This window comes from Aphelocoma coerulescens, chromosome 5 (assembly GCF_041296385.1).
Source record: "Aphelocoma coerulescens isolate FSJ_1873_10779 chromosome 5, UR_Acoe_1.0, whole genome shotgun sequence".
NCBI lineage: Eukaryota > Metazoa > Chordata > Aves > Passeriformes > Corvidae > Aphelocoma > Aphelocoma coerulescens.
This window is the reverse complement of record NC_091019.1, coordinates 26,426,609-26,714,966: the sequence shown is the minus strand read 5'-3', so window position 1 is coordinate 26,714,966 and position 288,358 is coordinate 26,426,609. Positions and strand designations below refer to the sequence as shown.

The following is a 288,358-nucleotide window of genomic DNA, read 5'->3' as shown; positions in this document are numbered from 1 at the left end:
CCACTACTCATATTCATATCATGTTCTATTTCCAGTGATTATAAACAATTTCCTCTATAACACAGGACTGTCTGACTATTTATAGACCTACTAAAAGAGTTAAAATTATCAAAGGCCCAATGCTTGAGAGGCAGGACATGATCAATTGCCAGCACCAGTGCCAGGGCAAAGAAAAATCAGTGAGAAGATAGCTTGAAGAGATGATATTGGACGGAGGGAGTTTCCCACCAGCCATTTCCAAACAAGGGTTTTACTATCCAGACGTGAGCCCCTGGTACAGTCTTCCTTGGTGCCATGGGACTGCCTTTCTCACTCTTCAGAGAGGTGGCTCTGTGGCTTGCTCTGCAGTACAAGTGCTGCTGCCCTTGTTCATTGTGCAGGACTTCACTTTCAGGATAACTGTATTCATCCCTTTCATATCAAATCCATCTCCTTTTAGTTATCTCCAAAATGGAGATATTCTTAGGCATTTCCTAGCCCCCTGGTGTCATAAACTCAGAAAGCTGAATGGACTTAGAGCAGCCTAAGCTAATTTACAAGATCCATTTACTGGCAGGAGGTAGATTCTTTTTGGATTTGTAAAACACCAAAAAATTTCAAAGGCTTTTTTCCCCCTGTTTTTAAATGCTTGCCAAGTGGTCCTGCAAACACATTGACATGGAGGCTCTCAACACGGACAGTCTCTAACTGTGCAGTTAATGACTTTCAAATATTTGCACTGTGAGAATGTGGGAGTGCTATTGTTTTTCTTCCCAGGCAAGCATGATGTCCACATCACTCAACACCCCCTTCCAAGGTTTTTGGAATAGCTGTGAGAATGTGCCCGGCACAAATAGCTGCATGACATTTTTATCTAGGCCAGATTTACTTCATGTGCTTTCTTCAAATATTTGTGTGAATAGATAGACAAATGCATCAGGAATGTATGGTAGGGAATGAACTCTTTTCAGAGGAAAGCAGTGTCACAGTGATACTGCAGCTCTTTCTGCTCCAACCTGCCCCACTTACCTCTGCAGCTCATCTCTGGGTTTTTAATGGTCTTGGACAAGGCCCCATAGCTCAGGTGGTTTTTTCAATGAAAAATGAGGTGGACACCACTCACACATCTCACAGAAAAGCTGTTTTCCTGCAATCTTGGATTTTTCTGTGACTATGTGTGCCCTGCCAAGCATTTTCCTTTTGCTTCGTCACCAGACTAAATGCAGGCCAGTCTGACAGTCATTGCCAGGGCTAACAATGCTGGGACCTTTCGCCTTTCCATGTTCTTTCCTCTGAAGGGAGAGGGAAAGGTGGAAGTCTCTATAAGATCACCATGAGGAAATGCACATAGCATTGTCCCACTCCCATTTCCACTGATAGGGAAGGACATGCAGGTTGCTTGAGCAGAGGTCCTTTGTGCATGGTGAGAAGTTCAAGGAAAAAATTGATTAATTTGTTCAACATATAAAGGTATGAAGTTGAAAAGCCTAAAAATCAGAATTCATTTTGCCTGGTAAGCATGAATGCACCCAAGAAGTAGCAATACCTGCATCTCCACCATGCTTTTGCCCATGTTGGTATGACTTCCACCTTTCTGGAAAAAGAGGTGAGGAATAGACTTGCTTAAAGGCCTTTTAATCTCTGATCTTTGTTTTGAATGACCTTCTGGGCTAGTTTTGACTCAAGGGATGTTATAAACTGTGAAGTCCTCCTCTTGATGGAGGTAATGGAAAACCAGTTTGTGCCAAGCAGTACCAAACAGACTGCACTGAACAACCCAGAGACTTCTCTGTGAAACCAGCAACCCATGGGGGAAAACTATTGACACCTGACTTTTTATTTTCTGTCGTAGTTAGCTCTCCAAATGTCAGTGCCATCCAGTTTGCCAGCAGTAGCACCACTGCGCTAAAAACTAAACTGGGATACTGATTTATTCAGTAAAAGCTCAGGGTGGAAAACAAAAACCCTTCAAACTGCATCATGGTTTTATCCAACCTTGGGAACAGCCAGGGAAGTTTCACAGTCATAGTTAATCTGACACATCTTTTTGATGCATCCAAAGTCCAACTTGAATTTGAGTTTTGCTTTCCCAAAAAGGGTTGTGTTCAACAATGTGCCTGTTTGAGTAACCTCTGTAGACAGGATGTGAGAAGCTCACAGGTAAATGTTACAGAAAGCCCAAAGCCCTCTTTGCACAGCTATTCTTAGCAGAGACTTTATTGACCCAACATCATCTGTATTGCTTAAGATGCCAGTTCTGGTAAAAATGCTAGACTGACAACTGTGGGGACTAGAGGTTTGTTTACTCACTGAACCAAGAGAAAAAAACCAGCAGCAGAACATACTTCCTTCTCAGAACTCCCTGCCAACTTTATTCTTACTACCTAACTTTTGTATTGAAGCAGGTTTTAGGAGCTCCAGCCAGGAGCTCCTGCTGCTCAGCACTGTAAAAACAGACCACCTCTTCCATTCTAGCAAGCAGGACCAGGACAGTAAAGCATTTTTCACTCCCATGAGACTTCCAATGAAAAGGCAGCTACATTCTGCGGATTATCACTGTTCCAACCAAGACCTGCAAACTCATTTTATGCAGGGAACAGTGTGAACACCTGACATCACCTAAGCACTCACCATCTCCTTAGGCTGCCGTCACAATCCTGTTTTAGGAGGACCCTGACCTAAAGATATGATATGTTTCTGAGTAGTACATGTGCTTTAGCCAAAAGAAGAGGAGCAGCAGAAGGAAAACTAAGAGAAGGGGATAGTTAGTAGAAACAGCGCATTAGTGAGACATCTGCTTGCCACAGGGGCATCAGAACAAGACAAACTTGTGGAAATTGCCTTCAATGGTCAGGGTTAAAGCTGAAGAACCTGACAATATCTTGATTTGGGGGGAACTCCAGTAAAAGGAGATGGCATCCCCATTTGAAGTCCATTCAGTTCAGCACCCGGTGACAAGTACAGCCCTCCAGCAGAGCTCACTCTAATTGCATCCTATTTACAGATTAATTGCCCTATAAACAGACACACACATACAGCATAAGATAATTTGGATCTGTAATTATATGCAATTAGCAACATTCATTGCTCCCTGCTCTACTCATCCCTAATGAATGGCCTGTGCAAACAGCAGGCTTGGTACTGGGACAAATTTAAGTGTGACATGGGCAAGGGTAGTGCCAGAGATCTGCACCATTTGTCACAGAGCGAGGAAATGGAGGAGTACCAATGTCTAGCATGAGCAATGAGCAGATCCCCAAAGCCTGGGTAGGGGATGGAGGAACAGTGCATGACCAAAGGATTCAGAGGACTCAGACTCTGCTTTTGACCTGGCAGTGTGGTTTCAGGAAAATAATTTGGGTATTGTTACGCATCAATTTCAGCCCCTACAAGACAGGGCTGGCCTCCTCACTTCTTTGAAATCCAGTTGGGACACAAAGAAGAAAATTTTTATGAAAGAGCTGAGATATTCTGTTATTTTAACAACCCACAAGGGATCCTCATATATTAGAGTCCAGTAAATGCTTTGAAATCTTTGTGGATTAAAAAATATCACAGATATATCACTTAAAGGTTTTACCACTGCACCTGATGAGAAAAGCACTGGCTGAAGAGGCTGAGGAACTTCTCCATGTCAGAAATGTTAGGACCAGATGAAACCAGATGTGTCTGAGACGTTGGCAGCAGACCATAGGGAAACAGGGACATCATCACCTCACGCTTGTGAAGCAAAGCATTTAATGTTGGGAAACTATGTTCTTTGTAGCAAAGAAAGCCTTTCTGGGCCCAACAGATGGAGAAAATTGAGTTTTTTGTCCCTAGAAGCTACAGTTCTAGGAAACAGAGCTGGGCCCTGAGTGAATCAAAACTGTGAGGCTCTCCAGCAGATCTGTCATTTGCTAAACAGTGATGATAATGGTGAAAAAATATCCATGTTCTAAAAAAATCTACTGCAAAGAGAAACCACCCAGCTGGGCTTCCACTCTCTGTGTGAATTCAGGCTGTGGTATTATCTGGGAGGATGCCTTCTTGCTGGCAAATGTTAGCCAGTACCTGCTGGAAGAGAATAAAAGCAAAACATTTTTTCTGGCCCAGCTCTCCTGGCGAGGTGTATCCTCCCAGGAGTGACTCAGCAGCTTAGCTTGGAATTGCTCTTTTGCTGCCCTCCGTTTTTTCTTGCATTCCAAGGAATGCAGGTCATTTACTTTGGCCTCCCTAGGCTGATCCTTGCAGTGTTTGTTCTCTTTCCCTCCCAGAGGACCACGTACCCCTCTGGATTTCCCCATGCCATCAGGGGCAGAGCTGGTGCAGCGGGCTGGCCATGCTGCTGCTTCGTCAGAGGGACAGCACTCAGCCCTGGTGCTCCTGCACCAAGAGTGCCTTGTGTGCCAAGGGTGCCTTGTGGAGGAGGCAGAAAAACCCCATACGTGCCATTAGTTTTGAGGAATTAAATCTCTAGGAATTAAACATGAATTTCTGGTCTCTCTTGTTTGATTAAGGTTAGAAAACATCTCGGTGGGGCTGGCATGCTTTCCCACACACAGCCTCTGGCAGCTAAGAGTTCTCTTTTGTACTGAGTAGATTAGTGCCCTTCCTGCTGGCTGTCCTGATCTGAGAACTTGTTTAATGCAATCTCCCCTCTGATGCCAAAGCTCCCTGACATTGGGACTTACTAGGTCCCAGGAAATTTAAGAAAAAGCAGAGGAATTTTTCCACCCATGCAGAGCAGAGTGTGAGCCATGGGTGGGTGGGCAGCAGACTTGTCTTTGGTGGCTTTGGAAGACAGTAATGCATCTCCCTGGAGAAAGGCAACTCCGACCTACCCTGGGGCACCCATCCTCCCACTCCCTTTGAGGAAACACTAACGGAGGCTGCCTCTGGTTCATGTCCTTTCTGGCATGTGCTTGTCTTTTTGGACTCCTATTCCCATGAGATTCCCTGCATTTTTTCTGCATTGTACAGAGAAGGTTTCATTTAGATATCAGCCTCACCCTCCCATCACACCACTCTTTGCATTTCTTCTCCTTTAAACCAGAGAGCCCCATGTCCTCTGCTGGTGCCCTGGATCACCCCAACAGGCTGCCCAGCCCCAAGAAACACAGCATCACAGCAGGCCAGGCTCTCTGGTGCAGTTCTGGCAACCCAGCAGCCTGCTGCCAGCTCTTTCTGTGCCAGGAGTCCTGCACAGGGAGGTGTCAGCCAGGAACAAGCCTAGTGACCTGGAGCAATGCAATGCTGGCCCTGCTTCAGCTGGAGAGCTCAGCAGGGCCTGGTTCTGGATAATCACAGCAACCTAGGCACAGCCTCTGGGCTCAGCAAATGCTGTATTTAATGTGAAGAAAATAATTACAGGACTGGCACTCAGTGCAGTTAGAAAGAAAAAAGACCGCATTCACCTTCAGTGTGTGTTACTACTGAGGAGCACTGTTTTCATTAGATTCCTAATTTAAATTTTCTTTAAATTCTTCTTCCAGCCCTGGAGCATTTGAGAGCTTTTGAGAACTAGCAGTGGTAGGAGAGAAGGGGGAAGAACTTGAAACAAATTCTGTGCTGGGCTCCAGCAGCACTCTGGAGCCACATCCTTCTCCTCACCCCACCAGCAGCCAAACCTCTGCTTGGGTCTAGAGGGAACAAGAAGGGGTGTATTGTATGGCTGCCTAAAGGGCAAGATCCTTTTGGCAGCATGAGGAAGAGAAGCATCCCATTCCTATCTTTGGCACTAGAGCAATAGAAGGGCCATACCATTAGAGTCAGAGAAAGAGAGACCTAAGATGGCATTTTTAAGTCCCCTGTCAAAGACAGCAGTTGCAGTAAGCAAGACTCTTCTTTAAATTGCCAGTAGATACTGAACTGCCACATGATGAACAGTTTTTTGCAGCCTGTGAGCATGGAGGATGGCTCATCAGAGCACATCTGTGGGCTGCAGATGAGACAAGTACTTTGCTGAACTTAGGAGATCTTAGGACCTTGGCTGCATGCACAGAAGGAGCAACAATTTCAGGGGCTTTTGCAAAATAGCACCTACAATAACAAGCATTTTTCCTTGTTCTTTGCAGAGATGCACAACTCTTCCAGTGTATGAAGAACAAGGCTACCCTGTAAGTCCTAACAACATCCATCAGGAAGGATGATACAGTAGAGCATGGAATAAGAGTATGTGGGAGGAAGGGAGGGGCACAAAGAGATCCTCTACACAATTTTTAAATCCAGGCAGATCAGATGTGCTGAAGCAGCTCCTTACATCCAGGGAGATGCAACAGCTGAGCAGGTGATTAATGAGGCCTCAGCTTGGCTGTGCTGAACATTCTGCCAAGGCGTGGGAAGGCACGCTTATCGGCGAGCTGGGGTGGAGCTGCAAGGAGGCAGCTTTAAAAATCAGTACCATTTGTCAGCTTGCTGCTTGCTCAGCCTTGGCAACTCCTCCCTGTTTGGGTTGCTCCAAGCGTGGACAAGGGGATTGCAACCATTAATTTTGGAAGGTGTTTTGGTAAAAAAATTGATCATTAAAATTATTTTTTGATTTAAAAAAGATAATAAATTTCACAGTAGCTCATAACAGCACCATCAGCAAACACATTAATCCTCATGTTCCTTGGAGAGGAGCAATGACAAAGATCAGTGAGCCAGGTAAGTTGAAAGAAAGATGAAAGAAATTAACATAATATAACATTGACCTCGAGGAAAGTAGAGGGAGAAATGTGCCATGGCAAGTTATAGTGCATAAGGAAGGAGGAGAGAGAGAGTACTGACTGAAGCAGCACAACAGGCCTTGGGAGAACCATAGCAACAGAAATAGATTGAGGTGATAAAGCAAGAAATGCTTCACGGGGAGCAGTTTCTCAAGGCAGAGAGATGACTGAACAGGACTGAACCAAGACCAGCCAAAGAAAATCAGTTTGGAATCTGCTGGCACTTGCTTCAGAAAATAGACCAGTGGAGGTCAAAGCAGACCTCTCACCTCGGTTCAAATGAACCTTGACATGTCTGGTTTTCTTGGAGCTGGAACAGTTCAAAAGTTAAGGCAGCATTGATAATCACAGTGCTTGGCTCTAGCCCTAATGCCCACTGGAGTGCATATTGGGCAATAAGATGTGGGGTCCTGCCTGCCTGTGCCATTTTATTGTCCAGTTTCTTAGGCAAGTAATCTTATTAGACTATGGCAGAAAACATTTGAAAAGGATAGTTAATTTTATCACATGATTTTGAAATAATTCATACACTGTTTTCTCTTCTATATTTATAGACTCTGAGCCTTTAAACCCGGAAGGGACAGGGCAATTCAGCCTAACCACCTATTTATGCAAGCTGGCCAGACTGTCTTACCAGCAATTTCAGTTTCAGATGGGCAACATCTGTTTAAGATCCACCGTCTCTGTTTGCTTTCTTTTTCTCAGTCCCCAGTCCATTGCAAGAACTGTTCTAACATTCAGGTGCAGATTAGAGCCAGTTCAAGCTGTCAGCTGACAGGTAACCTTTTCTAAATATGCTCAGGATTGCAGTAACAAAGTGCTCAGCAAACAATATTGTCACTGCAAGGTGTTTTTCCATTAAGATTGCTTCAACACATTGTTAATGATGCCATCCTTGTGATCTTGTTCGGGCACCGTGTTGAGGGGAGGCTGGATGCTATGCTGGTAATGGCACAGGTGCCTTCCACTTTCTGCTGTGAAGCTTTCTCCAGACTTTCCATTCCCACCTCCATGTCCAAAGAGGATAATTTTGGTCTTGCAGGAGGCCTGAAAGAACTACACCACTGAAGTTTCTGATCCACGGTGGGGATAAGTCCATCTATCCATTCATCCACCAGGTATTTAGAGAGGCAGGGTGAAACCTTGTTCCCCTCTGAACAGGGAGACAAAACTGCTCCCTGATTTTAGTGGGACTAGCAAGATGCACAACTCTTAGATTGAGTCAGTGGTAAATCTGCCTTTCCCACAAGGACTAATGGGATGATCCATATAACCCAGGTAGTTATTGAGGACCAGAATATGTGCTGTTAGTAGGTTGTAAAGGATAGGGTGAGAGTGGGCTTTAATTGTATTTGCTGGCAGTCATCACCACATGTTGTGTGAAATAAGATATTAGTAATGCTGTTAATCTGCAGTGACAGCAATCTTTTTTTACACTGTGCGCTGACTGCTCACAATCACTAATCACTGGCACTTGCTTTTCTCCAGTTCTTTCCTTTAATGACCAATTAGCCTGTACAATGGTGGACCCATGGTGGATATAATTTTCAGGTGGATACCTATGCCATACTGCTCAATTATTGTAAAAGCTGCACTAACGGAGTTAAATTATTAAGAAATATTTCCTAGTGTACAAAGTGGCAGCTGTTCTGGGATGTGGGGAATTCTCCAGGCTCATGAAAAGCATGTGAAAATGCAGCATAGGTCCTCATTGGAGAAATATCTTTGGCTGTCTCTACTCAGCCTCTTAGATAGCTCTCAGGCTTGAAAAGTAATCTTAAGCTTACATGTGCCAGAATGGGGAAAAAAAAAGCCTCAAAACTTGAATTCAGGGCTTGGACCCTGAGCTTTGGAAAGTGGTGGCACAGATGCTGGCTGCCCATGTGATGGCATATCAATATAAAAGGAGTCAGGTTGGTGTCCAGATCTTGCTTTGTCTAAGTTAAAGACATCTAAACAAATAACCACAGCCATTTTGTCTTTCACAGAGCCAAACTAGATAGGATGTCCCTCTGCTTCCTCTTGCTGCCCCACAGTTTTGCACATGCAACCGATAAATCTAGTGAACAAAACTGCTTGCAAGTAGGGCAGTTCCACTCAGATCTAGTTCAGATTCTGCAGAAATGTTGTAGAATAATTTTGTGGAACTTTTTTCTTCTGTGTGCTTTTAGCTTCATGCTTATATACATGTATTTGATCTCTTCTACTCTTAAAATATATCAGAAAGACTAGGAGACATTACTGATGAGATAGATGGCAGGTCTAAATTGCATTATCAACACTGCCTTGTCATCCACCATCTGGGTAAACTAACGTGTAATAGAAATGGAAGTTTAAGTAAAAAAATCTGTTCTAAGGATTCAAGATTTGCCTCTCCAACTTTACAGACAAAGCTGTATGTTAAAAACTACTGAGAGCAGTTTATTTTCTCTCTTCAGAAACAGAGTTCAGTGGGATGCTCTGCAGGCACTATGCCTGAGTTTAGAATTCTGTTGAAACTCAGAGCAGGGAAAATGACCCTCGAGGGTCCCTTTCTGTTCCCAAATCAATTGCTCAGCTCAAATGCTGAGACAGGCTGCTGGATGCAATATGAATACATTGAATATATTGTGCCCAGCTTCAGATTTTGAAGGTCTCAGAAGTTTCAGTTAGTGAGGAAGGAAGACGTTGCCCTGTGCTAGAGGTGAAAAGCCTTGTAGACACAGTTCAAGAACTCTCATAATCCTGAGATCCTGGCTTGTTCCTTGGCTGCCTTTGCCTGTGACAGCACTGGCATGAGGCATGAGGGCTGCCACTGCCAAACCCATTGCAGCGAGTGCTGATGTCTGGGGAATTTTCTCCCTCAGACTTTATATTTAGCTATAAATAGAGAACAATGAAAACAAAATTTGCAGGGCATTTTCTTGATTTTTAACTGGATGTCTTCTGTCTGAACAAATGAAGAACACCCAGAGCACAGTATTTTAAGCAAAGTTTGTTTACTTCTTCATTGTGCTGGAGGCCTGAATTGTGCTAGATATACTGAAGTGGTGGGCACTGACTGTATCCTGCAGCTAAATTCTTTCATAATTTCCTGGGAGATGTGCTGGGCTGGGCTGGCTATAGGTGTAATTGAGGCAGGTTTTCCCTGAACCCTTGGCAGCACCCCACTTGTCTTCTGCTTAATCTGTAATAGTGTCCATCAGCTGCTTTCCACTCTCTGCTGAGAGAGGAGGCTGGTCTAAATGCAGGAAGGGTCACAGGAAATTTTAAACAACCATAAATCCGCTGGTGGAACTGGCTGTAGGCAAAGGTCTCTCTGTGGCTGCCGAACTCAGAGCCCCTCTGCCAGGGGGACACACACAGTCCCTGCTTCTGAATCAGCTCCATCAGCTCCTGAGGTGGGCAGGGAGGGAGGAAACCAGACACAGTGGATCCACCCTGTACACACCTTGAGGTGTCACCAATGGTCTGGGACATTCTCTTCTGTACCCATCTGAGATATTTCCTTGGTGGTGGTATTTAAATGTCAGTCTCCTGGAGTTTCATCCTCCTGAGGCCTACAAGAGAGAGCAGGGGGCTGGATCCTCAACACAGGGCTTCCACACAGAGCGCAAGAACAGAATTTTTGAGATGAGTGCACAACTTCTGTTATGGCTATTTCAGGAGAGTGGTAAGTAGTGCAGTGCTGGAGCAGGTTGGCTTGTTGAAATAGTTGTGAAACCTCCATCCTTGGAAATAGTCACAACTTGGCAGAACAAAAGGCAAATAACTCAACCTGAGCTGGCTCTGCTTTGGATGAGATGATCCTCAGAAGCACATATCCTCCCAAATTATCTGCTGGCACTCTGCTGTCATGTCAGGATGACATGGCTTTTGAAACAGCTGTGAATGTTCCAAACAAAGGCTGGGCAAAGTGTTTGAACATAGGCATCTAAATTTACATTTCTAACCTTTAGGTTAATAAAAGTGACCAAAAGTGCTAAATCCACTGATGTAAATAGGCTCTTTAAACAAAAAACATTGCTACTTCTCACAGCTCGCCTTAACCTTTCCTTTGTTTCATTATTTTGTGTTTTTCTTGTAACTTAATAGTGAAGAAATCCAATTTATTCACTTAGAGCTGACTAGAAAGAAAGGCTTTTTACAAAGGATCAAATGCAGAGCTGTTTAAAGATTAAAAAAAAAAAAACAAAAAAAAAACCAAAAACCCAAAATCGTAACACCATCCCTTCTCCCAAACACACCACCAACAGCCAGGAATTGTTAATTTTACAGAAGCATCCAAATAGCCCAGTTCTTAAAGCATTTATCTCAGGTATGGGCAAGCCAGAGTTAAAATTTTTACTCTTTCTGGCTCATTATGTGGTCCATGTTTTTAATTATATTTGTTTTGGCTTGGAATAGGGTGAGTGCATCCCGCGATCTGCTAGGGGCTTAGGGTTTGAAGGACAGTTAGAGGAAAAAGCCAGCTTTGTTCTCTAGCTTTCATCCAAAAGCATGCTTGCTTGAATTCTTTACCAGGCGGAGCTGGAATGAAATGACAGATCTGAGCCCATAAACCCAAGAGCTGAAGAAAGCTCAGTTACACTGGTAATTCATTAGCCCCCCTGAGACAGTAACACAGGCTGACCAACAGAACTCCATGTAGTGGTTTGGTCCAAAATACTCATTACTGTTTACCATCTGTGAGATAAGAATTAGGATAAATGCAAAGCAGGCACAAAACTTGAGAGAATATAAAGAAGTTTATTAACAGACCTAAAAGAAAAAAAAATTATACCACCTTCAGAACACTTCTCCCCCCACCTTCCTCCCTTCTCCAAGTGACAATGTAAAAAGACAACCCTTGAGATGTTCAGTCTGTTTATCAGTTCCATAATGACCTTGTTCAGTCCATTTAGGAAGAGGAATCACTCTTGCCCATGCTATGAAAACATTATCGCAATGAGACAGCTGCCCACTTCCAAATATTGTTCAGTCCATTTAGGAAGAGGAGTCTCTCTGCTCGCATGTGAGTCCCTTCCCCTGACTTGCAGCTTTTCCCACAACTGCTTTCGAGGGTCCACTCTTGAAGTTTTTTGGGGTACAATTTTAAGGTTGAGCTGTTCAGAAACAAAAGTTCTCTTCACCCATCTCTGGGAGCATTTCATCTCTAAGAACAGAGGCCCTTCTCCTTCCCTGGGAGCAAAGGGTCTTCCTCATCTTCATCTCTAGGACTATCTCTGGGAGCATCTCTAGGAACTTAGGTTTTCTCCTTTCCCATTTGGAGCAAAAGTCCTCATCGCTTCCATCTCTCCCTGTTCAAACTTCTCATGAAATTACAGCTGCGTCAGCATCTGCCTATCTCAGCGCAGGTGCTTTTGCTCACAAGTACAAGCTGAACGCTTCACCCCCCATATCTTCATGAAATTACAACGGGATACTCTGATATATCATAGCTTCACAACAGACTTTCAGCTTTAAGCATCTCCTCTTTCTCTTCCCTCAGGTTTTCAGCTCTTCACAGCACTAAAAGGGTTAATCTCACCTCGGCCTTGCAGCTGGAATGTGGTTTATCGCTGTTGGTCACCTGACCTCTGCCGGACAGCAGTGCAGCTTCAGCTGAATCTTGGCAGCACTGGAGGGGGGGGGGAGCTGAGCCGCTCCGGCTGCCCACAGCCCTGCTGTGGGGGGGTTCCGTGGGTGGAACAGGGCCCATCAGCTCCAGGATGGCCGTGGCCCAGCCCAGCCTGGCCCAAGCAGGGCCTGGGCTGGGCCCACTGGCCCCCGCACGGAGCCCGCAGCCACCTGTCCCAGCGCCAGAAACAAGACAGAGCTGTGGGGGGGGGGATTTCTCTTCTTAAGTGTGGATCTTTAAGTGGCTTAAAGAATTGTCCATATTCAAACTGGCCAGCTGATAGGTTCTGTCAGGTCACAGAGGAAGCTGTAAGCACCCCTTAGCAAGAACATCACTTCCGGGCCTACACTTGCTAACCCATGACACTCCATTACCTGTGTAAGAAGGCGGAGTCAAAACAACACAGAAGTGAAAGCCTTGAGTGGAGATGAACTATTGTAAAGCATTTTTCAGTATTTTCAAGAAAGCGCCCTACATTTTCCTTTGGGTCAGATTTTTGCCTGCTCTTTTTCTGCTCTGCTGCAGGCTGCACAGATGCACAGTCCTGTTTTCTGCTTCCATCTGTGCTGGGGAAGTGAAGCAGAGACTGGGGCTGCCACTCTAATGACAGGTGACGCACAGAGAGCAGGTCCTGTTGCAATCCATCTGCGGATTAAAGCATAGATTGGGTGACCAGCCTTACCAGGAGTAACACTTGGGAACCTGTTAGAGCTGCTGTAAATGGAGCAGAAAAAACACTGTCCCTTCTTTTCAGGTGAAAGAACTCATTTTCATACAGCCTGGAACAAAACTCTGAGAGCATCACTTGAGAGCTTGCACAAGTACCTTTCCTGTCACAGTGCTGAATTCCTCAGAAATAATGCAGTCATGAACAGAAACATACTAACCATTAAATGTTTAGTGAAACCAAAAGAGAAAATTGGCAGGGAAAGAAATGTTCTTTTTAAACTTCTGAAAGAACACTACAGGCAAGAGGGAACAAACAGCAATATTACAGCCTAATAACAATGCTGCTTGAGGACTCCTTTAAAGTAATAAATATGTTTTTAATAAGCATATTTCCCCATTTTGGCATCTCTGGATTCACATATAGATGTAATTTCATATGCAGAGTGTGGTTGTGAGGATGCATCTGAAATGCCCGGGGACTCTCCAGATGGAGAGAGGTGGGTATGTAGAGGAAAAGTCTCTGTTAGAAGGGATTTAATCTGAATTGTCTCTCAAAGATGAGATAAAACAGAAAAGCTGGCCGTCTCCCAGCCCCCTCCCTGTTCTCTGCCTCCCCCAAAGACAACTGCACAGCAAGTTCTACCCAAGAGTGTGCAAGATGCAGTGGCTGAGCAGGGCAGAGCTTCAGAGTCCTGGCTGTGCCTCCCAGATCACACCACAGGATAGGGGCTTTTCCTGCCCAGAGCCCCTGAGCAAGGGCCACCAGCCTCTGGGACAGCCACAGGGAATCTGCTGGCAATGCCACAGCACCACAGCATGACACTCCATCTGCCAAGGGCCTCTGACACCTCTGTCATGGATCTGTAATAAAATTATTTGTGCCTCTGCACTGTCGGGTGAGGGAGACAGTGGGGAGGGGTAGGCAGACTTCGGGTATGATTATCTTGTCTTCCCATGCTTTTTGCCTTTTAGTAAATAAACCTAATAAGATGCTGGGCAGCAATTCAATCTGTCATGCTTCACACATCAGAATAATTCAGCCAGAAATAGAAAGCGTTCAACCCCCATTAGAGGCAGTGCCCTAAAGAACAGGCTGATTTCTCTGTTTTTTGGCTTGTAATTTATTTCACATCAATTATGCACTGCCAACAAAAGTAGCTTTGTGCCAAGCTGTGATCTGCTCTTCTTTTAAAGACATCCTAACCACTTTACTTCTTTCCAGACTGCTTGTTGGTAGCAGTCTATTGTGAGCAAAATCTTAACTATGTGAAGAAGTCACATGTGGCACTTCCTTCCCAGTGCTACAGGTAAATCCCCCAGAGCATGAGGTCCTGAGTCAACTCCTCCCAGAGTCTTTTCCTCTCATTAAGAGGAATGCAAATTTTGCCTGGCCTTGTTCTGATTGTCTCTGAGCAGGAACAATATGCTTGGACAAAGATGTGACCATCCTGATGACCACGAGAGTGACCACACATACTCTGACACTCACTCGTTGGCAGATCAGGGATCCAATCCTTGCAGCTTAGGCTCATCAAAAAGAGGTTGCAGAGAGACGAGCAGGGGTGCTGACACCATGGTCCAAGCCACCACGCTGGGAGCCAGGTTTCATGTTCCCTACACATCTGCATGCTCCAACACTGGCTGGGGAGCTTGTCCGGGAGAGAGATCCTCTTTTCATTGCCGGGCTGTTCTACCCCTCTGCCCCTCTCATTACATTGTCATGGTAATGGGTCTGCTTCAAACAAGACATGATACTTTTTTTTTTATTACTGAATTAACTATTTGGACCAAATTTCATATTGCTTTGCTTCTCATATTGCCAGTAGCATGAAAGTGGAAACATTTTATACCTAAATTGCACCTTGTGGAAAAGGCACAGACCACATCTGCAATAGAAAAGCAGGGCAGCCACCAGTCACATTTAGGCAGCATTTCTGAGCTGAGGTTTTCGTAAAGCAGAGGTGAAGCACCCGAATGACCCAGCCCTGCTGTTCAGCTCACCGCCCAGTGTGATGCTGTTTTTCCTTCCCTAGCTCTCATTACACAGTGTTATCCAAGTTTTCATGAATCAGACCTGGAATTCACAGCTTGCGCCAGGAATTGCTCATTCCATGCCATTCAAAGTTTTGCTGAATTGGGCATTCTTTTGATTCTGTTTTTTCAATCATTTGCAAACACACAAGGGGGACTAAAAAGGTTTTGTTTCTTTGGTTCCATGTCCCCATCATCTGTGCTGTTTTGAAAGCTTGGTGCAGGCACATGTTCCTGGGAGCCATTGGTAGCTGCTATCTTAGGAATCAAGAGAGAGGCAGGCAATAGCCCTCTGCCAGGGAGAAGCTTGAGGTTTGTTATATTCTTCTTGCATGATGCTGGAGCCTGAAGGGAAAGGCATATCACCAAGAGATGCAGGTAAAAGCCATGCCTGCCCAGTACATCCAGGACTCTCATCCTAAAGGGCATCAAAGTGGGAATGCTAATTAATTCAGTCATTGAGCTGGCTATCATTTCCATCATTAGCAAGGACAGGCAAGAGATCAGTCATTCTCAGTGGCTGGCTCTGCCCCAGGGATGGAGATTGCAAAGTCAGTCCCTGGTGGCACCACAGTGCCAGAAGTGTGAATACATTTTCCAAAGTGGATCCAGAGGGCCTTGCTTGCTGCATTCCAATGTCTCTGCCCTCTGAAACAGGGGAGTCAGGCTGGGGAGAGGGACCTTGTCCTCTGAAGGGAACAGGAAAGCTCCCAGGTGCCTGGCATTTCCAAAGGGAAAGCAGAGCCTGCAGGTCTCCTGCTGCTCTGGAGGAGATGGTAGCTGGGAGCAGGAGTCTGCACGCCAGGAGGCACAGAGACTGCTCTGCTTTTGAAGGGTGTTATTCAATTACTTTGCTGCATAATGACATTAGCTGTGTGTTTCCTTTGCTAATACATTTTTGCTGGCTGTAGGAGACAAAGTGATTCTTAATCACACTGCTGTGATAGTTCAGGTATCAATAGCTCACTGTGTTGGTTATGAACTATGGCAGTAGTGCCTTTACATGTATTTTTATGCCACTTCACCTGCAGGAGGTTGTAAGTATTTCTCCTTTCTAATTTCCGAGCTAATATTGCTTCTGCAGAGCCTTTCTGGGAGTTTTGCAAACAAGACTGGCTTGTTAAAACCATTATGAGCTCTTCTAATAGCCAGGGTGAGCTATGACTGAGCTCTCTCCCTGGTGAAACCAGACTGTGAGGTGCAGGACTGGGATGCAGAGCCAGCCAAGGTGGCTGCAAGTCACCCAGGTCTTCTCATTACCCATGTACAAGTGCCACTGTGGAGGGGTGGTGCACCTGCATGCACACTGGTTCTCCAATGTCCCCTAGATACGTACATAAAAATACATGTATAAATACTCCTTTACTTCCAAGGAATTGTTTTCAGAAAAATCTCCACATCTTCTGGGTTTGCAGGACACCAACTAGATCAAAAAATTTCCTCTGCTCTCTTAAAGCTGTTATGCTTAGGCTGAGACACTATGAGGTTTGCTTGTTTTCTTTAGAGCCCTGTCCCAAAAGCCCTGCCAGGAGCTCAGTGTGCAAACAGGGTAACAATGCTGAAGTGCTCTTCACAGCAGGTTGCATAATGTTTCCATGTCCACTGCTCGCAGAGAAGCTCTTTGCCACCTCTAAATATACTCACAGCCAGGGTTATGCTCTTCTTACCCTTTCCTTTCTGTTCTGCTTGCTGGAAAAAATGAGGGAACTTGGGTGCTCCATAATAGAAGAAATTTTATGTTGTACAACCCCTCCTAAGAGTTTTTCATGATGGGATAGAGAAAAAGCCAGTTTCCATCGGGCTGGGTTTTACAGACACAGCCAAGGGGTCTGTGGCTCACTCCTGTGTCCGGAACAGACTTTCTGTGTGTCTGGGAGGACTACACAGGCTCTCTGTCTCCCTGTCCCCAAGCAAAGACACTGCTGATACACAAGCCCATCGCAGAAGTACTTGGACAGAAGCAAATAATGAAAGATGAGGCTGGTGAGAACCCCTGAGCTGCCCAGAGCACTCAAGCACAGCTGAAGTGCTCCTGGGGGGAGGAAAGCTGCAGGCAAGGCACTGCTTCTCCAGGTTGCAGCAACCCAATCCCAGCTGATCCTGGCTGCAGGCACGGGAACCTGGAGATCGTGCAACGCTGCCTAATACTGTACTAACCTCCAACTAGAGGAAAGCACTCATCCCTCACAAATATGTCTTCTATTTAAGGACAGGCCAAGGGTCTTACTGGATCAGGACATCCCTCCCTGACTCAATGACCAGGGACAAAAGCATCACCTTAACTATCATAGTATGTTTCCAAGAGTGGGAAGGCAGTGATTTCTGATGCAGATGGAAATCAGCCTTGCGTTGAAGCACAATGATAGCCTTATCTTATAATTACTTCCTAGTGAGTATCATTTCACATGCAAATCCCATCCATGCAAAATTTAATCCTTTTAAAAATTCTGAATAAGTGACAGAATCCATAATTTCCTGCTGTGGTGACACTGCACAGTGTCATCAGGCAGTGTGGTGGTTTCAGCACCCGCTGGTCTCATCTGCCTGCACACTAAAGGAAGCATTGCCAGGAGCTTTGGGCTCTGCTGCAGGTACAGCCAAAGCTGCCAGGCTACCGGGCAAGCTGCTCTCTGCAGGTATTTGCAATCTATGGGGCATTTATAAAACAAGATTTTCTCCAAACAAGCTCATTCAGGAGGCAAAATGCAGCTGCATAAATATAACCCAGGTGCGTGGGGAACTGAAGGGAGTCCCTGATACATATCAGAGAAGGGCTAATGTGGGTCAGGCTGACAGGCACCAGCCGCCAGCCCATGCTAACCTTGGCTTAGCACAGGGCCAACACAGAACCCTCTGCAGACATTCTGTATGCCATCCTTGTCCAGGCTGGGCCTTCCCAGAGGAAAACTATCTGTATCCTTCACTAACTGTTGTCCCCATCCCTATCTGGGATGTTCTTGAAGAATTATTTGGGGTGTTTTGGAGAGACCACTTTTTCTCATTCGCTGCTTATATCATCACCCTCTTCCTTGTGTCACTGTGAAACAGAGAAGGAAAAAAAGAAACCCAAAGATGTGAATTTGGGTAGGAATATTACTGGTCTTCAGAAGCCTCTAGCTGAAAGGCCCAAGCTGACAACAGTCTGTGGGCCAAAGCCCATGTTCCTCCTGGGGATATCCTGGTGGTCTACTGAGGATTTTGTGGAGTGAGAAGCAAAGAAGAGCACTCTTCAAGGAGCTGTTTGCAGCTTTCTGTCCACTATCAAGGAGATGAATCAAAAAGTTTTAAGAATCTTTAAGTAGGTTTTGTATTTAGACAAACACCCACACCAACCCCCCCCCTAAAACCTGTCTTCCACAAATCAGAATTTTAATGTGATGAGTACCACCTGTCTCTAGATATTCATGTTCTTTTGGTTTGGTTCTTCTGTCGGTTCACTGTCAAATACATATATATATGTGTGTATGTGTGTATGACTCAGTCATATATATGTATTTAATATATACAGTTCACAACTGCACCCTGAGCTCACTGAGAAAGGTGAGAGAGGGCTCACACCTGTGCAGAACTGCTTTCTCTGCCTGGAAAGGGAGCCTGCCCAGACCTGGCAGCCTTCAACTGCAATCTATCAGTATCAAATTCTTCACCAGCTTGCTTTCACATAATTAAAGCACAAGTGGTGCTAGTTTCGATATTGAAAGCAAAAAAAAAATCTCATCTCTGTCTCCCAGGAGACTCCTCTAAATGAAGCAACCCGTCCTGCAAAGGCTTCCCCAGTGACAAACAGAGCGTGCCTGATGCTGAATTGAAACAAAAATATACAGATCGACAAGAAAGAGTGTCTCGGACTGGGAACAGGAATACATAAACACAGAAGGCAAAGCACAGGGACCAGGCATGGAAGGAGCAGAGCCAGGAGGCAAGTTAATTTAAGAGACATGAGCTGCTCCAGGCTGGATGTCTTCTTGCACAGCACTGTGACTGCTAGAGTTAAGGCTGGATTATGAAACAAGCTCTTGTGCTCGCTGCTGCTGAGGAAACCTTCACTTACAATAGGAGCTGGGAGAAGGGAACAGTTTGCTGGAGCCAGAACCCAAACCTGTGAGATATCTGTAACCAGGGAAAAAGCTAAAAAGTTTTTCAAATGGCAGGAGATGGCACAGCAGACCTACATACTGGGACATCTTGGGTGTGCTGCCAGCCCTGGCCCTTGTTGATTTGTTGATTTATGCAAAGTTAAAGCATGACTGAGCTCTACTCACTTCAGTGTTGTTGCCTGGCTTTATGCTAAAGAGCAGCAGTTGAGAGGACAAAGCACAAAGGTTTTTTTTTAGTATAAAGAGGGTTCGTTCACATTTAGCTCAGAATGAATAACAGCAATAAATGACTGTCTAAGAGCCCCATCAGTTAACCCAGGTAGAGACTGTTTGGTGGCCCAGAATCCAACCCTTAATGGCCCTACTTGCAATGCAGTGACACATTCTGCCTTGTCAAACCACAACAGGCATTCCTGTCTGGTTTTACGGGATAAGGCAGGACATAACTCTCTGCTTTGAGGTGTTTCTTTCAAGGCAGGAGGCGAGTAGCTTTAAGAACTGTAGAGAAAGTTATCTTCCCCACTGGTGCTACACTAATGCTGCAAATAAATCTACTCTTTCTGAAGGCCGTTGCTGGGCTGTCTTTTCTCTCACTGCCCTTTTCTCTGCCTGTCTCTGTTGCCTGTATCTGAACAGCATCCACACCCCATGAACCTCAACGTGTGGTCTAAAGGACAGCCCTTCCTGGTTGTGTAGAGAGTAGAGAAAAGCTGAGAACTAGAGACAAAATTGATTATTCTCCCGTTTCCTGGGCACATTAGTATAAATTCTGTATTCTCCTCCATTCATCCCAAAAGAACTAACATGACTCAGAGGACGCACATTAATGAGATTCACAACTGCACATCAGGCACTGGTGGAAGTTATTTTATGCTGGGGTTAAAAAATGTGAAAGAAACTTAAATTTGCCATTTTCTTCCTTGTTGCAGTTCTTCAGGAAGATAGATAATTTTGCATAGACAAAAGAGAGGAAGAAAGCCTGGGAAAAGCAGCTGTTATCTTTGTGCATATGTATGAAGCATGCATTCAAACCCCAGAGATATTCTACAGGAGCAGCCAGCCCAGAGAGTACCCTGAAGTCCTATGAGGCTGACCATGAATGCAAAATTGGTCATCCTCAATATTGGAAACTGGCTACTTTACAATCTAGAGATGCTTTATGATGACCTTGCCGTGGGATTTATGCCTCAGAAAATGGTCTGGCTGATTAGTGGGAGAGCAGCCTGCAGGCCCCTGGGGATCTCTGGTCTTGCCTCAGAGCACTGAGCAGTGGGAGAGGAGCATTAGCCCCCTTTCAGCCTATTGCTCCCAGCAGAAAGGAAATATGATAGCTTGCCAATCCCCCGAGTCACCCTCAGCAATAGGCAGACATTAAGAAAAAAAAAATTACATTGGGGTTACTGCAATGCAAGGCCTAAAGAAACAGCTACTATATTTAGAGATAGACTCCTATGACTGTGGTCTCACTGCAAGGCACTTCTGCTCCTCGGTTTTGTAGCTAGTTACTCCAACTCAAAAAGCTTCAGAGTAAAACATTTTATTCCAATAGCTTCCCAAAGCTGAGTCCTGTTCCTGTGCCAAGCTTTTTCTACTTGCCCCCTCCTAAAGTGCTGGTTGTGCAGCACGAAATATCCCCTAAACATTTTCTTTCAAGCTTTCTGCTGAGTATATTTCTAGCCTTGGGATTTCCTGCAACCCCTGGTCCTGATAAATGAACCACTTAATCCTCTGCTCTGCTCATGGTACTCTGCCTGTCACAGTTCTGCAATATTCAGGTAAAAATAATGCCTGTCCCAGGTGGGTAGGTCTCACCAAATCCTGTCTCCTCATGGGCTGCAAATAACCCATGAAACCTGCTTCTTCTGAGCAAACAGATGGGTAGCATCAAATTTAGTATCACTAAATGGATGGGAGCTTCTGTTCCTTACTTCTTATAATTTATCGGTTTACTTTGGAAACAAACATATATGAGGAGACAATGGATATCCCAATGCCTGATAGAGACAGGGTGACACAGGTGGGGCTGTTAGGTACAGAAAGTTCCTGAAAAGAATATGTCAGAGTTATCTGGCAGAACTCTAAAATACACAGTCAAGGTGTGGAGATGGTACACATTGATACACCTACACCAGTTTGAAATTATAATTTAACTGAAGTTACATAATTGGGCCCAAATAACAACACTGATGTGTTCACTCTAAGTTCACAGCAGCCAGTAAAATCCAACTAATAAGGAGCATAAATCTCTGCATGATTATCTCATGCTGGTCTTTATGCTGGACAGACCCTGTAAATGTCGATTTAGGGGGTCAGTGTAACCTGATATTTGGTGCAAGCTGTGTGAGGCAGGAATCCAAAACCTCAAACAACTCTGGAAAAGACATGGTCAGTAGATGATGAGGTATATGCACCTGTACATAACTCTTTGTCATTTAGCCCTGATTGTTTTATTTAATGATATGGTGGGATTTGATTGTTTCCAGTTTATATAATTATAGCCCTTATTGTATCTGCATTGTTCAAAGTGCCTCCTTATGGGAGAGATTATTCATGTGAACGACACAATTTGTTCTTCTGTCACAGATCTTAATAATAAAAAGAAAGCTAAATATAGTGTGGCTGGTGGATCTTAAACAACTTTTCAGTGTTGCTTGCTGTAGTGGAAGAAGTTGTAAGTGGGACACTCAGATTCACCATTTCAGTACATTCAATACTGCAGTATAAGATGCAGTATAAGAGCAGAAGCAGGCTGCACTAATGTAGAGGGAAAGTAGCTTATTTATAATGAATGATTGTATCAGCAACCTGTTTGTGAGACAGGTGAGAAAGGGCAAAAATACATGCAGCTAGCTCTAGGTAGCACAATTTAGATGCAAATCCCTGACATGTAGCATCTCTGCCTAGTTGTATAATATTGTCTTGAAACAGTGGCAAATTGTGTCTCGAAATGGTCTCAGAAGGCAGCATCTGCCCACAAGAGCAAGGTATTTGTTTATATGGTTACATTTCCTAGCTATTGCCAGACTGGATAAGGACACCAGTTCATCAAAACCTCTCTAGCCTGCTCTAATGCACCAATTTTATGTCCTGCTACATTAAATTGTCAGCTATGTTGCCCACATCTAATATCTTTGGAGACAATTAGTTTCACTCATCATAAAATGCCATGTTAATTACAAACAGAATTAGATGTAATATGCATTTACTTCATCCATTTTGCACATCAGACAGTGGGCTGCACTGGGCATAGTTCAGAAGCGTGGCTTAGAAAAGCATCTCTGACACTGCAGAACTGTGAAAATTAGAGAAGCTTGTTGGAACATGGTTGGACTTTGATCCTCAACAGTGCAGACAGCAGATCTTATCATCTTTATTTCACTTTTTCTGAGTCTAAAACTGACTCTGGGAAGTGCTATGTGAGAAGTTCTTGCCAGCTTTCTGGCAGTCTGTGCTTCAAACTAAGCTGGGAGTACCAAAACAGCAGACTCCAGAATGTCAGTCAGTACACTTTGTCCTTCGTGCCAGCAAGGTCACCTTCAACTTGTCCCAGGGCTTCAGGGACTGACTCATTCATATTCATAGTCTCACCTAGGAAATTTAGCCCACAGGAGCCCTGCAGCCACAATTCATGACCTGTAAGCCTGGAGCATCACACATCCTGCTCTGACATACATCCATTCTCTCCCAGATCACTTCCCAAGATCAGAGTTTGGACATGCCAAACTTGCCATGCTAGAAACAGTTTCATTTGCCAACATTTCCCTTTCTGGGGAAATTTTCATTAAGGAGAAACTCTCACATTTTAATTCATGACTTCATACATGTGATGGGAGGCAATCTGCTGTTGTTCCACTTATCTCCACCCCCCAGGCCGACACACAGGCAGTGTTGTCAGCTGCTTAAAGATGAGGAAACTGATCATTTACTTGCTTGACACCTTAAGTCCACAGAGGAGACTTGCCACTTGTCTAGGTGAAATCTGAGGATCCAGAAGCAAAAGAGGTAAGGAGAAGGATGGATCAAGCTGTCTGATTCAGATTGTCTTTGAGAATCACAGAGTAGCCCTAGTTCCCAATTATCAAAATGATGCCAAGCCATAATGCAGAAGAACACCCTGTTTTAGTAACAGGTGACATCTTGAAACTAAACTACTAACCAGGCTGGTGAAGACATATTGTGTCGTGGTGTAGTCATTGCACATGACCTCATCATGCACAGAATGTGCACAAGGTCCTTGAATTTTCATGGTAAATCTTATCTATTTTTGGTTCCTCCCCTGAGGCTCCTGAGCAATTCCTCAGTGAACAGCATGCCAACACTACAATTTGTTTGAGACTGTCCTATCATGAATAGTTGCCTTTTTGCTCCTGTGATTATCAGGCCTCTTCCAGTAACCAAAAGAAGATGTGGATCAAACAATCCCCAGCAGGTGTTTAACAGTACAGAAGGAAAAGTACTTTCCAGGAATGCTGTACCAATGTGTCAGAGACACAGGCCGAGAGAGCAAGAGGAGAGAGACATCATTAAATGCACTGTGCTTTTACTTTTTTTACATTCAAGGGTCCATGTCCCTAGTGATTCACCTGTTTATTTTCTTCCTTCGGCTTCTTTTGGACTCTCACCTGCTCCAAGACACTGTCAGGAGACAGAGCTGCCCAGGAAGTCTCTGTTACATCAACAGAGCCTGCCACACTTCCTCTCCTCCACCCTTTCCTTCCCAGGCTGCCTTTTATGTGCTGCTTGGCAGCCTGTAGTACATTAGCTCCTTAATGAAAAGAAGCACAGAGTATTTTGAACTTAAACTGAGTTGACAGCATCAGTGCTTAGACCAGAAAGATTCAGGTGGAGGGACAAGGAGGCCAAATGGTGCTTCCCAGAGACTTCTGTGCTGACAGGATGAATCACAGCCCCGTCCCTTTCCACTGCTCTGGGCACAAACATCTATTCACTGTGCTGACTGCTGAACCGTGAGCATCAAAGGGATTTAATATTTCAGGTCTGAATCCATGTCCAGGATTGCTGCTGCTATTGCCATGACATCATTTGAGTCTGATTAGACAAACAATTTTTAAAAACACTGCTGCCTACCTGCACAGTGTTTTCTACCAGCAATAGGGTCTATTAATCAGTTAGCAATGTTCTAAGGCCAAAATGATGAGTCAGCTCTGTTTATTGGTAGATGTATCCATGTCCTGTGCATGAATGTCCCATGATAAGTCATGGCCAAATCACTGACCACTTGTCACAAAGTTCTGGGAGAAAGAATTAGGTCAAAGAAATACATTTATCCCTCCAGCCCTTCAGGGCTTTGCTTAAATCAGAGGCAAAAGATGCTGCTTGTGCAGTAGGAAGCAGCCATTTCTCCCCAGCTGCAAGCCTACTTTCCATTTATCTAAATAAATAAAAGCATAATCAGCTTCCCTCAGAGCTCCCAGCACTGCTGACTCCTTGGTAAGGCTGTCAGGGACCACTGGAGTAGTACAAGATCCACAGCACCTCTTTGGAGAGGCGATGGCCAAACCTGGCAAAGTGGCACATGGGGCCCAGGCAGGGCCTCCTCGGCATGGAAAGAGGGAAGGTGTCCAGCCCAGCCTGCAAGGGGAATGCTCCCCTCTTTCTTTCCTTTCAAACCAGCCCCAGTGATCCCCTGGTGATCCCTGTTCACTGGTGAGTGAAGCTGAGTATATCCATGATGGACTGAACTCAGGCTCTCTGGAGAAGCTGCTCTGCGGCGGCCTCTCCAAGGGGCTGCAACTGAGAAAACACAGCCATGCAAGCTCAGTATTTGGGGAAAACCCCATCTCACAGGCTTTTTCTGCTTGCTCTCAGAGGCAGGCATCACTGCACAGGAGCAGGGGATGGAGCCTGAGTTTTGGAGGGCTTGGCAGGCAAATGCTAAGGGCCAGGGCTTGGGCCTGCACAGCTGCAAAGTGCGGCAGGGCTTGGGGCTCTGTGGGCCTTGTGCAGCTGTGGGGCAGCAGCTGAGCTCGCCCCAAATCATGGAGAAATACAGAAGGGGTAAGGGCACAGCTGTCTAGCACCCTTGGGGTCTGCTGCTACTCCCATAAGGAGCCCTGTGAGCTGCCCTTCCCAGGGAAGGTAAGTGGATCTGGATGGGACAGAGGGGTGTGAACGTGGCCAGAGATGGACTGCTTTTGGGTCTCAGATAGGGAAGATGTAGCAGGAAATTCCCTGGGAAAACTGCATCTCTAGCCCCAGATTCTGCATCCACGTTCTCCTTCAGATATTTACATTTCTTCATGTTCATTTCTGCAACCTATAGGCACAGGACTGGTAAAGGACGTTATGACAGGATGAGGCTTTTGCTTACACATTATAAAATCACTTTCTGTTTCTAAATGCAGTTGGAAGACAATCTCCTCTACCACGTAATGGATTATTTCATAATGCTGAAGTTTAAACAAAATATTTTTCCCTAAAACAGGAAAGAAACTGGGGTCTACCAAGTACATGAGAAATACAAACTTACTGAAAAAAAAGTATGTCATTTTTCTTCACAGGGCTGAGATGTGGTATCAGCAATTGGAATTGGCATTATTCAGCATAAAGGAATAGGCAGGAAAATGTGACAAGTCACATACAAGGATTTGTTAGCTGATGTAGCCACTTTAAGCTGAAAATATATGTCGAGCACAACCTTCTTAAATTTGTACAGTTTCAGTTTAAAAAAAAAACCAAAAAACAAAACAACCCACTCTGTTGGGCATGTTGTTTCCTTTCAGTCTGGCTTGTGGTTTGGGGTTTTCTTTCTCTTTTTTAAATATTTTCCATGTAGGTTGGCAGTGGAAAAACCCACTTTGCTCACCACCCTTTCTCACCAGCCAGCTCCCGCACAAGCCAGCACAGCCCCCAGACCTGCCAGCTTGTACCAGGCTGGTTTTGCAGCAGTCACAGGCAGCAAGCGAAGCAGGAAGCCTTTGGATGCAGGACCAGTATCCTTACAGGTGCAGACCATGTCATGCAGGTGCAGGTTTGCAGATGTCCAGTAGTGCCTTTGATGATCTGCACGAGGTGGTTGGAAAAGCTCAGCTCTTGTTCTGTGGTGGCAAGTAAACTGCTCTCAGTCAGACAACATTGGCTTCCAGTCTGTCCCTTAGTTTGTCCATTGCAAAGCAGGCTTGTGAGACAGATGTGTGTGGGTGATGAAGACCTGGAGGATGTCTGTAGCTGCCTCAAAGGGGCCCACACTGCAAACTTAGGAGAATGGCAGTGCATAAGCTCTCACTGCCATAAATTAATTAACAGGACAGAGCAGACTCATCCCTTGTGTGATACTTTAGAAGCTGAACAGAGACCACCATCTTGCTTCTACGGGATCAGCAAAGCACTGCTAGATGCCAGCCCCCAGATGACATGTGTTTGTGAACAAGGAAGGAAGTAGCTAAACACCTTCCTTTACCCCTTCAGTGAGGGGCAAAGTACACTGGAGCAGAGACAGTGACGCAGGGGGCAGCCAAGGCTGGGTTTTTCCCCTGCAGAAGCTGCTGGGGAGAGATTGCTTGGCCACAAGTAACTCCATGCTCTGGAGCTGGGTGACATGCCTGGAGGTGTCCTGCCTGAGTCATGCTGCCTGTACCCCTGAGAAATGCCTTCCCAAGGAAGCCCCAAGAGACCAGATTCCTGGTGTTTAGCAGCTTCTTGGGGCACACCTCAGAAGCACCACAGGATCCCTCCTCTTGGCAGGGATCAACAAAGCAAAAATATACAAGCTGGAAGAGACACAGGCAGTCCTGGTGACTGGGGCAAGTGCCCAGGTTTGTTCCGAGCACCCACAGCAACAGGAGGCAAGACTGGCACAGGATCAGTATCAGGAATGGCAGTGGAGAACAAATAAAGTCTCTGTTGGGGATGAGGAGGTCCTTGTGCTCAGGGTGGCTCTGCCCACTCTCTGGGGAGATGCCATGGGAGCAGAGCATGGTGAAGCTCTTCCCAGGCAGGCTGCTTCTGCTGCCCACTGTTTAATGCCTAATAATACAGACAAATTTACTAGGTTTATTATCAAAAACACCTTCTCAGTGTCAACACAAACTGGGGCACAGAGAGAAGGGATGAGATAGGCAGGGGACATGGAAAAGGTTCAGTGGCCTTGTTATCTGATAATCTCAGTGATGACCACAATCCTCATTTTTCCTCAGCATGCTTCCTCATTCACACAGCTAGGGCTCTCCCAGTGACATAAGACTGTGAAACTACTTGGGAGTGAGCAGAGAAGCCCTCCCTGCCTCTTTGATCCCAAAAATGGGGAAAGTTGGGCTCTGTGTTCTTTAATCTCCTGTTAGGAGGCTTACTTAGGTGTGTGTTGTAGACTCTTTGCAGGATATATGCATCTGGTATGCTTAGAAAGGCAATGCTATCTTTGCAGGAAATATACCTTTCCTCTCCCTCCACCCCTTTTTTTAATGATCTCATTCCCAGAACAAGAAATGGCAGGTGGTTTCACACCACATATGGTCAACTCATAATGTGCATATCCACTGAACTAATATCCTGCCATCAGCAATGTGCTTTCTTTGGATCAGATCTGGAAGGTGATATTGTTGATGAATTGTTGGAGGGAGACACACAACAGTTTATCTGCCACTCTCCTCCTCTGGTGTCACAGTAGCTATGCTCAGCACTGGGTTCCTGTTTGTGTGGGGTCTGTGCTCAGCATCACTGGGTGCTGAGATTTCTCACACTTACTGTCACCTGGCCAACACCTGGTTTCTGTGTGAGAGCTCAGGGCAGGTGAGGAGAGCTGTGCAGTGCTCTTCAAGGGGCAAAATACTGTAAAAAACCTGTATTAGAACTCACCCCTCCACAAGCTGGTGGTAGCAGCAATGGTTAACATTTCTTCAAGTTCCAGCAAAACAGGAGAGCAGTGTAAGCACGTGTTTGCTAATACAAGAATTGTTAAAATAAACATATATGTGGGAGATGTTTTAAATAAAGAATATTTGTGGGAGAGAAGGAAAGGGGTAGACAGCTGTGTCATCCTCACAGCCCTCTCAGCACAGCAGTAGGGGAAGGTGACTCTCAGAAAAGCACATGTATGTTGCAATTGGCCCCAGAGATCATACCCACCCTGTGCCTGTTTGGAAGACACTGGGATGTACTGGAAGGGGGTTTTGTGGCATCAGGCCACTTCCTAACGCACAGGGAGACAACCAAGTGCAACTTGTGCCACCAGAAGTGACTCAAAGCATGGACAGAGCTCTGCTTCTTTCCCCTGTGTGGCACCAGGGCTTGGCGCTGCTCTCCCGAAGCACAGTGCTCTGGTTTTGATGGTTTGTTGGTACATCACACAGTGCAAATCTGCAGGTTGTCCAGTTTGCATGGTAATTTTTTCTTTACTTGAATAGTCTTGCTGGGAGACAAATTTCTTGCTAGCAGGGCTGTCTGGATCTCTGAAACATATGAGCTTTCTCAGCACCTCCCAGGGCAGTTCCCAGGGAAGAAGCAGAGAAACAGAGCTAACTTAATTATCAACTAACAGTGAACAAACACATCTCACAATGAGCAAACAGCATCTCCAGGCCCTTCTGCCTCCTTTGCCTGAAAACTGTAGAGGAAAGAGAGAAGTCAAATAGGCCATCACTCACTTTCCTGGTCTGGGAAATATCAAATCTATTCTCATTTGATGTTGTCATAACATTTCTATGTAGGTGATGCAATATTTGTGGAGGCATTTTTGGATTTGCTGAAAATGTTTGGAAGTTGCAGGGGTTTGTTACAATGAAAAATTTTAAAACATTTGAGGAAATGACAATGGATCAGAGGCCTCTTTTTGTTTGTTTGTTTAGTTATGGAGAACAAGGAGGTAGGGTGTGTGTATGGGCTAAGTGGAGAGCTGCTGTAACTCAGCATGGGAAAGGGAATCTGCCATGTGTCCACAAAGCCAAACAGATGGAAATACAGTTTATATAAAACCTGTGTGCAGAAGGCAGGGAACAATCTGGGGAAGGGAGGGGAAGATCCAGAAGCAGCATAACTGATAATGTGTGTTTAGTGCCATGTAGCTTTACAGTACTTTATGAGCCCTAATGAAGGCTCACAATGGCCCTCCCAAATGACAGCTACAAATGCTGTTCTGCAGAGAACATGTCTTGTTCTGCCTGAAATAACCCTATGCCATAAAACTGCACATTTATATAGAACAAACAAAACAGGGAAGTGCAACCCCAGCCAGCAGGAAATCCTCAGATGCATGAAGGGAAGTAGGCTGTGCTAGTGAGATGATTCCTTCATTATGTCACCTAAGTCAAGGCAAAATATAACCCCAAGGTTATATTACAGGGAAAGGCAAGTAACCTCCTTTTGGTAAGCACTGCTGTTGAAGGTGAAGAGACATGGGATGGCGTAAACAGAAATATGTGCTTGGTTTTCATTTTGACTGTTTCATAAACCATAGAGAAACTTTCATTCCTTTCTCCTTTTGAAGGCCAGAGCAGATGGGGCTCAAGGCCACGCTGCATGGGGTTCTGAGCAGCCTGGTCTGTTGAAGGTCTCCCAGCCCACGGCAGGGAGGTTGGAACTGGATGATCTCCAAGGTCCCCCTCCCCACCCAAACCATTTTATGGTTCTATGATGATGATTCTATGATTATTTTCCCTATTACAGTTTTGGGCAGAGTACACCTTACCTAGCATGGCTATCAAGTGCAGTGGGTCACCAGGGGACTGGAAAAGCCCTTGGGGAATTTCCCTCTCCTCCTTTGACTTGTTTTTGGCAGCAGGGGCTCTGCCTGCCCTCTGGGAGCATTGCTGTCAGCCAGGGCAGGCAGAGCCCTCCCTCCCTACCCTTCCACCTGCCTCACTCCTGCCCCTAACTACCACTGCACTGGCTGTGGAGGGTGGCTGAAGCCCCAACACACAGAGTCTGGACTTTCTAAAACCTCTTGATTATGACAGAGAAGACAGAGGCCCCTTGCTCACTCTGGCTGTGCAGGTGCATGCTTTCTCTCTAAGCCATACTGCTCTAGTGCTTCTCCTTTAGCTCTCAGTTTACAGACAGGTTAGCCTTTCCTCCTTTGTCTTCTCCAGCTAGTTTCCATTTCAGTGAGTCATCACACTCTTCTGTTTATTCCCTTTTGCATGTGGAAAACCATTTTTTCAGTGGATCTCACCATCTGTCAGGTATTGCTGCCATTGCCCGATGGCTACACTGACAGCACGTGATGGAAGCATTTTCTGGACAGTAATCCAAGCACTGAACAATAACTCTTCAAGCAAAACTGTCCAGGAGCTCAAAGAACAGAGAAAAGTATTACAAGTTTATTCTCACATATTTTCCAGGCAGATTTTACTCATATCCAACTGTCATCCACCTTCTAGCACTGTCAAAAATAATGTCATCCCTGAAACACAGTTGTTATTGTCCTGACACCACATTTCCAGGGGGAGGGAATACCTGGTTTTCCTGTAAATAACTGAGGATAAGCACAGATCCATGAACAAATCTCAGGTGCTCCAGGCAACAATTCTCAAACAGTGGCACAGATATTCATGGCAACAGGTACTCTCTTGCAATTGCAAATTAGGAAAACAGACCCAGAGAGACATTTGCATCCTTCTCCAGCTGAACTTCCAGATCATGGGGTGTGTGAACAGCTCTTCCCAAATCAGGGAAGACACCGTGTGTTTGAGCTGAAGCAGAGCTGTCTGAGGGACACTGGCAGGCTGCCATGCATGATGTACAAGGAAAGATTGAGGAAGTTGGGCTGCTGTAGCCTCAGGATGTATCTCACTGCTGACTGTAGCTAACTGCTGGGGCAGGACAGAGCCAGCCTCCTCTCAGGGTAGGAAGAAGATAAGAATCAAGGAAGACAAATTGCAAAAAGGGAAATTTGGTTGCATATAAGGAAAACATTCCTCCCTGTATCCTAGTATCGTGGATCATAGAACAGTTTGGATAGGAAGGGCCTTTAAAGGTCATCTAGTCCAACCTCCCTGCCATGAGCAGGGACATCTTCAACTAGATCAGGTTGCTCAAAGCCCCATCCAACCTGGCCTTGAATGTTTCCAGGGATGTGGCACCTCTCTGGGCAACTTGTGACAGTGTTTCACCACCCTCATTGTTAAAAAAAGTTTTCCTTATATCTAATCTAAACTTAGGCTCTTTTAGTTTAAAACCATTACCTTTTGTCCTATCAGTACACACCCTGCAAAAAGTCTGTCCCCATCTTCTTTAAGAGTCCCCTTTAGGGCTGAAAGGCTGCAATAAAGTCTCCCTGGAACCTTCTCTTCTCCAGGATGAACAACTCCAGCTCTCAGCCTGTCTTTACAGGAGAGGTGCTCCAGTCCTTGAATCATCTGCATGGCCCTCCTCTGGCCACCCTCCAACAGTCCCATGTCTTTCCTGTGTCTGGATGCAGCACTCCAGGTGGGGTCTCATGAGGTTTCACAAGCTCTTTGGCAGCAACACCAGCCACAGAGACATGTATTAATAGACTGGGTCCATCTGCTTTTTCCAGTGTCACTGCCCACAACTGGAAGGAGAGAGGAAAAAACAACCTGTGCTCCAGATTCTCTTACCAACTGTCCCAAAGCCCCGAAGTGTCTTTTGATTGCCCTGTAAAAGTGTTCATGCACTGGAAAGGGTGCCCAGGGAGCCTTCAGTGTGTCCACCCTTGGAGAGACCCAAAGCTGTGCTGGACACGGCCCTGATGGCCTGATCTTACTGTGAACACAGCTATGCCTCCGGGGGAGGTCAGCTCAGATGACCTTCCAAGGTGCCCACCAACAAAAAGCATCCTGTGACATCCCTTAGGTCAAAGAAAGACAATGTAGAGCCCAGACTGGAGTGAAGTGAGTGATTATGATGGCAAGAACTTAATCTTCTAATTCTATTCTAACTACTCATTCAGGAATGCGTTATCAGTATTGTGGTCTAAGTTCACCAGCAAAACAATCTCAAAAGCAAATAAGTTTAAAAAAAAACCCTGGGGACACACTAACACTGGACATCAAGACATCCTTTCTTGATCTTCACATGGAAACAGTTCCAGTGACAATGAAGAAACATGAAAATGTCCTAAAAGACAACTCTAAGTACCTCCCTTTACTAGGCAGCAGTGTACTATTTCTAGAAAAATCTTAAAATGAAGTTTATATGAAAGTATAAAGAGTGGAGGAGGGGAGAACTTGTCAAATGTGGTGCTGACCCATGGTGCTAGACATATGTGTTGTGTAAAATGATCCTTTCTCAAATTCCTGTTTTGAATCAATCACAAGTGAAGAGAAAAGCAAAGTGGTTCCCTTTTGGATAAATCATTTTCAGTGCCTTACCCTCAGGTCACCTCTAAGGGGACAGACAGGCAAAGAGAAAAAGATCTTGTCCGGGACCTTTCTGCAGGAAAGCTCAGTATTGCTTATGAAACAGATTTTTGACTTTCTGAGGAAACATTTCCCAGCCAAATGCTTTTCATTCCTTGAGCACAATTAAAGGAAAAGGAAGAGGCAGGCTTGGTTTGATCAAAATAGACAGCAGATGCTGGAGAAGAAGAATGGGAAAGGTTGTCAACTGGAGCAAAGAGGACAGAACAGCCTGCTGTGCATGGGCACAGATGGAAAGAGCCATGGCTCCACAGCCTTTCTGTCTGAGGCTGGAGACACTTCACCTTTTCATGTGGAGGAGGACAGGTTACAATAACCCTTGCAAGAAGAGAAAAATAATTCCTAAGCCCCAGAAATGAAAGAGATCAACACTAAAGTGAAGGCAGTTATTCCCTATAACAGAATTAACTGTTTCCAGGATCTCTTTTTACAACTACACCATCCCTTTTACAACTGTTTTACAACTACCCATTCTGTGTGACTGGGAAGGTATTTGCTCTCTGATTTAGTATACAAGCTTCTTGATTGCAATTTTTTCTGCAGGCATTCAAGACACTCTGTGCAAGCATAGGAAACAGGAGGCCTTGAGCTAAATAACTTTCTATCTAACTGCAGAAAGTAGAAAACAGGAGATCAAGTAATTTGGTGAACGCGATCTAGCTAGACAGTACTGCATCTAGGCATGGAAGTCAGGTGTATGGAGTCATAGTAGGAATCCATACACCCAGAAATAGGTGACCCTTCTTCAGACTTCCTGAAGTACAGCTCCTGTGACAGAGAATGTGCTCTTGTGCACAGAAACATACCAGGTTACACAAGGTTGTTAAAAACCCCCACAGCCGCCACAACAAACCACAGCAAACTCCCCACTTCATTGGAAAAAGCACCTTTGATCAGAAAGCATCTGCCCTGGGGTGGTGGGAGAAACCCAGCAGAAATTTATAAATGTTGTCAAAATTTTTCTGTGTTGTTCTTTCTTAGCAGTGACAGAAGTGGCATAACACAGTGTAGGTCTACTTGTCTTATGCAACTAAGGTAACTACAAAAGATCCTTCAAACTTGCAGTTACAGGCAGCAAGTTCCTATTTCTGAGTTCTCAGTCATTGTTTCCTTACCCAGTGGGTCTCACTGGGGCTGGCAGCCTCCAGGCTTGCAGAAACAAGCATGTGGCAACCTGGGTTCAGTGTGACAAGGGACACGTAGAAGAAATCCTCACATTCTTAGTATTGCCTTGTCAATGAGTGACCCAACATGGCCCTGTTTTGTGCCCTGCTGTTCTCTTAGATCCCCACTATATAGAACTGTATAACATGTACACACACATGTGCAGCTGCTACGGCTTCTTCTATTAAGGACCCCATCAGCTAAAATGTGCTAGAGCTGCTACTGCCTGTGGTGGTCCCCCAGACACTTCCTTACCACAAAAAATATTATAATCTTTTGCTCTGAGAGGAAATAGACCCCAGCTATTCCAAGAAAGTACAAACCACAGCATCCCAGCACAAAGAAGCCATTCTGGCAAAGGGCAGAGGTGAGGAGTTCTCTTTATTCAGTGCTATTATATGAAATTATTTCTAAATGAAAGCCTTTCACTCTAAGCGGAAGAATAAACACAAATATTAGCTGAGCTGGTCTTGATGAGTTTCCTAGTACCTCAGGGTTTGTCATTACTGTGGCTGAAAAGAGGGAGAGGGAGAGAGATGGAAAATTCACCATTCTTCCTCCTGTTGTTCAGAGAAAAAAACCCGAAATAAATCAATGAATAGCTCCCCTGCAAGTGGTATGTATCAAAAGCAACAAAGCCTGGCTATTAAAGAATGTCCTTTGTTACAACTTGAGCAGAAATGTCACATCACAGAAAATACTTAAATAATTTCAAACAGGAGTGAGGACAGATTTTCTATTTGAGCAAAGGTAAAAAAAGGCAAGGACTTCAACATCTTCTTTTCTGACTTACCAGACTAACTTCATTTCTGTGGAGATTAGTATAAACTACAGATATACACGGCATCTCCTCCCTCCTGCTCTGACATCTCATAAATTCCGCATTTTCACACCAGCACCTGCTGAAGGCAGGTTTTATTTCCAGTTCCGCGCTTCCAACAAAGCCAGTGAAAAATGGTTTTTATAATGGTTTGGGTAGCAGAAGATGAAAAAGCCTCCGGAAGTCTTCAACAACAGACCGGAACGTCGGTGGCCGTGCCAGCGCACCATCCCCCGCTCTCTGTGACGGCGATGGCAGATGGATGCAGCTCCCCAAAACCGATGCTGCCTCTGGCTTTCCTAACACCTGATATCAGGTCTGCGCTGGTGTGAATCACTTCATGCCACAAGTGAACATCACACTGCAGTCCCATGCCACGCTGAGGTGAGCACTGGCATGCAGAACTCCTGCCAAGGCAGGGCTGAGCTGTGTGTTTTTTAAAATCAAGTTCCTGCAGTCTTGCTTCACTGAGTTACATGGTTGCTGCTCAACACAGCCGTGTCCAAAACCCCTCGAGCTAGGAAGCCTGAGGCTGGGAGCACATTTCATTCTGCTCCAGGCCTCGTCCCAACACACCCAGAGGAGAAGAGGGAGGGCTGTTGTGGGCAGCTCCGCAGGCAGCTGCTGGGTGCTGAGTGCCCTGGGTGGGCGCTGAGGCACATTCCTGCTGTCTGCTGCTCTCTGCTCTGCCCCAGAAGAAACCTGCCTGTGCCACCTCAATGCCTGGTCTTCCCTGGGAAGCACAAGAGGATGGAGAAGGCAGCATCAGGAAAACACTGTTCTTCCTCCTGCACGTGACCCTGCATCCCAGTGGTGCCTTTTGCCTTCCATGCAGCAGCAACCAGCTCTTTGTCAGCCTTGAATACATCAGGTGCAGCCTTCCAGGAATGCCTCCAGGGGAAGATGACCTACAGTATATGTTGAATTCCTGACACTTTTGGAGGAAAAGGGATAAGGGTCTTATCTCTTTTTTTAGGAAATCAGAACCCTTTTTTTTCAGAGAGGGGTTAGATCTCATGACCCCTGTGTCTCTAGTCTCTAGTGAATGTACGTTTGGACTTCCAGCACTGTCCTGGTCTCTGTGACTCATGACAAATCTATGGGGCTGCATTCATAAACATGTATTTCTGAGCCCTTGAAAAATTCAGCTACAAATCAGAAGAGCACTTTCAGCCTTAATTAGGACAAAGCTGTTTTCTGCTGTGATGTAGAGTAATAGAAGAGCAGGATGAAAAAGTGGTTAGAGGCATGGGGAAACTTTCATAGGAAGACATATTGAAGACAGAGAACCTGTCTAGTTTGCAAAGAAAATGAGTAAGAAGGACATGCTACATAAAATATGAACAGGCAGAAACAGTAAATCCTTAATGCTTTCTTCTGGTAGAAAAATAAGATGTTCAGTGAAGCTGATACTCAGTAAATGCAAAACCTAGGAGAAAAATGTAATTTTCACACAGCACACAGTCAGCTTGTGAGACTCAGTATTTAATCCAGGAGCTCAGCAGAACCCAAGGAGGGAGTGCATGTTGTACAGATGAGTATACTCCCAAGTACTATGGCAAAGGTTGAATCTGCAGCTGGAAAACTACAAGAATTTGGGAGGGACATAAACTGTCTTGTTCCAGGACACAAGATACACACTAATGGAGAGTAAAGGCTGAAGATTCACCTGGATTCATTTATTTTACAATAGCTTGCTGCAGGTTGTCTGTGCTGTCCTCTGAAGCATTGCTGAGGGCCAGAGGCAGCTAGAGGTACAGTGTCACACCACCAGGAGCTGCGTTCTCTCAGGGCCACAGTCCCCTATGGACTCCATACATTCATTTCTGGGAATGGCAGCACACCTGTGGAGCATCATGCCACACACACAGCATGGATTTCAGCAGTTCCCAACACAAACCCATCCCACAAGGCAGGTGAGAGACAAATGGAACATGCAAAACCAGGAGAGACTTCAATAACACAGGCATGACCTCTGATCCGGCAGTATTAACATGAAGCATGTTTTAGAATCTTTAAATTTATGCCATTGCCTAGTATGACTTTCATAAGTAGGTCACAGATTTTTATTCATTTACAACCATAGTGAGTGTAATAACTCCTGCTTAAGTAAAAGATAAGTTTTAGAAAAGCAACCAGACTTCTTCTGAATAAAAACCCCTTTTCTCCTGTCTGGTCATGGTTAATTTTCCATGTTGTTTTTGTTTCATCCATATATATTTCTGTAAGCCAGAATATTCTTTGATGTAAGTGAACAAAACTCTCATTAATATATCTTGATGGCAGCAATAAATCTTGCCCAGCATCTACATTGCACCTCAGTGAAAACATACTTACACTGCAGTACAATATCAGTCACAAGATGATGCTATTTCTTGGTACTAATATAGGATTTTATATATTAGAAGCACTGTGGCTAATATTAGCTAATGATAAGGTAATTAACCCAAATTTAGATGCCAATATAATTTCATTTTTGTGTCTGAAAGCTTTTAAGCTTCATACAGGCTGTGCTGCTCAATTAGCTGAACTCTCATTAAATATTGCAGTCTGCTACTCATCGTCTCAGACAGAAAAAAACAACATTATTAACCACTGATGGTATTTGATACAAATAATAGCTTTAGTGGTTGTCTGTCTTTGTCAGCGATGACAACCAGCAATTCCTTCTCCACATTAATTTTAATGATGACTTCTAATACGAAACCCAGACATAGTGATGAAAGTTCTCACTTGCACAGAACCAGGGGAGCCAGGCTGGCCTCATGGGCTTTTTTCTTGTCTCTTAGGGGCTAGATAGGAGTATTTTGTAATGCAATCTGATCATCATATCTTGTCTTTTATCAGTTGTGCAATAAGTCCCTGTGAGATAGTGAAAATATGGCATTTTGGGGGGTTGAAATTTCTCAGACTGTTCCCTACAAGAGCTGTCATTACTTAATAGTGATAATATAACATCAGACTTTCACAGATCAGATGGCCCCACTCTGCTCACCCATTGCTCTGCCTTGCACCATAGTTGTCTGCACAGGGATTGGTCACCCACCCCATAAAAATCAATGGGAACTACCTCCCTTTTAGTCTTGTCAACTTTATACCACACTGGGATGTCTGTTGATTTTATACTTAGCCATGCAGTTGTGGTCATGGGGGTTAACAGCACCAAGAGTAGGGAGATGTCCCACTGAACCTCTTGGGTGCACAGGTTCTTTCCAACACAGGTATTTGTTAGATGCAATCACAAGCATAAGGTGGAGCAGGTACAGCTGTGACCTTCTGAGTTACCGTGCGTTTCACTGCAAGTTCAGCACCTTTTTTCTCCCCCAGCTCCACCCAAAGCTTTTAGGGACCACTGATGGCTTTGTAGAGCCCCCTGTGCACTCTGCCAGCTGTGAATGCACCACAGGCTCAGTGAGAGCAGCAGCACTGGGATGCACTGAGGGTAACTCCGCACTGAGGGGGCACTCATCAGGTACCTCCTGAATGAGTCCTCAGGGGTACTTATGCTCTACCTTGCTGTGAAGTTTGATTTTCCCCATTTATATGAGGTTCATGTCACCTCTGGGAAAGATGAAACAGGCTCTTTTATGGCAGCTTTTCTATATCCTTTCTCATACTGAAATTCTCAGTCACCAGGAGGGCCATCAGATTTCTCTGCACTTCAGCTCAGGAGAAAACAGGTCTGGGCCCTGAGCCATATTGGCACAGTTTTGCAGCTACAGCTTTCAGAGCATCCACATCTGCCTCTGTGTTACCAGCCTGTCACTTCTGGCCAGCAATGCCAAGTGCTGGTGATGCAGCGGGGGGGAAGGAACAGCAGGCGTTGCACGAGTAGGAGGGAGCGAGCTGGAGATGGCCATCAGCTGTGACAGGTTGCCTTGCCTGTTCTTACCCAGAGCAATGATCTCACCCTTCCATCTAGCTCAGCCACTCTACCTTTGGAGGCAGGGAAATTAATATTTCTGTCAGTGTTCTCTGCCCTACCAAAGTGCCCTGAAAATGTGAGATAGGTTTCTGTCCAGCGTTTACGGACAATTGTCCAAGACATGTCCCCAGAAAGTCCTTTTAATAAATAAAGCCATTCAGGGATGACTATCTTTTGAAGGTACTGCATCCACTTAGCAGGAGCACTTTGGTGATGCCATTCCAGTACAGCACATTTAATTTCTTCTGGTGTTCAGATCAGTTACAGGACAACCCATAGGGGTCTTTCTGTACCCCCCCCGCAGTGTCACTGCTCAGGAGAAAATTATCCAAACTCTGAAACATAAAAACCTGCTATGTCACCCAGCACTGGTGAATAGCATGGAGCAGATCCAACACCCTGGTCATGTAACATCCAACAAGATGACAGAAACCAGGTTTCAAGCCCTACACTAATTATTTTTGCACAGTTGGACATGTCATCCCTAGGATAAGCTATTCCTTGTATCTAATTAGTCTTTTATGTACACACAAGCTCAGTAAAGTTGTTACAAAAAAATTCGGAATGCCTTATTAATAACAAAAACCTTTATGATCTATGGAACAGAGTGCATGCTTGCATTCCTGCCCAAAATCTAGGAAGAGTGTTATTAGTCTTATTTAAATAGAGCTCTTCTTTTTTTTCCTCTGTACTCTTTCTGACATGCAATCTGCCTCACAAAAAAGGCAGCAATTATCCCCAATTTTTGATTCTTTTTGATTCAGTTCTCTGGTGCTCATGTGCATTCCTATAACACATCTGATGTTGATGGAGGTCTTCTGGTGCAATCCCATGGAATTCACTGCTCAGAAACCTGGCAGTGCCTCTGCTAATTCGTTATGCTATAGATGTACACATTGCTCTACCCAGTGTAACCTAATGATAATGAGTTTGCCACAAAGGTGTGCTTTAATACTGTGATAAACACCTTGATTATGGTGTGACAGAGGTCTAGATCTGCTTTTCAAAACACTTTATTTCACAAATTATCTATTTACTTTCTTGTCACTGTGTGAAAAAATGCTGTTTATTTTCCTGCCGTATTACTGAAGAATTATTGCTTTGATGACAGAAGAACTGAGCACTGGAATCAGGGCACCATTTCCAAAAACAGAACTGAAGGGGTGATCTGAGAACCACAAACCAGCATTTCTGTTGTCCATCCCATTCAATATAAATGGTACAAAAAGGAGGAACAAACAGAGTTTTGCAGAGGAAAGACTTACTTTGGGAACTGCTAAAAATCAACTCTCATCCCAGCAGCTATTCAAAGCTTGTCTGGATCCAGGCAGCCCAAGTACCCTGGTCCAAGCTGGCCCTGCTTCCAGTGGACAATTGGATAGACGATCTTCACACATCCCTTCTGACCTAAATAATACTCTGATTCTATATTCTCTCAATGATGAGAAAAATGCATGAATGCCAAACAATAACTAAGCTTCAAAATTCATTGCCACAGGACATCATTCTGATCAAAAGCAGAAATTATTTTAAAGATAAAAGCCATCTTAATTGTGGGAATACCAAAGCAATTAAATACCAATGGCAAGTAAATGTAATAATTTGTGTTCAACCTCTAGCACTGGAAGTCCCTGCAGTTTAAATAACGTGAAGCTAAAAGCTTCTACCTCAGACAGCTCAGTCTTGTGAGCCTGAGCTTCTCCTGCATATAACACACTTCCTCTGAATTCCCACTAAAGATGCTGGAAGGGTGGCAGCATTAAGTGGGCTTTTATCCCGACTAGTGTAGCTGCTTTTATGTACAAAAGTGATGAAAGTGAATGGTGCACGAAGTGGTGCAGGGGTGGTAAGCAAGGCAGCAGCAATACCAGTGTGAGGCAAGGCTTTTTGAAGCTAATCGTCTTCAATTAGCCTTTCACCTTCGAATAAAGACGGACTGTTACTGCCAAAAAAATGCCTGTTGAATATTCATTTAAATTAACTTCCCTTGGCCTGGTTTTGTCTTGATGGGATTTGCTTTCTCTGAGCACTCACACAGGACGGTTGCCCTGGCATGGAGGGCTGTGAATGGGACTGTCAGAGCCGTGTGCCCAGTTGTTTGTGAACAAGAAACTTTTGATTTATTCACAAAACTTTGATGTCAGAAGCAGCACACTGGAGCAGTGTGGGCTTTTTTGAGCCACCTCAGTAAAACAACTTGATTTCCAGGGAGTTTTTACCAGCCCAAGAGGATTTTAAAAGAGAAAGCTGGGAATACTGTTTGACTACAAAAACAAACAAAACTAAAAAATACATGAAACTATAAAATCAAAGGAAAGAAGACTAAACAACCCAAGTAATTCATTACAAATCATTTGCACATAATTTCCCCACTGGGTTGAACTGTACCTTTCTCATAATCCATCACACATTTTTCAAAGCAAGACGTTGTGTGGTGGCCAAAACCTGCTGTCTCACACTTCCCTAGTCTTCTTGAACATCCCTGCAAAAAGTCCATGAGTTGGCCCACGCAGTCGGAAGTGCTGACTGGCATGGAGAGATATGTCCCTGGATATGAGACATGCAAAGCAACCAGAATAGCATTGTAAACCCTGTGCTTTAAATGCAGCCTTGACATTTTTGCTTCCCTACACCATTCTGCCTCTGGTGTCAGGCTGCTTCGTTCCAAATAAACCAGGATCATAAGGCCCCATATATCTTTTCTTAAAACACAAAGCTCAAAGAGCCTTGTGTGGTGGGCTGACCCCAGCTGGATGCCAGGTGCTCACCACAACTGCTCTATCATTCCCCTGCTCAGCTGGAGGGGGAAGAGAAAATACAACAAAAGGCTTGTGGGTCGAGATAAGGACAGGGAGAGATCACTCACCAGTTACCATCACAGGAAAAACTGACTCAACTTGGGAAAATTAATTTAATTTATTTCCAATCAAATCAGAGGGCTGTAATGAGAAAATTAAAAATAAATCTTAAAACACCTTTTCCCCACCCCTCCCTTCTTCCTGAGATTAACTTTATTCCTGATTCTCTCTCTGTCCCTTCCCCCCAATCCCCTCCTTTCCTGCACCCCTCATCAGCAGCACAGATAGACAGGCAATGGGGGCTGTGGTCAGTTCATCACACCTTCCTCCTCAGGGCTAGGATTCCTCACACTCTTCCCCTGCTCCAGTGTGGGGTATCTCCCACAGGAGACTGTCCAGTTCTTCACTAACTGCTCCAGCATAGGTCTCTGTCCACAAGGTGCAGTCCTTCAGGAACAGTCCCGTCACCAAACCTGCTTCAGCATGGACACCTCTCTTCACGGGTTCACAGGTCCTGCCAGGAGTTTTTCCCATCACAGGCTTCCCAGCCTGCTTTGGTCACATCCACTGCTCTGGTGTGGGGCTCCTCCATGGGCTGCAGGTGGATGTCTGCTCCACCATGGACATCCACGGACTGCAGGGGCACAGCTGCTTTACCATGGTTTGCACAACTGGCTGCAGGGGAATCTCTGCTCCAGTGCCTGGAGCACCTCCTGCCCCTCCCTCTGTACTGACCTTGGTGTTTGCAGGGCTGTTCCTCTCACATAGTCCCACTCCTCTCTCCTGCTGCAGTTTCAATTGCTCTGATATCCAGAGGCACTACCACCATTGCTGATGGGTTCAGCCTTGGCCAGCAGCAGGTCCATCTTGGAGCCAGCTGGTGTTGACTCTGTTGGACATTGGGGAGGCTTCTGGCAGCAGAAGACAACCCTGTAGCCATGCCACTACCCAAACCTTGCCACACAAACCCAGCACACCTTGGCAGTGTACCACGCCCTCCTAGCCCCTACCTGAGTGGCAATAGTCACACCTGACTGCCCTACACAACTTCACGTGCAGCATGTCATAGTCATCTTGACAGCTCCCCAGCCCCTGGAAACCCACACAACTATTCAAGGCACATTTTGTTCCTCCACAAATCATCCACACATTTCCTTTCCTCCATAAATGCTGTGATAACAGCTGAAAAGTGAAAGCAAAATAAAGCTGTGTGATACATGTGAAATGCAAAATGGCTGCTCTGTGCCGGTACCATTTGTACACTCCTTTTCCCCTATCACCCACAAAAAGGGGTCATCAATAGAACAAGGCAAGAACTGTAAGGGAGGGTGATGCCTTGTATTAGATGCACTGGTGCAGGCCATCTAATACATCTGGTACAGTTTACCCTGACAGCAGATTATTTTAGCCATATTTGCTTTGAAGTGCCAGATCAGAAGTTCAGAGATAATAAAAAAAGGGAGATACACAGAACTACTGAGCTACCACTAGGGTCTCCTGCACAGGAAACAACTCCTCTGTTTCCTGAACAAGACGTGAACAGAAACCAACATCAGCTCAAGGACAAGCAGGGTTCAGGGCAAGTAGAAAGCCTCAGTTGGAGAGAGCTCTTAGTTCAGAGCGTGGTCCTATCAGTTGCCATATACAGTGAGGGAAGGGCTAGCAGCCTCATGAGTCCTTAAGAGAAAACAAAACAAACCAGTGAAATCACTGTTACTAATGAGGACCAGCACTCTGTGTCTTTGGAAGGATCAGGAATGCAGTTTCTGCTCAGAATAGCCATCAAAAAGTGCTGCACAAGATGGAAAGGCGTACCAGCACTCCCTTAGGGTGAAACTGCCCCTGGAGATGAGGGGCAGCCCAAAACCTTTCCTGTTCTGGAAAGCCCTGCAAGCTTGCTGCCTTCCTGCTGCAGATGGTCATGAAAGCTGGTAGGAGAGGGTCTCTTTTTGCACATTAGTGCACTTGCCTCTGATGTGTTGACACCTGGAACCTTGTGGAGCAGCAAGGGAACAGTAATTGCCAGATGATTCTTTGGAAGATAAATGCTTTGGTCTTAGAGCCCTTGTGTGACTCTCCATCATTTATTACAGGCCTTTCAAGGCTCTGGAAGCACAGAGAGAGGATGTGGTTTAGGCATGAAGGGGCTGATCTGGAGGTGAACAGAGCTGAAACTCTCCTCTGTCTCTGTGCACACACAAACGTACACACAGATGAATGCGCACACAGGCATGCAAGTTTATTTTCCCATGAATTTCCTTTTATACCGAACATCTGTGGAGAAGGATCAGGCTGAATCTCTGTTTGAAACAACAACATGAGACTGTAAGCTCACTTTTCTTATCTGCCTTAAATTTATATAAAAGTCCTTGTCCCATTACCTATCTGTAGGAGTGAATTATCTTCCTCTATCCCTCTGAAGATTCATCTTAGCTGTAATGGCACCAGTCCCAAGAAGGCTCCCTTTTTATTTTTGAGCCAATTCTATATCCCTCAGGGGTTAAAATTCATTCATATCAGGATGGGAAAGAAATCTGTTCTTTGTGCAAGTGTTTCAGACTAGATAACATCAGATCTGGCTGTCAGATCTCTAACACATGACTGAGAATAATAATAATCATGAGAGAACATATTGCACATCATCTTTGATCCAACCAAAACAATCCCCAGGCTCTTCCTCTATGCCCTGTGGCCTCAGCCAGAGCTGAGATGGTTAGACCAGGGTGAGGATGATCATGGCCCCTGTGGTGGAGCACAGCAGGGCTGGGCTCATCAGCATGCCATGAGAGGCCTATCCCAAAATGGAAAGCACCACAGAAGGCTCATTTTAATGCTCTGTAGATGAGTAAGACTGCAAACCAAAAAATATATCATTATCTGGGCACATCTTGTAATTCTTGTTCAAACATTTTGGGTAATTTGCTGCTACTTTCAACTTGTCTGTCCCCCATGTGGCAATTTTTGACAAAGGGGAAACAGTAAGTGATCTATTCTTGGAACATTTTCCATTGCTTATTCAGACCAGACTCTAATTCAAAGGATAAAATCTCCATACAATCAGGGGTATGAATAGCACTGTCTGGTGGAAATCAGTCCACTGTTTAGTAGCAGGCTGGTTACGGTTCGTTACCTCTCGCCCCACCCCAGAGCTTTGGGGATGGGGAAGGAACCTCCCAGGGAAGCAAGATGAGTCAAAGATCAGTATCATCAAATGCAGCTTGGGCACACATTTGTCACTGACCACTTAGAAATGATGAAGAAAAAGCAAGGTAATGCAGAAAAACCGTATTTTTCCTACCTGCCTGCTTGTCTGGTAATAGGACGTATCTGATGCAACGATGTCTCAAACTGTCACTTAAGATCACTTGGGACTTTTTACAGGATATAAACCTTGCTTTGAAGTTTCAGACTTTTTTGTTACTACCAAGAGCAGCTCTGCATTGCCATTAATGGATATGCTGAAAAAGGAGGGGCCACAGTCTTTCCTGCAGACCTGTCTTTGGTCTCCTGTGAGCAGCTGTGGGGCTGAGCTGCTCCCCTGCCAGCTGAATGGAAAGGCTTCTGCATTTTCCAGGACAAAATTCCCCCTTCAGTGGATGCAGATGTGGGCAATGTTTGACATACAGTATTTGATATACATTTTTTTAATGTCAAAGGTGTAGATAGAGGGGATCCACTTTCAGAGGAAATTAGTGATTTTGGTGTTCATGGGAATCATAGAGTCGTGAATGTTTGGGTTGGTAGGGACCTTTAAAGGTCATCTGGTCGAACTTGTGTGCAATGAGCAGGAACATCAACTAAAATCAGGTTGCTCAAAGCCCCATCCAACCTGGCCTTGAATGTTTCCAGGGAGGGATCACCCCCCCAACTCTATGGGCAACTCGTTCTAGTGTTTCACAACCCTCATTGTAAGAAACTTCATCCTTATATCTAATCTAAATTGATTCTCTTTCAATTTAAAACCACTGCCCCTTGTCCTACCACAATAGACCCTGCAAAAATGTTTGTCCTCATCTTTCTTGTAGTCCCTGTTACGTACTGGAAAGCTTCAATAAGGTCTAACTGGAGCCCTCTCCTCTCCAAGCTGAACAATCCCAACTCTCTTAGCCTGTACTCACAGGAAAGTTGTTCCATCCCTCTGATCACCTTCATAGCCCTCCTGAGGTCAATCCAACAGGTCTGAGTCATTCCTCTACTGAGGACCCCGGAGATGGATGCAGCACTCCAGGTGGGGATTTCACCAGAATGGAAAACAAAGAGTGACTTTTTTCTCTCCTCAAAACAAAATCAAACCCAAAGCCCTAATATTTATGTATAAAAAAACCACTTGTTACCTACAAGTAACTATCTGACTAATTCCAATCATAAACACATCCCATCAACATCATCCTTTTTTCTCTGATGAATTCAATTGCATTTCTCTATGTATGCAATAAATGTTAATAAAACCATGCCAGGGAGATCAAGAGTGCCTTGTGTCATGTATTGACACTTCCTTATTCGCAGAAGATGCTCAGAGTTTATTGAAGCACTTTATCATCATTTTGGGCTGGCACGGGGTGGTTTCAGCCACGCTGTGACTTACAGGTACCCCCTTGCTCCACAGCTCAGCTGGGAGCCTTCCAGTGGAGCAGTGAGCATGGCTCAGAGGGCTTCACCCCTCAACTGCCCTCTGCTCCCCATGGCAAGTGTCAGCTGCTACTCTGGGCTCTGCTTTCATTGTGCCCGAGCTCCATGCACGCCAAGGGGCCAACTCAGCGCAGCAGCAGGGTACAGACAGTGGTGGGCTAGCGATGCTCCCACGATTCTCTAGGAAACATCTCTGACTGCAAGCAAGGGTTTAATAGAATTGTCAAGCTGATTTACAATAAAGGCTGCTCTCTGGTGCAGATGACGGTGCTGATACAATCTTTGTGGCTTGGAGTTTATTTGCAGCATGGATGTTGGAGCATATTTATTTGACAAAGGGAAGGAAAGGAATTACTTGGGCTGCTGCTGGATTTGTTTGAGGCTGATGCACCAAGCCAAGTCAAGGCATAATCCCCAAGTAGCGTTGCAGATAAATGACGGACGGATTGGTCTTCTCTGGGCAGAGTGCCAGGGCATGTCCTAGGGAGCCCCACTACTCTGTTTAAATGGTGTAGCAGTAAATAAAATGTGGATAAACAGACCTGTTGAGTACATACGAGCAGCCCATTTACTCTGTATTCCCTAAATTGGAGGCAGATAATCTCCTTTATTTTTGCTTACACTCAGCTGCACACAGGTCTATTGGGAAGAAAGCAGCTTTCCCTGCGACACAGAATGCAATTACTGAGAGATTGTCCCTGTGCCTCCAATGGCTCCCAGTCAGCAACCGAGCCACAGGCACTGCCAGCAAGGAGAGTTGCCAGGAGCTTCTCAGGGCTGTGCTGGCCCTTTGCACTTCACACTGTGACAGGCTGGTGAGATGTGTCCTGCTGTCTTGCTCCTGAGGAGTCTGTGTCTAGTGGTGGAGAGATGCAAAATCAATCTTTTTAGCATCAGTTCTTTCATTTTGTTTTACTGTCTTCTGTAGGTGTGACTAATTCCCTCTTTCACTGCTGCTGTTGTGAAGTGTTTATACTCTCCCATCTCTCCCATCAAGCCCCTCTCCTCACTCTGTGCAATCTTTCTACAGTGCAAAACTCAGGTTTTGCATGTCTAACTTTCTCTTCTCCTCATGTTTCTTTTAATTCCTTGCTGCCTAGGTGATTTTCTCTTTGCCCCTCTCAGCGCTTCTTAACTAATTTTTCACACAATTTTGTAAAGAGAGAGAAAGAGAAGAGCAGGATCATGGAGCACCCTTGTCTGTAAGAGTCCCACTCTGTTTGTCACCTTCATCCTTGGATAGCTCTGATAGTCTCCATATCCCTGTGCAACACAACGGCACAGGCTCTACAGCATATACAGAGGACTGCCCAGTGTCTCTGCCTAGAGCCCCTTGCACTGGACTCAAGAACGTGTGCTTTTAACCACGTGTGCTTTTGCATTGTAGGGCTACACTAGACAAAGTCAATCCAACTTTTGACAGACACATCTGTGTTAGTTATTCTAATTGCTTAGCTTTCAAATTCTAACTAACAGAAGGATTGTGTGAGCTCTGGGGTTTGGTGTGGGGGTTTTTAATTCTAATTTTTTTTTGTTTTCCTACGGAGTCAGACAAACATGATGGAAGCGATTTCAAGTAAGTATTCCAAGTTCCATTACAGATTTAAAGTCTGCTTTAAGATAAGTCATGATGACTGTGGAAAAGGACTGAAGACAAGCAGACTTACCAAAACCAGAGATAAATACACTGTCAGGAAACCATGACAGGTCAATAAATTGTGGAGTAATACAAATAATCAAAATAAGGGAGGATGGTAATCACAACTGTCAGTGCTGACAGCAATTTCATACCAAAGAAGCACTGTTCAGTGGAGAGATAGGATCAGCCACAAACTAATAAAAGAACAGTATGAAGGAATTGTACACTGAGCCAAGGGAAGCAGCTGTTAGGCTCAATGTCTGCTTAGACTCTTCTGCAATAACGCTCAACAGTGTCTCCAGGGTGGCAGTGATGGGCAAGAGATCCCAATGTGCTTCTTTAAATGGGCTTTCTGACACTGAGGCCACAAAGCATGAAATGATAGATAACATTCAGCTTTGCTTTCTCTGCTCCTGGCACTGAATGAGATGCGCTGTCCTGAACCCAGGAAAACCAGAGGGCATCTCTTGGCTTTGGGATGGGATGAAGACTCATTCAAAAGCTTTTTTTACACTCCTCCAGGCAATGAGGGGAAAAATGTTTCTGTATTGAAGGGTTCATGTTTGCTATCCATGTTGGGAATTGGACATTCTAGTTACTTGTCTACAACTCATTAAATATGCTGTTTCCCTGCATGATCAACAAATTTACACTTCTGACCCACCCAGCTTTGTGGTTTATATCTGATAGCAGATTTTGGCTTTATATCATTAAGAACCAGCAAATTAATAGAAAATTATCCCATTTCTTCAACAAATTAGAGGACTGTCACCAGTGTCTGAACAAGACAAAAATGCCTGGAATAATCTTTATCTAATCTAATTTGAATTTGTGTGCAGTTGTTAAAGAAAAACCTGTGCACCTCTAGCTGTAATCATTCAAAAGGGCGAAGGCATGACAAGCATTTTATATGCAGACCTCCACAAATAACACCAATTAACGTGCCCTGATCAGTTCTCTAGAGAAAAAAATTGTTATTGATGAGTTCCCACAATAGTAATGACTGCCGAGAGAATTTTTCCCTGAAAAAATAACCAACCCGTAACCAAAGATTGCTGTAAGAAGAAAAGGACAATGAAGTGTCAGGGAGAAGAACCAGCCAAGTAGTAACAATATTTAAAAGTTTTGATTGCAATCTTCAGTAGGAAGCCAAGAAAATGAGATTAATTTACCAAGGATGCTCTCACTACTCTGAACTCAGGGCCTCTGGTCTGACACTGGAACTTCCTTCCTGCAGGCATGAACAAAAGGGGGTGGCTGGTCATTAGCTGGTCTGAAGATGAGAGTGTGATCCAGCTTTAGTTCTTGCTGGATTATTATCTCCTCTTAATTAAAATGCCCTATAACATTATTTCTCCTTTAGAAGAAAGGGCCTTTGAAAGCTGCTAAACCTCAAGACTAGGTAGGAGAACTTACATCCTCAACAACTTGAGAAAAGGGAAGGGTCGTTTTTCCAAATTAGAGAAGCAAATCTAGGAGTATATTTGCTGACTGGTTCCAGAAAGGAAATCTTTATCCTCGAGACGAAGCCAATTAGTGAGGCTCATGACTACATGTTCCACAAAGAGCATTTTGTGGGAGGAAAAAAAAAAAAAGCCAGTGTTAGATTTTGAAAAGGTGATGAATTTCTTGTCCTTCTTTCCATACAGTAGGCACAAACAGCTGCAGGGCAAAGCCTTCAAGTCATGGCACTGGCCTGAGCCCACTGCTCTTTGGACCAACATGCAGGTTCCCAGGTGTTCTTCTCTACCAGCCATATCCCCAGCACAGGGCTCACCAAAGCTTGCTCAACCCTAAGTCACAGTCCTGAGAGTGTCTTGTTTTCAGTGACTTGAACACTGGAACTGACTCATATTCCCTATTTTGTTTATATACTCATCATATTTGCTTCCCACTTATGCATCACTCTAGCTTATGTCACAAAATTAGAAAATGAGACAGACTTGTTAGAGACCAAATACGATCTCTGGTTTGACTCAGCAGTGTTTATGTGGAGCTACCCAGACATAATGTGGTTTGGCACATTGATGATGACAGAAAGGACAGGTTATAATAATTTTCCAGTCTTTACTTCCCCCCCTGAAAAAAGCCCAACCCACCAAAATCAATTGTCATCCACTGACACCTTCATTAATAATAGAAATAGATATGCATGAACATGCCTTTCAGATCTGTGTTCAAAATTTAAGACTCCTTGCAAAGGATTGCTGTTTTCTCCCATCTGTAGGAGTGATGCTCGTGACAGGTACTACCTCTCCCTCCACAAAAGCTCTTGCTCATTGCTTCACATATGGGAAAAGATCATCCCAATTTCACACTTCAGATGTCTGCAAAAGGCTGAATCATCTTTATCTCTGGCTCTGACTATGGCTGGTTTGTTTTAAGCTCTTGTGCAGGTGTTGATGGATGAAGCCACCAGCAGTGGGGTTTCCCACTGTGTGGTGGGTGCCATGCCAGGGCAGAGGCTGGCCAGCTGCACTCACTGCCATGTGTGGCTGTGTCTCCAGGGCGTGGCAGGTGAGTCCAAACAGGGGGACAGCAGCTACACAGAGTTCTCTCCTAGCATTTGTGTGGGGACCAAAACGGGATCTGGCAGCCAACAGAGCAGATTTGTGTAGCCAACAGAAACTGGCAATGAAGGCAGTGGCTCCAGGAAAACAAACACAAATATAGAGGCACAGCAACAACATGATACTATGGCAAGGATGGGAGATGAGCTAGTGAACTGACTCAAGCAATCAAGCACAAGCCAGCTGCACAGGGTATCCCTCAGCTCGGCAGGGAAGACGGGCAAAGTACCCCTTCCTTGGCCCTGCTGTGAGGGCAGCAAATTGCCAGCAGAGAAAGCGATGATCAGCTCAGGGCATGGTTCTGGTGAGGGCCTTTTGCCAAGATGGGAAATAGCAAGGACACTCTTTGAACCTCCTGCCTACAATTGCCAACGTGTTGCATCGCAAATTTTTAGCTAAGGTGATACCAGAACCCAAATCTACTGGGTCTGTATCCTCTGCCTTATTCAAGTATTTGACCACATTCTCTCTATTCCTTTCCCTAACAGAAGCATTGGTTTCCAACTGGCACTGCCTGGTTAACAGAGTGGAAGCAGCCATGAGAAGGGTCCTGATGTTCACTCTCCTCAGATACAGCGGGGCTGCAGCCCCAGGACTGAACACCCTGCAGGGATTGCAGCAGCAGTGTTGGGGCTGGGCGGTGGAGCCACATTTTTGGCCTGAGACAGCCTCTGCGAGTTCAGTACAGGGTGCAAAAGAGCCTAGGAATGGCTGAGCCAGGTGGCCTGGATCGTATCTCTGTGGAAACAAAAATACATCATCTCCTTCCCTCTAAACACTCTGCCAAGGCAGAGACCATGCCGGACAACTAGCCAGCAGTCTTGGACATGTAGCCAAATTCGAGACAAACATTGACCTCAGCTTTTGAATCCTAACCAGACCGTGCAAAGATACCCTTAGTTACACTTTACTTTCTTTCCAAGCCCATATTCTCCAGAGGCCTGGGAACAAGCTGCTTTCTCACACTGCCTGAGAGTGGAGCTAGGATGATCTAGAGTCTGGGAAGAAGGGAACAACACATCTTAATGGGGTCACACAGTCATGTCTAAGCTTTTATTTTCTGTGGGCCTTCTGTTTTGCTGTCTCTAGCAGGGTTTCTGGATGACCCCAAAAGCCTAAGTCAGAGCAGTACAGCAATTTGTGGAAAACACGTCACCCCAGTGCAGCTCACAATGTGTTGCTTCTATGTAGGGCAGCATGTGTCTCAAAACAAACTGGACCGACCCACGCTTCTACAGCATTCAGCTCCTCTTTCACTTTCTCTCCACCTCAGTATTGCACTTCTCTGTCTTGCAACAAAACAGCCATCCCTATGGCTTCCAGCTGGCATGCTACAAACACAGGATGAGGACCATGGCTACTTTGCTGTGTGAATTCCCCTATGGTTAAAAAAGAGCAATAGATGACATGCAATAACAATAATGACTTTGTGCCATCAAAAGTTTCTTGGGAAACATGGCTCCCCATGCCATCAGATTTGCAGGATTTTAAGCTTTTTAACAGATAGCTTGGAAGCACTTGGCCTTGAGAGGCTGTACCTATCAAGGTGTTCTGTACCACGGTGGGGCTTATTACCATTAGCAAGAACAGGCAGCTCAGGGCATGGCTCAGTAATCACCTTGGTGGATACAGCAAGGACAGTCGTCACCTGGCCTGGCACCGTGGCCTGGACTCAGGTGAAAGTATTCCATAGCCTGTGACTAAATGAGTTAAAAATGGGGATTCTTCTGTCACTTTAAGAAAACTCACATAATATTCCTGGCAGGTGATCAATCTCATCTTCTTGTGCTGGAGAGCTACTGCATCCCTCCATGATGATTCTCATGACATGGAGCATATGCTGTGCTCCTCCAAGACCACTTGTCATGGTCTGAATAATCCAGACCTCTTAAAACAAAAATGTGTCCTTCAGTGCAGGTTGGGGGGAAATTAAGAAGAGCCTTGCCTGAACACCTCTTTCCCCTCACTCTAGTTTTGTGGGGAAAGCATCAGTATAAAGGGTTGGATGGGTAGAAACAAGAGGTACTGATGCTCTAGACGTACTTCTTTTGGTGTTTCTAGAACACTCATGCACCTGCCTGTGCTGCTGGTGTAATTTTGGGGGCATGGACCCCGTTTGGCAGCAGTGTGGGCAATTGCTCTAAGGTGCTGCATACCACGGCTTTGTTAGGGAGCTGGTGCAGCCAAGTTTCCCCAATCCTTGTTGGATCTGTAACCACAACAGCCAGGAACAAACTCTGATTTTCATCTGAGCCTTTGCTTCCATGTCCTTAGAAGGTTTAGGCAACAGACAGACATTAAGTCTTTGTTTGATTCACCGTTTCACAAAGTGCTTAAACTTGTGGTAACCAGGAGCAAGCAATCTCCTCTGGTGTGTTATAATGGTCTACTGGTGATAAGGGTCTCCTCTTTTGGGGTCCTCTATATGCTTCCTATCAATAAAATAATCTGTCTGTAACACACAGGGAAGTTGGTCCTATGCAATGAAGGTCCTAATCTGTCATGGGGTGTTTTGAAGCTTGTGATGCACTGAGAGGTTTCTTCTGGACCCAGCTGGATGAGTGGCCTGGAGTAATCATAGAGGTCCCTCCTTCAGGGATCATAACCTTGCCTTGCACTGACCCTCCCTGAAGCCAGTCCTTGAGCCAGAGATTATGATACTAAAGAAACTAATGACAAAACCTTTCTGCCCTTGGGATCAATAATAACAATAGAGGTGGATGTGCCACAGCCTTTTCAAGGCAGGTATTATTCATACACCCCCTCAGACATGATTGGTGTATATAAATCATAGCAGAGACTATCTCAATGTGTCCCACTCTGCTCCTGTAAAAGAAGGTGCAGCTGGATTTTATTTCTCTTTCAATTCTATTTAAAGAAGGAGAATAATCTTCAATAACATGGAAAGGCTTTGTGATCCCTCACAGACAGTACAGAATAGAAGGCTCAGGATCCCTGAAGTGAATGGCAGATGAGAAATGCTATTCTTCCTTTCATAAATCACAAATCAGAGCAATTTTCTTGAATTCAGTCCTGTTATTGTGGTTTTCCCTGTTTCAAATATGAGCATTAATCCTCCTCATTTTATGCAGCTATGTAATTGCATTCCCAAATCCAAGAGGACAAGTTTGCCTGTTTCAGTAATTCTTACGATTTGCTGTTCCACTTGCATCTTGGAGACTGTACAGACAAATAGGAAGAGCTCTGAACTACTCATAGTCCAGGAGAACCTCTTGGGACACAACCAGATTAGAGGCAGGCTGGGGGGAAGGAGGGAGCTGCACAGCATTTCAGCCACTGGAGGACTGTGGATGCCTCCATCGGACTTGTAAGCCATTACCCTTACACTGATTTGTGTAACTACTCTCCAAGGACAATAAAATGGAGAACAAAGGTGCTAGGGTCTGACGCAAAAGTTGGGTGTATCTTTTTAATTCGAGTAACATTTAAGTTCAAGTCCAAATGCGTTTGACTCTTCATCTCATTTGGCCGCTTTCATTTCCTCTTTCTTGCACGTTTTCAAGCCATTGACTGTCTCTTTCTGCAGCTAAAGCTGCTTAGCTGGGAGGCGGGGGGGCGGCGGGAGGTTGCTCTTCCTGAAATGCTCTTATTTGCTGTTTGGGTCTGAATTCCTTCCTGCTCTTACAGTCAGTAAATGTTAAACATTGCTTGCTCTCAATATTTACCTATTTTTAACCCTGACTCATTTTGTTTATCTCCATAATATGTGTCTCTCTGCGCTTTACTTCTCAATATCCTCATTCATTTTTTTAAACTGCAGAATATCCTCACTTGTTTTCATTTGTAAGCACTTCTGTTGCTTCTATTTTTAGTTCACTTTTTAACTCTTTGTCTTTTCTCCTTGTCCAGTTCTTGGGGTTACTTTTCTGAGATGTGGGAGGTTGTCTAGCCCAGGAGCCTACATCTCTCTGTGTCCTCAGCTTGGAGCTGCAATTGACCTGTCAGAAGCATTCACCTCGCTTACACTTTCCCCTGCAGAAATACCAGGATCCACTGATTCATCCAATGAAACCTTAAGCATCTCATACCCCATTGTATGGCAAAGGCAGAGCTGAAGGTGTCAGGAGACAAATTATCTGCATAGCTCAGTTTACTGCTCAGAAAAAGAAAATCAAAAAGAAGATTTTAAAGGCAGATCCTATGGGAAGCCAGCACGGTTAGCAACGGAAAGAAACCCCTTCCCTCCCCACTGCTAGTAATGAATCTTCTTTCCCTCTCATCTGGTCCCAGTCCTCCCCTTGAAAAGCTAATTACCAATGTAGGGCACGCGGAAGCTGGCCATACAGCATTAACTCTCAGACCCTAATGAGGCAGAGTGGCAGATGCTGGGGTTATTCAGAGGTTATGGGTGACCCTCCAGCCCATGAGGGGAAACCGTGCTGGGAGTGGGGTCACTACAAGCTCATGCAGGGAGCCTGCTTGGGGATATCTCCAAGCCAACCAACAAAGCAGCAGGCAGAAGGGTTAATGCTGCTCAATAAATGAACCAGCATCAAACAAGAGAGGCTTGTATCTTTCTTCCCCTGTAACACAATTTGTTGGCTGCTGGGAGCCTCCCCTCTTTTAACTGGGGCTTTTCTCTCAGGCAAATCAGGGTGGGTGCTGCTTGCACAGCTGCAACATTGATTTCCAGTTTGGAGTAGAAAAGGAGTTATTTTCTCCTCCTTTGTGTCATCCCAGAATGAAAAGGAGACAAATAAATAAAAATCCCCTCTGTGCAGAATATGACACTGAGAGACCGTTGTGCATGGCACAGCCCCCTCCTCCATCCATCCCTCACCCTCTGGATACAATGCTCCCTCATTAACTGGACTTTTCATTCAGAGGCTGTTGCCCAACTTAATTTGGAATAATTTATTGGATCGGATTCATATCAACTTAGTAAGGCTTTAGTTGAGTGCAGAAAATCCATTTTTCACCAGCAGTAATTGCAAGTGATGTTAGAAGGTGACCCCCTCCAGCAGACACTGATGGGCTTGCAATGCCACAGGGTAAGGCTTTCATGGGCATCACTGGAAGCTAGATGGAATAACTCGAAGGTATCTCAAAGGCTTAATTCCAAACAGCACAATGTTTGTCCTCCCATTGTCCTGGGTTACAATGTAAGATGTGCCCACAAGCATGTATTCTATCACCATCTTCATGAGCTGTTAAAACCAGGTGGGGCAGTGCTCCCTGCCTCTTCCCTCAAGACCATGTCCTGTTAATGGCCCAACAGTGCCTTGTCTCATGACTCATCATTCCATTGTGAGATGCTCCACCCAGAGGGAGAAACCAAGCATCCCATCCTGGATATAAATGCAATTTTTGAAGACCACAGGCAGCCTTTCCCACTGGATTTCCAGAGGACAAGAGCTACAAACCTACCACTGGACCTTCTGAGGAAGACCAGATCTTTCAACACAGAACCACATCCATTTACTTCAGGGGGACTGCAGCCACCACCTTATCGGACTGCTACTGCTACCCTGACTAACAGGGTCAGGTCATATCTGACTCTGTCCATTTAAATCAGTTTTTTTCCCTGCCTTGTATAAAGAACTGTTATTCCTGTTTCCCATATCTTTGCCTGAAAGCCCCTTGATTTCAAAATTATAATAATTTGGAGGGAGGGGGGGTTGCATCTTCCATTCCAAGGGAGGTTCCTGCCTTCCTTAGGCAGACACCTGTCTTTCAAACCAAGACACCTATATATCCCCCCCTCCCCACAGCCTGCTGGGCTCTGTTGCCCACTTCTTAGTGGGTTTCTCCTCCAGCTCCTGCTTCTCAGCTCTATATTGACCCCCCAGCTTTGACCAGACTTGCACCTTGTCAGACCTTCCCCTGCACCCATCCTACCTCTCCAAACTCAGTCATCCTTTCTCACTTCACTGCCTGCACAGCCCTTTCCCATTCTCTGTCCAGCCCTCCCAAATGACCAGTTTCACATATGTCAGTGTTGAGGGGAGACACCACTGCCGGCCGGTGAAGAGTGGCTATCGAGCTCTGCCATGAAAAAGAAATGCCCACCATTCACTACAATCCCATGCCTGCTGCTCTCCTTGCTGCCCCCAGGAATTTGGAGAAGGGGTAGAACTCTGCTACAAAGTATTTTTAAATACTGTAATTCCCTCTCTTATCCACTTGCAAATAATTTAAGCCAAGCCAAAGCACATCGGGAGAAGAGGGGGAGAAGGGCCTGTCCCTGTGGGCACAGCAGCAGGAATGCTCGGCAGTGAGCTGGTGGTACCTTCATCTCACCCTAACACCTGAAGTGTCACCAGCACCAAGGAGCAAGGAGCAGAGTCTCCTGAGGGATTATCCCTTCCCATGGCTGCCCACAGTCACCGCCTGCTCGGACAATTCAGTCTGCAGCAGCAACTCCCTTTCATGTCCCAATCTGTCAGGCTGGGGAGGGGTTAAAGGAAGAGGCTGGCCTCCCCATATGCCAGGGGCTTTTCAGTGTGCAACCCCAGAGCTGCTCAGCTGCTGTGCCTTAGCAGTGCTGCCTGATAACGCTTTCATTGCAGCCGGGCATCTGGACAATTGTTTGCATATGCCACTGACTGCGCCGGCCGAAGCTCCTCACGTAAACTCGTTTTCCTCAAGGTCCATCTGTCATGAAAGGGTTTTGGATGGACACATGCACATAGCAGGCTCACCTCTCCACTGTGCACACCTGCCTTCCCTGCTGCTCCTTTCTTCCCACAATATATTTATTTGAGAGGCCTGAGATGTGTAATGCCTGATGCGTAGATTTGCTGTGGTGGGGTTACTCTCTGCCCCACTGCCATGCCAGCTCGCTCATGTCAGGTCAGGCTGTGTCTGAAGGCTGCCTGTTATCAGTAGCTACCACTGAAGGTTAAATCAGCACTGCAGGGTTAATTGCACCAGGCTGAAGTTGGCTCCAGTAGGTTCTGGTCACTGTGGGCTGCCGCGGGGGAGCAGGGCCAGGCTCAGTGCTCTGCTCTTATGAGGCAGCTTCTGGACACCCCGACAGAGCACAGGCATCATCGTTGATGATGATGTTCTGACCGTTTCTGGCACAGCCCAAATGAATAGGTGTGAACATGGGTTGGTGGCCACAATGCACAAGTCGTGCCCAGAACAGGCAGGGAAGGCAGAGAGAGGCTGTGAAGAGACTGTGGCTTCTTCCCAGTGCTCCCAGCACCAACATGTATTCTGCTTCCACTGACAATTAAAATGCAGTGGGGAGTGGGAGGTCGAGGGAGAACAGAGAGACTTCTTTTCATAACTGCCTGAAGCCCTCTGACCCTTTATTTGAAAAATTAGCATCATAATACCTGGCAGTATCGCTGTGCTGTTAATTCTTCTCTCATTGTCCTCCTGAAAGATGCAAATGGCATCACCCATTACTAATTCTCAGCATCCGAGTTCTCTTTAGAAGAAGCTAGGCGATAAGAAAGTAATTCTAAAATCAGCCTAATGGGCTTCTGCGGAAACTGAGCGCAGCTGGTCAGCCTGCCAATGTGCTCACACGTTCCTGACACAGCGATGGGCAACGGAGTGGGCTGGCTACGCTTGGAGCAGAGCATCTCTGCTCCTGCTAGAGCAATAGGCTTTACCTGGTTCTCAGAGAGAAGGAGAAAAGTCCTCCTGTATCCCAAAAATGAGTAGCATTAAAGAAAGGCAGTGCAGGAACAACATCTCCACTGGTTTTCATAGTCTTTTGTGCAGATGGAGAAGAGATTTTTCAAAAACCCAAAGCAAACACTGACCTAAGGCTACTCTCTGAATATAATGGCCACCGTGGAGAGCTTTTGCAAATCCTGTTCCCAGGCAGAGAAAAACTGCTTCATTTGAATAAAGGGGGGGAGTGACTGAAGTCAGAAAATTATAAAGCCATGAGCTGAACTATTCCTGGAAAAAATCCTAAAACAAATAATTGAAGAAAATTTTTGAAGCACCTAGATAATAAGGCTGAGACATTTTTAAGTTAATAGGAATATGTCAGGAGTAAGTTGTGTCAACATGATCCAATTTCTTTCCTGACAGTAATAGGGTTTGTGGATGAGGCAGGAGCAGTCAATATCATGTGTCCTCACTTCAGTAAGGTTTATGACATTGGGCTTATATGACACACTCATAAACAATTTAGGGTAGCATGGCCTGAAGGCAGCTTCTATAGGCTGAGTATAAGGGTAGCTTAAATTTGCTCACATTTAATTGTCAAGTTGGAATGATTCATCAGCTGAGATTTTGCAGTGATCATTCCTGTAGCAGATGTTATTCAATGTTTTCATTAATGGCTCAGATGATGGAATGAGAACAAGTTTATTAAATTTGCAGGTGGCATTAATCTGGGAGGGACTGCAGGCACATTTGATGAGAATTAAAAATGCTCTTGATAAGTTTAAGAAATAGTCTGAAAATAACAGGAGATAAATAAATAACAGGAGTCTTTAATAAAGACAAGTCCAAAGCAGTATCCTTAGGAAGGAATAATCAGATCCTTAAATGGGAGATGGAGAAGGTGGGATAGGTAGTGGGCTTGCTGGAGGAAAAAGGCTCAATAAGCATCACATATGCAGACTTTAGACCATAGTTACATTTTGGTGGAAAAAATCAAAATCATAGTGGGATGTATGAATACACTTTTAAAGACAAAGAAAGTGAGTCTTTGCTGGAGGCAAGGCAATGATGCTCAGAAGTGGCTCATGACACACATGAGTGTCCCCGTCACCAGAGAGCTGGTCTGCAGAAGAGGGAGAAATGGCTAGGGAAGTAATTTTCCCAGTCAGAGCACTTTAACCAAAGGCTAAATGACTGAAAAAATTCCAAAAGTAATCCTCCCCAGCAGCCTAAGCTGTATAAAATTAGGGCTGCCTTCCTCCATCCTTCTCACTTCCACCCAGTGGTGCACCCCCCATGTTACAGCCTTGGCTGATGGTGTAGCCCAAGTGGCTGAAGCACCAGCCCTGCAAAAATAAGTGTTTCCTTTGCAGTCTTGTCTCAGCAGCTGAAGTGCCTGGAAATGAAGCCATAGGTTTTTCTAACTTTTCGGGGTGTAGGATTCTGCCCAGCTCAGTTCCCTGAACCCTCTGTACCCAACAACCCACCCGGCTGTGGCAGCAGTCCCACTGGCCACAAGGTAACCAATTCTCAACAAATACTTGCAAACCACGTAGATGTTGGCATTACTAAGAAAAATGGCATGTTTTTTCAACCAAGCCAAATTTCACAATTCTCCTACACTTGAGCAGGGATCTGGGCCAGCTGCTTGTTGCAGCATAAGTCCAATTAGAGGCTTGACTGCTTTCCTTGGGGAGCCTGTGACCAGTGATATAATGACAAAGTCTCCCTAAAACAAGCTTGTTTGTTTTCCTTCTCTGCTCAGTTCCATTTGCTAATAAACTGCCCACACATGTATTTAGTCTCATCTAATCTTATGCCTCACTACAAGTGGAATGAAATCGGTTTTCTCTCTTGTATTATGTGAAAAAAACAGATACAACCTATGTTGTTTCTAAAAGTCAAGGACACATTGGAATTCAAGCTGTTTTATATTGTTCTTCCTGTCTCCCACTCTCTGTTTCCTCAGAAAAAAACCCATCTTCTTTTCCCCCAAAGCAAACAGCCTGGAGCGTACCCAAGCCCAGCTACAACACCTGGGTTTTGCCACATGCCCTGGTTTCTCCAGGAGACAGTTTCAGGTGCAACAGAGGAAATCCAGCTGTTCCCCACCCTGAGAAGAAAGTCCCTACTCGTTCCCCTGCCATGTCCCTGTTCCCCTCCTTTCTGCTCTAGCTCCAGAGATGTGCTCTGGCCACCTCCTTGCTTGGTTTGATTCCAAGGTGAGCCCAGCTGCTAGGGTGCTAGAGCCATCCAGTCCATACAATGTCCTCAGGTTAGTTTGAGCAAAAGGCTCTTTTTGGTGGTTTGTTCCAGGGGACAGCCCCACCCTGTTCTACCAGGGTGGCAGCACTGGGGGTCTGTCATGCTGGGATACCAAACCACCAAAAGCACCACGGAAAACAACACGTGTGAGCTCCGGTCTCATTAAACTCCTCCCAAATTCCTTTTATAGGATTAAAGTAGGTAGGCTTTAGCTAATTCATTGTCACTCTCCTGGCTGTCTCGGGAACCTGGCAGTCACTTGCACTAGGAGGCTTAGATCAGCCCTAATGAGCTCACGTGTGCAAAATGTGAACCCACCGTTTATGCTGGGCACATTGTGCAGAAGAATGTGAGACTTTGCAAATGCTCGAAAATGCTCACAAATGCTCACAAAGCCAGTTCAAACACTCATTTTTTACCTTAAGATACACATTTCCTTAGATAGCTTAAAATACCATGGTGACTGCTGTTTGTTATAACACAGACAAAGGCTCTCTTGAGTGCCTGGAGGCTTTTTGGCCAATTAAGCAGAGATCTTTTGTAACCAGAGGGGTCATTTCACTGTTACAAGTCCACCTAAAGGCATATGTACAGGTATTACTAAAACTAAAAGACTAGGGGAAAACAAAACCGAAAAATTGAATGTAGAGCTTTGGGAGGGGCACATGTCCTTCTGTGCCCTCTCTATGCACTTGTACACTCCTTCTTAAATCATCCTTCAGTGAGAGCAGGAATGTCTCTCAGGAGTTGCCCTGAGCAGCAGCCTCAATGTTAGTGCTGTTGCTGGGCTCCTGTCTCCAAAACTCTGCTCACTCAAGTGGATGAAGAGTTGGTACAATTATCCCAAAGCCTGTCCTGTTTAGATCTGTTTAGATCTCAGGTTGAGATCTCCAGATAGGGGCTTTTGCTGTGGGTATTTTTTTAACACTCTCTTGCTGCCCTGCAACATCCTTTCTGTGGGGAGGGGGATGCTCTGCAGCCGGCGATGGAGGCGTGTGTGTGGCTGTGGGTCAGACCACACAGCACCAATAATGCTGGAAGAGGGCACGTGTCCACAGCCCTGGGCACTGCTCATGGCAGAGCTGCTGCCACCACAGCACAGACCTGGCTGAATGTCTGTTGACATGCTGTTACCCAAAAAGGGCAAAGGAAATCTCTGTTGATAAGTGAGAGCTACGCAGATGTGGAGTTTTGCCAAGTGAAGGTGTTTGGGCTGTTTGCGAGAGCTGTTTCTGCTGAATAAGGAAGTGCAAGTCTGCTTCGCTGTAATAAAGCATGCTGAGGAAATGATTTGTATAATCAAAAAGAACTCTGCATGAGTGCACAGAGTAGGTAAAGAAGCTCTCAGAAAATTACCTTAGACAGTACAAGGGTTAGAAAGATAAGGGGGAACCTTGCATGTGGTTTAGGCTCCTGGACACCAAGCTAATGTGCTTCCACTAGTCTGTGCTGAAGTTACCAGAGCAAATAACTTTGGGCTTCAGGAACAGAGTGTGAATACTGTGGACTTTTTATTTCCCCAGAAAGACTTTTCTTAATAAAATGAGTGAGATTTTTCAGATGTGACCCTAGAAAATCTACTAAGCAATAACGGGCTTCTACTTACTTTAAATGTTGTCTGGGAGTACACAGCCTTGGTAGATCCATGCTAGAATTCACACTTATGTTAAGCAAATTTGAATTGAAATGATGAACATCTCCTTTTTTCCCCATATGTCCTTCCCACAAAGGTAAAGCTCTAAACTGCTAATTGCACTCAAAGTAGTTCCCAGTATTTCCTGTAAAGTAGGCTCTCGCTGCTCTGATAGTGGTGGTGTTTTTTTAAATTTCATGACATTTGTCTCCTTGGATTCCTGGCCCTACTCACCTCCCAGTGCCCCAGGGAAATATTTTACACTTCTTTGGAAAACTATCATTGTAATTTTATTAGAAGGTGTGGGCTGAGGCCAGTTTGCAACTCAGCAAGGTGGACATTAGATAAAAGTTGAAGGCACCTCCAATAACAAAGATACACTGGAGAAGTGTATGCAACCTGGGCCTTGCCCTGCCTGAATCCCTGAAGATCTGACCACCCCATGACTATGTCCAAGCTCTGGCCGGCCTAGGGGCTGACCAAAATCTGAAAAGAAAAGCTGTTTGTTGCAGGCCTGCTGCCAGCTGATACAGGATTTAACTTCCCTAGCTCTTTGTGCAGGGAATAAAAGTATAGTGTTTAAAATTCAGGCCAAGTCTGCCCTGGGTCAAGGCTATGAGTGAGAGCTGGAGTTCATCCTGAACAACAGACATCATCACAGACTTGGCCTCTTGTCAGTTTTAACACCTCCAGTGATAAAACTGACCTTTTCTGGCTATGGATAGACATTTCAGGAAGAGTGTGATGGAAACATGATCACATCTAAGCCTTATTTCAAGTCTGCCTATTGGTGTCACTATTAATTTGCATTTAAAGCTTAATTTTGATTATTAGAAAGCAAGGTGATTTTTTTGTGCTGCTTGTTTACTTCTTATATCACTTCAGGTTAAAACTTACTAGGCAGAAGCACTCACTACAGAGAGCATCCTACTGTGTTCCTAGTTAGCATGGAAGTGGTCCATAGGCTTTGGACTGGCTCTTGGCACAGTGGAGAACTGCAGTTTTGGTCCAGAGCTCTGACAGACAGCTTCACTTACTGTTAACACCTGCTGCTTCGGAGGTGTCTGCACATCCCTGACTCAGGGACAAGCAGGGACAGGACAAAGTCTGTGTCAGAGATGAAGAACCTGCATTAATTCTTGTTCCTTTCTTCTCCCCAAAACAACCCATGACTTTGAATCCCACTTTTAAGGGGTGCATTTCCCTTCAGCCATGCTTCTGAGAAGTGCTGCCGTTTATCCTTGCTCCCTGATAGGAGATCAGGCTCCAAGAACAGCTGCACTGAGAGCTGGCCTAACTTTTGGCATGAGGGGAGCTGTCAGAGCGCCCAGAGACACGAAGAGGCCAGATGCAGGAAGCTTTCTATTTACCCTAGTGGGACTGAAAACATGTTCAGTAAATTGGCAAAATATACTGAGAACAGAACTCAGCACACTGGAAAATGTGGGAGTTGGCAAAGGCATTCATGGCATTAAAAGTACATATGCAAAGATGCCAAGCATTATATTTATATAACTAGCAGGCAGTGGAACGTTTCCATCCCGCTAGATGGTCACCAAGGCCCTGCTCTCCCAGGGAAAGGGGTCCTCAGGGTCCCACCATGAGCTACCAAGTACTCTCAGCTACACACATCAGTGTTCAACAGGTCAGGCAGGATGCCCCATGGCCAGGGCAGAGGGCAGGCCAGCAGCCTGGTGACAAAAAAACCCAAGTGGCCCTCCAGGCTGGCAGTGAAAGAGGCAGAAGTGACTGAAGAAGAACCAAGTGCTCTGTCCCTTTGGTGTGAAGATCAGATCCTGCCTCTCATCCAGTGCCAACCCCATCAACCAAGGGTTGAGGAATTTAACTTTGTCCCTGCTCTGTCAGCAGGGCAAACCTATGTAAACGTTTTGTCTCTTTTGCACTTTCCCTTGTTTACTCTGAGCTCATACCATTTACCCACCCTTATTTTGGTGACCACCATGTGCTAAGCTACAACGTTTGCTGCCGTAGTGTTGAACGCTCCCAGTCAGCAGGGAAAGAGGGAGCTGGCAAGCCTCAGCCAGCACTGCCTGACCTCAGCCTGATGCAAGGCAGGGGCGTGGGACCCTGCAAATCCTGACACCTGGCTGTGGGCAGCAGGTCACAGCTCTCCCTCACAAGGGACTGGTTGAATGCCATCGTGCTGTATCCCCATCACGTACCCCACACACAGCAGACTGTCAGGGTGGTGCTGCACAAGACTGGCCCTGGGTCCTGCTGACCCTGAGCATCTCCTGCTAACTCCCACCTTCCTTATAACGGTGCTTTTCCCTTCTTTTGGTTTCTCCTACATCAGACTCCTCATGGGCAGCGTTCTGCAGGTGCCCGTGGCTCCTCACTGCCCAGCTCACATTGACTCAGTAGGGTACAGCAGGGTGTAGGGGCAGCTTATTTCCCAGGAACTCATCGTGTTCTCCCTAAAAGAATCTTTCCTGCCGATACTACAGTCAGGTGCAGGACAGTAGCAGCCTACCCCTAACAAGCACCATTTTGCTTGCAGGAAGGTGTTCCAGTGCACTGCAGACACCAAGGGACACTGAAGAGTGATTTATGTTTTTATGTTAATCTTGGCTTCCAGTGAGCAAAGGTGCTCCCTTTCCCACAGTGCAATTGCTAAAGAAACCTTGGGTTTAGTTCACTGTTTATGCATTTTTTTCTATGTTTCTGCCAAATAAACCACTACCTTCAGGAGGAAATCTGTCACCGGTGTATGAACACATCCTGGTTTCTTCTGGGAGAGCAACTGGGTGCTTGTGACTTTGGTGTCAGCAGGTATGTGGGAGAGGGGAGCTACACAGCCTAGAGCAAATGGCCACAGGCCACGGAGATGCACACCAGCAGTGATGGCTGAGCAGGGCACACCCACCTCTGGCAGAGACTGTTCCTCTGAGATGCTGCTGCAGTGGCAATGGTGGAGTAGTGACAGCCCTGGCAGGCGACCCCATCAAAAACTTTAGTGTCACCAGCGGGAAGCCCTGAATTTGAGCTTTCAATATGAGGAGACAAGGTGGGCATGCTCTGGGTGAGGGTCTGGAAACCCTGCTTCAGCTGCGCTGGTACCCAGCCTGGGAGCAGCTATAGGCAGACAGCAAAGGTCTGTTGTGTGTGACTAACCAAAAACTCAGCAGAGTGCAGGAGCTTGCTTGGCAGCAGCCCTACTGTGGCAGAGATCACAACCAGTGACACGAGTGCCTCTGAGAAGGGCACAACTGTCGACCAGGGAAACCACACCTGCAGCAAACCACCAGCCCCAGCTCTAGCGAGGGTCCTGCTTTGCATATTCACCTTTGTGGCCATGCACAGTGTTGTCCTGCATGGCTGTGGCTCTGAAAGTGCCACGTAGGCAAAGAGGTCTGTGGTGGATGCTCTGGCCATCCTGCTGGAGCCTTCCAGTTGTTGGCAGCTGCCTGATTTTGTCCAGGGGCTGAAGCAGTTAACTACAGAAACAGCTGAAATGTTAAACTAGGTGGCCTATATATGCCAAGAAACATTCACAACTGCTCTTTGATGTTAAATTTAATCTGTAGTATGCTGTGCGAGTACGGTTGGCTGTGCATCTCGTATAAATTAATTACAAAGAGCTCGTCATGCATGCAGAGAACAGCGGGCAGCACTATAAACACTGTGCGCAGTCATTTAAGGTCGCGGGGGGAAATCCTGCTGCCAGGCTCTGCCATGGGAGCTTTTCCCCCTCTTTGGGAGGACACCCTGGGCATCACAGCTTCTCTGACTGGTGAGCTGTGGTTAGAGCACATGGGTTTCTCCCTCCATCCTTGTCAACCCCAGTGGGAGGCACAGAGCCCCTTCCCCAGTCACCAGCACCCTGGGATGATTCAAAAATGAGGCATGCACTTGGTCTGGATTCTGGGGATACACTTATTCTTTAACAAAAAGATGAAAAGAAAACTAGTATATCTGGGAGCTGTTCCAGAAAGGGCCCATCCAGAATTACAGGGAGGCTGTAATGGGGTCACTTGCTGGAGAGTGGGTGATCAGGACCCGGGCTGGTGTGTGCTGCATGCGCTTTGGGCAAAGTACCCCAGGAAAATGAGAGACACCTTCTTAAGACACCTGTGCTTGGCAGTGGCACTGGGTTCAGTCTTCTTGCAATCTTTCATTCTCAGCCTTGTACCAACAAACTCTGAAGTCTATACCTTGAGTCTTAAAAAGCAAATTGCTGCTTAGCTGTTGTTGGGATGTGGGTAACACACATTCCATCTGTACCACAGGTACACACCAGGGCTGCGCCTGCCCCCAGATCTGGCTCACGAGGAGCCCCAGCAGCACCTTGCTTCCCTGCTTTACAAAAAGAGACAGGCGATGTCCTTTTCAGAAGGGAGAAGTCATCTCCTTTCTTTCTCCCACCCTTCTGACCTGGAACTTTGGCAGCAGAAATCAATTAACACAAAGGAGAAGCATCTCACATTCTGTCAGAGATTAAGCCAAGGAAATCTCAGCCCACAGGTGAGAAAAGAAAAGCAACAAACAACCAGAAGCAAGAAGTTAGAAGGGAAAAGCTCATGCAGCCTCATATTTGTCAGTGAAAAACTGCTGCAGTGCCTACCCCAACATCTGGTGTTGATTACCTACCCATCCTTCTCACAGCATTTTGTAATCATTAGCTAAATCAGCCTACTTTAACATGGAAAAGGGAGTGGGAGTATGCAGGCACCAAGGGCACAGGCTGCTGGGGTGTGCAGAGCACTGGTGTGGGGAGCACTGGGGCTGGCCTGGGGTGCAGCTTGGGTATGTGACTGCCGGCAGCCCGGCCACCCCTTCCCTACCTCTGTGGTTTGAAAACAGCACCACTGAGCTGGCACCTGAGCTTTCCCTCCCCCCCAGAAACCATCAGCAGCAGATGGCTGGGGGTGTCCAGGCAGGGAGAGAATCTCCTCACTCCTGGTTTCATTGGCATGGCAGCATGGCCGCTCTGCAGTGAGACAATGCAATGGCTGCAATTGGAGTATGCAGCACAGCTGACCTTGGAAGAAAGGGCTCCAAACAAGGTTTAGTCACTGATTTTCCAGCTCAAATCAAAGAGGACAGGGCTGGGAGGGAGCTCTGTCCTTGTTTCTATATGTTCCTTTATAGTTTCTATTGTTGCAGCCTGTCAGAAACATTCACAGACTTCCAGATGGGCAAGAGCATTACCAGACCCCAGTGTGGTGCCTAGGTTTAGGGGAAATCCCACTTTGCCCCATTAGTTCTCACACTTTTGCATCACTGCTCTCCACAGCCCTCTTGCCCTTTCCCACTGCTCCCTCCCTCCTGTGTTTGGCCAGGAGACCCACTCATTAGGGTATAAGCCAGGCTGCCCCAGGTACCAGAGGACCGGCATCTTGCCTGCATCATCTGCTTCACCTTTGCCTGTACCTGCAAAACAAAGGACAGGCAGCTCTTTTCCTGTGGGCAGCTCTCCATCAGCTTTGCTTTCCCCAAGGAAATGCCACAGCAGGTGCCAAAGATGTCAGAGGGGCTGCAGTGGCCTCCCCTGAGTACAGCTCACATCCCTCCCTGCTGCCTTCCCCTGCTGGGGAGAGAGGATGGCAGATGCCTTTTCCTGCTTTGCAGCAGCCACAATCCTGGTGATAAAGCCATTGTGGTTTCCAGCTGTGGGTGAGGAGCCAATGGGTGAGGAGACAGCGGTGGCTGCAGAGCTCTGGACAGGAGGGAAATGGCAGGGACAGGAGCTGCAGCCCTCACAGCACAGCCCCCTGCCCACCTGCCTGCTCTGCTCACCACCACAAGGAAGCAGAACCACAGCACAAGGTATAGTCATGGACCATTTACAAGTGGCAGTCGTGGAAATCTAATCCCAGGTATGATCACTGTGCTGCTGTCACTGCCACAGCACCTGGGATCGCCAGCAGGTAACAAAGCCTGCTGGGATGAGATCTGCTGACTCTTAACATCAAGTCTCAAAAACCAACTCTCTCCATTCAAGATTCACACTTCTCTCATATCGCACACATGGCTTGTTCATTTTTCTTGCAGCAAATCAGGTTGCTTTGCCTTTGCTGAGCACCAAGGAGGGGTTAGGAGGTAAATTGCCCAAGGTGGGAGGCTTGAGACAAATGCAGAATGTTGGTCCAGGAGATGACCCTGTGGTGTCTCATCTATTAATAAAAGATGTAAAATACACATGCTTCCAAAGCATCTCCAGTGAAAACCGAATGTAAGACCTTTAGATACAGAAGCCATAAAGCTGCTACTCCTGGGGTTAAGGAAGATGCTTGCTGTCAAAAAGATGTCCACGAGGAAGAAAACACACGGAGAAACTTTGAGGTGCCACAGCTTCAAATGATACATTATCCAACACAACTGCTCCACATATTTGCTTCACCACCAGAAGCCCAGCACTGCTGAGGAGAGCAGGTCACTCTTTGCTTCCAGGTGTTCCATGTCCTTTAAGCCATCAGTACAGGGTACAGAAACCTCCAGTCACCAGAGACGGATGCCAAGCAAACTTCAATGCCCAATTAGGTATGTTTCTCCCACTAGGCTGATCAATCATCACAGCATGTTTCTGGAAGGGGAAAGGTGTTGGAAAGTAAAAAAAAAGAAAGGGTCCGGCTCCGGCGGGGGGAGAAAATTGCAGTCCAAAACCAATGTGATTGATAAGAGCAAAACTCCATTTATTAGCAATCCAGAGGCACTTATATAGTATACCAGCTTGTTAACTCTTAAGTGGCTTAAAACTTATCAAAGCACATTTCTACTTCTACCTAATTGGACTTACATTGGCAAGCTTTTACAGTTATGTTATGATTAAAAGAATTCAGAATTCACCTCCCTTCTGTCCTGGTTAGCACATCTTATCAGGACAGCTGCATAGTTTCAGAACTCCCTCTTTGTTTCCCAGGCCTTTTCTCACACAAGAATTTTCTTATGGAGAGTCTTTCTCACACAGGCCTTTTGCTTGCAGGCTTATTGCTTGTTTAGTTCTTTTATTGATCCCAATAATTCTATCAATGATCCATGTCTTGCAACAGAAAGGCACTTGATTGCCCATCCTACCCGTTTTTTGTGCCCAGAGGGAGACTGTGCCCACCCTGTAGACTTGCTGTTGGTTGCAAGATGCTGCCTGTAGGATGTGCACAACAGGATGGCTTTTGCCCCTGCCAGCCACGTGCCTTCTGGAAGGCAGTGTGGGGGACAGCAAGGTGACCTGTGGATTGAGACACAGGGTTAAACTCTGTGTTGGCTGTAGTCCTTCAGCATTCAGGAAGGTAACTTCTGCAAAGCAGCTGTAGGGTAAAAGCTAGTCCTAACCGCCTTTCTGGAAAGTATACTATGGCTATGAAACTCAAGAAGCTGTGATGGGTAGAAGAGCTTGGACTACACAGTCTAACCATCTTCCCTGAACTTACAGCTTATAAATCTACCTCTCAGCACATTTTCAGAACCATCTTTCAAAGGAAACAGTAGGAAGGATTTCTTGAGTGTCAGAAGATGACAACCGAAAGGGTGAAAATTGAAGTCAGCAACTATCTCAACATGCTGTAGGGACAACAAGACAATCTCAGATGCACAGCATAAAAGGACTGAAAAGAGAACTCTCAGGGATGCTCAGAGGAGCTCAGTTGCTGGGGTGAGTAGATGGGGGTAGAAGCAGCTCTAGGGTAACAGCAAAACAGCATTGTAGAATTCTGAAAAATAAGGGTGGCTGTGGGAGTGTGTTTGTTTAGTTCAGTCTGGGTCTCCCCCCTATGTTCTGTAAGTTTGGTGTACCCCAGTTGGCACCCCCCCCTGTTTTATTTAAATCACCCTGTCTGTCATTTTTATCTCCTCCCAGGACCCTGTCTGTCACTCTGCCACCCCTCCCAGGCTTCTGGAAAGTTCTAGCCAGGGGCCCAGGTGATTAGTCCTGGGAAAGGAGTCCCTCCCTTCCCCTGTTATAGTTGGTTCCCTTATGCGTCCCTCGTTCTGCTTGCCGCACCCTTCCCTTCCCTGCTTGGTTGTTCTGTACCCCCCTATGCTCCCCCCACCATAAAATGCCCCGGCGCGCCATCGGCAGGTGCTCTGGGTTGGGCACCCCTGGTGGTTGAGGTCCCCTCGTTCAGAGGACCAATAAACTTTCTGGATTTAACCCAACTCTGAGCCTGCCCCCTTTCCTCCGCCGTCTGCCTTTATCGCCGCAGTCCCTTGGAAGGACCCACGAGCCAGACCCCCAATCCCTCCGATATCAGAGGCTGGCCCCCGTTGCCTGCTGTGTCCCGGGCTGAGAGGGAACTGTTCCCAGAGGACACAACAGCAGGTGGCAAGCCAAAGGGGTGTGGGAGGCTGCTGAGGTGCAGGAAAAAGAGGGGAAAAAAATAATGCTCTGTTCCTTCTTTCACAGGGGATGGAGTCTGTGCCCAACGTGCTGAGGTAACAAAGCTTCTGCAGGAGCCTTGTGCAGGCGCTGGAGCCCCTTTCAGTGACGCTGGGTACACACAAGCCTCCCTCTGGCTCCTTCAGATGACAGATAAAGCTGGGAATAGCTTTTTCACTTTAATTTTTGTGGTTTAGATTGTTTTGGGGTTTTGGTGTTTTTTTCTCCTAAAAATGATATTTCAGCAAAGTTATTGAGTATGTCTTATTCTGCTTCAGATAAAATTTGCAGAGATTGTTTTTAAAGTTTGTATTCCGGTGATAATTTTCTGCTTAATTGTGTATACACAAAATTATTTAAAAGACAGAGATTCAAATGCAACCCTTTACAGGCCCTGAATCAAAATGCCTTGACCTGAAACAAGTTTTTGAGATTTCCTTGAGAGAAAAGCAAAAAAGTTTGTGCCAATACGGAACCTACTTTTTTCTCTTTCTAGGCCTTGCCACTTTTCACAGATCAGAAAACACAATTTTCACAGCAGCTTTTTTTCCCTGAAAGCCTGTCCATCTGACTATGCAGCACCCTAAAAGAGCAGCCTGGGGACACAGACCCTGCACCAGATCTCTGTGCTCCCCTTCCAAGACAAAAAGGCTGCCTTGCTGTTAAAGCAGTTTGTGTCCTGTTCCTGGTGAAGAAAGCGTCCCGTCATCACCTTCACGGCCCAGCCCAACCTCAGGGGCAGAATCAGTTCCTTCATGAGAAGTGACCCAATGGTACACGCTGTCTTGCAGGACCTGTGGAGCTGGGCTCACACCCAGAGGACACCAGGGGACAGATGGCCAGAGCTGCAAGAGGTGCTAATAAAAAACCAGAGACATCTACAGAGTATTGATTGTTTCGGCTGTTTCACAGTTGCAGGCAGCTGCCTGCTCCACGCCAGCCTGCTGCCTCCCTTTCCCAGGCTCAGAGGGACACGCTGTCCTCTCCAAGTCCTTTCCACCCAACACCTCACAACGTAACTAACTCAAGTAGGTCTGCACCCATCAGGTGCTGTGTGGGCAAAGGGCTTGCTTGAAGATGGCTTCAGCCTCCATCCCCTTGGACAGGGACCACCTTCACTTGCTGGGGCCCAGGAGGGGACATCTGAGGAAGCAGCACACCCCACTGCCAGCTCAGGGCCCTCACAGCAGCCTGCTGTCTCTCTCTTGCGTCTCCATACATTACCTCACAGGCAGGACACACCCACTCATGCCCTCATGGGACTTGGATCTCACAGAGAAGATGACAGAAGGGGACAGGCCCCCAGGGAAGAGCAGGAGGCAGTGCCACCCACCGGCTTTACCTGCCCTCTCCAAGGTTCCAGCTGACCTGGGAGAAAAATTAAGACTCAGCATTGTCTGAGGAAAAACTAAATCCTCCCCATCAGCATTGCGGGGGCTTGCTCCACGCACAGTCTAACAGAACCGAGTCTCTGTGCTCCAGCCTGCCTTGCATCCTCTCAGCACGTATTTTAATGTGTTCAACACTGCATATAACAAATCCTACTGATGTAGCTGCCTTAGCACATTTCAGAGGCATCGTTTTTAACAGACTGTCCTATTTGGAGATGCAGAAAGCAGGCTGGTGTTTCTCCAGCCCAGGACTATGGAAAACAGGGCTCTGCCATGCCTTTGATCTACACAAAAGGCTTTCTCCCCCGCACCGGGGGAGGCTGCTAGACCCTTCTCCTTTGCAGACGCTCCTCCGCCAGATATTCATGAGCACTGCTTGGGAGGGACTCTGAACCAAACTCTCCCTTCCCCACTGCTGCCTGGGGCCTCTGAGCCCCCATCGCTCTGTGTCCCACTCTCTGTGAGTCACTGTCGCTGTCCAGGGACTCTTACCAAGTGCAGGACATTCTTTAGGGATAGCTCACAATTTTTTCCTTTCCTTTTCCCCTTTTGTTCAAACGCCAGGCTCTGGATGGATCGTGCACGTTCCAGTGGTGGGTGCAGCCCTTTCCCTGCTCCCCTCCCCACTCTGGTTTGCAACGCCTCTTCCCCCAGGCCCACAGCTTGGGGTTTGTTTTACATCCTTCCCTCTCTCCTGCCTGATTAAAGGCCGCAGCCGAAGCTCCTGGGGCTCAGCAAGCTGGTGGCTCTGAACCACTTGATTTCCTTGGTCCTGTGGTACAACGCTGCGCATCACTGTCAGCCCCAGGCCACTGGTGCCTGCTAGAGATGCTGCAGCAAGGGTTTGATTGCGCACATACTACAGCTGCTGTGAAGGAAACTAAAGCCTGTTTGGACCCGTGTAACACAGCAGCGTGGCGCAGGTGAGAGCCTCCCGCAGACCAGCTGCTGCCTTTTGTACATCTTCTCACAAGTGCCTCCTGCTGCAGAGAGCTGCTGATCCCCCTTGTGAGCTGTGTCGCACCCCACGCCTGCCTACAAGGAGTCGGGAGAGATCTGCCTGCACCCATCCATCTGCCTGCTGATGGGGGAGCCGGGAAAAATCACGCTTGAAAGCCTGAGGTTTCTTATCAAACGTAGTCACACAGACCAGTATTAATGCTGTGACGATCTGCTCTGGCCAAACAGCATCAAAGAGAGAGGGGAGAGGGGCAGAGCTGAAAGCACATCCTGTGGTAGTTGTCTTGCCATTGAAACACTCAGCAGGGAGGACAAAGCTTGACCCAGGCTTCTGAATTAATAAAAGGTGGGTGGGTCGGTGGGTGATCTAGGCAGTCTCAAACAATGCAGTTGCTGCAGAAGGCCTCTGGCTCTTGTTTATGAATTCAAATCTTGGCTGAGGGTAATATTTTCAAAAGCACATTTATATGTGCCAGAAATAACCCCAGAGTTCCTTGTGACATCAGATGACACAAACTGTTTGAATGACGAACATTGAAAAGAAACGCTTACTACTTCTGAAACTCTTACCCTGCTGCAGCAGCCTGAGCTATCCTCAGAAAACTGCTCATTACTTCTTTGAAACAATTTTGAGAGATCTCCTTGAATGAAAATTTCTCTTTAAAAAAAGCCAGCATGACATATTTTGACTTTCCTTGTTTGACAATATCATAGTTATTTCATCTCAATAATGTAAAATGTGATTGTTTCGGCTGTGCCTTCTCATTTTGCTCTGTGTGCTTTTGTATTTCATTATCATATTTCAATGCCACAAAGCCCAGATGGAGTATGTATAATATTTCATCTCTTGTACATGTTCTGGCACAATCACACTGAAAATTTTAAACTTTATCACAGTAAAATGTTTGACTAGCTCCAAGGCAGGATTGAATTTGTTTTAGAACTTGGATTGGAAAAAAAAAAATCAGCTTTCCCCCCCCATTATACATCTACTGAAATGTCAGATATTCCCTCTGAAGAAATGCTCTGTTTCCCAAAGATTCATTAATTGGCCTCTGTGAAATGATGCATTTCAGCCCAATTCCCAGTGGATAAGCCTTCAGTTTCTCAAAGGACACCCTTGTGTTTGCAACGACCTCATCACACTGTATGTTTGAGGATGTGGTTCTCCATTAGGGTTTATCCATGGGGTTAAAGTGAGTTCAAAGGTTGCCACCCGATCCCACTCTCTGCACTTCCCTCTCCCTTTCTCTCCCGCAGGCACTGTCCTCTTCTATGCCTTCAAACTGGATCAGTGAAACGAGCTGGGTCAAATGAACACAGCAGAAATCTCCCTTGGAAAAAAAGAGTTCCATCAGGATAGGGACAGAGCTGTCGTCAACTCCTCTGCCACCTCTCTGTGTGCTACTTGCCCGTGATGTTTGCCCTTTACCATGCTGTCATTCTCTTTCCGTACAATCTTATCTGCTCTGAGACAACTGCGACGTTAAAATGCCGGCAAGCCAGATTTGGTCTCCGAGCATCCTTCCAAGAGGGACCCGGTGATGTGAGCCTCGCTCCAGGGCAGCCTCTGGCGAGGCTGGTGGTGGGAGCTGGCTCTGCAGCTCTCTGTGCAGCCAGGCTCTTCCCCTGCACCAACTCACTTGGAAAGAATATGCGTGTTCCCCTGCGCCCACGTTTATTCTTTCGCCTTTCGCAGGGAATTGTAAAGCAGTCCTCGAAACCACGCGGCCGTGACCAGCACGACCGAGGCCGCATTTGTATCGCAGAGAAGGACTGGGACAGTCTCGCTGCCGACCCTCGGTGGCTCTAACCCGTCGGACATGAAGCGTTGAGATCCCCTCCGGCAGCTCCCAGACGAGCCGGGTGGGACAGGAGCCTTTTGTTGCTCCCGGGGATTTATTTCCATGGGTGCCCCCGCCCCTCCTTCCCTCGCAGGAACCCGGCCCCGGGACGCCGCTCTTTGTTCCCACGCGCCCAGACGCGGTCACAGGCGCGTAACCCGCACCGAAGCCACACGGGAGCGCGGCGCAGCCCGCAGGTGACCCACACACCGCCCTGCCCCGCGCGGGCGTGCGGCCGCGGCGCTGCTGCGGAGCGGGCGGGGTGCGCGGTGCCGGGCCGGGCCGGGCGGCGGGGCCGCCCCGTCGGGCGGTGGCGGTGGCGGGTCCCGCCCGCCGTGGGCCGGCGCGGGCGGGGCGGGCGGGCGCGGTAAAGGCGGCGCCGCGCGGGGGCCGCGCTCAGTCTGGCCGCCTGCGGGCTGCGCGGCTCCGCGGCCGCCCCCGGACCGCTCTGCCCATGGGGCAGCCGAGCCGAGCCCTCGGGACCGTGCCCCGCCGCCGGAACCTGCGCTAGGGCGGTGAGTGCCGTGCGCGTCCCCCCCGCGCCGCGGACTTTCCCCGCCGCCCCTCGGGGGTCGGGGCGCGGACCCCGGCGCGGCCGTGCGCCCCGCGGGAGCGCGCTGCGGGCAGCTGCCCCCGCTCCCCTCGCAGTCAGCGCGGACGGGGGAGGGATGGATGCACCGACGGACGGGCAGGGGCGGCAGGAGAGGGATCAGCCCTTGTGTTGGCTGTGCATGGCTGCGATGGGACCGTCTCCGTCCTGGCCGTGCCTAGTCCGGGTGGGATGGGTGGAGGAGGAGGTGGTGGAGCGTTGTATCCTGGTGGGAGGGTGGCAGGTTACTCTGAGCGTTGGAGGGACAGCAGCCGTGCCGCCTTGCGAGGTGATGCGCAGGCGGTCACTTGGCTTTGTGGCGAGGGCTTTCTCCTGGCTGTTACTCGACTCAAAGGCAGGGGTCCGATGTCACTTCTTTCCTGGAAGTGCCCCGTCTTTTTCCACGTGCTCGGGAAGCGTCACAGGAGGTACCCAAATGAGTACCTCAGGTGCCTGAAAGGGGAGGCTGAGTCCTGACCACTGCACAGGCTAGGAGGTCAGCCTCGGCGGCTGAGCATTGCGTTGGGTTGGGATGAGGGAAGCTAGCACAGCTGTGCTCCCCGTGGGATGCAATCCCGTAGGTGTGCTAGGGAGCCCTGGCTGCGAGGAAGGCTTGGCCACGGTGGACGGGGAGGTGCTTGGGCTGGGGATGGAGGGAGAGGGGCAGGGGAAGGGAGCTGCGATAGACCCCCTGACATCACAGAGGGGAAGATGAGGAAAGCCAGCTCTCAGCGGGCTCTGCATCCCCGCCTGAGCTTGCACATTCCTGCGTGCTGAGCCGTCTGCTATGCCTCTTGCAGGGTCTCGGTGTCCCGTCTGAGCAGGTGCACTGCTCTGTCTAGAGCGGCAGCAGCAGCTATTAGGCTTCCCTCTTGAGAACAGCTCCAACTGAACAAACCACGCTGAGCAAGAAGCAGCACCTTATTCAGCACCTGCTCCTTGCCCTGCCTCAGTGCTGCTTGGAGTTGCAGTTCAGTGAGCCTTTTTCTTGCCTGAGCAATGAACCTGAGCTCTTGGAGCTGCCTGAGAATCAGGGCTGCGCGTGATTAAATGGGTATCATTTAATCTCCTCTTTCTGCAGAGGCTAGGAGTTAGAAATGCCAGCAGCAACCAAAGCGTTGTTGACTTTAGGGTACCACTGGCACAGCTGAGCCGTGAGAAACTACAGAGTATGCAAGAGCCCTGGCTATTCTGGACTTGGCATAAATAACTTGTTCAGTCACTCTATCTGCAGTAGAGCAGTCTGCTGAATAATGGCATTCAGGGCCTGTGGATGAGGAAAGTGATTTTTAAACAAATAAATAGTAGTTACAATTCAAGTAGGGGAGTCGGCCCAGGGAGGAAGTTTTCTTAGAAAGGTTTTGGCAAAACCCCCAAATAAACAAGGTCTTAAGACTCATCTTGAAGGCACCTCAACTAGCCCTAGCTCTCTCTCAGCTAGGTTGCATAAATGCACACCTGATGTGTGCACAGCAGAGAGTGGGACACCATGAACCTGGAGTATCCTTGTGCCCTCAGCAGAGAGGAGCTGGATACTGATGGCAGCTGGGAAAAGGGGGACCTGGTTGCTTTAGTATGTGTGTGTTCTTGTTCTTTGACTGCAGTGCAGAGTAAGGTCAAGGGAGCTCCTCTTTGAGTAGGTTGTTGTCCCAACCAGGAGGCTGAGAAGGTGAGGTCTGCTCTACAGTATCAAAAGAAGTTGGTCCTTTCTGCTTGCAGTCCTGTAGTGAGGTTTTATCGTAGAGATATGAGCAGAAGAGCATCTCCAGAGATGTACATCAAGGCGAGGCTTGGGGTGGCCATTGATCTCTTGCAGAATAAACCACAGACATGCCCTCCCTTGAGGTTTTCAGTCCATTTGGAGCTGCTTGGAGGCTGGGGCGTGATCCAAAGGGAAATGTTTTCCTGTTGTTCTCATTGAGCATCGAGTGCTGAAGTGTGCAAAATGCCAGGAGTACATCTGCAGCTGGTGTTCACTTGTCCTGCAGCTCTCTGAAGGTCAACACGTTGAATAGTAGGGGCTGGGAGGGATGGTACCACATGCTGCTTACAACCATCACTTTGAGCTGTTTGGATTGTGAAATGTTCTGTGCCGTGTGTGTTTGGTCCTCATCCAGTAAGTCCCCAAATTTCTAATGAAAACTGCTAAATGCCGTTAGAACACAAAGAGTATCTCCCTCTGATGCAGACAGGATTGGCTGCCTTCCCACCAGGCTGCCCAGGAGGCTGCACGTTGACCTGGGTGGGGCCGTGCATGAGGTCTGTCTTCTTAGTGCTACGTTTCTGGCTACAAGCTTTCCCTTGGCACAGGATAAAAGCACACGTGAACCAGAAAGATGTTGAGATTGTTTATGTTTGACTTCTGGCCTGGTGCCAGAGGGAGCAGCTTGATGACCTTGGCACTACTGGGACATTATTTATAGAATGTAGATCTTCTGGGTTTTGTATTTTTGATGTAGGAATATGAAAATAAGTCTCGGGAGGAAAAGACCCAATACTGGCCACAAAATACATTTGGACTTTTTCCAGACCAGGAAAAACAACACTTAAGAGGTGACCAGGTGTTCCCTGTTCACATTGCTTTCTGCCTTCCCTTGGAAAATATGGGTTTGGTGCTGTTGTGGAGATTGCAGGCTAGCATGAGTTCACTCCGTGTTTGAAAAGTTCTTGTTCAAGATGCTGAAAGAAATGTTCACAAAGAAATCCAGCTATAACCAAAGACACTCGCAGTAGTTTAGACATGAATGGAAAGGATAAATGACTCCCTGGTCTTCTTGGGTTTCTTCTGTTTGTGAAGCTCTGTGTCATCTGCAGGGCTTAATGCATCTCTGTGTGTTTCAGTGCCCATCTGTGGTGCTGATTAGCCTGGCTGACCCCGGATGACAGATGGAGAAGAGACTTGGAGATGCACAGGCCTTTACTGGAAGGCCCAGCACACAGTGCTGGCGCCACAGCTCTGCCTCCCAGGGCTCTGGTGGAACCCCAGGGGCAAACTTTCCTTCTGAGTTTCACAATGTGCATAAATCTCTCATCCTCAGTCTGTGCAGTGGGTATGCATTCCAATTGCCTAAATCTGTAAATGTCTTTCTATCCCTCTGTATGCAAAGTAAGAACTTATTGAGCGTATTTGCACATTGATTTTGATGGGGAAGTCCTTGCCTAGGCTGTATCTGACTCATTTATGCCAGACCTTGGTTGGACCCTTACCTAGCTCATCTTCCAGGGAAAAGTCAAGGACCAATGTCTGTAAGAAAGCTTTGGTCCAAATTTATACTGACTGCTGCTGTGATTATGGGGAGGAGAGATCCATCACCAAAACAGGGAAATTATGAAAACCATTGTAGTTGGGTTTAGTGCTAAAGGTTGAGCAGCTTCTGCTGATGATGGCCAGGAACCGTGTGCTCACTTTCTGAACCTGTGGGGCCAAGATCAGAAGCCAAAGCTTAGGGACTGGTAGCTGGCTCCATTGCTGCAGAGTTTCCTAGAAGTTTCTGTTAGGGATTTGGGTTAACATAATTTAAGTCAAAGGCACAGAGGAGGGCATGGGGAGCAAAGCACTTAGGAATAAATCCGCGGTTCAGTAGTCCGGTCTCTTGAGGAGTGGTACTACAGGATGAGTTGGTGTAGCAGGAGATGCTCACAGAGGAGTGTCAGATAACTCTGGCCAACCAATTATTTGTTTGAAGGGATTCTATGTTTTAGAGGGAGATTAATGTGCAGTCCCCTCTGCAGTTGCCTGCTGCTGCAAACCAGAGAGGAATCCCTCCTTCTGGTACTAAAATTAGGCAGCAGCACTTTGACTGCACGGCCCAGAGGGGCAGGTGCAGGCAGAGCAGCACATAAAGGCTTGCAACCCTCTTGTTTTTAGCTGTCTCCTGCCTGGGTTGAGAAAGTAAACAGTTTGAGGCTGTGTCATCAGCCAAACAAGAGACCTACAGAGAAAACCCACAAGTCTTCAGGAAACCCCATGGGTGACTCAGACGGTGTTTTTGTCTGAGTACCCGTTCATTCAGTAACCCATGATGGCAGCAGAAATGCTTTTTGTAGTGGTGCCACCTTATGAGTGAAACACAAACCTCTGGTGTCGGATATTTGTGGTCATATAAAGACTTGAGTATCCCTGCCAGCCAACAGATGTTCCAGGAATTCCACTGCTGAGCTTTAAAATAATCCCAGCCCTTGCTGGGTGCTGCAGTTTCTTTCTGGGCTTCCAGCTAGGGCTGCTGTACATGGAGATAGATGTGACAAAGAGCAGGCAGTTTCCCAAGGACAGCTGTGCTTCCTATCCTTCCTGACACCAAGAAGGTGCCTTTCCTGGCTGTCTGGCCCTGCCTTGCTGTGTGTGACATCAACTCAGCCAGGCAGCAGCCTCTCTAGTGCCCCGTACTGTGTTGCTGCAAAGTTGTGGGAGATGTGTGGGCAATGCTGGAGCACAGCCTGGGTGCAGACACTCTGCCATGTTGTACGGAGTCCTCAGGAAGGACTGTGTTGTGGACATGGAGGCCTGTGTTTCCAGTCTTAACCAGAGCTCCAGGAAGCAGGCTATTTTCTGAAGAAACAAGATACCATAAAGGTCCATGGTTTTAAGTCCCTCTTAGTCTTTCTCTTGGACATTTAATTTTAGCTGCCTGGCACGCCATTCATGGTAGATGTTTGGTGTATTCTAAGTAGGTAGAAACATGAGCCACCTCCTTGCAGAGGGGAGAGGGAAATTCAAAAACCACAGTACTGAATCCAGGGGAGCCTGGGTAGTGTTGGCTTTCACCAACATTTTCTTTGTAGCCTAGGAAGAAAAGTTTCTGTAGAAGCTGCTTAATAGCAATAAAGAGTATCCAAACATTACTCCACAGAAAACAGAAATCTACCAGGAGTCAAGGGTTGCACCAAACAGGAGAAGAATGTGGACCATCTGTCTGTGTTTCCCCAGATTGTTTTCATGGTAAAGTAAAATAAAATTTAGCTGTCTTTGATATCAGCATTGCTGGTGGAGTCTCTGTAAGTGCTGACCACAGACCTGGCGTGCTTCTGAACAGCAGGCACCTATGGTGCATCCTTCCACCCTCCTGCCCTACTGCTCTGCCCAGTGCAACCGTTTTCTCCTTGGGGTGTATGAATGTGTTCTTGCCTTGTCTGCTGGCAAAAACCCATCAGGAGTTCATCCAGTTCCTTCCATGAACTGTGACAACATCCACTGTTTAAATCTCTGGACAAGTAGGATGCATTGAGAGTTGGATGGAGGAATAATAAAGCAGTTGAGCATATCCCCTCCAGCCAGTTTATTCCCTGCATCACATCACCATCCAAACCGAGTGCCTGTCATTAGTGCTTACAAAGAACATAGGGGAGAAGAGGCCAACCTGGAACCCTCAGGGCCCTGGCTGTATGGAAATGACATTTCAGTGAAAGGCAGTGGGGAAGGTGTTGACTAAAACCTGACACTTCCATGTCATGAGCTCTTCTAAGCAGGAGGCTGTGCTATATGTTTGCTGACAGGTGTATGTACACACACACAGTAGCACAGCACCGTGTGTGTACACACACATACGCAGTCCTGATGGGTGATCCTGATATTACTGGAACTTGTTGTACCCAAGTGTCTGAGACTTAAAACTGTAAAAGAAGGGAAGGTCCTTAAACAACCCTTCATAGTAGAGATGGGACATCTGGCAGTGCTGCGTTTTCCATGGTTACTTGAGACCTTGATTTGTCAGCACTGATGCTGCTATCACTTGGCTGCCTGAATCTCTCTGTTGCTTCCCTATTCCTGGGTAGAGGAATCAAACAAAAGTAAGGAGAAGAACTAGTTTGTACAACCTTTATTGATTTCTTTCCTGAGACTTCTCTTGCATGTACCAGGCAAGATGGAGAGCTCCTGTGGTACCTCTCAGTTCTCAGATATCCCTTGTCAGCAAGGCTTTATGCCACATACTGGTGTCCACCCCTTTGCCTCCTCTCTGCTATGAAGAGAGAAATCTTGCTTTAGTTCCTTAGGCTGATGTTGGTCCTCTGTGGCTGTGACTAATAAGAGTTACTTACGGCATAGCATCTCCATACCCTTTCATTGCATGTTGTTGTCTAGTTTTTCTTATAATCCCAAAGTGTGTATCCATGCTGTGATAACTTTTGCTGGGCAAAAGTGATCCAGGGTTTGCCTAGGATCAGGTGTGAAAAGTTCACTGCAAGGATCTTGATCTTGTCCATGCATATAAAAGCAATCAAAAGCCTAGTCTTGCTCACCATTTAGGCCCTTCTGGTAGTATATGGAAAGAGGTGAACCATTGCAGGGGATGATGCATCTTGTCCTAAAATGGACACCTCTGGGGGTTGGCTCACCCTGCCTATTTCCCAGGGAGCCTGAAAGAGCGACGTGAGGAGATGTACAGATTCAAGTTATAGTTGATGCTTCCAAACTCCACTCTCTTTACCCATGAAGTGCTTTTATTCTGGGCTGGGGACAGACTGACTGTGTATGCTCCTCACAGTACACATACCCTGGCCTTTTGTGGAAGCTGGAGAACCTGTCATGCATCAGAGACATTGTCTCTTTCAGTCTCCTTTATATGAGTTCCTTTTTCTGCTGAAAGCTTTCTAAAGGGTCCTTGTGTGCTGAATAGCCATTGTTGATAATGCATGATATGAAATCCAAAAGGAAGGCTGAGATTAAATGTCACGCACTTCACAGTCGGGGAATTCAGAGCCTTGTTGATCTGTGCATAATTCAGGGGTTGACAGCTCATGCATAAACAAACATGTGCACATCCACATACATGGATGCGTGCAGAGTTTTCCCCTGACTCAGCAGCACATGAAAGCAAAGTCAGGTGGGTGTGAGTTCCAGGGGGGTGGGTGCCATGTTTGTGGGGAAAGCCTGTGCCTTCTTCAGGACTGAGAACCACACTGGCAAATGCAGCCACTTGTTGTTAGTGTGGTGGGCTTCCTTCCGCCCTCCTCTCCTGTGCAGCTCTGTGCTGAGCTGTGGCTGCTTTGATTTTCTGCATCTGGGTTTAATCTGACCATGAGAATCTTCCGAGAGCTTCTGGTGTGTGCAGTATCGATGTGAGGTTCACCCCAAGGTTTCCACAGTGCTTTCTCCCACCAGCAGTGAAGGAAGACAGAAAAAAAAAATCATTGTTGTGCTCAGCTGGTTGTTAGTCAGGCCAGGAAGGGCATTTCTGCCTCTGATGTGTGTAGTGAACCAAGGGCTGCACAGGTGTCCACAGAGCAGGCCTGGGTGTCACAAGCTGGCACTGGTGGGGTACAGTGGCTGGGCCATAGCTTGTGAAATGTTTTACCTGCTGCACATGAGCCATATGAACTTCTGCAGTAGATTTACTTCTCATATGTACAACTGGGAAAACTGAGGTCTCAGAGGTTTAATGACCCAGTCTTGATTTTATGAAAGGAGAAGCAGCACTGCCAAACCTATAATCTAATAGTTTGGTTTTCAGGCTTCCTACTCTGCATGCTGTGCTGTAGTTCTGTTTCTAAAAACAGCTGGTTTCACTTTCAAGTGCCTCATTGCAGGAGAGGGGCATACTTGTGGCTCCTCCTTATTTTGGGGGATGCTGTGGGACAGTGCTCCACAGACATGTCCCTGTGCACCATGTGGTACCCCTCTAGTGGGCTGCTAGAAGTTTCTTTTAAGTTGTTGCACCACTGACTTGTGAATTAGCAGAGCCTGTGCTAGCTCTGGCAGCAGCTATTTAGAAGTTTTCCTCTTCTAAATCTGTCCTCCTAGCTCCTGTTTGCCCAACATGGGGAATTTTGCATCTGACATTTTTAGCAGTAACCTGTTGCTATAGAAACTGCTAAGGTGTCAGAGGGAGATTTTTGCCACCTTGGGATAGGCTACCAAGTAGCTGAAGTATGTGTTTTGTTGGAAGGCCTTCTCCATCATGTTTTTGCTAAGCAACTCCCCAAGCCTGTCTGCATGTCTGGGCTTATTTCATGTCTAAGGAGCCATGAGGGAGCCAGAGTTCTAACTGTGTGTGAATGAACAGGCAAGTTGTTTAGGGAAGGTGTGAGAAGGTGTTCCCAAGATGCAGTGATGGGTCCGAGTGGTGTCCAGGGCTGAGAGATCACCAGTGGTATCAGTCTTTAGGGCAGTAAATGGTTGACCTAGAAGCAGGAGTTGAGACTCTCAGTGGCATCTGCCAGGAAGGAGTCTGGGATAAGCTGCTCCTCTCACCCCGAGACCAAAATATAGATGAATGCCAACATATTTGGCTGGTCTAGTAGTCTGAATTCTCTTTACTAAACAGCCAAGAGATCGTGCAGCAGAACCCAAAGTAAGTCCACACAATATATATGTATATATAATAAATATATTTATATCTACATTCATGTAAACATACATATATTTATATATAAAAATATATATGTACATTTTTATATATGTACATTTATCTAGGTGTTATTTGTTCATATATAACTTATTATTTATAAATTAAATGTATTTGTATAAATAATAAACTCTTACAGGATGTGCATGTAACCATGTATATGGGAAATGCTCTGTAACAGGGTTGTTTACAACTCAGCTGTTGACTGATAGTCACTTGGGCCATTTCATATCAGACCTAATTTACAGGACTTCTGTGGAAAGGAAACTTTATTGGCTTGTACAATGAGAAGTGTGAGTCCTGTGAGTGCCTATATCCCTGGGGCTCAGGAAGTATCCTGGCTAGACCAAAAGACAATCTTGCTGCTTAATGCAAATTTATTCGTCTGCCCTTTTTCCTCCCTATTGTGTGTGCCTAGACTGCACATCTGGTCATATCATGACAGACTATGGAGATGAGAAACCCTTTGTTTTCTACACAAATGGAGGAAAATCTGATGCTGCTGGGGTGTCCTGCAGGAGTTGTTCTCAGGCTGGGGTTGCAAACTGGCCGATGAAACTGGTTGGGAATCTGCTTTTGTGGTTCTGGAGTGGAACAGACTCATTTCATCTTGCATTTCATGGATGTAGACATGTTGGTAGTGTACAAATCACAGTTGGTTGCATTGTGCCAAGTTCCAGGACTGCAGATAGAGAACTAATGTTGCTGGAGGTGTAGATTATTGTCTTTGGGGAGGGAATCCATTGAGAATGGCTTTGAAATCACTACTCCAGTGACAGTATGCAGATGGATGTTTTGCCTGTGTGTGGCTCAGGGGACTTAATGTCCCAAATTGTAGTTTCTTAACAATTTTCTCTTGAGTTCTGGAAAAGGACAGAGGTGTGGGGAATTGTTGAGAATAAAGAGCATTGGCTTCCTGGAGCATTTATGAAAGTCTCTTGTCAGGTGCTTGGGGGCACAGTGGAAAGAAAATCTGTGGAGGTTTGAGGTTGTCAGGAAAAGAGGTGCCAAGAAGCCCCATGTTACTGTGAAGATTCAGTGTCCAGCAGTGTGGTGGATAAGCAGCACGTGTATGGACTCCTCCCTGCTCCTCCCAGGGTCTTCCCATAGAGTTCCTTTGAGCCTCTGTTATACCTCAGGTGTGAGGCAGAGGAGATGAAATGCAGAGTTGCACCATTTTTTCTGTAAAACTGACCTGTATTACCCTGTTTGGTTGAAGGGCTTTCCTAGCTTTTTAAGCTGCTCTTTTTCAGTAGCAAGGGTTGATTTACTTGGCTGGTGGTTTTTTTGTGTTTCTGTGTGTCTGCATATGGGTTTTATTTTTCCTTCTAATGTTTTCTTGTAGAAATCATCTGCAGGACAGATGGCCCGTTAAGCTTCTGGGGCTGTCTCTCACAAACACCTGTCTAAGGCAGCTGGGAATCAATAAGGAATTCTTCTCTTTTAATGCCCTTAAAGAAAACCAGCACCGGATCCTAATATGTCCTATTTCCCTCTTTATCTACATCTTCCCAGCTTCCTGGGAAACTTAACTGCTTGGCTGTGGCCATCTGTTGAGACAGCGAGGGACTGGGTGGGAGGTGGCAGCCAGAGCCTTTGGGGAGAGCAAGGGCATCTTTGGGGTGATGGATTGCTGTGGCTGGCTAGGTTGACAGCCTCGGTGGCAGCAAGGAGGATGATGCAGGGGGTGGACTTTTATGTGAGTAACAGAGATGAGAGCTGCTGAAGCAGCTGTTGTACATTGTTGTGCCTGTACCTTGCATCCTTTGTATTTGCAGCCAGGAATGGGCTACTTGAGAAGGCAGGGGTAGCATGGCCAGGCCTGCACGTGGGGGGTGAGTGCATGTGTGTGGCAGATGAAGGGTGAAGTCTGTTTGTCCCCCGTGGTGGGAGCCCACTGAGCCCATACAGAGGGGCCACGGTGGGGCCAGGTGTCCAGCTGGGCACCCACAGGGAGTCCTGTGTGCCATGCCAGTCACCACAGCTGTGCAGGACACCTGCCTGAGCACATTCAGGGTGTCACAGGCTGCCCTGCCAGCTGCTTCAAGAGGCAAACAAGCATTTCTCCCCTGAGGTGCTGTCCAGGCTCATGCGGAGGGGTCAGCGAATTGCTGCAGGTGGTGCTTGGCAGGCTGGCAGGAGTGAGGTTGCTGTGTTTAATTATAGCTCCCGTTTGAGAAACTAGTAGAGCAACAGAGCTTTTTTATTGTATTCTGGGGAAACTGAGCACTTTACAGGTTTTGATTGCTATATAACAACACATCCTGTGACACAGACGGAAACTTTTCTGTGGTCTCTGCAGAAGGAAATTTGAAACCTATGGGCAATAAAATTCTGGAGATGGGCCGTACCTCCCAGATGCTATGGGATATAGCCAATAGTCGTTCCTCTTGGGGCAGGATGTTTGTACAGCCACAGGGAGCTTAGAGGCAGGAGCCGCTGTACCCAGGGGCTGCGGAGGAGCAGTGGGGAGGAGGGTGCAGGGGCTGAGCCTGCTTGGGCTAAAGCAGCCCTGAAGCAGACGGAGGAGAGGATGCATGGAAAAGGCTGAGCAGACTTTGGATGCTTTTTTGTGAAGTGGTGACTGAGTAAGCAACACAAGTTAACTCTTTCCTCCCCAGCAGGCTGCAGAGACTCATTGTCCCCTATTGAGGGTGATGCTTGCCATATCCATTATGTTTGAGGGTGCCAGAGCTGCTGTAGGCACTGGGTGCTGCTGCCTTGCAAGTGGTGGCTTTGTGGTCGTGGGCAGCTCTGCACTCTCACAAACAGCATTGGAGGGCATCCAACGGTGTCTGACCATGAGATGTGCCCAGCCTGAAGGATGAGCTTTAGATGTGCCTGAGGCTCTTGGTGTGTTGCAGATGATGTGGTAGATGATCTTGAGGCACCCATTGAAGATGTCCTTTGACCTAAGGATCTTGCTTTGCACTTTCATTGTGTGTAGGGGCAGAAAATCTACTGCCTAGGTTTGTAGGTGTTCCCTAGGGATGACACAGTGTCCCTGTGCCTTTTAGAGTCATTTAAGGAAGCAGCAGGGCTGTAGTAGGGCTGGGGATGAGCCTTTGACAAGATGTGCTTCCTGCTGGTATTACAAAGAGCCTTCTGTGCTGAAAGGCTGATGTTTATGTGGGAATAGGAGTCCTGTGTACCTGGCTTGTTACAGGTGAGAAATCTGAAGTCTCCCTGTTGCTTAGGTGTACAGACTGTGCCAGACGGAGCGGGAGCAGCCGCTGCATTCTGCTGCTGTGGTGGCTGAATGCTAATTGTTTTTACTGCCTGAGCATCAGGTTATTTTTGGCTTGATCAAGTTTCATTCCCAGCCGGCTGGTGGTAAAGAGGTCCTAATAGTCTCAATCTCCACGCTTGATAGAAATCTAGGCAGAGAGCTGGTTTGGTCACTGTGGGCTTGGGATGTGTAGTTGCAGAAATACAACATGAATATAGCTATATCTTGGTAGTTACATGGGACATGGAGAGTTCTGGCTCAGGGTCTGCTGCACCATGCGCTTCCAGGGGAAACTCTTGTTAGGCCATTTAGGTAGGATGCACAAAGATGTTCTGTGGCTCTCGAGTGTGTTTTTGGGTTAGACACAGGGAATCTACCTCATCCCTCAGAGTCCTGAAGTGTCTGAGGTTGTTTACCAACAGATTTTAAGCATGTAAAAGTGAGCAGACTGAACCTTCATGTGTGGTGGGAAAAAAGGAGTCTTGGGTCCCATGTGATTAGGCAACAGCGTAATGTTTGCAAGGACCAAGGTACTTGGTAGGTCTGTGGATCCTGTCCTTAATCTACTTGTGTTTCCACTGCCTCTTCTCTTTACCCTGCCCCACGTGTTTGAGCCCAGGCTTTCTTGACAGCTCTGTGGCTGACAAGGTATAGGGTCCAGAGCAGCTGCTATGGACCCAGTACTGTCCTCACCAGCAGAGACAGAACTGCAACAGCCTGGAGGAACATTAGAAGAGCTGGACAAATCCATTACAGCTGCTGGCCCTTGCAAGAGAAATGCTGTGGGCATCAGCCTGTCTATGAGGGCCAAGTACAGCACAGCTGCCATGGTGGATGCCCCTCTCATGTGCACGCTCCCTTGTGCTGCTGCAGTGCTGGAGAACTCCCCTGGGCTCTGCCAGATTGCTCCCAGAGAACTGCTGAATTGGAAAGGGACACTGCCTCTGTTTCATACTTAGCATTGGTTCTCAACCTGTGCTCTGTAGAAGATGCTGAGGCATGGCAAGTGCCCTGTTAGGCTGTTACAAAGGACATGCATCCACTGTACCTTCTTGGTTAATTCTTAGGAGTAACAAATCAAAGATGTTGAGTTGTCTCACTGGCCAGAATGTGATTGAGCTGAACAAACTTTTGTCCAGCTTAAATGTATAAATATTTCATTGTCCCAGCTTGACTCCAGTTCATACTCTCTTCCCCTGCTTGCAGACTGGAAGTGCCATCAAACCCTTGGAGCGGGAGGTTCTGCAGTGCCGCCTCTTTAATTCAAGCAGTACTGCTTTGTCAGGTAAAAGGCTGCACTGTGGATGGCCCACTGAAACAGCATCCAGCTTAGCAGTAAGCAGCATCCCTGTCCCCAGGGCCCTGGAGAGCCATGTCCTCCCAGGCAGGCAGGCAGGGTGCCACCCACGAGCAGTTTGGCTCTGGCTTGCGGCAGCCACAGGCAGTCAGCTCCAGGCGCGGCGGGAGCAGGGTCTGGTTCCGCACCCTGCGGTCGGTGCGCGGCTCTGGCTGCTGCAGCACCGTGGCGTGTGCAGTTGAGTCTCCTCTCTCCCACGCTGCAGAGCTCTCCTCTCCAGACGCTGGGAGGGAAGCGGAGACGTTGGGGGAAGAGCTGTGGAGGTGGGGAGAGATTGAGCTATCATTAGCGTGGCACCAGTGAGGTTTCTTTGCACCACTAAGCAGTAGCTATCAAAATTGAATGCAGTATGCTGAACAGTTGAGCAAGGGAGCAGATACTGAAGAGAGCCTGCGAAGGAAAGGGATCTATGAGGAAAAAACCCTCTTTCAGCTGCACATAGGCACTGCCCATCACAGAGAACTGTGGCAGGGAGTAGGAATTGCCTGTTTATGGTGGTTGATCTGCACAGTCCCTGGGATGCTTGGAAAAAGGATTAAGGAGGAGAGAATCGCAGGAGAACGAGGAGGTGGAGGTTTCCCTTTGCAAACTCACAGGCTAATAGAAATCATCCTCTAAATTGTCAGTGTGTCAGGATACATTAATGTAAGTATAATGTTTTCAAATCCTCAGCATCTTCTATCTGAATGTCACTGAATTAGCACTAATTGCATTCATTAGCTCGTTAGCCATTAATATTCAGCATTCGTTAGGCTGGCTCTGTCTCTGGCTGATGGGGGTAATGAGATGTGGGACTGGCTGCGGGGCCATGCCATACCTGTGCTGTAGGAGCGTGGGTTTATGTACCAGGTTGGTTTATTGACATTTGTGTCCAGCCTGTGTTGTCCCAGCTCTTGGCAAGTAGCTTACCACAAATTAGTGGAAACTTTTAATGGGAGAGCAGTGTTAATGATGATGTGGATACATTTCCACCAACTCCTGTCCTGAAAGCAACTGGCAAGACAAATGATGAAGGTAAATTTTGATCTTCTGGCCTTGAGCCAGTTGCAAAACTGCCTCTGTAACCACAAAGCTCTTCAGTGTAGTCTTCACTGGTGAGTCATGGAGTCCCACCTTTCTTTGCTTCTTGCTCTCAGGAGAAATCCTCTATTACTTTTTTTCCTTCCTTTTTTTTTTCTTCCTTATTTTTTCATTTTTTTTCCTCTTCTTTTTTTTCCCCCTTCTTTTTTTCTTCTTCCTTCTTTTTTTTTTTGTTCTTCCTTCATTTTTTTCTTCCTTGCTTCCTTTCTTCCCCCACCCCCCCACCCCATCCATCTTCCCTTCCTTTAGCATTTCTGGCCATGAGGCCAGAGCAGGAGGCGTGGGCATCAGGCTTTCCCTAGCAAGAAACTAGGAAGGATCCAGAAGTGCCAGGATGGTATGGCCAGCACACTCAGCATCCCAAGTCCTGTCAAGACTGGAAAGCCTCAAGTCTCCTATCCCTGAGGAGAGCCAATAGGATGCTCTTGCTCAGGTGCTCTGCCAGACTTTTCCCTCGTTTTAGAGATGTGGGATGGCCTCAGAGTGGTCCTGAGGCTCAGAGTGAGAGAGAGGAGCATTCACCACAGGGGTGTTGCTTCAGCATTGGAATGGATGGCTTTGATCAGAAAATGCTGGGCTAGAAATACTGCAGCCACATGTCTTCTCTGGTTTCAGCAGTTCTGGTGGGAAACCACTCAGCATCCAACCTGGGGAGTCTGGGTCAGCCAGGAGCAGAAAAAATGGCAAAAACTGTAGCTAGTTAAAGAGGTCGAGCTTTTCTTTCAGACACATCATGCTGGCTTTGGGGTGGATTTTGTGTGCACATTATCTAGATTTGAATACACACAATTTATTGTGACAGTTTAGGTTGGCAAGACCCAGACATGATAAATCTTTCAAACTTTTCTACTGTCAGCTACCATTTGAGCTTCCGGCCTTGTGCTCGAGGGTAGGCCTGAGTATACAGCTTCTACCTTCCTTCTGAGCAGTTTTTTTCCACTGTCCCACTTCTGCAATATTTCTAGACCCTGACTGCTGCATCTGGCTTTGTGCTGCCTTTCCAGGAACCTGGGCTTAGCTATTCAGTGGAATAAGAGCAAAAAACCCACAACCAAACAAGCCGTGCTACAATCCAAAAGAAGTACCTCCAAAGCACTGAGTAGCTCAACTGGCTCACTGAAAAGCATTTTGCCTGCTCTGCTCAAAGGATCTTATTAAACCCTTGATCATGGGGTTCACCTCTTAACTTTGCCTTAAAGAAAGAGTTATATTGAGCACTTGCAGACAGGACTCGCTGTTAACCTGTCTGAACCACTACAGGGAAGGGTTTTCCTGTGAGAGGGAAATCCCACGCAAGGCACTGGGGCAACATTTGCATGCACAATGCCAAAATAATTGTACCTCATTTTATTACTCCCCAATGACTCATGAAATATTTAGACATCAACATACATGGTCTCCTGGGGCAGCTCTGGGAAGGCTTGCCTGGGGCATGGGGCTGCTGGTGCTTGAGCCTGACACTTACTTGGATTAGCTGTGCTTTGGTGCCTGGGGACGAATTTCAGTGGGTCTCTGGGAGGGTGAAGAGGCAAATGGAAAGAAGTGTTTGTGTTCACCTGAGCCCAGATGAAATGAAGACAAATTAGAAGAAAAGGCTTTCTGAACCAAGGGTTTCCAGGGTTTTATGACTGCGGGATGAGACAGAGTGATTTCATGGGACTCAGTACCTGTACCTTTATACCCATGCCAGGGCAGAAGTTCTCTTTTTCAATTCTTTCAGTATTTACTGTATTTACTTGTCCCAGATGGTATTTGTAGTTTCTAATTGCCGTCATTTCCCAGAAAGCAACATGTCTTCAGGGAAAATCATTCCTCTGGCTTCTTGTTGTTCAGGGGCTGATATGTTCTGGCACAACGTGGGGGCTGCAGCATTTGAGGGGAGACACACAAATAAATACCTGATATTTGTTTGGGATTTGACCTGAAATGGCAGCTGAAGAATGTGATGTATTGCATGGGAAAAGAAAAAAGGCCAAGTATTACTTAATGACTTTAATTCCCCTAGTCTGAGATGCATTTAATTCCCCTAATCTGAAAACCAGCAAAGAGGTACTATTGGGCATTGCCTCATGCTGGGATAGACAAGATTATGGTTTGTAGGTTAAAAGCATTTATAACTAAATGTCCATGCTAAAGCCACTCTGCTCTGATTTTTTTTCTTTCCCCCCATGGCAGATCCCGGTGAGGGCAGAATCAGCCTGAGATGAGCCACCTGTAACTGGGGCCGGCCTCGTTGCCAGGGCTCTGTGCCCCACAAGGATGAGGAGCCATCTGCCGGCCTAACAGAAAGATTTTGTGGCGGTTGTTTTATTTTCCCCAAACCTCGTGGAATTTCATGTGACAGCGGAGCCACTTCCTTGCACCTTCCTTGTGCCACCTCGCAGCCAAGGGCTTGGCGGGGCAGGGCCACCACCATGGCGGCGAAGCAGCCCCCGCCGCTGATGAAGAAGCACAGCCAGACCGACCTGGTGAGCAGACTGAAGACACGCAAGATCCTGGGCGTCGGTGGGGAGGATGACGACGGTGAGGTCCATCGCTCAAAGGTGAGGGCAGCAGAGAGCCTGTGTGCATTAATGATGGAAAAGGGACCTTAGGCTGGGCAAACCAGGGTTTGGCCATCCATGTGGTTTGGGGTATCACACCAGGCATTGTGAACAGGAGCATGTCCGCATGAACGCAAATGGCTCTGGGCAGTGTGCACGTGAGGGCAGGACAGATGCTGAGACACGCTGAGGGCTCTGCAGGAGCCTGTGCTCCATCAGGATGTGACATGCAGGTGATGTGTGTGAAGAGTCAGTTGCCTTCTTACACAGGTAAGAGGAAACAAGAGTTAGTGTTGACCCTTCCCCTGCATGCTGCAGGCGGCTGATCCCAGTAAGGGAGCAGTGGAGGCTGTAGCTCCTGATGGAAACCAAGGCAGGTGTTGGGACCAAGGAGTCACAGATGAATCCCTTGTCCTCCTCCTCCTCCTTCCAGCCCTCTCAGAGAGAAACTCCCACATGGGATTAGGCATGTGGTTTTGGGCTGGTGAATACTGCCTAAAGACTGGGGAAGGATCTGCTTAGCTTGGGCCTTTCATTTGAATTTTAATTTCAGATTAGCCAAGTACTGGGAAATGAAATCAAGTTTGCAGTCCGGGAGCCACTGGGACTCAGGTAAGGTATTGGATCACCTTGGAGCTGGGTCATCTGAGGGCCCTCAGCCACAGCATTCCTGCCAGCTCTGGTTTCTGACACCAAATCTGCTGCTGTGCCAGCATCACTGCTCCTTGCAGGGGCTTCTTGGAGGCTGTGGAACCAGACCAGCTCTGCCTTCTTCTCCCGTAAATGAGCCTGAGGCCCTCGAGTTCTTGTCTCATTGCGTGGGCAGAGAACTATAAGGGCTCCGTGGGGCTAGAGGAGCTCCTGTTCTACTGTATGATAGGGTGGTGTGTCCTGTGGGGACCCTGCTTTGCACCATCCTCTTGGCAGGGTCATTTCCCTCCTTCGCTTGGGTGAGGGAGAGTCTGGCTCTGTCTCACCAGCAAGGCTGGTCTGCATGCTGAGGCTGGAGCTAGCGGGATGTGGAAAGCTGAGCCCTTCCATGGGAGGTTTCTGGCTGCCTTGCTTGTGCATGTGGGAAGGATGAAGGCTGATGAACAAGCAGGCAGCCAGAAATGCTTTGTGAAGTATGAGTGATGGGGTCACCTCCAAGCTCACGCTGGGTCCTCTGTCTTCCCTCTCATGCAGGGTCTGGCAGCTGGTTTCCGCCGTCATGTTTTCCGGGGTCGCCATCATGGTGAGTGAGGGATGTGGTCCTGGGAAGAACCAGCTCCTGACTGCCAAAGGGGTGCTTCAGCATGGCCCTTCGGTCCCTGGCATTTATCTTTCTCCACTGCCTCCAGCAGCTCCTACTGCTTTCTCCTGTGAGGCCTTTGCCCTCACTGTGTCTCAGTAATGGGCTTTGCCAACAGTGTCCTTGGCAGTTCGCTCCCATCACCAGAGTCCGTTTTCATTAGCAAGGCCCATAAACCAAGGAATGGCAGCTTTGGCCACAGAAACCAGCCATGCAGCTGACATGGTGATATTTCTTTTGCCTCCTTAATTTCCAATTTCCTGGCCAGTGGCTCCAATCCCACAAAGGCATGATGTTGGAGCACTGCTGCCCAAGAGGACATTTTGGTGGTCCCAGCAAGTTCAGGTTGCTAAGTTTCTCTCTTGCCCTCTGCCAGGCCCTCGTTTTCCCTGACCAGCTCTTTGATGCCATCTTTGAGGAGGAATCGGTGAGCAGCAAGACTCCCATCCGGCTCTATGGAGGAGCCCTGCTCAGTGAGTGCTGTACCACCGTACTGGGGCATGCTGCTGCCCCACAGAGTAAGGGGACAGGTGGCCAAAACAGCAGCAGGGGACAAAGTCCATGCCCAGCCGGACACCTGCAGCTGGAGAGCAGAGGATCTGCTGTTAGCAAAGAAATTGCTGAGGGGTATTTTGAAAAGCTTGGCTACTGCTGCTTTTTCCTGGCAGGGATACAGGCGTGCTGCAGGTGGGGTAAGAAGAGCTGTGCATGCTCTGAATCCCTGGGGGAGCACCCCATGTACCCTAGCAAAGGCAGCCTGCAGAGGGCCCGGGCAAGGGCGCTGGGCTGCGGCTGGGGCTCAGCGGGAGCCGCAGGGGAGGTGGGGCCTGCAGCGGCATCCCGGGAGGGGCCCAGGAGGAGCGGGGAGCGACGGACCGGGAGGCGAGGGGAGCTGGGAGAAGCGGTGTGGGAAGGAACAGGGGCCCGAGCCGCGTCCTGCAGCGGCACCGCGCGGGGCGGGCGGGAAGCGCGGCCCTTCCCCTCCCGGCCCTCGGGCAGCGCGCCCCGCTGTCCCCGCAGGCATCGCGCTCATCATGTGGAACGCCCTGTACACCGCCGAGAAGGCCATCATCCGCTGGAGCCTGCTGGCCGAGGCCTGCTACTTCGCCGTGCAGTTCCTGGGTGAGTGCCCGCGGGCCGGCCGGGACGAGGAGGAGGAGGAGGGTGCGAAGGCTGTGCGCCCATGGGGATCGACGGTGGGCAGGGCAGCGGCGTGAGCAGTGGTGGAGTATCTTCTGTGCCAGCTGCTTGTCTTTTTTCTCCCCCATGGAATAGCCTCTTCCCTGAGCTGCTCCTTGAAAGGTTAAACATCACTCTCTGACAATTCATTTATTTTTCTCCCTGAAAATGTCCTGGGCTTCATAGCCAGCGCAGGTCATTGCTGGAGCAGGCTGCCTAGATGCAAGGGTCTAAAAAGAAAAGATTGTAGCAACCTATACTGAAAAGGGGGATGTTCAGTGTTACCAAAACAGAGCATAACCGTTTAGCTTGTTTCTAGGGAGCTTATCTATATTTAACAACGAAGGGGGTTCTTGTATGTGTGTCTTGGTAGCTCAATGTGTAGCTGGTTTAGATACAAGCTGTGTGTTGGTGGCCAAAAAAGTGAGGTGTTCAATAGAGGCGATGTGTGTGGACTGTGCCTATTTTGTAGATGTTCCTAAAGTTGAGAAATGTTTATCAGCACTGAAGTGTTCAAGCAACAAAGCAAAGTCAGGAGGACGTGGCTCCCACATAAACACCTGAGAGTAATGGAAACTCACATCTGCTTGAGTGACGGTTTCAGGCTGCCTGAATATGAGGCTGCCGTGAAAGCAGGGTTTCTGTAAGGGAGAGCTCTGGGATCCCTGGCAAGCTTCAAGGCTGTGGAAAAAAGCTAGTGAAGAGTCTCTGCCATGGGTTCACTGTGCATGTGAATGAGCCTGTGCTGAAAGCTCCTGTGCTCGCAAGGCTCAGCAGTTCCTGCCGAAGCTCTGCATTAGAGGGCAGCAGAAAACAGCTTTGTGCTATTTGTCTCCTTTTGGTTTTGCATCACCAACCTCTGCCTTGTCTCCTTCCTTCTCCTCCAGTTACCACTGTCTCCCTGGTTGAGAGTAGCCGGATAGCCACAGGTGCCATGCTCCTCCTGATCAGCCGAGCCCTCTTCATCCTCATCAGCGTTTATTATTATTACCAAGTTGGACGTCGTCCCAAGAAAGTCTAATTCCTGGGCTTTTTGTTATGGGAAAGGTGGGAGGGGGGAGTTTGTGTCGGTAATTTTGCATTATAATTATAATTATTTTTAATTTTTTTTTTTGTTAGTCCCTTTTGGTTCTAAAGTAGTTTCCTTCTTTACCGGCATGAATCAGTGTGTAACCCAGTGCTGGTGGCATTGCCAGGTGAAATGGGGGGAGCAACATCGGTGGGACCCCCCCAGCCCCTCTGCAGGAGGTGAGGAGCAGCGGGAGGAAGGCTCAGGGAAGTGTGTGGGCCTGGCAGGCTCAGGGAAAAAAGCCAGTTTTATAGGGGGAACTGGCTGATGGGATCACAGGCTCTGAACCCGCTGGAACAAAGCACAAAATAAGGCCAGCATATTGAAACCAAACCCTTGAGGAGACAGGGCAGCAAGACAACCAACAAAGGACTTGGCTACTCTACTTGGTAAGCCCTGCACCTCCCCTGGTTTACAGCCCGTTCCCCTTTTAGCAAGTACTGACTGTCTAGGTAGCCAGGAGCTGGATGGGGTCAAGTTCAGTGCTTTGCAAACAGCTCTTCTTTCCTCGCTGCCAGAGGTGCATTTTTGTGTAGTTCATAGTTTTGCACTGGATGCTGTGCAGAGCTGGGCAGGAGATACAGCAAAAGAAGAGGGAAAACCCTTGCTTGTTCCCTCTGAAGGGACAGCACTGGGAACAGTGGAGCAACTTGAATTACAAGATGTGAGAAGTGAAGGAAGCTATTGGAAATAGCCCACTGAGCACAAAGACATCCCCTTGTTTGGGGTGTGTCATGAAGTTTCTAGGCTGGGGTCCTGTCCCTTCACCCCAGAACACTTCACACAGTTGAAGCTTTACTGATGGTAGTAGCAGTGGTGGATGTGCAGCAGCACCTGATGCTTTAGTTGAGCAGTGCTGCTGTGGTTAGCATTAGTAAGAGCAGAGTACTGTAAGAGCATCTGCACAGAAGCTTGGGCCAGGGAGCAGCCTCTAGAAATGGGCCCTGGCTGTGGGAGATGGTGTTCCAATTCTGCTAACATCTGCAGGCATCATATCTCTTCTGATCTCGAGAAGAGAGGACCTAAGTTTGTAGCATTAAGACATTTAATATTTAACTGGGATGAAGAACAGCAAGGAGCAGAGCATATGAAGGCAAGGACAGACTAAATGTGCTTTAGTACTCTCTGGCCAGTTTCTCCAGCACCTCCTGGGCTTAACAGTGTTGACTGCCCTGCTTCCTAGTGCTTTCCTTGTGGATTATCCTTGTCCACAGCTTGAGGCAGCATTTTTTATTCTCCATGGGACTAAAGCCAGAAGGTCTGCGTACAGGATACGGACTTCTTACTCATGCACTACTGTTCACTGGATCAAAGCATGCCCTGGAATATAGCTGGTGTTCCAAAATCCCAGTAGAAGGATTCCTATACAAACAGAACCGCTTGTGTGAACAGTCCTCAATCCACTGGTGAGACTGGGATCTACAGCTATTGCTATTTAATACCTTAGTAGAGTTAGAAGAAGGTAGTGGGTAGTTATTGTATGTTGTGTTAGTGCTTTTGGCATTTAGAAGCAGCTGCATAAACTTGGGACACTGTGTGCATTGTACTTACCAGCCATGCAAAATGCCTGTCACCTAAGAATGCTGGAAATAGTTGAATTGGGAAACATCACAACTGTAACTTAGTTCTTTGCCTAATAGGTAAATCAAATGGAGAGCCAACATCCAACAGCAGGCTAAATTCTGGAGCCTCACAGCAATACACACTTGTCAAGCTGCTTTCAGCATGTCCAAAAATGATACTGAGCAACTAAAACTTTTAATTGAGAGGAGTGTTCCTGTTCAGATGGAAGAATTGGGCTCTAAGAGGTAAACCTTTCCCTGTGAGGCAGGTAATGATCAAATGCAGGCTGGAGAGAATCAGAAATTAGACCAAGTGGTGCAGCATGCAGGAGCCGGAGCATGGCATGCTGTGGCTGTTGCTCTCCCCCTGTGCAACACCTGCATGGGCAGCTGCAATGGCCTCAGTGTGGCACTTTGGCTGTAGTTGTGGGTATAGGTACGTGAAGCTTGATTCTTTGTGTTTTGGGGCGTCACATGAATGTATGCACAGATTGATGGTTGGTTTTCAGGGGGGTGGGAAATTATGTTTCTAGGACAGACAAGTAAAACCTACCACAGCAAAAGCAATCTTACAGAAGAAGGAAATGGAGAGTCTTCTTAATGCTGCCTCCCATCTGTGTTGGCCACAGGTCCTATGAACTTAGTTATGACTTGGGTCTGATTAGAGTACCTTAAAATGTCATCCCATAGGTGAGAGAAATGAGTTACTGCACTATGTGAGAGCAGTAATCCAAATGCTCTCACATTAGATGGTTGATGGTTAGATCAAGTGGGAGGGTGGGGGAAGCGGTTACAGCTTTCCAGGGTAGCTTTAAATAAGGTGAGATCAGATTCCTCTGGTCCCCTGATTAGCAGCTCCCTCTGCAAAACTTGAAACAGTCAGCCACTTCTAGGTTTGCCAGTCAATGGCTTCTTCTGCTCCAACATAGAGCAAAGCCTGGGGGAGGGGCCACTTAAAAGATTTCATGCTACTTGGTACCTAGTCCCAAAAGTGGAGTGATGAAGTTGTTTTATTTTGATGCTTCTTGCTCCATCTTACTATAAGTGGACCATGTAGAAAATACGGAGCTCTACACCTCTTCTACAACTAAGCTGTGGTTGCTGGCATGTCCCCTCTCAGCAGCAAGGTGCTGCAGGAGAAACAGTGCCAGGCCCACTGGAGGTGGTGAGTGTGCAGCAGGTGAGGCCTAGGAGGGAGTTTCTCAGGGTGCCTTGAGGATGGAGCCCAGACAGAGCAGCTGCAGCACTGCCAGAAACCAACTGCACGTGCTTGTCTTCCCTCTGTTGTGAATGGGGAGAAAGGGAGGAGGATACCAAAGCCTTTGTACAGAACTGTGTCCCCAAGGACAGAAGTGCTGACATCACAGCTGGAGGTGGCAGTTGAGAACATAATTTGGGATCAAAAGCCTGAGGTGTCACCTCAGGCTCTGCTACTGATCTGCTGACAAAAAACCTCCATCTCCACAGGCCTCAGTTTCCTTATCTGTTACATTGTGAGGGAGGCCTTGGACCGATGTCATCTCCCAAGGGAGACTGCAATGAACTTCCTGCATGTGTGCAGTGCTGTGCAGGAGTGGGGGTCTGTTCCCTAGGGGATTGTGCTCTAAGCAGGCACAGTCCAGGACTTAAAGCTGACCCCCTTTCTCTGCCAGGGATGAACCCAAACCGTTGCATTCACAGAGCCCTCTCTTTGGAGGGTGAAGAAAACGCATCATTCACATAACTCCCTACATCATCTTGTTCACACCTAACCAATATCTGGCAAACTGGAGCTGGTGACACAGGAGAGGCTCTGTCTGTCCTAAGCTGGCCTCTTTTCTGGTCAAGGGTTTTTACTTGGGAGGGTGTGGGTGGGGGGTGGTGGTATAGGGGAGAATGGGACACTTCAATTTATACCTCATTTTAGCTGCTGTACCTGAGTTTATTTCTCTTCTGGTAAGAAAGTGACTGTACTTAACACCAAGCAAATAGTGAAAATTAAAGCTGTTTCACTTCACTGTCACAATATCTTTCTTTTATTTTTTTGGGTTTTTTTTAAGAAATGCACATAAAAACCGTGCAGAGAGTGCTTCAGGCTTGTGTTCTGGTTTATATTACCAAAAAAAATTTCCTTTCAATATAAAAAAGCATTACAATAGGGAATACAGGATAAATTAGCTCCACTATCTAATAAAAAGAACATTTACATTTTTTTTAAAATAGATTCAAACATTATTTCACACACAGCCCTTTTCCCAGGCATTTGTGACAGTCAGTCATTGGAGCATTAAACAGCAACCAGGAGGCAGGGATGCTGAGAGGGGCTGAGGGCTTGCCTGGGCTGGTCTCTACTACTCACTCCCTCCAAGGTGCTTGGGCCATGGTCACAGTGCTACAGCAAAGGAGATGGCAGCTCCTTCTGCTCTCCAGCCTGCTTCGAGTTCTCCAGCCAGCCCTGACTCCAGCTTGAGCCCCTGACCCCAAAATACTCACCAGAGCTGTTAAAAACAAGTACAAAAAATACAATTGCTTCTCCTGCCTACAGTTCTGAAAACTACTGTACAACAGAGAGGGCAGCCACGAAATCAAGGGACAAAACCAACAAATTTATGTGCTTTGCCATACAGTGGGAGTCTGCTTTCTGGGCTCGCTTGTTCATTAAACTCCCCCAAGGAAAATTCCTTCTCCATGTTACTAACTGCCACAGATCCTCTCAGACTTGCACACATCTTTACAGCTATCTCCAGTTCTTGTTTGGAATTGCTGCCTGGCCTTTTGAGCTGTGTTCCTAGTGACACATGAGCCAGCCTGCAGAGAGGATTTGAAATTTTCACATGGCAAAGACCAGTGGGGGATCAGAAAAGGTAGAGGAGCAACAGCTGTGCACAGCCCAGAATAACAGGTGAAGAAGAGATCCTTTTGAAGGTACAGGGACTATCATTAGGGAGAGAGGGAAAGCAATAAATCTGAAAACAGACAAAGCAATGAGTACAGAATTAGGAAAGCCAAAGAGACACAAGCCAGCAGCGATCATACTTCAGGCATGTACATTTAGTACTTGGTGCTCTGGCTGCTTTGGTCTGGTTCCCCCAGCTCTAACAGGTTTTTCCCCCATGCCACTGGTAGAAAAAGGCTTTAAGGCTTTTTTTTCCCTTCAGCCACCCACCATGCACAAATGAGGATATTTGCCAGCCAGGCTCTGACCTGAGAACTCTGCATAATAAACTGAGGGGAAAGGAAGAAACTGGAGACTGGGGGAGGCAGTGCTGCTTCTTTCAATCACCTCCAGCCAAATTACCAACTCTGCTGACAGTTTTGTTCCTTCCCTGGGAATTGCTCTCCCAGAACAGTCACTGACACCAGCTCCTGAGGCAGAAGGAGAACAGATAAGCTCGCTTTCTGCTCAGCCCATTCCCTACAAGATTGGTAGATGGAACAGATTTTTCTTATCTTAAGTGCAGCACCTGCTGTCCAGTAAAAAATACTGCTGGGTTTTGGCTAACAAAACTATTTTCCTTTATTAAACAACAGAGCAGAGTTTAATGCTAAAATGCCTCATTACAAGAAAGTCCAGAGGGAAATAGTTCAGAACAGCTTTCCACAAGGCTTAATGCAACATCTGATGCTGCTCAGCAGCTCTGGCCACATACTTGGTTGCTGGAATATGCTGACTGCAGCACGGGGGGCCTGCAGTTCTACCTGCCCGGCCCTCTCCTGCCAATGAACAGATTGTTGTTCTTAAATGAAGCTTGGAAAAGCTCCTAATGCCTCCTTCCTGTTCCTTAGGATCCAGATTCCCCCACCTAGATATTTAGCCATGGTCTTTGTCTGTTATGGCCCAGGCTTTCTGCTGTTTTCCTTCCTTGCCTGTAGCCTGTGCGGTGCCACTGGGAGAGCTCAAGGGACACAGCCCCAGGGGTCTAAGGGAACAGCCAGAGGATGAACATGCTGCTGTTGCAAAACCTGGGCACATAGTTTAATGCTCTGCTCCTTCCTTGCCAGAAATTACAGCTTTCAGAGGATCTGGTTTGAGTCTGTATAAAAGTGCTCCCATAATCTGAGCCTATAAAATCTGTAAAAAGACCTAATCTAAACAAGAAACCACAGCCCCTTCTGTCATTCCCCAGGTAAAATGTGTTTGGGGTCAGGGAATAAGTGACCTGATGAACAATTAAGGCAACAGGGATTGATGATTCCAGATGAGAGAAACCAGTCACTTGTCTGAGTCAATATCCACCACCACAGGAGCAGCAGCTGGAGCAGTTTGGCTGCACACTGGGTGCTCTTGGAGCCTGCCTGGGGGCTCAGCAGCTCCAGCTTAATCTCTGACCAAGATCCAGTCCCAGGCATCTTTCTCAAGTTCACTTCCAAATGATTGAGTGGCTGACATGTTAGTTAAATACCAAACTATCTCAAAGGAGGAAACACTATCAGCTAAAACAATTCTGACTTGATGATTACTTTCATCATGAGCCCGTGGGAGAATCTCAAGGGAAGTTCTCTGACCAGAAATTATTCCACCACTCTGGTCCAGGAAAACAGCATGGGAGTGGTTGACAAACTTCAGCCTCTTCAATCCAGCACCATGTCTGGACCTCCCCTTAGGGCTGGAAAAGCATGCAGGAATCACTGCAAATATTTATGCTAACAGAGCACCACAAACCATTTTTTTGCAAGTATCAGAGGAGAGGAAAAGGCTGACAAGTTTTAAACGTTATATCCTCCCCTTCTCAGGAAGGCAGCAGTATCAATGATGCTTGACCAGAGCCATTATTTTTCCCAGGAGATGGGAACACAGCAGGGAACCATTTGGTCTCTTTCACAACAATGAACAATAAATCCTAGTAAAAACAGAAAGGTAGGCACCAAACTCTTGACCCTCAGCCAGCCTTAGCTGAGTCCCATTGCTAAGTTAGATCATGCTGCCCCTGCTTGGAGTTCCAGAGAAAAGCCAGCCTCACTGAAGTGCTTGACTTCTCTGACAAGTTTCACATGACAGGGGCAAAACTTCCACTGAAGAATGTGTGTTTTCATCCTGTGGCTGGAAATCAAAGCCAGAATCACACAAACGTTGACTACACCTGCTTAGACAAGCCACCACTGCTTGTTTCAAACCCACCTGGACAGTTAAGGCCAACCTGTTGCCTTATCCAGCCCCTGCATGTTTGTTCTTGAGTCCTTTGTTGTCTAAAGCATGATAAAGTGGTGAATGGTAGGCTCAGCCTGGTGTGAGAGGCAGCTGTGCTCATCCTCCCAGCTCCGTCCATCTCTAGTGCAATCGGCTGTGCTGGCTCCTGCTCCACAGCTGCTGCGGGTGGCTCTGGGCAAGGGTCCGGTGTACAGTGTAGTGCACATCACCTCAAAGTTCCAGCCCCTGAAGTACAATCCTTTTGGTCATTCATATATTACAACCCTCTTTTTTTCTTTTCATTTTTTCTCCCTGTCCCATTTTGTTAAAAAAAATAAAGTTTTTTGGGTGTTTTCAGGTTTTGTTTCTTCGGATTTTCCTTCTTTCTTCTGAGCATGTGGGGAACATGGTGGTTCATGGGCCACTTCTTACTGGATCCCTCGAAAGAGACACATAGCAAAGATCATGGCAAACAGCTGGGAAGAGGAGGGGGGAAGAAGAGGGCAAAAACAAAACAGAGAACCATAAATGTCAGCTGCATCTTCCAGAAGATCAGCAAGGCCCTCCCTGGCCCTGGGACCACCCCCATTGCTCCCTCCTGCCCAGCACTCAGTGAAGCAGAGAGGGGGACCCTTACCACCCAGGCGAGACTGTGGCAAAACTCTTTCCCAAAACTCTTGGGAACTCTTTCCTAAAACTCTTGCCCCTCCCTCCCCCCCAAACTGTTAGTGGCTCCAGCAGCAGCCTGGCTTCATTCCCAAACTGCCCTTGGTGTCACAGGGGTGCAGGATCCACTGTCCCTGCTCTGCCCATCATTGCTACTGCCTGGGATGGGCACAGCACAGCCTTTGAGGGAGGCTGCTGGGCCTCTCTGCCCAGACCTCCCTCCTTTGCACAACATGGGGGACTTTAAAAGTACCCAGCTTTTTCCCTGCAATGCCACAGGGACATCACTTGTGGGCTAAAACCATGTCTGGTGGATGGATGTTCGTCAGAGACATCACCAAAGAAGTGGGTACTAATGCAGGACGATGGAGATGCTCTGGGTTCCACACAGTTTCAGGCTTTAAGCAGAAGGTTTTAAAGCACAGGCCGGGTTTGAACACGTTAACCAAGTGACAGATCAGTCAGCTTGCCGGGCACTGCGGCAGTGGGAGCAGTGGCTGTGCAGGGCCCCGTGGCGAGCGGTGGATCCCCGAAGGCCCTGTGGCCAGCGTGGCAGGGCCCGAGCTCTGTGCAGGCCCGGCACGAGGTGGCACTGCAGGCGTGTGGCATCGGGTGTTTCCCTGCCTTTTGTGTCAAAGGCTCGAGGAGCCTCTTTCCAGGCGATTAAAACCACGCATTGAGAGCCTGCTTGCACTTTGCCAGAGCAGCTTCCCTTGGCGAGGGGGAGCAGCTGCCTGTTTGCCTCGCTGCTGGATGTGTTACTGCCACTGCTTTTGTTCCAGGCGGACAACAGTAAGTACCTCAATAGCCAGCACTCCGATGGCCAGGGCTCCTGCCAGGTACACGTACGTCTCAAAGGAGTTCAGGATCACGGTGTAGCAGCCCTAGGAAAGACAAAACGTGGTGAGACACACCTGAGCAGCACATTTTGTTGTTGTCACAGCAGAGCCCTCACTAGGACGTGAGGTGCTCTCAGACCTAGGCACCACAAGCACGGCTCCTTCTCACCACCTCACCCAGCCCCACGGCACAGGAGGCAGAGATCCACAGGACAGTGCTGGGGAGGGGAAGGTTTTGCTGTAGTGGGGTGGGAATGGTTCACACCCCTCACTGACCATGAGGAACTGCGAGTTCTTGCAGGGCGGGGAGGAGCAGCACAGAGAGGAACGCCATCTGCAAAGGGCAGAGACTAAGCACAGAGGGAAGGACACTCACTGCAGGTGACAGACATCCCAGGCTGCTAGCAAAAAGGATGATTTATTTAAAGCCAAGGCAGGAGATTCTTGATTCATCTCTCACAGCCAGCAGCCCAGGACCTTTTCTCTGTGCTTTGCCCCAAAAGAGGCTGGCTGAACACCTGCTGATCTCGCTATTGGAGAAGAATTTCATTAAGAACTCAGGGCCATGCACTATGGCAATTATTCCACTTATGAAGCATAGCCACCATCACCCTTAATTAAATTTATTATTGCTAATACAATTAACAGCAGGTAGACCTTCCTGCAAAGGTTTCAGGATGTTTCTGGAAATCACCAGCTTATCCTGGCCTCAGTTCTCCCAGCATAAAATTTCAACCCACTGGGAAATTTCTGCAAACACGGGACACATAAAAAGAGAAGCAGATTGGAGTTTGTCCAGTATGAAAAGTAGCTTCCTCTCCACCGAGAATATACTTCACACATACATTTTAATCCTATTTGTGCTGCTAGGATGTTTCGATTACCTGGGTTTTTTCCTTCCACCCTTAATGAAAGCATTGGAACTGCAAAGACAGCACAATAGTTATGTACTTCCGTCCATGCCAGAGCCTGCTCACTGTGAATGAGGACCAACCAGCGGAGAGTGAGGAAGGACATGGAGAGGATTCACTCATGAGGCCAGCCTAGGGGACACAGACTGCTGGGGCAGTAACTGAGCTGTTAAAACCATGCTTTTGTCAACATGAGACCACTCAGCATCAGCTCTCTTCCAGACATGTTTCAGCCAAATTTTCAGAGGAAAGCATTCAGCCCAGCAACAAATGAGCTTGCCAGACCTCCAACCTTAACCCAGCCTCCAGCATGCTCTGCTCAGCTGGCTACAGACAGGGGTGAGCACAAGTGTGGTCAGCGCTGTCCTACCGGGATGGTGTCCCAAGAGCTTGACTTTGCTCTAGCAATGCCTCAATTCAGCTCTCAGTTGCTTGGAATTGTCTCTCCTACTTTACAGAAGTGCACCACTGTGCTTGGTGACACTTGCTGTGTGCACAGCTTCTCCCACCAACACTCTGTGGTGACATGGGCTTGCAGGAAACCTTCCCTTTCCATGGAAGTTGTAAGCCTCAGCATCACTACACAGGGAAAACTTTAACCCTCTTTCTCAAAATGCATTTCTCTTTCCCTCCCTGCTGTGTGTCATCTCTCTCCTCCCTATCTATTCCCAGCAATCAGACCTGGCAGAAGCAGCATGGTGCTGTCTGCTATGATCTCACCCAGACTGCCTTTGCCAACCACTTCCAGCTGCCAGCCAAGGAACAGTTCACATGCTGCTTCCAAACTCCTTTCTTCTCTTTCTCAATCTGCTCTTAAGTGCTGAAAAGAGGACCACTGCCTAGTCTGGAGGGAGAAGGAGGCTTGTACATACTGTCAGTACAGAGCTCAGTTGGTTTAACTAAAGCTGTGGTGAACACAGTCAGGAACTTTGCAGGAAAGTTTCTTAAACATCGCGTCTTGGTGACATTGGAAGGAAACTTGACCCAGTGTCAATGGGATGAGCTGTCTTGTCCCAGCCCAGTATTGCAAAAAATTGCCAAGCCAAGAGGCCTGGCAAAACAATCATAGAATAGAACTATAGAATGGTTTGGGTTGGGCAGGACCTTAAAGATCACCTACTTTCAACCCCTCTGCTACAGTCAGGAACACCTGTCACTAGACCAGGATGCTCAATGCCCCATCCAACCTGGCCATGAGCATTTCTAGTGATCAGGCATTCACAACTTCTCTGGACAACCTTTTTCAGCATCTCACCACCCTCACAGTCAATAGTTTCTTCTGTAATATCTGGACTAAAACTACACTCTTTCAGTTTAAGGCCATTCCTCCTTGTCCTATCACTACACACCTTTATAAAAAGTCCCTCTCCAGCTTTCTTGTAGGATCCCTGTAGGTACTGGAAGACAACTGTAAGAAATGCCATTTTTCTAATGTAAAGATGAAAGAAGCAGAGAAATGCAGCTCTCCAATTCTTCTCTTCCTTAGGAAACAGACATGGTTTTCTGTGGCTGTTTAACCCTTGATGTTTTGATTGTATATAATGATTAGGAGTCTTTGTGAACTAAATTGGAACCACTCCTGTAGCCAGTAAGTCAACTCCATCCCATCCTACCTGACCTGTGCTGGCTTGCTAATTAACTTCTCAGAGGTAGTTCTAACCTTCAGAAACACAACAGAACTTGATCTAAATTCCCACCTTACCTCTCAATCTCTTAGGAAAATCTTCATATTTCTGATGATACAGCACAACATGGACTTAGCAGTGTATGCAATGAAAGGGGATTTTCAAAATCAGCCACATACCATCACTTCAAAAGCTGTCAGCAGGAGTGTAACTAGGATGTGAGGTACAGTCAGGGCCTGCCAGCTCCACTAGCTACCCATGGCCACTGCAGCTGTCTCTCTGCCCATTGTGAAGCTCCTTTTCCTAGCATTCAGCCTCCCTTACCTGCCGGTTCTGAAACCTCTCCATGCCTGATAGACAAGCTTCCTTGTTGACAAACATCCCTTCCCGGCTCTGCAGCTCTCGCTGGCAACAAGCCTCCGGTGTCACCCTTTCCAAAGAGGAGTATGGAAGATGAGGGATAGCTTCAAAATCTTCTGGTCCATTCACTCCACAGCAGGCAAACTAGGGAGAGGCACAGAGAAGAAAGGAAGACAGAATTGATATCTTTCCCTGAAAGCAGACGTGACAAATCTAAGACCTATTCTCATAGGGATCAAAGCTTTAGTCAAAGCAGAGACAACCTTCTTTCCAAAGAAGTGGATTGTGCTTGTACCTTGGAGCTTCTGTTTTATTGAAGTCTTTATGAAGTCCCACTGATTCTATGTCATACTGTAGATTCCAAGGTACTACTGGGAATATTACTGCAAACTACACAGGGCTTTGGGGCATATCCACAACGACTTGCTTGAGATCACCCAGCAGTACAGCCCAGGCTCCCAACCACCCCTTCTCCCCATGGCTAATGGCCAGGATTGTTGCTGCTCAAAGGCACTGCTAGGTGATTCAAATAAGGTCCCTCTTTAGGATTCCAGTCAGATGCTTTTTAAGGATTCAAGTCATACTCTGACTCTGTCTCCTTTCAGTCAGCAAGAGGAAATATCTTTAATAAAGTCCTGAATCAGCATGAAGGGCAGCAATCATCTTTTCCTTTTAAGATTAAAATTGACTTTTCATCTGCAGAGGCTGACATCCTGCTTTTCACTCCTGAAGGGACACACCGTGGGGTGTACAGAGCACTAACACATGTGTATACACACACACACACACACACACACACACACACACACACACACACACACAGACTGAACTTCTTGTGGTAGACAATAACAATTGCAGTTCCAATGGCAGTCAACCTGTAACCTGCCCAATTAGGGCTGTAATGACAAAGTCGATTTTGATGGCTAATATTTCTGTAGTGAAAATATATCATAAACACTCCTGCCTAAGCTGCTGTTAACCACAAAACATTAGCTAATGCCAGCTTTTGGTTGCTGTTGGCTGGGAATAATTCTGAAGCAGACTGCAAGGTAGAAGGCCCAGAGCAAATGCAGGGATACCCAGTTGCAGGCACCTCCACTGCTCTCTGTGCCTGATATTTGAAAACTGGGGGTACCCACTTAAGTCCAATGCCTCAGGTTTTGGCAAATCAGGTGACCCTGATGCAGTCATTAAGAGTGTCTCTCTCAGAACTGGCATCTCCTTTTGAGAGACTGACTTCCAGCCAAAGTCTCACCTCCCTTCAACCACAAGCCCTGGTGCTAGGCTGGACGCAACAGGATGGTTGAAGCAGGCTGACCCTGGGAGAGCTGAGGGTGTGGGCTGAGCAACATGTTGGGGGCCACTGACCACGGGCAGAATGGGACTGGTGCTGTCTGACTTACTGTGATCATAACAGAGTTCCAGGTGGAAGAGAAGACATCCGTGTCATTGTTCCTCTGGTAATGCTTCTTCAGCTCCTTGGTGAAAAACTCTCTGGTCAGCTGAAATACAGACAGGTGGAAATGTAAAGGCTATTGCCAGCATTTCCCAAAGCTCCCTTCTGTGAATGCTGGGGGTTCTTTGTTTTTTTGGGTTTGTTCTTTTTTTTGCAAACCTCATAGGAGAAACTTGAAAAGCCATTGGCTGAGCCATATCTGTGTACACAGTGAAGGATACCTGTTGAATAAAACTGTCACTCATTAAAATCAGGGATTGAATTATATCTGTACTTCTAAGATAATTAAGATAATGTTTACACTTAAATGTTGGTTGGTTTTAGTTTTTGTTGTTGTTTTGTTTTTTTAATTTTCAGCACTATTTGAAAGTATTTCATTAATTGAAACAGGCCTAAACCAGATTTTACAAAGATTGTCAAATCTATGCCTAAACTGTATTTTCACTTGGTGTGCTTCATGAAGTCCACAAGCAAAGCATGATTTTCCACTCCACTTTTCCTTCAAACCAGTTAACTTCCTAATAAGGGAACTGCTCTGAATGTACTTCCATGTGTGAGAAAGCAGAATGAAGCCCTAACATGAAACTTTCTGGAAAAGAAAAAGAATTAAAAAACACATAATGAATAGGAAATAGTCAACTCAGCTTATTAATCAGAAAAAAAAACACTATTTCCTTGACAATGCTTTAGATTATCTAACTAACCTGTGTACATGAATTTAAAAAATCCTCTTTATATTTGTGTTTAGAAAATTTAAACATTTTTTCCAAAAGTCAACAATATAAATTATTGGAATTTCATTTACCCTTGTTTATATTTACAGTAAAACAGAAAAAATGCACAGATTTGTCTCAGAGTCTTCTGGAGAAGTTAGACGCCTTGAAATTGCATTTACTTAGGATGACTCTCTGAAGGAATAGTAAACATACAATCCTAGTCATCTTGTTAAACTGAACATCCCAATTCAATCTTGCTGCCTTTCTGTCACTTCAGGACAAAAACTTAAAAAAATTCTCTTTTCATGTTCCCAATAGGTCTTGTGTGGTCCCTTCTCCAAAATACGTTGTGACTTGCCACATAGGCAAAATCTTCTGCCACTGCAAAAGCCACAGCAAAGGGGGCTGGACTTGGCTGGCTACAGCACTGCTGTGATGTTGCATATTTGCAGGAATCAGGAATTAAGCTGCTTGAAAAACACCCTTTTTATTCCCCCCTGTTGTTCATACAGCACTGCTGACGCAGTAACAGAGGCTGCTACAAGCTGCTTTCAGGTTCTTGATATGCAACGTGAAATATCGCACATACGCATGCATATGCATGAGCTCTAGGGGCGCGCACAAAAGCACAAGCACAAAACTGTTTGTTTTGTTTGTAATTCTAGCACAAAATTTAAGGACTGAAAAGAGAAAAAGGCTGTGGTGACTTTTAAAAAGACCCTGAATACCATGTAGTATTGGCTTCTCTTTTACAAATACCAACAAAGGCCAAATGTAATTACTTCATCAGCAACGGGTAAAACTTTGTCACAAATACTTGAATCATGCAGTTAGCTCAATGTCACTACCTTTAATTAGTTATGCTGCTAAATTCCTAAATTACTTTTTTTGGACAGATATTCAGTCATTTTTTTGCTTTTGAATATTAAAATACCAGAGGGCATGGCATTTTTCCTTTGGGAATTTGGTGCACTGAGGGAAGGTGAGTTAGAAGATGCTGAAATATGTCCTCAGTGTTCTCCTTTCCTTCCCGTTCTCTACATGCTTTATCCATGCAGCATCCAACCCTGCAGACAGCAGCACATTTTTTTGATGCTCATCTGTTCCTGAAGCACAGACTTTGAAACTGATATTACCGTTGGTAATAATCCCAGCCTGCTGCCTTTGCTGGGGTCTAAAACAAAAGAGTAATTTAAATATAAAGTGAAACCTTTGTTTTGACAGCAGTAATCCCAGAGGAAATTGTTCAGAGTTTGTGTGTGATTTTTACAACACTCGGCCTAAAACAAAGCCTAATGCTGGAAGGGTACATTTGCCAGGAAAATAACTGCTTATCCTGAGCATCTCAAGTTCAGAAAAATGAGGCCAAAAAAAAAAAAATTCTTCTTTTAAAAACTTGCTGACAAAGGAGGATGAAATAAGACAGTCCTATTGCCATTCCCATGGCCTTCCTCTAGCTGAAACAAGTACCGGCCCTGATGACATTTGTGCACATTGGATTTTTATGGCAAGAACAATTAGGAAGGGAGCAAAGGACCTACTGGTAAAACTAGAGCATCACACACACTTTGACAACACAGTTGTGGCAGCCACAGCCATGAACAATAAGGAGCTGTTCAGCTGTGTTTTGGGCGGGGTGCCTCCGATGCAGCACATGCACGCGTACATTTACATGTCAGTGAATGAAGTGAGACTGTTTTGTCACACTGGTTCAAAAAATAGCTTTGCTGGGATTAGTGCAGCCAGATAAAAGGGGTCTAGAAAAAGGGGGGCATTTCTGCACAGCACAGGCATGCTGGCACTGCCCAGGAAGGTCACTGCCTTCTCATGCCACGCTGTGCTCAGGGATACTGAATGCTGTGCAAGAAGCTGCCTTCGTGGTGCCTGCTTGGAAAACAGGACACGCTCCTACCCATCTACATTGGCCTGGAGCATTCTGATGTGTCTGGCACAGTACGGGGCATGGAAGTGCAGTCACCAGTGCTGCACTTCCCACTCCTGCAGTGCCCTCTACCTGAGAGACCTCTGTCCGCTCAGCTGAGGAAGGTTCATGTTCTTCGCTTTTGCCTTATGTCTGAGGACGTAGAGGCACCAGCATCCAAAGGGACTGGCTTATTAAGTGTTAGAACTGGGGCTAAAATGCATCCTGACTCCTTCCAAAGCCCTGCCACTGGACTCTTCTGTTCATACCATCCTTTCTTGCTTGCTAAGATAGTTCACTAAGAATCAATACCCCTCCTGGATTTTTCCCACCCAGACCTCTGAAGGGCATATAAAGAGAAATTCCTATTGCTCTTTCACAGCCTCTCTCTAGTGTTCATGAAAGTCATTATTTTATGGGGGAACTTCTAGATGAAAAAGGGTTCTCCACCCCCAAAACCTCCTTTTCAAAGGAAGAGAATCTGGTAATTCCATAGGTGATGAAAAGCAGCCTTCCTCTGCAGAGGCTGCTTTTAAATAGCTCTTTAGAAATGCAGCTGGACTTGCAGGTCACAGTAGCTCACCTTGGCGAACACCACCTTCACTTACCCCCCCACCTTGCTCTGCTTCACTGACTCTTCTTCTCATGTCAAATCTCAGCAGAAAACATCTCTGTTCTCCCTTATTTTTGTCTCTTGATTTCTCTCACTCCCTTAGCTGTTAATAATTTAACCCCATTGAGTGTTTGGGAGCTGGTTTGGATGTGAAACTATACAAGAGAAAGCTGCACTGAACATTATCTATAAAGCAAGCAGATGAAGTGTATCTTTTGGCTCATTTTACACACCCAGAGAGGCCACTGCCACATGGACTTTGCAGCGACCATCAAAGAATCCCACTTGGTAAGCTTCGAAGAAACTTAGATTGCCTAAGTGTGCATTTGCCACCACATGCCCTGAAAGTAATTTGTTTTGCAAGAAAGAGAAAAGCACATCTGATCTTGACCTTCAGTTGCTACTGTGAAGAATTCTTCCCAACCCGGCGTCACTGAAAGACTACCTCTGTCCCCATGGACATCCTGTCCAGCCATCCAGCTCACCCTAACCCGAAGGTGACAGCAACGTTGACCCCATGTAGTTTCCAAGCCAGACGAGCTACCACCACAATATACAGCAACACCAAAACAAGGGCTATTTTTTCAGAAGAAATCAGAGGAGAGAACAAACCACAAGAACTCGCAGATCAAGTTTGACTTCTGCATAGAGCCATCTCCAGCTATGCTGGGATCTGACATTCTTCATTCCTTCCCATTTAAGCCCTTCCTGTCAATCATTCTGGCAGAGTGGGAAGCTGGTGATACAAACAAGGAGACAAGCTTAAGAAAGATAGAAGTTTGTTCCCCTTCAAGTTTTATCTCACAAAACACTGCCAGATGCCACAGAAGCCTAGAATAACTGCTACGACCTTATCTTGCAAGATGACATGACCTTACATGTCCCATGGCTCCCATGGGAGTGGAAGGTACTGATTCTTTGCCCAGAAGCTAGCTGTAAGCGAGGAGCACACGTCAGCAGTGCAGTCACCCCACACCCAGGACTTGCAGCAAGCCTGGGCAGTTTCTTCTACCTTTTACAGGTTTCCCACAGAGAAGGGGGGAGGTGGGAGCCATCAGCTGACAGCTGCTTGCCCAGGCCTTGCTCCCCAGGGACCGTGTCCTCTCTCTGTCACAAAGCCTGTGCTTGGGTCTTCAGGGCAGTTTCTACGTGTGCAGTCTGCTCCTTCTTCTGAACCAAAGGCATTCTCTAAAAACTCCTAACAGAGCTGCCATGACCAGAAGACACCAGACCCCCCATGCTGCAATCTGTTAATAGGTGTTTCTATGAGGGCATGGTCTCCAAGCCTAAGATGGAATGGGACACCCATTCTGTGTGCAGAGTGCCATCCCTTCCCCACTGCCTTAAGATCTGAGGCAAAGACAAAAGACCACCAGCTCATAAATGGAAAAAAATCCTCTCACCACCTCCTCCCAAGCCCATCCTACTATAAAAACACCGCACTGTCTCGCTGTGAGCTTCCTAAGTTTTGATTCTTTTCTATCAAAAGCTTTTTTAAATGAATAAAATTAAAAGTATATCCTGGTTTAAGAAAATCATCATTATACATGGCTGTTCTTTGCTCATGCCACATTTCTCTCGTGTTCAGTACAGCAAATGTGCTGTATGTTCTCTTGCTACTGCCAGAGGCAAAGTAAGCAAAATAAATACTAGCAGTCACTGGTGACCACCTCTACCAGCCAATGTTTTTTCACAGCCATCACTCAGAGAAGGATGGACCTACTTCAGTCAGGCTCTCCTTTGCACATGTGTGAACATGCAAAAAAATGCATAGACCTTTGCTGTTTAGAGAAAGAAATGAGACTGGTTATTACTACTGCAGTAAAAGTTTACTACTAGCATAGGGGAGGGATGATGGCCATGTAATAATATTCATTGCAGAAAAATAGAGAATGGCTACATCATATGAAGCTTTGGAGAGAAGGACAAAACTAAGCAGAGCAATAAGTGGGGGGAGATTTGCTTAGGGCAGGTCGGGGGGATATCTTATGAGTGGCATTGGTAGGAGTCTGGTGAGCAGCAGAACATGGAAGTTCAAGAATGAATATGATTAGAAGATTCATAAGAGAATTTTTGCACTGCAGAGCAAGCATTGGATCTGTTCAGAAAACAGGAGTTTTCCACTAGTAATACTAAACATATGTCATACTGGAAAATAGTTGCTTTTAATTGTAGTGTGACTATTATAAAACTTCTCTCTGATGGAATGTGCAGCTGGTTTGGCTGCAAGAGAGTCAGGAAGACTTTAAAAGACTCTAAAAACTTCAGGAATAAGTAGTCCCCCCAGTGTCCCCAGAAGCTATCCATCCTGCACTAGCCAGGTGAGCCAGCATTCCCTGATGTGCTGGCAGTTCTGCAGACTGAGAATAGGAACAAAGGAGGTTTGCTGATATTTGAAACAGTCACTCTAAAGACAAATTAGCCACCATCTAACACCCTGCTCCAGCTGTTATAATCCCACTAGAGTTTGCCCACCATCGGATACTTACATTTTCTCTGAATATAAAAGCCAGGATTGCAGCTGAAAGCTCCGCCAGGAAGATTAACAAAATGAACATGAAGAACTGGAAGAGAGAAGATAAAAAACACAGACATAGCATTAAGTGTGTGCAATAGGTAGTAGGAATACAGGGTTTTGCTAATCACTAAATAGATGGTAAAAATAATTAAGGAAACTTTTTTTCCCATGACAATTAAAAAAGCCTATGAGACAGACGCTGGGAGCACACACATTCCATCTCTGACCTCATCACAGGACATGGGAGCTTGTGACACTTTTGCCTGGTTCTAATGAGTAAAAGCAAATGAAGTTACAGAACCCATAGTATCCCCTGATAAATCCACACCAGGTCAAAACAGTAAAGCCTATTTGGATGGAAAAAGTTATATAATTGTGGACGTGCTCACACAGGGTTAAACTGCCCAGACACAGGTATAGGTATCCCATGCAAATGCACACACACACCCCTGATTACAGCACAAACAACACAATTTTACTGTGATATAATCACATCTTATTTTGTGTGATAGGAAGTACTGAGATATACCCTCAAATATTTATACTGATAACCAAAAATGGACTGTTTTCATTTCAGGACAAAATTAGCCTTGGTTAATATCCCCCTCCACACAATGGGGTTGCACTGAGTTAAGTACTAACCACACAGGACCTCTACAGAAAGTTGATAACACACCATAATAATTTAATTTAATTTAATTATTCAAGTATCATCCCTGTCTTGTATGGTATCCAAAGTGTGCATGTTCACATCCTTAAGATAAGGGCATGCTGCAGACTTGACAGAAAGCACAGTCTGCAGATTAAGTGATAGTAAAAGGGAAACAGACATCCAGGTTGAAGTAAAACCCTTACCCTTACACTTGTGTCATCATAATTTTAGGAAAAGGGAAGGAAAGTACAACAGAGAGGCACCTGGCTGTTCAGTCTAAGCTGGAACTGTATTTCGTCCTGTTGCCTTTGCAACATTCTGCTGCTTCAATCTAAAAGTTTGGTTTTCAGTCTTACTAGAAGCACCTTGTTTCGGTGATGTTACCAAGCCCAAGTGACCCACCGTGCCTTCACCCCCCCACCCCACAGAAGTAAATCAGATGAACTCAAGAGGTCTCATCCCCAGAGGCTGAAATCCTTCTGTAGGGTGCTGTTCCTGGGACCTTGTCTACCCAGAGCACTCAGGCACTCGGGAGTGTTTCCAGCCCAGGATGAGTGATGGGACTCCTGCAGGCTCTGATTCAGATTCCACCTGTTCTTGTGACCAATTCTCAGTTACACTGATGCCTCATGCTAATTTGATGCTGCTTCAGTCCATATGAAACAGTAAAAAGAACAGACAGGGACCTGCCTTTTAACATCCTTAAAACAACGAATGCTGGTGCTGAGCAACAGCTATAGGAATGGAGCAGAAAGTGGCTAGATTCCCACTCTCTCCCAAAGTGGCATTTATTTCCATTCTTGTAGACAAAATAGCGGGCTTGAGAAACCCTAAGTCTGAACTAGGTGGACATTTTTTACGTTCTTATCTCCATAAAGAGAAAATTATTTTCTGAATCAGCCTGTCTGAAATTCAAACAACCCAAGAATTAGCCCACAGACTCTGGGATGATTTTACAGAACTGAGTAAATATTAAGACATTAACTCAGATTTTGGCATTGTGTGAGAAAGGCAAAAGTGAATGGAGAACTGTGTAAGACCACATCATGTGGAGGGTAATGAACTTGGTACATGTTATTAATAAAAGTAGATGAAACAGCAAGTAAAAATAAACACAAGAGAAGTCTGGATGAATTTGGTTTTTGTTGTTTTTTTGTTGTGTGTGTGAGAGAGGCTTATAGAAGGTCTTTCTGAAACACAAAACAGGCAGACAGGGCCAGAAGTACTATTGTGATCCCCAAGCAACAAACAGTGTCTGAAAGGCTGTGCATTGTGCACCTCAATAATGGAGAGAGAATTCAAACTACCTGCTTGGAATGGGCAAAATGTTGTTTTATTGTCAATTATCAGAGCTGTAAGTGATTTTTCCCCACTGGAAAAGCACATACACCACCCTATCACATTTGTCTTCCTGCTTCTGCAGTTGAAACGAAAAGGAGCCTGGGCTCAAATGACAAAACAAGAAAAGCCAGATGAGTAGAGATTTTTGTTTCTAAGAGCATGCTGTTGCTTGATTTTGCTGAACTAGTTAACTCTCTAATTTATTCTTACTGCTGGAGTTTTCTGTGTGGCTTCTTTTTTTTTTTTTTTCCTGCTCAGAGACTGTTTTAATTTCACCACAGGAGGGCAAAGAACAAGTGATGAGAATGAACGACGCTTTGCAAATTCACATCATCATCCATCAAGGGATCTCAGCATAGTCACTGAGGTCTAAGGTGGTGATCAAGTGATTAATCCCATCACCCTACTAATTGCATTTCATTTACTGATTACTGGGAGACACATGTTCACCCGAGCAGCAGCACAGGTCTGCTCTGCGCAGAAGTGGAAGCAGTTGTTCCCAGATTATCCGTGATAAGCTTCATTATCATTCCCAAACTGATTTACACTTATATTGTGCTCTCTGAATTACAGATTTGTAAGTTACAATAGAAAAAACCCACAAGCAGCCATTAGGGTTGATGAGAAAAAGATGGATCATCAGTGTTTCAGAACTTGCTCCCATTCTGCATTTGAAGGAGAGACAAAATCTGCTTAACTGTGTTTTCCTTCCAAAAATTAAATTGATTACTAATATGTGAGAGCACAACGGACCCAGCTGGTTAATGCATGGGACACAGTAACCTCACATTCAAATTCAAGCTTGATACCTGACATTTGAACACAGATACTCCCCACATCCAAGGTGAACATCCCAAGAAATGGAGTCTCTCATATTGGTCAAAAATCTTGCCTCAGCTCCAGGTGATGGTTATAGAAGTTTTCACAGAAGTGGTTTATCAGAAGTTTCCACAAATTAATGGTTCGTGTTTATTTTTCGTAACTCATCCAGTGTTCCAGTTTCAGAACTGCTGTTCCAAAAAGACCAGCAACTGCCTTTAGCTCAAAGGATGTGCATTTTCATGCTGAGAAGTTTGAGGGGCTACTACATCCATTTTACAGGAGTGAAAAACACGATGTCTGTATTTGAAACTAAGCCAAATGAAGCTAACATGGGCTGTTCTTCCAACAAAGCTGAATTCAGTCCCTTGGTGCAATGTTGTATGTTCAACAGTACTTTGGATTCTGATTTTTACCGTGTTGTTTTGCAGTCAGAGGACCTTTAGGACAAGTTATTCAACGTCTTATTTGCAGGCCACTGTTTGTTCCTTTTTTTTGTGAGCCAGGTCCAAATGCCAGGAAATCTAGAAATACTTCACAGCCTTGTGCTTAATGCAACATGTTAGGTTCCACAGTGATGGGGTTATTGTTTACCAAGAGACAAGCAGCTTAATGAAAAATAAAAGTCCTTGCAAACACTGAAACCAGAACCTAGAGAACATGCATCTTTCTTGTCCCTTCTATCTTCTGTTTACATTTGGACTAAAAGCTTCAGGCATACATTATGCATCACTGTGAAATCTCACTCAAGAAGCTCTCTGGCTCATCAATTCTTTAACAACTTTGTAAGTGGACTTGATTTGATCTAGCAATTTCTCCCCAGGTACCACCCCCACAAAGACTTACACTCTCTGTTTTGCAAGTGTTCCCAGTCTCCCTGCCATACAGTCATGAATCTTTTGCCTATTCAATGTCTAAAACTTACTCCTATCAGACTTTGGGTTTCACAGATGTTTTAAGATCAGCTGATTTTAACATCAGCTGGTGTGGCCCCAAAAAAGAATTTAGCAACATGTTTGTTCTCCCTTGGTATATCAGCACAGGTCCTCATCCAAGTGCTTCACACTGCTTCATGTGAGATGGCTGGCTGTTTAGCAGAGTTGGTGCTGATACCAAAAGCCCTTGAAGACCTGACTGATCAAAATGGAACAATAATTCCTTATCCAGTAATTACTTTTAGAGTTTCTCCTAGTCTAGGATATTACTTCCAGTCCACATTTTTCTCACATTTCATTCAAAATAAAATAATAATAAAGATAAATAAATAAAGCAGCAAGGCTCAGAACTATCTCTAGGAGTAAGAAGAGTAATAACCACAAAATTGAGTGTGCTGGAGTATAACTAAAACACATGGATAAACATTCAAACCTGTAACTGATGTTAAATCAGGAAAGAACATGGCCCAGAGCTCCCTTTCTCCAGCCAAGTCACCAGTCTGTATGAAGCAGACACGGTCCAGACTGAAAATATTACTCTCCCATTCACTTACAACAACATTTCTCATCAGATTTCACTTTTAGTTTCTTAATCTGACAAGGACAGGCTCTGAAGTAACCTCAGGCTCACTGGGTCTGATCCTTTTCATTTTATTAGGTTTCTCTGGGCAGATCTCCACGGACTTTGCAGGTGACACAATTGTTTTTCTGATTTACTTCTGAGATGAATCACTAGAAATCAAACCCACAGCGGCTTCCCCTAAAGGGCTCTCATTTGCAGGCTATGACCTCAAGGCACATGGGAGCCAAGGGCCAGAGAGAATTTATCCCAGTGAAGCAATGCTCATCTCTAGGAAAACATGGGTTTACATCCAAGAAAGACTTTCCTGTCCTGTTTATAGACAAGCCTTTTCTGAACCATGAAGCAGCTGTGCAGGATGCAATCCTAACAAAATGCAGTAAGACCAATATTTTAAAAAAGGAAAAAAAAAAAAACAACAAAACCAAATCAAAACCCACAAACAATCCCAAAGTGCAACCAGACCCATTGGGAGAAACAAATGGTCACATTTCACAAAAATAAAAGAAAAAGAAAACTAATGGTCTGTGTCTTTCAATACATAACTGGCAATGCCTTCCAGTAGGAGATAATGGCCAGAAATCCTGCAGTATCAGAACTTGGGAGGAGTGGGGGGACAAGGGCAAAAGTGACTTACTTTAGCTCTTTGTATGAGCTAAAGTAAGTGGTATTGATGACCAGCATGGGCTGAAATTTAATCCTGTCATTCAGGGGAAAATTTGTCCAAAGGAAACAAATCTGGTTCATTTCAGGAGCAGAGTAGGCTGTATCAGGAAGTGACCAGCTATTGACAGCAGCAATGACTGCAATGATGCAGTTCTGAGCTGGGCATTTCTGCTGGCATGGGGGGGCTCCATTGCACAGGAGCTGTGCTCCAGTGTTCCCTCTGCTTTGTTGTGAACCCCTGAGGAATGAATCTACAAGTGGAATAGGGGGTTTTGAGTACCCAAGAAAGGACTGATTTTAGTCACTTTATAAATGTAGAAAAAGCCCAAACAACCAAATGAGGTCAATTAGAATGAAAGCTTAAAAAAGTTAAAATACACTCCCAGACTGGGCTCAAATCCATATAGGTGAAAAAGCAAATTACCTGTATTTCTAGCGGTGTGCAAAGGTATCCTAAGCCTACTTACTATCTAAAGGAATAATGGCTACAACAACAGGCACCCATTCCTGCACTTATCACAACATCATCTATCCAGTCACCACTACTCTTGGGAAGCACCAGAGGGCCAACAGAAATTGCAAGGACACTTACAAAGAGCAGGAGGCATTTGTTCTCACGGATGGCACCGCAGCAGCCAAGGAAGCCCAGCAGGAAGAGCATTGCTCCCATGGCCAGCATGATGTACGCTCCTGTGAAGAGCAGGGGGTTGGCAGCCACTATCTCTCGAAAACCTGTGGGATCCACAATGACCCAGATTCCCAGTCCCAGCAGGCATGCTCCTCCCAGCTGTCACAGCACAAGGAAAGGAGAGAGAGGGAGATAGGTCAACATAAAACAACTTGCAGAAAAATGGGATTCATTGCTATCTTTCGATCAAAGGTGTTAAGTTGGAGAATTTGTGTTTCTCCAAGGCATATGTTCCCTGCTGTGCAGGTGACTTCTGACATGCTGCTGTTTGTATCTCTTGCTCAATAAATGAATCATTTGCAGCAAAAGCACCTTTCTTTCTTGGCACATCACTCTACCAACTGTTTACTCTCCCTACTGCAGAGAGACAGTCTTGATCTGCTGCCACATCTGTAGAGGACAGCCCGGTGAAGGGGCTAGCATGAACCATACCTGCCACAGATGCCAGGGTGGCTGGGCACTCCCATCCTTCCTTTCAAAAACGAGAACAACTAAGAATGACTCCACATGTGGTAGGAAAATTACTACTTCTGAGTGAAAACCTCAGCAGGGCACTCAGGACTAGAAAACAATTTCTTCTGCCATTCAAGGATAAACCATGAGCACCATTAGTTACAGCTTTCCCTGTGGTTTCCCCTGTCAAGGACAGCAATAACTCAGACAACAGTGACCACTTGTGCTGCCTTGCTGAATGTCTGAGCATCTATGGATGCTGCAAAACACTCAGTGATTGCTAGTGAAAAGCAGAGGGGATATTCTGTATCGTGGCAACTTTGCCACACTGTAGTCTATCCTGCTGGGGAACAGCAGGCTGCTGGAAACAGGGGGATCCAGAAAAGAAAGTGAATTCCAAATACTTACAAATATAAAGAAATTAAAAAGAAACATCAGGTATTTCATGCAGCTCAGACAGTCTCCCTCCATGGTCTTCAGGGTCCTTTGTCCAATTCTTCCTGCAAAACAACAGCACACCCATTTTTATTGGAATGACACAATCCTATCTCCAATCTATTTGTATTTCCCCCAAGGCCCTGTGGAGTTCATTATGCAAAAGAGCTCTTTCCTTACCCTAACAGGCAACACAGTGCAGGCTAGTAAGAGATAATGACTTCTGCTAGGTCCCTTTGCATTCTTTAAGGTTTGAAGGCAAACACAAAAGTAAAGGGGAAGGTTGCAGGAGAGGAAAGGTCTAGCTTTGCTGTCAGAGTGAGATACTGGGGAAAAGATATCCCTCTGCACATGAAGAATTTTTTTCCCCCACTCCTTAAAGCTTGTCAAGTCTAAGAATCACTGAATGTACCTGTCTATTTCGCACTGAGAAAAGGTTATATTGAAACAGGAGCCAGAACAAGCTGTACCCAGTTAGAAGATGCACAAAAAGTGTCTGGGACAGCTATCTTCATACAAGCTTCCTCTACAGAATGAATGCCACACAAACATGGACAACAGCTTCAGGGAAACTTGAAGACATTTGGCCTTGGAATGACAGCAGTGCATGGACATGGCAGGGCCCAAGGAGGCTGTCCTCGCATGGTTACTCAGCCTGGGGCACAACACCTGCTTGCCATGAGTGTGAGATTTTCCCGTGCCAATGAAGTCCTGCTGCTCTATGCCCCACCCTGCACAGGTCTTTTGCAAGAGGAACCCATAGATCAACATTGGAAAGCTTTTGAGGCCAGGAAAAATTGCTAAGGAGTCTTAACCAGTTCTGTAACTCAATGTTTGATTTAGACAACTGCTTGGGGAATGCTTTCATTGGAACACCAGCAATAAATCCTGACCAGGTGAGTCTACACTGGAGGAAGGTTCCTGCTTGCTGTTTAATGAAGTGTCTATGTTTCCTAATATGCCATTATATCACCAAGTACCCTAGAGGGACTGACGAATAAATACATGAAATAGTAAAACTTCCACTGAAACAGAAAACAATGCAGTCATGGCACAGTGCATAGATGGATCTGTACATTTGCAAACACTGAGGCACAGGTTTGCTTGGCTCCACAGATGAGCCTTCCCAAAGCCCACATGCTTCTTAATGCATTTCATTCCCTTTCTCCACTGCAAATGCTATTCTCTAAACAGACCTGCAGCTAATGATATGCTATGTTAGCAAAGTCCATTTAATTCACTTAAAAAACTGAAATTATCCGAGATTTTCACCAGGCCAGAAATAAAACTGCCTTTCACTCCATTGTTTCTGTTAAACCACAAAATCTGTGAGTGCTGTAGAGCCTCATGAGGTGCTTTCCCCTGTGACCATAGGAACTGCTCTGCTTTAGCCAAAGAGCTGAGAAAACCCGTGGCAGGCAGTGCTCCCAGCACGGGGCTGCCTGAGGTAAGAACCAGATTTTTGTTACACAGTGTGTGTTTGGTGCAATGCTTTCACTTGATTTAAAGTCAAATCAATTCCTTCTTAGTGACAAGACAGGCTGAGACAAATGGTGTGACACAGAAGCTCATGTGGACATGCAGTTGCTTTCCCTCTGCATCTGCCTGTACCTGGGGCAGGATAACAGCGTGCCTCTGCTGGCTGGTACTACCCAGGGAACCCCTTTTGCTAGAGAAATCCTGAGAAGATCCACCTTGCTTCTGGAGAAACACAAACCTGAATCTAAACCTGAGAACGACAGCAATATTTTTTCTTTATAAAGTTTATTTTCTTATACCTATGATACATAACTGTTCTGCCCAGAGAGATTCAAAGACAACACCATGACTGCACAGAGCTCTGATGTGGGCCTGCAAGAAATGCCCACAGCTTCCTGACACTGTTTAAAGCCATATTTGCAAGTCTCATGAAGAAAAGAGTTCTTAAAGTCCAGAAGGGTGAGGAGCTGGGCAGGGAATTCTTCAGTTTCATGGGAAAGGTGAGCCTTCAGGTCCACTAACACATGAGTTGGACACTAGAGAGGGATATGAAAATACAGACAGATCAGTGGGATACTGCAATTTCAAGAGTCCCACAATTAGTATCACCTAGGTGTTCCCATCACCACACTAAAAATTCACTGAATGAAACTCCAAAATTCACGCTCCAATGAAACAAAGGATGGCTAAATCTTAGTATATTAGCCGAAGTCTTAAAGTTATCTCAGAAATTTCAAACTCCTGCTGCCTTGAGCACCCACCTGTGTGATCCATATTACAGCAGCCTTTGTCAAAATAAAAAGAACAAAACACAAGAATTTAGCCTTATTGTGCCACTATACATCATTCACACACCCCACTACAGTCATCCACACGAAAGACAATGCCTGTGGTCCAAGAAGCAGCAGTTCCTAAGCATAACACTGTCTTGCTGCTTTGTAGTGTTGATAAATCACATTCCTGCCTTACTTTCCTTTCCATGTCTGGGACTGCTCCCTCTGTAAGGCGAGCAAGCTCCCTTGGAACTGCTCTGATTTACATGAGCTGAGTACAAGTCTACTTTTATTTTCAAAGACAAACATAGGCTATGATTCTTTGCATTGCTCCTGCCTGCCCATCCACTCAGTTTGTTAAAATGTCTTCTCGGCATAAGCAGGGAAGGGAAATTGTAAATCCATTGAGCAATAAGATCCTGAAAACTTCACTGTCCCAAAGAATCAGTCAGTCACAATAACCTGGGAGTAGCACAGACACAGGCACACTCAGCTTTAGGGCTCCCTTCTGCTTTGATTGGGCACAAAATCGTCCCCAGGAGTGGTACTAGGCTCAGATTTGTAATTTCTAAACCCATCACACTTCACACACAACAACAAAGTGCAGCCCTACTCATTGCACTGTGCTTCAGCTCAAGACCACACCCACTGGGGCTTTCAGATTCCAAAATTCTTCCGCTCAGGATGTGCAGATGAAACTCGGGGGCAATAATGTGAGGTCTGGGCTAGTAAAGCCAAGAACAAAGCATATCAGAGTTTCCACATCAGAAGAACTCAATGCAAGCTTCCAGAAAATGCCAGCCCACTGACCTGATCTGAGAAACAGGAGCTCTGAGCAACTGTTGCACTGCTGGAACTTAGAACTTGGAGAGACCCACACATACCAGCACAACACACAGGTTTCTGCTGGCTATCCAGCTTTCCAAACAGCACAGGCAAGGCCACTCTTTGGATCCTATGACTGCACTGATTCAAACAGGGCAAATCAACCAAAAGCATGATCTGATCTCTTATGAGGCACTTAAAACGTTTGGTGTCAGAGCTTGGGCACTCTAGCATATCTTACCATCTAGCTCGTATCTGCGGCGGTGCTCCAGACTTTGAAGAGTATGTAAGTAATGCTATTTACAAACAATGCAAGCAAAATGCAGATAATATGAGTTACAAATAACATAATTATGAATGCATTTGTGCCAACTACTGCCTTGCTAATTAGCTGAAGGTACCTGGAGTCCCTGATGACAGGCTTCATGGCTAAAATAACTGACATAAGGGGACAATCCTGACCCACAGAGATGGGCTTTCCTTCTACTTTTCTTTTTAAGCCATACACACAAAAAGCAAATCATCTGAGTTACTCCTACTACACACTGATACTAGTGTGATAAAAACTGAATGCATATGCCTTAATCTACCTTTTAAAAATATCTTCACTCCCCTCCTCCAGGCCCCAAATCTGTGAGAGATTAAATTCATCTCTGCAGGAGATATTTAATGCTAAGCAAACATTAACAGTCAGAACTGCAGAAGACAGCGGCTGACAGATGCTCTCCCTGGCTTGTCCCATCTCAGACCTCTGAGACATATGAGATGCATTTGTTTTTGTCTGAAATGTAGCTATAAATGTTCAGCTTTTTCTTAAGCACATTATTCTACATTTCTCTCTCCCCTATATCCCCCGTGAATTTTATCTTGCAAAGTGATGGGGAGGCTAAAAGTCCCCAGCAGTGTAGCCAGGAAACACAGCCCAGCTGCTGTAATCAGTTAGGAATAAAGTCTACTTTTTTAAGGCAATGCATTTTTTTGCTCTCCAGCCACTTCCTTCCTTCTGTCATTTGCTTTGCATGCCTTGCAGCTGCCTTGAACTTCACGTTTCTAAAGACAGCTGCTCAACCACACCCCTCAGAAAAGCTTCCAATTTTCTCTTTGCTACCACTGACATTTCCCTCAACCCCATTTCCCTGTAACACTGGATTGAAACCCACAGATTCAACTGTGGCTGCTCCTTTAGCTTTGCTTTGAAGATGGAATCACTGAAAAACTTAGGTTGGACAGGATCTCTGGATGTCACTTAGTACAAGAATCCACTGCCCCCAACCTGGGCCAATTCCAAATCTGATCCAACTTCGAAGTTAGAGCACACTGCTTAGGGTCACATTAGTTAAGTTTAGAATATCTCCAAGGACTGAGATTCCCCAGTCTCCCTGGACACCTCTTCCAGTGTTTGATGATTTTCCTTGGTGAAAAGATTTTTCAAAACAGCTGCCCAAGGTGTGTCTGAGTTACCTGGTGGCAAATGGAACAGGAGCATCTCATGGATGTGCTAGTCTTTCAGAACTGTCAGGAGCACCTTATCTTCACCAGTCTCAACCCTCACGTCTTCCGTATCTTATCACTACTACCCTCTACTGAAAACAAGTGTGTGAACCATTTTCCTTGCCCATCCCTAACATGTCACTGCAGACAATTCTTGTTTCAGCACATAAATTCAGACAGATTGCCCAACTGCTCGTCACAGTCTTCCCATCTCAAATACATGATAGAAAACACAGAATAACTGAGATTGAGAGAGATGTCTACAGGTCCTCTTGCCCAACCCTCATGCAGATCACTTTTTCAGTCACTACTCTTCTATCATATGATCCGTGTCTAACTTCTTTCAGCATAAATATCCCTTTGCTGTCAACATGCATGAAGAACTTGTCCACTGAACTGATGCTGAACTGTTGCTTCCTGTAAAACCTAAAAACGAGTTCTGCAGTACTTCCTACAAAATATTAGCCTGTGGTTTGAGGAGCAAATTATGTCGATTCACACCTACTTTCATAATCATTCACGATGTACCAAGTAAAAGCAGAAGATGTGTTTGAAGTTCTCCAGAACCAATGCCAGGCAGCCTTTAAAGGTATTAAAAAATAAGGACTAAATTCTCCTTCAAGTAAATGTATTGATTTCTAGACCCTCTCCCAGATACAACGTCACTGGAAATATCCCTGAAGCTCTAAGCCATACCAGTGGCAAAGGATCACCACCACTTGGCATTGCTCCATGGTGTCCTCTCCCCAGCAGTGTGGCAGGCCACCCTTCGGCTTGCAGGTGTGGAGACTTGGCTCAGCATGCTTGTCTTCCTTCCCAAGTACATCTCCCATAAGAGGATTTCTGTGTTCACTGTCTGCAAGCAGTGCTCAACTTTAAACCAAAGTGGTGGGATCTCCTAAGAGAACATATCTAACAGGAAGGGCCTTCCAGAAAATCCTCTCAGAGTATTATTTTCACACAGTCTGCTCCTCTAGATACAACAGAGATTAAGGGCAGTTTCATAAGGAGTTTCATAAGGAAGGATGACTTTCTGCAGTACCTTGCTGGTGATGCGGTGGCAGATGAGCTGTGTTTTTCTTACCCCCTCCAGCACACCATAGCTTAACCTTTAGGGCACCCTTAACCTGCCCTGACAGAGGTACAGAGAAAGTACCTGGCATACAGAAAGAGCAACCCATTAACAGCACTCACCTTTGCTAATCTTGGGACTTGAGGCACAGTGTGTCTTCCAGTGTTTAATTGTCTGTGTGTCCCATGTATCTCCCTCTATCCAAGCTTGTCCTGTAAGAGAAAAATATGCAATTACTGAAGAAGTCAATAAAATGCAATCATGTTAAATACACAGTTTATTAAAACACACCATCCTGATGAATATGCTCAGCCTAATTGCCACCTTAATTTAGTGTACATTAGCATTAATGAAGAGCTTTTAATACCCAGCAAGGGATTCAATTCCTCAGAATCTCTTTAACAATCTTTGGGGTGTTTTAAATGCCCACAGACCACACGTAAATCTATAGTCCCATTACACATGCACTTCATACCACAAGAGGACTAGATTAATACCAGCTGCACCTTCAGTATTTTATAGGAGGTTTAGACAAACTTTAATCTGCTGTGACTTTACAGCCCATTTGCTGGGAAAATGGAAAGGGCAGGAAGGAAGATGGAATGCACCTTTGGGAAGCGCAGCCATTAGGAGCAGCAGCATGAAATGTTGGGTGCTATCCCTCATTCTTCCAGCCAGCTGTCATGCCAAGTTGAGCAAACTATTTCCTTTGCCTCATTGTCACTGCCTGGGAAGCAACGACAGAGAGGAACAGCAAAGCCACAGCCCTGTCCACCCAAAAGCATTAGATATAATGGTGCAGGCAGAGGGACTCAGGTGCCCACTGCCACTGCCCTCAAGCTAACAATCAGAATTTTCTCAGTATGTTTTAATTTCTGCCCACACGATGCTAATGACAGCTCTTGAGTAGGCAAAGGTGAGGTGAGACTACAGACTAAGGTGCAAGGCACAGAGGTTTGACTCTTGCTTTCTCAGGACACCCTCTCCCAGATTGCTTTTCCCACCTATCTGACACAGCCCCAAGCCTGTATTGCAGGGCTGTGGGGAAGGGGTAGTCTTTAACTCTTCAAAGAGCACAACATGCCATAAGATCACAATACTCACACAGGGCTCAGCACTGTAACTCACTCACTTGTGCTTCACAAATGGTTTTGGCATACTCGCAGCTTTGCTGGAGCTGCTGCTTCCCTGTGAGGCACCAGATAAGTCACCTGGGTCTCTCCCTGCTCTCTCACTGCCAGCATTCCATCATGATTTCTGGAGTGGCTGCATTTAACATGTTGCCCACAAACATTTGTAAATGCACCTTTGAAAATTGCCTCCCATTAAGACTTCTGTGAGTAAAAGTCTATCCTTTGTTGTTGGCAGGAAGCGAACAAGGAGTTTCAAGGTGGCTGAAACTATTACAATATAAAACATAAATGAATATTCATAGACCTTTGGTTTTGCATTAATCCTTCACGTTTAATGTCCTTCCTCTGTCACTGAAAACCTACATCTCTAGATGAAGAGCAGTGATAGCTTCCCCTTTGAAATCCAGAGTGTACAAACATCTCTTGCCAATCCACCTGTCTGTGCTGTGAAGTGCTGAAGGCAGGAGCCGGGCAGTGGCTGAACTGCCCTACATTGCAATGCTGGGTACAAGGGCTGCCCTGGATCAGTACAGCTTTTCCACCAGTGTCAAAGTTCAGAGGGTGCTGTGTGACTGGCCGGGAGATGGCTGCAGCAGGTTCAGCACATCTGAAGAGGGCTCTGGAGAGAGTACAGCTAGGACAAGGGACAGTGCCTCACAGCAGAGACCCTGTTTGGCACTCAGAGCCCAGTGCCCACGCTGACCTTTATAGCTGTTTCTTTGGTGTGTAGGGACACTTCATCCTGTGTTTTGCATGTGTGATTGAGAGACAATTTCTTCAGCTGTCCTGTCCTGTAATGCCACTGTCTTAGGAGAGATGCTGCCAAGAGAAGATGGCTCTAACTTTAACGCAGAGATGACACTGTGCTATACAAACCTGTCATTAAGAAAATAACCAGAATAATAGGATTCCTGCTCCTACTGTGTCTGCATATAATTACATCCCTACAAGCCCTCAGAGGTCTGCCTGGGAGAGAAATTTTATTTTTTTATCCATCATAAGTCACAATATTTTAAAGAAATTACAGCACCCCAGAGAAGAAGAGTTTAAATGCTTCAGTAGGTACCAGCAGGTAGTGTGTCAGAAGGGATGAAAGACTGCATTTGGTGCCAAACAGCAGCAATGTTCCACCTTACTCTGTGGCCTTAAAGGGGAGGAAGTCCCTGCCAAACAGATTCTCTTTGGTTAATAGCTACGATTTTGTCATTAGGGAGAATTGCACAAAGTGCAAACTCACCATGCCTAATTGTGACTCCAGCAAGCTGATGCCTTTAATTACAGTCATTGAGGAAACACAGTAGAAGCTGGAGCAACAGCTGAGGCCAAGCCTCATCCTTGGGCTGGCCAGCTGTGGCTGGTACATTGTCCACAGCCACCACATCAACTCTCCTTGGCTTTGGCTTCTCTTCACATTGCAGCCCTTTGAGGAGCAGGGTTTGATGAAGGAAAAGCATCTAAACACGATCCTCCTGCTGGTATCATGCTGCAAGAAAGACAGCTGGAGCTCCAGAGCAAAGAGAGATGGAGCAGAGAGAGTCTGATACAGACAAAAGGCAGCAACTGAAACAAGAAATGAGTGGAGTGTGCAGGATGGAGAAGCAGGGCCTGTCTTTGTGAGAAATCCAGCCTCCTGCATGTTGACTAGATCAGGAAGGGTCACCAGATGAACCCCTTACAAGTGTCTTGCTTCGCAAGGGCTTCTAAGTACTGCCAGACCCCTGTGCTCACCACATTTGCAGGGTTGAGAGACACTTAAACACATGCCAGCCCATATATTCAAAGGAGAAGCTGAAGACAGAAGTCATGTCCTGCTGGATCTCTACATCAAGTCAGTGTTTTCACGGTGAAGGGTGAGGAGAAACATCTCTGTGGAAGCAGGATCAGAATAATTTCATTTCCTTGCAATGGCATCAGAAAAAAAGTGAAACACTTTTTGCTTTAGAACTGGACCTTGGCACAAGGTCAGCCCCGTGTGTTATCCTGTAACTATTGCTCCTACATAAATAACTAATTGTTCTGGAATTTCATAGCACTTGTGCAGCAGAATCGTTGCTATGACACAACTACATTACCACACGTAAATCCAATTAGGTCTCAAAGTGCACTGTGTAACTGTAATCGGCCCCTGTGGAGCAGCCATGAGACCTGCACAAGGCCATGCAACTGGATACTAAATTACAGTCAATCTACCTCCTCTTTAGTTGCATTAAAATGCTAATGTCACTGTAACATGGGCCCATTTACCAGTGATGACTGCCTTGCCTTGCAACACTGGAGTGAATGAGGCTGCTGCACTGCCTCAGAGCATTTAATTCCTCAGCACAGTTGAGTGAGCAAAGCCCTTAGGGGCATCTTATACCTTCAAACAGTAACCTGATTGGCTTTTATAACACTAAAACCATATGAGGCTTGTGACAGTGTTTAAATGAATCGGAGCTGCCTCCAAAACTACCCTAAGTTTCCTACACAAGCAGAGCAACTGGGTCCCATCTCATCCTGATTGCTTTTAACAAAAGCACATTTCTGCCACCAAAAGTCTGTGTGCATAAGAGCACATCAGTCTCACACAGGAGGAAAAAGAGGGCTGGACTGAACCCTCTAAATTTTCATATAAATAATGCCAGCTCTGCAACGAAACTACTAACACAACTCTTACCCTCTGTTTTATATTTGCAACTTTGCACAATGTGTGCATAGAACACATGAGATCATACAGAGGTAAAATCTCCCACACGTGCACAGACATTCAGAATGGAAATTCAGAAGTCCCAGAGCAGAACCAATTCTAAATATTGTAACGTTTTGAAAAGTGCTAGATTATGTGTTTGAAGTGCCAGCATGGCTTCGGGCCACAGGCTGCTCCACTTCAGCTGGTGCAAATGTGTGCACTGCACCATTCGAAACATGAACTGCCTGCTCACTTTGGCCCCTTCCCAAGCCAGGTTCCACAGGTAATCACATCTGGCTCTTTCATACAGCTTCTCACACACAGGCCCCAGCTGTCTCAGAAAAGAAGATCCTGCATACAGAACCAAAATATAGCCTGCAATGCTTTTAAGTTCTGTTCCTCTAAAAAAAAAAAGTCCTCAGATAGCTCACAGGTGTATTTTCCCTTGTATTAACTGCAGTACAATGGAACCATATGGTACCGATTGTCTGCCTTTCTAAACAGATGACCCAGAGATGACATGCACTGATAATATAAAAACATTAATTTTGTTTATTAGATGAGAAAACCAGGGCTAAAAGGGGAATGGAAGTGCTAAGCCTCCTGACCCCCAATATAGCTCTCTGCTCACCGGTCTGTACTGAGACCAGTCCCAAACCCATGAAAAAGCTGATCACTTCTGGCTGACAAGTTGCACTCTTTGCCAGGCATCTTCTGTCCCAGAAAGCTGTTATTTAACAAATCAAAAGGGAGGCAGCTAACTTTGGCCTCCTATTTCTGAAAGTATTTCTCTTCTGGATGGAATAAATGTCACCCTCCTGAGTGGATCATGGGGTTGCAGCACAAGCCAAGTGACATTAGCCACTGTCATGTCAGATACTGTCGAGTGTCAAAACACTCCATGCGCTTGCACAGCTCCAGGTGCTGAGGGGATTTAACACAAAGCCTAAATGCCTGCCACTTTTTCCCTGAGCCTGACACATCTCACCTTTACAACATGTGGCTCCTCGGTGCTCTTTTCTGTTCTCTTTTCCTATAGCCCTGCTTTGTTTGCAGCAAATGCCTCAGCAGTTTGTGGCATCCATGATGGTTTTGAGAGATGCAGGAATAAAGCTCAGGAACACTGGACAGTTGCTGTGGCAACCTTGTCCTCCTCAGACCATGATTTTCAATATTTTAAGAATTTTCCTGATACTTTGCAGGCTTCAGGGAAACAAGGCAAAGAACAAAAGTTATTTTAAAGTAAGGATGTTACCAAAAGGGATTAGTATAAGCCACAGGGCCTCATCCTATCAAAAAGATGATGATGTTGATGTCCTTAGCAAGAAAAAGAAGCCCCAGACTGTCTGAGCAGAGGCAGAGGCAAGGGGCCATAGGCAAGGGAATTTGAAATCTCTGCTTGTATCATCTGTTCTAACACAGAATGGACCTGCAGATCAATAGGTTAACTTCTTTTTATTGTGTTTATTCTCAGTGTTCTTTCATAAGGCAGAGGTGTAGAAAAACTAACCCACTGTTTAGGATCATTTAATTGGGGAAGAAATAACTTTAATTCCTTTTAAAAAAGAAATCCCAAACAGAACATTAAATGCATTAAATATTGTACAAAACAAACCCCAACAAAATACCAAAACAACAAGAAAACAACAAAAAAAAGATACCAACAAACAAACCAACCCCCCCACCAAACCAAAACCAGACCAAAACCCCAGAAAACTAACAAAATTCCCTGTTCAATTTAAGAGACTACACAGATATAAAAATAAAACAGTCAGTTTAGTCAGGTTTAATCAGTCTAGAAAAGCAAAGGTTAGGAAAAAGAACCTCTAAGAAAAGCAGATCTTAAATGAGGGATGTCAGTAGTACAAAATAAACCAGAAAATAATATTTCTGGAAATCTGAGAAGTGACATTATTTATCTGTTTCTGGTCATCTTTTAATTTTTTTAACAAGAAGAATAATAATGCATCCCAAAGTGTTATGGATTCTAAACATAATAGGATATTATAGGAAATGCATACATTTCACAAGCTATAGGTGCAATATGTGCAGGAAAACTTGAATGCAGCAAAAGACATGAGAAATTACCTAGGAAAGAGAGGCAAACCTGAAGTTCAATTTACCCTGCTTATAGTCAAACTGATACATATGTCATAAATATTCCATGTGCAAATCTAAACTGAGTTTCACTGTAATCAGCACTTTTAACTTACTCTAACACATAAAATTGCAGTTAATGTGGTTTGAAAGGAAAATGTGACTGATCTCAACCACACCTGTCCCAATTAAGGTACGAATGCCCAACTATTCAACATCTTTTGCTACAGCTATTTTTGATTTCAGATTAAGAGAAAGAACCATTGCCACAGCCCACAAGAGAGCTTCAGATGTTCTGCAGGAAAATAAATGAGAGTCAATAAACCCCATAATCTTGGCATACGTGTTTCTAAATGTTCTCTCTTCCTCCATGAGATGTATAATCTAAGTGCTCCAGCAACCATCAGGTTCCAGGCAGACAAAAGACCCCAAGCACAATTCATACGTAGATGGCAGGAGTAGAGGGACTGAGATATGAGCCAAGACTCAAAGGCTGGCTCCCAGCTGCTTTTGCTTTCCCAATGGATAACAGATATTGCATCAATACACACACTGTCATGCTAGTGATTTTGCTGCTCTCTTAACACCTCATTTTTCTCTCCATCTGAACTTATTTTGAAAGCATGCAGTTCACTGTCCCCTTCTCCTTTCTCTTCTGTCCTTACTCAGGGCATGGGAACCATGAAAGACTGCATGGCTGGTTATTGTTAATGCATTTGAAAGTGCAGGCCTTTAAAAGGGGGTTATTCTGGAACATGCCATGGTTTTCCTTGCTATTTGCACAGGCAGCTAATGATCATCCTAATAGCTTCTCTCTCTGAAGTCGTAATAAGCTTACAAATGAACCCATTCAGCACATATTAAAAAGCAAGGGATGCTCCTTTGATTACAGGCTTTATGGAAATCTCTGAATATTTGTTTTGTTGCTGCACAGCCACAATTAGGACATGCTGCTGGGAGCCGTCTCAGCTGCCAGAGCCGTGGGGCTTGGAGACACCTCCAGTGCCATAGCAACACAGCCACCTCTCCCCGCATCAGACACAGGGAGCCTGGCAGCCCTTCAGCCCAGGCAAGCAGCTTCAGCTCTTGCAGAAATTAAGGAATGAAAGGCACCTAGTTAAACTTCCTGTGCTGACGCCTCACCCGCGTTCCCGAAGCAGCAGGGACAGCCCCCGCGCAGCTCTCCCGAGGGAGCCGTCCTGCTGCGCCTGCCACGGCCCTGCCACGAGCACGGATGGGTCACACCGCCCCTGGGACACGGCTGCACAGCCCGCTCCGGGGTCTGGAGGCACCTGTTTCACACTGCAGGAAAACTGGGCAACAAGGAGAACACGGGCTGGGGAGACCTGAGGAGGCAGGAGCTTTACCTTGCTGAGGTGCCGCTATAGGGGAACTCGCTTCCATTGCCACTTGTAATAATTCCCCCTCAATAACCTCATCCTTCCACGTGTGGCAGTGGAACCAAATAACCTTACAGAAATCTCCTTACCACTTAACTGCTCAGAGGCTGATCTAAATCCCACTTATATTGCTGGCAGACAAACTCCTCCAAGGGAGGGGGTGGGGGGAAATTAAAGGATGTAAAAACCTGCAAAATTGGGGTTCTAGTTTTCATTAAGATTTAATCAAACATTCCACGACAGCCAAAAGCTAAAAGACCATACCTTTTTTCCCCTAAAGGAAACACTATGAACAATATACCCTCTTTCCCCAAATATCCTTATTTCCTGAGCACAGTGCAGTACTTGGGGAGTAATTTATTTTTGCAAACAAAATCAGCAGCTTACGTGCTGATGACATGGATCCAGAGGCTTTCAGACAGCCTCAGTGGGGTGACTTTCACCCACAAAAAGTATAACATCTCCTCTCACAAAGCTGGGACTCTAAACAAACTGCTTCTACTTTGCCTGAAAGCCAAGACCTTTGTATGGAACAGATATTTTCTAAATCTCCAGGAGACTGGCTGAGGTTAAAGCAGGTCAAACCATGTAATACAGATATCTTTGTGTTGATACTACCCACGGTGCCTATTAGGAAGGCCACAATTGTAAGAAACCTTTTCTCGTCAAGGATATTTAATACAGTGCCAGAGAGCCTCCCCAGGCAGTCTTTGTTTTAAGGTTTGTGAGCTTTGGGGGGAGAGGATTGTGTCTCTGATTGTGAAGTGGTCCAGGTTTTTAGCTCTGTTGTAATCTAAATAACACATTCCAGCAGCACTGGAAACTTCACTACCAGCATTGCTTGCAAGAGGCCTGGGTATAGCCTGGGGCAAAACCTGGAGCACCATCAATCATACACACACATAAAAACTGGCATGCACTCACAGGGTATCGTGAGGACTCTCCAAACTGAAGCAGCAAATTTAACTATGGAAATACTCCAGATGCTGATGAATTTTCTTTTACTCAGGCTTCACTGTTATTTTACCCACTAGAAGTCAGGACTTAGAAACTAAAGACATAAAACCTTTTCTAATTCAAACCAGAGGGGCTGCAATAATTACAAGTGCATCAGTGAATGATCAAGGCACAAGCTGGTCCCATGGCCTTAAATCAGTACAAAAAACAATCTGTAGATGGACTGGTGAGCACCTTCCTCTTCCCATCCAAAAGAAGCACAAACAAGTCTGACCCAACCCAGCAATTCTGATTTTGAAAGTCTAGTCAATCTTTTTAGAGACAACAAAACATTGTGATAAAACTAGATCTCCTATGAGGAACAGGACTCCACAGTCTAACTTTCACACCAGTCAGGGCTGGGCAGAATTCTGAATGCAAAATCACACCAGTTTTCAGTGGCTGGACCTCACTATACCCACGCTTTGCTATGTCTCTTTTCTTGATCAGCATGCAATTTGAAAGCAATGCTGCATTTCAGTTGGAAATCCCATATTTTAAAAGTATCAAAATGAGGTTTGCAGAGCAAAGAGCCAAAGCAGTCCAGGTAAAGGCTGAGAAAACATAGGAAACAACAGGATGTTCAAGCTCTCCTGAGCATGGAGAGACAACCCTTTGGGGACAATCTCCCAGTAAGCTGCAGATTTGCTCTGCATTAAGGACAAGAAAAGTTGTCTCAAGAAACACAGCATTTAACAGCTTCTTCTCCCATCCCTGCTGTCAGCATGGGGAAAAGAATCTTTCTGAAAACATTGTGGAGTCTTGCTGTGAAAACACATTTGACAATAAATTTTATGACAAATTTCATAACAAGATTTGTGGTTATCATTCCTCATGTCTGATGATGCATCAGACCATTAAAGACCATTTAAGCCTTAGATTGCTTTCCACATTAGTCTGAAAGCCCTTTATGAAGCTGTGTCCTTTATAAAGCTGATGTGGCTTAGCTCTGGGATACCCAGCAAGTGTCCTGGGCAGCTTCTGTGGTCTCCTGGCTAGTGCTCAAAGCACTTCTATAGTTCCAGTTCTGCTAACATCTCTCACAGAAACTCACAGACATCAGCAAGTCATTTCAAGCTGGTGTTCATCATCCTCCCCCTCTCCCTGTATTTAATATAATTAACAACAACACTTATCTGCCACCCATGGAGTCTTAGAGGTTTAGTTCAGTACCCTATGAGAGTGCCAGGCTGCCTGTACTGAAAACAGAACCCAGAAGACAGTGTTCAAAATATTGTCATTTTGAGGTGAAAACAAGTATTTTGAATGACTGCCACTATTTTTTAAAACTTCTCAGGTACAAAAGCCCAGGTGAGGTCCTTCATATGGACCAAAAAAGGTCAGATTGTTTGCACTCCATCTTTGCCACGTTCCTCACAACAATGTGCCCAAAACTGTAGAAATAACCATTTAGAGCTGATGTCTCCGAAAATGTTCTCCTGCAGCCCTCAAACAAACAACTCCTGTAAGTTTCCTCTACAGGTTCACACGAGGAAATTTCTCACTAGGAGAATCCCAAGCCAAGGATCTCCTGATGAAGAGAGACAAAGCAAGCTTTGAAATATTAAAAGTAGATGTTGTCCACAATGCAGTTGAGGTTCCACACTGACCACCTGGATGGTGAGAGGTTGGATCCCAGGCATTGCACATTGGAGGGGAGGAGCATTCTGGTTACAATCTGAGGGCCACTGCCAACTCAGTGTGCTTTGAAACTCCACAGCCCACAGCAGCACCCTCCCTGCTGTTTGCCATTGACAGTGGCGTGAACCAGCTCTTCCAGGGGCCAGCAGAGACGTGAGGGCATTTGGGGTCAAGGGCATTTGGGGTCAAGGATCAGTATCCTGGAGGCCCCACTTGCTAATAAGGCATGGGGACTGGATGTGGGGACATTTTTGGAAAATCAGAAGTAGCTCAGGAACTAAAGTTTTCCAGTCAGTACTGTGTCAATCAAGAATTTGAAGCAGACACTTCCAATAATCTGATACTCATAGAAAAGCTACAGTGCAAAACTTCCCCCAGTAAGGGATCAACTACTTGCATCCCTTGGAAAAACAGGTTTGTTCTTATACCTTTTGGATGAAGCACATTAATGTGGACACATGATGCACTCATGTAAATTTGCCTTCCAATATTTCTGTTTCTGTTTATTTGCACCAGCCTCCTCCAGCTCAGAGCCCATACTTAACCTCCATCCTTTCAAGCTGTGCACCCAGGTGCTCTAGAGGTGAGTGCAGCATGACTCTGATGAGATGGAATATGAAGTACCAGAGATGCACAGAGAAATATGAGAGGCAGGAGATGCGCTTAGGGATCTAGCATTTCGATAGGCTGTGCTCCTTTTCTGAGCCTGCACACTCCCTATGGGCAAGTGGAAAGCAGGTGATGATGCTGGCCCACTGTGGAAAGCCCTGCAAAATAGCTGACTCGGTTTGTCCTTCAGCAGTTTTGCTGTTTAAATACTCCAAGTCATTGGAGCTGAGAACACCTCATCAGCAGAGCCAAGCTCCCCCCTTTCAGCCCCTTGAACCCCAGAAGAGTGAGCACACTGAGATGTGCAGGCTTTCCCTGAAGTCTTGCAGCTGCTGAAACAAGCATGGGCTCACCTTGCCCTGACTGACTGAACCGCCCACCCTCCTCTCCTCTGAGCAGGGGCTTGTTTGTACTTCTCTTTCTCATCCATTCCACTGCTTCAGATTTTGAGAGACTCTATTTTACCTTTTATTTCCTAACTTTCCCTCTCTTCTGCAATGCATGATGTTGACACTGTTAGCTGCGCCATATATCTCATACCGTATTAATCTCTTTTGTCATCTGATTTTTGCACAGGAGTTGTCATTTAGAAAATCTGATTTTGCTCAGAAGCATCCAAACAAATCTGTGAGTCAAAAAGAATGGATGAGAGAATAAAAGCAAGTGCCAAGCAAGCTCCCATTTAAGCACTTTACATATCCTGTATGAAATACCAGCTCCTAAAATTCTTTTTTCTGGTGAGATGACATCTCATACAATATGCTATCTTTCCATTATCCTGGGGTGACATGGCTCAGGTCTCTCAGCTTGTACTTATCTGCTGCTTTCTCTGCTATCCTGGGAAGATCACAAATGAATTAGGTGACTCCAAAGCATTTTGGAGTAAAATCCAGGATATCCCTCTGGTAAAAATATGTAGTCAGAGGTGACCAGATAACTGCAGTCTATCAATACCAACCCAGGGAATTCATTTCTGTAAATCAATGAAATACTGCTAAATCTATACCAAACACCCAGAATAATGACTTTCTCACTACTTAAGTCTAAATCTTTGCTATTGGCTCAGTGAATATGAAACTACTCCTTTCAACTGGACCAATAATTTGGTCTGGAGATTTTAAAAAAAAAATAATTCTAGGACAGGATATTCCTTTCATGTCAGAACTCATTTAACCATTTAACAAAAAAAATTGATCACACTGGTGGGTATAGTAAAAGCTATCAACCTACAAAATAAACTGATTTTAATTAAGGCACTGATGTGCTAGGGTTTGGCTGAAGACTTTGAATATCTGCTTCAAGAAGTATGATACATTTATATGAGTCATAGGCAAGATTGGGAGGAATTTACTTCACACACTCATTTTTTTAAGGGCTGAAAATGCAGGATTTAGTTCATGAAGGCAACTTTAAGTTACCACCTGTGGTTATTACCCCAGCTTTGCTTGGAGACCTGCATTTTACAGCCTAGCTGTAGTGGCTCATTTAAACGAGGGAATTCGCCTGGGGCAAAGGGTGCTTAACCTCGATGGGTTTGACAATATCTCCAGTCAGACTGTGCTTCATTTTCCCAACCACACAACCAGACCATGGCCTCATCACGGAAGCAGCTTCTGCTGCTCTGAGCAAGGCCACATTTTTCTTGTTGAAATAAAGTGATATGTCATGATTCTGTTCCCTTTACAGCACCAATTTCTTTCTACTGTACCTGAAGGCTTAGTGAGCAATTTAATAGAAACTTTATAATGTGGGTGCTTTTTTTCCTTCTTAAAGGTAATGTATCTATCCTTTTTGTCAACAGATCAAACAACACCACAAAAAATTGTTCTTTCCCAAAAACTGGAGTAAACCATATTGCAGTGGGGATACTGCTACTTTAACTATGCAGCTAAGAGTTCAACTAGCAACCCTGCATAACATAGGACAAGGCTCCTTAGCTTCTGTCCCTTTCATCCAATGTACAACAAGAGTTCCTAAATCAATAAGCTTACTCCAAACCCTGAAGAAAAGCACCATCAAAAGCCTTTTTGCCCCACTGTTTTAAATACAGGCACTTTAAGCTTTCCATGGCCACTAAAAAAAGGTCCACGGAGGTCTGACCTGTGAATGCATTACTCTACATATTAAATAAAGAAAGTAGTATTTATTACAAAGCTGAACAGATTCTGTGACCACCACAAAATGAAATAGGCCCTTGAACTACACAGTTGAGAAAATAGACAGAGGCATAAAGAAAATACACTAAACAACAGTTAAAATCTACCAACCTTTCCCCAGCTCATCCTCCAGGTAAACACGAGCAGAGACAGACTTCCCACAGCCCCAGAAGCCAAGTGCCTTGTCCCAGCCCCAGCTGAGCCCCAGGTGTGAGTGCTAGGATCCTCAGCCAGAACTCACAATGATCAGCTTCCGCAGAGGGCAAATGTGACTCCTGGGCCAAGCACAGTTGTGCTTATGCTCGGAACTGCTTCAGGGGAAACGAGAGAGCCACCAAGCTGGAAAGCTGGGACAGCGCTGCTTGATGACTTTTCTCTTAAGAACACGCTGCACCCATTAACACCTGTGGCATGTTTCCTTACAACATGAAGCTCTACTGAAACCCAGGTGACGTTGTAAAGAGTGAGCAAAGGAACTTCCAAAGCACGCTTGGATGCCTTACACTGTTACCTATCCAATGCACCTTTTACAGGGCACCATCCTGCAGGAGGGCAGCCACTGGCATTTTGACGGGTTAAATGAGAAATGCAGTGTCTGTAGCTCGAGGGAGTGAGGTATGGACATACTTCTGTGTTTGCTTTTAGTATTATGCAATATGCTAGGGAAGGATGGGGTTTTCTTGTCAAGGACACACCACAACTTACCCTTTCTCTTCTCAAAGCCCTAACGTTATTTTCCAAATCAGTTGGTAGCATACTCAGTCAATCTAGTGATAGGAACTTCTTCCTAGATGGCTCCAGCCAACAAGCACCTGGGAGTTACAGGTTGTAAGAAATCAGATTGCAACTAAGCAGTATTCAAAGGGGCACTGCACTGACAATCCCAGAAGTATGTAATAGATCATCTGGAAGAAAAATGCACTTTTTGCCCAGTACACCACCTGAGTTCACCACATATGTCCATGGCAAAGGAAATGGACTGCAGAGGAGTACACCCTACCCTCATGAGTGTGTGACACCACCTAAGGCAGGCTCAGGGCTCACAGGGAGGGCTCCAGGTTTCCAAATCAGTCCTGAAAAGCCAGTTTCCATGAGGACACTGACCTGCTGGGCAGAGGTTAGTGGCAGGGAAGTGCCATCACTCACAACAGCAGGATAATAAGACAACCTCTACATTTTGCAGCCTCAATTCTTCAGCAATGCTGGTTTTCAAAATACCAAAGATACTGGGTGCAAGGGGAATGTATTTTTTTGTGTTTACAGCTTCAAACAAAAGCACAGTGACAGGAGCTCTACAGACCTTGGATATTACATGACCTACTCAAGCACTCAGGCCCTGAGTTCTTTGTCACAAGGTCTGTGTTCAGAACAAAGCCAAGTCCATTCAGCTCCACTTAAGTGACTCTACTAGCATTCATTAAAAGGACAGTACAAGGGACAGCAAATGGTTTGCTAGCAAAGACTGACTCTGAGGTGCACTGTGAATAGAGGAGAGGTAGCATAATTACATTACTAAGGTGACTGAGGTCACTGCCACATTGTTGTTCTCCCTTTAATTTAAGCAAAAATAGTGTAAGGTGGCCATAATTGGAGAGAGGAAAAAAAAAAGACATGAGAAACTGCTCTGCTTTTGGATGAGTCTGACTGCATGATTATAGGATGTTGGTGATGTCTGAGAGGGAGCTACTGAATATTTAACCTTAGAAATGGAAGCTTGGTTGTCTCTTGTCCTGTTAACATCCACACGTATCTTCCATTAGCTCTAATTAGGGCTAACAGGGTGTTCACTAAGTATCTCCATAATTAATGTTAATAGTAGTTACAGGCAAACGTTGATAGAGGATGAAATGCCAAGGTTCTTCTCCAGGGTTAAATACTCAGCAGTCTGTCTGTCTCTCATTTCCATTTCCTCCTGTAGCAGCTCTTTAATCAATCACACGGATCCCAGACAACCTTACGCACCGAGTCTTGCAACAAGAGACACGTGCAGCCATAAGTAACAGCACATGCTGTTATTTATACAAAATATAAATGCAGACACACAATACCTGACACATAAGGCTGGTTCAAGCCCGTATGTTCACTGCCGTACAGATATTCCAACCATTGCTAACAGCACAGACTGATACATCCCTTTTTCCCTCAAGATGCCCAGGTTTCACAGGGAAGCAATATTATTTCTATCATACATTAAGATAAGTAATTTTTAATTAACAAGCCAAAGAGTAAACAGGATCACAGGAACAACCTCAATTATTCTTATTAATGCCATTATGCCACCTTTAGTTGATAGACTATACTATATTTCAGTATAGGTTATTAAATCAGAGGTTATTAACAAACCATTTAATTTGTAAATGAGAACAGAACAATTATCAGCCATAATTAGAACACCTATAATAATGCACCTTCTATTGTGCTTCTGGATCAAGCCCTGAGCAGTAGTTCATGGAAAAATTGTTAGCAGACTGCTTCCAGTCAGGGGTCATTTGCTAGCACAAAGTCTCACTCTCTCCTATCCCATCATAAGTGGAGAATCTTCATTAGAGTTGTGCAGCTCTGCAGCTGAGTAGATTTATAAACTGCCTTTAGTTGGGAATGTATTTATAAAGCCTCAGGGAACCATAGGACTACTCTGCTGTTTTCCTCAGGAGCTGCAGATACAATTTGTAGAAACCTTAGGATGTTGAAGCCTTTGCCAGGGATGTCTCAAAGGGGCAAAAAGCATCAGAAGAGTGATGGGAGAGCCTGTGCAGGCAGCCAGGAAGGGAGGAAGGACCAGGACAAAGTCCCACTGGTGCTGGTGGTTGGAGCCAGACACGGAGCTGCACTAGGGGAAAATGTGACTCAGGCATCTGAACCCTCCGTGCGCCCTGTTGCTGACAGTCACTGGTCCTCGGGCGCTTTGGGGCAGCTCCAGGCACACAACACACACAGACATGAGTCCCACAGAAAGGAATAGGTGTTCTCTGTAGGGTGAGGAAAAAAATCGATTTGTATATTTATCAACTCACCTACACTGGTCCCATGTTACATTAAAGAGGAGACGGCTCCCACGACTCTTCTTAAATCAGAACTGGAGAGGTTGTGGCTTTGTTATGTGAAAACAAACTTTTTTTTGCTTGCCTTGTTTTCTGCCCTGGGGAATTAGTGATTCAGGCAGGATGCAGAAGACTCAGGGGGATTTATTTTTCATCATGTTTAAGGAAGGCTTTTTCTACCAGGCATGAAGGCTTATTAATGCAGCTCTGCTCAGTACTAGACTTTAAATAAATCAATTTTCCCCTTCATTTTTCTTCATAAGTTTATGGGGGGAGCATGGGGAAGTCACTGTTCAGGAAAGCAAGGGATATGAAGCACAGAAGGCACTATCTGAGGCATTCTGGCTCTCTGCAACGGGGTCAGAGCCAGCTACCCTTCTGATGCATCTCCCTTTGCCACTCCTTTCTCAGCCCTTCTAACAAGGGGGAGGATCTCACACAATGCCCAGGACAGTCCCACTCTGGGCACCCTCACACTGCTCTTTTTGTGGCACTCAGTGCCTGTACCACATCCTCTTCTTCTGGTTCCACATTTCACCCATCTCCTCTGACAATACATCCATGACTTGCATTGAAGCACCCACTTCACTGCTGGATCCTTGGAGTCCGCAACTTTGTGAAAGAGGAAAGTGTCTGTAGGGTAAAAACCTTCCCATTTTCTTGGTCAGGTACTTTGCTGTATCCAGACAACTTTTCTCAGAAATGGAATAAAGAGTATTCTTTACAGAGCTATAGGACCAGCAAATATTTTAGCTGCAGGCATTCTACCAAACACAGAATGTTTGTCCCCAAATAATGGGTTGCTTTCAATATATTTTGAATATCCATGGAATGCTGTTTTTCACAATCACCTAAAACAGTGGAAATACATTTAACAGAAGCAGAACCAGGAATGGCCAGAACTCAGTATCACCTGTTACAACACTGGTCCCTTTTCCAGCCAGCTCATACTCTTGGCATTTAGAAATGCACAGTGGAAAAGAAAATATAGTCAGTAAAAGTAACACTTGTAAAATTGCATTTTAAAATCAGGGTGCTGTAAAGCAGCAGCTACAAAACAAGCTGAAATCCTAAGCAATGAGTTGTCTAGACATTTTTATAAGAATTGCAGTGAATGTTGAGTAAGTGTTCAAGGAAATCTGAGTTGATTGAAACATCTGACTACTCTGTATTTTAACTGGATGGCTGGTGCTGCTTCAGCGTCTTGCCAGCAGGATGAGAAGGATATTAAAATAGGGAGCAGAAGGGGATCAGCCAAGAGCAGTGATAGGATAGTTCATCTCCTCTTCATTATTACTTAACTTAGTGAGGATGTTCTCTGGTTGTGTTGGATATCCAGTTAATTTTATCCAGGTCTCTACAAAGCACAAACCCATGTTGGCAACATAGGTAGCACAAAGAGACGGATCATGTCTGAAGGAATTTGCTCTCACTGGATTTTTTTCCTTTTCCCTCAGCACAAACAGAGAAATAGAAAAAGGTTTGAACTGAATATTTTCTGTAAGACAGCTTAGCCAGAAGCTGAAAACATGAGCTCTGAGGTGTATTTTCTAACTCTAAATCTTTGTCTTTTTTTGCATTCTGATGCCAACTCACAGCTTTACTTTTCTATTTAGCTAAAAAGAGACTGGCTTCTAGTGCAAACTGTGTGCAAGTGGGACTTTGCACAGTGAAATCTTATGCTTATCTAGGGCTGTTGACATATGAACTACTGATACATGAACAGCTGGTTAGTTTCTGATACTACACAAAATGGAACTCAAACCATCTGCAAATGCGACTGTCTGGACAGCATTACTGGTGTTACTGAGTTTGGGGGAACTACTTAAGAGCTAAAAGCAACCACCGAAGTAATCTACATCCAGAAGCCACAAAAATGTATTTATTTTCTTCCTCTCTCTAAATTAAAATAAACCCCAATTATAATCATCCTAACCATAACACTTCAGTTTGCAAACACTCTCAAAGCTGCAGTGGGCAATAAATCAGACATGTCACTTCCAGCAATTCATCTCTGGAGCTGGTTGCTACATGGCCATAATATATAAAGAGGCTTCTTCCTGGTGATCCTCAGAGCCAAGATTCATTTTGTTGGCTCTTCTTTAAACAAACACTCCTGTATATTGCAGTTCAATCTAAATTTATCATTCAATCCTAATTATTTTCCCCTAATCAGTGGTTTGAGGGTGACTTTGGTTCTGATAGGCTGATTCACTCATTTAAAAAATTAATTCAGTTAAGCCGACTCCAAATGTATGTGCATGATGTCTCTGCTGCATTAACTCATCATCATCACGTAAGTCACACTGAAGGCAACTGAGACCTTCTGTTTTTCAGGCAAATTGTCTCAAGAGAACGACAATAAACATCAATAAGGGGCAAAAGAAGCTCCTGCAATGTCATGAAAGAGCAGCAAAATGCACAGAGGTTCTGTCCAAACACAGCTGTAGCATCCCATCCCTTCCACGTCACTCAGAAGGATACAAGAGCATTTTCAATAAAGTAACAAGAAGGTTTATATGTCTTTGATGTCCCACAGCTGGAGGGAAAGACAGCAGTTTACTAATCCTGTACCATTTCCCTTCCATTAGTTTAAGTTTTCAATTTTGGATGGTGCTAAATTTAGAAGGAGGGGTTAATTGTTTAACCTTGGAAAAATAATTATGCTTCTTTTGGTGCTGCCTTTTGGCCTATTTCATATTTTTAGCTGCCCAAAGGATTTAAAGCTCAATGCAATGATAAACTCTTTAGTGGAGACTGTACCTTTGGATTCACTAAACAATAATCTGAGACTAGACTTCAGATCTTTATATATTTTGGACCTGCCTGCCTGCCTTGTGGAAAAAACATTTATTTGAAACAAACCTTGAAATTAGGTTTGGTTTTTTTCATTTCTATTTTGTTTGGGGTTTTTTTTTAATCCAGTGTTTCAATACTGCACATATTCAATTTAATTTCCATTCCAATTGCTACTGTTACTTGGCTAGAAGAAGAGGTGGTGTGGCATAGCTAAATCTGGTTTCAAACAGATTTTTCAAACAATTTTTCAATCAGAATTTCTTGCAGTTCTATTTGTCTTCCTATATGTTGTGAGCTATGAGGGTTTTTTTTCCAGTAGAGGTAGTTGAGTAGTGATAATTCCTTACACTCTCAACAAAACTGGTGTTCAGCCCAGACTTGTCATTCACACAGATCTGCACAGAGATAAGAATTTCAATCTCCATTCTGGTCACTGTCATTTCAAGTTCGTCGATACTAATATGGTTCCCAAAAACGTTACTCCACTCATCATTTCAGCAGGAACCAGAGAGCACAGTCACTCCTCCCATCCAATTTTCACTCCAGAAATTACACAGGCCTTGTACATGTTGTCTCTACTAGGAAAAAAGAAAAAATCAGGGAAGAGAAAGGGATGTGCTTTCCCCCTTTTAAACAGGAAAATTTATGTGGTATAAAGTGCTTAATCCAACAGGTTGTTGGGATATTAATACTAAAATTTGATTAAGAGATGGCATTTTATTGATACCCCTTGTTAGCATATACTTGGGTGATCTAAGTAAACAATCTGGTAAAACACCTACCAAATTTATTTTTGAAGGCATGAGGAAGAGAGAAATAAACAATTTATATGACCAAAAACCCTGTACTAAAGTATAGCAATTTTATGTCTAACTTCACCTTCAGCAGAGAGAAAAGGATTTGTCATTTCTAATTACAATAGATACTAGGCTTCTGTGAATAGCTATTTACTGACAATCAGTGGCTTTGTGTGCATATTTTCATACATATATATGTATGTATATATGTATATTTATACACACACAGAGCCAAGACAAAGCAGATTCACCTTCAGCCCAGCCTCTCAACAGTTGCTTCACAAGGAGTCTCAGTGAGCCCCATTCTTCATCCTCTGACACTCTTCACACATGCATAAATAGAAGTACAAGGTGTGGACTGCAACATCAGAGCAATACGCTTGTGTCGCCAACCATTCGCACTCGCTTTGCAGAGAGGCAAATACCTTCATAAATAATATTTTCTAAAGGCCTGGGAAAAATTGCTCCACTTTTCCTGACCTTCTGCTGTGTGTCTTGAAACCCTTCAGGTTTTCAGACTTCTAACAGTTTTGTTTCTAATATCAGTTCAAAGTTTGGTGCTGTCCTCCCTCAGCAATAAAGACGAGCCAATCTTCAATGTGACTTTGCCCTGGTGTTCATTTCCCCACCACACACACTTCATTATACTAATTTGTTTTCACTTATTAAAGTTGAATGTACATATTCTTAGATCAGGTAGTATTTCTGTCGTAAAAATTGACTGTGCTTTGAGCAAGAGGACCCTGATTCCTTATCTGAGATCTTTCATGGTCTCTCAGTCTAAAGGTTAATTACCGCTACTGACACAGTTCCTAAGTGCTGTTTGAAATAGCACAGTGCTCTACAGATATATACAGCAAACCCCATAGCATTGCAATATGAAATAGTCCACATTTAAACTAGCTGAGCTTAAAAATTATTTTTGACTACTGTCAGTTAGTGAAGTTTATAGACATTTACACATGTGCTGTACAACAGGGCGTCCTACTAACGATGAGCTTCATGTGCTCAGCAAAGGAGAGAGGAGAACGTTGCTGCCCTGCAGTCAGCATAGTCCCCTCTGAACACAAGAAAAATGCATGACTTGGCCAGTCACTGTCACCAAGCAGTGATGTGTACGAACTGCAAAGAGCATTTTCATGTTTAAGATGAAATAATTTATTTTAAATATTCAACAGTCTGTGCCTTCTTCATATTGTACTCCCAGGGTCTCAACTCACAGACTCTGATTCCATGTTGCCAGGAAGGCTACTTGTCAGCAGTTGTAGTGTGAGCAACAGCAGGAGGCTCAGAACAAGCACGTGAAATAAAGTGCATACGCCAGGGACAGCACAATGGCTGGTTTGCTAAGTGGCACGAAGCGCTTCGCCCTGCGGGAGCCCTCACATCTCTGCACTGAGCAGCTGGGTTGCACTTTTCTCCTATCAATAATAATGATAAATAACAATAACAGTAGCAAAGTGAAAGGAAACTCTGAGCTTACAGACTGCATTGGGTGGACTTCGTGCTCCTGCTTCCAAGTGCACAAGGATTACTTTGCCCACCTCTCCCCCCACAACCTCCACTTTCGCAGGGCTGGCTGGGGGCCTGAGATGCAGGACTACCCTGTATCCAGGCAACAGGCATCCCTGAAGCTCTGCAAACCCCTGCAGTGCATGGGAGGAGAAGCTGGGACGGGTACCTTCCCAGACTTCATGGAATGTGGTGTAGAGGGAGCTTTTCCTGTTTTAAAGAATAAAGCCAGAGAGTAAAGCAAGCTGCCAAACTACTTTCTGTCAATGAAAGCATGTTCCAAGGTCTCCCTGGGGCTGCCTGGTCCCCCTGGGCTGCCTGCTTTCCCAGCACTGCTCACTGGGAAGGTGCAAAACTTACTGTGACCTTCTCTTTTCTTTCTCAGTGCTGTGTATGTTCTCTCCTAGGTACACCTCTTCCTATGCAGGAATTTTCCAGATTTACTAGCCATTTACATCCATAGGCAGCAGTCTCAATTCCTGGGGCCATGGTTTGGCCAGGAAAAACCTACCAATGTCATGATTAATGGACATGCACCCCCATAACCAGGCTTCAAAGACAGTCTGTGGGAAGAAAAGATCAGTTGAGAACAGGTGATTCATCAATTCTTATATTCCAAAAAAGTTCTTCATTGGTAAAAGGATAAACTTCTAGAGCCAGGGAGATGAGTGGGAGTATTTACACTGACTCCAGTGGCATCCAGATTTCATACACAGTGCCTTGGGCAGGTTTACTCATGACACTGTGTTCCACTCAGTTTCCAGCTTCAGCTGATGCTGAGAGAGACTGGGGCAATCTGACAGAGATTTCATATTTGAGGAAAGACCAAAGAACACCATGAGCGAAGAAAGTTATAGACACAAACCTGCTCCCTGAGCATCTTCAATTCTCAGATAATCTACAGGCCACTGATATTCAAAACACAAATTGCAGAGGAAGAAGTTATTTGACAAAGAACTGGAAAGATACTTACAAGAGCTTCTGTAGTGTTCAGCTGCCCTCCAAACAATTTTTCAAGTTGCCATATGGACATTATGTGATTGCAAGATATACAGGGAAGAATGGTCATGAACAGAAAAAAGGTATGACAAATTGCTGCATGAAGATGCTCAGAGCCAAACCAGACTTAATTAAAATAAACCTTGTGTCTAGGACAGGAAAGGGGTCATGACGGCCCTTTCCTATCTTACTTGATGCTGTGTCAGCATTTGAGGTTCTTAGCCATAAACATAATTTGTGACATGGCACTGCACAGCAGACACAACAGCTAGCCTGACCTTCCTCATCATCACAGTACTAATACACTATTCAGTCAAGATGTTTACTTTCATTCACCATGACTAGAAACGTTAAACAAACACTGCCCAGAGGTGAATGAAATGATAAAATCAGGAGCACTCTTCAGAGCTTGGGCATTCTAATGACTCTGGCTACAATCTCAGCTCCCTGCCCCTACCTTTCCTTCTCTCTTACCAACTTATACAGCCTCACTGTCTTGGCAAATAGCTTCTTCTCCTTCTAGCAGTGACAGCTGTTATTGTAGGAGACAGCACAGTATAAAGTTTCTCATTAAGGGAGGTAAAGAACTGTTTCCCTTCAACTCCAGTTGAACTCTGGGGGAAAATAAGTACAGTTCTTCTTTTCTTTGTGAGCAATGACATGGAACATCAGAAAGTCCTCGCCTAAGTGCACGTTATCCAGATGCCCTCAAGGAGATTAACTCAGGGCGTGCAATTACCATCCTTTGCAGTACAGGGTGTGTTCCCAGCCAGCTACACCAATTTTACAACAATTTGCTTAAATCAGAAGGGTGAGGTGGGACCTGGGTACCAGGTGTCCTGGACTTCAATCTGAGTTCACCCACTGATAGAGGAAGGGGAAAGCTTTCAACCTTTTAAATCAGACCAGCTTTTTCCCCCAAATTCTCATGCACATAAAGACTGTCTTGAATCACATAAATCTTAGAGCTTTTCCCTTCCCAACATGTCCTTTTTGCAACACTGCCACAGCAAAAGAGTTGCAGCAAAGAATCTGGAGGAATGAGAAGTGGAAGGACAGAAGAAGGATGGATAAAGGGCAGGTCAGTGATATGGCACCACTGTAAAACTGAAGCACAGGCGTCCTTTCTAAGATAAGGTGTGCTCCAGATCAGAGGCGATAGCAAAGATCCAAGGGGACAACTTAATCTTGGGCTAGGAAGCCACTGAGACCTTCAGAGTGCACTTCAGCAAAGCACTACCACCACTGTCTTCTTCAGGACCTACCACTCAAAATACCCATTTAAGTGCTTTGGAGAAAACGGGCCAGATGCTTTCACCCATCGCAAAGCCAACTCTTCTGCCTGGTGCTATTTTGTGCAAATCAATCCCTCATTCAGAAATTAAAACCAAAATGAGCAGCACTGAAAGACACATCAGAGGAGCTCTGATTGAGGAGAAACCCAGAGCGATGCTGATTGATTACTCCCAGCATGCCTTTCCCTGGAGCAATAATGAAGTACGTGCCTGGGACGGGAGCCCTGAGCAGCGCATGGAAACATCTGAAAAGCTCGCCTGTACCCACAGACCTCCCTGCCTGAGGAGCATATTTAAAGCAGTTCTACAAAGCACTACAGCCAGGGTCTCTCCTGCAAAAAAACCATTCCCTTTCCTTCCGTTCTCCTCCCCTTTAAATCAAGCTGAAACCCCAAATCTGGGAGCACCTCTACTATGTGTATAATGGTATCTGTCCAACATTCCTCAGTAACAGAATCACTTGGGATGGGGAGGAGAGTGCTGCTCGTCCAGGGCAGGCATAGTGCAAGGGATACAGGGAGGATAAACAATGCCCTTTGGAGGTTTCAAACAGAGCCTACTGCTGGCGCTGAAGGCAGTTGTTTTAATCCTCAGCTGCAAGTCACTGGGAAACAATAAAAGAGAATTAGCAAAGAAAACAATGAGCATTCATGCTTTATTCCTTGACTTGCAGCTGAGAGTATTCAGCAGTTCAGGGGTGGATGGGAAAACAGGAACAGAAAAACCTAGAGCAGACAGGCTCTCTGCCACTAAGAGTGTAAAGCAACTCATCAGCAGAAGGAAGAGTAATGCCCTAATCATAATTTTCCTGCCAGACAAGACCCAAACTCTTTCAGAAATGGTGCACAAAAAGAAATTTTATATTAAAAAAACCCAACAAAACAAAAATTACTCTGCAGCAGTATGCCCAGAAAAAACATAGCAAGATGATCAAAAGATTCTGTTGTTTGGATGACAAAAAGAAAAATATAAAAAAACAAACCAGATGGGAAGAATTGCTTCAGTGTGAACTGGAAGAGTTTTCTTTAAAAACAAAACAATACAAAGGTATTTCTTCACATTAATTCCCCAAAGTTTTGTTTAATCTAAGAAGAAACTTTATTTTTTTACATTTTCTAACTTAAAAAACACCAACTACCACAAACAAAACACCACACAAAAGAACCCAAAACCTCTTTTTATAAAATGTTTAGATCTAATTTTAATAGAAAAAGTAGGTTTCATTTTTAGATGTTAAAAAGATCAGCTTTGGCATTTCTAAACTAAAAATACATTACATTAAAAAATCTGGAAGTAAATATATTAATGTTTACAAGTATATATATACATATGTAGTCCTACTGTTGGTTGAAACTATTTACTTAATTTTAACTTGATTTTATGAAGATGTACAGTCTCTGTGAAGATTCTTGGATATAAAAGTTTGTGTAATTCCTGTCTTTCATAAAAATTGTCTAGTACAGAGGTGTGATTCACAGACTTTATATACACAGCTGATTTCCTAGCCACAGGAAAAGAACACTAGACATTTGATCAATTGGCGTTATTCTTGATCAATAGAAAAAATACACAGCAGAAGACCAAGATCCCAAGCAGCTCAGGCAGCAGTTTGGGATTAGCTTTGTACACCTAACACTCAGGACTGTTGAGTACCCCTGGGGATTTATATTGCCAGTCCTAAACATCTGGATTTACATTTAGCTAGTTCGGAGTTTTCCAAATGAGTTCTTTCTACATCTTGAAAAAAAACCCAAACCAACCAAAAAACTGTTTTTTAGAAGTCACCATCGCTTATCCCCATTTCCTGAGATGCTTTGTGGAGTATACACAACTTTATCCACCATGTGGTCATACTAAGTCTCCAGGACAGTCAGAGCTTTGCTGTACTGATCTTCAGGTATTTTAAACAACCATAAATTGTGCCTCACGTAAGTAGTCTGTACTTACAGTCTTTACTTTGAACACTGGCTTTTGGCAGAAGGACCCAGAATAGCGGAATGCCAGCTCCTGGTTCCAATCAGTTCAGAGAGATTTGGCCCTCAGTGCTGCTACCAGATAACATGCAGAATTGGGAGATGGAAAGGGAAATGGAAAAGCAAAGGCAGTCCTGGCAAATGATTACACTTTCCAGTAACGTGATCCATACATGAAGCCAACTCAACTTACAAGCCAATAACTTGCGATAAACTTATAGCTCTGTTCTGAGAGCTGAACATTCTTAGCATGGGGGAAAAAAGAACAAACTCTTTCCTTGTTAACTGAGTCCTTGTGGGAGAAATAAGTAAAAGTTGAAGATATTATTTTTAGCTTTCTTGGAATGTACTCTTGGATGTACTTTGCAGCCAGAAACGTTATAAATGGCCCAGGTCAGTTTGAGGAGTCAGTAACAAATTCTGCCTTGCCAAACATGTCCTCTGGACTGCACTGGGTGTCCATCTTTCTCTCTCTAGCCTCAGCAAGGGCTACCCAGACAGCAGCAAGAATGCCCAAGCCTGATAGCCCTGCTGCAGAACATGGGGAAACCAGTGGTTTGGATAGCCACAAACTCTAATATCCTGCCATTAACAGCCTCCAAGGAAAAGTGCCAGAAACACTTCCAGGTGGCAATTACACAGAGCCAGTTCACAGGAAAAGCTTCCTCCTACCCTCCTGGGCTCAGGCCTGACTCATGCCATGCTGCAGGGAGAGACTAAGCCTGTTAAAGTGCCTAGATAATTTAAAATATCAAGTGCTACAAGCCATCTGAAAATTAGCACCTCATTAGTGACTGGGCATTTGAAAATAAACCTTTCACAGATGTTTTAAAAAAGGAAATTTATGCTCCTTAAACAGATTTCTTAGAAATATATTTCTATTTGCATGTGCTTCTGGGGGTGTTGGTCCACTCATACATGTGCTGTACTCCACTTTTTGGGAAAAGGAACAGCTGCAGACAGTCACATGTTCAGCTCAAGTCCTCCATGTCCTGGACACTGGAAGCTAAACTACAGGCAGAGCACTGCCATTATAACCCCCTCCATGTCATACAGCCATGAAATGCCTGCACGTCCTCTCTACCTTAGCTCTCCTGCCACGTGCTTCTGAGGAGAACAGCCCTGAATGTCCAGCACCAGAGCATCCAAGGCTGCTCCTACTTTCTTATCTGCCAAGAACTGTCAACAAATGTAATGTCTGCCAAGGATGCCCTCCCCTTCATTAGAAGGTAACTGGAGCATGAGTCATCTGATAAAGGACAAACCAGACATGAGATTATCATCATTATTATCTTTACTGTGCACAAGCCTGACCTATGTGTAGGCTCCTGTCTCAAAAGAGCTCTCAAGATTTGGCACTAAATAGATGCATCAATGCAAGCAAGACACCTCAGCTTTAAAATGGGTCAGGGCATTCGAGAGTAATAATAACCTTTTTCATACTCTGCAAGTTTAAAAATCAACTGGTTTTCATTTTATTTTCTTTTTAATGTAAGACACATAGAAATTTTTTGATGTGCACTTTTACAAGTGAGGAAAGGGAATTTCTGGATTACTTCTTTCATTTTTTCTTCCCCTCCCCATTTCTGTTTTGTCACAGAAAGGAGGAACAACGGGGAAAAATGTGAAGATAAACCCTGCAGAATTAAAACTTCTTAATCTTCAGGTTTCTCTGAAAAGGAATGCTAAGTTCCACAAAACTAGTTTCTACACAAAATAAAATACATCTCCTACAAGAAAAAGCTTATCAGCTGTATTAGCATCTTTATATATAGATGGGGAAGGAAGGCAGAGAGGAATCAAGCTACTTCCCACTGTCAGTATGCAGTCTGGGCACAGAGCTAATAATTGAATGCAAAACTCCCCAAACCCACTTCACTACTTAGAGGGTAATACTATCCTTATTACTGATTTTAGTAGTATCACCTTTCACTGATCCCAGCTCTTACTCATAAGCCCAAGAATAAAAGCTTCAAATACATGCACATATACCCCTCTTATGTATCCGTTTCCTGAGAAATCTCTATAGTGAGAGAATAGTTCTAGCAGCTTTTAAACTAAGTCCCCAGCTTCACTCAATAGTTCTCAAAATGCAAAAATCAAAAGCAAATGTACTTTTGTAGGTCTCAAAATAAGCAATGCAAAGCCTTCACTGCCATTCCCAGTGGCACCCTATCTCAGCCACTCCACCCAGGATGTGGCACAGCAGTGAAAGGTAGCTTTGCTTTCCCGTCCTGTCACATTGGGTAAACTCTATTTTCCCTTGACAAAGCGCTTTACCCATGATATAGTCAGTCAAAAAAAGCTTTAAATTACTCTGGCATTAGATATAAGTGGCAGGAACTGTTAGAGTTAATGACAATTTCTCTTCTCCATCATGATTGTTTCCATGTTACACAAGCTCCCAACTCCATAGGGAAGCAGGCACAGCCCAAACCAGTCCCCACATGCACCACAGTTAAGATCAGAAGGATTAGCTCCAAGTCTCTGGGGCAATACCTCTGAAAAGGTCAATCCACTGCTGGCAGAATCAGTTCTAGCGACGTTTGAGTCCTCTAGACCCATAAGAGACAGAAGTGGCAAACACGTGCCACACTGTCAGCAGCCACTTAAAGCCTGATGAGCTTCCTTGCAGCACCTTTGGCAGCAGAAGAGCAGAAATCTCCCACTACCAGCCAGGATCCCAAGCATTGCTCCTCAGAGAAGGAGCTCACCGGTGCTGCTGGCCACTGCTGAGTGTTGCTGGAACGAGACTGAGCAGTGCAGGCTGCAGGAGCCCTGCCTGCCCTCGGGATGCAGGGCTGACCTGGCACTCACCCTTGGCGCTCCTCGCTCCCTCGTTAGTGCGCGCACAATGAGTATCGGCCGCGACAGCCCCTGGGACAGCTATAATGTGAGCAGGCTGAGACCCAAACACGAGGCCTGGGAGTTTGCAGGGAGCTTGGAGCAGCGGCTGTTGGGCCAGGAGCATCCCATTTATCCATGCAGTGTTAGCTCAGGCGTCCCACGCCAGCCGTGTACGTGTCAGGAGTCGTTTGCCGCTTCACTGGTAATCTGAGAACCGAGCCCAAGGGGCATCGCATTCTTCCACACCACTCGCTCTGAGTGATATCTCCTCTTGATGCCACAGTGGACAGCGTTTAGGACACACCAAATCACCTTTCATGAAATAAAAGCCATGCGAGTGCATTCCCCTGCTATACAGGTGCCAGCTCAAACCCAGAGTAAAGTAAAGCCCAGAAGGCTTTCCCAGTTTTATCTCTAGTATAAGCACAATTTATCATAGAGGAAGATTTTCTTGGAGACTAATTTTGTAGATATTTGAGAGTAGCACAGCTTCTCCAAACAATTTAATTCACAGTCAAAGGAAAGATTAAAGAAAATTAAAACGTTCTCAGTAAGATAGCCAATTCCTTTGGTCAATGCAGCCTCCACTTGCAGGCTTTTATAAAAAACACTGAAGCTTTAAAACGTCCTTACTCCATTCTTACAAAATTGCAGTTTCTTTAAAAGTTGTCAAACTGTTCAACATTTTAATAACAAAAAAAAGTGTGCATTGTCAATGCACACACAGATAATAATCATAATAATATTGAACTATTAATATTCTACCCAAAAAAGTGTTTCTAGAAAGTACTTTCTGTTTTTCCACTTCTGTAATCACACCTCTGCATAACACAGATTGAGAATTGTGACATGATTGTGGTAAATGGACCTCAAAATTTGTTGCCTCTTCTTTCTAAGAAGGAATTGGGGTTTTTTCTGCTTTAATTTTTACCAAGTTTGCAACATTATCAGTTGTTGAACAGATTTTTACAGGGACAATCAGCAGAGCATCACAAAGAATCAGAAGTGATGGCAACCACAGGAAGCACAGCTAAAAACTGTATCTCAGTTCAAGAGGCTACAAGAGGATACAAAAGGAAGAGTGCCCAAATCTTGTGGTCAAATGCACAAGCACACATTCATTCCTCTTCAAGACTTATCTTTTTCCCAGCTTCCAAACCTATGCTTTTCCCACTCCAGGGTCTGCCTCTGCTTTGTGGAGCCAGGGGATTCAGCCTTCTTTGTGCTCATGTTGCTCCAGCTGTTCGTTTGTAGAAGTTGCTAAGTGGATGTGTTGGAAGTTCAGACTCATTTCGGAAAAGCAGGCAGTTTCTGATCATCAACAAGTGACAGTCGCACCAGGGAAAAATACCAAACTTCAGGAGTCCTTTTCCTGAGCTGTTGTGTGTTTAGACTGACCACTGTTACCCATAGAACTTCACTCCCCAAAATATTGCTGCTCGCAGCCTCGCTTCCTGCAGGCTCAAACATTGCAGGGTAACTGGACTGTGGTCGTCCCCAGCAGTGGGCTCGGCCATCCAGCAGAGCAGAGGAAGCTGCTGGCCCAAACTGGTGCATGCCACTCACTCAGCACTTCAGCTGCAAACATTCATGAATAAAAGGTAGATTGTGAATGAAAAGGGACACAAAGCTCTGTGCCTCTGTCCCATGGCCTGAGCATCCTCTTCAGCAAGGAAAAAAAGGCGAGAAAACAAACATCATTACTATTCATTATTACTGAGTTCAAGACGCAGGAAAATGCAACATCCTCTGCTCCTGTCATAGTAGCTGGACCTCATCATTTGCTACTTTGCTTCTTTCCCTCATCACCTGAACTAACAAAGTAAGTCTTTTGCACAGCCCAAGGTGGTATACATGCGTACCAGGAGCTACCACTTTCCTTTTGCCGAGAGCTCGCACCAAAACAGAACTTTCAGCAAGGGGGGAAGAAAAAGCCACTGTAAAAAAAATCAGTTTTTAGAAAGAATGTAGCATTATGCCGTTTTCCTTATATGGTCACTGTGGAAGCACAAACAATAGCCAGCTTGTCAGGGGGTGGAGTAAGAAGGCGGCTTGAGGGAAAAAAAAATTTATATATATATATTCCCTGCTGGCCCTCACCCTCCATTTCCTCTTGGATTTCTTTGTGACTGCACTAAAAGGGGTCAATAGCTCCCAGCTTGAGAAATGCAGCTTTTGAAAGGACTATCACCAGCATCTCTGTTTAAAGCGTGCCTTTTACTTCATGGCCTCCCAGCTAATGCAAGGCTTTTTAAAAAGTGAGCAGCAAGATAAACTTTCAGGGTAAAGAAAATGCCAAGAGTAGAGGAGAAACAGTACCTATCTGCCTTGGGCTTACTGACACTTTCACTGGAATAAAGCTTGACTGGCAAAGCAGGGATGGATGGAACATAAGCTGCAGATGATCCAAAGTGCTATGGATCATTACCCCTGGCTTCAGTCTTCACCTCCCCATCCTTTAAAGTCCACCATGAAACCACATGAACCAGCCAAGCACCAAACTGGAAAAGAGTTTCAAGTGATTAAAAACAATGGGAAAATTAGCACAGGACTCATTGAGCACATCAAAGCTTTGCAATCTTCAGTGTTTAAGAATTTCGGATTTGACAAACACAGTCAACTTAGTAAAATTTTAATAAGCTTAATTAACTTATCTTGATAATGAAAGACTGGACCAGTGGCTAAGATTATATTTAGGCTTTCTGTTTGAGGAAATACTCCAGGAAAGTTATGGCACATTAGAGCCAGGACTTATTGGGAGGGAGGAGGAACAGGATTGTAACCTCCTCCTTTAGTGCCAGAGGACAGACCCCATGTGGAAGGCTGGCACATGCCTAGTGTTTCAGGACCCCCAGGCTCCATTTCACATTGAAGCCTCATTCAAACCTACACTAGCAATTCTATTGCAGTTGCTGTCTGTATTAGGATGTTGTTTCTAATTCACTTTGGAAGTGGATGAATCCACGTGTCCACACAAGGAGTTTGTACAGCTCAGCTGTTGCTGTACTCTCCAGGTGTAACCCAGCCGAAACTCCATTCATCTGCTTTAGAAATTAACTATTCTCCCTAATAAAACTTTCTCAAATTTGAGAAGCAAACCAGCTAAAATGGACAGAAAGATACTCTACTTTGTGTTAACTAAATACCACCAGTTATAATTTTCCAGCTCAAATCTATTTGACTTTGTATTTATCTGGTTATTTGACTGGAGTCTTTCAGTAAACAGTAGCAGAAGCCCACAGCATTCAGCTAAGACAAGTCTGAAATTCACAGATGGAAAGGTGCAGTGGTACATCCAGCAGCACCACACAGAGCAAAAAGGTATTTCATCCTACCAAACTGTCTGAGAGAAAAGCCAAAGAGACCAGAGAATGCTCCAGAAGCACAGAAGTAAATTGCCTCTGCAAGTCTCTAGCACTGCCAGCATATGACTTTGCATTTCACTTTAGTTTCCAATCATACTATCTTTCTCACAGGCATTCAAATACATTAGTCTGTGCCTTATCAGATCCTGAATTACCATTGTAGCAAAGCTCCTAAGTCTGAGAAACACAGTTCAGAGACGTTTCTGGGGCTGTAATGAGTACTGACAGATAAGCCACACTCAGGCAAACACGCTTGCAACTGATGTCTGGTTTAACACAATGCAGCCCTAAGCTTCCCTAATACAGCATAGGAAACAGAATCCTCCCATCACGTACTACTAATTGCATCTGCAGTGGTCAGGGGTTGAAAGAGAAGTAAGCAGATTAATTCTATTAGTCTGTGCAATAGTATCCCAAGGGGACAAGGGAAAATCCCATCATTTAAATCAGGACTGGTAGACGCTGCTGGGAACGATGTTACATACTAGTAGGGGATTAAGAGTTTGGACTAAAGGGCCTCATTTTTTCTAGATCTGGTTTCCATGAGTCATAGCAATTAGAACAGCAAGGCTTTTTGTTTGTTTTTTTCACTTACAGATGACCTGATACATCTTTCCTAGTTGAAAACTACATTATTAAATTAATTTCTTACTTAACCCCTTCCCCACAAGATACATTCCTTTATTCCTTTGTCTGAAGAAGTTTTCTGTTTAAATTAAGGTACTTCCAATATAAAATTATTTTAGAACACAAAATCAAAATATTGTTTTATTAATAGCTCATATGTAACAATTTTCTTTTTTCAGCATACTCCTCTCACGCTTTTAACCTATATTTATTTCAACCATATGAGCAGACTTTATCCTCTAAAAGTACATTTTTGCTGAGAAACATTCCCCATGCTGTAAATACATTGTAAGGTTTCACCCCTACAGGCATGGCAGGCAGTGGTGACAAAGCCCCTCTTGAGCCAATTGAATGGGAAAAGTCCTTTGCTCAATCCAGTGCAGCTGAGCCTGAGCATCAGGAACACTGTCTGCCTTACCTGTGTGCTGCTTTGAAGGGACAGACTTTCAGGGAAATACTTGTTCTCCTCAAAAAGTCAGGCTGTACTGAACACACATGGGTCAGGATCCTTGCTTCGGGTCTCTAGCGCTGTGATCGAGGCTGGTCAACCTGTCAGAAACAGCAAGGAAAATACATAAAGCACATTCTGGGCCTGAGGAGAAGACTGCCACCTTGTTTTACTTCCTCCTGCTTGGGTAAAGACCAACTCCTTCTTGTGCACCTGAAGGAAGTAATGGGAAGCACCTCGCAGTGACCCTGCAGACCCTGTCAAGGTCCGGACTAAAGGCAAAATCTTCCTCCTTACTTTCTAGTTCATTAGGCTGACCAGAAAAGGGCTTTCACTGGAAGGCAGGAGGAGGACAGGACTATTTCCAGCAGAATAAGAAAGAAGCAACAGAGTTGCTCTGCATCTTCCCCTCTTGCTCCTCTGCACAGCAGAAGACAGTCACACCCAGGAAAAGGTGCTGGGCATCCCCGGAAGGCAAGTTCCAGAGCAGAGGATGGAGTAGAGTGTGATAAAACACAGGTAGTTAAATGTTTAACACACACACCCACCCCTTTCCGTATTGTATGCAACAGGCACACAACTGTTCATCTACTACATAGATGTCCAAGTACAACTTATTCTGAATGGAGGGAGCCAGAAATGATTGAGGATGAAAAAGAGGGCAAGGTGATGGAGCTGAGAAGCAGATAAGGGTGGGAAGAGGATACCAACAGGTGCTCCAGGGGTGAAAACAATAAGGCAAGCAAAAGAAGGTATATCAGAGCCTGCAGAAAGGCACAAAAGGCCAGTGGGAGAGGAGAAGGGATCATGCCAGATTGTGTCTGTTTTCTGCTTGCAGAAATCAGCCAGACACAGGGCACAGACGTGGAGCCACCTCTTTAACTGAGCGATCGCTCCATAACAGCTCCTCTCTGGAGAACAGCAGCGAGTCTGGATCTCATTCTCCCTGACAGCTCCAGCTCAGATATGAAGATGGCGCCGTGTAAATCTATTTCATGATATTAATTCTCTCCTCTCCAGTCTACCTTGCTGCTTTGCTTTCTTTCGAAGGCCAAATCCTCTGCCCTGCCCAGCCACTCCAGCACCTCAGGGTCAATGCCAGCTGTCCATATGAAACGGCAGGTAGCATCTCTGAGCCCTCTGCATCACCCAATGCTTAGCACCTCCTTCAGGATCACGATGAAAAGCTGGGAGAGGTCTTTTCGCAGCAACTCCACCCAGCAGCCCCATAAGACATGGAGAGAGGCCTGCAGCAGGACATGTCAAGCTCCCCCTCTCTGTCATGCTGTCTGAAGAGGACAGCCATACTGAGCTGAACTGCCATTTGTCAATCCAGGGATTACAAAGGCACCTACAAGCCAGCTGGAAAGTGCTTATGTCACACCAGACCACATGAAAGGAAATTCCTCCCACGCACAGGGTATCAGCCCTCTGTCAGCAGCTCCCTGCTCCCCAGCACAGAGGTGTTACTTCACACTCCCCCAGGGTGAGAGAGAGGGTTCAGTGGGAACATAGGGGCCCTGGTGAGGAGTGCCCTGCAGCCTGGACACTCATCTTACATGCAGTAGGGGGGCAGCATGGTCTAGTGAGCAGAGCAGGGGCCCACCAAGTGGTACTTGGGCAGATGCTCTCCATGCCTGTGTCTCCATTGGACTCTTTCAGCACTTTCAGCAGTGGTTCATCCTCCCATGGGTGTTTGCTCACAAGCCTGTTCTCTGCTCTGCACAGCCTGGCATTTCAAATACACATATACCAGCCATATCCTGGTTTCTTTGAAGCAGAAGGACAAGTATTTGAGAGGTGCAAGTGCTTGTATGTAGAAAATGCATATATCTATACACTTTTGCACAAAGTGCCTGCTGCCTAATAAAAACATATCCTATTGAACACAGTCCTAGTCCTTTCAGACACAAGGTATTGCATATTAACTCCCAGCCTTTGAAGACAGTGAGGGGGAAAAAAAACTTTAGTCAGGCTTGTAAAGTGACCCGAAACCACAACATGGAAAGTGTCAGAGGCAGGCATACAGAGAGTCATCTAAAATTTGATTCAATGGCATCTTTAGTAGCAATTTTCCCTTTCCATTATGGAAGAACAGTCCTGTCCACGTAGGCAAACCCCATTCATGCCCTATTACTATTCCAGCTGATGCACCACTGTGATCAGAAGCAGAGGGCTCTAATATATTTAGGGTCACTAATAATGTATTTTCTTTCCTGTGCGTGCTTGCTCAGATGAGAGATTTTAATCATCTCTATTCAAGGAACATTAAGAAACACAAGATATATCAGGTCATAGAAATCCTCCTCTCCAGTGGAGGATCGTGCCTCTCCTCTCCCCCCTGCTTTGTTTACATGTAATCCAATTGAAAGTGTCTCAAGCAGCAGGAATATTTCCCTTTCTCTCAGCAGACTCCAGAAAAGTCTGACAGAGAGCTGTCTTAAAGACTTGTTGCATACATAAAGAGTCTGTCTGGTTTGTTTTTTTAAAAAATGTCATTCCTTAGTATCTCACCAGAGAAAAGCAGTAGCTTGTGAGAAATGTGAATAAAGAAAATAAAAAGCAGGCTTCTTCTCCAAGCTTGAAGCAGAGGGACAGAGATGGATAGCAGCACTAGAGGATCCAACTCTCCTCTAGCCTGCAGGTGAATTTTCAGTAGAGGAGTAGGCCCAGTGGACTACAGATCATCTGGGCTCAATACATTTTTAATATGAAAACAAAAATAAACAAAAGCTTAACGTGGAATTTCTCCTGGTTGCTGCCCCGGTCTTACATTCTCTCTAATCAGTGCTGGCTGCTATCAGAGACAAGACCCCGGATTAGACATGACCTGACCCGGACTAGCAGCTCACGGGTGCTGCTCCCACAGCACTGCACTGAGCTCCTCACCCTTGGGGCTATAGACTCTGCAGCTCCTGGGTTTGATTTAAGGGGCACAAGTGACTCTGCTGGAATTTATCTTTTAAAAATTTCTTTTTTTTAAATCCATCCCTCATCACAACTTCTTCCCCATCTCAATGCTTCTATGCTTTGGGGCCCCAGTGGTGGTACATTTCACAAATGACTTTTTTTTCCTCCTTGTATACTTGTACAATCACACACATGGAAGTATAAAGCCACTTAATCAAGCATAAGCAACAAGAGAGTGTACTACATACTGACACAGAGATCAGGAGGAACACAGAGCATTCCCATTTAACATTTTATGCATCAGAAATAACACCAAAACTGATGTAAACCAAGCCAACTCCTCATTACTTAACACAACACAAATCTTTGTGCATTAAATACAAGTGAAAGGGAGCTGTGAAGTTGGCATTAGCTTGACAGATGTTGAGATGAGCTGCACCAGAGCTGAGTATCTCAGCCTGAAACAGTGCATGTTAAAAAGGCATCTGCTTATTGTTTGATGTGTGTATTTATTTACATAGACAGCTTTGCTGACATGCTGAAAGGTTGGGGAGGGTGGTGTAGGCTGGCATTTTAAGCTCTCAGCAGGCATTCAGCAATCGGTTTGTTATCCTTTGGTCATGTCACAAGCTTCCATTTTATTGCTGAGTGGTGGCAAAAGGGGGGAGCAGGGAAGGAACCAGGATCCCCTCCACTGTGCAGACTTAAGTCCCCTTCAGAAGCCCTTAGCACACAAGGCAGAGCTTCCAAGCTCAGCCTCCACAACCATGTTGCCCCTAGGGCTCACCCTCCAGTTTCTGGGGCCTCTGTGCCTTTGATACAGACATGAGAAGAGTCTCTGAAAAGCAAGTCAAACACAGCTCCTTGTGCATAAAAAGAGATCTTTTTTAACAAGAAAGAAAATTAATTAAGTGGGTAAAATCCCACAGGTTGGAGCAGCAGCTGAGGAATTATCTTTCTATCAGGTTGGTAATGAGGACTAAAAAACCTCACACAAACATTAACAGCTTCATATGGGCTCATTGGCATTTCAGATCAGATGTGAGGTTTGGCATTCCCAGGAGCATCAGATGCAGCTCCAGTTACAGACCAGACTATGCAAAAATGCATTTTGCCCTGCTGAAAACAGTATTGTCACAATGTCTGAAAATTAAAGGTACATTACATTATCTACGTAATAACTTCTTCCCACAGAAATTATGCCCTGGGAGAATGTAGGTCACAACACCCAATGCCTCAGGTTGATCTGACTCACCTCTGAAACCTGAGTTTAGATATATAAGTGTGTGTGGGAGTTATTCAACATGCCGTGGGGAACAGCCAGTGCACATCTAGGTGCACATCAAATGACATGATCAGACGCTGGCCAAATCCACCACCTCTGCCCTATTGAATATAATATTAATAATAGAATATGCTGAGTTGGAAGGCACCCATCAAGATCATGGAGTTCAACTCCTGGCCCCATGCAGGACACCTCAAGAGTCAAATCATGTGCCTGAGAGTGTTGTCCAAATGCACCTTGAACTCTGTCACGTTTGTGCTGTGACCATTTCCCTGGGGAGCCTGTTCCAGTGCCCAACCACCCTCTGGAGGAAGAACCCTTTTCCTAATATCCAACCCAACCCCCTGGCTCAGCTTCATGCTGTGTCCTTGGGTCCTATCCCTGGCCACAAGAGAGAAGAGATCGGTGCCTACCCCTCCACTTCCCTTGTGAGGAATGAGGTTTCCCCTCAGTCTCTTCTCCAGGCTTAACAGACCGAGTGACCTCAGCAGCTCCTCATATGGCTTTCCCTCCAGACCCTTCATCATCCTGATGGGCCTCCTTTGGACACTCTCTAATACCTTAAAGTCTTTCTTACACTGTGGTGCCCAAAACTGCCCCCAGCACTTGAGGCGAGGCCACCCCAGCGCAGAGCAGAGCGGGACAATCCCCTCCCTTGCCCGGCTGGCCATGCTGTGCCTGATGCCCCCCAGGACACGCTTGGCCCTCCTGGCTGCCAGGGCACTGCTGACTCAGAATCCACTTTCTGTCAACCAGGACCCCCATGTCCCTTCCCTGTGGCTCTGCTCTCCAGCCTCTTGTTCCCCAGTCTGTCCATAAATCCAGGGTTGCCCCATCCCAGGTGCAGAATCCGGCACTTTCCCTTGTTAAAACTTCAAATGGTTGGTGAATGCCCAGCCCTCTGATTTGTTGGGGTCTATCTGCAGGGCCTCTCTGCCTTCAAGGGAGTTGACAGCTCCTGCTACTTTAGTACTGTTGGCAGACTTACTTAGTATTCCTTCGAGTCCTGTGTCCAAGTTGTTACTGAAGATGTTGAGGAGAACTGGGCCAGGGATGGAGGCCTGTGGAACCCCACTGGTGACCAAATGCCAGTCTGATGTCATCTCATTCCCTATAAGTCTTTGTGCCTGACCTGTGAGAGCCAGTTGCTCACCCATCCCATGATGTGTTTATCCAGCTGTGTGCTGGATGTTTTGTCCAGAAGGATACTGTGAGAGACAGTACCAAAAGCTCTGCTGAAGTCCAAAGAGATTACATCTACTGGCTTTCCTAGATCAGCTAGGTTGGTTACCATATTGTAAAAGGAAATCAGGTTTGACAAGCAACAGTTTCCCCTCATGAAGCTGTGCTGGCTGTGACTGGGGACTGTGTTGTCCTCCAGGTGTTTCCCCACCAACGCTGCTGGCTGCTCAACTGTTAAAATTCACAATTACTATTCTAATACTATAATAAAGTAATACAGATTTTTTTCCCGTACCCTGAAATGGAAAAACTACCTGATCTGTGACCAATGACAAGAGTGGCAATCATATTCATGGTAACCACTGCAACAGGGGATCCTACCACAAAGAAGCCACGAGGCCTACTGAGCACCATGCTGAACTGTGACAAACTGTTCAAAACTACATTTCAGAAATGCTTTAACTTCCCTGGCAACTAAGACAAAGGAATTTGTTCCCTCCCCCAACAAAAGAAAGAAAGAAAGGGAAAGAAAAAAAAAGAAAAATATGTGAACTACTGGCCATCTTTGCCAAAAACATGCCTTTATTCATCTTCCTGCCCTTTTATTACTGTTCATATCACAAGAGTCCCTTGAGGTCCCACAGAACCAAGCTTCTTACTTTGTGCAGCATAAAAGAGCTCCCTGCCCAAAAAGCTAGCTGACTAAACAAATAAAAAGCAGGAAAAAAAAAAAATAGCATTTCCCTTGTTACAGATGGGAAGCAGAAATCCAGAGAAATTTTGGTGGTAAAGATTATGCAGGAAGCCAGTGAATGAACTGGGAAGAGAACATCTTCAGTCTCAAGCTTATTCCTTCAGTGTGGAGATCACTGTTTCTTCCTTTCTCGTTCTCCTGTTTTTCCACAAAATTTGTTTCTTTTACAGCTTGTAAAGTTCATCCTTAAAAGCAAAGTTGACAGTCTACTGATGCTTCTCATTTTCACGGGGAGGAGATTTAGAGATTCTGATGTAAATTAAGCGCAAGGAATTCTTAGCTGGCACCCAAAAATTGCCCCAAAAAGGCCAAATGCCTCCCCCTTTAAATGAACAAGTGCTGCAGGTACTGTTTTGTGAAGTTTTTAAATATACCTGATCATGGGGCCTTCAACTCACCAGCTCAGAACCACTTTAGCGCAGGTACTTCCAAGGAAGATGTTTCGTGTATTACCCATGTGTTATCAGTCAACACACATGGCAAGCCTACCAGATGAAACAATTATTTTGAAATTGTATGGAAGTGAAAGATACCTCTTTTAAATGTTTCACTAATTACCCAGACCTACCAAAGGCTAAGGATAATGGAGTATTTCCCTACTATGTCTGCCACTCATTAATTCAAATGCCCTCTGTGCCCTAAACCTATTGGAAGAAGAAACCAACTGCACTTCTGAGCAATAGGATTAAATTACCTGCCCCAAGGAAGCAGGTTGCCTAACAGAAGCATTTGCAATATTAATAGCTACTTCAAATAATTTTAAATCATCGTTTAACAACCATCACTACTTCCTCAGTTTTTCTTGAGTTTGAAATATCTGTAGTGCATAAACGACAGTCAGTCTAAGTGTTTTTCAAGTTATTCTTTCTTGTTTGACTCAAAAGGATGCTTTCTGTCAGCCTGAATTGTTAATTTAGGTTTACTATTGCTGCTCTCCTCTTTCCTTGAATAAAGGGCTGGCTGATCCCTGGGATACTGCAGCACAGCACTTGGGTTTTCACACTCAAGCTGTCACTCTATTAGCTCTGACAATCTGGCAGTTTTCTATCATACTTTTTAAAGGCTCTCATCTGTCTCTTGTAGCTTTTTCCTCAGATTCACCTGAGAAGGCATGTTGACAGTTTTGGGCAGGATGCTCCCAGAATTACAGGAGCATCCAAGAGTAGGAAGAAAACAGACATTCAAGGCAGCGCACGCTGTATGTGCAGCAAGGGTGTGTGACTATTATAGCAATTCAAATGTCTGCTGGTAATGAGGTTAGTTTGGAAAGGCTTTGATTCCTGCCTAGGGAATTTAGTGTTGTTTGCTTGCTCCTTGAGAATGCCGTGGGCTTCCTCATGCAGTGCTAGATCCAAATATACTTTTGTGTATTACAGAGTTTTATGTATAATACATGTGTGTGTGATTCTGGTCCTTCAGAAGAATTCCCAGTGAAAAAGCTAATACAGAATGGGGCACTTCGTGGAGTTGTATAGCTCTTCACCTCTCCTTTGGAATGCATCATTAGTTCTGCATAACTGATATCTCTGTCTTATCTTCTTCAGATCCCCTTTCTTTAAACAAACTCCAGATTCCCCCACTCCCAAAAAAATGTCTCTTAAGTCCTGATTGTTTTTCTTGAAACACACAATAATTTTAAAGGGTTTAGCAGGAGTATTTCAAGAGGAAAAAGCACACAAAACCCAATATCAAGTGATAAAAGCCAAAGAGAAAGCCACAGTCAGCTATAGAAAAGGACATTCAATGTTGTTCCATTATCCTCTTGAAATGAAGAGTTAAATCTTGCAAAATTCCATTCCAGTGCCTGCTACTCCACGTAAATCCTCCTGACTACAGCAACAAAGCCATTATACACCACACATCTTGGCATTTTCATCAAGTTCTGAACGTCTAGTACATGGTTCAAAGGTTTTGGTCCTTCACAGTAATGAATCTTGGGATCAGCACATGAAATCAAACTGCTAGGTGCAAAGAGAAAAGAAAGTTGATTTTCTGAGACGTGGAAGAAACCAGCCTCTGCCCTCAAATCCTTCTTTGTATTCCCCACTTAGCAGGTCAGGTCTCCTTGCCCACGTTACATCGTTTCTGCATCGCCTCTGTGTCCAACCTTCTGCTGCTCTTAACTGCTTCCTCCTAGAGTCTGAGGTAGCTCCAGCTGTGCATAGGTACAAATAAGCCACAATAAAGGTTTGATTTTTGCAAATCACTGAACTTAACCTCTGAATAAAGGCTATCATTGAAGAGTACAGTGCAAATACACCACCTGCCTAAGTCAAAGTAAAGCAACTTAAAACATTATCAATGAGTAAATTTCCATGGAACGTGCAAGCCAGCAAAGTCACACACCACACATGGAAGTACAGTTTAATTGACTTGGATGGAAAACATGCTGTTATTGAGTGACAGGGCTGTCCATGGCAGAAAACTGAGTAAAGGCAGAGCTGAGCCCTACAGAAGTAGCTACTAGATTTTCAAGTACCAAGGATCAGATGCCAAAATGTAAATACTATTAACAACATAAATCTTAAAGGCCTCAAAAGGGCTTCCTCTGTCTGCACAACAGAAAGGCACCTATTAATGACAGAAAGCCAGTAACTGGAAGGAATTAAGAACATGCAGAATCAGCCAAACAAACAGCTGTACAAGATAAGGAGGAACTCTAAGTTAACGCCAGGCAAAGAGATACATCCATCCTATTCTTCTCCCAGAAAACAAAAATAAAAAATTGTCATAAGAGCTACATTTTCCTTTTTCCCTTCTACTCTCTGTGTTAAAAAAAACCCAAAAAACAAAAAACAAACCAACAAAAAACCCAAACAAACACAAAAAACTTTCTGACCACCAATCTTTCAGGATAGAGCAACTCTGACAGACTTTTTTCTAGAATTCAGTGTTAAAAATGTTCAAAACTTTTCAACAGTCCAAAGGGAACATGACTATCAATATTAGCAATTCCAGAATGTGTTAGAAACACGGGGATGAGGTAATGGTTTCCTTAGCTAAGGCTCAATTGTATGAGCACCTTATAGCCATTTTGTGTCGCGTGGCACTCAGCAGAATTACAGCACATCAGAATGAACTGACTCGGGAGAAGGCGGGTATGAATTTCTTGCTGGAATTTTCTGGTGATGGTGCTTTTAAGGACTCATACCAGCTTTTATTACTAGGGCATCTTTGCAAATGTTTTTCATCACTGCTTTCCCCCCAATCCTCGCCACTGTTTTTCTCTTCCATCCTCTCATTCAGCAGTTTAAAGACCTAGTAATCAAAAACAGAGTGGCATAATGGACATTGCAAGTATGGGGCTGCTCATGCAGTCTAGATCAGGGACAGTTGTTCTTATTACATGACACAGACAGAACAAAATACTCTGGAGATTCTGCAACAACGCTGGATGAATCCCAAAAGATCTCCCATAACTGGAGAAATGGGATGCTACCCCTGTGAAAGCTGCAGAAATCAAGATCTTTGGCTCACTGTCACAGTGTGTCAGCAAACAAATATCTCTCCCTAGCTTTCCCAGTTATTAATACAGTCATTAAAATGTGAGACTATGTTTTCTGTTGTAAAAACACTGTATTGTCAGAGAATACCCTTGTTGAGGACTCAGGCAATTAGCGAAGGAGCAATTCTGAGCCTTGAAAACAAGAGAAGGAGGGATGCCAAGGGAAACTACGATTCCATTGAAATTGGGAGCAAAACTCTGTGTCAGCAACAGGACCATAACCATATCCCAAACAGATGTATAGAGACCAGCTTCACAAAGTTTCAGAAGTGGTCAGTGGTTTGGGGAATGCATCAGTACAAACCTCTCAGTCTGGGTGTTCAAGCCTCCTCAGGCAAGAAGTACTTAGCTGTTTCTGAAAAACCTGGCCCTTTGGGAGTGTTTCAAATGAAACCAAAAAATCTGTCTCACTCTCAAAACTTTAGATGTCACTGACATAAATGGTGGGACTTTGCCTTGCTCACGAGCCCACAGTTACAGAAGTGTTACCAAAACGCTGCACATGCTGATACGCCTGTCTTTCCGAGCCTGGTCATGCAATAGCCTGTAGAAGCCAAAATACAACTTTTTACCAGCCTGAAAAATAAAGAGGGGGTCTGACTCAGGTTTCCTCGTGACAGTGGGACCCAAGGGTTCCCATTGCTGGGCCTCTTCCTTCCAACCAAGATTCTGCATTCTGTTTTTTCTATTACAGAGCTGCCTGCAAGGATAGGTCTTGAAAATGATCTTGGCCTTATCTTTTGCCTGACCTTCCCCTGTGCTGTTTTTTTTTGTAATTTCAACTTCCTTTTATTTTTTTTGCAGCATTTTAATAAATGGCACACCTACAATTCAGTGTTTTGCTTCAGCCTAGAAACAGCGAAACAGAGACAGTGAAAAAGACCAACACTACTTGTAAAACAGTTTGACAAAGAGTGTGAACTAGTATAAGCCTTTTGGCCTTACAATTTGCAACAAGAGCTTTTACTAGTACTTAGCTTTTAACTGCAGCATTCCACAAGAATCTAGAGGAGGCAGCATCCCAACTCATTAGGTAGGCATTGCCGTCAGGAAAACACAACAAGGAAACAACTGCACAAAGACTCTCTGCTGTATTATTTGTCTTGGTCTCTCGGGCCACACAAGCACACAAAAAGACTCCCAGATGAGCAGTAGCATAGCTCCTAAGACAGCTGCTCTGGACAGACAGCTGTATTTTGGGTGGAATTAGGTGTTTAAAGGCTCTCAGAAAGCAGCTCCTAGCTGCAAGAAGCCAAAGAGAGCTCCTCCAACGGGAAAATTTTGTTCCCTTTGACTCACCTGGGGAAAGTTGCTGCTTATAATCAATGATTACTTAGGTCAGCTCTAATGTCTGGCTACCAGCTGGCAAGATACAGCAGTCTGCACAGAGCTCAAGCTAGGACCGTGGAGGAGCTTTCTATCAGAAAAATGCTTTTTGGTGAGTGGAAAGTGAGCCCAGCAACTGGGAGAAAGGACAAAGGCTTGGGAGGCTGTGAAACCTTGCTCTTTCACACCAATGGTGCAATCAATATTTACAGCCTTTGAAAGGTTTCTCAACACTTGCACAGCACCAGACCATCCAGGCAAATTATCAAACAACTCTTCCAAGGCACAAGACAGTAACAAGTGTCAACACAGTAACAAGAGATGTAATGTGCATATCCCTCACCTAAGTACACCTCAGAGTGAGCTTGCCAGAGTTTTCACATACTACTGAAGCATTCAGAACACTCCATCTCCTAGCTACAGCAGAAACCAGCTGCATTTAAATTGAAGGGAGGTGAGAAGGAAAACTAAGGTGCAGGCACCAGCTGCCATCGCAGGTGAAAGCAGTCAGAGCAATGTTACGGCACAAGCGTCTAGAACTAAAGGCTTCTTTCTCTCTTGGGCCTCGCCTCAGGAGCAAGACATGTGGAAGAAGCATTTGGCTCACTTTGGGCTTTGCTTTCTCAGTGTCTCCTTTGAACAGCTGCCGCAGTGTCCTGCTGGTACCCAGGGCCAGCTGAGTCAGGGATCTCCTTTGACCGTCCTGTCTCCACAGCTCACTCTCAAAACAGTGGACTCCTGTACCAGGGATTAACTGGAAACAAAGTGAGTCAAACAAGATGGTGTCAGCTCTGCCAAATGAGCTGCCAACCAGTAAGAGAAGAAAACCCTCCCTAAAAACAATCACAAGATGCAGGAGCTACTCTCAGTGCCCAGATAATGCTCCACAGGGCCTTTCTCCACATGCAGGTCTTTCCAGAGCACTGCAACCAGAAATTCCAAGCCAGACAAGAAGCTTTTCAAGGCAGACATTAAACATTCATTTGTAATAAACACCCTCCTGAACCCCAGGGACCAGTGAGAGGTGTAGGGAAACACAGCAAACCGAATCTAGAGAGGCCAGATGCCTTGCACTGTGGTTATTTGAATATGTGAAAAAAAAAAAAATATAAATGTTTTCAAAATGGTCCATGTATTAAGAAACAGCAATGATATTTCATATTTTGGACACTTTAGTTCTTCAGGGACAGTCTTCCCTTATCTCTGAACAGCAAGAGAGTGTGGTTCTCACTGTTATTTTAGAAATGTGTGCAAGAATTTCAAACATGCTCTCTACTTTCCAATGTAATTCTTGGACTGAAATGTCTCCACGTTTGCAATCATTTTATCTCCTCTCTACAGAGGAGGGGGCAGCTGGGGAGAGCAGGGGAAAAAGGGATCTGTGAGACCACAAACCAAAGACTGGGACTCATAAGAGCATCTGGCTATTGCTCATTTAATGGCTTTGGCTTGTCCAGTTAGTGTTGGATTTTATTTGTCTATTGAACATTTTCATGGTTTTTTTGAACTATTTTATTGAACTATTCATGGTACTGTGATTTTAAACAGAACTGCAGAGCTCTAGCAACATATAACAAGAAAAGTCTTGCAAAATCAGATGGAAGGACACATATAAGGCACTCTGCAACCATCACTGAGGGTGGAGGTTACTATATGCAGTTTCCATGGAAAATGCTTATAACTCAACAATATATATGTGTACATTTTTCATAAAATTACTTAATTTCACACAGGTCAAAAAATAAATATTTAAATGATTAATATTTTGAGATCATAGAAAGAAGATGGGCAAACACAGTGAAACTAATAAAAATGCAGCTGAGTGCCAGCTGAAGCTTTACAGCAAATTTTTTCATTTATGGTAATGTCCACTGTGCATTAGCATTTCCATAAATACTCCACAAATAAGATTAAAAAGGATTGTTTCAGTTTCTGCTGATAATCAAGTGTTAAAGAATGGCTGCAGAATAAGAATTTTGTAATTCCATGCAAATATTCATGCAAGAAGCTAGATCCTATGAATTATACGCATTTAGTCAGGGAGCAGAAATACTATTGTGTGACCTATATGTCAAAATACAAACTGAATCGTGCAGCTGGAAGCTGAACACTTGAACACCAGCCACTGAATACTAAAAAGGAATTGCTTGTAAACAATCAGCAAACCAAGAAGCAATCTATGAGTAATTTCAAGTAACTCATGCAGTTGAGAAGTCAGTAAGTTATTTGTAGAAAATTTGTCAATAGAACTCACATAAAAATGTATTTTAAAATTTCTACAAATTATCATGTACATATCAAATGAGCATTTATGATTCATCATGAAGAGACATAAGTAATTATACCAGGGGTTGAAAAGGCATTTTCTTTCTTGTAGTATATTCTGCAACCAATCAGGTGCATTAGAATAATATTTTCAGTTATAATTCTGCTGATTCCCAAGGCATAAGCCATTAGTGAGTGATGGAGGCTCAATGATGAAACTTGATGCCTGAGTAACCTGATTTGCTCTCACCACGTTGGAGCAAAATCTGACGTCAATGAACCTGTACTTGAATGTCATTATTCAATCTTCCTTGCAGGTGACCATACCGAATAACGATTTCATTCTCTTGATTTGGAGAAGAGCAGTGACCTGAGATTCAAAACACAGCACAGCCCTCTTTAATCCTTTAAAAATTTAAAGCACCTGATTTGCCACCGTTGTGCAGTTGGGAACGAAAAAGACCACAAGCCCTCCTAGCAATGGATTTTCCAAGGGCTAAGAGCTGCAGGACAGGGATCTCAAGCTGTACATGACAGCTGCAAAAGAAGATTGGTGACCTTCCTGCACTGCTAAATCAATTATTTGTTGGATTTACCACAATACTGCATGGAAAGGCAGCAAATAGTCAACAACAAGCCTCAGTCCTCCAGGTTCATGGCTGCAGTTCCAGATGGAAAATTCATGAGCCTCCCAGTTCATGAGGAAAACAGCAGGTTATGGAACACCAGGAAAGCTGGCCCTGTTCAACTTAATGAGATCTACTCCAGGAGCAAAAGGAAACACATTTCTAGAAGGGTCTTATTCTGAAGGAAAATTCCCAGAGCCACAGATCTTGTAAAAACCTGAGGTTTCCTTAACCTCAGTAACAAGATGGCAGAAGCCAACATTGCTGCAGAAATTTTACAACATTTAAAAATTACTTTATCATTCGGCTTCTCTCATCAATTTTGCATTTCATTTGCTCCTCATTTGGTTATTACACCAGTTCCTCTACTGCTGTAACAATGGAGATCAGTACGTGACATCCTTTGTTTCACACAGAAACCTTTGCTTCCTTCCTCCTGACCTGAAATTAGGAGCACTGCAGTGGACAGTCCAAAAGGCATTGAATCACATTGACTAAATAACCCAGTTTGCTAAATCACAGAAACCAGAGCAGCAGAAGGGTGGGAGCAACCTCCCTCCCAAACAGTTTGAGGGTTTTGTGACTCTACATAGGGTCATGTATCTTCATTCATTTGGGGTTCTACCACCTGCCCCTCCTAAAAGTTTTAGATCCCTGCTTGTTACAGCTCAGCAGTGCAACATATCTCCACAGCTTTCCATGAATTACACATTTGGGGAAATGTTAACAACCATGAGACTTGTTGCATTTACTGAGTGTTTTGCAAGTGCTCTCAAACACTCGTCCTTTTTCCTTCAAGTCAGGTACAAGACCAGATGAAGAACTTGCTCTCAGGTGTATTTTGATATCTCCCAAAAAGCAGGAAGTTACTAAGTAGATGGTTACTTTTCAAAAAATACTCCTTTTCCCTGCAGTTGTACCTCTCCTTGTCCGCATGAGCTTTACTGGCAGTAAATGTTGTAACAAGGAGAGATTACAACTTGCATTAGCACATCAGTGGGGTATAACAAAGCCTTCAAACAAGACTGATGTATTTGGAATTGAGAGAGAGACAAGGTAATGTAAAAGGACAGGAGAGTTATTATAAATATACTATGTGTTTGGTTTGGAGTCCAACATTTTGGAAGTGGCTCTGGCACAGTTGTCTAGTCAAGATTAATCACACTTCTGCCAGCACTCAGCCAGGCTTCTGTGATATCCCTTCAAGAGAGTGAAGACACTCTATCCTCCTGTTTGGGTCAGCAGTTAGAGGAAATCCTAGGAAAACAAGCACCTCCTTTGGGGCTGTATTTAAACAAACAGACAGCTCCTCCTGAACAAATGCCACTGTCATAAAGACATCCAAATCATTTTTCAACATTTCACAATGTGTTTAAGGAGGAGAGATGCTGTCAGGCTGAAAAGCCCAGGCAGCAGGCCATTAGGAACCAGCCACACTTCCTAGGGTGACTGACTTTAGCTCTTTACTGTATAGCTCTTGCCCTGCTTCCCCTCAGGATAAAGTAGACGTGTTTCACACTCCCCAGCTGCAGAGGCTGGGCACAGTTGTCCCAGGAACCCTTGGAGCTCTCCCAGCCCAGGCAGGGCTACAGGCAAGGAAGTTCCCAGCCTCATCCTCCTGCTAAACTGAGGAACTTTGCCGTCATGAGAACACCAAGCCAATATACCACAATTTTGGAGCCTCACAGAAAACTTATCTTTTAAAAAAGAATAAAACATCTTTCTTACTTCTAAAAAGGAACTGTAACACCACCAGGAAAAGCAAGCAATTCCCAAAAACTTTACAGCATCCTAGAGAAACAAACAATTTTGTTATCTCTTCTCTCACTAATGTGCCCCTAACCTATCCCAGCTTCACAACTACATTTTCTCCAACAGATGGTCTAAGTGATTAACATAACTTTGCTAAACTTGGGGAAAGTGTTCTCAACATGTATTTATTTAGTTTCAAAGGCTGATGCTTCTATTTCAGATATGAGAAACCACATTTACATGTTTAAAAGACTGCCTCCCCAACAGTATCAATAGAACTAATAAAAGATCCAACCTACTTTCCCTGTCAACTTTATCCAAGAAACTGACACTGATAGTTGTGTTTCAGTACAGCTCTCCCCACTGAATCTGCTTATATGTCTCTGCCGGCCGGTGCTCATATTTCAGTCAATAAAGGATGAAACACTAAAAGCAACAGCTTTCCCCTTGAAGCATACCAAAGCATTTTCTTGCTGTAACATTTGTACTTGCTACCAGTACAGGCAGGATTGTGCCTTCCTTCTCTTAGGCCAAGTGCTCAGGGAGGAAGAGATCAGCAGGAGCAGAGCTTGCACTCACTAGCAAGAGGCCTTGCTTTCAAGTCCTTTGTGCAGTATTTATAAAGTATCGATGGAAGCTGAAGGTGGCAGCTGGTTAACATCCTCTAACACCACTACAGAATGGTTTCATCCACAAGTTAGTGAGAGCCTCATAATTAATTGAGGCTGCAGAAGGAATGCAGGCAGACTGACTAATTACCTCCGATACTCTGGCAAAGACGCTTGTTGTTGGAACATGTGTTAGGGGATCTCCAGTGCTCACAAGCAGTCAGGATCTCTGTTTCGTGTCCCCACTAAAATATGCATTTCTAAACACCCAACACAGCTCCCTCAGCCAGAGCCTTCACTCTGTGTTGTATTGCTACAGCCATCACTTTCCTGTGCCTTGCAAAGGTGGCCGTGCTTGGAGCTGCCATCCGCTCCTAGCAACCCTAACATTTACCTGCTACGTACTGACCAGCAGGAGAAATCAAGTGTGAATACTGAGGGCAGCATAAAATAATGTCAGAATTGCCACTGCCAGCCCTCCAAGCTGGACACCTACTTGGAAACAATCAGAAAATCATTCTTGCACTGAGAACCTTGTAAGGTTCAGCAAAGTGAGCACGAGGTAAGTGGAGCAGGAATATAAAAGAAAACCAAATCACATCTTTCAGTGGAAGGAAAAAAATAGCATAATTTAAAACAAACTTTCATACAGCATTGGCTAAAATGCCTGCTGAGGGTACTTATGCAATAAATCAGCTTCTGATTTCTGCTTAACCTTGTGACCTTTTAAATCTGTAAGTGGAAAACTCTCTGGTTAGAAAAAAAGTAAAAGGAGGGATCAAGATAAATAGTTCACCTGGCAAATATGCAAGAGGCTTAAAAACTACCAGCCTCATTTCCTCAGATTAATCTGCAGTGCAAATTTGAAGATGCTAATGATTTATTTCTCACCCCTTGGCACCAACTCCCTCTCGGTCTCTTTAAGACAGAAAAATGAATAATAATAATGATAATAATAACAAATTTCTGTGCTCTTTTCATCAACAACTGTGAGCTCTCATTTCTGACTTGGTATTAAAACATCAAAAACAAGCTCCCCAGCCCCCATCCCACAGGGTGATCAATGATTCTTTACCACTTACAGAAGATCTAAAGAGGCACTTATTACATTTATTATGCTACAGCCACCAGCACAAATTCTTTTCAAAATGTAGTAGTCCCGTCCACATGGCACTTAACTCCCCAGTAGGTCCTTCTGCAGTCAGGTTAATAACCTTCATATTGGGTAGGTAAAGGAAAATTAACTCTGAATATGTTGAAACCAAATTTATACTATGATACTTCCTCCTTTTGTTCAGTTCTAGGCCCTGCTGGCCTCTACCTAGGACTTGACAAATCTCATTTGACATCGTTGGCAAATGCTTCTTGATTGAGCATTTGGGATCAATGAGGGTCTTCTCATTTCCTCCCACTGCAACTCAGTTGTTCTAGCTTCACTTTAATTTGTCTTCCTAGTCCAGCAGAAACAGCTACCAAGCAAGCACGGGAAAATAATTCCTTTCCCATTAGAAATTCAGCTCTCAAAAGTTTATTTCTAAGTTCTGTGTTTTATCCACACTGACCTGAGAGCAAAATACCATATTTTCAGAACATCTTATTTCCAAGTTTCAACAGGCACCAAACTCCTGTAAGCTAATAAAATCCTCAACACAAGATGGAAGAGGAAACTCTAAATATTATTTTGTGTGGGGAAACACAAAAGGTGGAAAAGTTTTAGGTATGATAAAAAGGCAGGTTTCAGAAATAAAGCAAAATAATTTAGAAATTAGTTTTAGCTGCAAAAACTTGAAGATAGAAGAAGCTACAATGAATAGCAAGCGAGGACATTAAAACAATGGTTAGAGTTTCTGGATTTGGCAGAGATAGGTTTTGAAGTAGCAAAAAATATGCTTAGCAAGATAGGTAAGTTTAAGCTTAATAATGGAATATTGTGTATTATAATGTAAGGTATAACAAGTGAGTATTGTGTACAACAGATGTACATGTGCTGTTTAAGATGGGTTAAAACAGTTGTATGGAACTTTTAGAAGCATGCTATTGGCTGAGAAGCTTTTAAAAATGCTCTGTAACTAGGAAATCTCTGAATGTCTAGGACAGCCTGAGCTTTGTACCATCTCTGTCTCAACTTGTTATGTGAGACTGATAACAGAATAAAATAATAAAAGGCTCCTGGAACGCTTGTCCAAGCTCCCTGTCCCATTTGTCAATGAAAACACTGACACTTTGCATTCTTACAAAAGGTAGGCACTTTTTCTCTCCTCTTTCTCCATTCTGAAGCAGCACCCAGCAGACGTGCAAGCACAGCTTGTTCTGCCCAAGTCAGGAAACCCTCAGAGCAGCAGCCTGCCCTTTGAGCCAAAGCAGCAAAGGTTTTCTTTAGGTATCAGCAAGGTAAGGAATAAAAGCAGCCACCTCACTCCTCCAAGAAAGGATAAGCCAAGCAACCCAGCTGGGTTGTCCAGCAAAACATTCCTATCACATCTTTGCTCCAGCTTGTTCTCCTCAGGGCTGCTCTGTCAAGAGGCTTTTGTGCTGATAACACGTGTGACATCCCAGTGGAGGCATGAGGCTCATTCAGCACAGTGCAGAGACACCAGGAGATGGTTGGGGAGGAAAGAAATAAGGGATAAGAGAAGAAAGCAGCAGGTCCTGAAACTCTGAGGTGCTTTAACCTAATGAGAAGAGGATTTTACAAAGAGCAGCTATGAACCTGCTCAAAATCATAAGCATCTGAATGGAAAACATGCTGCCAAAACCCACCTGCCTCTACATGTACAGCTACCAATCGCTCCTCCCCAAAGGAAACGGGAGCCTTGTATTTCAGGGAGTCAATCCTGTTTCCAAAAGGAAACACTGATAATAAACAGCTGATAATAAGCAAAACCCCAAATACCCATAAAACACAGAGCCATTCAGTGATACAGAATCAGACTTCCAGCTCTCTACTTGACAGTGGCCGCCAAGGACAAATACTTGCTTTGAGTAGGGAATAGACTGCAAAAGCAGCCAGGGTATCATTTTTATTGGGTGCTGTCAGGAGTTCTGAGCTGGATTAGGCAGAATCCCTAATCCTTTTCCTCCATCCACTCCAGTCAGACTCTGGACTGCCAGAGACCCATTTTCAAGGATGTCTAAAATGAGATCTGAGAGGTGGAATTAGAACTTCCTTACCCTAGTCATCTCCCCATCCATGAAAGGATGTAAATTCACTGGCACCGTGGATATGGACCAGATGAGCACTGTTGTCTGACACAGGCACAGCAGCAGGACTTGTGTGGGCTGGGAAAAACAGAGACCTAGGTAGACAGGGAAGAAGGCTTTGCAAGAAATCTTCACTTTCTGATTTTCAGATGTTGAACAGACTCAAAATCCTGTCACATTTCACTCCCTTCAAAACAAAGCAAGTTGGAAGGAGGAGAGGCTATTTGCTTGTTTTAGTGACAACCTTCTTTTTCCAATCACAAGCCTAACTGATATTTTCTAGCCAAAAATTCTTCTCAGATTCAAACAAACAAACAAACATGCTCAAAACATTAAAACTCTCATCTTACATGTTTTAGATTTTAACATTTTGACTTTGTAGAAATTCCACAGAAAAGAGTGTATCTTCCTAGACCTCAAAATAATTGGGAAGAAAAGACTAAGGCATTTAGGAAAAACGTGTATCGCTGGCTCAAACTAAACTGAATAACCAGCAGAGCTCCTACCCCCAGGCTGGCTGGAGGCCTGGCTTTCCCCAGCTTAGACACTAGCTGTAGTCACTCATTATTATTCAGCACTGGCTCAGCACAGTCAATACACACACTTAGCACTGTAAAAAAGCAAAGGAAGGTACTTTTCCTGCCTCAGAGGATTTATTTTCTGAGGCCATTAATCTCATCCTGACACTTGGTACATGTGGCAATCAGCAGATGGATAACTGTCAAAGCACTGCATCCTTTTTACCTTTCTTATACTAAAGAGAACACGGCTACATTTGGTGACTCTTTTATGAAAACAAAGCTGGTCAAAACATTTTGAATTCAAACTTCCTCTCAAAATGAGAGAAGAAAAAACCACCCCATGGTAATCTCTCCTGGTTTTCAAATGACTCTACCTGAAAAGCAGCTTTGAAGAAGATCATTTTCAAAGAATATTTGGAGCTAACCAAGCACAGCTTACGAGGAGCCAGCAGAGCTCGAAGCATTCTGATTCTTGCTTGGTGAGGAGGTGCTGGTTTTAATGTGATTGCTACAAAAGCAGAGACAGGAAACCCTCTGCAGGGCTGCCACGAGGCACTCCACACTTGGTAGATTTAGTTGCAAACGTATCCTAATTTATGGGGATGGGGTTAGGTAAATGGAAAGAAACTTTGTTCTGACGTAGACAAGGCAGTGACTTTGATGTGGCAAGCCTGTGCCGTGCTGAACTGCGGCCTCACACCGGATCGACGCCCACCTGCCGGCTCAGACCCCGTGGCAGCCAGCAATTGCAGTGGCTTGCTCCACTTTGTGGGCCACACTGGTGCCAAGCCATGCTGCAAAAGCAAACTTCACGCTTCTTGGCCACAGATGAGAATGAGCTAAAGGCTTCACCTGGTAGGGTAGATAGGAACGAACGGACCAGGGTTTTTTCTCCGAGCTGTTAAACCTGTAATAATGTGCAACCAGAATGAATGCAGGGGGAATCTACCCCGAGGGAAGTGCTCTCAACATTACTGAAAGGAAACCTGCCTCAATCCCCACTGAAGGGAGCTGGAGGAAGCAGAGATCCATTCATGTGTGCAGCTGACCACATTGCTGCAATTTTCTCCAAAGCTTCCTTGTTCTAACAGTCAGATCTACCCTTTATGGATATAATTTTTGGATGCCCAGACCACAGCTACAAACATCCATCACCATGGTGCTGTCAGAAGGCAAACAACCTCCTGTTGCCCCTGAACACAAAGTTTCTTTTCGCAGGCGATTTTTCCCATCCTCTGGGAATCATTCAGGTGTAGCTAACAGCAATGCTAAATCAACATGGCTGTAAGCCCCACATATTTAAATTCCTCCGTTTCTACGGCAAAACATCTAATGGCTTTATTTCATGGAGAGCAGAAAGGGATAGCAGAGTAACTAAAAAGAAAGTATCCTGCAATGCAAGGAGATTTCTATCACCCTTTGGTCTTTGTTCAGATACCTTGTGTAAAGGAGAGCCCAGATCAAAGAAAGGAGAGAAGTTCACTGGAAAGCCTGAAGTTTCCACTCTCTCACAAAACAATGGATTTACTTCATGGACAATTCCTTCCTTCTCTCCTCTCTTTCATCCCATATGTTGCCTCTGAATTTGAAAGACTGCCCAGCCCTTCCTGTAGCTTTATGCCACTTCACCCTAGCCAGCTTAGGCAGAACTGAGCTGAGTTTGATGCTTCCTCTCCTGGCACAAGCACCATGGGTGCTGCCAAGCACTTTAGAGAGGCTGGGGAGGGTGGCTGTTATCTCCATCAACATCTTCTAGAAGAAGAGTATGCCCTTTGGAGCCTCTGGGCAGCCACATCAGTGTGACATCGCACCAGTCTGAGATTGTCCATTTAAAAGTGAAAAAGAGACATAGCCCAGCCCTGGCATGCTCCACAGGGGCGGTCAAAGGGGAGATAGGCAGTAGTCGAGCAGGTACATACTGTATTCCCTACTTCTACCCTCCTCAAGGCAGCAAAAGAAGAGACTCCTGGGCCTCTGCCCCACCGATGTGTCTGCAGGGGAAATACCAGTGCTGCTGCCTGAGCCCAGCCACAGCCGCCTGAGGCAGGGCAGCCGCCAGCAGAGTCACCAGCCCACAGCAGAGCTGAATTTAAGGCTACATTCAGACCGTGGTTCCAGGTTCACAGCTGGGTACACGCACTCTGGACAGCCAGCACACGCGAGTCTCTGGGTGCCAAGTCACGCAGGGAGGCGGCGGAGGGAAGGGCCGAGCGCTGCTGGCCAGGCTCCATCCCTGGGGCCGCAAGCCCCAGCTCTGACGCAGAGCTCCATTGTGAACGAGACATCTCGGGGGAAATGCTCACATCCGGGCAAACATCCCTTTTGAAAAACCGAACCAGTAATGAAGCCCTCACCTTTCTGAACAGGCTGAAGCACACAAAAAGTTAAGAGTCCCAACTGGCAGTGTAGCAAATCGAGCACTTATTGACCATCATGCCCAATGCAAGGACAGCTGCCCTCTAAAGGTGCCTTGAACTGTGTGCAGGAGATGAGCCTCCTTTCCATCTGAGGGTAGCAACATCCTCCAACTCACTGAGCTGAGCCAAGCACACCAGAAGTCAGGGTGGCAAATGACAGCATTGTGCATCAGAGCATGAATTATGTAAAATTATGCACATAAACACACAGGGGAGGAGGACATCCAACTTCTTCTCCCAGTTGTGGCAGGCATTAACTCTTCAGCATGTGCTTGCAAACTCCTTAAAAACCTCAAAGAATGTCTTTCTGGCCGTGCATATTCCTATCTCCTCCCTGCCCTCCTTTTCACAAAAATTTCTCATAGCAAAAATAGCCAGCAATGAACATACGATACAGAATACAGGCTGGATTTTCTGCTTGCCGACTTTCACAGCCCTGTGGCTCCGTTTGCTTTGGTGGTGTCACTTCTGCTTTATGAGGGAGCAAAATCTCAGGTCCCCAGTGTGCAACTCAGGCACAACACTGTAAGCATTTTCCTGTAAAGTGGTTCAGTCATACTCTCAGAAAATAACTAGAGCCAAGAGTGATTTTGTAAGCTTAGAGAAAAGTGTCTCAAGCAAGACACAATGGGGTGGGTTGTGAAACGCACAAAGCACCATCTATACCCTTTGCCCTAGGCTCCATGTAGCAATCTCTGACTGCTGACATCTGTTAACTTTAGCAGACTTTCTAATTCTGTTTTTAAAACAGATAAAAACGAGTAAATGAGTAAACCATCTTGACAAGAAACCCTACATTCCATGCCCATTAAAACCTTAAACCCTTTTAAATCTTCTCCAGCAGCTGCAAGCATCTTCCCAATAGCTTCTGGGATGCCTGTTGGCTGGCTGCACAGCAAGCCACAGAAGCCTCTAAGGATTCCTGTCTCTCTCCTTGCAGAAGTAAAGACAGAGATTAGATTTGTCAAATGGGGATAAGAAGTTAACGGGGGCGATAAGGTTAGACATGCCAAGCGATTCAGCAAACAATTCTGGAAAGAACGATTAGATCTAGGCTAACTAAGTATGATAAATGCTGACTTTAACCCAATTACTTACAGTGATTTTAGACGTCTGGGAAGAGCTGAGCACCACAGCACTGTAATCAATGAATGTGCATGAGACTGGGCAGGCTCCCTTCCTCACTCCGCCTCCCAAAGACATAGAAATTCAAGTTGAACAGTTTTTGAGAAAAAAAGGCTTCAGAATTTTTCTAAAACTAAAAACTCTGTCTTGGTTGTAGACAGGCTTTAGCAGCAGGGAAATCACAATCAGTTCCTGGTTTCATTTAATTATTTTTAATTTCAGAAAATGAACTTGTTTCAAAGACTTCCACGGTCTGATGTAAGTTAGAAGCCAATAGAGACATACGTTTGGTCTCTGCTCTCTGAAGGAAGCCTATTTCCCCTACAAATGTCATCAACTGGAATAGTCAAAAGAAAATATTTGTCTTAGACAAATGCTCTATTTCTTTTTCTCTAACTTACAATCCAAAGACCCTGAGGTCATTCTCTGCTCCAGCTGGTGCCTCCCCACTTTCTGTGGCTCTGCACCATCACCTTGTAAGAGTGAAAGTCACCCCAGACAGAGGCCAGCCTGGGGTCTGGGGCTCAGTTAAGTCATACAGGCTTAATGCAAAGAGCAAGGGGGTTTTGAAACCAAGACCATTTATATCAGATTTAAAAAACTCTAGATGGGAAAAAGATCCTGGTCTCTTAGCTGCTGACCAATGCGTGACATTTAATAATAGCAAAGACAACAACTGAAGGTTAGGCCAAAAAGTTTCTCAGTCAAGTCAGCTTTGATGTACATGTCTCCAATAATAAACTCATTTGCTGTTCATGTTTTCATGCTGAGACCTTATCCAGAAGGAATACTGCCCCTGTGTTTTTTCCAAAGCATCTTTCATTTATGTCATGAAACATATCAGCCTAGTTTTTTTCATCTAATTTAATTTGTGGTTCTGGCTTGTCCTAGCACAAAAATATTTCATCAGTATGTTGTTAAAGAGCAGAGATACATTCACACATGCTTCAACAAACTATTTTGGACAGGGAAGTTTTTGGGGAAATTGCTTGGAGAGGTTTAAAAGAAATTAATGTTCTTTTATTATTAGGACTCGTAGAACATAAATACAGCTCCCAGACATTTTTCCTTTTTCAAAAAATTCTGTAGTCTAGGAAAAGCCTTGAAACCACCACAAACTGGCAAACTGCAGACCCAAGGATTATTTTGTAGAAAAGAGTATGAAAATATTTTTATTGCATGCATTCAGAGCTACAGTGTTCTTGAATTATGCCGGATGTCTAAAACAGACCTGAATATAAATAGGATGCACCAGTATGGCATGTGTTGGAATCAAATACAAAATATACAAAAGAAAATTTTGCTTCAAGACTGTGCACCCCCTTACTACTCCAGGATTACGGTATCTTACGTGTATTCTCTCTTTGCAATGCTTCTACGAGCCAGGGAAACTGTAGACAGTACAGAGAGCATCTGAACAGAGCTCAGAGGTCTCTAGGGCTGCCCAGAAATCCCTGCACTCCCACTCTTGCAACCAAGCTCCACGTGCTTGGTCTCTGTGTACCCAGGGTAGCACCTGCCAGCAGCCCCACTAGTGAGCTTCTTGGAGACAGTTCTTGATTAGCAGCAGAACAACTCTCTGTTTTTAAGTCTAAATTACTTCCAGGCTAAGATAGCATGCAAATATTAGTAAGCAAAATTCCTCCAAGTCAGCTATGATAGACCCTAAAACAGCACTATGCTCCTTAGCATGTGCAGATACACAGACTAAATTCAGGACCACCAGCAGGAGGTAAGGGCTTAAGAACCTAAGGACCTGCATTTTTCCTAAAGGGCTTGTTTAAGGAATTTTGGCTGGCAAGTAGGTGAGGGAAGAAGAACTTTGGATGGATGAGATTAGTTGATTTAAAAGGTTTTGTATTTCGATCATGGTCAGAAATCTACCTTCTACAGAATCATAGAATATACTGAGTTGGAAGAGATACATCTGGATCATCAAAACTCCAGCTCCTGGGTACCTCCTGGGTGCTGTGCAAAACTGGGAGAAGAAATTAGTGTGAAACAGTACTAGCTAGAAGAATTACCCAAGAATGAACAACTCAGATGCACAAGTAATGCATTATCTCCAGGAAGAGGGGCAGGGCATTAAAAATGGTGTGGGAAAGAAACCAGGAGAAGTGATGAGTCAGCAAATAATTGGTTAAAACATCTAGCTTTAGCTGTGAGGCACTGGGCTGCTCAAAATCATACTTGGAGCAGAGCCTAATACTCTCCAGCTGCTCCCTTCCACCATAAACTCAGGGGCACTCATTTTGACCAAAAAGGCTGGGGCAGACCCAGGAGAGTCCTATGAAAGCCCTAGAAAGATTCCCATGAGAAACATGCCAAACGAGGCATCCAGCTACTCCTTCATTCCCCATTTCACCGGCTGACATGGACACCGCCAGCTCTGCTGGGAACCAGTGCAGCACCACAATTATTTCTGTTCTCTAAACAAAACTCTGCTGGGCTTGGGTGATTAGATGCTTAGAGCCCAGAAGCAGGTGGAAGAATTTTGTTTGGCAGTGATTCAGATCTGGCAGTGCCTCAAGGGACAACAATGTTCAAGGGTTTAACAACACTCAGTCCAAGGCAAATTATGAAGGCCGCAGACTGGTGTGAATTGAGAAGCCCCCATTAGGCAGCAGATGTGTGAGGGGTTCTCCTGGTAGGGCACAGGCAGGCACAGCAGGTCCTGAGAGGAGGTGTGAGGGGCAGAGAAACCTGTTCTGGCCAACTCTGCCCCAGCCACCAGGATCACAAACCCAGCCTGCCACATGTCCAGTTGGTGCTGGCTGGCAGTAACTACAACTGATCTAAGCTGTCAAAAGCAGTTTCTTTATGAGTACAACCAAAAAGTCATCTCTGGGCAGCTTAGCTCAAAACATCAAATAAAGCTGATATCAACACCACAGAGTTGAATTTGTCCATGCAGCCAGAAGAAAGGAATAGAGAGAGCAGTCTCCAAAGAAATTAAGCTGCCTGTAACCCTGCTTATTGTCAATTAGAGCATTTGATGGCTCATTCAACAAGGGTCTAAGTATCGGTCTGCCCTAGCCCTAAATTCCCACACAAGATATAACATTTGTTTGGCCCATGATTTCAAACTTTGCTAACAACTCTTCCTGCTACACGTGCATGGATTGTACCCATAGGAGAAAACTATTTTGGGTAGGAGGTAATCAAATCCAGAACAGTGGTTCTGAGGCTGTTTGGCCCTCTTCATTCTGCACCTTGTTTTGCTGAACTCTACAAGGGCATTGAAGAAGACATTGACAGGGGAGTAGGGAGAGCTACATTTATAAGAATTCCTCGTAAGCACCAGGAAAAGGAGCCTGGGATACTGCTGCTTATAGGAAAGTAGAAATGAATGTTTTTGGTAGATTGCTTTCTTGAAGGATTGGAATAACTTTCTTTTCATTTCACATGAAGATTTATAGTGGGCTTTAATTCCCTGCAAGGAGCAGGGAGTACTCTATAAAGGATGGACATGGAAACTATGCAGACAAGACGGCTGTTGGGTTAACATTTACTTTAACTCTAATTTTCTGGTGACACATACAAGTGCTTTAAAATAATAAAGGTTGTCAAAATATTTTCCATAATAAACTCCTACGCACCGCGCATTTACAAGACCAGCACAGTTTCCTATCCAGCTGGTGCACTAGCTGCTACCAAGATATTTTTTGATTGCTAAGATGCCATTGCAGCTTGTGTGGGAGCTTGCCTTCTCATAATGGGCTGAAGCTCTGCCCCTCCTTGTCCTTACATCTCTTAGCACGCACAGCGTCAGTGGTGGCATTTGGGAAGTGGAGGATTTCTCGCGTAAGGGTAACTAGTGATCCCAAAGTTATCAACTACCCCAAAACCAAGGCAGGGGAAGGCAGTATAGCTCTGTAATAAAGACTCATGCATAATGCCTCTGGGCAGACTGCAGAGGACAACAACAACTCCCCTGCTTTACTCCACACTCTCATGGTTACACGTGCAGGATGCAAGGGTGTGGGGGGGTTCCATTTTTGCTAAACATAGCGGCAAGACATAAAGAAATGAATTTAAGACATACTCTCAATTTGAGAATAGCAGATTCATTCCCACTACCTCCTATCTCTGGCCTGGGACACAAGCTCTGGAACAGGGATCCTGAGGCTCTTTATTTAAGACCTTCATTTTATGCCTTAGCAAAGCTTCTTTCCTCCTCCTTCCACCTGCCCCCCCTCCCTTTTTTTTTTGTTTTTTATTAATTGGATATATAAAAAGAGAAACAAACAAAAAAGTCCTCAAAAACCCATAACAGGGTGAGGCGCCCATGCTTTCTGCCATAATAACATTCTCTAATTAAAACACAAAGCAGCCAGGGCTACAGGATTAATGGACATGGTTTCCTCTTTTCAAGTCTTGCCTGCTGACAGATCGCCTCATTCCTTCCTTTCTCTTGAACCTCTCAGGAAAAAAAATAATCCAGTTTGCTTATCTTACAGTGTGAGGTTGCCATGGAAACCGCATCCCCCTGTGAGATGCTCTGTCATAACATTTCAGCACTGTATGGAAGGCTTAAAGACACAGCATCCTCTACTCCGAGGGCTCCTGAGCTAGCCAGAGTCTTTGCAGATGAGCAGCTGTCAAACCTAGTGCAAGTCTAAAGTTGGGAGGGAGAGATAGAGAAGGAACAGTAGAAATACTCAGTTGCCTGGTTCTTTGCAAAAATCCTCTTCTTGCACTGGCAGTTAATATTGACCAAGAAGTCCTTCAGTTTGGTGTAAGACACATTTTGCTCTTTGGAGAACCTGTCCCCTGACAGCCTGTTGAAAAAAAGAGTTCTGGCACCAAAATATAACCCATCATTCTACCATGGGGCAGCACAAAGCACCTCTTTAGTCAGGGTTTTATGTCAGATTAGTCTTTGAGCCCTATTTTCTCAGTCCTTTTGTAAGAAAGGAGGGGGAAAGTAGCAAGCACAATAATTGCCCATAATGGGAACAGGCCTCCTATAGCCTGCTCCTTAATTACAGGGATGGCTTCCAGGCTGTAATCACTAGGGGTCCAGATGGAAGTTCTCCAAGCTCTTTGAGGGACAGAATGTGTCAGTTATTAATTAAACATATGAGGCAATTAGCCCCAAAACTTCGTAGTAAATCACTACAGCTGTGTTACTTTCACTTTTTCCTTTGGTGAGCGCAAGTCAAATGCACAGTGCATTTCCCAGGGGGGTTGCAAAGACGGCAGCCAAAAAGCATTCCCAAACAAGACCTTTGTTGTGGGTGGAAAAAAGTATCTGCAGAAAGTTTGTTTTCAGAAGTCAGCTACTTCACAGTCACATCCCTCATGAGAGACGATGGATTCTGTGTATGAAAGCTATTCACCACTCAAGCTGTCTGGTGTGGAAGGCAGCTGGACTCTCTCTGCCACCCCAAACATCAGCCTGAAGTTGTTCTGGTAGAGCAGCAGGAGGAAACCATTCCTGTGATTGACGCAGCCCATATTCCAGCGTCAGCTATCAACTGTAATTAATTGTTTTGGAGCTTGTCAAAACTTGTGTCTTGGTAGACTCTAGTACATATAGGACCCTGTTGCGGGTTGGTCAAAACAGACTGAAAATGAGATGCTGTGTTACAATTCTTTGTCTATCTCCAGGTTCAGAAACCAGGCCAAAACCACCACAGTTGTTAAAACCCAGTTAGTGATTTATTCCAGCATTTGTCTTCGCAGACAAAAACTCTCTCAGTCACATCAAGGCAGCCTGACGTCAGTGCATTGTTAGTGGGCTTTTTACTCTTTGGTTCAGTTGGAAATTCTATCAACTACAAAAACCTCAGTTCATTTCCCTACACGTTTCTCACATGTAGCTGACAAAAAATGCAGTAAGTCATAATTGACAACAGTAAGAACTGTGTGGTGACCTCAGCCCTGTTTTACTCTAACATAAAAAGAACTTCAACCCAATTTTACTCTAATATATGAAGAACTTTGACCCCTTCCTTAGACATTATAATATGCTTGGAGAAAACATTTTGAGAAAACTCATAGGGAAAACGGAGAAGAACGACACAAGCAGGCTGCAATCACACACTGCAAGCTGCCCCCAGTACTTGGCAAAACACAGCAAGAGGAGTCAAGGAGGCTTCTTTGGAGTGAGCAGACACTGGGTTCTCAAGAAGGATCAGCGATGATTGCTTGCCCAGTTCAGAGGACGCAGCAGCCTGAAGGAGACTCGAGCCCACTGAAGGTTATGTGAGTTAGAAGAGGACACACATATCCTCTGCCATGGAAGAGCATAGAACACAGCCAAGGGCATGCCAAGTAGACCTTTAGTACACTTGAATTTAACAGGATGACGAATGACTGATGTGCAGAATAGTAAGTACTTCATGTGCAAGCTGTTCTCATTTATAGATTTATTTCCCACCTTTGCTCAACAGGCCAGATATGAATAAAATAAAGGCGCTTTCTCTGGGAAACCAGATTACTGTTTTGAGCTTTTTATGATAAAAATTGGATGCAGCTTCTCATGTCTACCTCATCCTTGTCCTGGTATTGTAACTCATGTTTGACTGCCAAGTACGCAGAGACACACTTTTTGCAGTTTTTCTGACATTAATTCTATCAAATTCAAACTGAAGTACTAAATACTGCTGAAAGTAAAACCTTTCAGAATATTTGCAGTGAACAGAATGTAAAGCAAAATATTACCATTGTCTTTGATTTAAAAAGTCTGAGTGAAGTTGAATGACTTTAGAGTGGATCTGCAATGTCTCTAAAGCTTTATGCTTAGAAACAGGTAGATAACATATGCAGCCACACACATATGGGACTTTTAATAGGGCACTCTCCCTACTGTACATTGGAATAAACTTCTCAGTTTTCTGCATAGCCAGTGTCATTTTCAATGTAAACTTGATAGCATTTGCTCAGCAGTCCGAAGAAAACATCAAGAATGAAAAGACAGCTTGGGTTCCCTAAGAATAGAAATGCACCTTAATTTAATATAGTTAAGGTTTATTCCAGAAAGGAAAAACAAAACAAAACGATCAAACAAACAAAAGCACAAAATCTACTCAAAAAAAACCAAGCAAACAAAGAAACAAACAAAAAAAACCTCCTGAAAATGAAAAATCAAACCTCACCCCCAGGAACTAAGTCACTTGTCATCATCCCCTTATAAAAAGGGGCAAGAAGAAGCATTAAGCAGACATCAGTTTTAAACTGGGGTTCTAAACTGAGTGTAAGAAATCAATCATTTTCAGCCCTGCCCAGAGTTGTCAGAATGTTACAGCAGAGGAGTATTTTCATTTTCCCTATCCAAAAAGAATTTAAACTTAAATGAAGCTTAAAAATGAAAGTAATTTAACCACACTGGTACATTTAAACCTTGAGGGTCTTTGACATTCATGAAAGCAGGGAAGTTGTTCTGTATACAGAGGGTTACCCAAGAGTAACCTGATAAAAAACAAGCCTCAAAATCAACCCAAACATCAAAAGAATAATTGCTAATTAAATATGCTGGGGATTTTTTCAGCCTATTACTAAGGTCTTGATGATCTTTTCTGATTTCCCAGAGCTCAGGCAGGAACAGTGACATTAAACATTCTGTGTGCTGTTGGAAGAAAAAAAATAAGGGACAACTGACACAAATTGCTTCAAATTCCTTTTAAGATCCTACACCTTGTACTTACAAAGGTGGAACTCAGTTCTGGTCAACACAGACCATATCTTCTCTGCCAAACAAGCCTCGAGAACACTGTGGCCAAGAAGCTTCTGTTTTCTGGACATCACTGGCAAGATGTAACACAATTTTGTGATGCACAGGCAGACTGCTTTTGTCCTTCAGACTTTTTTTCTTTGGTTCTGGACCTCTCTGCCTACTTGCACCCACTTCATCTGTGAAGAGAGATTTATAATGGAACATAATTTTGAGAGATTAACTTTGATGCTGGTACATGGCCCATGCAGAAGTGACAGCAAAAAATTTATATTAGCTGTTGCTCCTGCCAAAGAATAACAGAGAAGCTTATTACACAGGCAATCTAACTCCCAAATTAGTACAGATTTTCACCCCATGCCACTTTATTGCCATTGTGCAGCAGCAAATATGAAGCAAAAAGCCATCAGGAACCTCGCTGCCAATTTTTATTACTGAATGGGATGACCAAAGTCTTTGTTCAGGTACAAATCTCAAAGGCAGCAAGAGCTAAAGACAGAGCACAAAAATTACTGGAGGAATCAGGATCCTTGCTGGAAGGTTCTCAGGGAAGTTCTAGTCCAGCATTTCTAATTCAGAAGTCTGCCATAGCATCAGTGCTCTCCCTTCCTTCCTACTACTGAAGAATTCTCCTACATGTTGTGTCCAAGGACTCACAGCCACATTTTATTGGCACTCCTACCACTGGGAAGCCAGAGCTTCATTTGAAACTTCTGGATATGCTGTTTAACCTATGGAGACCTCAGCACCAATTGTAATGGCAGCAATCATGATCCCATCTGCAAAAGGATACGGTAGGAAGACGGGCCCCCATCTAAACTTTCTCTGCCACAATTCTCTTGGAACAGAGCTCAAGTGGACAGGACATTCACTAGGAACAAACTGTGAACTGTGGGACTTAAAATATTTCCAGTGCTGTGATTCACCACTGGTGTGATTCTACTAACAGACCTAAACCACTGCAAGCAATGGAAGAGAAATAAATCTGGAAAAACAAGATAAACTGGGCCCCTTTCTAGTATTCAACAGAAAGAAGGGGAGTTCTTTAGCATCTGTCTTTTGAGAAACACCCAAAGGCACAAGCCAGCCTTAAATATTCACAACATGATGTGCTTAATAGGAAGCAAGGCCAGAAACTCTGCCCTGGAAAGACCACAACACATTGTAACCAGAAAGTTTACATTTGGCTTCACTTCAAAGGAATCCTGACTCCCCAGGTCACCTGAACCGTTTTCTTTTCTCTGTTTTCCCATGTGCTGTTGATGCCTCCCTATAATTAGTTAACTTATTTCCTTTCTCCTGACCTTTATGCCTTATGGGTAAGAAGCAACTTCTGTGATGGAAGTGCCTTGTAGGACTCAAGTGCCAATCTACACAAAATAATTTCTGCTGAAGTTTTCTTTCAAAAGGAGGATGGTGCCTTCCTCATCTCTCACTGAAATCAGCTGTATTTCCTCTATCAAGTTCCAAGCTGGAGCCATCTTAACTGAAATGGTGCATATGTATGTAAAGTTTGTCCATAGTTTGCACAGATCCTCTGAGGATTAATCCAAACAAATAAAGATCATTGTCATAGATAATTGAAGACCCATAAAAAATGAGACAAATCTCCTTGCAACATATCTGAGAGGTTACAAGTAAAATATTTCTTCTTATTCTTTTATTTCCTGCTCTTTGATACTACGCTTCACACATGGATTTGTTGTTGGCCTCAACAATAAATCTCTCTATGTAATCTCTCCTAAAACTATTGCTTGGCAAGACTTGTTACCCCTGTTCACACTATGCATGGCTATTCTTGTAGCTGAGTAGAACTAGTTTATGATGAATTCTCAACTATCTCAACATCTCCAACTGCTACTGAAAGGCAGCATAGCAGTTGGAGGCGTCAAGGGAGAGATTTGTCCTCAGATCAACTCCAATGCAGGAACTCCTCAGTCATGTCATGTACTCCTGAGCATGGCAAGGCCAGGCTGTCAGTCTGGGCCTGACAGCTCAGTGACATCTCTTGTGTTCCCTTGTTAATAGAGTCTAGAAAAGCTTTTTATGGTAGCTGCTAGTGTTTGGTTTAATGAAGTACTTCCATAAATTTTCAAGGTAGAGCCCGCTCACCAGGGAATGCTCAGATTAGAAAGGGACGGGTACCTTCAAGGATTCAAAGACCAGCCTTGTAACTTTGCTGAAGAGTGACTGTGACTCACCACTCTGCAAACTGGTGGGTCAGTCCAAGGTTCAGCATGAAGGGGCTACTAGACAGAGATGTAGAGTTATGGCTTCAAAAAAATCCTTGCTGTGGACTGAATAAGCGGTGCCGTGGGTGTCAGATGGGAGGGTAGCATTAAACAGGGCAGATGGAGCCATGAGCTGAGGGAGGTAAGGGAGCAGACACAGGGTTATACCCTGTGCTGTGGGCATTGGAGAAAGGGAACAGGCAGGAACTACAGCTCCTCAGCCCCTCCAGAGGAATCTGCTCCCAGCCTCCAAAAGCTTTTCATAAATCAGCCAACAGCTCCTTAATGTACAACTTCACCCTCCACTCCACAGCACGGGGAGCGATGCATCCAATCAGGGATGGCTCCGAAGTGCTATGCCAGCAGAAGTAGCTGAGTAAATTACAACACTCTCCTCAGCTGGAGACAAGATCATGGAATACGAATGGTTCACAAAGAAATCCAGATAACAAAGCACATTTAATGGCTGTGGTGTCTGTTAACATGAGAGCCCATTAAAGGACCAAGGGGTGCCAAAAATATGCTTCAAATGGAAAAACAAAACATAACCACAACAAGAACCTTAAGAAGCAACACATGTAATGGAAAAGGGGTAAAAAAAAAGAATTCCTGTGCACAAGGCCACAAACCATACAAAGGGGCCTTCAAGACCACAAACTCTGCTGCTGGACACTGACATCTGTGGCATGTGCAGCAGGGCCAAATCAAATACACCACAGCTAGGCCCGAGTAAGGCGATATTGCAGCTCTGTGTGGAGATGCAAACTCGAGTTCTGGAGGCAGTAGGATGGCCACACCATCCTGCATTTCTAAGGCTCTGTTTGCTGGCTGTCCTGATGTCATCGTATTACTTCCAGTTCCAGAAGCACTTTTCTAAACACTGTCTCTGGCATCCCTTCAGTTCAATATAGGCAAACAAACACAGCTTTTCCATCTCTTTCTGTTTCTCTTCCTCTCTCTCTGCAAGTCTGTTTCCCTCTTTGTAAAAAAGAGAGCAACATCAGTTAAGTCATCCAGCAAATGGAAAGTGGTTACAGTTCCTGCTAAAAGGGACACTATAGCCATGAAACCACCACTACTATTAGTGATTTGAAGTCTAATGGAGCAGGAAGCAGCAAACTATGCAATAAAAGTTTAAGAGAATATCTACACTAAGCACACCAAGCACACATTAGGCTAGAAGCAGCTGTGGCCATACCAGATTCAAGGTCCCCAAGATGTCTTTTGCATGTGCCTGAAAGGACCTGCTTCATTCGACATCTTTTAAGCCTGATTGAATCAAACAGCCTCCAAGGTTCTCACACACAAGCTGTGCAAGTTCAGCAGCTCTGAGCACTCTCTCCAGTAGTATGCCCTTGCCCTTTGAGCTTTCTTTAGGTATCACGCTCGAAAACACTAGAGATTCCTCAAATTATCCAGGGATACAGGTCTGATTGAGTCAGACAGCATCTCTACAGCAGCAGCACCACTAAGGGCAGGACCATGTCTTGTTTTTCATACGGTGCTGGTGATTGGAGCTGGGAGATGGTAACCCAGAGCAGAAATCAGGAGCACTCACCAGCAATGCTGGCTCTGGCACAGACCTTATCTACACAACTCTGCTTTGGCAACTCCCATAGCAGCCTGTGGTACATCTGTGTCTCAGTTTTCTCACCCATATAACAGAACACACATAATTTCTGTATCGCACTGGAGTGCTGCTTTACCTGCGGTTTGCTTACTTCTGCAAAGAGACCAAACAGTATATTTCCTCAGGAAAGCACATCAAGAGACAAGTTCTAGTCTCAACTTGAAGGATATAAGAAAAGTTAATATCTTTGGGTCTCCTTTATACCCATCAGCAAAATCCACCCACTCCTGCAATTTGCTTTGAAATAAGGCAAAAAGCACTAATTGTTCAGATTTATTTGCTGGCTGGAGCACCTAAGAGTATGCATTCTCTGCAGACATGAACTTGTTCTGTCCCAGGGCTTGAGAAAATATCAGTTTTCCTGGTGCACAGCATTGTTCTTTGAAAGACTCACCACAGCATGCACTACATGAGCTTGCCTGACTAAACTTAGACTTTAAACCAGAACAAATATATTGCTCTGAAAAGCACAAGACACGTCTGAGCAAGTTATTTCCAGATGATTTTCCTGTGAACATCTAACAAAACTGAAGTTTACATTAAATATACACTGAGGATTTTCTCTTTCTTTTGAGGGCAATCAACATCCAAGTTCCTCTGCCCCAGGAGGTACTGGCACAATCCACTCTGATTAGACTCGGAAGGGGGAGCAAACAGACAATTACTCAGATAACAATCTTATCTGAGGACAGAAATGAGATTAGCAGCCTAACTGCAGTGATTCTTACCCAGATATACTGTTAAATTCTGACTAACCCAGCATGGGACAGAGAAGGAATTTCCCTATGGAGCCTGTTGGCAAGTAAAGTGAGGTACAATTCTTCCCCTACTGGTCCTTTTCCAGCAAAGAGAATTATCTGTTAGGACCAAGTGGCCATGACCAGCACAGATTCCAGGCTAGACCTCTTCCTGATATTGAAGCAGCAGAGCAATTTCTTCCTTCTAGTTTTCAACTGTTACACAGAATCTCGTAAGCAAAAAACAGAGTAAAATTGGCTGGGACCCTTCCCTGCCAATAGGGAATAATTCCATCCTGCTGGCTCTCCTGTTATTTAATTTTTGCAAGTCTACTCTCAAAATTCTCAGACAGAATGCATTAGCTTCTCATTAACCTAATGACCAATGCTGTTGCGAAGTCCTCCACAAACAGTTTTTACTTTACTTCTGTAGCTTGATCTCATTGTTTTCAGTTGTTCCATTTAAAATAGCCAAATTAACTCCTGTCTGCTGGGTGTTAACAGCCTTCCCATCTCTGGAACACTGTCCAGTAACAGACAGGGCATCACGATGGGATACTAACAGAACTTCTCCAAGATAAGGATCCCAAATAAGTCTGCACTTTGCTCTCACAAGAACAGGTAATTAATACAGTAACAGGACAGAAGCTTAGCTGCTCAGAAGGTTGCTTACACCATGCCTGTACCAACAAGTTTTGCACAGGGGTCTTATAAGTATTGCCTGCAATGGACACCTCACACCAGTCTTGAGATGTCAGCTTCGTTGCTGATAAATCCAGATGCTGTAGGCTCTGCTCTACAGCTGGGGGAATGTGCCTGTGGAGGGGTGGGGACATCTTCAGCAACTGAGCTACAAATTTTGTGTTTCTGATACTGTTTAATGAACTCTTTACATCGCCCAATTGCAGGAAGAGGTCAAAGACCTACAAAACACAGATTCACCAGAAATGCCGTACCCAAAAGGAGTAACAATTTCAAGTCTGGGTAAATCAAGCTGATGTTGATTTGAAAACTGATAAAAGGCAGAGGGTTAAATTTCTTCATGCAGTATATGACAGCATCGTGCTTCAGTATTTGCAGTTTTCTTTACACATCTATTTAGACTAAGATGAATAACCTTATAAAAATGCATTAGTAAGCAGCAGAAGAAATGGGCCAACTGCTGTACTTCTGCTTTGCTGATCTGAATTCACGGCATTTAGCTATAATCCTTCATATAGGAAGTTTATTTATACAGACAGGGATTTCGGGAATTCTGCAGGATTAGTCAATCTACAGCATTCTCAGGGCATGAATTTTAGCATCAGAATTACACTGCCTGGATATTCAATGCCTAGAGTAAATATTTGGGCTGATGAAGGTTAAACAGATTAGTAAAGATGAAGCCAGGGTTCTCTGCTTATTTACACAGAAGCTTAAATATTGCTGCTCTTCATTTAAGAAGCCTAGTTTAAAAGAAAATCCCACAAAAGCAACAAACAAAATATACTTACCCAACCTGAAGTGACATAGCACCAAGATTTCTATCAGCTTCAGCCTAGGTAGGCATGTGACAAAACCACACACTGAATCACAAATCTCACACTCCTTGGCCTCCTTATGGGAAACACACAGAGGAAACAGCTTCAGCACAAGCTTGCTGATCTGAGTGTCAGCTGCACCAGGGAAATGGGATAAACAACCCCCCTCCCGGTTCTATTCAAAAACAAGAGGGAAATAATTGGTGTGAAAACCATTTACAGTTCAGTTACACTTTTGTGATGTGAAGAGGCAGTTATGCACAAGGCTGTCTGGGACCTGATCATGTCCGTAAGTCCTGCTGCGGAGAGGATTTCCAAACATTCTCAGCAATGCCACACATCAGCTTTCATCAAAATCAGCAATAAATTCCCATCCATTACAGGCAAAGCGGTGTTAAACTAAGTCCAATTCCTAAGCCCACCTGCTGTACCCTCCAAGCTTACAGTGACATTTTCTGTCTCATGTCAAGTGCCTGATTCAAAGCCCCTCTACTGCCAATAGGTCTTGGATCTGCTGGTAAAGGACCAGTAGGTAATTGCTAGAGCCAGAGAGCAAAATTCTGATTTCACTCTTTGATACACATAGATTAAGATTGAAAACAAAAGGGCAAGCCAGGTATGCCAGCAGGTACACAGCTAGCACGAGCTAGAAGTTTGAGGAGTGGCCAAGCATTATTTCACATTTCAGTCCATTTGTTCGGTTTCAATTTCTGAAGCAATTTTATTAAAAGGAACAGACATTGAACTGTTTTCTATTAAGGCATCAAGAAAAAAAACCCACTTGTGTTTAAATTAAATGCCTCTGCAGAACACTGCTCTCACTTGCTGGCTTTCCACCCTTCACTGCTGTGCATCACTCAGCCCCGACCCCACTGACGTGTTTTGTTTACCACAGTCTCAAGAAAATTTGTGTACAAATTTCAGACACTTTGGAGGAAGAAAAAGTGCCTTCCCACCAATCCACGTTTACTCTGAACAGATGTAACATTCCTAAGAAGCTCTCAGCTGACTGCCTTTGAAGTCTGAAGAAAAAGGGGGGAGGGCAGAGCATATTTAAAAAAAAAACCAAAACAACTCGACCTTGAAAGCTACATTTCTTCCCTTAAAAGAAGAAGTCTCCAGGGACTCTTGAGCAAAATAAAAAGCAAATTACCCAGATTCTTATCTCATGTTATTTTTGAGAGCATTTTCTTTTGTTCCATTGCTCTTGTCATATTTTGGATTAAAGGACTTTCACAGACACAGCACATGTGCAAGCAAACCATTCCCCATTCCAGATTTGTGCCCCCCATGCCAGGCCAGGGCAACTCCTCCCGCTTCAGCTTTTCCTTTTCAGGAAAAGCACAGCCCAGCCTCAGATGCAAGCATGACAAGAAAATTTTCATGACAGGCAGCTTGCTAAGATGAGTTCTGCAAAGGTAAAGCATTGACCCAAAGTGAATTCCCACTCACAAAAGCACTCCCACAGCCAGTCACACCTTGTGATGGATCAGTGTCTGGACAGCACTTACACAGCACTCAGACTTGCACACCGACAGCCCTCAGAGCTGCACTGTGACCTCTCACACAGCCATGGCTGAAAATATCATTATTTTATGAGACACAGCTTGCACTTACCCAGAAATGTCAGTGGGGACTAAGTTAACTTTAACATGGCAGAAAGGGGCTGCTTTTCCTGTTTTTCTTCTTTCTGTCTGCTGCCATGCCCTCGGTGTTCCTCCCCTCCTCTCTCAAACTCAGCTCCTCCTCTGTTAGCGTGCCCTATTAACCTTCTCCATATCCCACCCACCCAAATTTGCACATTATTAAGCATCCAGAGCCTTTTGTTCAGGTCCTTAAACAAAAGCATGGCTACTGCATTTCCTGGCAAGAGGTGTCTCATACCCAGCAATCACTTAGGGCAGCTCTAATAGACTCATTTCTCCCAAACACAAAATCTGGGCATGCCAGACAAGCGAATTCAAGGACATGTCCTTTCCCGAATTCCACAGAGCAAGATAAGCCTGTGAGCCTTGTGCTTACTTTATCTTAACTAAGAGGCTTCCCCCGTTTTCCCACTCAGTAAGAAACTAATTATTTGCCACTGAGGCACGGAATAGGTTAAAGTTTCCTCTGTCTTGTCTCAGTTCCCTTTGCAGATTAGGGGAAAACAATGAAGTCTCCGCACTTTGTGATATTGCTAATGCTTCCTGTGGGGATAGCAGCGCCGGCTGCAAAGAGGATTATGATTACACTTTAAAAGGAGTGTGCACTGTACTGCCGCAAGAGGCACAGGCTTATCAGAAAAGAAACCGAGCTGCCCCCAAACTATGCACTTGGGACTCCTGCCTGCCTTCGGTTCTGGCTGATGGCTCTGCCTCAGATCACACACCAGCTTATCAGGAGTGATAAAGCAGAAGCTGGTCTTGGAGAGGGCTGGGGGGGGGGGGGGATAAATGAGTAACGTTGTGCAAACAGCTTGCAAACATTCACCATCAGAACACACAGCAGTGTTTACAGATCATCCCACCACATTCATCTGCAACAAAACACCGGGCTGGCCAGGGCACAGCAGAGTGCAGGGGCTGTGCATTCCTGGCCACAGTTGGGGAATTTGAAAGAAAAGTGGTGGAGCGCTACTAGCCATGGTGATGTTGGCTGGCCTTCCTCAGGCAAGGCTGCAAATGCTTTGAAAAGCACAGCATCATCAGTGAGACCTGTGCTGAGCAGAGTTAGCTTTGAGGTGCAGCTTCAGTGCTGGTAAAGGGCCTCTGTCAGTCGCAGTGCTGAGCATAGAGGGGACTCATTGAAGGAATAGTAAGAAATTGCCACTGTGCAGTCATAAGGTGCATTTCTGTCACTGAGCTCTCTAAGCTACCATGAGCAAGACACAAGTTTATTCGCACCCATTCATCTCTACCAGCACAACTGCTTTTTTATAATTCCTTTACTTCATAATGTAATATAATTTTATAATTCCTTGACTTCAAACAGTGTTTAACCTACATGCCAGGATGCAACTAGAGGTCAGCATGCCACTTTTCTCCCTCTTGCACTGTTCAGCCAGCATGAAAACCTGCATCCTCTTGGTAGGCACATCCTGACACATGTCAAGAGGATTTTGTTGTTCCTGTTGGCTTGAATTTTTTTGTTTGGTTTGGTTGTTGTTGGTTTCTTTTTATAAACACTATCCCTGTGCTTCCTCTCCTCCGAGTAATTTGTACAGCTGATACAAGCTGGAGTTATCAGATATTCCTCCTCACTCCTATTTCTATTCAGAGGAGTTTAATAGCTCCGTATCTGCTTGCTAGAGGCTACAACAGCAAGCAATAGCATTAATGCATGTTCTCCTGAATTTTAACAGGCTTAAAAATCCCTGAGCTTCACCCCCACATGCCCCACCCAGCATGGCACTGTCTCATTACACACTGCTGTTCTGAGCAGTCTTTGCCACCTCCCACCACACACCAGAAAAACCACAGACCAAACCTTCCAACCAGTCATAATACTGAACAAAACAACAGTTTTAAGATGCTCACAAGGCACTTCCATGAATTATTGCATGCTTTAAACCAAGCTGTTTGACTTCTGCAGTGAGATAAGTTCTCTTAGAGTCAGCGAAACCTGGATGCTTTTCACCAACCGAAATAAACCTTCTTGTGCTGGTACAGTTCTTGTATCTCTACCAACCTTTGCTGCTGGATGCCAGACTTGCCCAGGTTCCCTGTCTATCCACTGTTTCTTACCACTAATCTCTGTTGAAAAGTAAAGGGAATATAGCTGAAAGACCAAAGACTTGACTGGCTTATGGCTTTTATGAAACAGAACAGAAATTTTCCCATCAACATGACCTCAAACAGCTTGTGCTTTAAGGGACTTGAGAGCCCCAGTAGACACCTGAATTCCAGCTGGCCTAATGTTTGAGATGCTCCCCTTTACTCAGACAACAATGGGGGCAGAGACATGCATTAATATATTAAATAAAGTCACTGTCTTTCAAATTTTAATCACGTCATCATGTGGGCGCTGAGCCTTGGAAAGGACGACCATTTCTCAATTTCACATGCTGAGAGCCAGGAGACTTAAGGTATGCAAGGAAACTTCATACCTCAGAAAAAATGTCCTGCTTGATGGTAAGTGTTTCAGAGATTATCTAAAAAGATTAATAGGATTATTTGATAACAGGTTCTACACAAGGCAACAGAGAGAAGAAGGCCAGCCTAAGCAAGGAGGACCAACACAGAAGGAAAGAGAAACAATCCAAAGAAATCTATTTAGGTGGAGTTTGAATAAGTAGGCTTGAGAGAAAACAAATTCATAAGAGTGGATTCAGGTCTAGTCAAAGGCACTTCATCACCACCTCTGCAAAAAAGTAGTTCTTTTTAGCGACATGGATATTGAATTGTATCAGCAGCATTCCACAAGCTTTCCACTCAAATCTAGTCAATGTGCCTCTGCTCCTTCCATCCTCAGTGTCTCAGAGCCACTTTGACTGACAGTGGCATCCAGGATCATACTGTTGAGACCTTTGATACCCCCCCTAAAGGGGACCCATCCACAGGGTGGGCTGTTGATTTAAAACAAAGGAAAAGCAGACACACTTTGCCAGGCTGTCACAAGCGGTGATACAGATAGAAAAGCATTTTGCAAAGGACAGCTCTCAGCGGTTGGGCAGAACTAATCAAAATGGCTATCAAAGAGAAAACTGAACACAAGGAATCAGAAGTATCTGTACAGGCAAACTTTACACCTCTGTCCTGTTTGGCTATGCAGGACTAAGCCTACATAAAGTCTACCTTAAGATGCAGCTGCAGAAAGAAGTTATTTAGATAACAAAATGTCTGGCTTCCAGAATAGACTGACTAGGCACACAGAAAAATTGTAGCCACAATAAACAGGAGAAGCATCAATGCTTTGTGGTAAAACATGTTGTTTTCTAACGTGGGCCTTAATGTCAAATGCAGTGATTCATTTCAGGACCTGCACAGACTCAGCAGTGCATTTCTCACCAGTCAATTTTACCACAGCAAAAAAAACAAACCAGGCTGGACTGAACTGACCACACCACCCAGGAGCTGCACAGTTCTATGGCCTCCTGAGCCTCCTTACCTGAAAGATATTTAGCACTCCCAACACTTTAAACTGGGGAATGTTTGCTGCCCTACTTGGATTTATCTCACTCTGCCTATACAGAGACTTCGGTACATCAACTTTCAGAATGCAATTTATACATTTCCAAAATCAATCAGAATCCCTAAGCTTTTACAAAAGGAAATGAAAAATATTGCTGTCAAATGCCCATCAGACCTAGAAGCCTAGGTGACTGTCATACAAGAAGGAAATTAAAAGGCTGCATTTGAGATAGTATATGCTCTTCCCATCCCTATCTTGAAAGGCTACGATTAAAGTGCTCTAAGAATCAAAATTCAATTTCTTTCAGGTTTTGCAAACAACGTTGGCCTTGAGCTAAAGGCTGCCAGGCTGCCTGCAGCCTTTGAGGAGATTAGGCTGTTACCAGCCAACTACGAGGATCTTAAATCCAGTATTAATCCTAATTCCCATTTAACCACATCTTCATTGTGCAGTGAAAGCAGGCTGTGCATGAACTTGCACATTCATTCTTCTATGTGCAGTGATCTGTGTCACCAACAACAGATGTTAAACTTCATTTATGTTTAAGAGACACTTTCCAACCCTGGTTTCCAAGAAATCACAGCAAAAGAGAAACTAGAGCTGGAAAGAGAGTTTGTCACACTGGGATCATTTCTGAGAGATTATATGAATGGGAAATTTTCAGCCCAAAAGCTTTTATCAGCCAGTAACAGGAGATTTCAGCCCTGGCTTGGGAGAAAACAGGATGAACAACCAGGTGACAAGGACACAGAAGCACCTGTGACCCTGACTCCATGATCAGGGTGCAGTGGTGCCGCCAGCATCGCCCCATCAGTACCAAACCATCGAGATGATAGCCACTGGACTGCAGAGAGCACTGCCTAGCACCATCATCATGGCCACTGCCAGGACAAGTGTTTGGGGACAAGAGACTCAGCATCTCCTTTCAGCAAGCCCTTGTTTCCCTCTCCTCTTAGAGGTTCTGAAGCTGGCATGGCCCACCTTGCCACCCTCACACTATGAGCCCCAGGGGATCAGGTCAGACCAAGGTGAGTCCTTCCCACTGCCCAGCAGAGCAAAGGCATTGCCAGCAATTCTTGTCTCCTAAGGCTGAGCTGACACAGACTGGCTACAGAGGCTTTTGCTAAACTTGACTCTTCCTAGCATAAAGGCCAGGGAGCCAAAGTGGATTCCTATGTCCTTTCTAACATCACTTTACACCAATTCCCTTTCAAATCCAATTAGGGCAGTCAAATTGGACGCATCTCCAGGCTGCCAAGCTTGCTGCATCATCCATGGCAAGGTCAGATCATTCAGTACCTCCTGGTATTCCTAGGCAAGGAACACTGATCCCAGAGACAAAGCAACTGAAAGTGAGGACAGACTGCTTCTTGGTCTGCTATCAAATGGAACAATTTCAATTTATTTAAAAAGAAGTTCTCACAGATATTTGGAAAAAAACCCAATAATGTTTCCTGTGTTTAAAGCACAAGAATTCATTGAAGATGAAAGGAATCTTTCAGAAAACACATTCCCAAGAGAACGAAAATATGTTTGGCACCACTGCCTGTTACAAGCAAAAGGACCTCCCTACCAGCAAATGAGCCAACATCTGCTGGAAATGGCGCTTTTTTTTTTTTTTTTATTAGGTACAGTAATTGCGGAAAACCTCTATTTCCATCAACCTCAAATTCAGTCACCTGAACTTCCCAAACTAAAAACATGATGGTTTTTAGGGACTACATTCTCTAAATGGAGGCACAACTCTATTCCCTTCTCCTTACAGCTGGCTATTACCTATTGCTTGCCTGCTGGGACTCTCAAGTGGAGGTGCCAATACAGTTGTGGTGTACTGCAGTAAGAGCAGGATGAGCATCAGCTCTTGGTAGCTCTCCATGTGCATGCTCATCCCCTGCAGGTGATGTGAGGTAATTTAATATAGCAGTGATAGAGCTTAGTTAAATTGCATTACCTTTCATTTGCCATGGGCTAAGACCACACACATGGACAACAACCACAGCTCATCCAACAAGTAATTTAACTGTGTGCGTGGCTTCTGGAATACTGCAGACTGGTTCATATAGGCTTTTTGCCTAAAGTTCAAGCCAATGTTTGAACTGAGAACTTTCTCTTTCCCAGAAGGTGTTCTACCCATCATGCTGCTACATGTCCTGGGATAAGGTATCTTCAATCTTGGGAATCTGGAAACACAAAGATTCTTGGTGGAAATAATTACTGCTACACTGAAGATGGAAATCTTTTAGAGCACAAAACTCCAATGTTTTAAACCTCAATTTCTCTGATGGGAGAGCACAGATATGTCCAGTATGAGCAAATAGGGAACTTTGCCTATTTACTGTCATGGCTGCATCTCCTACAACTCTTCTCATCTCAGAAACATAGACTAGTACATGCAGAACCAATTTCTGCAAGATGACAACTTGCAAGATTTAGACTGTGGTTGCTGTTAACCAGCACTTCTGCACCCCTTCTTTCCTCATGCAGTCAAAAGAAAGGAGAATTAGTTTTAAAATTATGCAGGCATGTAAAAAAAAAAAAAAAAGGCAGAAGCCATCTATCAAAAAGGGTGAGCCATTCCCTTCCAATAAATACCTTTACAGACCATGCCTGCATAACCCACTGCCCTTTTGGGCAGCCCAGCAACCAGCTTCACAGGCTCATCCAAAAGCCTGACTCTGCATGTCATGTTTCTTCAGACATAGCAGAGGATTTTGTTTTGCATTTGTGTTTAGCATTTAATCTGCAGAGATTACCTGCATACTTAATCAGAGAAGTGACGTTGACATGTCACATACTTACACTCCACTGTAAATCCTACTTTTCCCACTGCCAACACCACCATCTTCTAGAATGGAAGGAGGGGTTGTAGTGGAAGAACGCAGCTCAAGCTCCCTTCTCTTTGGACACACAAAAACCCAAATGGAAAATGCAACAGAGTTCCACAGTTTAAAATTCATGTCTGCAAAACAGCTATGGACACATTAAGAGGCACCTGTTTATTCATGCAACCTTAAATTTTCAAGATTAAGCAAAAAGCACTTTTTATGAGAAACAAGAATTAGAAAAAGGTAGAGATTTTTTTTTTCCCAGTGATCACAAAAATTTCAAGGGGAATAATTTCTCATTAAAAAAAATATTGTTTGAAATTCCTAAAGCCACTCATTGAGAAAATGTAAGAATTAGAGAGAGAAGAGTCCACTGAAAACAGACTTTAAATATACATGAGATCAGCAAATGAATTGTAACTGTCCATGATGGGAAAAAATACAAGGGGATGGGGCGAATAGCTGTTTCTTCACACATACACACTGACTCAGAGTAATAAATTTGCTGAAAGCCAAACAGGAAACCATGGTCAACACAATGCTTAGTGCACTATGCACCAGCCATATCGTCATATTATTTAGAACAATTCAAGTTAAAAGTTTTCTGTAAAGCTGACTTCCCCAGTGTCCTATCCAGTCTACCTTAGGATGCCCCAAGCTATACAACACCTCAACACACTCATGTCAAATGAGAAAGGAAAAGCCTGTTCCACAGAGTCTCACTGCTATCCCAGTCTCTTCAGCTTGCTCCATCCAGTGTCACCTTAGTCCGAGCCCCAAACAAATCCCTGCAGCAATCCTTTCCATACTGCCTGCCCTTGCTCCTGCCCCCAGGTGATACCTGTGGTCAACCGTATGTTTCAGCTGCAAAATGGAAAGGACTGATGCTTTGAAGATATGAAATAAGATGGCAGCTCATATTTAACAGTAAATATACCTTAAAAATTATAAATAAATAACATTACAGGTTCACTGAAACCTGAAAGCCATAAGCTTAATGGCCAAGATAACCCTGCAGCTCAGTGATTTGGGCTCTCCTGAGGGCTAAAATTGCCTGGCTACTCCTGATTAAAAAGATAAGCACAGACAGACCCATTACTCTAACATATTTCAGAGACAGCTAAAGGAATGACTGAGCCTCACGGGTCTAATAATACACAATTTCAGTTATTTATATCATTGGCTAGCCAAGTATTTACCTGGTTCCAAAGCAGAACATTAACAGAATCTCTGTAGGGTTGAATGAGATATTCCTAACACGTCAAAAACCTCAGCCAGAAACCTAAATAAATGCAACAGCAGTTCCTCACAGATACAGACAGTATCCCCAAAGGAATATGCCTGGTTGCCTCCTGCACAGACTTAACCAGCCCAGCCACTTTGGGCGGCAGCAGCAGAGCAGCCACAGCAGCACAGAGCTACTGCAAACACAGAACCTGCTCAGCATTTTTACAAGCCTTGCTGCCCAGCTCACAGCAGCTATGGAGAAAACATTCCCAGTGCTCTGACCTGTGTGTCCACCCAGAGCCCATGCCTTCCCTTGCTTAGGATGGTGAGGCAAGGCACCCAGGAGAGCCAGAGTCTCCTTGGTGAAAAACTGTGCTACTGTAGGACACTTGTGCCCAATCTGTGCAGGGAGGATGCTCCATCCAGGACCCTCAGGTATGTACATGGCTGGATGAATTGCTCTGGCAGGGACAGACATCCCCACCTGCTCTGGCAGCCACACAGACCTCCCCTCAGAGCAGAGGCACCCTTCACACTGCAAGCAGGTTGCACGCCCCACAGAGTGGGTGGGCAAGCACCCAGACTCCACGCTGCTACCTGAATCACTCCAAAAAGGGGCTGCAGGATCATCCAGCCACAGCAACCTGGTTCCAACTTCACTTTTTTTTATGGAGGAGGGGGAGGGCACCAAAAGGAGCTCTTCAGCCTTGTGCTAGCCTTTCCTGTAGGATGCTGCTTGCAGGGAGTACCTGGCCTACACCACACCTGCAGATGGGCTCAACTGTGCATACAGAATTGGTCTGTCCAAATCATGGGTGCATCAGTCTTCCTTATCACTGGGAGAAGTGGCTAAGAGATGAAAAGCTACTTGAAACTTAATTTCTGACTAAACTGTCGTGTTACAGTTGAATAATATCAATCTCACTTCTCCCCCATCAGCTCCATATGTTGAAAGGGTTAAAAAAGACAGCAGAACCATTAGCATTTTGATAGCTTTCCACACATATATAGCAAAAAGTCTTTAAAATTCATTGCACTGAGATAATCCTTCAAGTCTAGCATTTCCTCCTCAGCTTGAGGCAACCGACTGGTTTTCCTCCCCTTAATAACTTAATAGAAAGCTCCAAGGAGTTGCCAGGCTAGAAGCCTCAAATATGCTCGAGAAAAGCAGAGTCCTGAAGTTCAAGAGAAGCCATGTAAGGTGTCTGGGGCTTAATTAAGAAACAACTATAGGGGGCATCTTATTAGATACTGCAAACCCCTAGAGATCCTGGCTTCTGTACATCACAGCTCACAACACATGCACACGCTGTTTTCCTTCCAAAATGCTGAGTGCACACAGCTCCTACTAATTTCAGCTGCCACAGAAGGTGCTCAGCATCTCTGAAGAATGAACAAATTAAAAACCTTGACCCTGATTCCACACAAGCTTAGGGACTTGAGCTCTCATCAAGATCAAGGCTGAATTTTTTAACACTATTACAACCTCGAGAACAAAGCTGTGATTTTGAACTGCACAATTGGCATTAATACTCAGCAGCTCCCCACCTGTGCCTGGGAAGTTGCTTTATTTTTTTTTTTTTACAGCATGTGCTGTTTTAATAACTCCAAAGCAAATTGCTTTCTCAAGGAAGCACCCGGGAGTGCTTCAGGGCAGAGAAAGAGGCCATCTCGCTTTGTGGCTTTGATTAGCTTTGTTGCAGTGAAAACAGGCAAATGCTTCAGGACCGAATCACTTCTCAGATACCACTAAAGGGTAGGATTCAAGGAGTCACTAACTTGTTAAGGGCTATTAGGCCTGATTATATGCTCTTCCCAAACACTATTTTTGGGGGAAAACAGTCTGAAAAAAAATAGTCTGTTCAAAGGAAAATGCCTGTTATGAACCTGTGCACATTTCTAAGGAAATTTAACTGGTAAGAAGCTGACATTCAAAAGAAAGAAAGAGTAGCAGTGAATGCACTGCAGTACTATGTGGAAAAGAAGCTTCAGATCTCAGGGCCACCACATGTAGTCTCCCACACTCTAATGCATATCCCAAACCATGAAATACTGACTATTTTGGCTGAGGTAAAAATTTCCCCACCCCCAACCCCATTCCTTCCAAATCTTCAGAAGACCTTTCTTTTCTATGAGAAAAAAACTATCAACCAAGGCCTGCCCTTAACCTCCCCCTGCAAAAAACCTCCAAACACCTCACAAATAGAGCTTCATTTACAGAGAAAAAGGTGTTCTATTCAAATTTGGTAAATGCACAATTAACACAGCCAAAAGAAGAAAAGGTCTTAGCAACATATCATTGAGTTACTTGGGACGTTTGGCTCCAAGAACACAGCAAAGCAAGTCATTTATTTAGATGGAAAAAAATCTTCTTATGCTAAAGGAAATACTCCCTTCCATTTTTTAAACCTGAGCTATCTTTCCTAGGAGCAAAATTTGGATAGGTGATATTCTCTTATTTTCTAGTGTGTTACAAGTTTCCTGTGATACCCTCAGCAAGTCATTTAGATTTCACTTACATCAGTAAAATGGGAATTCTCTGCCTCAAAAAGGTGCTACAAAGATATAATCCATTTGCAACTGTGAGATGTTCAGATAATGTGGACCACACAGACACTGTAAACAAGTGGTAGATAATTACTGTGACAGGAAACAGAGAGGCTGCATCTGCCAGAAAAATTCTGAGCAACTGACTCATTCTGGTGGGCCAGTCCAGGGAGAGTTGAGATGCCTGCCCAGTCTGTTCCTTCAGGCACAGTGCACTGTTTCATTATCCACCAGTCAATCTCTGATTTCTATCTCGGGGTGTACACACAACAGCAAGTGCGACCAGCACTGAGAATCCTCTTTCAAACGCATTTGCAGTTATTGGAAGGGTGAGAAAATTACCTTATCATCAGTTCCAACAACTGCATCTGCTTCACCACCTCCTTGCTAGACAATTGTGTGTCTGGACAAATCCTTGTTTTACTTAGGCAGAATTCATCACAAGGAAAAAAGCTCAGTAGAATGGAAAAGGGACAGGAAGAAACAAATCTTGTCCGTGAAGAGTTACCTACAAAGCTACAAGACAGCCAGACTCAGGCAGCCTTACATTTAATCATATTCTATTTTTAAAAAATCAGTATTTGGTCCCACTCCATACTGTTGCACTCCATCAAGGAGTCAAGGATTACAGCTGAAGATTGCAGCTTCTTGTTAAAGGACAGTCTACAGGTGTAATCCTGTAGGATGTTAAGGGAAACAGATGCACTGAATGGCTTCTCTTGGGCTCCTTCAGCTTTGAATAAGTCCTGGATGGTGACATTGAAGTCAACAAGAATACAATACTCCAGCCACAAAAAGGATTTTGCAAGCCAGTCTCAGGGAACAGCTGGAGCATGCAGCCCTGCTCTGGGTTATGGCAAGCCCTTTGCAACACTATCCTGGTGCAGCCTGACTTTATCTCAACGGGACAAATTTACAGAGTAACTCAATCATATCTGTAAGATCCCAGCTCGCTGGAACTATTTTCAGACTAGCCTATTTTTTTTTTTCAATTCATCATTGCTGATTCAGAAGAGAAGAGTGAAGTCTTACATCAATAGCCTGCTTTTCCAATAAATTAGGTGTACTTAAAAAATGGGCAGAATTTGGACGTGAAATGGATGCAAAGCAGTCCGGTCATTCTGGGATTAGAAGGTGTAATTGACTTTTTAGGGGAAAAAGTAGAGGCATTAAAAAGGCCTCATATAACTCCCAAATTACAGCTATCATTGAGAGCACAGTCGAAGGCTCTGAAGAAAGGTAGCAGCTTACCTTTATCTTCCTGGGGATCTACGGAACCTTAGCAATCAGCCTCCTAGAGGTTCCTTTAAAGGTTCCTCTGATGACTGCAACCATAAGAAGCAAGACTAGAAATCTGCTGTCATTTCAGCCATAGAGGTTTTACACTTGATTAAGGGAAATATTTTCTTTTCTTAGATCAATTTTTTGTGAAAACATATTAAGATACTATTGTCATCTAATATTTTAAGATAAGTATTGCCTGTTTATTACAAAAAAAACCCCAAAAACATAAAAGCAAGGCTTATGGTGTTTTTATTTCAAACACTCTGGGGTCTGCATCTCTGCAGACAGACAGACACAATGGAGCTTGTCTCACATCCAGGACTGCTCTGACATTATGTGATTTCCAGAGCTGACTGTTGTGGATCCAAATGCTATGCTGCATCCAAAAAAAGCTGTATGGTAATCCTGGTTCTGATTTCCTCTAGGTCAGGCCTTCCACTGCTGCTTCTGTATGCTGTAAACACACCTTATGCCTCCTAATTTCACTTGAAGGAAAAGAAGGGGTGAAACAAAAGGGGCAAGCTCAGACTCCTCATCTACCACAAGACGAACACAAGTCTTCTTAAAACAGCTTAGTGGAGGCCATCTGAGGATGAATTTGACTTCTCTGAAACAGGAAACTCCCATTATTTAAACCTCAAATACACAGCAAGGGCTTGGAATTTTTTGCCTTTAAGAGGAGTGTTTTGTATTTGTCTGTGCAATGATGAAGCTTCAACCCTCAGCCTTTTCCCCCCCCTGTTTTCTAAAAACAGCAAGAACAAAATACAAAGTAAAGGCAGAGTGGCCTCCCCATATAATCAGTACTGGAGTGCACACCTCAATTTTGCCATCCCACCTTTTATGACAGAAGGATCCCCTGAAAGCCCCCATTGGCAGCCACGCAGCACAGAGCACACCATTCAGGGAGTTCAGGGAGCTGAGCTGCACTGGAACAACCAGAGTCAGGGTCTTTGGTGGTGCAGAGCACAACCACAGAGAACAAACGCCCTTGCTAAGCATGCACCCAGATCAGCTGAGATCCCCTCTTGACTCTCTTCTTGTTATCTCCTTACCCTCCAAGGAGAATTAAGAAAGGATCCAGACAGGACTACTTTCTTCTCCTCTCCATAAAATACAAGGAAAGAAGTTGGAAGAAAGAGGCCTATTACTGAAACCATGTGTTAGCCTTGCCTTTGCTGAGCTCGCTGCAATCAAATCAGCACAAGAGTGTTTCATCCTGTTCCAAGCTGTTCCTCTCTTGCCCTAAGCACTATTTTTCCAACCCGGCCCAACAACAATGGCCCAGGCACAAACATATCAGCACTGTTCAGCTATATTTTCCTTGGCTGCTTGAGGTGATTTTCTAATAATATTCCTCAGAGGAAGCAGTGGTTTAGGAGCTGTATAGCCTTGTACAGCCTTGACCCTGACAAAATACACCAGCAGTGCTTCAGGGTCAGTCGTTCTCCTCCTGTCACTGGCAAGCTGATTGCTTTGCCAAGGTCTTCAGAGATTCTTCACTCCACTCCATAAGAGCACATCCAGGGGAGATACAAACCTGCAGAACTAGTGAGGAAAGACAGCAAGGCCATTGAAGAAGGCACAGGGACACCTGGATGGGAACTCAGCTTTTGGAGGGAACCACACTTTTTGGGACTTGAAATATTTTTTTATTTCACATAGGGATGAAAGTTTAGAATACACCTTGGAACCCTTCATACATAAACCCATGTGCTCTAGAACATCTGTTCTGTGGTTAGGACAGGCATTTCTGGTGTGTAGGAAACTTGCTTTCAGGACCCTGTTTTTTGGATTCGTGGCAGCCCAGGTGAAAAACCCAAACCACTTGGCTCCTAGCTGTTTTGACTAAGAAATTCTATCCTATATGCAAGAAATTCACCCAAGCAGAGCCGAGTGGAGACCAACCCTTTCCCACAAAGCAGCAATGGTTTCAATAAATCAGCATTTTCTGCAGGCAAATTGTTTCCTTGAAGACTCCCAGCCAGTCCTAGCCTCAAGTAGTAACCAGTGTGGTTTCTGCTGAAGACATAAGCCTGGAAGCAACCCATCCAACAGAGGTTCTGCTTAGGAGCAGCTCGTCTCCCCTAAGTACAGTCACTGCAACGTGGCATAGAAGAAACAAATAAGGTTTCATAAAATTTGCCCTGACAACTCAGGATTCTGTCTTTTTCTCCTACTCCAGTAGCTTGTGCTGTTAAACAGAGGGAAGGAGGAATGGTGAGAAAACCTCACACTCTCCGTTCATGTTTACTTTATTCATTCCTTAGTCTGGGACAGGAAAAACGTTGCTGATGTCCAAAAGAGCATGTGCCTGTGCATGTGTGTGGCAAAAGCTTTGGAGCCTGGGTTGTACATTATGTGGTCAATTTTACGCACGGGGGCAGACAGCATCCTTTTCTTCTGTAGCTCTGAGGAGAGGTAAACCTGTCTCCACAAGGAATTCAAAGAAAACACAGTAATGCCCCAGATGTATGTCATAGCTTGTCTCGCTGATTTAAGACACTTCCTATGGAGTGGCTTGAAAGAATCTCCAAAAGTACAGTCTTCTTGAACTGTGTTCTCCAGAAAGAATGTTTTTCTACTTCTAAACACTGCATTTTTTTATGTGCTGTACAGGATTACCCTATATAGGTCACTGACACTCCATGGAAACCTAGATAAATAGCTCTATCCCCACACTAAATTTTGTTGGCTTCTCTTCCTTTATTGCTAATAATATTTCAACTGGAACAACATATTTGTGCCTTTGAGGTTCTCTGTTCCTGCTGCCACTTCCCCACCTGGAGCTATAATCCTACGCTTGTCACAAACCCAGCCAGTGCTTCAGAACTTATTACAGCTACAATCTGCAGATTATAGCAACTTCTAATAGGGGATAAGCAGCAGGAAAAGGTGAGTTTAAGCTGCAAAGAACCTGCTGGTTCAAAGAGCCCTATTATTAATATTTATTATTTTTAAGCATTCATTGAGCACTGCAGAAGATAAAAGAATGAATTGAAAGAAAGAACCAAGGAACCAAGTTTGTATAAGACAAGACAAAGTGAAAGCTTAAAGAATAAGTGCAGTGTCTGGGGTGGAGGGGAGCCAAAGAAAAAGTAGTAAGAGGAAGGGAAAAAAAGCCACACCTTTTATCAACACAATGCTCCTAACAGTAATAAGTATGAAGAGAATTAAAGAATTCTTCAGTGTCTAATCAGAACTGTTGTCCATAGGGGATCTTCTGAGCATTATTACAAGGCATTGGCATATCTTTAAAGAATGGAGCTTTGATCATAAAAAGCAAGTGTGTGGATGGGGGGGGAAGGGGGGATGGAAAAACAGCAAGAGGAAATGCAACCAGTATTAGGGAAAAATCCAGCCCTGGACAGGTGCTTTACAAAGCTCCAAGTAAATCCATGCAGATTTTGTGTAAAGGGTTAGAATGAGGCATAATTCTCACTCAAGTCCCTCCATTGCAGGCAAATTTCTCCTCTTTCCCACAAACCCTTTGTGCCTGTTGCCAAAGGTATCCCCGTTGATACTTCTCTTCCCTAACAAAGATGCAAGCTCATGGCTCACACCATTTTAAACCTTCACACTTTCCAACAACAACCCACAATGCTTCACAGTTCCAATGCACTCCAGCAAGACTAGCTAACAAGATATCATCATACCCACATGCTGAGGGTACCGTCTCCATTTTCACAGCTGGTGAAACAGATGCTCAGAAAAGCAATGCAACCTTCCCAGAGCTAAGGAGTGTCTACAGCAGGCTGATGTTAGTGATGCTGGCATTCACCCACCTCAGCTCTGAGCTGTAAAATCAGTGAGAGCACTTGGGAGTGAGAGTCCAACCCCCCTCCCAAGGCCCTCTGCTCCCCAAGGCTAGTACAGAGCTTCAAAGCACTTCCCAAAAGCATCACATTACAGAAATACTGTAAGAAATCCACTACAAACTGAAACTTGGAACTATCTGCTCCAGCATTAACAAAGAAAATTACTGTTTTTTAAACTAACTCCAACTCTTCTCCTGCCAAGCCTTCCCCACTGCAGCATCAAAATACGAACACACAAAATGTGAAGCCCAAAACCTTCTGCTCCCTTCAGCACAGTGAGGAGATAGAATAAGGCTTCCAAGAGACTGGCTGGATTAAGTAGTTTTTTTCTTTTGTTTTGTGTCTTTTCTGTTTTTTCTTTCTTAATCACATCAGACTGCTGATCCTGACTGATGTTTCCCTTAACATTTAAAAGAAGATAAACAGTTCTTAATTAACAAAGCATCACTGTAAGCTGAAATCCTTATCAGTTTTGCATGGTTTTTTTCAATCCTATGAACCCAGAGTGATTCATCACATCAGCAAGGTATTACACTCTCAATTCTTAGGCAGCCAAAGCAAAGAGATCTTTTGGTGCTTCCAGCACTGTGCCTCAAGCACTTCCAGAATTATCTCTCAGTTTTTCCTGTCTCTTATTCTGCAAAACAGCCTGGTGTAACTCTAAAAGATCCCTGTTACATGCCATATTCCCATCAGAAGGAAAAGTTCTGTTGATGAACACAAAATAAGCACCTCATCCCAAGCAGCTTTGAGAATCCTCTCTGACACTAACAGGAACAAAGGGTAGTCACCAGTTCAAAAATACATCCTATCCAAAGTTCACCCCTCTCAATAACATTCCAAGACATTCAATCCTTTATTTGCCATTATTTTTAACACATGCCCACGGTGTACCCACCACATTATTACCACCATTAAGCTCCATCAATTTTTATCAGCAAGACTGACATTAAAACACATTCTGGTTTCAAATGACTACAGAAATAAGCACATCAGCAACAGTGACACCGACTGCCATTCCAAAATCCACTGACTGCATTCAGTGGGAATCCTACTATCTCTTTTACACTGGCAACAGGTTTTGAGGACTTCATCTGAAAGGTGCCCACAGGTCCCAAAGATTGCCGTGGGAAACGGGTTCTCAGCAGGTCTGAGAAAGCAGTCCAGTACAGGCACAAGCTCCCTCTGTACAAGAAGATCTGGTTTATTTTCCCTCCCCAAGAAAATGAGATGTGCTATCAAGTGAGCCAAGAACAAACTCTACCATTGCTTTCCCAGCATAGAGTGTTCCAGTTGGGTGCCCTGTGAGGTCCATGCCTCAGGAATAGGCAAACTGCCAGTCAGTTCATTTAGACCATTTTTCCTGAAGAAGTGTAGACACCATCATTTAGTGCAATATTTATTACTCTAGAACTCTCTCCTCTTAGACTGTCATACACTGAGCTTTCTGTAAGGAGTAAATATAGTAACTGTTTCCATAATAATGTTAAAAATACCCCAACAGATTAAATTCAACAGATGAAACAGGGCCATAAATACGTATGTCTAGCAACATGACCAAAATCACCCTTCTTCAAACTGGGCATTGGGCCATGAAAAGAAAGCTGCTAGCATTACAATCTCAGTGTTGAGCCTTAGGAGCAGCACAGAGCTGCAGAAACAGTCAGTGCAGTAATCATGCACAATATACATAACCTGAGCTGCAGCCGGGGCCTCTAGGCTCCTGAGCCCCTACCAGGCTGTGCCACTGACCCACAGCCAACAAGTCACCATACAGCCCCATACCCCATTCCACTCATCTGTCTTGTGGGCTTTCCTGATATCTGGGATGGTGTAAGATGTATTTAAAGCTGTTTACAGCTCGAGTGAGAAGTCTGAAAAAATATAAGAGCTGTTATTATCTCTGCTATACTACATGACTTTTCACATTAGCAGTTTGGTTTAGTTCCACTTCCCCAGAACCAACAACCACTATAAGGTTTTTTCCTGACAGTAACACCACAGCATCAGGGGTAAAGAGGGTACTGGTTATACTGCTGCCAGAAGACTTACCAGGACAAACTCCAGATCACACTAAGCACCAGAAATGACCTAATGAAGTTCTTTTCTAACATGGCCATGCACCAACTAAGTGAGGGCAACAGAAAGGCAGGAACAGAGATACACTAAACACAGTTGATCAGAAGCTGAGCTACTAAACAAACTCAGAACTAAGCCGTAATTCACATAATCATGCAGCCCTTTGATAACCAAGTAGTATCAAGCATACAGATGAGATTCAGTTTCAGCATTATTTATTTGATCAAAAGCATCCTCTGTTTCTGCCTGAAGTGATAGACTGGTCTAAAAAATCTGAACTCCATTTGAGTTTAAAAATTGAGTCTTCTACAGTGATTTTTAATTTATTTCTCAAGAAGCAGGAAACATCCATTTTAGACCAGGTTTATTTAGCAAACACATAGCAAAGGGAAGATCCTTATAGAAAAAAACCCCAAAAAACAGCTACAACAAAAAAAAACAACCATCCAAAACACAAGAGCCCTCAGAGACTTATCAGTCATTGGAGTCCTTGTTGGAAGGACCATATGGTCAGGAAGGATCCCGTGCTGAAACAAGATCCTTACTAAAAACCTGTGACAGTCAAAACCCCACTTCCAACATCTCAGGACAATGACAACATACTGGTTATGGTTTCCTTTGAAATCAACTTGGTGAGGATAAATTGACACCACATGACTAGTCTCAATTGTCATGCAGTATTTGCTGCATATCAGTCCACCAGAAAAGCAGCATTCACATTAGGCACTTGGTCATCTGGAGCTTCCTGTATCAACACACCTGCAGAGGCAATTCAGATCCAGAACACCCCACACATATGCAACTCACCAGGATGGTGAGCCTCTCTGCCTCTAGCTCCAAGGAAGACCAGTGAAGGACAGCCTTGGTAGAGAGCAGAGGGTGGCAGAGGTGCAGAAGCAAATCCCATGGTAAGAGCAAAACATCTTTATCATAGTTTGTTTCTTTAAATTTTATCTGTGCAAAAATAAATAAAAACATGCTGACAAACTGGTTTAGCAGATGGTGTGGTTAACAGGAAAAGATCAACACACTGCCTTCCTATAGCCACTTCTTTCAGTCTCAGACAATTTATACGAAATTAGCCCATGACGGATCTTCACCAATGCACAAATGATAAACAGCAAAGCAGCTGTGAAATGCTCCAAGACAAGAGCTTGGGTGGGGAGGAGACCCATCCACCATTTGGTGGGCAATGAATTCACCCACATCCCATGAAACTATGGGATGGGATAACCCATTCACCAGTCTGGAAGCTGAACAATGAAAAGATAAGAAATGTAGGTGTAGGGGAAGGAATGGACACCCGAGGAATGCTGAACTGTGCAGTCATGACCTAAGGTAGGACCAAATGCAACCTGGCTGCCGTACCAGTTACCAGTGAGGCAGCAGTGACCATCAGAAAGCTAAGCTCTAGCCATCTGGAATACATCCTCACATGAAATACAATTAAAGTCCGATCACCTTCCCAGTGCCGAGAAGTGGATGGCATGAAGGGAAGGGACAGCACAAAATATGAAAATTTTACAAGGAATAAGCAGCATGAGAAAGAATGGAGTTGTCTGTACTGATTTTTCTGTGCAACCATTTTCTTCCTTTATTTGCCAGTTCCAATTAAAATTAATAATTATTTCCAGGGGGAAAAAGAAAAAAAGAAGAAAAAAAGAGAACATATAAGAAGTAACTTAAAAGGGAATGAGCACGTTCAGATCTGAAACAGCTCATTTTTATGCATCTTGAGGGAGAAATACACAGGCTTTGCCCTCTCATGCAAATGCACTACTTGGTTTTGAGTTATTATTTTAAAGTGACAACTAATGACTACCCCTTCCCAAAACAAGTTACTTTTCAACTCTTACAGTACTACTTGTGGGGTTTTTTTGCCCCCAAAAAAACAAGAAAAATTGATCCATTTTATTGATAAGTCAGTTTAAATTAAACAAACAAACAAACCATACTGAAATTAGTCAAAAATTCTTGAAAAACTAAAAGCAGGGATTGTCTTGCAACAATATTCCCAGACAAGGACTGCCTCAGCAGCCTCACAGGATTAGCAAGGAGTATAGATATCCATCTGTTTTAATTATAACTCCCAAGCAGACCTTGGACCTACTACCACCTCATGCAATGACTCATCTTCAAGATGTCAAGAACTATGCACTACCTCATGAAACTCTCTAAATACAACTTGGACCACCATCTGCTTTGTTAGATACATCAGGCCCCTTAGGCCTCAATTTTGTAGCATCTGAACTTTTCATGTCTTTCCTCCTCTAAGACCTATAGCCCCATAAATCCAGTAGCCTCTGTCCCCAGAGCAGTTGTGCCTGTTTTCCTGCAGCCTGGTGAGAACAGACAGGGCTCAAGATAATTAAATAAAAACACAGGAACTTCATTATTTATTTTAAAGGAAAATGTGTTTTCTAGGAAGAAAGTCCTTTAGTGGGGCAAATCTGTAAGCTGTTTATCAGCTTAAACTCATTATCTGTCCATATGGTCTTAGCACTGTGGTTAAAAAAAAAAAAAATGGGCATGCACTAGCTGATGAAATGTCATCTGCCCTTATGCCAGAAACTAGTATTTTTTCATTGACGTCAAATTAGGATCCTTGCCACAAGTGAAGGGCTACTGTAAGCATAGTCGTAATATTTTAATTATGAAAGGATCTTACAGAAGGCAGCAAGGAAGGCAGGGGCAATGCAAGAGAACCCATTCACAAAAAAAACAAAGTCACTTCATTCACATTTTGCCTCTGCTCTAATTCTTTTTTTTTTGAGGGGGGAGGTGAGGTGGGAAGAGACCAAACCAACTTAGAAAAAAAAAAAATGGCAAAGGAATGAGTTGCTAAAGCCAATAAACACACATCAAAGCATGAGATGGCCCTGCTTCAACTGCCTACAGTATTCAACCTGGGATAGATTAAGGCAAGACAAAAGGTGCTACGAGGGAAAATACAGCCCCTACAGCAGTGCAGACCCTCTCCCTCACTTACTCAGCCCTAATGCTGAGACCCCAGCCAGCTCTGCCGCACTGAAAGTGGCAAGGGCACATGATAGGCCTAGGTTTGCAGAAGCCCAAATTTGTCCCCCAGCATCTGCTGTTGTGATTTGAAGCCCTTCCCACTCCCCTGCTGAGTTGCTGCAGTGAAGCAGGAGCTGGGTTTATTGATTCTGTGAGTCAGAATTAGCCGTGGGACACACGACCAAAGGTTTAGCACAGGACATTAAACCTGACTGAGCTGTCAACTCGGTTATTCCAAGGAGAGAGAAACAAATTGAAGTCACAGTAACAGATGTTTCTCATGTTTTATGAACTGCAATATTATTGCTAGTTACAGACACAGTTTCTGCCTTTTAAAACAGACCTGCAACGCTGTGCGTGTGAAATTATTTGAAACAGCACACAGACAACTTGGCAAAGGACTTGCAGATAGCTCAGCATTTTCGTTCTCGCACAATGATTCCTGTTTTCCTTTCGCCCAGCCCCACCCTGAGAAGTATAATACATGTTAAAGCAGCCAAAAATGAGATCACGCCAGGATAGAGTACTTCGTTGCCATCATCTGCGAGAGGATGCAAACATTCTAACCCCTCTCCTCTTTTGTCAGAAACACACTCAGCCTCTTCTCGGTTTCCACTGTGGGGAAATTAAGTTGTTGGGATCCGTTCTGAGTTTTAAGGGAGCCTGGAAACTGAAGACTGGTGTTTTTCCCAGGATGTGTTATCCTTACACCTCAGGGGTAATAAAGGGATTTCCCCATAATTTACAAAGGAAATCTGGAACACCCTGCGAGCGCAAACCACCCCCAAGCCCGTTCTGCTCCTCCGCATGGAGGAGGGAGCGGAGGGGCTGCCGGCGCCCCGCGGGCTCTGCCGAGGAGCCGCTGACACCGCACAGCGAGAAAGCCCTCTCGTGGAAAACACCAGCATCACCCACCCGAGCCCTCCCCTGCGAGCCGGCCCGGCCCCGGCCCCGGCCGCAGCTGCCCAGGGCGCCGCCGATCCCCGTCTCCCACCGCGGCCCCGTTCCCCCGCGGGCTGACATCCGCCCCTTTCCCGAGGGCTCCCGCCCGTCCACCTGCAGACCTCACGGGGTTAAACACACAACGCGGGCAGCCGAACAAGCCGCGGCACAGGTCTGCCTTGCAGAAACGGTAGAAATTTTGTGTGGATTTTGCTGGCAGCCTGCAACATCTCAGAGAAGTTACAGTTCTTCCTTTCTCCTCACCCCGCTACACTTGAGTTCGTGGCAACTGTATCACATGGTATTTCAGCTTACGCCAACAAAAGCTGTACCTCGGCCACAACAAACACAGAAACATTAACTGCCTTCCAAGGAGGGTCAAACATTCGAATCATTTTAACATACTATAAAAATACCTCAGTGGAAGAAGATAATAAAGAAGCGCATCTGTACATTGTGCTACACAGGCAAATTTGAAAGGTTCCCCCCAAATTATGAAAAAAATACAGAATGTATCTATTTCTCTGAATGACATCCCTATCGTTTGCTCTCAGTTTCTATACTTTTGTGACAGAACAACTGCTGCTCCTTAGGAAAACACTGAGTATCAAAATAAGCATTTTACTGGTAGAATCCATCAAACACTTGCATACATCCTGTTGAATTAAGACAACTCTTTAACAACTCCACACACTTTTTACCCACTAGCAAAAGTCCAAGACGAGCCCACGGTCACAATTTGCATGTATCCTGCCAGGCACACAACCATCTCCAGCACACTTCTGCCCAACCAACTTTGGTAGCCACTGGCTATTCAGTGAATTATGTGCATGGAGTCTTTTAACTGTGTCCAAATTTGCTCTTATCTTATAGAAAAAAAAGCAGTAATCAGGCCGAGCTTGCTAATTGCTGAAAGAAGTGCTAGAGAAAAAAAAAATTATGATTACCAAACAAACTTCACAGAAAACCACCCAAATACAACAACACATCTGAAAAATGCTATTTACTCGCTCACTGTAACCTTTAAATACAAAAGTTACGATAAAACTTGAAGTGCCCAGTTCAGCTTGCAGAACCCCCATGTGGTACCTCGCTAACATGTTGCTGCAGCTGTAAATCTGTGTTAAAGAGCGGGCACTAACCCAGGGTAGCGGGATGGAAGATCAGCAAAGTGTGAAAGAGAAAATTCCTACCAGACCCGGCTGAAATAAAAACCACGAGTAACTGCCCCACCTTCCTCATCCGAACTTCAGGGGTGGTGGCACGCCCCAACACGCGACAGGCGCAGTGCAGGGCGCTCCGGGCACAGCCTCCGGGCGCGCCGGCTCCTCCGCTTGCCTTTACGGTAAGAGGGATCCCGGAGGGAGGGGTGTCGGGGCGGAGGCAACAGAATACAGAAATACCGAGGGCAGGCTCTGAGGCTCCCGGGGACGCTCCCGGGGCCCGACCCCGGAGAGGTGTTACCAGCGGGGCGAGTTCAGCTGGCTCGGGCAGCCAGGGCTCCCTCCCCCAGCTCCCGTGCCGGCGGTACTGGCGGGCGGGCTGGCTTCTCAGCCCCACTAACTTGCACGCCCAGAACCCCGGGGAGTCACGGCTCTCCCGCACATCCTCCCCTCCCCCGAGGGAACAGCGCAGCGGCGGGGTAGGCGAGCCGCCCCCGCGGTGCCCCCCGTCGGCATCCCCGAGCGTCCCGGGGCAGCGGCAGGGCGGTGGGTGCCGAGCCGGAGCAAGGCTGCGCGCCCAGCCAGGCGCCGAGAGCGGAACCGCGCCCGTTACCTGGCGGCTCCCGCGGCGGCGGCTCCGGGCACGGACCGGGCGGGCGGACCGAGCGGCGGCGGCTCCCGGCGGCGCTGGGCTCCCACTGCCGTGCGCGCCCCGTGCCCGGCAGCCGCGGAGCGCCGGAGCCGCCAGCGCAGCCGGCTCCACCTCCCGGCCGTGCCCCCTCCTCCGCCCCCGCCCGGCCCGGCTCGGCCCGGCCCCGGCCCCCCGGGCCCTCCGGCTGGGCGCGCCTCTGCCCGCGCTCCGCCGCCCCCGCCTCGCCGCCCGTGCCTCTTGTCTGCCTTCCCCTTCGCCAGAAAACTTCCCTGGTGCCCTCGGCAGGAGCCGCCAAGGGCAGCCCGGGGTGACTCGTCCCCCCCGTACCGTGCCTCGGCCGCTCGGGGTGCGGGAGTGGCAGCCCGGCAAGGGCGGCCCAGGCGGAGCTTAGCCTGGGACCTGAGAGCAGCCCTGAGCTGCCGAGCTCGCAGCAGGCACCGGTGGGAGGGAGAGCTGCCTATTCCCGTCTGCAGAGTGTCCTCGGTAACATCCAAAGGGCTTCTGATGCACCGGGGGGATCGTGGGACGCAAAATGAAGAGACCAGGGAGGTGGCAGAGAGGTCACGCGTTGACCGGTACCGCAGTGAGAGCTGCTGAAATGCCTTCGAAGATCTGCCGGAGAAACTTCAAAGGATGACACTGCGGGACTGCGAAGCCTTTCCAAAACGCATACCAAACCGAAGGAAGAGCCCGTGTGTTGCGACATGGGAAAAGCCATGGTTTCCTAAGGAAATAAGGCTTGTGCCGTTGTGCTACGTGTGTGTGCCTGTAACTTCTGAGCCAGTAAAAGAGTTTCAGTAGCATTTGACAGCTACAAATGACACTAAAATAGGTAACTGTGTAGAAGAGGTCATCTTTTTTACTGCTCTTGCACATAGAGCAACTGTGTCTCAAGCCCAACAGCATATGACAAGGGAATCCACAGGGGGGTTCATTTCAATTATCCCCTAGGAAAACTACTCTTCACTGTTCCTAATGCTCACTAAATCCTTACCAGGTTGGAATGAAAGAAAATGAGAGAGTAAAAAGAGTGCAAAAGTAACACTTATTCTCAGTAACAAACAATAGCTCAGGATTAGTAAACTGGACTTCAGTAAATTGGACATTATGTCCTCATATAACAACAGAGAGAACAATCCTGCAAGGGCCAGATCATGCAAGTTGTATGCAGATGTGTCCTGGTGCTGATAAGAAGTCCTGCTTATTTCATGATGCTTTTCAAGATGGGGGATGCAGATTTGGGCCATCAAAGCTTAGTAGAAGAACAAGAGACAGCAGGAATGTCTAACAGTGCAATGCAAAGGAAAGATAGATGTGCTAGCATCTCTGTATAGTCTCTGCTAATGCCTCATATCTCTGGTAATGAACAGTTACAAGGCTCCCCAGGTGCAGATATTTGTTGGCATTGGCTTTCTTTTATTTCCTAATGTGATATAAAAAATAGGGAGATACACACAGAATTTAACAGTTATGGTCCCAAATCTATTTCTGTGTAATAGCAAAACTAGATTACACAACCAGACTGTATTTGAAGCATATGTTTTGTTATAGTCTATTGCTTAAGACAGGCAATCATTTCAGCATCTGATATTTTCTTGTAATGTTTTGGCCCATGTTTTTCCATTTCTGTTTTGCTATTCATTTATTTGTGTCACACAGCATGATCCTAGCTCTGCTTGGTCTTTGTGGCAGGGAAGGGGATTTCCATTTCTTTATTAGACACAGTTTGACACGAGGTAATAGCCTTGTTCCTTATTTGATTCCTTTGCAAAGGACTCAGTGCTATTTTCCAGGAGGCTGGCTTGTCATACCCCTTAAGCAGCAGATCATAGCTCTTTCAGGCAGAGATTACATTTTTGCTCTACAGACCTGTCAAACTGGGTCCATTGGTCCTCCCCCTGCACCCTCTGTAACAATCTCACACGCCTGTAGCCCTGTCCAGGACTGTTGCAGGACCCTACATGCCAGGCAATTGTGCTGTACCGGTGAATAAATCATGAAAGTGTGTATCTGTTTGGCTGCACAACACTTACCCTTGTTTTAGAGCCTAATGCACAGATCTCATGTGGAGGGTTTCCAGTAAACTGACGGGGCTTAGTCCTGATGGGAACATCCCTGTTTTAAACAGCTCCAGATTCTACAGACAAAATCCTCTCCTCATCAGGGACACTCTTGGCATTTTTTCCAACAACTGCCACCCCTCTCCCCTCCAGTGACATCATTATTCTGATATTTTAGGAAAAAAAAGTGAAGGGTGATGTATCCAAAGACTTGTATGTGTTTTCTGTTTTCCGTCCTGATTCTGTGAAACTGTTTTGTAAATGAACAAAAGTCAACTATATGTGACCCCAGCTTTCAAATCTTCCACATGCTAGCATAGACACAATAGTGCTTTTACATGCCCAACTGTGCAATTTAAGGGGCCACTATTGAAAATTAGCTTCCCGAGTTTATAGTGCTTTCACCGTCATGAAGGAATTGCTTTGTGAATCCCAGCCAGCACTGAATTGAGCTTTGCATTTGAAGCTGGGGTTTACATTCTTTGTTATGTGTAAAGAATATAGTATATCCTCTGTGAACTTTAAGCATAACAAGAACCTTGAATAAAGCCTATTTTACCAAAGGTCAACATGTGAGAGGGTTGTTTTCTGATAAATAGATTATTGAATTGAAATCAGAACAAGAAAAGAGTTCCATGGTTTAACCCAAAGCACTAAAGCCACTTTCTCCTGTTTCAGAAGTGCCTAGAGCTACAACCCTCCCACAGTCTGAAGGGTCTGTCCCTTGAATATTACATCATATATATCACAATCCAAATAGCCTCTCTGTTACACTTCTGATAGGCTTGAGTTTTTGGGAAACCATGGACAAATCATGGCAGGTTCCTCTTAGGTGCAACTATACGGATTTTGAGATAGATAAATTTTACACCACAGAGCTCACCCATTACTTTTGAATGATTTCTTGTCTGTGCTTCACATCTTAGTTCTCAACTTCACAGTTTCCCTGTTCCTTCCTTCCCTGGCCTCCCCAGCTTTTCTCCCGCTTCCTTTGCCTTCAGACTGCTCTCTTTCTTTTCCTATTATTCCCTCTCAGTATTTCTACAAATGCCTTTCTCAATTTGCTGTGAAGGCAGATAAAGCAGGAACACAACCCCGATCCAGCTTGGCTGTGATTCCTAGAGCTGGACTGACACACAGCCCAGCTCATTGCCTAGACAGATGGGCAGAAGGAAACTCTCTGGCATCTGCATGCTGGAACCTGAATACCAGTCTATTTCCAGATAACCATAGCACATTCCAGGAGCAATCTGTGCTCAGGAGAAATCACACAGTGCTATTAACTTTGCCATGAAACTGAATGGCACTTCTGAGAGCACAAAACAAACAAGGTCTCAGCCACAAAGAGCTTAAGATGACAAACTGACTGTCTGAACCTGATCACCTGCTCCCAGATAAAGACAGCAAAGAGAGAGATCTTGTTTTTCTGACATGTCAAGCACTTACAGTGCTGACTGAAGTTACACTGCTCAGTATGTTCTCTCATCTGCTATCACACTGCTTTCCCAGGGCCCCTCCATCAGGCTTGGGAAAACAGCATGAGGGGGCAGTTGACGCACTGGTAGCGAGAGGTTTGTTCAAGCTTCATTATTAAAATCATAATTAAAACCTTGCCAGTGTATCTTTTCAACCCAGTTTTGCTTTCCCAGGCTCAGCTGGGAAAACTGAAGCTAAATTGTTTATGAGTTGGTTTCTTTGTCAATATCAGCATTTCCCAATCATTTTCATCCAAGCAACAGCTAAAATTTTGGAGAAAAAAAATATCACAGACCCTCCCTTTGCCATGTTTTTTGTTTTTGTTTCTTAAATCAAGAACTAAGCTGCATTTTGAATATTCATTTACAGATTTATTTTTCCCTGCTTTGTTTTCATATTCACTTGATCACATGGTAACATACATGTACACTTTTCTGAAGTGAAAAAGCATGTTTTGTCATCATTTCACATATCACCTTCCCATGTCTTTCTGACCCACAGACCACAAAATTGGACTCAGGCTTCCAGGGCAAGAGAAGTGTTTTTCTTAAGCTTATCCAACCCACGAACAACACTTTATGCTCACTGAGATACTCAAATAGGCAGACATAATTTTTGTTAATGCTTTCATGCTCACATCCTTCTTTCCTTGTCTTTGAAGTTGTAAGATTACACAAAGGAACAGGCAGCAGTACCTAAACCCAAAACTGTTGCAGCAATGACCAAACAAACCCTTGGACTCTGCCCAGAAAAATCTTAATTAAGAGAATTCTTTGTAATAATTTTAATATGCAGCAGTGAAGGGATACTGTAAAGGCAAAATGAACATATTTAAGGTGACAGCCATTTCCACATCTAACAGCAGGTAAAGATGTATATTCCTAGAAAAAAAAAAAAAAGGACCAGAAAATATCCTGTTCCCTGTTTGCTTTTTATTTTCAGAAGTTTTCTAAAATGGAGATTAAACCAAAACATCAAGATTTCCAACTACGTATATTTTGAGAAAATTCTCAACATTCATATTTCCTCTGAAGTGCACAACTGAGATTTTCCTGTACTCCTTGAAATCTTTATGGAAACTAACTCTGTTTCTCACAGTCTCTTTAGTAGTTTTCTCTAAGAAAAAAAGCAAACTGAAGGCCCCCATTGTACCAGGAACTTTGCAGTCCCTTACATGTTTAAATATGACAAGAGAGACAAACACGGAGGAACAGCTATCTCCATTTACAAACAGGAAATTGAAGCAGGAAGAATGAATGCTGAAGAAGTACTAGAGGTCTGTGTCAGCTCCAGGACATGAGCTAGGAGATCCTGGATCACAGACAAATGCTTTACTCGTCCAAATATCTATCCTCAAATGTTTTGTACTCTTCTTCACATTTACATTTCTCAATCACAAAGGGAGCAGGCTCAAAGGCATTTTTAAAACTCCAGATGACACTAAAATCATGGAGGTATTTTTATTCTCATAAGATTTTACAAAGCACCTTTCTCCTTTAAAAAACCAAAAAAGGTAAACCAATAAACATAGCTTCAGGGTTTATTGTTCCTTGAGATGTTCCAGTTAAATAACACTTTACTGGACAGTTAAAGTTCTTGACAATTTTCCTGTCAAAAACGTGGCATGTAGTTCACAGGTATCTACAGAAAACAGCAGTAACTGCCGGGGGGAGATGGAAGTGTTGAAAACTTCACTTCTGACAACAGTTAGATGGTCACCCTGCAATTTGTTTCAACACAGCCAGTTGTGTTGCCATAACGTGTTGAACATCTGCTAAAAACATATGGAATCCTCCTGGGGGACGTAAGTCGATGCCATTCATCAAACTATTTCATTGCTTCCCTTCTCCCCAAATGACTCCCCCCAGAGAGGCAGCTGAAGGAAAGGGTTCCAACGTCTATATGCAGAGAGGGATCCCTATCCAGAAAAGTGGTGGTAGCTCCCCTTGGAACGGGGAATATGTCCTACCCGAGTAAATTCTGCTGAAGCACATGTAACGTGGTTAAGGAGAAAAACAAAACAGCACCTCATCAGAGCTCCAAATCAGTCATCCCCCTCCTTAAGTGAAAGGAGGTAGCACAGTGTCCTGCAGCAAAACTAATCCCCCTTCTGCAGCATTCAGTTTACATGGGTGCTACCAGGTTAGCTGGGAGACTGCAAAAATAATGCCCTTGGGCATGGAAGGACCTAATGTTTTTCCCAGTATGACACAAAATAGAATGTTATTAAATCCAGAAAATTGAAGTGTCCACTGACTAAACATTGGGATGAATATTCATAGCTGTGTAAAATGATTTCAGGAAGGCTGTAAAATGCAACAAGAACATCAATGACTCAGAGTGGTGACAGTCTATTTTCATGGTGTGAAGGTTGCTGGACATCACGCATGATCCCAGAATTTTTCATGATCAAATTCAGTGCCTTGAGATGTAGCTTTTCAGATCTAAACTGATCTCTAGCAACAAATGGAGATGACATATCCTAACAAGTCCACAAAGCAATGATTGGATGGTGAAGCTACTATAGCCTCATTGGGATAGCTGTCAAAAACTACTCAGCTTTCTTTTGTTTTCTGAAGCTTCTGTTGTTTTTCTCAGATATGCTACTTTCTATAATAAAAGACAGTACTTCTTTGCAGACCTCTTTTCACTTGTCACACCCCTTCCAGGCATATACACAGTGAGGGCAGAAACAAAGCTGCACAAGTTTTGCTTCTTTTTCCCTCCATCTCAAGAGTCCTTTTGTGCGTTTGTGCGTAGGGCAGCCCTGCTCTTTTGTCAACGAAAGGGAGCTGGTAAGTGAACAGAGCAGCCATGCAGGGTATGGGAGCTGGGAAATTCCTGAGTGCTGTATAGTGGGATTGAGGCTGACTGGACACTAGGGCAAGATTAGTTATTTTTAAAAATGTAGTCATAAAATTAATGGTCCTTGTGAACCCTTCGCCAGGCACTAATTAATCAGCCTCCCGTTTTTACAAGTGAGAGCAAATGAATGCCAGGAATAGGCAGTGATTTCGCCAAGTGGGCAGTAGGACCAGATTTATTAGAATTTTGGACTCCTAACCTGTGATCAAAATATGATTACACCTCTCTCAGTTACTTCAAATGTGAGTTTTCTTTATCTGAAGATGAAAATCCTTTCACTGGCTGGACACTCATTAGTCAGAACCACTGCTATACAATAATGTTATTTTGCAGCTTAAAAATATGGATTTTTGTAGACCATCATGGGACACAGGTTGGAACTATGTGAGTCACTTATCTGACTGATTCCTGCTATGAATGTTTTAAACAACATTGTGAGTTATTAGCTGCTGTTTCCTATCAGGAAGAGATAAATTGTGGACTTATTAAATGTTGGAGCCAATTTCACCCCTGGTTTTACTGGACTGATTTCAATGAAACAATGCCAAGGACACATTCTCTTAGCTAAGTAGCCTGTAGCCACCTATTGCATTTAACTTATTGTACATACATCGCAAAAGCTTACAAAGCAAGAGGAAAGAACCATCTTCCTGTATTCTGAGCTACCCTCAGTGAAGGACCCAGAACTCAGATTCTGTTTGAAAGATCCCCAAGACTAGTCCTGTAGACTTACAGTCCACTAGAAGGTTGAATCCACCAAGCCCCTGAAACCTGAGAGTTGTGGAAAGCCTGGCAAAGGCTCTAAAGCTTCCGGCTCTTCCCTCTTGTTGTAACCAGCCCCTCTGTAGAACCTTTCATGCCATGTTATGGCACTTTCTGTCCTCCTGGCTGTGATACTAAATTGCAGAAGTGGCTGTGAAAGTTAAAGATTTTAAGAAGAAATTGTTAACTGGATTTTCCTGAAATGTGCGGCAGAGTCAAGATTAGGGGATTTAGAGGGAAACAGGAATTTGCCCAAACCACTTCAGCAGCACTGCTTTTAAGATGGTTTTGGTTGCTCTAGAAGAGGTGCAGAGGGGAAGAAGTGGTGCAAGCCCTCGAGTTAGCTCCTTCTGTGCAGTGTACCACCCAGTCCATACATTTCTCTCTTCCTCCTTTCCAGTACATCTCACTCTCCTGCTTTCATCTCCACTTCTCTAGGCTCCTTTTCTCTCACTATCTCCAGCCCTGTTGTGTTCTCTGAAGCACTTTAATTCTTTATTTTCCCCTGTGTATCCCTGTGATAATCAATCCCTCCCTCCCTCCCTCACTATCAGGTCTCTGTGTTGTCTTCCAGGCAATCTCATTTTGGTTCTACAGATAAAGACACAAAGCAGAGAGTGAGTAGAGAAACGGGGGTCAGAGAAAGTCAGAAGAGGTTTTTCTCTTTCAACTCACAAATGGGGGCAAATCCCTCTGTTGCAAGCAAAAGCAATGACATGTTAGAAAGGAAGAGAATGGAAACTCTGCCTTTCTTGGAAACAGCCACTGAAATACAGCAATAGTTTTGGGAAGCCCAGGGTATTGGTAGAGCAGCTGGTCTCCTTCCAACTGGGATTTGCTGTGTTCCAGGACTATAATCAAGCAAATAGAGAATTTGCCAACCAAGGCTTTATTCAGTGTGCCAGGGAGCATCCATCCCTTCACCTGAGCTAGAAATGTCTTCACTAATGTGCAGCGTGTGCACGAGTCACTAAAGAGCCTTCACCCTTCATCAGTCAGACAAGTGCAGTTGTGTGTGCAGCAGGATGAGCAGAGGCAAGGGGATGGCAAGCTATTAAGAATGAAGCCTAATGGCCCCTTGAGAGCCCTGGGAGGGGGGAAATAAAATAAAATTAAAAAAACCCTTCACCTGAATTTTAATCATACCCAAGGGAAGACATGAGATTTAATACAAAACATTACACAGCTGCTTTGCTACACGAGATTAACTTCATGTAACAGGATGAATAAAAATATTCCCACTCCAACTTTCTGAAACATTCTGCCCTGAGGCAGTGAGAAAAATGGCACAGAATGCAGAATGAGGCAGGGGGATGAGCTAGAGATGCTTTTAAGCTCTGTGCAAGTCACCCATCCAAAGCTGGGCTCTGACACAGATCTCCTTCACCATCTCAAATTAATAATTCATCCTTAGCTGGGCAATCATTACAAGATCTCTTTCTGTAGACAGACAGTCAGAGAGAACAAATGTAAGAGTTAATGCTGGCTGGCAAGACTGTGAACCTCTGGGAGCAACAGGCTATGACAGCACTGCTTAAGTTCTCCTAGGGCTGTGCTGAGCGCCGGGGCATCTGCTAAAGACTGCAAATGTGCACGGATGAGGACTGACCCACTTCTGCAGTTGAAAGCTGGAAAGCCTCCCGGATACACACATGATGTTTTGGCAACACAGAGAGAGAGAAGTTCAAGGAAACTAGGAAAAGAGTTCAGAAGAAGAGTGTGAACAAAAAATACACAAACAGCAAAACATCTAGTCCTAAACTCTTTGTTATCAGTCATCCAAGGTCAGTTGCTGTCAAGGTCAGTAGGGATTTTTGTGGTAGAAATGAGGCAACTTCCCTCAGCCACCAAGAGAAGTTGTACAGCCTGTCAAAGTCAGCAGGGACTTGGTCATAAATTGATTTACAAGAACATCAGCTGGAGATAAAACCTTTTTACTTTCCAAACTGTAGAATAAATGCATGTCCCTTGACAAGTAACTTTTCCTGGTAACCCCATCAACCATTTATGAAGCAAGAGTGGTATTTGTTTAGTGCTCAGCATGACAGGCAGTGTGCATTTCATAAAACACACCTCCTTCCATAATCGACAATTTAGAAAATTAACTATTTACTATACTTGCTAAAAATTATCAGAAGCATCCAACTGATCATTGTGCACATTTTGTACTTGTCTTTTGGGGATAGCAGTCCCATTAGATCCTGGAAATCAAGGAGCTTCTAGCACTGCCTAGGCCTTGGAAAATAAATCCAGATCTCAACAACTGCTATGAGTCAGATGTGATTTTCTTCTTTTACGCCAGATGAGAATTCACAACTTCAGTGTGATGCCAGTCACAGAAATACGGGAACAGAGAGTTGCCTAGGACAGCAATGCGCTCAGGGAAACCGGGCTGCCTGCTTAGTCTCTGTGGGAGCTCTGCAAAGGCAGGCTGGCTGTGGCTGTGACTGTGGCTGCTCAGACAGAAGTCAGAGTTATTCAGAACAGATGCAGCAGTCACCTACCTGATCTCTCCCAGGGGTCTGGCAGTAGTGGTTGTAGCAATCCCAATTCCCTTGTGCTTGCCTCTTCAGCCTGTGATTACGGTTGCACCCCTTCCTGCTACTCTTCTCTTGCCTGTGGAAACAGCAGACTTGCACCAGTCCCTCATCCTGGGGACTGAAAAATTCAACTTTCTGTATGCTATGGAGAAGCCTGGAGTCACCCTCAGGCACTGGTGATGCTCTGCAGCTGGAGGTGTTCTGAGTGAGACATAAATCAAGATACTTGGTCATAAAGCAGCAAGTGATAAGTCTTGGAGGTAAAAAAAGGTGTTATCTTTAGAACCAGGCCAAGTGCCAGCTCCAGCTAAGATAACAGACATTCTACTGACTTCCTGCAATTTTCCTTCAGTGATATATTATCCTCTTTACTTCCTGCCAGGGTGTCATTTAACACTGCTTTGCCAGTCTACTGTGATTTGCTCAAAGGAAGCTGCATTTCAGTGAGACTAAAGTAACTCCACTACATTAGAGATGTGCCCAAACTGCATGATTCTGAATGAGATTTATATACATATTCAAGAAGCTACATGGATTCAGTAGTTTAGTTTAATTTTGGTCAGTGAATTTAGCAATAATCTTTTGTTACAGGAAAAAAGGCAACAAACCAGTTACATAAATGGATGACATGAGCATTCTTGTTTGTATCTGGAGAGTAAATGTCACTAAAATAATTTTCTCAGAACAGTAGCAAGACCCTCTTCCCGTAGCACCCTGATCTCATATTCCAGCAACCACTAATTCTATCACCTGGAAACAACTGCTGTTCCTAGAGACAGCAGTTCTGAAGTGCCCTCCAAACAGGAGGTACCAATCCGATTCCACTGCCTTGTTTGGACCTGATGATTTTAAAAGTGTTGTCCATCTTAAACAATTCCACAATTCTGTGATAGATACTGGGATATTATATACAGCAACTGTTGCTGCACATATTGAAGTGTTCAACACCAGGTGGGATGGGGCTTTGAGCAACCTGATCTAGTGGGTGGCATCCCTGCCCATGGCAGCAGGGTGGGAACAAGATGATCTTTAATGCCCCTTCCAACCCAAACCATTCTATGATTGTATAACACTGCAGTTTTGCCTCAATGATGCCTTGCATACATCATTAGGTGATACAAATGCTTTGTCATAACATATTGCTGGAACTCAAGATAAAACTACAGCAAAGCAATTTATTGCTACCTGTATATTTACACTGGAATATGTCAGTGTACCTGAGGAAGATGGAACAGCTCCCAGAGTAGGCAGGAGGAAATGTTGTTTTTCTGTTCACAATAGGTTTCCTCATCAATCAGGCATGTTCATTAAAGCTGGCTTCCTTTAGCAGGATGACTATAAAGGGCAGTTGTGGAGGAGGAAAAGGAACACAGACTCATGACATGCCATTTTCCAGGATTTGTCCTGGAGATTAATTTTATCCACCACTTTAATGAGGCTGAGTCCTCACGAATGGGTGCCCAACATCTTCACATTCTAGGGTGATAGTACAATAACAAGACATCCTCTCAACACATATAAGGCCATGCCTTTCACAGGAGCATTAGGTACTGAGCACAAATCACAGGCCAGGTAGGAGAGGCATAGCTGTTCACTGCAATTCAGGTAGTGTCAGAGCCTTGGGATCCATAAGGTCAGAACTGCTGTAGCTAATAGGCAATTTCTGCATCAAGTGTCACGCTGTTCACATGTTCCTGCTTTGCCCTTTCCTCCTGGGGTGTTGATGGTGCTGTTGATGAAGGTGGGACTACAGCCAGCTGCTCTCTGACATGAGGTGTGCCAGGCAGTGGGATACTGCCCTCAGCTCCAGAAGCTGTCAAAACCATCATGGATTTATATTCTGTGGAAGTAATTAGGGACTCCCCGTTGCTTCTCCACTCGCCTCCCATTTGTAGGGCAATCACATCAGACAAGAGCCGTGCTCAGTGAACACTGCCAGCCTCCCCTGAAGCCAGTGGGGACTATTAAGAGAGGTTACTGGGGCAGATGGAATATTCCCCACTAGAATGCACATGCAGAGCTATAGATTTTGCCTTTGAACATAGCCTGTGGCAATTTCCAGCAGATAAATGAAAGATGCTATTCTCATTTGTTTGGGTTTTCCAATAATGATTTGCATCACTTGTTGCTTTTAGTTGTAGTAATCCCATCTCCAGTCTGTGGCAGAGACACAAATTAATTTTTTTCTTCCCTATTTGCCTGATTTTTTCCATTTACTTCCTCATTCTCTTCACAACTAGTGCAGGGATACAGAGCCTTTGTGCTAAGGGAGTCTGGAAGGGGAGCTGCTGCTGCTCACCAGACTCCTTTTGTTAAGGTTTGCAAGGGGAAGGGACTGGCCCTGAAATGCTTAAGGAGTTTTCTTTAGCCAGCTTTGGTCCTTTCCTCGTGACCAAAACTGGACTAGCAGTTCCGAGGCACAACCTGAGCTCATTTTTTCCTCCTGCATCAGGCAGAGACCTTTGTAATGCAGTGAGTTTCTGAGGCCTTGGGATTCCCACTGTTACGTGAGGCTCACTGGGGGATAAGACCCATGAGTTTTGCCAGGATGAAAAGCCAAGCTCTTGCAGTTTCCTGTCTAATAGCAGATCCCTCCAGCAGAGTCCTTGCCCTCCCCCTCGGGTGAACTGCCATTGACCCAGCGAATTCAATTAGTATGGTTCTTCCTTTATCAAACAAACCCCACATGGCCCAAACCAAACATGGTGCATTTGAAAACAAATGGTTTGAAACGGCCCTAATCTAGTCAGACACTGTCCTCTGCGAATGTTCCCTCTAAGTCAGCCTACCCACAAACACAATCAGGGCATCATCAGGATCCCATCTGGTCTGCAAGGGGAGTGGGGACCCTGACACCCAGCAGAGCAGAGAGTATCACTGATTTGGGCCTGTATCAAATGGACCATTACAGTGCCTCCACAGTGCTTTTTCATCCAGTTTTCTCACTGTCTCCACTGCTGAGCCCTTAAGGAAAGGGGAAGAATGCTTTGGTTGAAGTCCTAGGAAGAAAGCTTGTGTGAGCTTGACTCATTCCATTTTTACCATGCACAAATGGTGATGCAGTGTACTGTCATATGCAGTCTGGACAAACCCCACTACCTAAAGCACTTCCGTAAATCACCAGAGCAGAAAGCACAGCACCTTGACTGGAAGGCTCTGAATCACTTCAGCCACTCCATATGTGAAGATTTTTTCTTTACACCACAGGGAAGTTGTTAGTGCTCCCATTTCTGGGGCCCACTGATCAGCTACATCTGTCCTAGGATGCATGCCAACAAAAAGAAATCCCACATGAAAGGGGAATTCCCCACCCGACCTGTCCAGAGGAAGAACCCAGCTATGATGAGGAAAGGGAGCTGTCTTTGCTGGCAGATTGGCACAGACACAGATACTGTCCCTATCATAAACAGCACAGACTTGTTTGGGACCCCTCCTCTAATACAGTGCACCATGCACTAAGCCAAGGTTGTCAGAAATTCCTTGCAGGAATTCAGAGTGCTGAGAATATTTCTCCACCTGTTTTGAAGGGTTTTTACCCCCCTGAACAACACTGTTTTGACCTCCAACCTTGGAAAAACTGCCTACAATCAGACAAGAACTAGAAAACACAATGCTGTGAATTAGGTGATAAACTACTATGTAAAACTGTCACAGGGTGAAAAATTTAGAGGTTTTGGGCTTCTCTTTGTAGTAAATAGATAAGAGCAAAAAATATCAAAATGGAGGATTGTTGTTGTTCTCCAAACCTTCTTCTTCTACTACTCCATATTCTGCAGTAAAAGTAATTTGGGATGATTGGAGAAAAAATTCTGCAGTTCCTGGCCGTGTTACTGAATAATTGGTAGGAAAGTAAAAATAATATAAGTTTCTAGTAACCATTGGTTAAATTATCTTTAAAAGGCTGTGTAAATCTTGATAATTGGACTTCTCTCCTGCTTTCTGTGCTCTGTGTTATGCCTGGGTCACGCTAGTGGCTCTGTTCCTCTGATAAGACTTAATAAACAACTATCTGGAAGCATTGAAACTCCAGGAAAAGTCTGGGTTTATTCTTTGAAACTCCTTGCAAGGACTTTAAAATACTCTCTCCCGTCAGGAGGGATTTGATTTATGGCACAGTTTAGTGTCAATTCCTGGGCACTCCTGACACCTATTCAGACACATCTCCCATGCCTCACCTTCTCTTGGGCAGAAGGGACCAGGCACAACCCCTACCAGCTCACGGGACATGGACACAGAGGGAAGCTGGGGGCTGTCCCTACCCAGCAGTGCCCAGCAGAGTTGCTTTTTGCTTTGGGACACAGATGGAGAACGGCATAAATCAGGCAGCACATCTTAGGCAGACTTCCTGAGGTTGTTCCCAGGGAAAGCCTGGTAGAAGAGGATCAGAGACAAGTGCAAGTGTGAGAGGGCTCAAACAGCACTGCCATCAGATCTGGAGGACTGGTGACTTGCCTGAAGATAGCTCTTGTGTAGTACACCGAGGACATGTTCCAGAGATATGCTGTAGGACCAGCGACACACATAGGAATTTCAAATCAGGGCTGTGCAACTGGGTAGCCATCGGGGCTGCAAAGACACTAAGAAAAAACCTCAGTCTTCTTTAGCACAGCCCATCCTAAAAGGCTTTGTCCATGTGGTCATTCAGACAGCAGGGCACTTGAGCCATCTCCCATGGCAATGCCCACTGAGGGCAGTCTCCCCTGGGCAGTCCTTCTCATTCAGCCTTATCCCTCTTGGAGGCAATCTAACAGCAGGAAGGAGGCAAGCCAGGGGCAAGTATTAATTCCAGGAAAAGTCAAAGGCAGTGAGCATATTCCCTTTAGACATCTGTTTTCAGTGTATAACACATGCCTTAGGTGAGTTTAACAAAACTGTGAAAAGAGAAATCCTGTGAAGCTAGACCAGAAATCTTAGCAGAATATATTTGAAGAAACTGCTGAAAAACATAAATTAGAAGTTATCATGTTTTCTATTCCAGACTGCCTGAAAGGCATGACATACATATCCCTGTGTGGTAGATGGGAATTATCCCACTGGAACCAGTAGCCAGCACTCCAAATTTCTGAGATGAGCCATTCTTTTGAACCACTTCCTTTGCCCCAAGAGCCCTTGACAGGTTTTCCATATTCTCTAAAATACATGTTCACATTTTTTCTTTTTTTTTCTGTCAGACTTCAAAGGTGAAAAGGGGCAAATACCAAAGAGGAATTTCTGTTGCCTTACCCAATCCCATCATAAGTAAGGAACAACTGGAAATTGTTGCAAAGCTAGATGCTTCCCTGGGGGCAGGGTGCTCCCTAGGAGCACTCATGGGTGGAATTGCACCCACTGCTGCTTCTTTTTCCCTGCAAACACAACATTCCCTACAGAGCACTCACACAAGGGTGCAGCTGCCTCACTGAGAACAATCTAAAATATAGCTGAGGAGACTTCTGGAAAGGCCTTTAAGAAAGCTGGAGAAAGCAGTACTATCAGTAGCTCAAGTGCACCAGCACAACAGAATTCGCTAGGAAAATATATTGATCTGGCCCTTCTGATTTTGAGATTTGAAAAACTCACAGGAATGCTTAAAGTTGCTCATTTGCATTTTGTTACCCAGAATGCAGTTCCAACTCATCTATTTCCCACAGGCACCAACATCAAAGCTGTGGAAACAAGCTATCTTTGCATGAAAGTTTTCTTTTTAATTAAACATTATAAACGAAGGCCAGAAAATTCCTTCTCCTTTCACAGCTGGAGAAAGCATAAAGGAGAAGTGAGGGTAGAGAGACAGAACCCATCAGTCACTGTATGGAGGGCGATTGCTTGGCCATGGATGCTCACAATTGCCTTCTCACTGCTTGGCTCATTCGTGTAACATATGGTGAGGTACGGAGAGTGCACCTATAGCCCAAAGGTCACTGTGCCACCTGCAGACCCCAGACAACATGCAGCCTTGTACAAATACACATGGAGGTAATTAGGCAGGCAAGGGAGCTGGGATTTGAAGCGGAACCCCCTCAAGTCTGCTGCATTAATCCTTCCAGCTGAGTTGAAGAAGAAGTCAGAATTCCCAGGGGTCTGATTGCTGCAGCTTGTAGCTCAGGGTGGAAAAAAAATAATTTACTGTTTCCTTGCCACAGACATGCCATTACATTTTTGAGGTTTGGATGGAGAGAAGAGCATAAGGGAGTTCCAAAGGGGCCAGGTTAATTTCCCTCATTATCTGCGCAGTCACCGCTTGGCAGGCTGCTTTCTCAGTGTTGCTCTTCCATGAGCTTTCAATTTAGAATTTACATTTGGCTTTTATGAATTTTCAGTTGAAGATGACAGCTTTTGGGACCAGTGTGGTAGATCCCAGTGAGGGGATGCATAGTGACAGGGAGTTTGGATTCTTCTCGTCTTTATAATGTTGCATCCCTTTGAAGTCTTAAGTTGTGGACTGTGCCACACTTCCCTGCATTACACTGATGAAAACAATGTCCTCTTACCCCAAAGATCTTATCTTACAGCTGAAGCACCAGCCAAGAGATAAGCATGACACAGCATGACAAGGAAATTTTGATGGTTTCTGGGATGTGATAACTTTGGAGGGGTGGATTGAAAACAGGCTAAAAGGAAGTGGGATTGAAGAAGGGTGAGAGGATAACTGTACCCACCAGGGATCCAAGGTTCAGATGTCAGTAAATCTTCAGTCTTCTACCTCAGTAGATCCAAACACCTGTGCTCATCCTACACATGTGCTACCAGGCAATTTGGGAAAAGTTTGCCCGTCATCATTCCCTTCATGATACTGGCATATTCCATTTGTCTCCACCCTACTTCACTTCCCTGGATTCATCTCTTGCACACAGCTTTCTGTGCTTTTTCTCTCAAAGGTTCACTGCTCAGGCCACTTCTCACACAAAATTATGACTCCACATAAGGAAAATATCACCTAGCAACAAGTGAGGGTGGCTCTGGTACGGTTAGAGGATGGAGAAAAAAACCCATACAAAAACCTCATGACCAAGACTGCACTTCAGTCCCAGGACCAGCTTCTCAGTTCTGGAGTGGTCCTTTTCCATGCAGTCCTATGAGACAGGACTAAGAAGCAGGAGGGAATGTTTCATCAGCAAACAGGGGAAGGCCAGGGCAAATACATCTGACCTTTCCTGGAGCATGTATAGCCATTAATTCTGGGGGCTGGAGATCTGAAATATCCAGTATACTTGTATTGGGTGCAGGTGGCAAGTGGGGCAGAGGAAGGCTGCCCCTGTGGGGAGAGGTCACGCTGGACACAGCCAGCTGGAGAGAGCTACACCACAGACCCACACCAGGACACAGCTGAGCCCAGCAGCTAAGCTGGTGGCACCTCTGTGGAAATGTATTTAAGAAAGGGCAGAAAATGCCACAGAGAGAGACAAGAGGGAGCAAAAAGAGTGAGAAACAGCAGAGGGAACACCACGGTCAGAGGAAGAGGATGAGGTGCTCCATGGCACCAGAGCATATATTCCCTTCAGTCTGTGTGAGAGCTCACACAAGAACCACACAGGACCAGATTTTCCTGACAGGAACTGCAGCCCATGGAGAACCCAAACCAGGGCAAAGAAAAAGTATCAGATAAAAATGAGCAACAGGGAGAAACCACTACATGCTGATTATAACCCAAATCCCCTCTGTGCTGTCTAGGGAGAGTAAAGGAGTCTGGAATGAAGGAGTGAAGTTGAGCCTGGGCAAGAGCAGATGAAGGTGTTGTTTTAACGTTTGGCATTTTTTGTTTTCCACTATCCCGATTAGTAATTACATTTAAATTTTAATTGTCAATAAATTAATTTCCCAAAGTTATAGAATCATGAGGCTGTTTGGGTAGGACTGGACCTTAAAGAGGGTCATCTCCTTCCAACTTCCACCCCATTGGGCAGGGACACTGGAGGGTGAAGTCTCTGCAGACTGCTGGCAAGTGGCACATCATGCTCATGTCATTTCATCAAGTGGTTCACATACGCTTAGTGAGTGATAAGCAAGCCACTGCATTCATCTTTGTGCCTCTTTTACTAAGTGAACATACATCATGAGTGCAGCCATATAAGATGTTTCTATTTCATCATTCCCCTAGAGGTTTTCTATCTAATTTTAAACTAACTGTTTACATTTTCTGGATTGTGTCAAATAAACAAACACCACTATATGGAAGCTAAGGATACAGGAAGAGGCAGGGCTGGGGAGCACTGCTAAGCACTCTCTCTTCTCATCTCTTCCTGGAACACAAATACTGGGCATGCAATTCCTAGTACAATTGTCTCTGTTCTTGAGGAATTGTATGGGGAAATTCTTGAGCATCACACAGAACTGTCTCTGCTTTTTGAAAAAGCCAGTCGAAAGCGTGGGGGGCAGTTCTGAGTGAACAGCAGGAATGTTTCTATGCTACCTTTCTGTAGCTGCTTGGCCAAGGATTTCCAGGCACTTTGCATGATGCAGCCATTCTTCTATGGGGTCAAGATAATTTCCTTTTCGTGGTGCTTATCAGGGAGGAAAAGGCTTGGTGCCTGCTGTTCCTGCTGAATCTTCCAGCTCTGCATTTTCTACCCCACCCCTCAATGGAGATAAAAAACCAAACTCCATTTGACAAAATGTTCTGCCTCCTGGTGAGAGAAAAGAAAGCAAAATATGCTGGGACAGCATCAAAGTCAGAACTATGGGACAAGGGTACAAGCTACCCAGCAAATCCCCTTACTGAATATGAACTGAGAAGCTGATCCTAGGTTTCAATCTCGGACTACCATCTTCAGCTGCTTTTTGCTGCCTTTTTCTACATTTGAAAATGAAAAGAAAACCTTAAAACTGCTCTGGAAAGCTTTTACTCTGCATATAGTTGGCAGAGTCACATGCTGCACAAAGTAAAAAGAAATGACTGCGTGGGGACAATGGACCTAAGCCTTTCTCTTGCTGATTCAAACATCAGAGCACAGCACACTCAGTTCCATAACCCAGACTAAGCCTTTTGCTGAATGTCCCCAGACTGCCATTTCAGGGAATGTTTGCAGAAAGTTAATGCCATGTCAGCACCCCCATGTGGGAAATGGCAAATATTTAGGCACTGCAAATGCAGAAATGCATGTGTCCAGAGGCTGCCTTAACAGCCTTCCATTTTCACTGCATGCAGTGCTTCCCAAAACTGAATGTAACTCACCACTGGCAAGCCAGATAACTGCAATTCAGTGCTGCTTAATTTCTGTGTGAACTGAGTGGATTTATCTTAGTTCTGTCTTAACGCAAAGGTCTGACATATGAGGAGACAGTTTTCCCCAGAAAGGGATTTTCCATTCTACCTGGAAAGATGCCATCTCCCTGGTGAAAGGCAAAATTCTCTAGCTAAGAGTCAAGTATGTGGTCCCTGTGAGAGAACGGTGTTTTTCCTGCATTATCAGTCCAATACTACAAATATTAGATAATCATGGAATAGCAGAGCAGATGCACAGCTCTCAAAAAAAGACACCTCATATTTGAGTCTCTGACTGCCATGGTTAAGACATATATCTGACCGTGTAGCTTAGGGATTTAAAGCACCTTACCAGGGTGATTTAAAGCCAAATCCTCCCTCATTCTTGGTGGAACGTTTTTCACAGGCAGTTCAGTTTTTGTGGAGCCATCAGGAAATAAAACAAGGTGGTGCCTGTGATCTCCACACACTTTACTTCACTCAAAGGGGAGAAATGCAGTTCTGAATCACTTCCCATCAGTGTGAAGAAAGAGCTATAAGTGGTTAATCATACCCAGCTAGGCTGGTGCCTTGGTGACAGGATACAGCAGAATGGCTGAGATGGGGCCTGAGCAAGCCACTCCACCTGCTCTTCAGTCTCTTCTTAGTCCTTGTGTGTTACAATCATTATCAAAGCAGCTGGAGTCATTACTGCACTGCTGATTTGTACTCCAGGATCTGGGCATATGCCTGTCTCTTGCTCACTCTGGGGTGCTGAGGAGCAAGATAAGCTGGTTTGTCTTTATCAAGATGCCCAGTCCCACTTCTCAGTAAACAGTGAAGATTTTCACTGTTAAAAAGCCCATCTTACAAAGAATGTTATTTCAGCCTGGGCACAAAGAAAGCACATTGGATTCCTTCTGGGGGAAGTCTCCATCAGAGTGAAATAGATATGGGGATGTTGTCCAGTGATCCATCACCAAGGATTATATACAACACACCGAGTAAACTTGGAAAGCACATTTTGACCCCATGACCAAAATTTCCTGTGAACTCAATTCCTGTTTGGGTTGAGCCAAAGCTGAAATGCCTGGCTGGGTTCTAAGGTGTACTTTTTAACTGCTCAGGTTTTAGGCAAGGCCATTTTTCCTGTCTCTGATAAATTGGTGTCTTAGCCCTTCTTTCTATGCCAGGGAAAGGAAGGTGTGGTATTAGCACAGTTTGCAAGCCTCTGATTTAGGGCTTGGAGAAACAATTGCAAGTAAATTACTCACTACAGCTTAATGAGTGTCTATCAGCTGAACTGAAGTAAGTGTGCACACTCTGCTCACAGTGAATGCCTTTATTTAATACACAGATATAATAGCTAACCTGCTGAGTCCTTTTATTGTTGATAGAAATAAGGACCTGCCTTTAAACTCCTTTCTTCTGGTGACTACACTTTTCTGTGCCATATTTTCCCCCCTTCTAAATAAATCTCTTTCAAAAGCAAACATTCATGAAGAGGAATTCAGCCAAGCAAAGCAGCGGCCTGAGGCTCTGGAAACATCTAACCATTGAACACACCACACCAGGGGCTGTTACCATCTGCTGTACCAGAGAGCTGAGGTGTACAGCTACATCCTCTCCCACACTGTAAGTGTCCCTGGGCTGGCTTCCACACTTGCAGGGCTCTGGGCAGCACTGTGCCTTGCATCACTGTGCATGTGACAGGGCTGCTGTGTTCCCCAGAAGTCCTGGATATTGGATGCTTGCCACCAGAAGTGTACAAGGAGGCAAGGTGTGATGGGGAGCTGTCAGAGATGAGATCCTAGACTATTTAGGCCAAGCACTCATCTGGGTTTTGCAACTTTTGGAACATGTTAACAAAGAATGAGTTTGTAACTCTCAGTACAGTGAAGTGGTATTAGTAGGAATAAAAGGTACAAAGTTGAGAAGAGAGTAGGCAACAGGAGGCAATACTGGATTCAGACTTTCTCAGCCCTTCTCACATCTGCCTAGATTCTACACTCTCAAGGAGCTTAAACCTTAAGTAGGATAATTATTTGAAAATATTACAGCAAAAGATGAATCACTCAACTTTATTAAACTTTAATGACTCTTTTGATTGCTCTGGCTGAGATGACAGGACTAATTCCACTGTATTTACAAGACAGCTTTAAAATAATATCAATAATTTCAACATTAGACCTGCTGATTTTCTTCTTGTTCAACACTTGGCCAGCAATCCAGAGTCTTTGTGTTTGCAGGCTGGCTTATGGAAAATGAGATGGCATAATGCCACAGTCCAGAGAAGCATCATCACCCAAATGAGAATGATTTATTCAAGAAATGAAAGTCAGCACTGCTAGTTGTTAGACCAGCAGCTGGAGAAGGAAGCCCTTTACAGCCCTCTCCCATGTAAAACAGTTTGGAAACACTGTGGAGTTTGGTGCACGGGCCTTTTCTTTGCACAAAGGAGAAAATCCCACTCATTTTAATTTTGCCAGATGGCTTTACATATTCGGCTACTGGACCAGTAGTGGCAATTTCATCACACTGAAGGGATTTGCAGACAGGATAAGAGGAGATGTTTATCACTGAGTCTCTCTACAGTTATGCTTGCCCCAGTTCTCTGTTTGAGGAGCTGAGATTGTCTGTGTTGTATGTCACACTCTTTGCTCCCACAACAGTGGAAGCTCTTGTCATGGAGTATTACATTACACAAGATCAAACCTCGTGGGCTACTTCAAGTGGTTACTGACTCTTTTTTGTTCCATTTCAAACCTTGAGTTACTGAGGTCAAATACAGTGACCCTAGCCTTCATTTGGCATCAAAGGGAGGGATACAGCCTTTATACACTGTGGGAACTGCAGCTTCAAAGGACATAGCATCAATACATACAGGAAAGTGCCTCCAGCACTTACTCATTACTAGCAGGGGAAGGCAGGATTTTCCTAGAGGTTCCCTGTGGGCCCAGGCATGGAGCACACCCCTCCAGCAGAACAGTTGCTCTGGCTCAGGGCTGCAGAGGCTGCACAGGAAGGGCTCTTTTGTAAACCTTTCAGACAGTCAATTCCTTTAGGATATGGGGGATTCCTAGGAGGCACATGAGAGGACACACATGAGACTTCTGATATCCCAGATCTTTACAGGTGCACTCTAAAATAATCTTAAGTATCGCCAGGGAAGAATTCCTGAGCTATCTGTCACCCACTCGCTACACTGAGTCAAGGGCAGCACTCAGACATGTTTGTCTTCCTTTGAAAATCTTTTACATTGGCTGCAGCTGGAGGCATGTGGCAAAAAAAAAGAAATATTGTTTTACCAGATTATTCTAACTTTGTAGGTCTGGCTTCAGTTCACATTGTATGGACTTCACCTTTCACAATATACCAAACCACAGGTACAAGCCTGGTCACCAGACAACAGAGGCACTTTATATAGCATGTTTGTCCTTGTAAACATGCTCCTGCCTCAGTTCTCAAACAGCTGGACCAGCCTTCGGATTTCTGAATTTTTCAAAACTGAAGAGAAACTGCTGCCCGCAGACCTCAGAGTGACACAAATTTACATGGTTGCTGGGGCTATGAGCATATTGTAGGGTTTTTCCTCTGGTACTCTGGGGAAAATGTAGTATTTTAAAGAGCTTTCTTAATATTCTCTCCTTCCTTTCTCTCTCATACCATCGCTCTTTGTTTTGTGCCATTTCTGTTGTCTGTTAAATTATACAGTACATTACACTAAAAGTTGCTGAGGTGGCCTAGCTTTAAACATAGATATGTTAATGCAGAGAGAAACTCCTGTGACTGTGGGACCACTCCTGGAAGCTGCATGAATGAATTAATGCAGTTGCCCACTTTATTGAGATACTTTCTGGATTAAATTAAATATAAAGCAAAGATTAAAAAACTAAAAAATCCAAACCCTGCAGAAAAGCTCTTCCATGCTAACAGCAACAAAGTAAATATCTTTTCCATCTCATTCAACTGTGTTTAAAGTTCTTCAGCAGCAGCTTGAAGATTGCAGCCCTCTTACCAAGCTCAGATGCTCATTTTGATAACAGCTGTGCATGTCTGCATCCCCTCAGTCACTCACTGGGAAGGGCTGAAACTCCTTTTGCTCTGGTGTGGAAGGATTGGTCTGATAGCAGCAGATATAAAGGATTCTCAGGATATGTGATCTGGAGACACCCTGTTACTTGCTTAGAACATCGCTGTGTTGCACCACTGAAAAATTTATTGCATCTAGAGTAATCATCAGTAGCATATATTAGAATAGTAGAATATATCACTGTTCTGAGAAGGGGAAAGAGCAGAAAAAGGGAAATAAAGGGATAGCAGGGTAGTTTATCACAGATGCCTTGTTTTGAGAGGGCTAAAGAGGACCCAAACCCATTACTTTATATCCCACTAAACAATATGCATCACCATCTAAAAGCAGCTCTTTCCAGCTCTACTGTACTGCCAAAAATTACTGTTGAATGTTCTTTTTTAACTCTCCAAGTCTTTGTCCATGGCTGCTTCAAACAATGGCAGTTCACAAGGATGTAGAACAAACAACCACAATTCCTTTTTGAATGCTTGCTATGATGGGAACAAATAGGGAGAGCTTAAAGGAAACACTGGTTGCAAATAGCACAGGTGAGCAAAGAACTGGCACGGAAAGGCTTTTGCAATTGCATGCCAACATTCTTTGCTCTGCAGCGGAAAGGGGGGAATCTTCTCAACTGGGACTGTGGCTAAAAAGGAAGGCTCTTTTAGCTCTAGGTATGAGGCAATGTGAGGATTTTCATGCCTCCTTAGAGGACACCAAAGGTTGTGGGGGAAAGGGGGATAAAGGCAGTCTCTTCGAAACAAGTGTTCTCTAAAAATTCTCTGTTTGGAGCAAAGTAAAAAACTGAGGTGCGTAAATCCTAAGCAACAAGAGAAGAAACTTTCAGCCTGCAGAAATTCCTCTAACAAAGCCTTGGGATCACATAAACAAGGTTATTAATAGAAGCTTGCCTCTCCAGCAGCCCTCAAAGGCTGCTTCCTCCCATTCTTCTATCTGCACCAATTCAAGGCAGGGAAGCCCTGGCTTGAGAAAACCTCACTTGCTCTCTTCTTGTTTTTATCTTTCCCTCCACTGTATTTCCTGTCAGGTCAGAAAAGCCGGAAATCTCTTTGTACCTCTGTGACTGCCATGTTGTGACCAAGGAATGTGCCTCAGATGGAGCCCAACTGCCTCTGCCCTCTGGTGCAAGACTGTGTGGGGAAGAGAGTGCAAGTGTGGCTGGACACCCGTGGCTGTTCACCACCAGTACTTCAACTAATTCTAGTGAGGGTGGGAGCTGGGGCACAGACTGCTTTTCCAATCACATCAGAAAAGCCAGCATTCCTGCTTCACAGCCACAGGACACATGGAGGACTTGACCTTGCCTTTCCTGAGCTTTCCAGTCAATGTCCCAGCAGACACTCCCAAAACATTTTTTTTTCCTATTCCAGCTTCACAAATCCCAGGCATGTCTTTAGTGATTTTGCTTGCAAAAGGCAGAATTTCATGCACCCCTGGGGTTTTCTGAGGAACTGACAACCTCTGACAAAATGAGGTATTTTATACTTTTCAACCATTTTTTTGTTCTGTTGTTACAGAGATTGCAGCCATACTTTCTCCAAAAGTTAATTTTCTCAGCTTCTAGAGTTACAAGAGGGCTGGGGAATAAAGTGAAAAAAAAAAAATTACACGAGCTCTAGGATTAGCACACAACACCAACAAATGCACCTACCACAGAGAGCATAGAGGCAGTCAGACTCCCATTTGCACATACAGCAAAGAAGAAACCATTATTAATACTACAAAATCACAAAAGGTGAGGCCAAATTTCTCTGCATCTACAGGCAAAATATTTGATAAGACTCAGTGCTCTTCCTGGGTGCTGATCTAGTCAGAAGGTGTTAACAAACAGAGAACAAACTGAAATACTGCACCCATTTGACCTGATAGCTTCTCCAAATTCAAACCAAACAAGGTGTCAAAATAAATGCTCCTCCCAGGATTAGACATCAGATAAAACAAAGAGAAGTGACATATGCTCCCTGCCACTCTCTCTTTCCATACATGATCTAGACTATTTGGGGCGTCAAGCTCTGGTGTGTGGTACAGGTTGTTTTAGACTCACAGCAAAACTCCTAGCACAAAAAAAGCCCCTTCCAGTACACATACAGAAGCAAGAGCTGCTGTGGTCTTTGCTACTAGTGCCTCAGCAAAATACATTTGAGGAATCTGTTCTAAAATCTGTATCACTTCTCATAATGAAACAGATTTTGCATCTATTTTACATGATTCTTGAGGACTCAACCTTCCACTCTTCAGCCTCAGTAACTCCTTCTGAGTTGAAACAACCAGTGTGAGTCTTTAGCTTTCTTTTGGAGGCCCTGACATATTTCAAGTGAAGGCAGGGGAATAGAGAGAACTCCTTTCCCAGTCTAAAATTCTGGCTCCTTTGTTACTTTTGAAAGTCCATCTGCATTATTCAATGACAACGTAGTGCACAAGAATGTCTGTTGAGCAGGCTGTCTGCTGTGGCTGTGTGTGAAATAATAAAGCCCTACTATCTGCAGAATAGAAGAACTGACATTACTTCTGCTGCTAAAGAATATTCAGCTGGAGGAGCTGGTGCTGTGTTTGGCTTCTGTCATGATCACAGAGCAGCCACCAGCAGGATATCAGTGTACCATGGGCACGGTGATGCCAAGCCCACACCTTGTGTGTTGTCCTTGGAGCTGAAAGAGCGAGAGTGCAGCATGCTGAGGCATCAAAGCTGGGAATCAGCTTGGGTTCAGGAGGAACACAGACACAGCCCTCAGGGCTACTGGTAAGCGAATAAACAGGGAAACCATCACAGTGCTGTGCTGCTGAACCTATGGGTTCAGAGCTCAGCACTGACTCTTCACCTCTGTCCCCACAGATGTTGCAGACATACCTCAGCAGCTTTGCTGAAAGCTGAGCAATGTGTAAGCACAGAAAGAAATTTTACAAATGGAGAAAAAGGAAGTCAAAAGCAGTACATTTATGATCAGAAAATATTTTGACCATCACATTATTAACTGTTGGGCTTGATTTTTACAATTATCATAGAAGTCAACACGTTAAAAGTACACAGAAGACTACAGGATGCCTGCATGGATAATGGGACACGCAAGGTTACTGTAAACAGCATAAGATGGATAAAGAAGTTATAATCCTCTAAACCAACCTCTAATCGCTTACAGGAAGATGGAAATTGCCCTGCCCTACTGGTCATTGGTGACTCTACATTTTCTGCATTCTTCTCTGAACCTTTGCTTTGGAATACTCTCTGAGACAGGCTTATTTTCACACGTATATCTTGTTTTCATATATCACTCTGGGTAGTTATTGCATGGTCCTCTGTAATCCCTGGTTTCTGTCTGCATGGAATGCCAAAAAGACAGGAAGATTTGATTATAGGGGAAGCAGAGGAGGAGATTATAGGATTATAGGAGGAGACCCAGCAAGGGACTGAACTTTTTAAGGAGAAATATTCCTGGATTTTTTTTCACTTTTTCTTTTTTTTCAACTCTTGTACTGCCAACAGAAGCTGGGAGAGAGCAGGGAGCAAGTATGTTGGAACAGGGAGCAGACCAGTTGTGATGCCAACCTGCAGTTGGGCTTAATCCTGTCAAACTGCAATCAAGAAGACACATAGCTAAACAAACAGGCCAGAACCTCTCTCCTGTTAGACATCCAAAACTCAAAGGACTACCCTCTAGGCAGCACTAATGATAAAATCGTGAAAGAGCTCGCGGAGTGCGAGAGCAGCCCACAGATTCGCAATGACTCTTCTCCACAGACAGTGTTACTTACAGCAACCAAGAACAGTCACGCTGATGGCACTCTTCCAGCAAAATGTTATCAACACTCTACTTCTGTACACAGCTAATTATACCATGCTTAAATGCCACAGGGAGATGGCTGCTCTATCAGGAAATGCACAGAAACATATGCTGCCATACGGAGGAGATAGTCTTCACCGGGACCAATCTCTGTGGGTGTAAGGCTTCACAGCCCTATTATATTATTGTTTATAAAGCAAGTCCCCTGGAAGGTAAGCAGGAAAAGGGGAAAGCAAAAAAATGTGCCAAAACATTTCTGTTCAGCTTTTGGTATGAGAACAGCAGCAAGTGGGAAGGAAGGTTATCCCTTTCTCTAGAAGGGATAACAAAGCTTTATGAACATGTTGCCGAGTCCTGCTCCCCGAACAGGAACTTTGTTGCTAAAAAGCATTGAGCTGATATATCCTATTTAGGAAATTTAACCTAACTCAGAACTTGTACACCACTTAAAGACCACTTAAAATGCAGCAAGGCAAAATTAAAACGCAGTTATACCAAACTAAATGTCTTGATTCCTAGTAGTGTGCTTGTAACTAGCCAATAAATCTTAATTAGAAATAATCAGCCTCATGCTCACCAGAACCCATTTTGATTTTTTGTCCTCAAAGAGCAAAACCAAATGAACAGTGAGGCTGATTTTATTTGCAGATCAAGTGTCTCTGTGCATCTTCTACTCTCCTCCAGAGAAGAGAAAACAAAGGGAGTCTTTTGTTACTTGCCTACACACTCTTACTAACCCCTTACTTGGATGCCTGGTGTAACTATCAGTTGTCAGCAGTCATTTACATCAGGTGCAAAGTGACTGTAAGATGATACTAAGTAAGAACGGTAGCAGTTTGCATCGATGTAAGAATCACAAGGTGTTAAATCATGAAGCTGTCCCACTCTTCACCTCTGCTTGCAATCCCACAGAAGAGTTTGCCTTTTACCCTTGAGCCTGTTAAATTATATCTTCGATGTTGCTGGGTCTTGATGCTTTTAACGCTAAAGTCTCTCGGTTCTCTGCTCCAGTGAGGAATCAATATGTCACTGTTAACTGGTGCAGCACAAAATCTGAGTAGTAGAATAAAGGCAGTTTCATTACACTCATGCAAGAGAGTTTGAGGCCCTTCTCATAAACCCTTCCTCCCTTGTCTTGCATCCAATTCACATGCAATGTTCCATCAATCAGGATGAAATAGGTTAAGAAATCTCTCAAAGTTGTAATCGGTAAAGCAGTAGTTACCAACGAGAAGCACTTAAATCAGCCAGTGACAGAAGAAGTGCAGAGTGGGATGTCAGCAGGAGCTACGTGCTCAATCTTTCCTGTTTCCTATTCAAATTCTTGCCCTGGACCTATCACAGAAGAGTGTGTGATCCAGTTCCATTGGAGGGTGTGAAGACAGCAAACAGTGACAGAGGCAGCTGAGAGAATCAGACAGGAGAGTCAGGACGGAAATGTGATTCACACGGAAAGTGTGTGACAAACAATTTCAGCCCTGAGTAAAGGGGAAGAGGCAAGACTCTTTCTGAATACCACTGTCACAAAACCCCTAAACATCTTAGTGCCCTGACAAGTCTTCCTGAAGAACCTTTAAAGGAAAGGGACTCTTGTTCTAAAGATGCTCAGTCAGGACTGGGTGCTTCTGCGAAGTTTCCACCGACTGTAAGACCAAGTTATTCTGTGCCCTATCTCAGTCCTGCCTGTCTGCCAATGGGAACAGTAATCCCTATCTAACAGGGGTCTTGTAAGATTCAATGTCTGCAGAAAAAATCAAACTGGTGAAGGGGAGCCAGACACTGAAGTGTTACTCTGTGCTGCTCTTGATGGAAGGGATTTAAGCATATCAATTATTTGTGTCCAGCACAAGCTACCTTCTGTTCATGGATGGATACACTAATGAGCAAAGCTGGACATAAGCTTTCAGTTAGAACAGTTTTCCATTTCAAAAATGCCAGTTTAACAGAATCAAACTATTTCATGGGAATGTACTTGCTTAATTGAATTTTCTGGCACAAATCCACCTGTTTCCTCATAGGTTCTCCTGTCTACCTGGTCAGTGGGCAGAATTGAGAGCCTGGCAAACCTAGCTCCAGCTGGGATACTAAAGATTTTCCTGGCAGGAAGCCTGGAAGCCCTGATTGAGCCAGAGCAACCAGAACTGCTAGGAACCCAGCTGTGTAGCAGCAGGCCTGAAAGGAAACTCATGGCAACTTTGGGCTGCTTGGACAAGTCTGCTTCATAAAAAAAAAAAGCGAACAAACAAACAAACAAAAAAACCTCAAAGAAAGACATTTGGATGGGATTTTTCAAGCTGATCCACTGGAACTTAGAGCTTTTGGTCTCATGGCAGACAAACAGTTTTGCTGTTAGACATTTTCCCTGGGTGGCATTCCAGGCTGCAGGCAGACCCGCAGTCAAGCCTACTGTCTTTCTTTCCCTGTTGGTTCATGTTCACACTTTAACAGGAGAGAGGAAACGAGGCCAATTCAGCAGGAGTGAAAATACCTCTGAACATGTACTGATAGCAGCCCATCTGGACTTTTTTCAAGGACAGGTGGTAAGAGAGGGCCACATTGATCTTAGAGATTTTTCATTGCTCAGTCCACTGGTGTTGATAGATTATGTAAAGAACCAAAGCAGGAGGTCAAAACCCACCAATTACTTAAAAAAAAATCCGAAGTGATGAGCAGCCAACTGGCCAGCTAAGCAGCAGACAATATCAGACAGACAACACAATAGAGACGGAGCCACACTCCCTAGTGATCTCTCGAGGGAGTCAGGAGGCCAGCAGAGAGGTTCCTGCAGGTGTAGATGTATGTCCTGATAGACCTGGTATGGACTGTGCTTAACTGCAGTTCCTGTGTCCCTTCTTTGATTCTTTCTTCTCTTCCATGACTTCCAGTGGAGTTTGCATCGGACTCCCAGCTGCTGGAGCCATCAAATGCACATATTCCCTTCTCTCTACAAGTTCCTAGGGCTGTTAATCCAGCTGCTCCCACAAGTATTCAAGCTGTGCAAAGGACAGATGCAGAAAAGACAGTGGGAGGAGAGGAAGGAGTTCATAAAGATCAACCATCAAGCACTGCAAATGAAAAATGCAACTCAATAAATAACTGAAAAGGCCATGCTTCCTGATGTGTGTCTGATCTCAGTCCTCAAGCTCTGAAGCCTGTACTTTCCTTCTACTTAAAAAGAAAAAGACATTTTAAAAGCCTCAAAACATTTTCTAAGTTTATTCTTTTAGAGGGCAAATTGTCTGCTGACAATTACAATCTGTGACTCCTTAAAAATGCACATCTTCCTGCCAAGATACCCAAAGCCCTGCGTAGACTTGGAAGATTCTGTGCCAAAAGAACCTCCCCTCTTTTCCTCACAAATGCACAGTTAAAATTAAAATATCACTAAAAACATTGGTGGTAGCTCTGACTACACATGTGGAGTGGAGTGGAGAGAGATGAATGGAGAATCAGAAGGTCATACGGATCCTCCACTTGTGACTTCAAGTTCTGTTGTAAAAACAATTGCTAATGACCTGCTAGTACAGCTCATTACAAAGAGGTCAAGAGGGTGAGAATTTTGCAAATAATGTTCTCTGTCTTTAGAAAGTGAAAACATGTAATGTCTTCTACAGTCTATGGAGAAGAGATAACTAGCCCAGAACATCCTCACAAAGGCATGTAAAGCTTTCCTGGAAAGTCTTCATTTTTTTCACAGATTTTTGCTTTAATTTCCAAATTGAAGCAGTGCTTGTTGGTAGTATACCTTTATACACTTCAATGAAGTACACCCTTTTGAGGACCTCCTGCCAGCACTGTCTTGAAGAACTGGACACTAGAATGAATAATAACAGAAAATGCAGTGGAACAGGTACACCTACAGAGCTCTGGAGAGAAGGGATGCAAGACTCAGAGAGGGCAAATTTGCTTCTAGTGGTTTTTTTGCATATATGTCCCTTTCACGCTCTCTGGTTCTGCAGCAAGTACTGCCTGTGTCTGTGTGTTTGAACTTCCCACAAAGGGAAGCTGGGGCTTTGCTTCAGAGAGGGGGGCTGCCAAAGAGAGCAGTGTTGTCCAGGCAGGTATGACATCAGGCTCTGGGGAGAAAGAATGACAGCAAGAGCAACAGGAAGCTGAAGATTCAGAAGTGGATGCTGCCCTCTTTCTTTCACCTCTTCTTTCTCCCCTCCTGCCACTTGGACACTTCGTTAGTGTGAGACTGTAGTTTAGTCTGGATAGCCACTGCTAAGGTACATACCCTCTCACTGCCCTAGTCTCATAGCAAAAACCATTCCTCTCTCCACCCTTTTCTTGCTGTAAGAACGGTGGTAGTCTATGTTCAAGATAGCAAGGGCTTCTTGAAGATGCATACTAGGAAATACATGCAGAAATGTGGAAGTGAGGAGAGAAACTCAAGTTTGCAGTAACTGGAGACTGGGTTCAGAGCAGTCTGATTTGCTGCTGTGCATCAGGCCTACCCCAATGCAGCTGTTAGCTCCTTTCACCCCCAGCCTTTTCATAAAAAATTACAATGCAAAGCAAGAAAATCCAAAGAGCACCTACTAAATTCTTAGAATACCATGACAGAACAGAGACGTGTTACCTTTCAAAGAGAGTTCAAAAGCTGTCAGATGTGGAGGCAGTGTCTGAGGAACAGCTCGGCCAAACTGACAGCCCAAAATCTCACCTTTGATAGAGCCTAGCTCAACCCAGACCTGCAGTTTTTGCTGAGCAAAAAGCATAATGTCATGTTAATAATGAATAGCCTTGTGCCTCCTGTACTTAACACTGGAGCTTTGAGCAGATCCACGGCACTTTATAAATTATCTATTGCAGCTGATTCAAGGCCCGCTGGGAGTGCTCTTGCAGCAAGCATCTTGCTCAGCTGTAATGGAATCATACCATTAATGCAATTTCAATTAGACATACATTATAGTGCACAGGTGTCTAAGCAAACAGTCTGCTGGAAGCCTCCCCCAAGGACTCATATCCTAGGGAAAAGGTGTGTGAGTGGGACACTTTCCAAGGAATCCTACAATGGCACTATAAAGGCACTAAAGAAATAAGCAAGCCACCAAGCTAAAGTGGGAGGAGGAATGTGTCCATAAGGACAAAAAAAATGGTCTTCACTTGCTGGTAGCTAATTCCAAACTTCCAGCTTTTCAGTTATAAGGTAAAGAGCTCTCCCATGCTTCATCCAGTAATCTCTACAAGAACCAAAACACAGCAACATTCTTATCAGCCTCTGTACTCATGTGCCGTGATAGGAGATCCTCATCTCCTTTGGCAATCGCGTAACCGTCATCCATGGAAAAAATATTTAGTGGTCCTTTGGTCTGGCTGAGGCTTTGAGCCAGCTGGGTTCCAGGAGAAGAAAGAGATGCTCACCATCTACATACTTACTCTTGGAATAACAGTTCGGACTCCCAGAGAGCTGGCACCAGCAGTAGGTGGCTGCACCTATTGCCAGCTCTCTGGGCAAAAAAACCCTTTGTCTATTACAAGCAATGCTAGTCTCTCTGGAGCACAGGAAATCAAAATCTCATTTAATTCTACATCAGGATAAGCTCTTCCAGTCTACTGCTCAGGTCACTATTCTACACCCAACGTGACCTGCAAGGACCCTATGCCTGAAGGTGTTGATAACTCGAGGGAGAATGAGAGCACGCTCTCTATCAGTTTTTGCTCTCACTGCACGACTGCCAATGAGGCGTCTAATTAGTGTCAGTTACGGGTGATGTTTTTCTGAGGGGGAACTGAATGAAGGATTTGCTAATTTATTTCGTGCAGGGCCTACCAAGAAATATAAGACACTAATAACCACCAGTCACTGCTGAGCTGAGCTGGATTTGAAATGGCAAGCTACAGACAAAAACTTCCCAATCTCCTCTGCTGTCCTGCCTCCTGCTGATCACCCTCATTAAAAATTCTTATATTAATGGCACAAATATCAACCAGATTGCATTCACATAATGATAATACTGGCCTGAAAGAAGCAGTGCCATCAATTAACGCAGGATCTTTCTCAATGATCCAGTAAAACCCCCTCTGCTCTCATTCTTTGTGGGCCTGTATTCACCAGCCTGTGTCTTTCTTCTCTCACGTCTGTGGCAAGCAACACCTTGGGAACTTCCAGTTGCGAATAAACAATTGATGCTTGAACTCAAAGGCAGGCTCCTAATCATAGGGCCATTAACTCATACTCTCATAAACTGTTTCAGCCTCTTTTGGGGGCCATTCAGCAGTAGCGTGTTGGAGTTCCACATCATCATGGTTGGTACCACTCCTAAACCCTGCATTCTTCTGTTGTATGAACACAAATACTTAGCCCAGATTCTCAAAAAATGGAGTAAGGGGGATGACATGACAGACAAACTTGTTCTCCCCTTAATGAACAATCCAGAAAGCCAAAGGGAAGGAAATTTTAATTCGCAGCCTGCCATCTAATTTCCCTACATAGCAAGTGTCAGTCAGGTGGTTTGATTTCTCAGTTACCTTTCACCGAGCATTTAAAAGTAACAATCCAATGATAGATGGACCACAAGAAAACCACTGTCACGTCATTCACTGCCCTCATAAAGGACATTTGATGCTGCCACCTGTTAAGCCTTTTTTTGACCATTAAGTAACCGGAGTAGTCTTCCCTCACATATACCCTTAGTCATGGAGAAGGCAAGCTACTTTCAGCTTGTCTGATGTTGCTCCAGGCAGATTCTTGACAGTGCTAGTCATCTGGAGGCTGGCTCCCAAAAGCAGAACAGCCTGGACAGATGGGGTGGCTACTGCTCAGGGCATCAAGGATAATAAAATGCTGCCACAGTATCTGCCCCTGACAGTAATGGCACAGCAGTCATGGCCTTAAGAGGTGCAGAGCATTAGGTCATACAAGACATCTTCCAGACCTCACACCACTCCAGAAATGACAGTGCATACTGAAGAGCTGCAGGGTATCACCTGACAGATGATGCTATCCCTTACACTTCCAGAAGATATTATCCAGAAAATACATTCGTGACAGCTGTCAGAAACTACAAAACACACAATAACTCACCTTCTCCCTCTGCTTTTGGTGATGTCATAGATATACAAAAGGTGTCTTCCAAAACTACTTATTTCACCCTCATCGTGGCTGTCTAATCACCACTTCTTATTATACCAAAGAAGAGTCAAAACAGAAGGCCAAATGCCTTAATATGTGCTGTTGGCTGCTCATCTTTTCTAAGTGTGGATCAGATGCACATTGGCCATTTCCATGGCTGTGAATTGTATTTCCCCTTTAGACACACACAGGGAAAGAAACATCTTTTAACCTGCCTATCCTTCCCAGCAAGTAACCCTGCAGATCCTTCCCTTTGTACCAGTGCTCTGAGAGAAGTCCAGAGGCCTCACTCTTCAGTTAGATCATCTCACAGTAAGGTCTTCCCCCCAGAATGTGCTGCTCCTCTGACAGTGGATCCTGCTGGCCCTTACAGGATAATTCAGTGCAAGGCCCCACTTTTAATTAGAAGCTTCCCCTTGTAACACTACCAAAGGATTAAAATAATTGGAAAGAAGTAGGCAAGCTGTGTGCCCTTGAGGCTTGACAAGCAGCACAGGGGGAAAGGGATACAGCCCAGGTGAGACAGAAAATTCCACTGGTTCCCAACCTCTCTGCCCTTAGCCTCAAATATTTTGCAGACTGTTAACTTAACCTGCAACCCTCCCCCAGCTAATCTCAAGGTTCAAGAAGGGTCAGGGTTATCACCTTACTTCTGGAAGTGCTCACGGATGGAAACAACTGGAGTTGTCCAGCTGTTCCCCCAAATAAAGGAAATTAAAGGAGAGGAAGTCCTGTGAATAAGCATGAGGAGGGAAGATTTTGTAAGTGTTGAGGGCAACTGCAGAGGAGAAGGTTCCTCTGAAGGAAATGCCTTTAGAGGAATATTTATTCTAGCGGAGCAAAATAGGTTGGGAGCAATGAGATTGCCTGTGGTATCTACCATAGGATTGCTGAGGGAGGCTTGGAGGAAGCAGCAGGGAGCTGAACCAAGGAAAAACAGCAGTGGCTGCACAGGTTGTGGCCATAGTTTAAAGACTGGGAGATTTGCAGGCAACCACACATGAAGCCCTCAGATGACCAAGACATCAGACTAACATCCAAACAGCAAACCAGCTATGTTTCCTGGCCCAGAATACAGTAAATCGCATGCAGAGGTTGAGCCCCTGTCTTCTGAAGTCCCTCCAGGAGCTGAGGCACCCTGACTCACATTTAGAACCTTGCATCATTGCAAATGAACGAAAGGAAAGGGTGGTTTCGGTGTGGTGCCCAGCTGAATCAGAGACTGGTTCTGTTCTGCAGCTCAGCTTAGGTGTTTAAGGTCCTTAGAACTTCCACTGCTCTAGCTCAGAGCCCACTGCACCCTGTGCCTCAGCTCAGCCAGTGCCCACAGACTGGCCCTGTTCTTGGACTGCACTTCCTGCAACTCCAGTCCTGTCTCGTCTTTTTGAGATGCAGTCCTGAACTCTTTTGTTTCTCTTCCAGTCCAAAGCCTCAGTGGAGTAAAAGTTACTTACTGCAGCAAAACAGTGTGAGTAAGTCTGTGGGGGAGTCTGCACCAACAGGACATTTCGAGAGGATCAGATAAACAAACTCTCCTGCCATGAACTTGTCAAAGCCTAATCCCAAAGCTGCAGAGGTGAAATGCTATTTTACACTTCCACTACCTCCCTGACTGATGAATTTTCATGACATCTTGGGTTTGGAATCAGGAGGCTTAAAACTTCTGTTCCTGATGGCTGGTGAATTCAGACTCTGCTTCAGCCCATACGTGTCTCTCAAACACAGAGAAAGACACAGTCTCCTTTGCTTTGAACAATTTACAAGGCAGTTTTTGACCAAACTACTGTATTTCTCCTAGACTGACAAATTAAAGTTGCATTTGAATGGCTTGAAATGCTTTCAGGAACACTTTGGAGATTCAGAGAAAAATAATATTTTTCTCTGTCCGAAGTCTTTAATTCTCTCTGCCTATATTTAATCCACATTTCTTTTTGAAGCAAGCTTATAATACAGGAACCTTGCACAACAAAAATTCCGAAATCATGATTCAGAGAAATTACATATAGACTGAATTCCAGTGAGAGTGCATTTCTCCCAAAAAAGGAATTAACAAAATAGTTGGCCTTTCCTCAGGATAATGGAAGTCTTAGTCCTACTGGATGAAATAGGCAGGTAGGAGACCCTTAAACAAAAAATGAGGATAGATTTCCCAAATCTATAAAAAACTACCACTAAAACTTACTGAAAAGTCTCACAAATTTTGAGTGACCCAGAACAGTTCATTCAACTTTCAAAACCTAAAAAGACTCACACAAAATCCAGTGCAGCATGTGGTGGTGAAGGTCAGGATGTGAGAAACCTGCCTTACATCTGCTTGCAGATTGTATGTATTTTGTATGGAAAAGTATGCTATTCAGATATATGTCTTATAATGATGATCTCTAAATTCACTGAGGGGTTCACTGTCCTTGAAAATTCCAGCACCCACAATAGACAAAAGACTTAGTGAGGAACGACTGAAGTGTTTCCTTCAGAAATCAATATTCTGCCACTGAATCACCTGAGTGTAAAGCCTTTTTATTCTTCTTAAGTAGGAATATGTTGTAGGCTCTTTCCAAGCATGCCTACCTCCTACAAAGAGTAACCATGAGCACATGTAATTCATTCTCAGCATGCCTGCAATCTTCCATCCCTGTTAGAGCCCCTGTTTGCCTGCAGTCTGCCTGTCTGGTGCTGCTCAGAGGTACTGGGAAGAGGCTGCAACACACACCCCAGAACAACCACCTCTGCCCGAGGGCCCCTCCTGACAGAATCAGTATTTGGTCAGGGCACCTTATCTTGGGATAGTGCCAGACTGTCCTTTAAAGGGCACCGAGTCTGACTTCACATGCAAGAAGATATACAAAAAACTTTGGTGAATAAGAAAATGATCCCATGTTTGTATCAAGTGGTTCCTGGACAAGGATTGGGATACCATCAGGCTTAGCTCACTCGGCTCACCGCAAACTAACAACGTGCAAGTAGTTCTTTCCTATGAAAGCTTGCACCTGCAAGCAAACATCTCATCTCTGAGATTCTCCTTCTTAAGCAAATCTTCATCAGGAGAGGTGAGAGGAAAATGCATCATGTGTGAGACACATGCAAGGCTTTGCTGCTGGAATTTGGTGGTGCTGCAGAATCTCATACCGAAAGGCACGGGCCCAGCCCATGACAAACCATCCCCACGTCCTCCCCACAAGTTGTGGTTAGTTATGGGTTTCATTCCTAGCCTTACTGAAAATGTCAAAACTTCTAGTCAACCTTTACTCACTTGCTAACAAATTGCAGGTGTTCTTCTATGCATCTGGGAATATTAAAATCCATAAAATTGCACCCTTCATCCCCTCCAACCTTCATCCCAGCACACTAATAAAGACTCAGAAATATTCCCAGAAAAACCTGTTATCAGGTACTGTCTTTTTATTCTGCTGCTGGTGACCCTGAAAAATATGAATCTGAAACAATATAGTCTATACAACAGTAATGGCTTCAGTGTATTTAAGCTTCATGAAGCCACAAAGTCCTGTTTCTCTACAGCAGAACAACTTTTGATGGTATGCCAAGTAGTGACTGGAGCTGGTTGGAATTTTTCATTCAAAGTTGTTTTTAGCCTGGTTTACTAAGGAAACAAGGATTAAGAAATACAGTCTCCTTTTGTCCATTTACCATCCTAGAAAAAGTTTGATTCTGCTGGCAAGTTTAAACCAAATTGAAGAGGGGGTTTTGTCTCCAAACTATGAAACTTCTAGAAGTTCAGGAAAAAAAAAAAAAAATCAGTGGCTGGGTGTAGGAGAGAAACCCTGTCAAGTGCACCCATCCTGTGCTGAAGTAAAACTGCAACCTGAGCTTGGGACTGAGGAGATACCTGAGACTCCATGGGAGACAACATTGTTATAAGTGCTCCCACCGTGAGAACCTTTGAAAGCTACTTGCGTCTTAGCATACACCAGAGAACCTTGTCAATTTTGAGAGAATTGCAGAAAGCCAGGCATCACTAGCCCGATGTGGTTATTAGTTTGTTTCATTAGATTGTTTTGCAGAGCTGTAATGTTAACTAAAACCAGATTTTCACAGAACAACGTATTTTTAGCAAGATTTTTTTTGTATGACTGATGTTCTTTGACTATTAGAAAAGCATGTAGGCATCTTTATTTGAAAAAAACAGAGAAATATCACAATCAGATCTGAGACTGGGACCTAGACATGCTGGCTTCTATCCCTCCAGTACCGTATACTGTCCTTTCTGCCTGTTGGAGACCCACCTTCACTCCTTCACAGCTAAAGTTATTTATAGCTGATTGTTTTTTACACATACAGTCATTTTCACAGAGCATAAAAGAACATGGGGGTGCTATTGCACTGAGGATTATAGTTCTGCTGAAAATGTTAAGAACATGAAATTAGTCCAGTTGGAAACCAACAGGCTGAAAACACTGATAGTTCATTTCAGCTTCCAGCTGGCTTTGACACCTACAGGTAGAACCTAGTCCCAGTGATGCACCCACTTGTGACCCCACCATTAGCAGTACCCTGGCACACAACTCTTTCACAGATACAAGCACTGATGTGCAGAGTCCCAGATGTACTCCAGACCCACAGCCCCAGTTTGCTTTGGGCTTGCTGCCATTTTTGTGAACAGCTTCTATGTTAATCTCCGTACAAAAAGCACTACATCGCTCTAGCCTTAGAGCGCAAAGACTTCCATAACTGTGTCCAAAGGAAATGTCAGGATATTCCTGCCACCGCAAGGTGAAGTTCGTGATATAAAGCCATCAATACATAGGCTACTGCTGGAGCTGTGTCTGCCTCATGATTCATTTCTAGTCTGTACAACAGACACTAGAAATTGAACTTTTCTGCCTTCCACTCCTTGATTTTTGTTCCCTCTTCTTCCTGGCCTGTGCAGAGATAGGCCAGTTTATGAATTGCTCCATTGTAAACCATTGCCCAAGAAGGCTGGAGGGGGACACAATGCCTCCTCTTTAGGAACAACCCTTCTCTCTTACAAAGGCTTGTAATATACACAGAGACTGGACCACTTTTTCAGGTGTCTCTGTCAAAGGGAAGAGCTCCCACTTGATCTACTTTTCCATCCTTGTTGCCATCTTTACTCTGGTCAGCTTTTTCTTTCATGCAAGTTGTTGAACCTTCCCTTACAGAAACTTATCCATGTAACAGAAAGAAAATTGCTTCTTACATGTGATGTTGCCCTTTTGTCCATCAAAGTAAAGACTAAACATGAGAAGGATGGGGAGTTTGTCTAGGGAAACCCAGCCAGGATCTTCCAGGCTGTAACCATCTCCCTTGCAAGCTTTTGTGTTCTCAACATCTATCAGTATCAAGCCGGTCTGCACCTCTGACCTATATCCAGTACCCTTTCTAATCTGAACTCTGAGTAGCAGAAGAGCATTCAAACTACCTGGAGAGATGCGTACTTGGGAGCCACATATAAGAAAAGGATCATCAGACCCCATCCTAAGAGAGGACTATCCTCCCACCTCCGGCAATTGCAGCATCTCCAGTAAAAAGGTGGTGACCAATCGGCAGGCCCACGGTGCCAGGCGTCGATCTGCTTTGCCAGTGGCCCATGCCACTGGCATTAAAGGCAAGGAATACTCATCCACAGAAAGGAGAAAGGGAAAAGGAGGGGAAAGAAAACCTACTTGGGCCACCTGAAACTAATTTTACATGTGAAGGCTTGTAAGACCTTGTTATGCAAAAGAAGGGGCCAAGTGACAACTGAGATACTCTGAGATGTTCCCCCATTACCAGAAAAGTCATCTCTCAAGAAGAGATCCACTGAGCAGTTTGGTCCTTAGGCCAGTCCCGGAGCACACCCAAAGGGGAGACAGGGAGATCAGAGCTGTTTTGGATGAGCTCAGGCCAGTTCTGCTGGCAGTCTCACTCCCTCCCACCTGGAAACTGTAGCCTTACTTAATGGATTATTTGTTAGATTGCGTGTTCCTTTCAGCTGGATGGAGGATCTACTTCTCATGCACGTTAGAGTCAGCGTTGTGTTCCTTGTTGTGCACCTTGCACAACAAAAGGAGATGGTCAGAGCCTTTTGAAGAGATGGAAGAGGGAGGTTCCTACCTTTCAGTCAGCGCAGTTAACAACTCCCAAACACTGCCTTTGTGCAGCCTCTGCAGCACAGAGCGCTCCGAGCTTTGGAATGATAAGTAAATACTGCAGTAATTCACATGCTTCCCTTCCCCCACACCCTGACCTTAATGGGAACCACATGAGGAACACAGGACTCGGGGAAGATCACTGGGAAAGGCAAAGCGATGCAAACAATTAGCCACTGAGCTGATAGCATGAAAGCCTGGCAGCTAACTTCACACCTCTCTCCTGTCAGGGAGCCCCTCTGGCCCCAGCTTTCCTAAGCACAGACTGCACCTTCTGTCACTGCTCTGAGGTGGGAAGTCAGTGAGGACACGGAAGGCCAGGAAGAGAGGCAGAAGGCGCAACTTGGCTCTCCTGCTCTCAATCCTTCCCCTGCTAGAGGGGGATCTGCTACCTGCACATCCCCAGTGGGATAGTGTTATTACTATTACTGCACTCTCAACCAGACATTCGTTTTCTCATGACCTAAGAAAACCCAAAAACAACAACAAAAAAGACCAAAAGAAAAGAACTTCTTCAGACTTTCCAAAACAATTAAACTTCAAGCAGAGACCAAGCCTGAAGCATTTCAGTCAAAAAGCAGATGTTTTAAAAGCTCTACACATACATCAAAATGGGGCTTAGAAAGTCCTGAAGGAAGTAACTACCTTTACAAAGCTGTTACACTCAAAAGGGAATTGACATCCGTAAGAAGACATAATCCACAGGGTGAAGCTGACCTACAATGATGAATATGGTTCTCTAAATACTGTGTATGAAATGACCGAAGCGACGATCGACTCTCACAGAATTAAGTGGGTTAGCACAGTCCGTTGAAGAAAGGCTGCCACCATCCTAAATAGTCTCTAGTATACTCTTCTCTTATATAATTTCCCATTCATATAGTTTTCAAGGGAAGGTGATGCAAGGAATTACTGTGGCTAAGTCAAAGCAAGGTGGAGGAAAGCACGGCAGTGGGTGTATGGGGTGTGTGTATATGTATGCATATGAGCACACACGCCATGTGGCTGCTCTGCCTGCTACTTTGTCATTGCATTCAGTGGATTATTGACCTCAAATGACATTCCTGCTGTGTTCTCTCACTCAATAACGTGAAGAATCTCACACACCTCCTCTGGAATCTCTAATGAATTATGTAGGAAAGATGTTTTGTTAGTAGTGCTGTACTCTTATGTCCTGGAGCCTCAGAGCTCAGTTTACAGCTTAACCACTGCCCTTGTGTGTGCCACAGGGGGAAACACCTAACCTCACTTTCCCATAATCTTTCTTTAACATAGACAGGATGTCACACATATCATAAACTTAAAAAGAATCTTGTCTGCAGTTCCTGGGAGCTTTGAAATCCTTGAAATGAAGCAGATGAGAAAGAGAAATTTTTTTCAGTTATTTTGAAGGGCCAGCTGATAAAGATGATGCCAAAAGAAAGGAATAGGAGTCAGTTTGTAAAATATATTGTAAGGTGAAGAAAATGTGAATTTTATTAACTGAAACTCATCTATTCAAGTAACCTTGGAACTGAAACCGCACTGGAAACAAGAAAGATGATTCTGTATCGATCATGGGATTCATTATAATTTTTCACTGTATGCATTTGAAAGATGCAATGTCTACAGAAGTGCTCCCTAATGTATAAAATCCACTAGCTGCCACTCTCAATTAAATGTAGTTAATGAGATCTCTGTTCACCCTATAGAGAAGAGGGTTGTGTCTCCATAGTTTATTGAAAATGGAGTTAAAACACGGCAGGGATTTTAATTGGTTATTGTGGATATCACCACGACATGTCTCCTATGGTCTGTCTGGTGTATCTGAGGTTCATAAAATCCAATAAAGCATTTAAACAAAATCCAATAGATGCCTGAGGCTCTGGGCTTTAATACCAGAACATGAAGCAGACGTACAGAGAAATGACAATTGACAGGACATCCCTTGCCGATCTATACATAACAAAGGAGAAGCAGCTTTTACAGTTGTATGCCCCTCCCCGAGATGTAACAGAGCACGGCTTTATCCCATGTCAAGCAGGTGCAAGAAAAACCATTTAGAGCTGTGGTGCTCTAATGTGTGCCAGAAGGAAGAAGTGTCTCCTGGGAGCTGCCAAAGGACAACAGTTCACTTTTTCTTTTGGGGACTCATGGGAGACAAATGGCCTGGAGGAAGGACACAGCTATTGTCCTCCAACTGGAGGCTGACAAGGATGGGTGCTGATGCTGACAATTAGAACTATATTGTCTCCTGCAGTTTTCTGCTCAGAGATTCTTATGGTCTAGTTTTAAATGGACTAGTGAAGTTCACCTCACTTCTCTTTGGAGGATTTTTTCCACAAGATGACAGACTGGAAGGCAGTCTCAGCTGAAATTCCTCTTCACTGCCCTCTTTCACTGGCCTCATTCCACAGCTTACTGAGAGTTCCCTTCTTTTCTGGAGAGGCTGCAGGAAGAAAGCTCACCTGGGAGATCCCTGCCTGACTTTCCTTGAAAAATTATTTTTCTTCTGGTCACCAGTTAAGAGGAAACAAAAACCAAAGCAAAACAAACAAAAAAAGCCGACATTGCAAATTCAGCACATTTTTTCATCTCAAGGGGTCTAAAAATACTCTGGAATTATTGAGCTGAAAATCACAGTTATAATAAAGTGGAAATGATCCCATCAGGCAAGACGGGGCAGCTGTATCATTACTGTTGCTGGGCTGAATCCTCAGAGAGACCATTACAGCATCAGCTGAGCAATTACAAAGTCTGTAACTGCACTCCCCGCAGTAACTATCCTTAAGTGGGCACTGGCCGAACAGACTGAGCAGCAGCCAGGCAAAGAGCTGAGCCGAGCGGCTGCAGAGGCGGGCAGGGCGAGGGCTGGATGCCTTTTGGCAATGAGCTGAGTGCTACCGCCTGCTGAGTGGCAGCAATTTTCACTCACCTGTTTCTCGTGCAGATTTCCTACGGACCTTCCTATTTGGGGTTGTCCTCAAAACACTGCTTTGATCCATGTGTGGCAGCAGCCCCTGAGCTCTCTCCATAACATATGTGGTTCTTACAGCGTTCCAAACTTTTTGGCTGTGGCCTGAATAAGGTCCTATCGGCTCTGAGTGCCCAGAGAGCTGTACTGGCTCAGGGCAAAGAAGCTGCCACGTTGGTTCAGCAGCAGCTTTGTTAACCAGCTGTGGCAGGAGCCACGAGTTACAGGTGGCAGCAGCAGCGCATCTCATCCTGCCACAACTGAAGGGAACTTCCATCGTGATTGGCGCAGCTGGCTCTGCTGGCAGCAAAGCTAAATTCAGCCCTTTCCTTTTCAGTGTTTTCCTCTCCATTTTTCCTCCTGTTCTCCTTTGCTGCTGCTACAAGTCTTTCCAGTTCTTTTTAGGCCTTATCTGAAAACATCTTTCTTACTCTCTAGTTTGTGGGCTGGTTCTGTCCTGCAGAGTGATTCAGCTGCACTGTGGTAGATTGCACTTTTTGGGATTACTTTGTTTTCCTTGGCGTAGCGGGGGCTGCTGTGCAGCAAGGGGAGGACTGAGGAAAGAGAGCTGCTGATTCATTGCAGCTGTTTAAACAATCCAAGCACCTCATCCTCTCCTTTCCTTCCAAAAGCCCCACTCAGCATTGCAAGGCCAGCCTGGTCTCCTGCTTGCTTTTGTTTTCCTGCCCCTTAAGGCTGTGGTAGCAGCAGAGGCATGTTCTTGGGTCGTTTTTTCTTCAGCCAAGATCTACCTCCAGGTCCTACAGAAGCCAAACCCACTACTCAGAGTAAACGTACAGCACCAGTAATCCAGGTCCCCTTACTCAGGGTTCCATGGACACTAATTCAGGCTGAATGCAGGCTTCGTTCATTGCCACATCCAGCATGATTTTGCAGGGAAAACAGGAAGATACCCAGAGGGCACACCTTAGCAAAAAGCTCCAGTGATTAATCACACTGTACCGGGAATATTTTCAATTTTCCTTGAAGGAAATTTTGGCAGAATATGGTAATTTAAATTTTGGAAGGGAAGAAAAGTGTACTGGCAAGACCAACAAGAGAAGTCATTCTTCTGCAGGTAATGGAGGAATTGGTCTGCCAAATGCTGGAGGCTCCATACAATTTCAGCATCAGTTTTTCCTGAATCTGGGGGACAATTGTGGTATGTATAGCATGGAGATTCATGGCACTGAATCACAACACAGAAGTCTAAGGAGGCAAACAAAGAGACTCAGAGGTAAACCTTGGTAGGTATAGGACCTGGATTCTAGAAATTCCTGGAAGAACGGAGATTAAGATTTATTTACACAAGTCCTGTGTTCTTCTGAGGTGAATTATATGACCTTAGGTGTGGAAGGTATTGGGAAGAGCTGAAAAACTTTGTGGCACTGACATAGGATTAAAGGAATATAAAAAGCATTCCATCACCTGGACTAGCGACCCAGGCATGTGGACAACCACCACAGTGTATTTACAGAAAATGTGGTCTAGCAGGTGATCAAACAGATTTTAAAGCTGTGGATCCTAGTTCTGCTCCTGATCTAAACAATATTGGGCAAATTGCTTCACTGTTCTGATTCTGTCTTGCCTTTGTCTTACTTAGCTAAAAAACCTTTGGGTAAAGCACATTTGGATACGACCTGCTATAGCAGCATTGTGAACTTCATCAGCACACCCAGACACTTTAGTAATAATGATAATTGAATGTGTTTTGTAAAGATCACACTGATTAGTACATGAGACAAAAATGGGAGAGACACTTAACAGGATGCTAGGAGACAGGGAGAGGGAGAGAGAGAAAGAAACATCCCTAGCTGAGTGTGCAAAATAAACTGGGATTATCAGGTTAGCACAGAGCATTTGTGCTTTGCTCACTGAGACATTATCATCTTCACATTATGCGCACAGACTCGATGGAAACAAAATGCTACCAAGTGAGGCCAGAAGCAGACTTCCTACGTGCAACTCTGGTTTGGGACACACGTTCCCATGTACTTGGCATCTTTCCTTCCTGTTAGTAAGAGAGGGAAGGCACGTGGAAGCTGAGTTCTGCATGGGAAACTCGTGTATAGCTGTGGGCACTGGAAGAATGAAGTTATGTGCTGGAACTGACCTTGTACATGGAGGACCTCTGGAGGGAAGGCAGAAGCCAGGGAACACTGAGAACATCCTCAGTGCCTCTCCCAAAGGACTGGATTTCATCATGAAAGGACCACTATTTTAGCAAATTGTATGCTTTACTTGGGGATGAGAAGACAGTGGTGAATACCGTTTTTAAGTACAGAAATATCTTTGACATGGTCTCCATGGTATCCTCATAGTCAAACTGATGACATTTTGTTTGAATAGGTAGACTATAAAGAGAAAAACAGAAGAGATATCTGGGCTCAAAAGGTTGTGCCTGGTGGTCCCTAGGGATCAGTACTGGCGACAGTTTTTTTGATGTCAGGTGTTGTCTGTGTTAATAAGGTGGACTTTGGGACAGAGTGTACCTCAGCAAGTTTGTGGGCGGTACCAACTTTCAATGTTAGAGAACAGGCCTGTTATTCAAAGGGACATTGTCAAGCCAGAAAAAATGAGTTGAGAGGAACGTGTTGGAGTTTCAAAAAAGATTCAAAGTCCTGCAGCTGATGCAAGATAATCCCATGCAAAACCAGCAGTTTAGGCATCTGTATTTCAGTCAATGATGTCTGTCCTGACCACAGCCAGGGAAGTTTTAACCCAGTCAGGCATTTCTTGGCAGCAGGTGGGCCAGCCCTCTCAGAGGGAGCCAGCCCATATGGAAGGAGCTGGGCTTACTCCTGCCATCAAATGACTGCTGAATTTGCCTTTTTGTTTTGAATATGTGGACCCGTGGTTAGGATCCTATCAGTCTATTTTAATTCAGTCAGCATGGGCCTAGCTGGAGATATGAGAAACATTTTCAAAAAATCCCATTTCTCCTGGCCTGTGGATTTTTTACTTTCAGTAACATTTCTGGGAAAATAGCATGTCTCTCTAAACAGTAAAGCAGCCAGAATGGACACCAAACTACAGCTATTATCTCAGAACTGGCCACATACATACATTACACATTAGTATAATAAACAGCTGATGTAAGCCAGAGTAGAACCAGGCCCTTAGATATTTATCTAAATTAACAGAATCACATTACTGTTTTGATAGCAGATGAATCAAAAGGAGTTTCATGTCTTATCACAAGCCTTCCCCACTTCTCAAGGAGGCTGTGGGGAGTGCATGTATCCCACCCCTGCTTCCCACACAATTGCTACCTCACCTGTCTCGCACCAGTTGTCTGGAATAATTTGTGGTTTTTTAAATCAGTAAAAGTTCAGCTGAGAAAGAAATGAATTTGTTTCAGTTTGAATTGGTAGGATCCCACCCCATGTGGACACAGGCATCTTGAATATAACAAACAATTTAGAATTAAATTGCACACTTGGTTCCATATGATTGACTTCCCTGGGATTGTGCTGACAGAAATAAAACCAGAACTCCTCAGATTTCAATTAAGTAGATAAGTTATTGTCTATGCCTCCCTTCCTGTTACTTTGAGAAGAAAAGTCCATTATTAACTTACCAGATTGTCAGACTTGGAATTCTACAGTTGTCAGGTTCTGTAATATAATATATACCCCGAAAAGATATGGTCAAACCTAGATGTAGACATGATGTGAATCAGAGGGCTGAATGAGATCAGTGCACCAAGCCTGAGCCCCCTTGATGTTGCCTCAACAGCCCAGCTCTTGGTATTGTTTACAGATGTATTTTGTTCCACACAGTGCACTGTACAATGTGTGATAGAGGCTACTCACTCCCAGTAGCTGACCACAGGAAGCCAGACCATAGTCATTTGCACAGATATGTTGCTATGAATGTCTCAGACTGCACATCACCAAAGCACTCTGTAGACTCATTTGGCCTATTTACCTTGTTGCAGTGCATATTTAAATTTAAATGGCAGCTAAAAGCCCAGGGTACTGACCTAATCATCATTCAAGTTTTTTTTCCATTGTTTTTCTCTTTCTTTATCTGCTGCTCTAAGGCAGGTCCTGCTTGACTAACTTGGTCTTCTAAGGTGACCCACAGTGATGTGACCAGTCCTGTTTAATCTCTTTATTAATAACCTGGATAAGGACATTGAGTGCACCCTCAGTCAGTTCACAAATGAAGTTGGGTGGGAGTTTTAATCTGCAGGAGGGCAGGAAGGCTCTGCAGAGGGATTGGGACAGGCTGGATCGATGGACTGAGGCCAATTGTGTGTGCCTCAGCAAGGCCCAGTGCCATGTCCTGCCCTTGGGTCACAACAACCCCATGTAGCACTACAGGCTGGGGGAAGGGGGCTGGAAAACTGCGCAGCAGAGTAGGACGTAGGAAGGTTGGTCGACAGCAGCTGAACATGAGCCAGCAGTGCCCAGGTGGCCAAGAAGGCCAATGGCATCCTGGCCTGTATCAAAAATAGTGTGGCCAGCAGGGCCAGGGCAGTGATTGTTCCCCTGAACTTGGATTAGATTGGATGATAAGAAAAATTTCATCCCTGATGGGTTATGAAGCATTGGAACAGGCTGCCCAGAGAAGTGGCTAAGTCTCCATCCCTGGAGGCATTTAGAAGATGTGGCACTAAAGGACATGGCTTAGTGGTGGACTTGGCAGTGCTGGGTTGGACTTGGTTATTTTAGAAGTCTTTTCCAACCTAAGTAATAAACTATTTTGCTGTGTAATAGGTTTAGGGTGTTTGGTTTTATCCCCAACACCCTCAATACATGTGAGAAGCACCAAATAGCAGGGAAAGAGCACACTACCCTGAGAAAGGTACAGAGCACACTACCTTGAGAAAGGTACAGAGCACACTCCTTGGAGAAAGGTATTTCTGTGTTCTTCACAAATAATACAGTAAATGTAGAAGCAGAACAACTCCTACGCTGTTGTCAGAAACATACTGTATTAATCTTAATACTTCATCCTCCACAGGAAAAGAAAATTTGGATTCCTGGTTTTTAATCTGCTATAGACTCAACACAAATTTTATAAATTTCCCTGAAAAGAAAATCCTTTTAGTCTACACTCTCAGGAAGCTCTCATTCCAAGATCCCAAAATATTGTTCTGAACGTGTTTTCACAGTATTTCAGGATATGAGAGGAACTATGACAACTGCTGACATAAAGCTTAATAGAATAATGGAAATACTCTATTACATTTAATCACTAAGGGCACCTGCTACTTAGTACTGATTGAAGCAACTTATCTTAATTTCTAGATCAAGTGTCTCCTGTTAGTGCCTTAATGAAACAGTGTGACATACAAGAAAAATTACTTTGCTTTGCATATTGCCATTTAAATGATTCAGGGGGGAAAATCAACCCAAACAAATATTTCAGCACTTTCCCTGTTTTGCCAACATCTAATTTTCCATAAAAACACTTTTACGACAGGAGCGTCTCTCTTGGGTAGCTTCAGTCTGTGCACAATATGACCACATTCTTTGGAATGTCCTATTTCAGTGCTGTCCAAGTCACCTCATGTTGGCTTCAGCAGGGTAAGTGTAGGCTCCCTCTACCCCAAAGTATGAATGCTCTCACTGCCATGCTGCACCAAGCTGAAAATAGCTGGTTTAGCTAAAATAGCTGGAGTCACATCTATGTGTACTTAAGGCATTAAAATGAAGGATCTAGCCTGTCAAAAGCAGGGGAATATTAGTAGGGATGTTGGCAAGCATTACTTCAAAAACAGAGGGGAGATGGCAGGGGCTTGGGAGGAACTATGTGAAGGAGGGGCCCAGGCACCAGCAGTGAGGAGGGAGAGCGAGGAGCAGTGGAGTGGTGCTGAGAAGGGAAGCAGGAGTTTGCAGGCAGCTGATGCAGGTGCTGAGCTGCATGGGAAGCTCTGTTTGCCCAGCCCTGCTCACTGGGAGTGCCCCTGAGGGTGCAGTAGCTAAACAACTCTGAAAATCAGTGTACAAGTTACGCAGTTTTCCTGTTTCTCTCTTCCTGTGCTGCTTCTCTCCCTTCTAAGACAATTCCTGCAAGGGATAGCAGTTGCATTTTGCCCTCGGCTGCTTTGATTCTGGTCCCGTTTCCTACTCTGGTATCTCCCCTGAGGGCCACTACTACCCTGCTCTTCCCAACCTCACCCTATCTGTGCCCTTTCCTCTCAGGCTTAATTTCCCTGACTTTGATCCTTTAATTGGCTGTTTCCCGCTCTCAGCCATTAGCCTGCTTCCCTGTGTGCTGGCCAGCATCCCATGATTAATCTACATCTTTAGAAAAGGGTAAAGCATAGCACTGAAATGGCACCCAGGAGCACGCAACTGTGCTGCAAGGCGGCTGAGTAAGCCAGAAAACCAGGAACACATATTCCTTAATGAGGAGCATTTGCAGCCACTGTTACCTGAGGCTTTCTAAAGAGCAGCAGTCTTCATCGTCCTTGTCTTAGTCCAGTAGTTTTGCAGGTTCTTGTAGCACCCAAGACTGTGTCATCCACTGCAAAACAGAATGATGACAACTCCTACAAGAAAGATTTTGTGCATAAAGGTTGTAGTCACAGTGTCACAAAACAAAACAGAACAACTCAAATACTTCAGTGTACTGTAGGATAAGGAGCTAAGATCAAAATTAAACCCTTATAAACTAATCACAGATGTGCAACAGCTAGTAAGGAAACCATTTTCTAGTATGTGGGAATCATTGACATTTCTTGTATTTCAGAGAGGGAGATGCATACGACTTGGAAGAAGCTGCCTGAAATGCTGTAAATCCACCCTCAAGTTCCTTTTCTACCTTCCAGGTGAATGTCAGACAGTACTGGCGACTTTTACACTTTTCTGATATGAGCTGCCATTTTAATCAGACCCACCATACTTGTAAAGTGTCTTCCTAGAAAAACCCAATATGTAAAAAATTACCAGCCAAAAATTGTTCTCAAAACAATTCTTTGGACTTGGAAATATTTCCTTCATGATCCTGATGTGTTCAATCCACTAAGATGGGGATGGGAAGAATAAAATGAGAGAGCACCATAGTTTATAAGGCAGCAGCAGGGAAATAAAAAGGTAAGCTGAGATGAAAAGGAAAAGGGAAAGAAGAAGAAAGGAACATGGGATGCAGAGCAGTGTGGATAGCTAATTCTCTTCCTCTGACAGGCCAACAGCTAGATTTTTTTTCTGAGAAGGATCAGCCCACCTCACAGCTGCTTAGAACATGAGCTGGGGGATGGGAGGGGAAGCAGAAAAAATAGCAGCTCATTGCCAAACAAAAATTGCACTAAAAACAGTCCCCTGGGAATGTGCAAGATGGGATTTGCAGGCACAGCCATGCAAGGTGAAGAAAGAAGACATATTCTGTAGGGTAGGAAAGGCCACTGAAGACAGTTCAGGTGTTCAGTGTGACCTTCTTTCTTCAGAGTTAATTCACACAACTTGGAAAAGAAAAAGAAAATTGCAATAGAAGTTACTATTTTTATAGGAAAATCTACCCTGTTGGTGCTTACCCTCACAGTTTTGGGTCTCCCTGACCTTCAGTTGCATGCTGTCCCCTCAGTGCACTTGGGCAGTGACCCAAGTCCAAACCCACGACAGACTTGCCGCCAGAAAACTCTTTCCTGAGACACTTTCACCCCCTGCAACAAATCTTCCGGACAGTAGATTTCATGGGTCTGCTAACTGTGTGTATTTCTGTGTGGGACCATGTAAAAGCACACACTGTTCATCACTCAAGATTTGCTTTGCTGTCATGATATCACTGTCTGGGACTGATATTTTTGGTGATGGCCAGAAACAGCAATAACATACTTTTCCTCATGTTTTGATTATACAGGAAGAACTTACACGATAACACTGATTGAAGTTCAGAAAGAGAACTAGTCAAGTTACTTTAAAAGAAATTCCTAAGTGAAAACACAGGTTTTCAAAACTTTAGAAAGAAAATAAATACTTGTAGGAAGTTTGATAATTACAAATATTTCTAAAAAGCAGGTATAATCCCCAACTTCTTTTTTTTTGCTCTTTCTAGTAAGAAAAAATGGAAGTGAGAAAAAGAGAAGAAACAGACAAACTTTAAAAAGTGAATGTTCATGTTTAACTTTGAATTCTAACCTAAACACAAAACTATTTTAATATTTTAGACAAATGTATGAATGTTTTGTTTATGAATCAACATGTAGGGGGAAAAAAGTGTGAACAACACTTTCAAAAAGTACTTTACAGACAAGGTATGAATTTTCAGATAGTGTCGCTATTTCTTATTTCCAATTTAAAAGTCCAGCAGCAGAGATGAAACAAGCAATTGTCCCCAGAGAAACATGTAACACTGAAGTGCACAAGGTGAGACTTGCTTAAAGCCACAGTGATGGACACCAGCTTTCTGATAGTGTTATAAGACAACTGGTGGCATTGTGTAAAAAGAACTTTGAGTTCTGTTTATCTGAACTGACAGCAGTTAGAAGTACATGTCATCCTTATCTATCAACTCTAAAGCTGATCTAATTGGATAGGAGACCATTTTCACCGAGGGCTGCTGCCCACAGTTGTACTTAGTTGAGCAAATGCAGACTTCATGTGGCCAGAACCACATACAGACATTTGCACCAGTGCAAGCTGCATGCAGAATGTTTATCCAGAATGGCAGCACTTTACATTTTCTTGCACATCTTCAGAAGAAAGGAGCCCACAGGGTCGGGACAACGAAGAATTAAGCAGAGAGTGTCTGCAACAGGGAGAGTGCAATTATTATGAGTTACAACACCGTCAAGATTAACATGTCTCTTTAAAAAAACACATGCAAAGGAATCTCAAGCCATTAAACTGTCTAGCTCCTAGCTATTATTTTTGATCCATAAACAGTACCTTAAACGGTACAGTGCCCTCTAGCACTGTAATAAAGTATTAACCATTAGTTAATACTTACCCTCAAAATTGCTACTTAGAAGCCTCTTTAAGTCCTCCCATTCAAAAACGTAGCAAAAAAGAACAGATGATTCTGAAAGGACTGCAGCTCCATTTAGAATCAGTGTTTGACTATCTTCAAATTGTTAACTCTTCCTCACCCCCAGGGGAACCAATACTATCACTCATATTTTACTGGTTTCTAAATTAATGTTGTGATTAATCTTCCCCTGGGGTTTTCAACAGCTCCTTATGACAATGCAGGTTACTCCCTGAAACAGGAATGGTGGTAATTGAGAATGGGATTGGAGTTTAAGAAACCATGTTTTTGAAATGTGGCTAGGAACAAAGGAACTAGATAAGAAAAGATGTGGGGCAATTTACACCTTGTTATAGAATTAGCCATTGCTGACAGTAGTAGCTGGATATGGAGAACCATAGCAGAGTGGACTCACATTTGAGTCAGGATGAGCTGAGCAACCTCCACACCTCCCCATGTCCAAATGCAGCTAAACTGTATGAACTAGATCCTGAGCATTGGTCAAAAGAGCCAATTTATAGGAGCAGGATCAATCTCAGCTGCTTTGACCCCAGATGCCTAGACTTGAAGATGACAAAGCTTGGTGTGATTGTCCTGTAGAAAGGGACCAGAACATGGCATGGAAAAATAATTTTAACAATCATAGAATCATAGAGTGTTAAGAGGATGGAATGGACCTTAAAGATCATCTAGTCCCACCTGCCCTGCCACGGGCAGGGACACTTCCCAGGTTGCTCAAGGCCTCATCCAAAAAAGTTCACTCTTAAGACATGTAGAATAATGGACCATAGTAGATAACTCCACTCTTAAATGGTCCCAGTGGCTAAGAGGGAGATTAAAAGAAAACAAAGTATATCTGTGTAGCTTCTGCAGTCTTGGGCAAAGTTCAGTGGGTGCCAGCTTTTCAAGAGGAACTGGGAAAAAGCAAGGAAATAACCAAGGCCTTTGATACATACTCCTACGTTGCAAGACCAGAGCAAGGAGGCACCAGACAGGGAACATCCATGTTCACACTCTGCTGACCTCTACTGCTGCCCAGAGGGACAGCTGAGGGCCTGCAGCAGTGTGGATACAGTAAGACAAGCGGGCTTGGTGAACCATCCCAAGTGCCTGATTTCATACACTGTGGCTGCTTGCAGTGGTAAACAAATGCAATACTCACTACAAAATAAACTTTCTTCTTCAGTGATGTACTTCTAACTGCTCCTTGAGTTGCTAGTCCTGCTGCTTCTGTATGGAGCTCAAAGCTTCTCCCAGGCTCATGTTCTTGGTATTCAGACCCTCCTTGTAGATACAGGCATGGACCTTATAATTGCAGTCACAGAGAACCACCCACCCAGATTCTGCTGTGTGGAAGGGGGGCTACAGAGACAGAAGAAATTCTGTGCCTTTCCCCAAGTACTTATTTTGGCAAGATTATTAGGCTGTGCCTTTGAGATCCCATCAGTACTTCTCCCCAGTCCTGTTTTTGACTGTAGAGGACACCCCCAGTGACCAGAGAGGAATGGATGAGATAGCATACAGAAAAAGGAGATATTTCCCCCCTCTTTATTCCAAATATCTATGATATGGATGTCATGCACAGCAGATTATATCTATGCCTAAAACCAACAGGCCATTCAAGGGAAATTGTACTAATTAACTATACAGGCTGATTGTTGTCTCATTTAGTTCCTGTCAGTTCTGCCCTGGAAGAAGACACAAAGAAGAGATTGTGGACACTTCAAGAAGTGTGGATGAGTTTTTCTCACAGTTTAGGATACTTATATGTTGGAAAGTCAGGAATCAGTTCAGTTGCTGTACTCTTTCTCCCTTACCTGCTTCATCTCAGAAGTCAGGACCTGTTACTCCAAGCAAAGTCCATTCAGCCAGTGTGGTGGGAACTCTTGGCAGTCAAGAGAATCTCTGAGCAAGTAGGACTCAGTCATCCCCAGCTAGCAAGCTACTCCATTTGCTGATTGGAAAAGGACACACAGATTGCCCCACTGGTTCAGCCGGGTGTTTGTCACAACAGCCTCATTATTGTTTTCAGGCCCTCTGGTACTGCAGTAAAAACTGTTTATTGCAACCACCTAATGCTGGTCTTAGCTGTGGTCTGCTAAAGTCCAGAGGTCTTTAGTGCTAGCATCTGAATCTGGAGGATTAGGTGGAATGCAAAATATGACAAGGGCTTGGGGAGCAAGAACGGGAATCACAGCCAGAAAATCCCTCCTCACATGGCCTCCTTCTATCTCCTCCAGTGGCCTGTAAGATGCTTTTGTTCCAGCCTCTATTTTCAGTCTCTTTGGTCAGAAAAAAAAGGAGCAGCTGGAAAATACTTTTCTAAAGGCTGTGGTAAAATAAATTCATCCCAGCACATATGGAAGACAACCAGAGCAATTCCTATTTTTTGCTGGAAGGCTTCCGTCACATGAACTGCAAGATCTCTGAAGTGCTGTCGGTGCTCTTAGGAAATAAAAATTATAAGGAGGTCCTATTTTAAAACCCTTATGTGTAGGACCCTGTGGGACACATGTCCAGAGCATTGTGAGATACTGTACCCATTGTACAGTTTGCATCACTCATCAATGCATTGAGGCTGGCACTGCTGTTAACTGACTATCCCTACACCAAATATATTTAAGCAATCCCACAAAAGGCACACATGACCTCTCAAAATACATTATCACATGGAACTATTTTGAAATAAATCATGTGCTACTGGGGTACCTAGTGAACTTTGAAGTTGTGATATAGTGTATGAAAAGCCTGTCTTGTCTTTCAGATGTCTCCCTCCATCTCTGATGTAGGCTTTTGCTTTCCACGGAAGCTTGAACACCACTAAAAAGCTTGGCTTAATGGAAAGGAGGTGATTAGTATTCCAAATCAAGCCTCTAACCTCTTGGATGTGTTTCAAAAACACATTGTAGTGTGAGATGTTGTAAAGGTTTTATTAGTACAAGCTTGGGATGCCCTGCATATCTCAGCTGTAGCTTTGCCAGATGCAGAGTGTCAGAGCAGCAGGAGAGGGCTGCTCTGCCAGGGCTGAGGGTGACAGCAGGGCAGGCAGGGCAGTGCTCCCACCCACAAGTGCAGGGCTGCAGTGCAGGAGTGGGGAAGCAGAGCATGTCCAGTGATTCTCATCAGGGTTGGACTCAGTCCACCAGTTGCCAGACAAGTCCACAAAGGCAAGGCAGCTCTCAAGTCAGGCTATGAATTCCAGTCACTGGGTCAGGGACCAGGGGCAGGAACATGGTCAGGCATGTCCTCAACATAGCTCCAGTAAGGACAAAGGCCTGAGTTTAAAAGTGGTTCTCACCACTCTCCCGGGTCTGTCTCTCTGACAAGGCTCCACACAGATCTCACACAGCTTGTTTCACAGCGTCTCACCCCAGGTTACAGCAGCACATAGCAGACCTGGGCATGGGCACACGCAGCCAAAACCCGTGCTGGGTGCATGGAAGGTTGCAGAGCCTGTTGGTGCACTCTGGCTCTGGCATAGGAAGGCAGCTCTTCCTAATCTCAAGAGGTGATAAATGTGAAATCAGTGGGTGCTGTACCTTCACCACGTAGTGCCCAGTGCCTGAGGATGATCTATTTTATAACATTCTGGAAAACAATACACAGCAGAATTGAACAAAAGGTCCAGAACAAGCAAGCAAACAGAAAAACATCTGCAGCACGCTATGGAGACACAGAGTCACCCACATCCACGACCATTCACACAACACATCTGAGGTGATTACAGAATTCTGTTTGTTTCTGCAAAAGAGAAAGAGGAAAATGTTTGAAGTTTCCGTCTTGATGCATGTTTAGAACTTCTGACTCCATTTCCTCCCACTCTCCACTTGGTTTGACTCAACTCAGTATACCTTTCTCCTTCATCAACTTTATGCTTTAAGCAGCATAAATCTCTGTCACTTCAGCCCACTCATCCAGGGCACCTAATAGCTACCAAGAAGGCTCCTGTAGCACACCTGAAATCAGGGACAGCCTCCTGACACCAGCACCACAAAACACAAGAGATATTTTAGTACACACTGGATGCTAACCCTGGGCAAAAATTTTGACTAAACGCAGGCTGGATGCTGAAGAGTATCTTCTTTGCTGCAGGAAGAAAACAAAACACAGCCCTTATACCCAGTCATTCTCAAGTAAAACCATCTAGCTGAGTCCTTGGCACTGCCCAGACAGAACTTCAGGAGTGTGCGTCGGCACCGGTATCCAGATCCAGAATATGTGCCACTCCTATGACACCGTGCAAGAAATATTTCTCAGCTGATGGCACAGACAGACACTGAGAAGGTGAGGAAGCTAATTGGTGACACCAATTAATGCTCTGTTTCATCACAGTTCCTTTGCAGACACAAAAAAACACACTCAAAGTCAAGTGAGACTTGGAGACTAGCATCTGCCTGTCTGTTACACAGAAGCTGCTATTGACGTGTTTCACATTCAAACCTATAAAAACCTCAAACACTCGGCACTCCAGCCAGATAGGAGATTTCTAGGCTGAGAAAAAACCTGAAGGGAGTCACAAAAAGAACCTCTGGTCAGAAATGAGAAATGTTAGCAGTTTTGTCAGTGGGAAAACCCACCTAATGCCTGCTCAAGCAGCGTTTGACTCTAGTTCGTTTCTTCTGAAATGCTGAGATAATCTTGAAACTATGCAAAAAGAAAAGGCATCAAGAAAGAGAAGTGGGAAGCAGAGCAGTGCTACAGATTTAATCTTTTGGTGAATAATAGCTCTGTGCAAACTGTGATTCTACGGCTGGTGAAGTAGCACAGTATGGCAGGAGGAAAGGGACTAGAAAAACAAGAGAAGGAAAACAAATAGTCCTATCTCACTCAACACCACCAGAGACTATAAAAGAAGGGAAGAGGGTTCTCCTGAGCTTGGTACATCCCTCTGCAGTGGGAAGGTCACAGGACAGCTTTTGAAAGTTCCTGACCTGGAGGCCTTCCTGCTCTTTGAGGGCCTCTCTTTCCACACAGTGCTATTCCAGAAAACAGAGACCATGTCTCATAGTTGCTTTAAACACTAATTCAAGATCAAGGTATTAGAAAAGCTGTTAAATGTTAACAGGAAAAAATGTTTAGTACTTTTGGGAGTTTCCTTCACTTGGGAGGGGAAAGGTTAAATTAGTAGGTTCACTGATGAAGAAAAACCACTGTCGAACACAGCCTAAAGGATTATTTTACTGCTAATCAGTGGATTTTATTGTGATCTGAATTAAAAACACGCTGCTGGATATCAAAGCACAAAGGCTTTATCGCTGAACAGGGCTATCTGCAGTAGCGACCACAGGAACTGAAAAACAAGACTTCAAATGTAAGGCTTATTCGATTCAATTAATTCAGCCTACAGAAGAGAAGTTTTAGAGGTGACATAATTGCTGAATATAGGGATTTGCACACAGAAAAGCATTTAATAAGCGGAGGAGGCAAGCAGACAGGCATTTCAGTCTTTCTGTCAGAGACATAATGTGAACCAATAGTTGGAAGTTCAACAAGAAAAGTTCTTTCTTATTTAAATAAGTTGTAATTTCTGGGAAGTCACAAATACTACAGCATAACAGTGGAGGTCACCCGCTTTTGTAGTCCTTATGACAAGACTGTATATCCTTCAAAAACACACCCTATCTAGCTTCAGAGGGAAAACTGCAAAGGGTGTGTTCAAGCTGGCTCCTTCACTCACAAAGTCAGGATACCTCTGTGGGGCATTCACGCTTCAGGACAGACAGTGAAGTCTGGGATGGGGCTGTTGGCAGAGCAGCCTGCAAGAGCACCTTTTGTACGGCTGCCAGCAAGTGGCCCAGGCGTTATGTAAGCAGCCAGCGCCCAGTGCCCCCAGCTACCCTTGCACACGTGAGACAGCAGCTTCATGCCACAAGGGTCTAGAAGGATTTTAAGATCAGTTAAGAATAACTTGCCCAATGCAGGGATCACGTATCTCCCTCTGAAACATTTGGCAGTGGCTAGAGACAGCATACCAAAGGAGACAGTCTCCTGGGCAGGCACAGTCTGGCAGGCTCTGCATCCTTGGCACAGGCTGAGCAGCGCACAGGGTGTCCTTGGAGGTCTCCCATGCATGCAGCGACCAGAGCTGACCCTACTTAATTTATGAGCTCGTCTGAGATCACAGCCTCATGTATAATGGCTCCAGGCTCCATTGAAATGAACTTTATTAAAATAAATTCCAGCTGCTTGGAAGGAGTTATAGAAATGACAAAAAGAAGGCAAACTCCTCCGTTCTCTAACTCACTGACAGCAGAAATAGTTACTGAAGACCAAGCAAAATTCAGCTGGCTCAACTAAAGGGGCATGAGAAAAAGATCTAGTCAAAGAACAAGCAATTTTGATAAAATGGGATGGTTACAAAAGCTAAGTTAGAACTCCCAGCCAGGCAACAGGCTTAAAGCAAAGAGACAGAAGGACAAAGGGTCAGGAGGGCACCAGATAAAGCTTCTGACTGAAGGTGGGATACATTTTAATACATCAGATTCATTTGCAAGGGGTCTTGAATGCTTGTACCTTTCCTGTTTTGTCTGTTCCCTGGCCTTTGGTCTACTGTATTTCCTTCCCCAGGATGCCTGTGGGCTGTTAATGGAGAATATTAGGGAGCAGCACCAGGATGTACCGCACTCTGCATGTTGTTGCCAGCAGCCTACATGTTCATTATTGTCCTTGTTTGGTAGATGCTCTTTTTATCCTTGCTTGGCTCCTGGGGAATTTCAAGAGGATGAAACTTCTAATGAAGCCTGGCATTCTCGCCCAGCCACAACCAATCAGAATTGCAGTCTGGTAAGGATCTCAGAAGAAAAACTCCAGTTTTCTGCCCTTTCATGGGTCAGCAGTGAGGAGATTAGATCTAAACCCTACCAGAGCAGCAGAATTGCTCTCCTTTATCATAGGGTTGCCAGGAAAAGTGCAGTATTCACAACTCAGATGCTCAGATATCTACTGCAGTGCATAGTGGGGAAGGATCTGAACAAATGGGATTAGCTGTTGGTTTAGGTGGGAACTAATCCTGCTGTTATGAAGTACTCATGAACTAGTTACATTTATAGAACCTACAAAAATGAGGTGTAACTTTCACCCCTCAGAGCCACCTCCCACTCCCACCTCATGTCTTGGCACTGAAACTGCCCCCTGGATTTCCAGTATGAGCACCCAAGCTTTCAGGAGTTAGGGGCACGAGACATTAGCAGTGCTTATGTGCCCTTGTCCCCATTCCTACCCTTCTGCTTCCCAGCAATGAATTCTCATAACCTTCTAGCAGATGTCCCCAGTTTTAACCAGCATTGCCAACAGCCTGCTTTCCACAAGAAATTCTGGAGTCTCCTTACAGTCATTTACTGATAATGCTGGAAATAGCCTTTTTCACCTCATGTCAGGCATCACAGACAACATAAGCGGTACTTTACCTGAGGTTCCTAGATACAAGCCACCTATAGTGCAAAAAAAACCTACAAGTGTGGGATCTCGTTAGTTTCAGTGAAGTGGAAAGAGCACACCTCTAGTACAGTCAGCAAAGCAAAAACATTTGCCAGATAATCCCGTAAATGGGGAAGAGCTGCAGATCTTCAACAGTTTAATGGTCACTGGGGGAAGGATGTCACACCTCAGTAAGAACAGGTTCCACTGAATCAGATGAGAACATTCTCATTCAGCAGTAATTTCACTTAATTTCAGCTCTGTAGCCGGGGTTTCATGTGAATACCGTAGCTGAAAGCCATTAGACTTCTCCCTCGTGCTATCATCAGCCACTTTTGGCAAGGGCTGTTAAATGGAATAACTTGCAGAGTGAGCCAGAAATAGGGCCTGTGGAACAGATTCTTCAGATCACAAATGCTAAACCATGGAAATGGATTGGTGACAAAGAGGGTGGAGGGGAGAGAGAGAAGTTTCCACATACTATTTTTTTCCCCCTATCACCACCACACATGTGGTCTACACCCCAACATATGTTTGCAATGAGTGTAGCCCAAGAGACATTCCAGATCTTACTCAAGAGCTGAAAGAACCAGCCAAGTTTGAGATTAATCAAAGGGAAGGGTGACGGTGTGTGTTGAGGGTAATGGAGTCACCCATGCTTAGATTCCACAGGCAAGGGGACACAGAGACACCAATGGCCCTCTAATCTACAGTCTGAGGCTCTCTTCAACAGCCACTGAAGGGTTCAGCTCCTAGCTCAGATTAGGTTTTCAACTCTGACTATGCTGTCAGTTTGGGCACCCCAGGTGTGTTCCCAAAGCTAGAGGGATGAAGCGTACTTTGGGGAGCACTTGGCTTTGAAAGAAGGTTCTTTGAATTTCATGGCTCCTTCCTTTCTTGCCTCTACTTCTGCCTCTCTCCCCACTACCACTGGATTGGTTTACCAATTTTCACAGAAACATTCTGAGCATGAAAGAAAATGTCTCTTCACTTTAGCTAAATCCAAAGCATGCCAAGATAGATGGTTGCTGAAGAGTGAATATCATGTCAGGCCACGTCAGATCAGAAATAAGCAAGCTAAATGTTTTTAGCGAAAAAGAAATTAAATACAGCAAGAGGGCTACTGTGGGACACAATGTTCACGCTCATACAATTCTAAAAATTAAAGTTATACATACATGTTTAATAGATTTAGGAAAAATAAGTTTGTAAGTCCGATAGACTTGGAGACTTATATCTTTAAAATTCCTGAGAAGATATTACAGAAAATCAGGAATACAGATATATGTACTAACACATTACTGGTGACATAAGTTAATTTAGGGAGACCTATTAGGAGAATGAGATAGTTTATATAAATGTGTTATTTTATTTATCACAAATGTTTGTGTACTTGATTTAAAAGACAGCTAAAGATTTACTGGGACCTGTGATATAGGCTGGGGAATTTTATAAAGCTATAAATGAAAAGGGAGCAGAAAGGAGAAACACATTTCAATTTTATATACCCAGTACTGAGACTGGAACCAATTGCAGAGCAACAGAACAGTGCTCCCAAAGAGCCACAGCTCTGTCACATGGGGGCCTGGCAGGTAACATATGGAATTGTTAGATGCAAAATGACCCACCAGTTTTTGGCTTCAGTAGAGCTCTTTTCCCAATGGAGTAAGTGCAGTAACTAAATAAAAATTCATGGAATAGGCTGAATGATGCAGGTCCATATCTTATCAGAGCTGGTGTCTGTGTTCAAATGATGAATTAGTTTTGGCAACTGAATTTGGAAATTTATTGCTGTTTTTATTTTTCTTCAGTGGAGGAAAGACTAGCACTTGGAAAGAAAGCCTATAAATCTTAACATTAGAGAGGGGAAAGGGCAAGGTGTTTTACATACACACAGGGCTAGATGGGAAATTGTTTTTTCTAGACACAAAGAGGAACATGCAACAGACTTCTTTTGAAGATTTTTCACTTACTGAAAAATAGAAAAAATATTCAGTGCACATCCCCTTTGTTCTTTTAATTCCAGGTTTTATTAATTTTCACCAAAAAAATATGTAGGCATTTCAACAAGAATAAAAGCCTATTGCTTCTTTTACTCAAAAAAGTGATTGCAGATTTTTGCCAGAAAGAGGAAATGACAACAGAAAGCAAACCCATTTATCTCTTTGGAAGATGATATAACCAGACTTTTTCTGGGATGAGAAGAGTTTGGGAATCACCTCACCCTTAGATGAAGTATCTGACCCAAACAGTGGTTTGCTACTCTCCTCTATGGAGCACAGATGGGGAATGCACAGTTCCCACGGGGAAATAGCCAAGTAGAACAAGGCTGCTGAAAGGGTGATGGGAGCAGCACTTGTAAATGATAAAAACTCCTGACATCAGTCAAAAGTAGTCTGAGGAGCTCCAGCCTGCATGGGAAAGAACAAGAAGATGCAGCAGATATTTAACTGTTCTCATAAAACTTTCCATTGCCTATTTGCAGTGATTCCTCCTATCCCCAGGCAAGATGAACAAAATTGCCTAATTAAGTCCACATCTTTGAATGTCCCAATTAAACCAGCTCCTCATCATCTCTTGCTGAGAGGCACCCTGCATTCCCTGATTGAAGCTGGTGGCAGCATTTAATGTAGTATGCTGAGAGCTTATGGCTAAAAGTTTGAAGCTCTGAGAATCTCTCCCATGCCCTTGATTTTGGGATGGAGCTGGTAAGCAGCAGGCTCTAGAAGGAACATGGACACTTCAGTTTGAAATGAGCTATTGAGGAAGTTCATAAACTCTCTGGTAACAGCAGGTGACGACAAGAAGCCCTCGAGGGTAACACGGGCTGGCAGCAGCTTCAGAAGAGGTTTGCCTCTTACCTTGGCAAGCACAAGGGAAACTCCCTTCTCTGCCTCCTGTTTCCCTTAAACAAAAACAATCCTCCTCAGAGTATTTTGGAAAGGAGAATTAGTGCACTAAGATGACAAGGCATTCTGCAACATGGGTCTGAGGAACTGCTTCCAAGAAAGAAATCCTCATACACACAGATCACAGGAACTTGAGCCCTTTTCATATCAAAGCAACATGCTCAGGGGCCTTGAAAGTGCATTCTCCCTTCCAAGGCCTAATGGAGTTGGAAACCTTCAAGGAATGAGAAAAGATAAATTTCTGCCAAAGAGTCCTACTCCCTCGATTTTTAAGAGATCAAAACATTTCAAGCTGCTAGTTCTGCAACTAAATATAGGATAAAATGGGATATTTTATCCCATTAACAACACTGCCTTCACATTCCTTTTTCTTCAAGTCCCTAGTTTAAGAAAGGTTAGAGCAGTGGGAGGTGAGGAAGGGAGAAAAAGTACTGAAAGGAGAAAAACTGCTAAAAGACAATGCAATGACATTTTAGAAAACGGAAAAAATTGAAATTAAATATAATTGTATCACTGGAATATCAAAAAATATCTGAGTTATTACAAAGCATAACTCTTGATTTCCAAGGAGTAGAATCAGCACTCTGATATGCTGTGTGACTCATAGAAAAAGCTTCAACTTTAAACTGTAGGATAATGGTGACAAGATGAACAGCTGATGACTCTGCAGCACCCCATATAAGCTGTTCCAGTGGGATTTCTACATCAAGATCAGATCAGCTTGTGGCTGAGGTGAAGCCTTAGATCATGACAAACTTTTTTTTCCTGATCTTAGTTTTAAATCCAGTCCAGCAACCACTTGCCACATCAAGCGTCACCAAACCTTCACCAGCCTCTCTCTTAATACTACAAATCCTGAATAGCTCCCCAAAACTCCTTTTAGCTCCCAACCTCTCCTGAATGCTGCCCAGCCCTAGCCTCACCTAAGGCTGTCCTGACTGGTACCTAAATATCCATGGCTGGTTCCTTCTTGGAACCAGCCTTTATTCTTGCCCTGTAGGCAAGGAAAGGCAGAAGAGAATGATAAATCCCAGCCCAAATCCCAGCTGCCTCTCTGGTGGAAAGACACCAAGCAGTCCTGTCACCCGTGCCAAAATTCAAAGCAGCCTTATGACTCTGTACTCTCTCTAAATGCTGGAGTTAGGAATAAACTTGCTCCACACTAACTTGTATTCACAGACCCATTTCAATGGGCAGCCATCAGTAATATCCCAGAAACTACCCCTACTCTGAGACCTCTGGACTTTAGCAGACCACAGCTAAGACCAGCATTAGGTGGTTGCAATAAACAGTTTTTACTGCAGTACCAGAGGGCCTGAAAACAATAATGAGGCTGTTGTGACAAACACCCGGCTGAACTTGCAGGGAGACCTATTGCAGAGCTAAGTGAACACCAGGGTTCAGGTTGGATTTATAATTCTTGTTCCAAAATACAAGCATCAAAGAGTTTCAGCCAGACTCCTCAATGGAGGTTTCCAAAAGTAAGTGTAAACGTGCCAGAAAGCTCCTCCGAGCCATGATTAATTGCAGGGATGAGGTGCCTCAACAGCCTTTGACTAAAATTAGGATTATGAATAGGAAGTAACTAGAGCTCCTTTTGTTCATGAACCCCAGACATTTGCACAAGCTGGCAGATAGGGCTCCCACACTTGTGCTGTACTTGAGCCTGCAACATCAAACTCTTTTGAACACTGGATGTATAGCTGGGGTTAGACTTTACTTTTGGAAAAGAAGTACAAGCCATGACTAGCTCTTATCACTCTCTCAAAGCTTGCAGAAGAACAAGAAGACAGAAACATTCAAGAGCATAATTCAGAAGACAGAAGGTCTCAGCAATTATGATGTAGCATCAGGGTGTGTAAGAAAACTGAGGAGAATGTGAGTTGTTTTTACCTAACAAAAGACTTTCATGGATCATGGGAAGAACTATGTTCAGTAGGATCCGACAGCTTGCATTGACACCATGCTGTGACAAAGCCTAGGCCTAGGAAGGAATCAGACTGCACTTCTGTCCCCTCTGACCAAGCAACAAAGTGCTGCTAGCAGGCTGATCACAGCTGCTGGTTTTTCAGGTACAGTCCTGGAGCACTTCTGTGCTGTGGGTGCTGAGATCACAATGACTGTGCTAGACCTTCTACCCAACTGGCACCAGAATGTTTTACTTACAGTTTATTTACTGTCTAAACTTAAGCTAGCCAATAGGTTCACCTTCTCATCTCATTTCACCCCACAATCATAGGTTCTTTTTCCAGTGTTAGTTTTTCAGAATGCAGCAGTTAGAGGTGTTCTTATATCTGTTCCATCCCACGCCTAACAAATTTAGCCATATATTAATAAGAATTTCCAGTGCCAGAAGTTTTCCTGAACTAGAACCTTCTTGCATAGCTATTCACCCTTCATTCTTAACTCAGGTCTCACTTTATTCCAAAGAGCAAGATGTTACTGAAGCCAAAGAATCCTATCAACACCAGCCTTCATTCATTCCTGAGGAAAGGGCAAACACCAGCTTCAGCATTTTCTGTCCCAGCCCTCACTGTCCTTGCAAGTAACTCTGCAGAAAAAAACCCAGGGCTGTTAGAATTGCATTCACACTTTATATTCATCACTGTAAGCTACACTCTTCAAAATTCTGGATAACCCTAAACCTGATGCAGCATGTCATGGCTGCTCCCCTTGGCACATCTCACAGCAGCCTTGCTATCCAGGCAGGTTTAGCCCCAACAGCACAAATACAGGACCTTAAAGAAAAATGGGGACAGCCCTTCTACTAGGGCCTGTTGCAGTAGAACAGGGGCAATGGCTTTAAACTGAGTGAGGGTAGATTCAGATCACATGTAAGGAGGAAATGTTTTTATAGTTTTAGTGCTGAAACACTGGACCAGGCTGGCCAGTGGGGTGGTAGATATACCTTTACTAGAAACATTCAAGGCCAGGTCAGAGGGGCTCTGAGCAACGTGATCTGGTTGAAGATGTCCCTGCTCACTGAAGGGCATTGGAGGTAGTAGACCACCAATCTAAACTATTCTATGAAGATTCCATGAAATATACTCCTCCTAACCCCCTAACCAGATTATCAAGACATTCTCTGCCTCTGTTACCAATCAGTCTGCTATAAACAGGTGAGCTTTACAGTTTTAATAAACTTTTATTTGTCCTTGCATGGATCCTAACCATTACCTTCCACTGTCAGTGAGGCAGGCTTTCCTTTACTGATGGAATCTGACAACAGCAGCTGTAAGCACTACAAGCCTTCCAGTATCCTGAAACATGCCATACTCTCAACCTTCTTGTCCACGGCTTTTATCCTTACAGGAAACATCTCTGCACACTATGAACCAATTACATGGGCTACTCTAGTCCACTTCCTGCAAACAACAGTTAGCAAAGCTGTTATAAGGTCCTGCTGGCAGTAACAGGAGGATTTGACAGAAATTCTCCTAGTCTGGGAGAATAAAGGGTTGAGCATGAAACAGTTACTCTTGAGATTTCTTCATTAAGTGAGATGCTAGCAGACTAACCTTGCCCACCAAGCTGATTTCAGGGTAGAGACAAAGAGACTGCTTTCTCCTCTAGTTCTGCTTTACCCTCCCCTTTGCTGCTGGAGCATAGGAGTCCTCAGCATGGCTTGTGAGGAATTCCAGAGGAGAGGAGAAGATCTCATTACCATTTTGCTGCCTATTAAAGAGTGAGACAATCGAGCTGTGGTAAGAAATAAGTAGCTGTATGCAATTATGAGAATCGCCAGACATCTCATTTCATGTCAGGCAAGACTATTGCCTAATAGGAAGACAATATAATCCTGCTGTTGCCTTGCTCAGATGAGAGAGACTTGAGCTAATTAGCTCCCACTATAGCCAGGCATGAAATTGCCAACTTTATTTTATGATAGCCATCTGAACTGTGATCTGCATCTTCTGTGTTCTCTGCATCTTCTCATCCCAGAAAAGCTGGTGTAACCAGCTTCACTACTCTAACAAAGTGCAAGCTCCTCACTAATGGCCACAGTGATACTGAGGGAAATCTAAGAGAAAACAAGAGAGGGCTCCCAGATTCCAGACATGCCTCTGCTCTGGAGCCTTGGTCCCTGGTAGGACATCTTCCCACCTCTGCTCACAGAGGTGAGGAAATTCCTTGCAGCCAAGGGCCTGGACCCCACAGTATTCTGCAGCCAAACTTTCTCATCGAGTTTTGGCATTCATCAGCCAAAGCAGGAGTTGCTGGGGACTCAAGGAAGAGCCAGCAAGCGTGAGAAAGAACATTCAATCTCAGTGTTACAGGAGGCAGGAGATTGTTTTCATAACATCTGTGGTGAGAGTGCATAAAGCAACAGACAGACTGCCAATACTTGGAACTACTCAAAAGGCAACTCTGGCAACCTCACTGATTGTTTTATAAACAATTGGTTTCAAACTGGTCCTGAAGTTAATGGAAAAGGCAAGAGAGTCACTTAAGGATAAAGGTGCTGGGTTTCTGCATTCCCTGCTGACTACTTCCACAACAGCAGCCCTGCAGTGGAGTGCTCATGCTCAGGCATGGAAGTTGTGTCTGTCCATCTCACACTGCTGGCAAGGACCAGTGTGGCAAACCTCAACAGCTGACATACAGCCACCTGCTGCCCTGCCTGTCTCGTAAGTCCCAGTCTCCTGAGAACAACTCTTCCAGAGAAACTGGCTTCCTACATCCCCTCCAGGGCTGGCTGCAACTCATCCTGCTGCCCTTCACAGCCAGACCACAGCTTGGCATTTGCTCAGCAAACCAACCTACCTGGCCATGCTGGCTGGCTCCTCAGGGCAGGGTGCTGCTCTGTGGGGGCCATTCCTGTCATTGCCTTGTAAGGGCAAACCCCACACCACCACTGTCTGTCCCAGACACCTCTCCCACCTCCAGACCATGTGCCAAGGCCTCCCCCTCCACCTTATGCAGTTCCCTCCTACAAGTACACCTCACCTTCCAGTGGCTCCCACACTGCCCCAGCCCACCTTCCACAGGTTCATACAGACCTGGTACTCATGCATTTCCACTTAAAAACAAAACAAAAAAAACCACTCCAAACCTTCAAAAAACCACCAAACCAACAAACCACACACAACAGTAGCAGTGGCTGCATCATTTCAGTGTTTCCACCAGTCTCTTCCCAGCCTCACAGCACACAAGGAGACACATTAGCTTCCACCAAGCACCACCATGATTCCAGTGACACACCTGCTGCCATGCAGGCACTGAAGTCAAACCCTGTGCAAAACTGTACTTAGTTCCCAGGTGACTGGCAATGCACTGGTTTTGAGGAAAGGCATCCACTGATTTCTCCAGGCAGCTTCTCTCATACACCACATGGAGCACACCTCAACTGCTGCTCTGTCCTACTTTGTTCAGCAGCTCTGAAGAAATGCCCACAGGGCTCTAGAGGAGCCTCTCCAAAATACAAAGTGCTCAGGTGTCAGTCTCTTTGCCCAACTAAAAAGTGACAAAGTGACAGGATGAGAGGAAACAGCCTCAAGTAGCACTGGGGAGAGGGGAAGAAGGGGGATTAGATTGAATACTAGGAAAAATTTCTTCACTGAAAGGGTTGGCTAGCATTCCCCAGTCTATCCCACCTCAGAAGACTGATACACCCTGGTTTTAGGTCACAAGTTTAGAGTATAGCTTTATAATCCTATTTTGTTCAATTCCAAGTCTTTTACATAATGTTTACTATGAGGTAACCACTGAAAAAGCAGAAGAAATCCCTCAATCAGAAGTTATTCAACTATTTTCAGTCTGTTTAAGCAGAAGAAAGAAAAAACCAACAAAACACCCCTGCACTTTGTTTTATAGGAACTTACACCCTCTAGGGAAAAATGGTTTGGCCAAAAGAATTCCCAATCAGTGCTTACCAGAGTTAATTACAACATCATATTAAAAGAACAACTTCTTTTCGAATACTTAAGAGTATCGTGAAACAACCTCTGCCAAAATTAAAGGTCTGCACTGTGCTGGGTTATTGTTCCAGGCTGTCTGCAGACATCACTGCATGAGTTATACTATTCTGACATCATTTTGCAAGTTCAGTGCACAAAGCACATGCCTGTACTATAACATGACAGGACCTCACATTTCCACCCTAGTAAACCCTAAATAGTTTCCAGAAGTGCTATGTAGAAAATACCCAGGAAGCATGCTGGGTAAGCCATTCAGATGATCACATGCTCTGGGATTCTTGCTGTCTCCGAAGAACTTCCATATGTCCAGTCTGTAACTCTAAGGAGGGCAAAAAGAAGGAAAAAGTTAGTCTGGTGCATAGTCCTCTGATCTCTAGCACTGTCACAACTGTTGCTTTGGAGCTGGTTACCTGATGGTGGCAGACAGATTCCGGAAGAACTGCAGACTGAGAACCTCCAGGAAAATTGTTTGGACAAGAAGAGACAACATGGAGAAGACTTAAGGTTATGAACAGCAGATAAATGCTGGCCAGAGACACCCAATGGAAAAGGTCTGGTATTCCGGTGTCATAGTGAGGATCTGGGGTCCTGCAGGAGGCCTAGGTCTGATGCTGGTATAGTTCCTAACCTGGTGAACACTCTCAGAATGAAGAGCAGAATCAGGATAATCCCTGAGCTGCTGCCATTGCTCAAAGGAACATTGTGAAGCAATGGGAATTACTAACATCTGGACCCTATAGGTGGGAAGGAAAACGTTCTCTTGTTTACTTAAGATAGGGCCTGTTGTTGTTATGGAAGTAGGTTTCCATACTTTCTGCTTAACTCTGGATT

The 288,358-nt window shown here is 44.7% G+C and overlaps 2 protein-coding genes across 11 annotated transcripts; one reads left to right on the top strand and one right to left on the bottom strand.

Annotated features, from left to right (window-relative positions):
* Nucleotides 1–74,363: 74,363 nt before the first annotated feature.
* On the top strand, nt 74,364–98,110 carry TP53I11 (tumor protein p53 inducible protein 11). The gene is made up of 7 exons (XM_069017194.1): nt 74,364–74,479; nt 90,737–91,104; nt 91,658–91,716; nt 92,290–92,338; nt 92,772–92,868; nt 93,416–93,517; nt 94,462–98,110. Exons 2-7 carry the CDS (start codon nt 90,976–90,978, stop codon nt 94,593–94,595), a joined length of 570 nt encoding a protein of 189 aa, XP_068873295.1. The 5' UTR covers nt 74,364–74,479; nt 90,737–90,975; the 3' UTR covers nt 94,596–98,110.
* An 87-nt stretch (nt 98,111–98,197) lies between these two features.
* Nucleotides 98,198–229,255, bottom strand: TSPAN18 (tetraspanin 18). 10 transcript variants are annotated; one of them, XM_069017186.1, is made up of 10 exons: nt 229,157–229,255; nt 157,520–157,650; nt 125,269–125,358; nt 119,480–119,571; nt 118,523–118,717; nt 112,909–112,983; nt 107,117–107,215; nt 105,678–105,857; nt 102,779–102,862; nt 98,198–101,788 (listed from the first exon to the last, which is right to left on the bottom strand). In XM_069017186.1, exons 4-10 carry the CDS (start codon nt 119,540–119,542, stop codon nt 101,741–101,743), a joined length of 744 nt encoding a protein of 247 aa, XP_068873287.1. In that variant the 5' UTR covers nt 119,543–119,571; nt 125,269–125,358; nt 157,520–157,650; nt 229,157–229,255; the 3' UTR covers nt 98,198–101,740. The 10 variants fall into 10 exon arrangements, with proteins under 10 accessions (XP_068873287.1, XP_068873290.1, XP_068873285.1 ...); XM_069017189.1 differs by lacking the exon at nt 229,157–229,255 and adding an exon at nt 219,817–222,075; XM_069017184.1 differs by lacking the exon at nt 229,157–229,255 and adding an exon at nt 219,451–219,572.
* Between the last annotated feature and the right edge of the window lie 59,103 nt (nt 229,256–288,358).

What these genes read in the sequence shown, in the direction of transcription:
- TSPAN18 (XM_069017183.1), bottom strand. Translation starts at nt 128,041, where the DNA reads ATGTGTTTAAGTGTCTCTCAACCCTGCAAATGTG. An exon ending in TTTTTAATTTCTTTATATTT is followed by an intron (nt 118,718 to 119,479) that starts GTAAGTATTTGG and finishes GTGCTGTGACAG; the next exon opens with CTGGGAGGAGCATGCCTGCT. An exon ending in GGAACTCTGTTATGATCACA is followed by an intron (nt 105,858 to 107,116) that starts GTAAGTCAGACA and finishes GCCTCTCCCTAG; the next exon opens with TTTGCCTGCTGTGGAGTGAA.
- TP53I11 (XM_069017194.1), top strand. Translation starts at nt 90,976, where the DNA reads ATGGCGGCGAAGCAGCCCCCGCCGCTGATGAAGAAGCACAGCCAGACC. An exon ending in CGGGAGCCACTGGGACTCAG is followed by an intron (nt 91,717 to 92,289) that starts GTAAGGTATTGG and finishes CCTCTCATGCAG; the next exon opens with GGTCTGGCAGCTGGTTTCCG. An exon ending in CTTCGCCGTGCAGTTCCTGG is followed by an intron (nt 93,518 to 94,461) that starts GTGAGTGCCCGC and finishes CTTCTCCTCCAG; the next exon opens with TTACCACTGTCTCCCTGGTT.